This window comes from Cyrtonyx montezumae, unplaced genomic scaffold, assembly GCF_038088225.1.
Source record: "Cyrtonyx montezumae isolate F1298 unplaced genomic scaffold, pur_monq_1.0 scaffold_8, whole genome shotgun sequence".
NCBI classification, from domain to species: Eukaryota; Metazoa; Chordata; class Aves; order Galliformes; family Odontophoridae; genus Cyrtonyx; species Cyrtonyx montezumae.
Window position 1 is genome coordinate 69,959,531 of NW_027072089.1, and position 243,335 is coordinate 70,202,865.

Here is a 243,335-nt window from a genome sequence, read left to right on the forward strand (position 1 = left end):
CAAAACGGGGTTCAAAGAACGTGTCCAACAGCGTAAGCTGCGTGAAATCTGCTAACTCCATTAAATAGTTTCCATTGCTAGAGCAAAGTAACAGAAATACAGTAATTCTGGATGGTGGATCAACACCTGTTTCAGGCTTAACTGGGAACACACCCTCTTCCACTTAACCGTGACACGAGAAGGAGCCCTGTTCCCAAAGACGTTATTTCTCTGGGGTAAAGACAAAAGATTGAAGAGTTGCTTCAGTTGTGATTGGCTGTGGGTTTCCAGATCTTCTGTGCACTTTGAGCTGATGACCTTGGGAAGTTCTCTTGCTTACGATTCCACACCCTCTATGAGTATATGAAAATAATTAGGTATTGTTTATGAAGCTCTGAGAGGAAAGAGGCAGGCTTTTCTTGTAACCCAACATCACTTGAATGGATGGAAAAGTAAGGCCTGGGAGCGAGCTTCCACAAGGCTGGAGCAACAAATAGTTTGTTGTTGTGCTTCAGCCCTTTTCTGATGGATGGAATTTTGCCCTAAAAAGTCTTGATTGAGATAGCGTGTCCTTCCAGTGCTGGCAAACAGGCAGCTGCCTGATAGGTGTGCTGGCTGCTGCTTACGTTGTTGAGCTCTCTTCTGATGCTGCTCCAGCACCCCCCCCCCCCCCCCCCCACTCTCTAGGGTGCAGTGGATGCCTGCAGATTCTGATTGCCTCTTTTGGGGAGTGGGAATAGAGGTAATTTTGTCAGTCTGTGAGACTAAAAGTAGGGACCTCTGACAAGTAGGAAAAGCAGTTGTCTTTCTTCCAAACTATTTTAAGATGAATTGTTGTGTGTGTCAAGCTGCTGTTGTGGTGAATGCTGTCCATAATACTATCAAACCTTCCCCAGCTTAACCAGTGGCAGCTATCTTTCCCTTGCCAGCATTCAGTTATTTCAGTGCCGTGGGTTGACCTATCAGGATCTAAGTCTAGCTGACTCCAAACAGCTATGAGATAAGCTAGGAAAGAAGTCAAGTGTCCCTCATGTACTTTAAAGCATAGGATAGTCAGCCACAGGAAGCACCCTCAAGTTAAAATATTAATTAGAGTTTACAAACATTAGGTCTTAGTCTGTATTGAATTTGTGAAATGCTGATAAAGGCATTGTAGTCCTGTGGCCCTAAAGATTACAGCCGATTTTAGGTTTTTTTTATTATTTAGGCAGATTTTAGGTAACTAACCCTCTACAATATTTCCACACTATTTAAAATGATTGGAATATGATTGAATGCCCCCGCACTTAGACTCCACAGCACCATCCCTTTGATTAAATGAGACACAAGGGGTTCAAGGATCCCCTGCTCCCCAGAGAACAGGGAGGGCAGGACCAGATACAGATACACAACTCTTCCATATCATGATTAAACTTCCTTCCGTTCTGCATGACAGGCCTCTGTTTTCCTGACCTATACCATTAAGGGTATGAATGGAAATGAATGAAAAAATCTTCCAGAATAGTTTCTGTTATTTAGCTAATGGAAAACATGCCTCATGTATTGATGGATGACAGCTTTTCTCTTTCACTGTAGGTAATTAGTGGTGAGATTTATGTGACTGAGCTTGGTCTGATTTATGTGACTGAACTTACTGATAAAAACATCAGTGTGAGAAAAAAGATGGCTCATTCATTTGTGAAGCTCTGCATTTTAGATGTTAAATGTGGCAGTAAATATGCTCTCTGGTATTGATCTGTCTGTAACTTCATGTTTTGACTGCTCGAGTTTGAAAGGTTTGTGTGCTATCTGTGCAGGAAGAATCTATGAGTGGTACCCAGCGCTCAGCTACATACAGAATTAGAGCAGAGAGTGCAGTTCTGGTGTCAAGGACTGTGATGTAAATGATGGATGGAGCCTGAGGAGAAGGATTTCTAAATGGCTGCATGAAAGAAGTGTACAATTATCAAAGCCTTCTAATGCTTCTGAAACACGTCTGAAAATTCTGATGTCAGCATAGAGTAACAGTGTTGATTTCAGGATTCCGGCTCACAGTGATAAGCAATAATCAAAAATATCTTCAGTAGAAAATGCATGGCTAGATGTTTATAGACAAACTGACAGCGTTTTTTTCAAAATAAATAAATAAAATAAAATTGAAGTTTAGCTCGTGAGTATGTTTTTGTGCAGCACAGTGAATTGTTCTGGATGCTAGCCTACTAGGAGCTGCCTTTGGACATGATGTACTGAAAATTATCTTTTTCTGGGAAAAATCATAGGCAGAGTAATTTTTCTTTGTAACTGAAGTGGTTAATCTTTCACCAGTAAGAAAGAAAACTGAATCCAAAGAAGATTGGGAATTCTTACAGTCACAGTCGAATCCCGTACACAATGAACCAGATACTTTAAAAGCTTTGATGGCTATCTTTTTCACTGGCTCTTCATTGTCCAAGGTGTCAGTGTGTTGTCGAATCACACATCCGGAAAAAGATATTGTGTGGAACTGAAGAGTAGTTCTGGACTGGTGTCAGGGTCAAAAAGCTATTTCCAGCCTGAATTGCTGCACCAGTAGGTAATTGCAAACGTTTGTCACAACCAGTTATATTAATGATTTTAAAACCAGTGAAAATTGGGTTAAGGACAAAAGCAAGACAAGTATCTTTCACAAAGAAAATGTGTTAGTGAGTGAAAGTATATTAAGCATGAGATCTGGCAAAACATAGAAGATCAAGGTTCTTGTTTACCTCGAGAGATTTGTCATTTGGGTTAGTTCTGCTTTTTCATAGCTCTCGAGGTAAACAAGAACCTTGATCCTCTATGTATATTGTTTAACATGGTTTAAAATGACTTAAAAAATCTGACCTGTATTTTCCGGTTTGCTTCTTTTTAATCGCTATTCAGAGTGGGCATTTCTCAGAAAAGAAGGCAATAAGTCAAACTACATTACAACAGAGCACTTAAATGTTTTGCTCAAATGGGGCTTGTCTGTTTAGTAACTCCCTACTACACTTCTCTCCCAAGTGCTCCTTGAATTTATACTGTTGAATGCAGCAGTATCAAGGAGTTCCATAGGTCTGCTACCTGTTGTCTAGATCCACCTATTGAATTTGTTCTGTGCTTGCTTTGATTCATCACAGGCTTACAGGGTAATTTAGTTTGGAAAGAACATCTAGGAGACATTTGGCCTGACCTTTCCCCCCACATGGATTCTTATTCAAAGCACCTTTGTAGTTGTTGAAGTCGTGCTGCTCCATGTCATACCCTTGTTCACTTCGAGTGTCTCCAAGGGCTGGAGATACTGCACAATGCTCTGGGCTGCCTCCTCCAGTATTTGGCCACCTTCATTGTGAAGAATCTTTTACTATCTATTCAAAACTTCTACTTCTGAAATTTTGGTTCATTACTTCTCCTTTATCTTATGTGCACCCTCTAAGAGAAGATCTCTGTCTCTCTCTGCTCTATGACCATACACAAGGTACTTTGCAAGTCGATCCTCATGAATCAAGTGCAAGGTTTTGCGTCTGGGTTGAAGTAATCTCAAGAAGGCTCTGGAGAGACCTTATAGTGACCTTCCAGTACCTGAAAGGGGCCTATAGGAAAGCTGGGGATGGATTTTTTAGAAGGGCAGGTAGCAACAGGATGAGAGGAAACGGCTTTAAACTGGAAGAGGGTAGGTTTAGACTAGATATCAGGAAGAAATACTTTACTGTGAGGGTGGTGAGACACTGGAACAGGTTGTCAGAAGAGGCCATGGATGCCCCCTCCCTACAGGTATTCAAGGCCAGGATGAATGGGGTTTGAGCAACCTGGTCTAGAGGGAGGTATCCCTGCCTATAGCAGGGGAGTTGGAACTAGATGATCTTAAAGGTCCCTTCCAACCCAAAACGATTTATATAGTTTTGTATTAATGCTCCGTGGTTTGCTCTGTGCTTTTTGTAACTATTTCTAACGTCACCTTTCTTTCATTTTATTTACTTGTTTATTTATTTTAACTGGTTCCAAACATTAAGTTTATATTTTCCAGGAGCTGCTAAAACCTCACAATTTTGTCCTTTACTGATACTGATCAGTTCAGAGCTCACTTCTGTACAGCTGAATCTGGGATTGTTTTCTCCCCTCACCTCACCTACATCTGCGGAACCCCTGCAGAACTTCAGTGCTGGTCTCCTTCCTGTGTGGAGAATGAACCATTGTGCCTCACTGCCTCTTCCCTATCTTCTAGCCAATTATTTTCCCACATCAGAGCTTTGCTGCTTCTGTGGCTGCGTGGCTTCCTCGAGAGCCTTAGGTGATGGATTTTGCCAAAAGCCTTTTGAAAATCGACTTAAATGTATTTCCCTCATTCACCGTTTACTGACACCATCGAAGAACTCCAATGAGTTTCTAGGGCAGAGCTTTATTTTACAGTCTCTTCTGCTTCTCCCCAGTAGATTATATTTCTTCAGGTGTCCAATGCTTATACTGTTTATTTTAATCCTTCCTAATTAACATTAAAAGCCTTTTGTTCCCTGGATCACCCAAACTCTTTCTTAAGTCTGGTGTCATATGTGATATACATATGTGCTGTGTACCTTTCTTTAATCCCATTTCTGATGCAAGTTTCCTGCATGCTTTTATGGTCTTTCTCACTGTTCACTAAGCTCTGATATCTTTCACAGTTCTGGTTAAAATGTAGAACAAGTTCATGGTTAATAACTGCTGAACAGTTTTTCGCCTTTAATGCACGCCCTCCAAGCTTTTCAGCATCTAAAATCTCTCTCTGTTGCGGAACGTGTATTCTTTTATTTGAATGTAATCTACCATAATCCTAAATTAGGTAGCAGGAATGTGTTAACTGTTGTCCTACATTATGGCAGCATGCCGTTAGGTTTGTGTCGCAGCTACTGAAGTATTTTACATACAAGTGAGTGTGTCTGTTAAAATGGCAGGCACTGAATGTCCTGTTCCACCCTCATCCCCTGCCACATGCTTCTGAAACACAGGATTCAGTTTAATACTCCGGGTCTTGGGCTTCAGTGCAGGTATATTCCAGATGCTGTAACTAATAGCAGCTGAAGGAAATGCGGGGAAATTCAGAGCCATAGTTAGCAGTTTCTCCGAGAGAAAGTCAGTCACCTCCCAGAAACACTTTTAGAGGCTGCCCTCTGCTGGTTCTCTCAGCCATCAGCTTTGCTTCTTCCGTCTTGAAGTATTGCTTTGTGTGTCAAATGCAGTACAGTATATCTTGCCTGCAATTATATTTCACAAGAACAGTAGTCATTAAGGCCCTGTTTGGTACTGTATGAAGACTGCGTGCTGTTTTTTCTTAGTGAGTCCTTATTTTTACTTCTGCTAATAAATTTGCTGATGCTTCTTTATCTAAAAAATGACAATTTATGGGAAAAAATAATTAAGAAACAGACCCTAACATTTTGTTATCAGCATGACTATGCCTCTCTTGGCTTTTTAAAGTTACACTAATCTGGAAAGTAAGGCACTGGCCAGGATGGAAGAGACCTGCCCTCTACTTCATAGTATCGCAGAATTGCTTGGGTTGGAAGGGATCCCAAGGATCAAGTTCCAGCCCCCTTGCCACAGCAGGGTCACCAACCTCTAGATCTGGAACTAGAACAGGGCCCCATCCAACCTGGTCTTGGACACCTCCACAGGCAGAGCATCCCCAGCCTCTCTGGGCAGCCTGTTCCAGCACCTCACCACTCCCTGTTAAGAACTTCCCCGACATCCAATCTCTTTTAAAAAGTTGATTCCCTTCCTTTTTAGAATCTCCATTTAAATACTGCAAGGCTGCAATGACGTCTCCTTGCAGCCTTCTCTTCTGCAAGGGGAGGTGCTGCAGCCCTCCCATTGTCTTTGTGTCCCTCCTCTGGACCCTCTCCAACAGCTCCTCATCTTTCTTGTGCTGAGGGCCCCAGGCCTGGATGCAGTACTCCCCATAGGGCCTCACAAGGGCAGAGAAGGACCATCACATCCCTGTCCCTTCTGGCCACCCCTCTCCTGATGGACCCCAGGATACCTTTGGCCTTCCAAGCTGCAAGAGCACGCTGCTGGCTCATGTTCAGTTTTTCATTCACCAGGACTCCCAGTTCCTTCTATGCAGGGCTGCTCTCCAGGAGTTCTTATTCCAGTCTGTATACGTGTCTGGGATTACTCCAACTCAAGTACAAAACCTATGTTGGACCTCATTAGGTTCACACTGGCTCACCTTTCGAGTTTGTCAAGGTGCCTCTGGATGGCATCCCTTCCTTCTAACTTCAGAATCTCTGTCGTCCTGCTGAGGGGAAGACTGCATTGCTTCCTTGTATCTTCCTGACCTGCTCTTTGTCTTCTCTATTTGATTGAAGTCTGTGCAGATTAAAGTCTTTACTGACCTCATAATGTGTGTTTGCATGGTGCCAAGCATAATAAACAGGGTGCAATCTCAAACAGATTTCCCAGGTACTTTCCCAATATAAATAATGTAAAGCAAGAAAACTTGTAATTTACAAATCAAAGCTGTGGTTGATTTCTAAAACAAATCTTAAGAAAAGTCTGTGCTTGCAAAAGCTTGTATGCGACCTTAAAATGAAACGATTAGCTGTCTGAGGTTCTGAGATGGCTTAGAGCACGTGTAATTATGCTGGCTTCTGGTAGACGATATTGGTAGGATGAAATTAAAACCTGGTGCTTTTAACACCGTGTCTGCGCAGATGAACATTTATGGGAAACATTAATATGCATGGCAGAGCAAGCGAAACTGGAGTTCCCCAACTCACGTGTGGATGTTGATGCTGCTTCTTGTCCAGAAATGTTAGACATTGGTAGTTTTTTTCTTCTCCACTAGGTTATGCTGCTTCTCAATGCTGATAACTCCCAACTGTAACAACAGAATCCAGCTACGAAGTAATGTATGGAAGTATGCTTACTGCCCAGTTTTAGGGTGGGCTTTTTTTTCTGCCAGGATGCTCCCATACCCCTACAAGAAATACTGCCTTCTGCACTGTTAGAATGTGCGACAGAAAATGCTCCTTTCCCAAATGCAGTATTCTATTTGAGATCGGGGTTTTACAGAATTGAGCCAGTATAACAGTGCACATTTCCACACTGAGCTGATGATGTGGCATTAGGCTGTTGGCTTGGGAAGAAAATGTTTGTTCACAGGCTACAGTTAAAACCTGTTTTAAGAAACCACTTGACACAAATGTTTTTAGCCTAGAAATTGTACTGTACAGCCACCTCATGAAATAATTATGCAACAATTTATAGGTATTGTTCAGCACCACAATGTCTGGAGTTCTTGTCTGTTTAATCACAACGTGGGAGTTTAATAAAATTAACTGATTTTCATTGATTTGAATCTGGATCTAGTTACTGTAGTCTCTTATATAGATTAGCTGTTTGAATATATATGAGAGATAGTCAGTAATGACTTTATACATCGAATGTGTGAGTAGACAGAACTGCACTGCCCACAGCTGTCAGAGAGAGAGCTACCATGTCTGCTTGGCTAAGGCTGTGTGAGGGCTGGGGGCTGTCAGTGTGCTCTGGGGAACGACAGAAGCAACAGGTAATTTCATGTGAGAACAGGTGGTTGGAGGCCTGGAAAGGTACTCACCTTTCACTGTGGTTTTCTGTGGAGAGGACTAGATGATCTTACGGACGGGAGTAAGAGAAATGAGATGTAAAAACAATGAAAAAAATTGTACTTCTGAACTAACGTCAAGAATTTATGGAGTAAGTTGAAGTCTTGTCCGTTGACTGCACTTGGCACTTTGTTGCCCTTTCTTTATAAAATTCCAGTGAAGAACTAAAGGCACGTCACTATCAATAAGACCAGTAAGGTTATGAGATATAGGTGAAGTACTTACAGTAGATAAGAATACTGTTGTTACAAGGCAACAGTAGGGAGTTTAGGACGCTGCACACTTCTATCTCATTATCAAATAACTTGAGTTGTAAGAGATGCTGAAAAATGCTATGAGGCTGATGAAGGGGAAGAAAGAGCATGCTTTTGAGAGAAGTTGGTTTAAAAAATTCTTCAGCTTGAATAGCCTTGCAAATGAAGGCTGGAAGGTGATGGGACTACTAATTACCATTACATGTTGAGAAGCTGGTATCCCCTTTCTCCAAACCCACTGATGCTTAATGCATTTTTCAGTCCATGGTTGCAGAAACCTAGGGATGACTGAGGATGTCAGTATGTCTGAGAAACAGCCTGAGTAGGTGTTGTTTGTCCTATCAAACATCTGCTGGACAGCAGCAGTGAAGAGAGAACTCCACCTTCCTGTTCTGATAAAGATAAGCTCGTACTGTAGTTGGAACCACTCTCATGGTTGGTTCCTCTGGATCGCCCCTGACCTCTTCTGCTTGGTTCCCATGGCTGACAGAGTATCTGTAGTTTCAATGCGTTGCACCAAAGGCCTGGTGTTGTGATGTGTTGCAGAACATATCCTAAGTGGATTCCTTCATTCCTTCAAGTTTTTTAGGTGTTTGCTTGCAATGTGAATTTAACTGGAATGAATAACTCTGTAGTCTGAAGGAAATAAGGACAGATGTACAGTCCTGCTGGCATACTGCAAATGCCTGTCTCTGCCACCTCACCCGCCTTGCAGCCCTGTGTGCCTGCTCCAGTTTGTAGCTGCAGACAATGAAATGAAGCCGGACAATGTATGGAATTACTTCAAGACAGTGCTGCTGTATTTGCTTGGTACTCTTCCGTACTTCATTGGCAAAGCTGTAACTGGTGATGTGGAGTGTATCTCCTGTGAGAAATAGAGGTTGTCTGTATCCAAGAAATTCCCACTGCTCTGCCTGAGTTGCTCTAAGGTCATCTTGCCACTGCGTAGCGTGTCTGTTAGGTGTTTGTACTGGCACAAACCTGCATGTACCTGTTGTTAGAGCCATACGCCTCAGAGTTGTGGGGCTCAGAACCTAGGTTTCTGATGCAACACTTCTTGGGTGTAGCAATTTCCTGCGTATAACTTGTGTAATTAAGATTATTAAGAATTCTGGCACCCTTACAAATGGAACGTATTTGTATTATATGAGGGAAAGTGCTTCTTAGACTGAAGCCTGAGGACATGAGTGGGACTGAGGCACGGCCAGCTTCAAGGCACTGGGATACTGGCGTGCTAATAGGCTGAAGTACAATTGCATTTCCTTTTCAACCACTTCATCCTGCCATTTACCTGGGTGGATTCTGAGGCTTGGCTGAACAGCTTCTGCTGTTCCCTTGGAATAGTTGTGAACTTGTAACTTGTTAGACTTCTCATGGCATTCACTATTGGACAAAGCTTAATGGGACTTAATGGGACTCTGAGCTCCGACTTGGAGCTCAAAGGTTTCTTAAGGCATATACTTAGATCTGTAGAGCCAAACATTAAGACCACACGGAGTGGTCTTAATAATAATAGCAACTGCAATCCTATAGCCTCCTCAGAAATACAGATCTACTCTTCTAAGTAGTGGAAGGCTTCTATAGTACTTGTTGTTTTGCATAAAAAACAGAACAAAACAAACTTTATTTTAAAACAAGAATAAAAATGTATACTGACTGATGAGAAAAGTTTCTCTCCTCTGCTCAGCTGTACTGCTACTGTAACAGAGGAAATATGCAGGAGAGAATTTTTGGTTTTAGCCAGAAGCTTCTTGGAATATCTTTACTGAACCAAAAATAATTTGCAAGACTAGATCACCTCCTAAATCCGTGCTTAAGTATTCCATAGTTTCAGGAACACTTTGCTGTCACTTTGAATCTCAGGTTTATCTGTGATGCAATATTGATTTTCGTAACCTATACATTCTTCTGAGTGTCAACAGTTACCAAAACTTTCCCCTGCCTCAACAGCAGTATCTGAAAAAAGATTTGTGTGAGATACTGGCAGAATTGGCATGAATGAAAATAAGCTCTGCTGCTCCTGTGCATTGATGAAGAGCACGCAACCCTCCTAATGGCATCCACAAGTCACTTAGGAAGGAAAAGAACTGGGACTTCAGCTTCTCAACACGTCACAGCTACTCAAATAGCAAAAGCTTTACTTGCATACTGCCTGCGGAGTGAGATTGCTCAGCAGTCCTTCCCTCTTGCTGTTTCTGTGTAACTGACATGTATCTTGATCAAGCAGGCCATTTTGAGCAGATGGGAACTTCTCAACACAGCACAAACACGTGCATCTTTTCAAGCAAAAGCACATACACAGTCACACTGTGTTCCTGGCTTGGCAAAATTAGGAGTTTGCTGCAAATCCAATTTGGTATTAAGTGGAAACAAAAGACAATGCATACATTTTCTTTATTGCTGGACTTGCTTTTTTTGTAAGTAGGCATAATTCCTTAAAGGCTGCGTTTTTTAATAACAGTACATTTTTTCAGGTTTCTTTTTTTTTCTTCTGTGAATTAAAAGATACCTTCGATCAAAGTTTTGCCTTATATTACAGTATTTCTGTACAAAAATAAAAGTCCCAAACCAGCGTACTATGAGCTGATATTCCCCAATGTATTTACAGGGTACTGTCAAGAACCTTCATTAGGCAACCAGGGAAAACAGAGGACTCTACATTAAAGCAGATGCGTCGTACAGCTCTGCATTCTCAAGTCAACTGTGAATGACTCTGACACATGGGAGTCCGGCCACCGTTAGAAGAGAGCGGTGCCTCTACAAGAAAATATTCAAAACTTGTGCTGATGTTGTGGAGTACTGAAACTGGTAACTGTATTTCTGTATTAGGGTAGTCTATAAATATTCTCAGCTACATCTCTATAATACAGCAGATACAGAATGCAGACTCCTGCTACTTATATGGTAATACATATTTGCAATAGTAAAATCAGTGTAAGAAAATTTGGGAATTTACCTGTTAATAAAACTGCTTACAAAGTAACCGTACAACTGTAGCAACTATAACTCTGAACTATTAAAATGTACAGAAAGACTGTTTACACCATTGCACATACTTATTCCCTTTGCTCTGAAAGACTTACGAAATACAGAATAAAATGAGTCAAATGCTCACAGAGGCATGTGCAACGTGCACATCAGTGGAGGCAAGGGGAAACAAAATGTTGGCGTCTCTCAGGAAGGCTGCCAGCAGCTCTCCAAAAAATTATACCTTGCTCTTCTTCCCTCCCTCTTCCCACGTATATGCAGACCGGTAAGTTAGTGCAGAACGGATGAATATAACTTTGTTTTCAGTGTTTTGAAAGGGCAAAAAAATAGAATAAAAATTCCCCTTGATTTTTATCAGCGATTTCAGGACAATAGATAATGTCATAAGGCACTTATTACTGCTTGTGTTGCAGCGAATCGAGTCTTAAGGCATCTGTTACATCAACTGAAGGTAATAAAGCTTTTGGAAAGCTTTCAACGAGCCAGCACTTGCAGTATGTGGAACTGCCAGTGACTGTTTCAGCTGATTTTTGCCTCCTCACCCTGCAGTCTTTCTAAAAAGAAGGTCGGAAGGTATTTTCCTTGGAAATTCTGGCCCTTGGTTAGCTTGTCAACAGACATGATCAGTATCACCAGGTCATTTTGAGGCCGAGCAGCGATACGTTCTGTTCGGAGTGCAGCAGAACCGGTTTTGCTTTCACCTGGAGCTGCCCTGACTTCCGTGGCTACTCACTGATCGAGAGGTGCTGTAGCGTTTTTTCACGATCATACTGATGTAAGCTTTCATCAGCTTTGCAATGTCAACCACCTGCCAAACGAACAGAAAGAACAACTCCTGAGTGAGGTAACCCCACGTGAATGAATTCCTTTATACACTAACAACATAAAACAGTCGAGCTTTCAACAGAAGTATTTTGCTGTCAAATAGAAACACTCAGTCTTTCTACCCATCTCACTGTGTCTTCCTTTTAGCTTAACAGGGATCTTTAAAAAATCTTTCATTACCAAGCAGCCTTGCTATCAGAATAGGAAGACTGCGTCAGTAAGAGAAAATTCCTTCTTGCTCTTACCTCACTCGTCTCAAAAAGCAACTCTCTCTCATCCACCACAATCTTGTAGGTGTTGGCAAGCGGTGCTCCGAATGACAAGATATGCTCATACTGAAACACTTCCAGAGGCCTTCCTTCCCCACGTTTGTAGACAGAAACTGCATCAGCGCTGACTCCAAGCCACAGCTCTTGTGGGAATCCCCCTTCTTTGCACTAGAGGAAAGAAGGTAAATTCAAAGTGAAGGTAACAGAGGGAGCCAGGCCACACTTACTGTTGAGGTTCTTGTCTGGAGACGTTTTGAAAGAAAGGAAAAAGAGGTATATTGCTAGTCCATCTTTGAATACAGTGTTCTGTGCTCCCCCTAACCCTGTATGCAACCTATAAAGCACTCTGTCTCATAAAGTACTTACCTGTTTTATGGGAAGTAGTGGATCTAAATATCTACAGTGTATGCTAACTGGAGTATGCTTTTAATGTGTACCATTTTATTGTATCGGCTGTCTGAGCACTGTGACACAGTATTTACCATTTCAGCACTGTAATGACATCACCACACATGCTATAAGCTGCATTTTGAGTGTTCAGGAGGTTTTACTCACCTCTACGTCAAACAGCGTTGACCCATATCCAGGCCATTCCTTAATCAAAGCCATGTACTTTGCCATAGCCTGCTCCTGGTTCATCCTCTGCAGTTTTTTCCATTTGTCAATAATACTAGTCCTGGAAGCTGAGATTTCCTCTTTGACCCACATGTCTAACATCTGATCCTCTTCAACCTTCTGTTTGCTGACAGAGCCACTGCGAAAACTCCTCCGCAGCGTTCCCTCAAGAAAGCTGGCTCGTTTCTTCTCAGCCTTCTCTGTTGCTGTGAATGTTTTGGTAGACTGCGTAATCCGAGACTTCAACTTCTGCAAGGGATACACTTCCTCCAGGTCTGGCACGGTGGTATGCAGAGTGTAATCTCCCTGAAGGTACTGGAGGCGCAAAGCTGCCAGGACCTGAAGGGTTTCTTCAGGAGCAGGATAGTGTCCTCTAATCACTGCTTCGTGAGCCTAAAAAGGGGACAAAGACAGCTTTTCATGTACAAAGTCTCTAAGAAGACAGAAACAGAAAGCAGACTTAGTGCAAAGCAAACCCTGGATCTGAAACAAATCATCCATCACATCAATCAGGAGTGAGAAATTCTCATGGTGAATTTGATGAGCTGGGTAAGGCAGGGTTTACCAGAAGAACTGCAAGATGATCTTGCTCAAGGGGACTTTGCTGTTACTAGTACAGCTCCTTGAGAACCCAATCGTGTAAGAGCAACTGGATTACTAAAAAGGAAAAGAACGCATAAAGAGACAATCAGGATCGAAATGCTTATTTGGGATGTCATCTATGCACCTATCCACCAGGAAGAAAGGAATATCTTGTTTTATTTACTGCGTTTAATAATCTGGCTGTGAAACAGATGATTTCAGTCAGATGAGCAAAGCCCTACCACAGCTTTGTAACAAACATCATTGAGGGAAAACAGTACATCTTTAAATTAATAATGAAGTTAATAAAATGTTTATATGTTACTGTGGTCTGTAGCATGAGGGTTGCAATTCTGAACCAAGACTCTTTCAAGTCCTGGATCTCTGCACAACCAATTTAACCCTTTGGAAATTCAAGGTGAATCTGTTATGCTGGCATAAGCTGACACTTGCTGCTTGAGCAGCACATTCAGTGGAACAAGGCACTCAGTCACAACACACCCTGTGGTGACTAGATCCCTCGCTTCTTCCTTCTCTTAAAAGTGCCTCAAAACAAAACCTGTTTCCTTACCTGCTCAAACATGAAGGCAAACTCCACACTATCTTTTGGGACATTTTCTGTGTCCAGGAAGCAGTAGAGCTTGAAGTAGAATTTCCAGTGCATCTTCCGAGCTTCAGCAGTGGCAGCGAGCCTGCTCATGTGCGTGGAAAGGGAAAGAGAGGTCAGATCTTTGTAATCAAACTCCTTTTTAAATTGACACCTCAACAATCTAAGCACCAGCTGAATTTTGCTTTCTTACACCTGGCATCCATCTGGTACTGCTGACAGCAGTTACTTCTTTTCATCAGTATACCTCACTCTTGGGATCTGGACATCTATTGGTCTATATATACTTAGAGCAAAATAAAGCAGCATCAAGGAATTACAAATGTTGACTCAGTTCTCAGTCAACTGCTTCTAACACAAATTCTCTTAACGATCTTTTATTTGTGACTCAGTCAACTGATGATAAAAGTGACATGATTAAGTCCCGTTAAAAATGTGATTGCTCATTAGACAATCCTTTTTTCCCCATTATTGTATTGATAAAGGAAGCTGACCGCCAGGCACACAGCATAAGGATGGCAAGCAAAAATGTAAGCTTGAATTGCATTTTCTTAGTGGAGCACTACGATAGTTTAAACTTCATCGGTTAGAAAAATGTTATGATCTGTTCTGTGGTGACTTCCACGTGAAGTTAGGCAGAGTACTCAGAATGGCAATGACTGACCTGGAGTTCTGTTCTCCCAAAACTGAGACAGCTGCAATGTTAGTAATAGTGGAAAATTTTGTGGTATTGGAAAGGAAAATGTGGAAACAGTCATGAGAAATATTAATCTACTGGTGTCAAGACTGAGGAAAATCAAACCCAAGTTAACAAGCAGCTCATTAATTTGTTTAAAAAAGAAAAAAGAAATAAAGATGCTTTTGTTCCACAAATAGGCATGTGTGTAATTCAGCTGTGTCATCACAAACAAGCAAGAAAAGAGAGAATTCAGCATTACTGCCATTGGAAATGTATTAACTGCAACTTATTAGAGAGGTCAGAGAAACCGAGGCACACTCACTTTTCAAACTTTGCCAAGATGTCAGCCACAATGGTTCTGCTTTCAATTGCTTTATCAGTAGTTCCATTGTATTCGAACAAAGCAAACATATTTCTGCTGTCCTCCATGGCCAGACCACGGATTAACTTCTCAACCACCTAATGAAAAACAGCACGTGAAAAACTGCAGCACGGAAAGGTGGCACCACAGAGGCAAGACAAACAATTAGGAGAAAATTCAGTTAAGTTTTCCATTAAACTAAAAATGCTGCTCAGATATTCTCACTGTCACTATTAATAATTGCCAAATTCCAATTCAGTTTTTATCCTAAGGAAAGATTATTATTTTAGAATATGTATGTGCTATCACCTGGCCAGACAGAATCACTGTATTTCAACAACTCAACTACGGTGGTCCAGCTTCAGCAAGCAACGTGGCTCTTACACACACCAGAATCTACTGAAGTTATTCCAATAACACCTCTACTGAGTTGTAAGTCTTTCTTGTATTTTTCCCCTCAAGGGGGGAAATATAGGGTGGGGTACAGACAGCTGTAAGTCTTCCCTCCCCTGAAAGGAACGACTGTGCTGTGCCCTCTCAACCAATGGAGAAACCTCCGATGCTTCCAAAGTTGAACACTGCTACTGGCTGGAACTGTCCCGTAAAGAGAAACTGGTTGTGTGCCATTGCTGATCTGTCACCACTTCTCACCTCTCCAGCTGTAGTGTGCGAGTTGATTGTAATCTTACAGGAGCCACCACCGTGACAATAAACTGTAGATGTCATTTCCTGCCTGCTGATCAGAGCTTCTATTTCATCCCGTGACGGCACGAACTCTCTGCATTTGGTTTTCTTCAGAGATTCATAAGTAAAAAGTGCATATTTCTCCATTTCAGTTCCCGGAAACTGGTCACGAACCCTGCAAGACACAGATTGCTTTAAGCTGCCAGTCTGTGACATAGAAAAAGCACTGTCTTTTTTCATGAAAGTGACAAAATAAACACTCGTGTATTGAGTATGCTATGTAACTGACACACGCAAAGGTTCACTCGCTGTTAAAAGTGAGCAGTGTTCTAATGTGCTTTATGTTATGGGAAAACATCCACACATTGGTCATTTTGTTCTACAAACCTAACAGAAAGCCAAAACTGCCTTCATAGCAGTAACTACAGAAACACTGTAGTGACCCAAATTTGCCAGCAAGACAACAGTAATTATCTTGTGATCAACGCCCCCTTTGTCAATAGCAGCAGTTGAATGAAAACAAAACTACACTGAGGTACTGCAGAAAAAGAGCAAACAGAATTCTGACAGCTCAAATCTGCAGTAGCATCACTTAGGACACTTCATTTCTATCCCTGACATTCTTGAAGACTCTCTCCAAATATTATTGAATATTCAGCAACAACTTCAATGAACTCATCTGTCATTATTATATAAACCATAATATTATACATTATTTATTCCTAGTGAACTTTAATAAATGTACTGAAAACTGCTGAATTTTGGTAGCTCTTGGAAGAGAGCATTTTTGTAATATTTCCAACGATAAAATACAAATTAAACCTTATTAGCTGGGAGAAGCTGGTAAGCACATGAACAACTGTGGAAATTCACGATATCCACAGCATAAGAAGATTCTTGCAGGCTGACAGCAATGCTTTAAGATGACCGTGCGGCAACAGTGTTGAAACTGACAAGTACTGTGTCAGTTTCAGATTCACTTCTCTGATTCTAACATTTATGTAAAAAGAATGACTATTTCACTGATCTTACTCTGTTTGAAAGATATGCCTTGAACTCGTAGTCTCAAGGATAATTAAAAAATAATTATATTTAGCAGTGATTTACACAGTCCATGTTCTAGCACAACTACAGACATGACTTGAAATTACTGAGAACAGCTTGTTGCTGATGAACTGCCTTTCCTAAAGACACGCTCCTTGCGTTCTCCCACTGCTTTGGAGCAGGAGGAACTCCATATTCTGGTTCGTGCTGGGCTGGCAGAAATGTTTTTTTTTGTTTATTTTTTTTCCTGAACACTTGTTAATGTCTTAAAGTAGATTTGCAAATGGACATTTTTACCTCAAATACATCTTTCAATGCTGCAGTCTTCTTTTATATGCACAATACATACCTTACAAAACTAAGGTAAGAAGGATGAACAGTATCTTAGCAGGTTGATTTGGACAGTTAGGAATGAGACCTGGGTATACTGGCTGTGAGTCATTAAGGCAGCTCTACACAATGATAGAAAGCTCCCCACACTTTTTGTCAACATTAAGAAATTATGCATTCAGTTTAGTGGGTTTTTGCTCGATAGCCTGCTTCTTCAAATAAGAATAATTCCACCTAGATCAACTCCAACGCTTTTCTTATAACTGTTTTTTCAGATTTATTCTTTAGTGTAACCGTTTCACACGTGACTGCACGCTGCAGTCTCACAGCAAGGCATCTAAACATGGTTACACGTCATAGGGAAAAAACAGTGACACTTTCTTCTCGGTCATTAGTTGAAAACTCCTCACCTTTTGAGATGGAACTTGAGATATTTGAGGATGCTGCGACTTGGCAGAAATGTGCAGCTCATGCAGGTGAGTATCTGCCAGCTATACAGGTTCCCCATGCTCCCAGGGCTAGGCACTTTATTGGTCTGCTTGATGAGCTGACAGTAGAGCTCATCTCGAAGAGGTCGCAAATCATGTCCTGTTTGGAGAATGCCTTGAATTATAGGGATGGGATCAGACATAGACTCCAGCTGCTGTAAAGAATTAAATATCTTGATTGCCTCATCTTGCAGAGTTGTGTATCCTTTGTCTTTCAGCACTACGAACAAAAAATGGGGAGAATGAGGTTTACACTGAGAAATGAAAGAGAGAGCACTCAGAATCAGCACAGGAGCTGTTCAGTGATATTTTACAGCCCTTATTATGCAGGATGTTTTCCATTTCAAATGCATGGTGCCAACCCATTCTATGAGCTATTCTGCTACTGGGATTTGTTCTGCATTGCATGAACTACCATTTTGAAATTTCTGACAATTTAGCTTGAAATACATGTCTTGCTTGATCAGACTGTTGGGTTTTTTTTATGGAGAAACTTCTTTCCAGGGCAATCCACACTGCTGAGAGTACACTGCTTTGTCACTGTCACAAGAAAGTGATAAGCTAATCAGATTGTAAGCAAGGTAAAGCTAAGTGTGTTATGGAAAGTGACAAAGATACACTGCATCATTTTTGTCCACTGTAGTCAAAGTTCAATTAAACCCAAACAATATTAAGAAAGGGTCTCTGCCTTGAAACTGAAACTCTCTTTTTAAGTGCTGGAAAAGAAGGCGATTGGTTCTTGTACTGCAGATTATTCAGTATGGGCTCACAGTTTTCACAATATACAAAAGAACCACCACCCCTGTGCCACCAAAGCACAGAACTGTACAGACATACCTTACAAATGTTAAGCTTCTAACCAGCCAGTATACTATTACAGAAGAGGTAACAAGAACTCAACTGCAAGCCAAGGCAATATCCAAACATCAGTCTGTCTGTGGAACTCCAATTAGGATACAGAAAACTTTGGAAAGACTTCTACCCAAAAGGAAGCATGCCTTCTCTGTCCTTGGGGAACAGAGAGCAGCCGTGCTGCACCTGTGCATGGGACTAGCAGCCCGAGTGACAAGAACAGAACAGTGCCCTGCCACTGGACAGGAGGAGGAAAGGAAACAGAAGGGAAAGGCTTCTAAGGTTTTACTTCTCCTTGTCATTTGAGCAGCAAGATATCATTTGAGTTATCAGGAAGCACTGTAGCTTTTAATCAGCTGTCAACCTCCCACCCACCTCCCAGGTATAAAGCTTCTGATCTGAATCACATCTTGCTTAATACACAATTGCAACGTAAGACACATAAGTCCACTTAAGGACATTAAATTAATAACCATCAACAGCTGTGAACAATTCATTTAATTCAGTCTTTCATAAGGAAAAGGATGACTGAAAAACTTACAGTTTAGATTGATGTCTCCATATGGCAGTGGCAGTAATGGCGAGTGCAATGGGTGATGAGTGTAACGGAGAATAGGGTTTCTCTTATAGATCTGCTCAACCACATCAGCATTCAGGCAGTTTTCCTATTGGGGTAAGAAAAGAAGCAGGGGTTTGGGTCCAGCATTAACAGTGGTGTGGTGCTTTGTGTCTTTAGGTTCCCTGTGAAAAGATTCGTTATCTGTGTAACCAGTGTTAGCTGCTACTAACTCCAGTTGTGGCTGCTGCGGCACTCTGTAGGCTGTGGATGCTCACTGCCTCCTAACCTCAGTACTTGCAAAAGCTTCCTTTATCTATGCAATTAAAAACTAACCACAGTAGAGCTGCAGGAGAGAAAAATAAAGTCATGTACAGTTTCTGGAAGTGGGCTTTCATTTAATAATTGTCTTACTGCAGTATTTCATGACTGGAATTATACCAAGACGGTGGTCATCAATTTTTATTTAGAATTATTTCTGCAGCAAAACATTGTAATCTACAGGAGCTATCATAAACCAGACAGTCCAGAAAAACAGCTGCTCTAAACCTGATGCACCCATTCTGACATCTAAATACTGTTCTTTCTTATCCCAGGTCTGACAAATGTGTAACCACCATCTTCTTCTACATATTTCTACCGCTCTGAAGAACAGCCTTCACAGTCCTGAAATTTAGACTATCCTGATAATTCTTCTCCATGCGGGAGGCTCTCACTAAGGGAAAAGGTTAGCAGTTCTCCCCCTTGCCTTTTTTACTTTTTTGTTTCTCTTCTGAGAACCATCATCCCTGAAAGCAGAAAGCTCCAGAAAGACCTCTTCTGGCTAGCATGCAATTCCCCCAGCATAAAGCAGTAAGCATTAATTGAATACGTTTCTCATCATGCAGCGACTTGCTTAGCCCATGCTACCATACAGCAAGAATTTAAACACAAGATAAAAAATACAATCCCCAGAGCTGCCCAGTTCACATCCTGGTACGCTGCTCACTGCGGACATAGCTGAACAGGTCTGCAAAGCCATGAACCCACACTGCACTCTACTGCCTGGTACACAACACCTGGTAAGCTACACAAACCACTACAGCTTCATACTGTTTTCATGGAAAAAACAAACAAACCTCTTTTCCCATCCGAACAGCACTTCATACTTGGTTATCATACTGTTTAAATAGAAATTCCTTTAGCAGATGAGTGAATATTGCTGGTTCCACAACTTCAATCTATGTCACCGCATGATTTAAACTCATATCTACTGCTTTATTACTACATACTGAAAGGCAGCCAAAAAAAAAGTGACCCATTTCAAATATTTCAACAGCCCTTTTTTCTCACCCCCACCTGCTGGTCCCCACCTTAATGTCCTGAATTAGCTGCTGAGTCGGGGTGTCAATTGGTGCTTTTGTGTCGATCACATTCTGAATGGCACTTGACCAGCGGGTCGCTTCATTCAGTAGTTTTGTATAGAGGCGGTAGCAATGTTTGCGTCCATATACAGTGACATTCCAGTAGCCTAGGGCAACAACAGTTATTAATCACAGAAGCTGCGTCTGCAAAAATGCCACTTGTACCTGAAAACAGGTGTAGTCCCATCAGACACTGAGTGATGAATTCTGGATCACGTTGGCAGTTTTTCAGAGACTAAGAAGTTGTAAGTAAGCACCACAATACACGCATATGTTTTTTTAAGGAGTTTCTCCTCCTTAAAAAGGCATAAGAATCATCTAAGAACACGGTCACCACTGTGCAAGCCATTATCTATGGCACACATACTAACAGGTGAAATGAGTGAGCAGTACTTCTACTAAAAAAGTCACTAATTTCACACAAATGAAGTGGCAACTATGACAAGAAGAGCATTATAATTCCAACTGCCTCTCTGTATCATCGTATAGGCTTCTCTTTTACGAAGCAGATTCACTTAAAGAAAATCTTTTCACCTTTCACTAGCAAAATCCTCTTTGAAGTGTCAGTGACCCCAGTGAGATTACATAGGGCTGCCAACAGTCACTTCTCATTTGCAAGCAGGCGCATCTAAGCTGAAAACCAGTTTGGAAAATGCAGCGGGGAGCTGACTCAGGTGCAGCACGTAGGTTAGCACATCTTTATACTTGCTCCACCAATATTCCTCAGCATACAGAATAATGTATGAGGAAAGTGCTCCTCATTTGTCTTTCTTCAGGTATCTGATGTGTAAAGCATAAGAGTTCCAGCTAACTTAGCAACAGTGCTCGTCTATGATAACCTGAATGTTGGTGAGAGCAAATTTGACTGCTGTGTACATTATTACTTTTGTCTTTTGCCCAGTAAGTCTTTCTAAAATCTCTCATGACTTAGGAACCTGATCTGTTTATCAAACTGCAACTGTAATAATCCACTTAAAATATTCCTGGACAGTGTTTGTTGCATTACAAGGTAGGTAGGACAGGAGGTAACAAAGCACATTTGAACCAGAACATACAATTACCCGTCTCTTTGAAGATCTTTTCATCAGGTGGGACCACTGAACAGAGGCTGTTTAGGACCAGCGTACCCAATTTCAAAGCATTTTTTTCAGAACTCTTGTAGTAGTCCAAAGAATTGTGTGTCAAAACAAACCAACGCTTCTTTAGTTTTAACGAAGACATCTTTGGGTTGTTTTTTACTTCCTTGTGCAGCCACCCTGTGAAAAACACAATCTGAATCAAACTCTGTTTTAAAAAAACAAAGTTGGACAAAATTAAACTGCTAGAAGTCAGCTACAACTTCTGATAATGAAAACATGATGTGAATTGTTTAGCTAATGTATTGAACAACTTTGAGTAAAATCCTCAAACAGTTCAATGATGAAAATACTGTATTATATCCATATGAAAACAACAAGAATAATTCTTTTATCAACTTACAAAACTGATTTTGCCCTCATAAGAGTGATTTCTTACTTGGCTCATCAGGAGTATGACTTAAGCTGTAATCGTTTGTGAATAAACCCTGCTGTACAAAGATGAGCTCCAGCACTACCATGCTGTGCTGGCACACTACACAAATGGTACAGAGGGACCAATCCCCTTTTTGGTTAATAGCTCTTGTGGACTTTATTCAACCTGGTTCTTACCCCTCACAATGAATTCCTGTCCTTCCACTCTCGTGTCCCCCTTTGACCTCTGCAGCAGAGTTATCCAGTGATGCATCTCTTCAGGTGTGTCAGCGTTACAGTGAAGAACACGATTAGCGGTAATAATCACAAAGGAGTTGGGTCTACAAAATAAATGAAGATCATAAAGCCTTTGCGATCAATGTACTGTACTAGCTCACTTGCTGGCAGCATGAACACCACTCACTGTTTGCATTCTGTGTTCAGACAAATATCGTCCATCTCTATAACATTTATTTCAACAGCACTACATCTAAAAATATCATGCACTTAAAAAGACAAAACTACTTCAGATTCACACCAAAGAGCCAGGGCTGTGCATGGTGGTAGAGCTTCAATTAAATTGCAACTTGTCATATCTCAAAACTGTTGTGAGAAAATCCCCAATCTTTAATCAGCTTTTGATCTTAATCAGAACTTTATTTCAGGGTCAGATTTATTTAGAACATCTGCTTCAGTAGTTACATTACCTAAAACCAACTACAATTTATAAAGCTCTATAGTGAAACAGCATGTGAACATGGACTCTTTTATTTTTAATGCAGTGCAACCCAATTTGCAGACAGTACAATCTATTTTTAATGAGAGTTTGGCTTTTATTCAATCCTCCACTAGCATTCAGTGAAGCATGAAGAACTAGCCCAAGCAATCTGTGCTGATGGTTCTCTGGATTAGAGATGCAGTTTTTTCAGCCTACAAACACTTGCTTTAACCCTTTACCATTAATTTTTTGAGGGTAGCACTCAGCAACATGACAGAAGTGTGTAAGGAGTGATCAGAATTCAGTGTTTTGGTCACAGTCACTTCAGTGCTGCAGTGCTAAATTATTCAGGAGTGGTGGATGAGGAAACACACTGAGATGTGAACTGAACAGAGTAATTTTCTTGATCATGTGAGGAGGAGGCAGCTTTAGATTGAGCGATGTGAAGCACACTCTAGAAAGCTGTGTAATGTAATTCCCAAAGAGAAGCAATAGCAGGAGACCTGAAAAATGACAGAGCTAAAGTATAAATTAAAGTAGATCGAGCTATCAAACAACGCTAAGATCAACAGCAGCCAACCTTCCAGGCTCCCAGAAAATGACAGAAGCCACATTCTTGGGATTCTTTCTGCATACAGATTCTAAGAGCTCCTTGATAATCTTCTCTCTTTTTAGCTGGAGCAGTGATTTCATATTAGTCAAGATAGAAATACTTTATTCCCTACATCAGTCAAATTGATTTCCTAATTGAAAACCCTTCCATCCCTGGTTTACATTCTTAGAGAACTAAAAACAAAACAAAACAAAACAAAAAAATTACAAGAAAAAAAAAACAGAACTGTGAGACATGCCTCACTAACAGCATTTTGAAAGCCTTGGACATCTGTGTTCTATTACTCAGGAAGCCTGGGTTGTGATTGCATCACAGTTACTTGTAGTATCCAGATCATGGTAAGCCAAGAAGAAAGCAGGAACTTAAAGCCAGCTGTTTCACACATTTGCAATGAGGGGACTGGAATGAACTGTTACACTGCAAATAATATACCTCATAGCCAGTAATCACAGCCCTGTAACATGAACCACAATCTGAACTCATATTACTTTTTATCCCTCAATACACTGTTGCCAGTTTGAGAGTTAAGAATACTCCAGTTTATTTGCTTGTTTTTTTTCCCCTTTGCTTGTTTCCTGATGCTGCATTATCTTGTTTGTTACAGAAGACAATTTTATTCTAGGAACCAGCATACAAAATTCTTCCAAGGGACGATAAACTGAAAAGATGGTAAAAAGAATTTTCTGCCTCCCTCATTGCTAAAGGACTCAAAAATCTTATCTTTTTCAGACGAGTTACTTGTGTAAGTGAAAGAAATACTTAATCCTCTGCTACTGGAACACCTAGGTAGCAAAGCTGCTGAACAGTTCATACATGGAGCAATGCCAGTGAAGTCAGTGAAGCCCCCACATAAAACCATTCTTACCTTTCCTGTTCCAACATAGTGTTTGATACTATCAAAATGCAGATGATAATGAATCATTTGAATGCATGGTTGCTCAGCAGAATATAGACTAAAGTATAAAGCACCTGATTTTAACTAGAGAAAGAAGAAGAAATAAAGTCAGTGGCATGGTTCTGACTTACCTATCTGGACTGTCAGCAGCACAGACAGAATCAATCAGTCCTACATCGAGTGTGCCCTATAAACAAAGATCCAGGCAGAAAAGGAGGAAGACATTTATTGTTACATTACTCACAACAGTTAACTCAGAGACAGGTGAAAGAAGCAGCAGCCTCGATCAAGCAAAGCAAGCTGCGGATTTGGGCATCAGTTTCTCCTACCCATTTAAGTGAATGAAAGACTCAGACTCAGATTCAGCAAAAGATTATTTCCAGTTAAGCTGAAGGCAGCCCAGAAACTGTTCTTCCTCTTCTATGTTTCCAAATCTGCCTGAAGTTTTGTCCTAAAAGTGTCACTCCAATATAAATGGCATGGAAGAAGAAGCTTTATTTCCCTTTGCCTGACAGTAGCTTCCAAAGTTATCACAGAAAATGTGAAGTTGTAAAAAATGATAAACGTAGGACAGAAGTAATCTCAGTTTTTTTACTCTTTGTTTTTTAAACTGCTCATTAACTGTATCTCTGCAAAGCTTCAAACTCAGTTGTACACTGTGGGGTGGCAGAGAACTGGACCAAAGGAAAAAAACAAAACCAATGCTTGTATTTCATTGAGGTGAATGACAGGGAGGGGGAGGGAAATCCTACTCTTCCGTTGTACAGGTATGGGGCCTATGACATTGATCCTCTAGCCAGTGTCACAGCTATCACTTAATTGAAGGAAATTTAGGTTGTGACTGTCAGAAGCTGCAGCCACCAGTGTCCCTTGTTTTCTGAAAATATCTACTCTGAAAAGTTCTTCAGATGTTGACTTACCACAGCATTTTGTGGGTTTGCCTGCTCATCATGCATCTCTCGGATCTCTTGCTCAGTGGACGCATGGACTTGACTCAGAACACTAAACCACTGGCTGTGGAAAGAAAGGCAGCGGTGTAAGAAACACGTCCCTTGTGCACAAGCCTTTTGTCACCTTTGTTCTGCAGAGATCTAGCAGGTTCTGCTGGTTTTTGAACTTGCTTAAGATTCCTTTTGTCAACACGCATACAAGCAGCAGAGCTTTATGCCAGTTCAGGTACTACTGGATACAAACAAGCCCCTCCAGATCTCCCTTCCAAATTCATGTGGTACCCTTCTTCCTGAGGACAAATACCTTGTGTAAGATGTGGCATTTCTAGAAAACTGGCACTCAGCACACTGAAACATCTGAGTGCTAAGAAAGTATCAATAACACATTCCACATTTTCATCTGGAAAACAAACCAACCACTACTAGATACATACAAAGACTTCAATGGAAAATCCAACCTTCAGATTATAAATTCTGCTACACTAACAGCACAACTTACACAATACTTACAATAGTACCTCCGCAAAGGCCAAGAGGACATCAAGTCCCCACAGCTCAGAGAGGGAGAAGAATAAAAAGCCTAAAAAACTACCTCTACAGTTTTTGTTCCCAATGGAGCACTGGAAAATCCAGCATCTGGAAGGACCCATGCAGCTGAACCAGAGCCAATTTGCACCACTCCACAACAGGAAATCTGGGAGAGGGGTTTCCTGTACTCTGGCCTCCGTGCCGAGCAGCAGTTGCAGAGGGATTTAATTCCAACCACACCTTCTGCTTCTGGGAAATCTCTACCATTCTGGCATTTGTATACGATAAAGCTCAACTGCTCTAAGCAATTCCACTGAGAGAAATGTGAGGGCAGAGCTTGACTTGTTCAGCAGGTTCCTGAATGCCACTGTTTGAGATATGAATTTGCCATTCTAATGAAAACTACCTGAGGCTGAGTTTTCAAAGGACTCAAAAGCCCAACCTTTAAAACTAAGTCCTCGCTTCAGTGCAGAGGGTTCACCACCATCAGGGTTGAGAAAACAAACTCAAAACTAATGGCTTTAAATGTAAAACAATCTGCCATTGTAGTCACAGAACGATGCCTATGAAAATGAAATGCTGCCTCCTTAACTCCAGCATTCAGAAGCCAACTACTTTCCATAATGTAGACATCTGGAAACAGAACTGTCAAAATTGCTTGAGAAAATCTGTATAGTCTGTCAAAAGGTTGTCATTATCATCCCAAGTCCTTTCCAACAGGTTATGTTTCCATTAGGAACAACACAAAGTACAAAGGAAGATTCAGAGTGGCTGATCATAGGAGAAAAGATGAGAATGTATTTAGTTTTGATTCATTTTGCTAAGACTCAGAGATAGGCCCAGAAAGGATGTGCTTAACACTTATTGGAAAATTACTTATATGAGACAAGGTCACTGAAGACCCCTGAAACTGAGGAGAAAGTTATCTGAAAAGAAAGAACTATCAGTTGAAGAAACAAAAAGCTCATCTACCTGAAAATCCCCACAAATTAAATTCAGCTTATCCTTTAAGCTCAGGAATTGCAAATGTATTTAAATATCAGCCTTCAAATAAATGACAAAATGGCCTTCAGAGCACTGTATGCACAGTTAGTAATTTATTATTCAATTTTAAAGAACAATTCGGAGGTTTCCTAATTTCATCGTGTAATCTTTGTCTAAGCAATGAAAAATAAATCCATCACAGCACTTGGCAAAGAGAAAGAAGGCAGATTTTACTCTCCTTTTACTTTCTTCCCCCTTGGGACATCCCATGGCTTTCAGCTGAGCAGTAGAACTCAAGGAATAGGAACATAAACAGAAAAGGGGCTTGAAGCAGTGGCTACCTCCTGAAACATTACTTATCAAGTACACCATTATCACGACTGAAATAGTAATTCCTTTTTGGGAGTGCTTCAGGTTTCTTTCTTTTTTCTTCCTTTCATTTGAACAAAAAGCAACCTCAGTTCATCATCTAGAGCACGTGCAAAGTAATTTTTTTTCAATAGCAGATCCAGAATTAACACAGTCCAATGATTTTGTATTTCACCTTTAAAACTGCCCAACATTAACAAGGCTTTGACTTGAGCTGATCTGGAAATGTTTGCACATCTCTCACATAAAAGTTTTCTGAGATCAATGTGAAAAAAAATACCAGAACACACTGCTAAAATATAGTTTAATCTAGATGGTGTGTTACGTGTATGATACACAAAAAGAGAAGAAAAAGATTCATGACAACACACACAAGTCTTCATTCTGGCAATTCCTTATTGATCTCTACGGAGCTTTTATTGCGGCATATACACAAGGTGAGACTTTAGCTAACCTCTCCTCTTAAAATTTACTCACATCACACAAGAATAAGCGCTGAATTACTCATTTAAGTGTGGTTTTAAGAATGCTGAAAAATGAATCAATGAATGCCTTGTAAGCGTTGCTGAATTTTTATTCAGGGCAATGTGATACAAGAAGGTATTCTAATAAAAAAATAAAAATACTTTCAAGCCTTCAGAACAAAACTAGCTCAAGTCATGTTGGCATAGGCATCCTGTGCTTTGGCCTTGGGGCAGCAACACAACAGGTAATAACATTTGATTACTAAGTTAGCTTTATTCAAATGCTAGATTTTATAGGCAAGCATATTATTATCTCAAAACAAATAGTGTAGGGATTATTTTATTTTATTTATTTATTAGATATACACTAGAACTCATCTGACAAGTTAAGCTTGTTCCTCATTCAGCAGCCCTCCCCTACCATTTGATACGGATCCCAGCAGTGAAAGTAAGATCTTTTTAAAATTGGTATAAAGGCCAACACTCTTGCATGCTCCTCTTGCTCACAAATATGCATTCATCCTAAAATCTAATGATCCCACTGCAACTTTTATCTGAAAAATACTCAGGCTCTGCTTAGGTGAACAAATCTCAGCTCTAACTGGTACTTTATTTCATGTAGCTATGAGCAATCTTAAATATTGATTTAACCTGTGCAGCTAAGCACAGCAGGATAATGCAAAAGGAAATCATTAAAAGCCGGTTACTACTTCTGTAGATTCATCTTGTATTTCATAATGTTTCTAAGAACAGGGAAAGCACGCAGCCAAGTTCTAGGGAAATTTTCACTTAATAGTAAAATAAATAAATAATAAATAATATATATAGTATAAATAAATAATAAATAGATAAATAAATAGAATAACAAGCACAAATCAGAATGGCGTGCAGGCTAAAAAGCACAACAAAAAAGCCTGATGGTTTCCATACCTTGCATCCTCAGGAGATTCAGCTATCAAGTGATAAGTCCTATCACTCATTATCAGATCAATACCATTTTCTTTGCCTGTATTATCAACAATCTCTCTGAAAAGAAGATAACAAGATTGTGCGTTAGACACTGACAACATATTTTGAAAATGCTATGGTGCTGAGAGACTCACAGATACTGGAAACAACAACAATCAGCATTGCTGCACCTGATTAATTTGAGATATCAGGCAGTATTTATACACCAAACTATAACTGCCATGTTTTCAAATAATCAAGCTATTATGAGTGTCATTACACAAACTTGACTACACAAAGTTTTAACACAAACTAAAGAAAAAGCATTATCAAACTCTGAGAGAGGCAAAAACAACTGAATCCAGAAATGGTTATTTCTGAACCAACTGCATACCTTGTGATTTTTGGAGTGGTTCAGGGAAAGCACCTGAAGACTACAAATAGACAAAATGCTATTTTCTTCTCTGTTTTCCTCAATTTGTCTTTCATCCTCCCTGTAATAGTGCCCAAGACAGTACTTCCTTGTTGCGTATTTTAAGTGAAGCAGACTAGTATTTATAAAATTAGAATGGAATGGCCGAAAGGAAATGGTGAAATATATCTCACATAGTTTGTTAGGAATATATTCACTGAGTATTAAAGTTACATAGAAAAGCTACTGTTTCTTTCTCCTAACATACTTATCCCTTCAAATACAAGTACCCTTTCTTCCAGCTGTTTTACGTGCAAATCATTGATTCAACTTTAAGTTCAAGTTAAGTTCAAAACTGTTACACAACTACTTTATAGAAATGTTCAGCAAAGATCTTCCCCACAGAACAGTTGATGGAACAATGCAGTGACAACAAAATTTGGTTTAAACACATTAGAAAAAGGACTAACTATATGTTATGGCATATAGTACAGAATCAAATTCAGTTTCAACCAAAAAAGATCGTGCCAGGAAATTCAGTTCAGAGTTTCTTGAGAGCCAGCAGTGCACTGGCTTTACAAGAGCAAGTCAGGATGCTCACTGAAACTACCTGTGTTGTCCTGCCTGAATCAGGCTTATCCAAGACTTACAAATATAAAATTAAACTACATATAGATTCATAGATACATTAGGTTGGAAAGATACATAGATACATATAGATTCATAGATACAAGATCATCTAGTCCAACCATCCTCCTATCACTATCCCTACCCAACTACTAAATCAAATCCCTTAGCACCTCATCTAAACGCTTCTTGAACAGCGCTAGAGACGGTGCCTCAACCACCTCCCTAGGCAGGCCATTCCAGTGCCTGACCACTCTTTCAGAGAAAAAATTTTTCCTCAAATCTAATCTAAATCTTCCCCAGCGCAACTTGTGGCCATTCCCTGTTATTATTTATCAGGGAGAAGAGGCTGACCCCTTCCTCACCACAACCCCCCTTCAGGAAGTGGTAGAGTGCAATAAGGTCTCCTCTGAGCCTCCTCTTCTCCAGACTAAACAATCCCAGCTCCCTCAGCCGCTCCTCATAAGACTTGTGCTCCAGACCTCTCCCAGGTTTGTTGCCCTTCTCTGAACACACTCCAGGGCCTCAATGTTTTTCTGTAGTGAGGGGCCCAAAACTTTCAATTTATTTCAAGTACTCTGTTAAACATACAAAATAAAACGCACAGTTGCAGTTTACAAGACGCTGAGTGGAATCAAGTGTTACAGCCATTTCTATTTTCTCTAGAAAAGAGGAGAGTTTACACATCTTTATACAGAAACAAGACTACCAATATTAGCAAGCCCTCATTTTGAAATTAGATCCACTGAGTCACAGAACGTGCTGACCATTTAGAAGTAAAAATACTATCCCTTAGAAAACCTTTTTTGATGCATGCTTTATAAAACATAAAATTTTAAGGCATAAGAAACTTTTATTAGCAAGACAGAAATTGCTGTTAGATTTAGCAATTCTAAATTGTTGAAATGAACATATACATCTTAAAGACTTTCATGTAGAACTACCTTAATTATTTCAAATGTAAAAAAATCATAGATGTATACCAAACATACAGCTTTGACCCACGCTAACTTAAATATATATTCATTGCCTATTAATTCCACCCTCTCCATTCTGCGTTTGCCTCCAGCTACAGACATGGCAACATGCCCTGAATTGCTTTAGGAATCATTACAGACTAAGCAGGGCTTCTAGTCTGGGAGAAGGCAGAGATGAGTTCACTACAGGAGTAGCTTTCTCAAGTACTTGGCATTGGCTTACTGCAGAACTCTGCAAACTTAAAAGAGAGCCAAATAAGGACAACACTTGCTTTCAAGATCTTCATCAAACACATTCATGTTTTCATTTGTACAATTTGAAGGCAGAGCACTCAATGTATTCCCAGATAACTCTCAAGAAGTATTTAGTGGGACGACATGTTGCATATAAACACATAAACCTACTTGGCCGTTCGGACATCAATAGATCCCTTCAGCTTTTCTTCACTGTCATTTTCGAAGTACATCAACCTGGACTGCCTGAGAACAAACCATCGTTTCTTCCAGTTCCTTCTGGAAAGAGTAGATGATCCACCCCCTTTTTTGTGAAGCCAACCCTGCTTAAGTGCTTCCTGCTTGGAGCGAAACCACAGGAAGGTCTCATCTTTCAGGACACACCAGCGTCGTTTCCATGTGTTTATTAAGCCACCTGGCAAAAGGGATAGATGTGGGTTCATATATAGTTAAGACCAACAATTACATTATAAAACAGAAGCTGTGACCAAACCAACACTAGAAGATGCTGACCAACAATGCTGCAGTTGAACTGAACCTCTGCTGCAAGTCATGAAACCAAAGATACTAGTTTTAACATATCCTTAAAGCTACCATATGGTTGGTAATCTAAAGACTCTAAAATTACAAACTATAATAGTACAAAAGTAATGTAACATATATACAAATATACAGTATATATGGATACATACATATAGAATAAATATAATAAATTACAATAAAGTTTTCTTCAATATTCATGGATATTAAGAGGTAAATGTTCAACTCAAAATCAGAAAACTTGGAAAAACTGACCTGAACCACATTTTAAGAGGTATATATGCCAGTGTGAGCTCAGTCATACCAAAATGTAGCAATGCTGTGAGTAAACTTTCTGTGATTTTGTTTAATTAGACAATACAGCTTGCATTGTTGTTACCTCATCTACAAAAAATAAAAATAAAAACCCAACCAAACCAGTATATTCTTCAGAACTCAAATGAAAGTTGGCTGAAATCAGTAAAACTGGTTTGCAGCAGAGAACGCTGTCCATGGTACAAGGTTTTGAGAGCAGGAACAAGTTTCTTCAGAATTTGTTACAACTTGACTTTGCGAGCTATTTTGCTATGTTAATATTTGATATTCTGTTATTTACAAGCTCGCAAAGATATAAAATGGACCAGAGGCAGACAAAAAAATTCAACATTTCTTTGCAGAGAGAAAAAACTTTGCCAGATGTAAGCACTGCAAGGAACTTCATTTGAGAGCTGTTCTCTCCAGACTTTTCCATCAACCTGTTTAACATTTTGAAAACAGCTTAACTCTACAGGAATTAGACTGCAAGGTTTATTAAGTATTTCTAATTAGTTTGTATGTTTAACAAATGCTGCTTCACCCAGTACCTTTCATGTACAGAAAGCTGTGGAAATAAGGCAGGCTAACACAGCTATAGACTGAATCCCTCCGGTAGGAAAGTTCATCATCTGTATCAAACCTGGAGTCAAAATCTTCTTCACTGTCTTCAAACTATGAAGGAAAGGAACAAAGGCAATATGATCTTTCAGGAAAGAGCTTAGAGAAGATGGGTCTAGAGGTCTTCAGCTAAAACATTTTATGATGTATTGAAAGGATGCAATTCCTTTGGCTTTCATTACCTCAGCTGTAGAAGATACTTTACTGCTAACATTTTCCTTCTAAAGAAGTCAGTGTTGCTGAAATATGCTTTCACTTTCCCAGACACTCAGTTTCACTGAAGTATTTTGTGAGTGGTGGAAGAAATCATATTCTTCCAAAAAATATTTGTGAGAGTAAACAGTCAATTGAATAAGCAGCACCGGAAGAAAGAGCTCTTCAATTAACTGTCTGCTTCAGTAATTCTACCATTTGCCATCATCTGAAATTTACTCTTGAAGTAATCTCAAATACATCTGACGACTTGGGGATTTCTGCAAGCAGTTTATTCAACTCCATTCTGACTTGCATGCAGAACGGAACCTGCTTTCTCCAAAATCAATTCCCCACCATGCTACCCAATCCTCCCATTTCAAATGGGCACGCTCACACAAATTTTGCTTATGAATTCCATCCACGGCCATGCACTGAAATCCTCGTAAAAGAAATGCAGTTCTGCACTAAACCAGGCAGAACCATACCCCTGAAGCACCCTGGAATTGCAGTCAACACTTAACTATGCCCAAACACAGTGTAAAGAAGTCAAATACAATTACAATACAAGCATTTCTAAGAATGGCTGCAGTGACTGACTGGTTGTACAATGGAAAAAAAATCATCAGAAAGCATAAATCAAGCTAATTCAAGGAATGATACTTACAGAAGACTGTGCTCCTTCAGAACTAAACCTGTATGCTCCAGAGCTATTGTACGTCCCCACTGAGCATCGATAGTCCGGTGACCACTGGCTACTGTGTGAATTAGAGAAGGTCACACTGCTACCAGAAGTAATAGCACCATCTTCGTAATCATCTTGATCATAATCATAGTCTCCATCTGGAGAAATAAGTTCCACAGAGTCTGGTGGTCTACACGACACATTTTCTGGCATGCAGTAAGTAGATTCACCACTTGAAGAGTTGTGGAGACTGACTGTATCATGGGTAGGAGGTATAAGCATGGTGTTGCTAGCAGCAGGAGTTGTTGGCACCACAGTATCATTCATATACGGATCCTCCTCTGAGGAATCATCGCTTGTTCTGATGCCGCTGGTCCTCTGATCAGAATGGCCGTGCTCACTTGGATTGGGCGAATCCTTAAATGCATCATCATCAGCTTCAAAGCCCTCATCTACCTCCTCCTCAGGATATGGCTGGCTGAAGTTAAAATTGGGCTTCTCACCGCAGGCGTTTCCAGTTTGTTCAGTGAGATCAGCAGGATATCCACTGCCCACAGAGAGCGACCTCTCAATGTTTCGGACGCATTCATCAATCTCAGCAAAGTTCAGAGATTCCAGGAACTCCTGGGCTGCTCGACAAGCTTCATCCTCGAGCCGCCTGAGTTCCTCATCTCGGAGCTGCTGCAGCCTCTGTAAGGAAGCCTCAGTCAAAGACAGCTCCTGCTGCTTCTTCACACGTTGCAGGTCCTCAATTTCTTTTTCCAAACGCAAAATTTCTTCTACCTGCCTGCTTTCTTTCTGCCTCTCCACCTCTTGCTTCAGCTCCACTTCCTTCTGGGCTTTCTGAATGGCAGCCAATTCCTGTTTCTTTCTCTCCTCTTCAGCCTGCATTCAAAATAGAGGAAAATAAAATACTGTGTCCTTAACACAGGACTATTTTGTTGTTCTTAAGCACTACACTCTGATCATGCTATTCATTTAAGAGAATCCTTGGCCATACATCCGAAAGAAAATGAAAGAAAAAGAAAAGTGTGATTACATTTACTCAGAGATACTGAAAAGCTCAAGAACATGCTGAAAGTTCTGTCTTTGCCAAAAATTAAATGAAGCGTGAGGTGCAAGAAATTCCCATGTGAACAATTGTATCAAGTTTCCTTTGGTTTTATCTGCCAACTTAAAGTTCTGTTTAAATGCCACAAATGTCTTTTATTTTCTTTTTTTTAATGGCTGGGTTGAGATACTCAAACAGGACGGCTGCAAGTATTAAGAATATCATTTACCTGCTGAGCAAGACGCTCTGCCTCTTGCCTTTGTCTTTCCCTAAAAGGGAGGGAAGAAAATAGCAAATCAAGCTCAACATATGATAATCAAATGCCTTTTGCTAGGGCAATAGCTCAGTTTTCAATCATCTGCCCCAAGAAAAAGACAGCCAAAAATAAGTTCACCAAGGATATGTTTGTGAATATGTAACTACCACGATTGTTCAGGATTTATTTTTTTTTAATGAAAAGAAGCACAGAATTCTGAAATCACTTGGCTTTACCTGGAAGAAAGGCTATTCAGAGTAAAACTTAATATGGAATGAAGCATGATGCAAGGGAGCATACTGCACCTTTCTTCTTCCTCTTTTCTTCTTTCTTCTTCTTGTCTCCGTTTCTCCTCTAGCCTTTCCCTAAAAACACGTCGAGCAATCTGACCTCGCCGCTGCTTCTGAAGAACTATGGCTGCCTTCTTCAGGCAAAGGAACCTTCTCCTACTTGAGAACGCTCTGTAGTTCTTCTGTATCACAACCACGTAGTATAGAACCTTTCTATATCTCTTTCTGGAAAAAAAAAGAAGGACAAAAACACCACAAAATAAAGCAAATTTATAAGGAAACAAAGGACTCATAAGCCATCATGAGAAGTCCTGCCATAGTGACCTGCAATAATGGGGCACAGTAGTAAATCAGTTTATTTTTAATGTTTCTGTGGTGGTTTCTCCATTCTAATTCACATTCTCTTCCCCAGGAAAGAGATTTCCTCATTTCCATGACAGTGGAATCTGTATTTTCATTAAGGAAATGCACATTACCTGTCTTACATGTTCTTATGCCCTTGACAAGAAAATGCTACCAAGTACAGCTTGTACGTGCATGTGTACATGCAGAGAAAACACACACAGGTATCTATCCAACATCTCTGAAAAGAGAGACTATGCACAGGTAGCTCTGTCATTAAAAAACAAATTTAGTTTTTGAGTAAGATATTAGTCAGAACATAAGGAGAAGACTACATTATGCAAACAAGTTTCCTCAACCTGTCCTTAGCTGATTTGTAGAAAAAGCAGAGAAATAAACAGACGGGGTGAGAAACTCCACCTAATACATAATGCAGGAAGCTGAGTAAACAAATGAAACATTAATTACTTACCTAATGTTTGTTCTTAAAGAATCAAACTGACTAGTTTTATTTTCTTTCTCTTATCATGAAAAAGCAAAGATAAATATGCATAAATTGGAGGCAGCCCCATTAGGTATCATCCTGCTACAATTTCTACCACTTCTTTCATACCACGATGCCATTATGAGGATGGCTGACCTCCGGCCTTCCATGCTGTCGAAATAACTCAAACTCCTTTATTTTCCACTACCTGACACCCACCCATTTGTACAAAAGCTTTATTACTGACTTTCCCATCCAGTCACTTACCGGGCTGCGTAACCTAAGATGTGTGCACGGATAATCATTGCTGCCTTGGTGACTTCCACCTCTCGCTGTTTCTCTAATTTGTGTTCCAAGGACTCCCGGAGAAAAACCTACACAAGAGAAGATCTGCTTAACTTGCAGACAGTGACACAGACACGGGACAGCCGTGCTCATAGTGCCATTCTGAGCAGTAAGCCTGAGCTCTGAATTTGGAGTCAAGCACATCATTTCCTTAACAGAAAACAAAACATATTTCTTTTAAAGGAAAATACCTGCAGATGATCTTCTGATTTTGGATTTCGGCAGGAGAAGATTGAGTACACTAATATAATTAATAGATTCATTACCAGGATTTCCCACTGAAGAGTAACTTAGGCCAAAAAGTTGTAGGACTTAGCGTGAACTTCTTGATTTCACAGAATGCTGTAGCATGGCAGAGGGGGAGAGGACCTTCTGGTCCACACAATCCAAGCCCTGCTCCAGCAGGGACCCAGAACAGGGTGTTTGTGGAGCAGAAAGACTGCCCTGGGAATTTAGGTTTTGTACATTACACACTGAGCTTCTGTAACCTCCTGTAACCCTTGCTCCTTCAAATATCACTAATATAAACCTGCAGGAGTACACCAAAATGAGAGTGGCTCCATCCTGAGGCTGCCTGCTGTTGTCCTTACAGGCACAGAGCTGCTGTGCTGAGTACATGGACCAGGTATCTCTCACAGCCACCTGCCATCCTTCTGAGCTCACAGCTGAGCTTAGATAGTGATGGATACATTCATCAGCAGTTTTTGTTTGTTTTTATTGTAAATATTTGAGTAGTTTAGGGGGACAAAAGCCCAATGCAATGAAAGGTACAATTCTCAGTTTTAAATGCAGTAGAAAGGGACTTGATTTTGCAACTAATTGTTAAACACTAAGAAACATAGAGCGTACCCATAGAAAGTCCCCAGATTCTACTCCTTGAGTTGCACTGGGCAGCTCTTTATATACTGCATAGCTTTTATTCATGTATAAAATAGGCTGTGATGGAAAAAGCCTTTTCTTTCTCTTTGGGGGCAATCTTCCTTTGCTCTGCACGCATTGGCTTTACAAACATCCCAGAATTCTGATTGAGAAAGGCATTCAGCTACTTCCTGAACCAACATAGATGTTAAGCACATACTATGCACAGGCTAACACATTTTCCTGAGCAGGTGCAATGCAGCTTGTGATGTGAAAGCAAGAAAATTTCACACTCAAGCTGAATCACTGCAATGTTGTTACTACTCCTCTTAAATCACAAAGTGCCCCACAGTATGCTCAGCCTGAAACCAATGCTCCCTTGTTCTCTTCTACAATAAGCTATTTATGAAGGCTCTTAAAAATGCACACACAGCTTTGGGGGCAATTATCCAGTCCCAGAACGGGAGGTTACAACAGAGCTCTGGTTCCTGCTGAGATCCTGCTGAGCAGTTGCTTAAAACAGTTTGGGGCTCTCATAGATGTTTTTTTGCTACCATGATAAAGTTGTGTCCAGGGCCAATGCATAAGTCGCTACATCTGAAATAAGGGGAACCAACATCTAGCTTTGTGCCTGCTATCACTGTTTGATTTGCAAGCCGTAGTCGACAAAAATGGGCTGAAATGTGATTTCAGTTGCAGAGTATCTCACATTTCATGTCTCAAAATAAAATGTCCAAATTGTATTTCCCAGTATAATCTCTGAGACACTTTACATGTGCCAAGAAATGTTGCCTTAGGAGCTAGGGACTTCTCAGAATTCCAAAGTCCAGCAACCATGTTCTGCATTCTGATCCTCACCAGTGCTCATGTCAGTGAGTCCACCCAAGTGGACTCTTTCTCCATGAGTGAAATGTAGGTTTAAGTGCCTCAGACAGCAAACGTCTTTGCACAACTACAAATTACTTAAAGGAGTCTCTAGAGCATCAGCAAACACGTTCAGTTTCCTTTAAGGCCAAATGAGATTACCATTACAACTACAACTGACTGAACTGCAGCTGTTCAGTCAGAATTGCTTCAACCTTGTATAAGCAGTAGCCACAACATGTGCAGTCAAATTATTTTACCTTATTTTTTCCAAGCTGCCATTCAGTACTTGTGTTGTCATAGAGTCGAAGGAGGACGGCACATCTCTCATTTAAGTCTTCAGGCAGAGTTAAGTTTCTCATGAGAACTTTATACCTGGCATTCAAAAAGTATTTATTGCTTCATTTAACAGACATGCTCTATTTTTACTGTATTTTTTTTAATGTTAGATTTTCACATTATTCCTCAACGTGGGAACACTCACTGATGCCCACGACTCACACCTGAATGCACGTATCATTGCTTTTACCTTTTATAAAAGTCTTGGAAGGGCCTTCGGACTGGGAAGCCAGCCCTCCGAATCCTAACAGTCTCCAGCATCCCAGAGTAGCGCAGTTGGTTGAGCACCACTGTCTGATCAAACTGGTCTGGCATCTGAAACAAGCAAGCATTTGAAAAAAAATTCTAAGTATCAGTAATGTTTTCACCTCAAAATAGCAAAAAAAGAAAAAAAATTGCTTCTCCAAATTTCCTTTGGTTTGCTTGTCTTTCTTCTGGGATCATTTCCCTTTGAGAAAACAGACATTCCTAGCCACTTTGTCACAGAGACTTTCGAGTGCAGCCCGGCTCTGCTCCTGCTCTCAGGAGCCTTCCAGTCTCATCTCCAAAGCCCTCAGGTTGCCCCGTGCTTCAGCCGTGTCTTGAGATAAGGCAGCGCCAGCCACTGCCACACAAAGCAGCTCGAGACAGCGCTAATCACCACCTGCAAAACGCTGACAGTCCTGACACTGAATTAACACCGCATGTCGAAGCGCCCTAACTCACAAGCACGCAGGTCCAGCCACTTCACTCTCCTGGACAGCCATTTGCAGGATTAGAGGGCAGCGCTTAGTACTTTGCAAGTGAAAGTTTGGAAGGCAGGACCTCATAGTCACTGCCGTATGTAAAACTGAAGTAGTTCCCGCCGCAGCCAATGCAAGCGCTGCAGCTGGCGGAAATGAGAGCAAGACTGAGCCCTGAGCAAATCTAAATCAGAGAACTCTGCTAGTATTTATAAACTGGCTTTCATCGTGCTTTTTGTCCAACATGGCAAGTAAGTGACTCCACTCCCTGAAATCTGAACTTATCAGAAGTAATTTCATGAAAACACAGACTCAAAAGTTAATTAAAAATATTCCAAATTTTCTCATCTGCATAGGCAGAAAACAAAATGCTAGGGATGATGTCAACTCTCATTTCTAGCTGGGTAGCTTCAAAAACATAGATGCATCAGCTTCTAGCTCCCTCCTTCAGGAGGCAGAATGTCTAAAACAAGTCATCATGACTCTTCCTGTCATCAATCTCTTGGAGCAGTGAAAGCTGGACTACTTCTCCCGTACCAACCTGCAATGGCAAACACCTGCCCAGCCCTCACTGCTCCTTCTGCAGCAAAACTCTCCAGCTCCCTTCTTTGAAACAGGAGCTGAAACTCATCTGGAAAAATACTGTCCTGACCCTTCCTCCACAGTCCAAAGTGCTCAACAAAAATGCACATAATTTATGTTTTTGAAAAAGCAGTCTGTCCCTGTGGTGAGCCCTGTCCTGCCCAGGGCAGTTGCTGCTGCAGGGCCTGATCCAACCCGAGCAGAAGTCAAGGGCATGTAGAAATTCAGCCACCAAAAGCTGCTTCTGAGTTAGGTGCATGGAAGCCCTGGTGGAGTGTCAACTCTTCACCACGCTGGCTGCTATGAGGTTTAGGGTTCTGCTGCAAATCAAGGACTATCTTGGGCTGAAAGATACTTTCTTAAAGATCCTCCAGTCCCACACCCCTGCTGCGGGCAGGGCTGCCACCCACTGTATGAGGATGCACAGGGCACTATCCAATCTGGCTTTCAACCCAGGGATGGGGCACCCACAGCTTCTCTGGGCAGCCTGTGCTAGTGCCTCACCACACTCTGAGTAAAGAATTTCTTCCTAAAATCTAACCTAAATCTCCCCTCTTTTCATTTGAAGCAATTCCTCCTTGTAGCATCTATCAGGCTGTGTACAAAGTCAGACCTCCTCTTGCTTACAAGCCTCCTTCAGCCACTGGAAGGTCACAACAAGGTCTCCCTGGATCTAGCCTTCTCTTCTCCAGGCTGGACAACCCCAGCTCCATCAGCCTACCTCCACAATGTGATTTATCATTTTATTCCTGAGCCTGCACAATAACATACATTAATGTTGCAGGGGAACATTCAAAATGCTTTGTGAATGATGAGAACACTCTTTTTTTTCCTCAGTACTGTGTTTAATCTGGATTTTGCCAACAATATGCAGATGCAATCGTAAAATCTTTGTATTGTACTGCACACACGTATGGATGCTTATATTGAAAGCACTGATACCATCATATTTAGAATTGCCAATACTCTCTGTAAGTGCCCATCCCATGGCAGTGGGATGTGAGAGAACCAGCCTTGCAAACCCACCATCCAACTGCAGGAGCACACAGCCTGCCCCTGCACAGGTCACAGATGAATCCCTGAGGGAAAGAATGGAGCACAGATGCACATGCCAACTATAACAACAAAATATTGATTGTACAAGCCACATTTGATTTATGTCACAGTCTGACACAGGTCAATACATCTTTTTGAATATCGGCTTTTGATTCTTTTGCCCATACTCCTGTTGGTTCAAAGGGTAACACTACCCAACAGACTTGCAAACAAATCCATTATCAGTGAGGCAAGGCAGATGCGTGAATGGAGTGGATACACCAGAGCCAGGGATAATTTCAGGGACACTGCAGACGCCTGCCCCTGCAGGAGTCAGGAGCTCAGAGAGCCAGCTGGCTGCTCTACTACCTAATCCTTTCAAGACCAGCTCTTGGCACCTCAGAAGTCAGCCACAATACTGGAACATTCTTGTTACTTTTTTTTTTTTTTTTGTTTTTAAACTCACTTCCACCCACATTTTGGTTCACAAGGGAAGAAGAAACATTTTCAAGACTTTTTTCTTGCAAATACAGAAGTTGGGCGCAGCCCTGTTTTGTCACCAACAGCTGAGATATCAGAAGCTTCCATTTTTAAAGAAAAACATGAAAGACTGCACAAGATGTCAACATGGTATCAAGCAAGGCAACATAATGACCATTGCAATTTTAATAACACAAGCACACCCCTTCACTTTCCAAGGTAATTATTTTTAATTACTGACAGACACATGGTGCTATTAAATTGGAGGGTCAGATCTTGCCCTGGTGTATCACTGGAATTACATCCGCAATAAATTCAGCTGCAGTGTGTAAACCTGGGGGCAGTGGTAAGGAAATATGCTCTGGACTCCTACAATTCTCATTCTGGAGTTACCAGAAGGTACAGACCTCCCATCACCTGCAGGGTTTTGGCTGAGTCACGATAGAAACTTCAGTCCTCAGCAATAAGGATTGCTGCAGGGAGGAAGCCAAAACACAGTGCACTAAAATGGGAAACTACGGCTGCAACTACGTTCAGAACAGCCAAAAAGCTTGGAGTAGCATAACATAGCTACGCAAAGGGTATTTTACCAAAGGAACTGATGCACAGATTTCTACCTTCAGAATTCCTGCGATGATTACATTAATTTTCAGGCTTATACTCAGGTAACATGGAGGCCTGATAAACATTTGCAGGTGCTTTGCTGCTGCAATGGGGGCTTGTTTCACAAACACTTCGGAAGAAACTGTATTTTGTAGAAGAAAAGATCAGATACCATAAAGCAGAATCATAACTGATTATAAAACAATATCAAATTCACACTGTTTTCCAAAGTAAAAATTAGAATTGCTTGCTGTGCAGATCAACCTTACAAAAGAGATAGATAAGGAAATTACAGATAAGGAAATTAACCAAATCTTTTCAACATTTTTGAGAGACGCAAAAAACTTCAAATCAATTCAGTTTTCATAGATATTTCCCTTTAGCCAAGGAATGGCAGCACTAAATCACTCTGACACACAAAATCAACAAAGGCTGCTGACTCACATGGGTCACAGTCACATTTGGGCACTGAGCAAAATGTACATAGCCTTTCTTAGGCTTTTGACAGCTACAATGCAGGACTGTTCAACACGATAAAAGTTGTGGGTTTATTTATTTATTTATTTTTGTGGTGCGCTCTTTCATAGCACGAATTGTAATTTCTCATTTCCAGAATCACAGAATCCTATAATGGTTAGGGTTGGAAGGAACCTTTAAGATTACCTAGTTCCAACCTCCCTGCTGTAGGCAGGGACGCATCCCTCTAGACCAGACTGCTCACAGACCCATCCAGCCTGGCCCTGAGTGCTTCCAGGGAGCGGGATTTCACAGCTTCATTGAACCACCTGTTCACCATTTCTTTCTGATATCTAATCTAAACCTACCTTCTTCCAGTTTAAAGCCATTTCCCCTTGTCCTGTTGCTACCTGCCCTTCTAAAAAATCCCTCCCCAGCTTTCCTGCAGGATCCCTTCAGATACTGGAAGGCTGCTATGAGGTCTCCTCAGAGCCTTCTCTTCTCCAGGCTGAAGAGTCCCAGCTCTCTCAGCCTGTCCTCATAGAGGAAGTGCTCCTGCCCTCTGATCATCCCAAAGACACCCCTGAATTCACACTGCATGGCAGCAGAAACACGGCTTTAATGTGACCTGGAGCCCATGCTGGCAAGACTGGCTCCACACACTGCTAAATGATTGCTCTGATACTCTGCGAGCCTCCCGAAGGGCAAAGCTGCTTTCTAATACCACAATTAGAAGAAGCCATTAGAACAGACATCTAATTTCTATGCATAATTTTCATTTTAAAATAGTTCCTTAGATTAAAGTCTGATGGAGGTCAGAAATAAAACAAAACATCCCTTTACCCTGGGCAGGGCCATCAGTGGAGGCCCCAAGTGAATAACACACACACAACCTCCTTTTTTTGTTGCCCTGCAGATTGTTTTCTCCATTCAAACGAAGAGCACACCTGACTTTCACCAGCCAGACATCCTTTTCCAATCCAGAACTACTGGCTGCCTCAGTGCTGCCACAATAACCATGGCTTTTGCTTAGGTAGGAGGAACTTCACAGAAAAAGATCAGAAGGGAAAAAGGAGATCAGAAGGGAAAAAACAACAACAAAAAAACCCACAGTCTCTTGTTTATAGATTTCTCTTGGACAAATTGCGTAGGATGGTATCAGTTCAATGCCACATCATGCAAGGTTTCATTTTTTGGACTTATGCAAGTGTGGAAGACACAGAAAGACACAGAGATGGTAAAGATGAACAACAGATACAAGGATATGAAAAAGTAACTTTTTATTTGAAAACCAATAATTTTCTCATTTTTCTTTAATTCTGTTCTTCACTTCTAGAATACTGTCTTGGCAATTTTACTCTGGAAAAAGCAGCACAAATAAAAGAGATCAGTCTTTCTCTGCTTTGCAGTTATTTTCTGCATCCCTAAGTGTACTGATACCTTTTCCAGAAATAAAATTAGCCTGTCTGCCCAGGGGGCCCTATTAAACCACATCTTTCTGAAACAGTCCCCCATGGTTCTCTGATCTCAATCACCAACTCTATGAGTAAAAACTAATGCTAAGCTTTTCTCCCAGATGAATGTGAAATGTGTGCATAAATTAACTAGTAATATGTAATCTCTCTAAATGGATAAGAAAATTTCTCCGTGTTCATCATTTGGCCTTTTAAGCCACGAGACACTTAGTGGTTTTTATCCATCCACACAACTCAGCAGCCTCTACTTAACGCTGAGGACACAATCTGTAACCTGAAAGAAGCAGAAACAAAATGCCTGTGGTCTCAATAGGAAAACAAATTGCAAAGGGCAGGGGCTAGGGCACTCTCCCTGTCAACTGAAGACACTCGAACTGCAGTGCTACGTTGGTTGGCGTCCTGCCTTGAACAAACCACTTCACCTCTCTAGCCCCAGCTCCTCCAGCTACACACTGTTTGGGTGCTCGCACCATCAACCTTGATGGTTTCCTTTTGTACAATAGAGTTTCAACCCCATAACCACTACACTGGCAGCGCAGTGAGCATGAAAACCTTTGTGTCCTCTCCTAGGAACTGGAGCATCACACCCACTCATCTAAGACCAAGTGCATTCCAACGACAGATTATGAAAATAAACCCTCTGTGGTCTTCTCGAGCACTTCTTCTTCTCTGGATATCGACACAATCCCCCCCAAAAGCATGAAAGTCCTATAAAAAGTACCAGCACTGCTGGTGGTAACTTGTAAAGAGCACAGCATTACTAAATCAATCCTCACACCTCAAATGTTCTCCCTGCAGAGTCCAGGCTGGATTTCATTGCTCACTCAGTATGGACGGAACACAGTGATTTTAAAGCTCAACCATTATTACAAAACAGTCAAAGGTGGAGAATTAATAAATTCAGTACTGCCCTTCTGCCTGCAATCCAGCTTACTGTACAAGCAAGGGCGTCTCAAGGATATTTTAAAAAAAGCAATCATTTAGGAGCTATGCAGCAGTACATTACCGCAGTGACCCTTCAGAACTAGTGCCTAAAGATTTCGGGTGGGTCAAGACATGACTGAGTTAGATCCATTGACAAAGATGTCACATTTCAGGTCCTACCACAGTCTGTAGCAAAGATAAGAACTGGAACTAGCTTGATAATTGGAGGAAAGCTGCTCAAATGCTTCTGACTTGCTTGCTGTGATCTCCTACTTTCACCAGCAATACTCCATAATCTTGCAATCCTGGAGCTATTTAAACTACTTTACTAGCCCATGTCACCACTGTCTTGCATTTCAGAGTAATTTTCTTTTAGGTTGGTTCGTATGAACCAAATGCTACCCTGAGTAAACACGCAACAGCCTCGTTGTGAACTTTCCTTTCTGAAGGTATTTGAAGTCACAATCTGTCCCCTTCTCTCATTAGTGGTGATTTAAAATTCTAGAGGAATGATAAGTCCTCACAATTACAGTATATAATTTCTGTACAGTAATTAAAACCTCATGGAATAGGAACAGATTCCTATAGGCACAGGTTAAAACACTGGAGATGTTTAAGTTATCTGAGTAGGTTTAGAGCTATCTATGCAGGGGCCAAGTTTTTAGCTGAAGTGAGCCTTTGTTGCTTGAATACATTATTTAGAGTCTATTGAAATGCACAGCAGGTCACAGGCCGTTTGTCCCAAAACAGTGCCTGCAGGACCATCCATGTGAAACAGACTATTAAGAGCATTTGGGAAAAGAGGGATTTAAGTCTTGGAGCAGCTCTGGCAGTGTCTCAGGGCACCGACAGAAGGTGCAACTCACAGAAGAGACCCAGCTGGAATTCTTCATGGGCCCTCCTTCCCCACCTGTGAATAATCCATTGCCATTTCATCTGAGGTCAGCCTAATTACAGCTTCCAATCCCTACAGACTAAACCCCAATCTGGCCTCATTCTCCTCACATTGTGATCGGTCAGCAGGCTTCTCCTAAAGAGAATCAATCAGGCTGCCCAATAGCTATGCACCGCAGAGGAACACACTGAGAGCTGCTAATTACAAGGACAGCTGTCCTGCCTCACCAACCCAATGTCAAGACAGCCAACACCACTTTGTTACAATGGTCAAGAGAACAATGCCACCTGCCTGTGTTGCACACTGCCCCGTGTCTGCTGTGGCTGCATACAAATCAATTGCACAAGGTAAAATCCTGACCCCCTGGGTCAGCAGGGACTTTATGTAACCTACACAGACTAAGACTCCACCCATGTTCTGTTTTTAGTGTTTTCGCCATACTTCTATTCCTCTACAGCAGACTTTTCAACTGTGACCTACAGGCTTTTTTTTTTTTTTTAATTTGACACCATACTGGCAGACTGATCATATAAGTTCATTTCTGTATTTAAAAGAAGTAAAACTCAATTTAGGATGCTTTCTGTAGTGTGATAGACCCAAAAGTTTATCAGCAAGTAGAAAATTAGGACATAAAACCTGGAGAGAATCTGTTACAAAGCTGAACTTCATCTGGCATGACCGAAGTCTGATATAGTTGTAAAACCTTATCTTGGAACTGCCCTTTTAAGAACCTAATGCTTTCTAATTCTAATGTGTATGGCAAAATTACCACAAGTAATCTCACACTTTAGTATGTGAAGCCCTTCAAGCAGCTAGTTCTGGCTGAAATGCAAATGTAAGCATCACTTCAGCAGTATATCCCAAAATAGTACTACGTTGCCATTGTTGCAATTCTCCTTGCTTTCCCTCAGTGACAGAAAATCAAGCAGCCCATTCTAAGTCGGCAACTTCACACAAGAGAAAAAGATGCAAGAGCTGAATTGCACTCATCTGAAGGACAAAAGCCAGCTCATGAAGCACAAGGAGAGCAGAAGAGGAACTGTAAATCCAAATCACGCTGCTCCACATTTCAGACCTGAGGCACTGATCTGACACTTTCCCTTGGTCTAGTCACACTCCACTCCTTCAAAACCACATGCCTAAATTCCATTTAGGATGTGAGAGCCTTCTATTTGTGGGCTAACCCATGTTTTTCGGCTATGTGACTGCTCCTGAAATACTGTGTCTAAACCTGAAGTACAATTAAGGAGGATGCTACACTGGAAAACATTTAGAGAAGGGCAATGAGGATAACAGACCCAGTGAGAGACTTGAGTAAGAGCCTTGAGCTCACCAGTGTGTAAGCTGTGAGGCCTCGATGGCACTCTGCCAAGTACCTAGATCAAGAGCATACCTTCAACAACAGTTTCTAAAACATAGCAGATAAAGATATAACGAGCATGAAAATCAATGGAAGACATATTCAAATGATGAGGCACAACATTTTTTTTACTGCCTGTATTCACTAGAACAGCTCAGTCGTGGTGGTGGGACCCTCAAAAACCACCAAGCACAAAGAGAATCCTGGGTGTCTTCCTTCTTCCAGCAGGTGGTTTTCCTGACTGCCTGCCATGCAGCTGGTTAGACTAAATGATCTCAGCAGTTCCCTTTCATTTGTGCATAAAACAATGATTTGTTTATTTAGGAAAGCTTAGTGCTGGCTGCTTTAACTTTTGGTATTGGAACTCCCAAAGACTGACTCTGCATCAAAGATAGGAAGGAAACACAGCTACTGACCTACAGGGCACGTCATCATCCAGAGCTGTGCTTCCCACACAAAAGCTTCATCTGGGCAGAAACAAGTTCATTTCTTATGCAAGTATTTGACAGTCCAGCAAGGGAAGTTTGGCTGAGCTTTTACTGTGGCTGGCTGTCTACAAAGACACAGGATTCAGAATGATGCACTAGCTTAGATTAAGCCATTACAAAGCCTTCACAGATCTGTCACAAATTAAGATAAAAATGCTTCACATTATCAGCTCCAGTTTTAAAAACAGGAAAAACCCTGCAGCAATCGTAACTCTGAAAACCTTAAGGTTTAATAAAAAAAGTTTCAGTTATCTTTAACTAAGTGTGGGGTGTGCGTGTTTGTTTTGTGGCCATGACAGCTAACAACTTCCTAGTTAATTATCAAAAGCCAGACCCAAGCAGTACTAAGTTACCAACTGATCACATCCTTTTTCAGTACTGTGGCCACAGGTAGTTTCTCTGATGTGTTTTGTGCCTGAGTGCAGTGTATTCCCTCAGCAGACCAAGAAGGCAGCTGTAAAACACAGAGCTGACATAATGCACAGCCACGCCACTTTCTCCAGCAAGTAAACTTCACAGCACTTCCTACTTTGAAGAAAATATAGGAATTAAAATGTTATCTCCTGAGGAGTCCTCTCACTTCCTCGTGTATCAAGCCTTCTGACTGAAAGTTCTTATTAGAAATTAGCCAGGCTTCAATCACAGCCAATACCTGACATGTGTAAATTACCAACGCCACAAAATATTCTGCTGAGCAGCTTCGAGTTGCTGGGAAACCAGAGGTCAGGCAGCACTGAAAGGGCAGATTATTCCCATCTCGGCAAAGGCACAGGGCTCCATTCAGCACGCAGCCCTGGCTCTTGCTGCTGGCTGCAGCCGCGTGCAACCCAGCAGCCTGAGGGACAAGCACCATTCAGCCACCCCAGGACTACTGCACACCAAAGCTCCCACCAAAGCATCCCTTCCCTCTCTGCGTGACTTCCATCTGGAGTGCCCAGGACATCCAGGGGCAGGGCTGACAGAGCTGTACTTAAGCAGGCTTGCAGCCTTGCAGAGGTCCTGTAGACTTGCAGAGGTCTGAAGAGCAGTTTTAAGTTTTAAAAGCACGAGGAAACCCTTAAGACTGCAGTTCTGATACTTTTTTTTTTTATACTATAGATCCAGGACTTGCAGATCAACAACCAACTAGACAGCAAGATACCACGGCCAAGAGAATGCACATGTGTTTGAAAGAAAGGACAGAAAATGAAGGCAGCTGTTTGTTCTATATGAGTGAATCACAGAAAAAGGCAACAAATACGTCCCCCTTGGACTCCTTCATTATAGTGCAACAGATGCTCCCTCTTTAATTAAAAGTTGGAAACACTCCTACATGAGCTCTTTGATGTTTTGGAGAACCACATCAAAATCAAATTAGATTTATCTAATAATTCAGACCTTTTCCCCCCAGAACGAACAAAAAGCCCTTTTACTGATTTCTTCATATGTTATCTAAACAAAAGACGGAGAAACTCTTTCCCCTACATCGCCTTGCAGATCAAAGCTGCCTGTGCTGTCACAGTGGTTGGGCTGAAGGCACAGATTACTCAACTTCAGCAGCAGGAGCTCGGACAGAAGCTACCCACACTCCCATTGCTAATAATTTCATATGGCAGACCAAAAAAAAAAACATACCCAACAACCAGAAACAAGACTTAACTGCACTCAACTGACTTGGCTTTACTAGCATGCACCAGAACTTCCCCAAACTGATGGCAAGAATTCTCTCTTAACCAATACGCCATTAAAATAAATAAAATTAAGCAATCTGTGTGTACACATACGCACAGAAGGAATTATAACAGATGGTAAAAATGACATAAGTGCATAATTAATTTAACCTTCAGCCACTCCAGTGATTTCACTGGGATGCCACTGTTCATCTCCACTAAGCAGCAAATTCCACACTCAGGGACGCTCATCAATGGCCCTTTGTTTCACTAAGTCAAGTTCTATTTTTTCTTAGTTACACGAAGCACATGCTTTGTTGACTCCGTATATTTTTTTTAAGACAATCCTGCGGAGAAAAGCTCTGCCCTTACTTAGAATTGTACAATCTGCTGCACTACATTTAAATAAGAACGTAATTCTTTTTGTCATTCAGAACTGGATTTTCCTCTATCCATCTTCAACTTGAATTAGAAAATGTGGAAAATAGAGTACTGAGACTCCGTGACTGGTAAGACAAATTTTCACGGCTGACATGCCCCAACTATGTTTTCCAGGGATAGCACTGAGGACTGCACATCATCAGAACAATCTTCTGCCTCTGCATAGATGACTTGAAACTTCAGTCTGGGTAGACAAGTGTAAGAGAGCTGCACATATGCCTCACTGTTCTTCGAAGCTGTGTGACAGGAGGCATTGTGGCTACAGTGACTCTATTACATGCTGGCCAGCACATCCAAAGCAGCATAAATAACTGAAGCAAAGCATTCTGACAGACACTTAGAGCTCATTGAAGCCAATGAGATGCACATGCCCTTTAAGGACTTGGCTGATCTGAGATGCTCTAAGTTGTACATGCCAGTGGTGACACAGAAATGGCAATTTTGGATGCCTACAGAGCATTTTCTTCTCTGCTAAATTTCTAGATTGGAGCTAAGTAGACAGTGAAATATAACCTCTATATGTTTGAGTCAGAAAGGAACACTGAAGATAGCATCAGCTTTCATCAACTGGATTTTGTTTGCTATGTGGATTGTCTGATCACATGAACAACTTCTGTAACAAATTTAAGTGCTGGGCCACTTTAAACAAAAATCGTAATTTCTGCCTTTGAAAGACTACTCAGTGAACAGTAATGTAGCTCAAACGCTGGACACGATCTCTCTTTGGCTAAGGATGCACAAACTGCGTGACTGGCAAATGTTCTTCCTGTGCTGAATCTGGAGCAGCCATTCATTGGAGAAAGCCAATGGCATTGAGGATTTGGCATTCATCTGGCTTCCTGAAAGTGGGTATCTTCTCTTAATCTAGTTTATCTTTGCTTTGAGCTCCTCAGCAACCGGCCTTACTACTTACCTAATGTTTAAGGTTTACAGAGAGTACATTTCAAAAACGCTGTGATATATCTCATCCTGTTAACTCTGAAAATACAGCACAGCATTGAGAGTTAGGCAACAAACTTGTATTTTTCTACACTAAACACTGTGTTAAATGCTCACAGGTGTGAGAGACAATCCAAGGTGGCAGCCAAAACGGGAAACTTCTCAGTGGCCTGCACAATTTACACAGTGCCAAGCGCTTCTTGGCTCACGTGCAGAAAACCTGGAACTTCACAGGACTCAGTGCCTAAATAAAGTGTATACTTACCCTGTGTTTGGGACTGAACAACAAAATGAAGAGTTATCCATGGAGGCAGCACAGTTCAGCTTCCTACCACCTCCAAAGCAAAGCTCCAGGGAGCCCTGGCCTGCTGTGAGTACTGCTGGAATGGGGTGCTCATCAGGAGCTTGGAGGAGACCAACAGAACCACAAACATCATCACACTTTCACCCCAGACTTCCTGTAGGTTAGGCCGATTGCCACCACACAGACACAACTCAGCAGACATCCTGCAACATAGCAACAGTGCTAGGAATGGACATGTCTTATTGTTCAGACCTATATACTGTCTAAAACTACCAGATAAGACATTCAGAGTTTAAAGGAGGCAATAAAAATAGGCTGCTTTAATGCCCTCTCACCAAAGGTTTCATGTTTAAAACATGTTATGAGGTGACTGCAGATGTTCTGGAGTGTGGTTAGTCCTCACAAATTTATCACAGTGAGTTTTTTTCCCATGAAATCTCTGTTTGCAGTATCCTGTAATTAAGAAATGCCACATCCATACATACACAGATACAGTTATATATAAAAAAAAAAAGCTGAAGAACTAACCCAGAACTACTATCAAACAGCATTACATTCTGCTCTTAACACAAATTCGGTGCTCTTGGGTTGCCTCCAGCCGTGATTTGAATAGCTGGGACAGTGCTACAGCTTTCAGCTGCTTTCTATCAGCAATCCAGCTGTGTTTGAAAGAAACAAAACTGTTATGTTTCTGTTTATCTCATAAGGTGCCTAGGTTGTAAATACATACTTTTGAATAAGCTAAGAAGAAACAAAATCAATGTTACCTTTTTGAAGTCACACAGTTTTAGCAGAAAAATTACTGAGGACATTTAATTCATGTTCCACATACCTACTTTTTGATCTACCACCACTGTTACAACCTGAGGTTTGAAAGGATATATCTTAACATCAGAGAGAGAAGAACCATCGGGACTTATGAGAATCCCTTCTCCCAGTTCCACATGCACTTTATCAGATCGTATCACCTCCATCTAGATTTGCAAGGCAAATCCAGGGTTGCTCTAGAGACCAGAATGAAACTCCCATAGACTTCAACAGTGCAGGATCCAACCCATTCCCTTCCTAACAGGTTCTCTCAAGCAATTTTATCTTAATTTTCAACCCTGTGGCTGAATTCTAATGTTTGCAGAGGCGAGTTCTTTAAGTGGGAAAGCAAGAGCAAAACGCAGATCCCAGAACAGAGCTATTTTACCTGCTGGGCTGGGGAATTTGTTTCACTGGGGGCAGAAGGGGGTAACTGACACAAAGTAAACTCAAAGTATACTTCTATTATAATATCTTTCCCGTTACTAGAATTATTTTATATTTTTTCTTACATATTTTGTATATATTTTAAGCATACTCTGTTTCTTGTGTAGATACAGCAAGAAGAATTAGTCTCAAAAGTGTCCCATCAAGTTTCCCTGGCAGCACAAAAACATTAATTTAGACCTCTGGATGGTCCTGATCTCTTGCTGGACTTCCTCACACCCAAACACACACTGCCACTTTATGTAGTGTAATCAAACCAAACTACAGCCTTGCCTTACACCTTAATGAATTGCAGGAGTACTACTTTCCGAAGCTTTACATAGCTAGTTCTCCTGAATCTATGCCATAAATCTCTGAACAGCAGAGAAGACCTTTCTGCCCAAAAGCAGATCATCAGTACAGCTCACATCAGCTTCCCCCCACTGCATACACACTCAACTCGAGCTCTGCTGACTTTTTTCCTGCTCTGTGAACAATCACTCCTTTAACTTACAGAGAGAGCATGTTTTATTGAAGCACACTGCTTGGAAGGAAAGATCTTCTTGTGTTTGAAACTATGATCAGACCAGTAGTTTAGTCATCTGTTCACAAACCCGATTCTGCAAGCACTTAGCCGCCTTAAAAGAAAACAACAAGACCAGAAACATTTTCCATGCAAAGTGCTCTGCCAAACTCAGCTTGCATTTTGCTTTCTACAAGTCCACCACAGCTCCAAGCATGCATGACTGAAATTGTTAAAAAAACAGAACACAAATAAAAGCACAAATTAAACTCCTTACCTTCTAGGGCTTTTTCACCCTGCAGCGTTCCCCCATTGTGAAAAACTGAATCTTTAGGAGTCGCAGCTATGCACGCAAGCACAGACACACACAGACCAGGGCTTTCTTCAGCTCACTCGTATTTCAAGTCTTTCATGTGATATCTTTGGCTGTACTTGCTTAATTCATTCCTGCTGCACTCAAAGGAAGTCAAGCCTGGAGAGGGCTGGCTCTGCAGCAACTGCTGTAGATATTCCTGACTAACAGGACAGCGGGGACTAATCGCACTTTATAAGCATCAAGAATGTAAATATATTTCACGGCCAAATTCCTAAACCTGAAGAGATAAAATGCACAAAATGCCCTAAGACACAGTCTAGCAAGGGATTTACGAATGCTGAAGTTTTTGCTAGAGAACAATATTCTCTACTCCAACTTCACTTCTGGAGCTTTAACGGTGGCTATTTATCATGGGCTGTGCATATTCCCTTGTAGTAGTTACCATGAGAACACTCCACACAGGATTTGAATGTAAATTGCCACCTAAGAGATGTGTGGGGATTTTTGTTGTTGCAGTTAAAAAAAGAGAACTCCCAAAGCCCGACGAAGTACACACTTTCTGCATCCACATATTTGCATGACAATGGTTGCAATTCAAAGGCTTGCTGCAGTGCACAAGAAGGAAGAAAAGACAAGCCCTTTGCTTGGTATATATAAAAAAAAGAAGTACTGGAGACTCGTGGTCAGCAGTTGCAGTTCTGTAAACGTCCATCCATGTCACAAATCACATATGAAGGAATTCATAAAGCACTGAAAAAAACCCACCAGGTAGTGCAAAATACAGTAAGATGGGTGAGACAGTGTTACTGCAGCAGTCTAAGTTCCTCCCACTTCGTAAGTATCAGTTCAAAAAGAATTAACTACACAGCGAGTAATGCAATCGCAAAATGCCATTTCACTTTTCCACTGAACTGTATTGGAGGTTGCTTCTCCCAAAGCAACTCTTGGCTCTCCCACAGGCCCCTGCACCACTCATGGGAGCACACCACCAGGTTACTGTCTGAAATCTGAAAATGTCCCCCACTGCTTGTGGACAGAGTCCCAGCATACCGCCCTGATAGGAAACTACGTGACTTGTGCACATAAGTTCATAAGTTCATAAGTTCATAAGGTTGGAAAGGACCTATAAGATCATCTAGTCCAACCATCCTCCTATCACTATCTTTACCCAACTACTAAATTAAGTCCTTTAGCACCTCATCTAAACGCTTCTTGAACAGCGCTAGGGATGGTGCCTCAACCACCTCCCTAGGCAGGCCATTCCAGTGCCTGACCACTCTTTCAGAAAAGAAATGCTTCCTGAGGTCTAATCTAAATCTTCCCTGGCGCAACTTGTGGCCATTCCCTCTCGTCCTGTCATTACTTATCAGGGAGAAGAGGCCTACCCCCTCCTCACCACAACCCCCCTTCAGGAAGTGGTAGAGTGCAATAAGGTCTCCTCTGAGCCTCCTCTTCTCCAGACTAAACAATCCCAGCTCCCTCAGCCGCTCCTCATAAGACTTGTGCTCCAGACCCCTCACCAGTTTTGTTGCCCTTCTCTGAACACGCTCCAGGGCCTCAATGTCCTTCTTGTAGTGAGGGGCCCAAAACTGAACACAGTACTCGAGGTGCGGCCGTACTAGAGCTGAGTACAGGGGGATGATCACCTCCCTGCTCCTGCTGGCTACACTATTTCTAATACAGGCCAGGATGCTGTTGGCCTTCTTAGCCACCTGGGCACACTGCCGGCTCATGTTGAGCCGAGCATCAACCAACACCCCCAGGTCCTTTTCCTCTCTACATTCTTCAAGCCATTCTGCCCCAAGCCTATAGCATTGCATGGGGTTATTGTGGCCAAAGTGCAGGACCCGGCACTTGGTCTTATTGAACCTCATCCCATTTTTCTCAGCCCAGCTGTTCAGCCTATCCAAATCCCTCTGAAGGGCCTCCCTACCCTCAGGCAGTTTGACACATCCTCCCAGCTTTGTGTCATCTGCAAACTTACTGAGGGTACACTCAATTCCCTCGTCTAGGTCATCAATAAAGATATTAAACAAGATGGGCCCCAAAACTGACCCTTGGGGGACACCACTCGTTACAGGACGCCAGCTGGACTTAACTCCATTAACCACTACCCTCTGGGCACGGCCCTCCAGCCAGTTCTCCACCCAGAGAAGAGTGAACCTGTCCACACCACGGGCTGCCAGTTTCCTTAGGAGAATACTGTGGGAGACCGTGTCAAAGGCCTTGCTGAAGTCCAGGTAGACTACATCAACAGCCTTTCCCTCATCTACCTGTCTGGTCACCCAGTCATAGAAGGAGATGAGGTTGGACAAGCACGACCTGCCCCTGGTGAACCCGTGCTGGCTGGGTCTGATCCCTTTATTGCCATGCACGTGTCGTGTGATCTCCCTCAATAACATCTGTTCCATAACTTTCCCTGATACCGAGGTCAGGCTGACAGGCCTGTAGTTCCCCGGGTCTTCCTTACGGCCTTTCTTGAAGATGGGAGTCACATCGGCAAGCCTCCAATCTTGTGGGACCTCTCCAGATAACCAGGAATGCTGATAGATGGCAGAAAGATGATAGATGGCAGAATGCTGATAGATGGCACATACATGCTGCAAAACATGCCGAAATCTGTTTGCTTGCACTGCCTGGGATTTGATGCCATCTTTGCAACACAGCATCTGCTCCCTCCCAGGCAGCATCATCCCAGTTCTCTATCCTTACCATGGTGACTGAAAGACAAACTCCAATGCACTTTGCAAGGGGATGTCAGTCAGCCCTGCTTAATTGACAGCAAACCCTGCTGAAGAAGGACATGCCTGTCTGGTGTAGCCCCATCCGAAGAATGACCTACTTGAGGGCAGCAAGCAGCTGCGTGGTGGGACAGGGACAAAGGGACACCCCAGGCAGCACTGCTGGCACACAGCTTGGAGACAAGACAAAGGCTGGGCACTGCCTGTGCAACACGAGACTCCTTGCAGGAACTGTCTTGTTTTGTGGATTCACATCCACACGTAACACTACTGCTGGCGCTTTGTGAGCTTTCCTTACACCCACTCTCTTTATCACTTTCACCTCAGGACTCTTCTAGTGCCTGGCCTAATTCCTCAAGTGATATGCCAGGAAATGATGCAGCTGGGACATATTCCACAAGTCCTGATTTGAAGCTATGTAATTCTGTAAAACCTAAGGCGACAAGATCCAGGTAGCTGAATTAAGCAGCGTCAGCTGGGCGTGATGCCACACCTTATGTCTGTGCCTTCCTGAGGAAGAATAAAGCCTTACAAGCTAGTTAAAGCACTAAGGATAGCTTGCATTTGGCCCCGTGCTCTTGTGGCAAGCGATGCAAAAGCAGGGAAACATGTTCTGATTTTGGGAAATGGCTGGGCTCCTCAGCAGGATGAGCCTGCACAGCAGTGCTGGGAGCCATACCAGACTGCCTCAGCAAGTCTGCTCCACGCTCAGAGCCCGCGGCTCTGCTTCCTCAAGCACCAGTGACAACAGTAATTGGCAGTCAGAAAGCCTACTTAAGACAAATATTTATTGAGAGCAACTGTGATTAAAGACAGATTTTTAAATTAGGCAGAAAGGATCTCTAATACACGAGCCACTTAACACACCTGTAAATGAATTATACCAGACCTTAACTTTCTACAGGCAGCAAACCATAAAGATGACTCCATTTATGGTCTAACACTTTTTAGCTATTAAGTTCTGGGCTCAGCCACCTTAGAAAAGCCACAAAGGCACCTGCACTCCAGTAAGGAGACCCAGAGTCCGCTGACTGACCAAGGCTGGTATATAGAGCACATGCTTAGGACACAACTGCAGTGGGATGTGCACAAAAATTGAAGCTGGGTCACTGTATTAAGGATGTTTTTGTTTTTTTTTAATAAAGACTTCTATAAACTAAGATTTTACCCAGACAGCTAGCAATTCTGTGCTGGAAGCTTGAAGCTCAGATTCCCTCTCCCTACATCTTGTGGCTGCTCTTGCTGCAGTGGCATTATATTAGCTCTGTTCTGCAAAAAACTCCTTACAAAGGAAACTCAGTAATTCATACAGTCATGGCTCAGTAGGACAACATTCTAATTCCAGCCTGACAGCCAGTTCACACACTGCATCCACAGAACGTCTACCAGCTCCACACCCCGTGTACATCATCCTCACAGATGGGACCAAGCTGTTCTTTCACTGTTGCTCTGTACTGCGTTCCCTGTGCTGTACTTGTATTTGGTGTTGAGGCTGTTATCATGCTATACTTAACGTTTGTAATGATTCAGAGCTATTTTAAGAGCACAATTTTCATTCAGACGCCAAGTGAATATGTATATATCTTACTTCATACTACAGGACGTGCTGCTTGTTATTCCAGTGTCTCATGGCTTTTTAATGACCTATATCTCAAGGTGCATCGCAGGTGCCAACAGTCTTACCTTGATCCTTTCAAATGGCTCTGTCCTCAGAAGCATTGTTGGCAAACTTAGCACCTGGACAATGATTTTTTTCCAGAATGAAAAGACAGCATGATCATAGGACTCCTAAGTAAAATTAATCTTCACAGAATCCATTACAACCTTTTTGTACCTACCTCTGCAGTAGGTTTACAAAATAGGCTTAATTTTGTCTCATTTCTTTACCTTACCTAATTACATTTTAAGATTTAAATATATATATATATATGTAAAATAACTGCAAAGAAAAATAACTGCCCTTCCAGAGATGACATGTGTCAGAGAAAGAAGGCTTGCATCTTGCCAGTGGCCAGTGTCACTGCAATGGAGGAATGAGAGCAACAATACATGAGTGGAAAGTGAGGTGAGAAGTCCAGCAATTCTGTTCAAGTAACCCACTCCAACACAGGTTTCTTAAACACAAAAAGTGAAATTCTTACCTGCATCAGAAATTTCATTCCAACTGTAATGAAGTCAGGATTTTGTCCACTAGGATCAAACTGGACTAAGAACTGGGTCTGTTTCATTCACCAAGGAGACATGGATGTGCCTGTCTAAGTGCGTGAGAAAACAGCAGCAGCTGAACCTGCTGAAGTCCCAAGAACAGGAAATTACAGACGCAAGCTGTACTAATCAAGGTTTTAAAAGAGATCAGCACAGATAAGGCTGTCTTATCATGCAGATGTTGGAAGTAGGGGCCACTCATTGTGATTATACCAAGACTCATAAGAAAAATTCTGAATGGAGAGGAGAACTTGAGAAGGCCATTAAGCCAGCTGCCAAGATTGGCTCCTTCTGGCCAATGGGAGAATTTTTGCCCCTGGAAGAGCTTGCAAAGAAAGTACAGATTCTAAATTTACCCTCAACAGTCTTCTTAGTAGCACCAAGGCTTAACAAGCTTTTATTAATAGTAGCAAACTTGGAAGAAACATGGATGTAGCCTGTTTTAAAAAAACCTTTTCAAAAATTATTTAATATGCCCAAAAAGGATAGATGGAGAAGAGAAAGACAAGGTTGCAGGGATGATTCACCATCAGATAGAAAAGGAGGCATGAAAAGAAGCATGAGGAGAAAAACAACAGGGAAAGTTGTGTCAAAGTTCAGAAGGATGAAATGATACGTAGTTCTGAATGCTGCATTGAAGTTAAGGGAAATGAAGGAGAAAGTGCTTCATTAGCAGAAAACACTCATTAAGCATTCCAAGTGGAAAAGTTTCCAAGCTATGGCTAGTTCAGAAGAGACTGGAAACTGTGAAAACACATAGACTGATTGTTTAGGGGTCTCCCGAAGATTAATGGGTCCTCTGTTTCAGGTCCTCTGGGCCTGACTGCAGAAATGTCTTGTGACAAAAGGTCATGGACTCTATGTGCTCTCTTTAGGAAATTGCTCTAATGAGTGTAGATCCTGCTTTGATATGTAAATATTAAGTAGTCTACTGCATATGCTGATTCTTTTTTTGCTTGCCACTGTAACATATTTGAAAATTAAACTTTTGATCAATTAAAAATCAAACAATTACTGTAATTTATCATATCTCTTATGCAATGTGAATAAACTTTAATGACTAGAAGAGCAGAGGAAGAACTGTCAGCTGCATATTCTGCTTTTCAAAGCTTTGAACATCATCCATTTGCTTATCCTCATTCACCTACAGAATTCAAACATACTTCTAGAATGAAACAGCTCTTGGGCATCTCCACCTCCTCCTCCCCGGAATTATAAGGGCTGTTCGCTGATGGGTGTTCACCTATTAGTCTCCCATCAAGAGAGCAGCAAGTAGCTTCAGAGGCTTTGCTCTTGATGACACAACTCTCCTTTGAGAGTCCTTTTGGTCCAGCTCTCTTTTAATGCCACATATTTCAAAAAAGCAGCTATGGTGGACTTTTCTTTCATATCATTTGTTAATTCTCAAGCATTTATTTTATTTAAGTACTCCTTGAAATATGACATTTTAGCATTCCATGTCACTGCTACTGCAGAGTAAAAACTATGGACAGAAAACATACTGGAAAATACTCAGTGAAGATTCTTGTCTTCTTCAGTCCTAACTTCTACCTTTCAGGGCCTCATCTGAATGTTTCAAGCATTTGTATTTCTATCCAACAACCCTGCTCAGTGAGTCACGTATGTGATAATCCCTGGTAGCTCCTGTATTGCTAACTATCTAGCTGTGCCAGACTGATCCACCTTGTTTTCCTTTGACCAGCTGGAAAAAAAGCAGCAAGTCACACAACAGGAGTAACTACGATAGTTTTAACTCTAATGTGACGTGTATCCATGGAATCCAGCCAAGCTATCGAAGAGACAAATGATGTTCACAACCCTGCTTCTACAGCAGAACTGTTCAGCAAGAGCTGAACACTACCAACTAATACCAACAAATTCACCAGACGGCATTAAAAATCCAAATTCTGGCGAGACAGAAGGAACAGACAGCAATCCAGAAGAAAAAAATGGCAGATTAGAAAAATGCATGTTGAGAACAATTCCTTGAGTAAAAAATGCCCTTCACAAGTATTATATATGGTTCTCCTTCCAGTTTTCCAACGAGTTTTCTACTGCACCAGCTCCAACAAGTAAAATGCATGACCCTTTCCCTACTCCAGCGTCAATCTAGTTCTTCAAATAGGCTTTTTTTATTTGTTGAAGCCATCAAATTCAATTAATCTTGCAACCAAATTAATGCAAATGGAAAACAAGGACAACCATTTTTGTGTAAGATTTCATTGATATACTTGTACATACTTTGAGAAATTCGCATAGACAGTCCTTTACAATTTCTTCCCGCATAGAATCCTACACTTAGATGTGGTTTCTGAAACTGAAGCAGTCTCAGGCTTCTTTAAAGCTTCCATTTTCACAGCTGCTAACCCTGTGAGAACTTTGGTTTAATGCTAGTAAAATGTATGTGCAGATACAGTAGCATATGCCAAATCTGTCAGGGATGGAGCATTCCAGTGGGAAAAGAGTGTGAGAACAACATGGAATATGGGAGTGGGAACACAGCTGCTTCCTTGCTATGGAAACGCAACAAGCGCCCGGTCCTTGCATCAACCATGACAAATCCTTCTGACTTTGGCACTGTGGAGATGAGTCTTTCTTGGATGAAAATAGACAAACAAGAAAAAGAATGCAAATTACTGAACAAATTCTTATACTGTGATGGCAGCAGGTGGGCTTTATAAGGGCTGTGTGGGCTTCCAGAAAGAAACGGGAGAAGGAAGAACAGGCTTTTCAAAACTGCATTCCCTCGCTGATTATAGAGATGCTGCTGCACACATCCCTTGGGGGTACTGGTGGATGGCAAGCTGGACATGAGCCAGCAACGTGCCTTCGCAGTCCAGAAAGCCAACGGTATCTTGGACTCCATCAAAAGATGTGTGGTTGGCAGATTAAGGAAGGTGTTCCTGCCCCTCTGCTCTGTGCTGATGAGACCTCACCTGCACTACTGCGTCCAGATGTGCAGTCCTCAGTACAGGAGATATGAACTTGTTACAGCGTGTCCAGAGGAGAGCCACAAAAAGGATCTTGGGGATGGAACACTCTTCCTATGAGGACAGGCTGAGAGAGCTGGGGCTCTTCAGCCTAGAGAAGGCTGACAGCTGATCTGAGGAGCAGCCTTTCATAATCTAAAGCGGGGGATGTAAGAAAGAAGGGGATAGAGTATCTAGCAGGATCTGTTGTGATAGGGGATATGGTTTCAAACTAAAAGAGAGGAGATTCAGTTTGGATATAAGGAAAGAGGTTTTTTTACAATAAGGGTGAAAAGGCACTGGAACAAGTTGCCCAGAGAAGTGGTGGATGCCCCACCCTTGGAGACATCCAAAGTCAGGCTGAATGGGGCTCTGAGCAACCTGGTCTAGCTGTAGGTGTCTCTGTTCATTGCAGGGGAGTTGGACTGGATGACATTTAAAATTTACTTCCAACTCAAACAATTCTACTATTCTATGACAGGTGCCCACTGACTCCAGCTGTCAGCTGAGGCTTTGTCATCCATGGGGTCTTGAATACCTAGAGGCTGCAAAACAAAGCGTACTCAAGGGATCAAATACTTCCAAAAACGTAAAATAGGTTCTATTCACCTCCTGGCTGCTCCCTCTTGCTAAGATGCATGCAGTCTGCACGTTATTTGACACACTTCCAAGGAGCAGTGCAAAAGTAGAGTTAAAAACAGCATGTAAAGTCAGGGATACACCATCCAGATAATCCCAAAAAACTGGAATGACATTTACCAGATCTTATAATTTTTTTTTGGTGCTGGTTAACTAGATATCCCACAGGAATATAGTATATAAACCAGATTTATAGCAAAGTCACTTATTTCTAAGTTACAACATGACAACCATAAACTAGATTTGTTAATACCTGTACTTGTTGCATTTTTGACACATGCAGACTATGCTTAACAACAGTCTACAAAGCCAGAAATGGGCACATAAAATCCCAGAATATCAGAACCAGCTACTAGTATCAACTTGAGCAATTGCTGTATTATTTTCTCTCTGTCTCCTAGACAGCCCTCCAACATATCCACACCTTCACACTGTCTTTCATTGTCTGCAACTCAAAGACAAACTGATATAGTGAACCTCAGTTTCCAAGTCTCTTTTTAAAACATGATTTTGTAAGAGAACATAGCAGCTAGAATTGCACATACATTGAAAGACTAACTTTGATGACAACCAGTCACTGATAGCTGTTTTGCTATTAGTACCACCATTCACTTCCTCTAGTGATTTAAAACTAATGTTGTAGTTTTGACATTGTTTTCCTAAACAGCTTCTCACAAAGTTGTCAAATGTGCAGCATTTTATAAGTTTTTAATACACATGAGAGAGTTTTGAAAAATGGCTATCAAAACAGTGCCCAGAGACAGCGCCTGACTGCAAAATTCAAAACCCTTCTTCCAATGCCTTGACTGAAGATTCTTTTACAAAGTTAGTAAAGAGTGCTACTGCCTGCTTCACGCAGCCATAAATAACAACACAGTCAGTGAAAAGTAAGGCCTGGGACACACAGAAAAGCTGGGAATAATTTTAAGTCTTACCTTCTGCACGTTGGGTTTGATGCACCGAACAAAGAAAGGATTTGAAGAACTCAGCGTTGCCATTAAAGAATGAAGTGATTCCTAAAATGCAAAGACAGCACTTCACAAGTGGGTTTCTTGCACAAGTAAAATACCCTGGCAAAAGCTCTTATAGCTCAGCCCAGCAGAGTATCTACTGCAACACCTAGTGGTTCACAACAGAAATTACAGCATCATGTAAGTTTTTAAATAACCAACATACAGAACAAACACATGCGTGCTTCTACCATACCTTCTGATTAAAACCATCATCACTACCCTAAAGTGAACAAAATATACAGATTGATATGAAGGAAGCAGTTCATGAGAAAATTCCAAGCTGGAAAATAACTGCTTCAAGAATCTCTGAATGAATGTTTAAGACTCAAGATCTGTACTCCCAATCTGCTATACTCAAGCAACTCACAAAGCAGGACAAGGGGGCCACACTGGAACTAAATAACTGCAAAAAGCAGGATTCCTTTTTTCATTTCAGCCACCCCATGCCCCCTCATTTTCCATTTTCCCTTCAATCAGGAGCATTTTGTGCATACAGAGTTCCCCTCTCCTATAAAGCATTGGTCTTTCCTGCTAAAAGGATACTGTGGCAGTAAATGTAATTCAACAAGAAGGCAGAAAAAAAATGTAAAACCTTTTTGAAAAAATACTTTAGGACACAGTAGCCATTGTTTTATCAGTACTTATTTTTTCAAACAAATGCCCCAAATTCACAAAAAATGAGTAAAGGATATGGTGACAAAGAAAATACCTCTTAATGAAAGACAACACTTACAGCATTAAGCAGTTTCACAGTTATTTCATTTGATGGCTAACTGCATTTAATAATAGAAAGATAGATTACAAGGTTCAGTAAAAATAAAATACTCCAAGTTCTGGAACTCTGTATGACCCAACACACATCAGGTTGTTATCTTAACCTCAAACGGGAGATAAAAATCACAAAAATCCCTCAGTCCTTTTATGATTATTATTTTAATTACACTTCCACTCCTTTCCCTCCTGAGCCATCATTCCCTATCTTATTCCAGCTTGCTCCATTTTGTATCATTAAATATGATATACCATTTAAAACTGAAGTTTTATATTTACTTTGCAGAGATACAAATGACTGAACAGAGCCTGGGCTCTGAACGAGGGCCCTGAAAACTAGCAATGATAATGCTTTATCCCTCAAAGGTAGTGCTGTGTGCCAGGCAGCAAAAAGAATACAGAGCAAGCTGCCAAGGAGGGAGAAAATTCACTTTTTAAGGAGCAACTGTGTGCCCTACCATATGTTCTTGAGCGAAACTGCCAAGGGCAGTGTGTTGCAACAAATTCTTGCTTTAATCTGCAAACCAAGGGCTTTCTTGATGATTAAACATGAAGTGATAAAGGCAACAGGCAAAGTACTGGATGTGCAAAGGAGCTGCTACAGAGATTCTGAGAGCAAATGGTGAAGTGACTGAAGACATAAAGGATAGCTGTCAGGCTTGTTTGCCTCTGCTGGCCTCCAGACCAGGAGTCAAGAGCAGCAAATATTAAACAGCAAGAAGATACAAAGACAAATATTTTAGTGTAAGGACAAATATTTACAGCTTTAACAAGTAAAGGATTCATATGTACAAACCAGCATGAGCACTACTGTATCTATGGACAACAAAGTCAGTTCTTAGACTCTCTCTTTTCCCCTTCTGCTCATCCCATGAAGCGTGTGAGCTCCCTAGCCGTCCTGTCTTCAGCAGTAGAGTAAAGCCTCTCATTTTTAGACGCTCTCTCATTTTATTTATTAGCTTCAATTCCAATAATTTGACTGTTGCTAGAGCAGCAGTGACTACTACTTGCACAGAATAGAAAGTTGGTCAGTCCAAACAAAAATGACTTGAAAGCTATCTTTCATACCAGAAAGCCAGATTTTACAAACTTCTGCATCCCTTTACGTCAGTGTCAGATGATGTACCAATCTGAAGTAAGCCCTGCTTTAAGTAATAGGCTGAAACAGGTGATAGCTAATTTCAGCTACTCTACACACACCCCCTGGCCCACACTAAGCAGCACTCTAAATCAAGGCTGTCAAATGAAGAACATTTGGGGTTAACATTGAAGGTTAATCAACCTAAACTAAGAACTTTGCCTTCACAGTTTTATTCAATTTCTTTGAACTGAAACGAGATGTACTAATCCCTGGACTGCTTTAAAACATGGAAAAAAATGCCTGAGGAGATCCTTTGGGGAAGGTATGAAAGTCAACTTCTTGTAAAGCACCCTGACCGATTAACAGTCAGTTACTGCAGCTTTAGATAAGAGGCAATCATGTTTTTACTTCATGTTTTATCACATTTTATGCCGTCCACAGATCCTGATGAAGATGAGGTGGAACTCTGTATGCGACTGCTTGTAAAGTGGAAGCAAAAGTATGATCAATTTCTATGTAGTAATATGTGAAGACTTCCTCTGCACAAAAACAAAAAACTAATGTGGAAACGGTGTCTTCACAAGATACTGTATCATCACAAGAAGTGAGTATTCTGTGAGAAAAGCAGTGATAGCACTAAGCAGGCTGTCTAGGGAATACAACATCAGTGTTTTTAATAAAATACACTGTGTGCGTCCCAGCATACATTACTTGCTCTTCTGTCCAACAGTCAGCAATTGTCTGTTGGGATAAAATCTGCCCTCAAGGAGATAGAGTCTGCACCCTTAAAAAAAAAAAAAAACACAACAAAAAAGTTAACAAAGAGTGCAAATGTATATTAATTTAAGTAAAATGAAAGACAACTAATCCAGACTTGTACTCACACAATTTAAGGAGGAGTTTGTGCCAATCTTCTAAACACTTTGCAGATAGACCTTACACTAGATTTCTATTTGGTGCCATTCCTGATGGCAAGGCTATAAAGATTCATAAAAAGGTGTTTAATAAAAATGTTTTCCAAATTAAGTTACAAAGAAGTGCAATACCTTGATGAGAAATATACTCAGAGCTTATTTTTCATTGCACACAGGCACTGCTGTAAGGCTTTGTGCCACTGTGTGGTTGGTTTTGAATTAAGAAGAAAAAAACAAGACCAGTGACAAAGTTCATAGAAGAGCCTTTAAATAGGAACAGGTAAGCAAGTGGAAAGCTACTGAAGTTTCGTGTGAATGGTGTGATGTGACGACTGGCTTCTGCTTGAAGCTAGCTAGTATGCCCCATCAGTTGATTACTATGTACAGTGTCAAAGAAGAGACAGTAATGCTTCGATGCTGAATTTTCACCTATTTTAATCTGCAATTGTTCTTTACTGAATGAGGTTTATCTGTCACCAATTAGCTACAGAGCAGAAATGACACAATAACTAACCTTGAACTGTAGACTGACAGTGGGTTTTCTGTGCTTGCTTCCGCATTTAAGAGTGTCCTGATTGTTGCGACTTGAAACGTGCTCAAACAGATCATAGATGAAATCCAGACTGAAATGGGAAGGAAAAAGAAAATCTCTGAAGTGTATATGATTTACAGCTATAATATGTAGAATAAGCTCTGTCTCTTTGAAAGCAACTTCTCCACACAAACAACACATCAGTTTTCCCTAAAACTTTTAATAAACTATAGACTCTACCTTTGCAGAATTTATTCAGGGGAGAAAAAAAAAAAAAGACCAAAACAAAACATAACTAAGAGGTTCATCCCACTGCTTTCCCAACAGACAATTAAGGAAATCACGAGTGAAGAATCTTTGCTGAGTTTTACTCCATTCACTCAAACAAAACTTCAAGCAGCTGTAACAAGCACATAAGGACTGAAATCTAAGAATTCCTATTTGTCATGGACTGCTACACAAAAATAGGGACCCACATGAGTTTCATTTTCAGCTGCTAGCTGTAATTGCTATTTCACACTATCAGTTTGATATCTCCCTCCTACAACACTTCTACAGAAACATAGATCTTTTAACTCCAGATAGACATCGGAGCAAGACCAAAATCAGGTCCTGTATCTTTAATTCATTTGCTACTTTTACCTACATACTTCAGTTGACAAGTGTCACATCAGATGCACCACTAAAATTGAACAAGAAACACAGTGAAGGAAATTCTCCTTAATTCCCCCTGCACTGAAGAGCTGAGGGATTTATAAACAGCTCCCAGAGCAAAGCAGGATGACTGGATGGACTAACATAGCAGCTCAGAACAGAAACAACCTGGGCTCAGTTCCCTACTCTCCTGGGAGCACCTTGTGTGTCCTAGAGTCTAAATCATATCCGTACAGAAAGGCACGTGGTCCTGCTCCAGCTCACAAAGTACTGTAAGGATCTTGGGACTTTACACAACAGAATGACAGGAGGCACATGAGTAACAAAGACATTCAAGAACAGACTTCGAACTTGTTTTGGAAGTCTTTCCTTTGACACCATTGCGATTAATTTGCACTGTGGTAGGTCCTGAGCACTAAGCTTTAAACCAAATTACAGAATGCCAGAAATACAAGGAAACTGAGCTGTATATGAAACAAAAATCATGCAATCACACTGCCTATAAGGCATCCTGAAACAGTTAAAAACCATCAGCAAGTTTCAGTATCTTTACTTATCTAGTAGCAGGCTGGCTGTCTAGCACCCCTCTGTACCAAACAGGAGCAAAGTATTGTGCAGTGTGGGAAAGTTTGACTCAGTGAGAACTGATTACAGCCAGATTATTTATTTCAACTCTGTAATAGTATGCAAAATTTAGCATACCCCAACACTAGCAGAACTAGGTGACATGATACCTCTCAACACAATACCCAAAACAAAAATCACAGAAATGTACCTGCTCTCTCGTAGCAAGTTCAGGAGATCATCTCTGAACGTATCTCTGTTCTTCTCCAAGATCCCCCGGACATCATACTGAACCTAGCAGGAAACAGAGCTGATTCAAACAACAAGTCAAGCAGTCAAGCAGCTCTCACAATGGTGCTACTGTAAAGAGCACTGAGGGAACAGAGTGCTTTAGTTAATTTTCAGCAGCTTCAGGGTAAAATTAAGCAAATGAAAGCTCTGTTTGGAATAATTTCAGCAAATAAAATTACCTCCCCAGCATAGTGCTTCACTCCAAAGTTGTGAACAGCAACTCGTGGTTTTACATAAAAAGGATTGTTCTAATTGGAAAAAAGAAAAATATTTTGAGGGAGTCAGAGAGTAGAATAAAATTATCTTCTAAACCCAGATTTAAACAAAACACTGTCCCTCTGCAAACTTCCCAGAAGATTTGTACTGCAAAAGTAAACAGCCATCTTATAATGATAATAGGATTTGTTAGTCTGGGATTCCTCAAATACAATAAAAACAACAGATTTATACCACCTACAAAGGCATTATACTAAAGCTGAAACCATCTGGCAAACCAATCTATTAAAGACATTTTGAAAAGGAAGGCTCTGCCTTAACCAGCAGTTACAAAGATAAGTAAATATGTGCCTGAACCACTGAAATTCTTTAAAATATTTCCAGGATTACAACTGAAGGTAACACTGATCTGTGCAGAGAGAACAGCAACCCTTTGCTAAATGTCAGTAATGTGAATATTTCATTAAATGAAGGGAAACTGAAAATCTAGATAAACAGTTACTGCAGGTTGCCAGAGCTGTAGGAGCAGAATTTGACCTGTTTGTCAATACAGAACTCTGACTGGCCAGTAGTAAGATACAGCTGGACAGTAACACGGTAATTGACTCAGTCCTCAAAGCAAATGATACTGCCTGCCACGCGAGTAGGATCACGCCCAAAACATCCTCCACAACTAGGAACCATATTTGAACCACAGATTTCTACAAAAGCAGAAGGACCCTCTGTACACAGAACACATCAGCAAAACATCACATACAGCGTGCTGGGCGTTCAGCTTCTCCAGTAAGGTGGAGTCAGTAGCCTGAGGAAAATGGCTCTCTTCATTGATGAGTGCCAGCAAGCCAAGTTTCTAGAACAGTAAGAACAGTCAGAAGATGAATTACACAGATACAGACTTTGTCTTCAGGTTGGAAAAACTGCAATTATTATTTGCAGAGAAACACAAAGCCAGAAGTACACGACTAAAATCCCAGTCTCCTAGAAGACTACAATCCCATTTTCCCGGCAGTATTTTTCTTGAAACAGCATACGATATGCACACAAGATAAAGAAAAGAGAAGCTACTGGAACAAGCTACAGTCTTCTTGATGCAAGGAGTTTTTAGATGCATATAGTGACAGTGGCCCAAAATACAACCTCCAGGATCTCCGGTGATCAGTAACTTAGGAGCTCCCCAAGTCTGACTGAGCTGTTCAACAGCTTTTCTTCCATGAATCTATCTTTTCACTTGAACCACTGAGAACTTCTAGCACCAACAGTGCCAAGAGCACAGCAAGAGGTGCACAGCTTAACTATGCATCATGTAAATCAGACCCTCCTGTCGTTTTGCATATGTCTCTGTATGATTTCTTTTGATGTTTCCTAATTCTTGTACTAGCATAGGTGGTAAACAAAGTAAGCTACTTTGCAGTTAATTAATATGTCCAGCAAGTTTTAAGTTGATATAGCCTCTCAGAGAAACACAGTTCTTCAGGTGTGCATTTTAATAAGTTACCTCCCATCAGCCTAGAGGAGTTTCTTCCAAATTCCACTGTCTCAATGGCAGTCACATCCTGACAGATGCATTCTCTGCCCACCACCACAGTTTCTGTGATCACTTGAACTAAAAAAAGCCATGCACTCCACTACAGAGATAAATTCATGTTGCTTTCTTGTACTGCTGCCAGAAGTGGACATAAATGAAACTGTATGTAACTTAGGCTCAGACATCTAGACAGAGGCATCCAGCCATTTCTAGGCAGTGATCTTAGATCTCATCTGTCCCTTGATGCTAACATTCCTGCTAATAATCGTGCAGAAACCTCATCCACTTTTACGTGTTTCTTTAGTACTAATCAGAACACAAGTCAAATTACAGATGAAGCAAAACCTGACAGACAACCCAGAAAAAAGCAGTTAGAGGAGAAAGACGCTGTCATTCTTTCTGTCCCATCCCATCTCCTTCTGCCACCTGTCACTGCTCTCTTTGGACTTGCAAAATCTTAAACGAAAAAGGTATCTTGCATTTTACATTTTAAATTTGGACTCTATTGTGTGAAATATGTAATTTTTACTACCGTGATTACTAGTGAGGTTAATAAAAAATATACGAAGAAAAGCAGCAAGGAAAGATTCATAACTGAAGACAATTACTATTCTTTTTAACCATGTCCAAATATTGCTTTTGTTGTACACTGTTAAAAGCTACTATGAGAGAAGATAGATATGTTGAACTTAGAATATAATCTACAATATGTTAATGCATGAAGACAATCATATTAAAAGTTCACTGCTTAAACATACAAGATGTTTTTTAAAACATTACTTAAGATCACAACCTAGAATTAGGTACTGATATCAAACACTTTATTACCTTTTCAATAAGATCCAAGCATTCTCCATTGTCTGTCCAGTCAATATCCTCCCAAACTAGACCTTCCCTAAGGAAAATAAGGAGAGCTTTTTTATTGATAACTACAGGGAAAAGATTTTAAATACATAAATGGAAAAAGCTGATGGGTTTGTCTTGCAAACTAATGTGAAATCAGCTTGCTTTTAAAAAAATATGCAGCCACAGAATAGGACACTTTCAAAGGAAGCTAAACTAGCTGGTAACCCGAATTTCAAGTGAATATTTCTGATTCCAAAATTCTTTCCAACTTCACCTGTGACTCTCACCTGCTGTATTCCAGTTGCTCCAAAGAAAAGATGTGCTTATTGAAATACTCCTGGAGCTTTTCATTTGCATAGTTAATATTGAACTGTTCAAAACGGTTTACCTAAAAAGACAAGAAATTAAAAAAAAATGCATATGCTATTTTATTTGCAAACAATTAACCGATTTAAGTCGTAACACATTTAATAATCAAATTCCAGTGAAGATGACAAACATAGAGGGAACAATGAACCATCAGTATCAGACAATCCATCTGAACAAACTTTTGAACCGTACCTCAAAATTTTCAAATCCAAATATGTCCAAAATTCCAATGGATTTGAAGTCCTCCTTGCTTCTGATTCTGCTGTTGATTTTCTTAATGACCCAAGCAAAACACTGAGAATAAAGTGCCATAGCCATAGAATCTCTGCTATCTATTGCCTGCAATAAAAATAACACAATACCTCATTCATCATGGTAACTGAAAACTTAGGAGACTTAGCTAGGCAGTGTTCTCTGAACAGCACAAAACAAGCTATAATGCAAGTAGTTTTATATTCCTATGTACCTTGACAGTAATTGTCTTAATAGACAACAGGACTCCCCAATTAAGCTCTAACAGAGTAAGTTACAGCATATCTAATCTACATGCCTCTAAAATTGCATTTCAAAACTAAAGCAGACAAAGATTAGAAAACTACATGCTTAAATTGGGGGTGAAGAGAAGGGTAGGAAATACATAACACCTCAATTTGCTCCCTCTCATTAGTAAGCATATTTATATATATACCTGTGTCTAATTTTTTCTTATAAATAACACAATTATTTTTAATGAAATTTTTCTAAAACACCTAATACAAACATCCACAGTGGGTAATGTTAATCTACATGATTAAAATTTGGAAAAAAATGTTAACCAACCAGACTTAATGATAATTACAAGAGCCAAGCAAGAAGCCTAGGCAAGAATGACATAATTGGATCTACAGAGATCTCTAAAAGTCCAATTATACCTTTCCCAAAAAACTAATCAGAATTTTTGACAGCAACTTTAATGTATGAGCTAAGCTTCTGTTCCTGAGCAACTGAAGATTTAACTCTGATGGAAAACAGATCCACATATTTAAAAGACCATAGAAAAAAATACCAAAACACAGTTGCTTTTACCTGTTGTATACTAAGAGGTGTTAGGATTTCTTCTCCCCTGAGTATCATTGACCTCTGAGTCAATGCTTCAGTTAGCTGTGTGGAGTCCAACCCCAGCAGTTCTGCAGATCTACCCAGAGCTGGCAAAAGGAGGAGACAAATACAAGTAAGTCCTTGAATATATAAAGCATAGTATTACAAATTGAACACTTGAAATAATTTAGTAGTAGAAATTAATCATAATTAAGTCACATATTTTTCCTCTTACTGCTACAAAGCTAGGTTTCCAACAATCTTCTTAAACCATTATATTTCTCCATACACAAAAAGTATATCAGTGTCCACATGAATGTGTTTCTACTTTATCTGGGATGATGAGAATAAAGAAGATCAATGAATTTTTTTCCTCACATTTATATTTTAACTTGCAATTTTTCTGTGATATGTAAAACAGTACAAAATGTTATTTTTTAATGCTACATTTGAACAATTTTTTAAAATGTTCATGATGTTAGTCTTTCCTTAACTCTTCCTAGTTAAGCACTCAAGTTTTAGCATTTTTCTAATGCAAAAATAAAACTCCAAACAAGCAACTAAATTTCACTGGTACTAATCACACTTAAGGTATTTCCTAACTGAGATTTAGCATCCAACAATGAAGACTTATTTGCTTCATGTGTTAAAAAGCAAAACCAACATGTCAATTGACATTTACAGATGCTAAAATGCAGTAAGACAATTTCAATGGCTTTGCTTTGGTATGACACTGGGATGTATTAAAAAGAGCATGGCCAGCAGGTCAAGAAAGGCGATCCTCTGCCCTGGTGAGGCCTCACCTGGAGTACCCAGTCCAGTTAGGGGCTCCCTGGTACAAAAAAAGGCAGGGATCTCCAGGAGGAGTCCAGCAGAGGGTTACAAAGATGATAAAGGGTGTGGAACATCTCCCTTATGAGGAAAGGCTGAGCGACCTGGACCTGTTCAGCCTTGAGAAAAAGGAAGACTCAGAGGGGATCTGATCCATGTCTATAAATACCTGAAGTGTAGGAGGCAAAGGGACGAGGCTGGACTCAGTGATGCATGGTGACAGTATGAGGGGAAAAGACTACAAAGTGAAGCATAGGAAATTCCGCACATATGTGCCTAAGAACTTCTTCACAGTGAGGGTGATGGAGCACTGGCACAATCTGCCCAGAGATGGTGGAGTCTCCTTCTCTGGTTATGTTCAAGATCCCCTACCTGTGCAGCCTGCTGTAGGGAGCTGCTTTGGCAGGGGGGTTGGACTAGATGATCTCTAGAGGTCCCTTTCAACCCCTTCAATTCTGTGATTCTGTAATATACTAGCCATGAATTTAAGTTTCACAGCCTCAAGAAACACTGACGTACTACAAGGAAGCACAGCCTTCTCACCTGTTTTAAAGGACACCTGTGCCCCTCCAGCAGTGATAAACTCAATGTTTCCTAGATGCAAAATGCCAGCCAACAGCCTCAAAACTTCTCGCACCTCCTCCTTGCTGAACTGCATCACTTCCATTGCAGTCTGGAATGACATAAGGATGTTAAAAAAAAAAAAAAAAAAGAATGCACACTGACTGAAAAATGGGGACAAGAACAAACCCACCAACTGTGCTGTCAGGTTCAGACAGTACTGACAGAGGACTAGCAGGAGTTAATTCCTTTGGCTTCAGCCAAAAATTAATTACCAGAATTTCCCAAACTTGGGTCTAATATGCTTCTCTGAAGGAGTAGTCAGGCACTGGAATGAGCTGCCCAGGAGTCACCGTCCCTGCATGTGGTAAGGAATGCTGTGTTGAGGATCGTGGTTTAGAGAGAACTATTGGTGATAGGTGGATGGTTGGACTGGATGATTTGGTAGGTCTTTTCCAACACTGGCGATTTTATGATTCTCTCTGAGAGCAGATAGCAGCTTTTTACCCTCAATGTTAGGGCATATAAAGTTATGGTCAATGTAGGAACAGATGATGTGATACACTTCATAATCATCAGTTACAAACGCAAAACCTGATTCATGCTGCAATTAAACATGCAGAGAGTGAAGATATACTTGGTATAGAAGCCCTTTCACAACAGAGTTCTAAGAGGCGGCAGCACTATGAATTCATCCCCAGGCCCACTGCAGCTCCTTCCTGCATCCTACAAAAAGAATTCAAACGAAAGAATGTCTGAAGTGCAGGCACTTGAGAACCATCTTGTCACCAGGAAAGTGTCAATAAAGATAGCAGAGGAAGGAGGGAGGGTAGGAGAATGGGGCAACAAAAGTTTATCCTAAGTAATGTCTCTGGGACCTAAATTGTGGTAATAATACAGAAAGCAGATGGATAAAATGGAATAGGAAACAACAGGCAAGTGAGAACAACAAGGTTTCTGCCTGCCTCCTGCTCCAGGAAAGCAGCTGAGCAGTATCATGCTGTGCTCAAAGCATGTCCATGTTTCAGACAGCACAAAAACTCCACCTGCCAACTTGATTTCATACTCCACCCATCCTAGGGTGATTAGCACAAATTAAATGTCAGGCTAATCTACTTAAGCTGTTTGACCACACTGTAGGTAAGTTACCAACTTTTCCAATGGCTACTCTTCAAGTTAGGAGGTTTTATACTAAATATAACTACTGCTTCTAATACACTTTAATTTTTCAATTTGGCAAAGAGAGTGAAGTAGCTAAGCAAATATCATTTGGGGAAGGGCATAAAAGTGTGCCTTTTTATGGATTTTTAAAACCTACTACACATAACCTCAGTGACTCGTCAAGCAATTAGCAAATACACTAACATCCAGTACACTTTATTTGATGTAGCTAATTGCTGACATTAGCATGGGTATAAGACAAAGTCTTCATTAAGATTCATCTTTCAATCTGAACTTACATCTTACTCATCTCTGTCCTGTAAATTGCTCCATATGACTGCATTTCCCACAAGATCCATATAAAGCTTTGGAATGAAAAAGCAGTGGAAACAGACATACCTGTAATATAAATCAATCTAATAAAACAAATCCTTCCCTATGGAAGACGCTGGCTGCTTCCCAGTTGCTGTCCATTCTGACAGTTTTACGTGAACGATTTCACGTAAGTAGCAGACATAAAATAAGCCTTTTTATAAACATAATTGTCCATTTCACTGTCAGATACAGTAGTTCTATTTATACTGGAGGAAGGCAAAGGAGGGACAGGAAATCTACTACTTTATTTTGTGAGGTTTTATAATGAAGAACAAAGGGCAACTCTGTTGTCAGAGGATGTTTGGAATGAATTGCTTTTAAACGCAGGATCCCAGGGCGTGCTTGTCTGTGCACACCTCTGCTTATGATGCTTTGTTTTACTCAAGATACAGGCTGCCCTGTTCATGTTTACCTCATGACACGCTTCTTCTCCAGAAAGGCATATTTTCATGTTTACCTCATGACAAGGCATGTTTACCTCATGACAGGCTTCTTCTCCAGAAAGGCATATAAAAGGATAATTTTGCTACAAAGACAGGTGGTAAAGTTCATTATTCCAAACTCCTGTAAACGTCCCACAGTTGGTCAGGTACAGAATTGCAAAGGCACGTTTAAGAGCCTCACTATCTTCTCAACTGATACTATTTTAATGCCAAAATTGAATCATGTTACTTAATCATAATCTAATTTGAAATGGTAGAGTTAAATATCAAATGCAGGAGGGAAGGTAGAGATGGGCTCAAAGTGACAGTTGTGAGTTATGAGAAAACTGAAGTCCCTCTCAGCATAGTCCTCTATGGGACAGCTCCAGGCAGAACCATAATGTCAGAGAGAGCACAGGTGAGTACAGGAAGCCTTTGTTCTCTGCTCTATCAGTTGGCCCCAGGTATCAGCACCTCTAGCATTTTTTAAAGAATTAGTGAAACAACTCACAATGACTTCTTTGAAAGAATCCTTGTCACTGATTGTCTTATCCACTATACATCCAGATTGATTCAGGTAGTGGTAGTTCTCCGGTACAGATAAGTAAAAAGCATCTGATGAGGGGAGAAAAGAGTAAGGGTGAAAAAATACCCCAAACAAAAGCTCTCTGCAGGTTACTGTGTCAGAACTACACGATTAACAACATGTTTGCTCAGAATTATGACAATGCATGAAACAAAATTCTAAATTGAATTCAAATATGGTGTTTTATTTTGCTGCATTTTGCTTTATTTAGCTGTACGATAGAGATAATTCTAGTTCTTAGCATGCAAAGACAGCAGGCCCAAAGGGAGACACAAAAAACAGCTTTAGGCAAATTTGCACATATACAAATGTCATTTCTTTTGTTCAGTGGATTTATTCTTTATGAGAGAGGATTAGAGGAACCAGGATTCTCCCTCTTTGTTGCTGTGGAGTTATTCAGACTGGCAAAAATATTCAGCTTGAACAGAGTGAAGCATGTTTGTCCCCAAGTAGTTTTCCCAGGGCCACAGCAGAAGCTGAGAGAAAAATTACCCACAGCTCAGTGACATTTCTCAACTAAGCAGGTTACTTTATCAAGTAGAGCTCAGATTCACACCCGTGTAAATTCCAGCTGGATAAATAATCTATTTCTTTCCTTAGCTTATTAGGTTTCTGCTCCTGTCACTGTGGCTGACTGCTAATATAGAGCCACTACAGTTGTTGGATTTGAGCTTTGCCACTCACCTTTCTCTCTCTCTTCTATCCCTGCCAGCAGAGCATAGAATATATGATAATTTCTTTCCCCAGGATTTTGTCTTACTACACGATTCTGTCAAAGTAAAAGATAGTTTCTATATAAGCATTTTTAAGAAGAGCCTTTTTTTTTTAATCTACAGTTTCAAAGAAAATATCAAACAAAATTAACCAAGAATGAGCAAATGTCAACTTACTTTTTCCAATAAATCTACAGCCAAGAACAAAAACTCCAGTCAAGGAATAAAACAAAAAGAAATTAATGCAAGAAATTAATGCTCAAGCTATTTATAAACTTAATTCTTTCATCTGAGGTAATATGAAGTTCATCACCATCTTTTCTTATAACGTGTCTACCGCTAGAATAAGATGAACAAATGGTAATATTACAACAGTTAAAATACCAACACATTCCCTCATTTCCTTCTCCTCTATCCCATCAAAACTGGACTTGCAATTTCCTGCACTTTAAACTCCTTTACTTTGTCTTTTACGTAAAGTTTGGGAGCAGCTCTAAGGATGAAATTTGTTCCCTGTGCGGTCAGTTATGTTTTCAACTACATAGCTTCCCATCCTTGGGTATGTTCTCATCCTCACACACTTCTGGAACTGGCTCATAGTCCAGTTTTGCCAACTGCAAGGCAAATCCAAGCACCTGACCCATCCACACTCATAATGAAGAAATTTAGCAGCTCTGCTCTTTCAAGTACTTTTCCAGTACTGAGAAACGTATCTTTAGATATAAGGAAGGTTACAAATGGAGGCAAATCACCAAACAAGGATACAATCTATTATTCTTCCTCCCTGAATGTTTCCTTTTTGACAGATGTTTAGCTGAATAAACTTCCCAAAGCGACTTGAGTTGCTGTTGTAAACAGTCTTCGCATTGCCAAAAGCTTCCATAATTGGACTGTGAAAATACGGAACAGCGACAAAAGTGTTAATGCGTAACCAGAATGACATCGGTTTCACAGGACACTGGTGAATGTGATAGCACTCTGTAAAGCCTACTTCTAACACCCTCTCCTGCCACAGACTACATCCTCAGTATTATCCCCAATTTATTAAGAATGGGCACCACAATTTTCTATCAAGATCTGCAATTATTCAAGAACAAGACTGACAGTCCTAAACTACTCATCAGCTTAACCTATAATTGTGCAAAAGATGCACACAGCTCTCATAGTACTCAAATCATAAAAATAAGAAATCTCAATGCATACAAATTGTTAAACAGATGTAGGAAAAACAGAGCTTGTCCTAAGGAAATTAAAAAAAAAATTATACAAAGACACAGTCAGTGAAAAGATAAAGATGTGATGAAGCATGATAAACAAAAGTAATAGCATCTCAAATTGTATTTGTTTTGAAATAGCTTAGAACTGTGTGTTATTTCATTTGAACACAGAGAACTTATTTATCCTTGTGCAGTGTTCAATTTATCTAATGCATTTAGTCATTGGTCTTATCAGTTCTCTTATCAAAAGGAGAGCTTTACTGCTCACACAGTTTATCCTCACTATGCTATATCTTGTTCTACCTTATCCTCAGGCTATTTAAACCAATAGCTGGGGGGGTCATGGGAGGCAGTTTGAAGGAGCACAATTTTCTCCAGTCCTTCACAGCTGCTTGAAGCACTTGGAGACCGTCAAAGGATTTTGATCCAACCAACTTTTTGTTCATCTCACCACACCTTAATAGGGCCTTGGGTACAAATAAAGAACAAAACTGTGCTTTTCCATCAAACCAAGCTTTAAATATTTTCACCTTCTAAAGCTGTCACACCTTTGTTAACAGACCCTTTGTTCATCAACCAGGGCCATGTGCAAGGGTACGAAGGGAGTACCTGTTTACCTGCTCTCAAGAATGGCTTGCTCCACACAGGAGGTCTTCTCCCTGCAAGACATCTCCAGCGAATGTTGGCTCATTGCAGACAAGAACTTGAGAATCAGCTTAGTGCTTTCTGTCTTACCAGCACCACTTTCACCACTGAAAGAAGCAGCAGAAAACGTTTTGACGGTTACATCCAAAGCTGACGGAAAACACTTCTAGCATAGCTGGTATCTGCACAATTCTATGCTTTTGTTTTTTGCTTAGAATGTAACAGGCTCAGCACTGGGCCAGGTTGCTAGCCACCATTACAGAGATGCCCAGTATTTCCCCTCTGTGTTCCTCCAGCTTCCAGACATTTGCTGCTCAGAGAGTTCCAGATCTAGAAGAATGTCCAAGATCTAGACATGGTTTCTGTGTACCTTGTAACCACAATGAATTTTTCTTTCATTGGTTTCTACCCATTTCCACAAGCAGTCATGCAATACTTCTGATTACAACTTTTTGTTCTCCTGAAAACTACATCTAGTTCCACAGAATTGGATCTTTATCTTGGGTATAAATCATGAGGAAAAGTGCTCGTACACAGTACTCAATACATAAACAAAGACTGCATTTATTCGATGATCTCTATTTTTTTCTCTGTTCATTTATTAGCAAGTATTTGATTCTACTTAGTTTTCTGACCACTACTGAGCATAAAGTGGATGGATTTTTGACACTTTTAAGCCTTCTGGCATAGTGTTTTTCAGCACAGGACTCATTATTTTATGTTCATCAAATTGGCTCTGCAACTTTCCTTTGTAAAACGCTTTATAAAACACATTCTTAATGAAATGAAAATCAAAAACAACCACACTAAACTTTGAAGCTGCTTATACAATCCTACAGCACACAGACTAACAGCAGATTAAGTGGGATCAGTCTTCCAGATTCCTTAGAAAACCTATGCCTAAAAGGATGATGACAAGGGCAGTAAAAGAAGGCACTTTTTAAGTACACAGTCAACCTTCACAGCAGCTCTTTATCCCAAGAATTTAAGTGTCCAGCTTGTTTCACATCACTACACTCAGCATTCTAAATATACTGTGTGACAGAAACCCACAAGGCCCTCACTTAGGAGATTCTTAACCTTCCTCCATGATTTGTTCTACACTGAGAATCTCACCAAGGGCACAATAGTCTGAACTCTGGACTGCCGCAATGGAAAAGGGGTCACAGTGAAAGACTTCTCATTCTGAAGAACATAATGCAAGTGAGGTTATATCAACATAACTCTAAATCACTTCTCATTTCTGTCCTTCAGCTTTAAATCTCCAAAGACAGATAGGCACAGACAGACTAGCCCCCCTCAGCAAATACTGTTCCTCAAACACACATGTGAATTTTGGTGTGTCAGTGTCGTAAGAAAGCCTTCCCATCACAAGCCTGAGTCTCATCCAAAGAACAGTTTGTTTAATGTTTACCTTCAAGCTGAAGAACAACAAGAAAAACGTCAGGCCATCAGATGATAACAGAGAGAACAAACTGCTGTCAGACTGATTTCTTGCTCGTGGCAGCAAGCTGAACGTAATTCAGGGTGACTCTTGCTGTTTCTTGCATTGCTCTGCACTTCTTCTGAGAGCTTTTAAGTGGAACTACCATTACATCAGAAAGAAGAGTGTTTGCTTGCTTCTGTGCGGATTAAACCACCTTAAATAAAGTGGTAATAAAATAAAACCTAACGATACTTTCCTGTTCTTACAACGAAGGGGTATGGGAGCATGAACATAGTCCCAGCTTGCGAAAATGTCAGCTAATCATGGGTGAGCTCAGCCCCTTCTTCTGATCAGGACAAGTTGCCTAGCTATTTCTTGAGCAAGAGGGACTCCCTTCTGCTCCTACTAAGGGCACTCAGACTTCCTACCAGCCTTTCAGCTCAACTGATGGGCATGACATCTCTCTTTCCACAAATAGCAACCATGTCAGCTGAAAAAATCAAAAGACATTAGAAGTTTTTTATGTGACTTTTGTATTATCAAATCTAACTGCAGCAGGCTTTTGTTTTTGTTTTAAATGAAATTGAGATCAGTGTGAAATTAAACACTATTTAATGTAGACATTTTTTGCAGTTGCTGAACTAACATGTAACACTGTTTAGCCTGGAGAGCGAAAAAACCATTTCACAACTGTGTTAATATCACACTGCCCAGGCTGTGCACAGTTTCCTCAATATACTTGGTTGACATTTAGGTTGCACAGTTGTTTTTTTTTTTTTTTATGAAGCATTATCATAAATTGAAATAAGCCTGGGTAACATAGGAGGATAAATAAGCATCTTTGGATGGCTCCATTTAATATTCTCTCCTCTGTAATCTCCTTGTTTTTAACCTTTGCTCAGTATACCAGCATATAACAATATTAAGTCACTACTGCACCATGTTACGGTATATCTGTACCAAGTTGTTGATTCAGATTCTTTTTTTATTATCACTCTCATCTTACTCATACAGAAAAATATTCCAGGTGTTTTAACAGCCTAAAACCCTTGACACAGTTAGGTTTTTTTTTTGTTTGGTTGTTTTTTTTTTAACTCAGTGTTACATCCGTGTAGCTCCACAACGTAACACAATTAAATCTGCAAGCCAGCAGGGGGCACTTCAAGACCAGAGGACAACAAAAGCATTCCCTGCTGTTAAGATGAGTTACCGAGTCCTCAGATCCCAGGAACAGCAGCTGGTGAAAACTGAATATCAGAATGTGAAAGTTAATCTAATAATCGACTCATTTTAAATGGATGTTACTATTTAATGTGGTTTTGTGATGAAACAAAACTCCCCTTTGTTTCATGCCCTTAATAACTTTATGTTACCCCTGCAGTGGTCAGGCAGTTTGACTTTAAATAAACTGCTCTATCCTATCTCTTAAGTGAAATAAAAGATGAAGGTAATTACCCAATTTCAGACGCTGCAGAGCTTCACAGTACGAGTGTTTCAAATGCTGGTAGTAACCAAGAACACCTGACAGTGACTTGTAACATCTTAATCTAAGCCAGTAAACAATACAGGCACTAACAGAATGTGGAAACCAACTACCAAGCTGCTACGTCTTCACTTCTGAATCCCCAAATTAAGAATGCAAGCACAGGGACTTTTCTAAACCTCAGCAGGGTCACTGAAAATCATCACTAACTAACCAACTAAATAAATAAATCCCATCTTGAGTTCTTCTAAGATCAGTATAATAGCTGTCTTAGAAAAGCAGCTTTTACCTTTTATTTTTTGTTTTGAATCGCGCATTTCTTCGACACTGAAAGCATCCTTGTAAGATTGTATTATGGCACTTGTCTGAAACACTGAACTGAAACACTGATTGATATACAAATCATAGATTACTGTGGCCTGAATTGAAGCAATCTTAAAAGAGACTGCTAATGCAAACCTGTTTCATATTATGGTTTATCATTACCAAGGTTTACAGAGACTGCTTGAGTCTCTTCTGGAACATTACAGATTTCTGCTTGTTTCCTTTTTAGGACACAACCTGCTTTTTTCTTGGCAGCCTGTGAGGAACTGAAAAGAAAGGTAAAACATGTGGGGCAGAACAGAATGGAATTAATGAAGATAACAATGGCCACCCGCTTGGCACCAGATATGATTTCAGACCCCAGAATTTGAGTATGCGGACTGCTCACAGGTAACCACCTGACATTCATCATGACACCATACTCGTTTTTTTCACAACCAAGATTTAAACTTTGTGCATATAGAACTACATATGAAATTAAAAAAATATATACAGTTGAAAAAAGCTGGAAAAAACACACACAGCTCAGCTCACCCGTGTCTTTGTCATCACCAGGAAGGACCTGCCCAGAGGAGAGGGCATGCAGAGACCGTAAGCCAAAAGCTTTCAGCAAGTCAAAAACAGAGCTAGCTGTGTTGCATGCACCTCATCCACATTTCTAACAACGGCTTGTGTGCTTTATATGCTGAACCATATGCACCAAATCCTCTTCTTATTCAGGAAACCATGCAATTTCTTTCTGTAATTTTAAATGCTGATGGAAACTGCCTATTACAAAATGTGCTGCTCTCACTTTGCCACATCTTCTCTCTGCCCCTATGGCCATCAAGGCTTTGATCCCACTGCTGCTGAGTGGGCTCCCAGAGAGATCAGTAGACAGGCAATACTGTGTCACTTTGTGTTCAGTTCTCACTTTGGTCATATCTACTTGTGCTGTAAGCTGCTGGACATGAAAAGCAAACGGAAATACTTCGAAGGGGAGAGGGAGGGAAAACACAAAGCTCTCCCTGCATCATGCATCAGCTCCTCTATGGAGACTGAAGATGCCATGCTGTGATAGCCTCCAGGCTGGATCTGCTAACCTACCAAACAGGACTTAGTGTTCCCGTGCATGTGTGAGCCAATACAGCTACACTGGCAGCCTGGGGACAGGGAGCCACACCAGGGAAAGAGCTGGCTCTGTTCACTGCTCTTTAAGAGGAGCTGAAAGCTGCTAAAAAGCAAATGAAATGCCAACTGCTCTGAGTGCATATTCAGCAGCAGTGAGATCCTGAATACCAGTGATGCAGTGGATCAAATGGGAAGCTATTAAAATGCCATTAAATTTAAGCAGAACGAGGTTAAGAAAGGAAAAGTAATCAGGCACAATGATGCAGCTGAAATGGGGAGGGTTTCCTCTTTTGCTATTGTTATTTACAGCATTTCTTGAGACTGTTCTACGTGTTTTTTTGTTTTTGTTTTTTTTCCTCTAGATACAAGGTCCAGCATTTAGCGGAGACAAATAACTGAACTGCACATGGATATGTTTTAGAGGTCTAACAGAACAATATACACTTCAAAGCTCTCTCCACAGAACTCTGATGATTGAAAGCCTGTTTTCTTCTAGAACTTTCCATTCAATCCAATTTTTTTTCTCTAAATCTTGAGCAGTTCAGTGTCAGGGATAAACCAGGGATAATCACAGCAGCAGCCATTTACCTGATGAGGATACACTGGTTGTCATGACGCTTCCAGAGGCAGCGGTAGCACTCATTCGCCACAGCAAAGATGTGAGGTGCAATCTCCCCCATGTGGTGCTTGCTGTATCGCTCCATGGCAGCACAGTCATACAGTCCTGGGATGGTCTTATAAGGGTTCACAGAGGCCACTATGGAACCAATGTATGTCTGCAAGTACACAAACCGGAGCTGTTAGTAGACATAAGATAGGGCAGAATCGTAAACTTCACAAATCAAAGAGAACACGTTTCCAACTTAATGGTGTTTAGATAAGGGTGGAGAGCAGTTTCCTCCTTTGAACAACAGCAACGAAAGGGTAAAAATTGTTTCCACTTCCAGCCAAGTTTTCCAGCAGAGCACAGAGCTTCCCAGTTCAGGATTCATCCTGGTATCAGTGATATTTACAGCTGCAGAAGAGCATCAGTGAGCACTGCTCAGCATTTCCTTTTCTTATGTTCCTAAGGACTTTGTGAACTTAACTGGATCTGGTTGAATGCATAGGCTCAAAAATATTGGTGCAAAAGTCTGTTTTTCCATGCACAGTATCACAATTTTCTCTGTTCCTCCTTTTTAAAACAAGCACCAGACAACATGGCAGACACCAGCCCCATTACAGGGTAACTAGCACTATGGAAAACACATGAACTGGTAGATGTTGACAAAACCCTGAATGTAAACAAAAATTTTACTACTGCTTTGAAGAACAGTGGCAACTGAGGAGGCATTCATTTATATCCCATTGCAATTAAAGAGCACATCAGTTAAAGCCACCCAGGTAAGTAGTTTGCATCCACTGCCATAGCAAATTGAGCTGTAGTAAGGTGTAATCATGGGTAACAGTCTATTTGGGCTGCTATTTGTTTTCTCAGTCTTTTCCACCTGCTTCACAGTCATTCTCTAGCCAATTGAATACACTTTTCACATACAACCATATTAAGTGAGGCAGGAGACATTAAGCACATTATCTCCAGAATTTCTTGTGCATTTATGGGGCATGTAAAATGGACTGATCTATCATAATGTGTGGAGGAGGTTCCCAATGTGACAATGATGTCATTTTGTTAAGTACTCTTTCTGGGCTTACACGCCAGAAGCTAACACATGGCTCCAACAGCCCTGCTGAGGACTTGCAAAGATCTGGACTGCTGCCCTGTAACATGGTCCCTTGCATACAGACAGATGCTTTGTCAGCAGATAATCCTGTCATCGCCACAGGGAATCAGCTATGAAGTTCACAACAGGACTGGGGCTCTCTTCATTCACCTTACCCAGAGAGGGCTCCAGGAAGCAGCCCCACAGCCTCCACTTCAACACCTTCTCCAGCAAATCCTCCATGGGTGCCCCTGCCAAGGCTCTGGCTATCAGTTCCCTCATATCTTCCTCTCCTCTCTTTCAAGCTCTTCCGTGTTCCCAGAGCATTTACACTTCCCATCTACCTGCCCCCTCCCTCTTCCCCTTAATTAATACGTAACTATCATGGTGTATCAGCTCTCCTTCCTCACCATTACCCTGCTGTTTTATTTCCCATTATCCATCTGCTCATCCTCTGTCAGGCCCAACAGAAGCAGCAGAGCCGCAGTAGAGCTTTTGCTAAGGGAATACAGAAATGTCCTTGAAATTATGACGATTTTATTAGATGCAAGGGGAATATTCCTCCCCACTGCAACTCAAGTACATTTACAGAGCTGTGAGCTTTCAGTCCATGTGTTTTATAAAAACTGCCATGCTGTGAAATAGCTCAAGAGGTTTCAGCTAGAGGAAAGTTACTATTTCAACACAAGATCATATCACAGGGCAATTACAGCACTGAGACAACAGCTTAATTTCTTGGGATCATCCCCTCTTGAACAAATTTCCTCAGTTTGATAAATATTTCAGCACACATTGCATGGGAAAATTTCTAAGAGGTTTCATTTGTTCTCTTTGTTCTGTTTTGTTTGTTGGTTGTTTTGGTTTTTTTTTAATTTACATCAATATAGTGCAGCTACAACCAATCCAACAGGCCACTACACATCTTTACCTTATTTAAATGACTGACTAAACTCTTATTAAAACGTAAGAATAGTAATTTGATGCACACCACCATGAGAGATGCCATGGTAAAGAAGGAAATAATCCTCCTCCAAACATAGGAGCACTGATGTTGTAGAATCCACAAAAATAAGAAGGAGGCATTAATTTTGGAGCAACCTGTGTTTTAAAACTTTATTTTAAGTTGATCCTCCATCTGCCAGCCTCCCTCCAGCATCATTACAAGCCCCCCAGTTGGGGACTGAGGCTCAATCGGAGGGTCACCCACACACAGGGCAGCTGCTGGCAGCTCACCTCACTTGTCCCTGTGCAGGACTCTTCCTCCTGTCCCCCTGGAAGCCATGATCAGCCTTCGAGTTTGACTGCTTGCTTTCAGGGTAGGCCTTCCAGTTTTACAAGTGCAAGCACGTTAGCAGCAACTGAAACCGGTGCTAAGACACAAAAACCCTGCAAGGCTGCCAAGTTATCTCCTGAGCTACTCCTGCACCAGGCATTATCCATACTGCAAATTAGAGCAGTTCAGTTAGAAGCAGGAACTCTGAATTACTTTCTTATGCTAACATCACATTTTAGGCAGCTGTTTAGATGAAACTGCAGAAAAGGTATTTTCACTTCCACTTTGCTTAAAAGAGAGTGAATTAGTTTTTTCTTTGTTCTTTGCAGTCTCTAATCTGATCATTGCTCATTTTAACGAAAGCAGTTCAAACTCCAAAGCAGTTATGAACAGGAAAAATATTCAGGTGTCTGCCAGAGCGTGAGGAAGCAGAATTTCTCAAGATTTCCTGTTGAAAAAGTCTGAGGGGAATTTTGAAGAAATACTGTGTACGGTCAGTGTGAGAGACAGAAAAGCCTCACAAGCCTGCTTTCTTCAGTTATAGACTAAACCAGCAACAGCCCATTATTAGCTCACCAGTAATAAATAAATTTGTATCCAAAAATAAACAAAATCGAGTAATTTAGCCTGAATCATGCTGCAGTGCTCTGATTAACCTATTAAAATGTTGTTCTCCTTTCCTGCATTCAAATTTTTATTGAAATTTTACATTGATAATGCATTTCGCAGAGTACTTCTGGTCACAAATTGCAGAAGCTTCTGCTCCCAATTTTAACACAAAAAGAGGAAATGAGACTGCTGGCCCTTTAAGAAAATTTTTAAAATTAGAAGCTCAAACCATGCCTTCTCAGGACACATTCCCTAAGACAATATCATCACAGGATTCAGGATAAGCAAAATGAAGATGTAAAGTAACAAATCTCCCTTTAAATTTTTTTTCAGGACCTCTACACACAAAAGCAACAGATAAGGAAGCAGCCCTACTACCCAATCACTTCATTAATCCTATAAATCAAACACACTCTGTAGATCAGGACCACCACTGCTCTTCATCTTTTCCCCTTCACGCAATCCTTTTTGTGTATATCTTATCAGCCTTGCTCCATGCCCAGCAAATCCATCCTCCTTCCACTCCTTCTCCCTTATGCCAAGACTAGGGCATCTCCACAATAGCTCTCCTACTCCCAAGGATGCTTTAATGATCTCCGTGTTTTACCCAGGCATGCTTTTCCCCCATGCAAGGTCATCAATTTTATCACACACATTTCTTCTCATGACCTCTGCTCAGCCTCTACACCGAGGTACTCCTGTATAATTCCCAGACCTTCAGCATCTGAGACATCCAATTTTTCCTTCTTAAATAAATAAACAAAAAGGACTTATTTCAAATTTTGCACGTAGTACTCCAAGGAGGGTGGGTGAGAAGGCAGGAAGACTGCTAAAGGGCATTACATGCTGCTCCCAAACAACGTGCTTTTCAGAGCACTTTCAGTACTTACTCCTTTGGGAGCAACAACAAAAAAAAAAAACAACCATCTATGCTTATTTAAAAAATGAAATTACATTTAAAGATCAAAAATTATATATCTGCTATATCTATATTTGTTGCTCAAAAATTATATATCTGGATTGTTTTTTGAGCAACTCTTGACTTTGCTGAAGCCACTGAAGGAACAGATCCTGTGTCTGACAAGGACAGGTTGGTTGTGCTTTGTTTGGCTGTTGATAAGAGTATCAACTTGACAATTTATTCAACAACATATGTTGAAAGATTCTCTCTGTTCCACACAAGTCTCATACCTTCAAATCATCAAGGTTACAGTAACAATACCCAATTACAGCACTTGTGCTTTCACAGCACATGCAAAATCCAGGCAGCTCTTAAAAGATCGCAACACAGCTGTCAAACTTCTGTAGCTTTTCAACACTGAATTTCAAGGTTTCAGGGTGCCAAATCTGGGAATGGAAGCATTTGTCCAATGCTGTAGGCAATGCCTCCATTGTTTCCAGTTCTCCCAGGTAAAAGGATTAATTGTACTGACGACTGCATGTATGCTGAAGCTAAGTTAACTAGATCAGCCACCATATACACGTCAGCATAGAAAGGAGAAAGACAGCTGGACCACATTTTGGTATGCTTTTGAGGGGAGGGAGCTGAAGGGGCACAGGCATGCCATAAGAAGGGTGATAATTAATGCTCTTATTCATGGTAGGATCTTGATTTATACTCTCTGTGGTAAGGATACCTCATATTTCAGCTGGTGTCGTGTTCATTTCAGTGGGATAGAATCCAGTTTTCTTCTTAAATTATAAGTTAAAGTGTCTGAAGTCAAACTTCTTTCTTAAAAGCCATAATCAAGCTGAATGCCTAGACTACAAGTTTAGATGTTTTCAACCAATCAAGTCATTTCTGTGAGGGAAATGTCATGCTCTGTAATCATCCCTACGTGCTTAGGCTTCTGCAGCCCTCATCATGTCTGGTGACTCATGGTGGGTTTCCAACAGCCCAAATTTACAACAGCTTTCCTTTCCCCTATTGCTGTGCAACTTTGTCAATGAACGCATCAACATGACTCTAAATTTTCCTTTCTTCTTCTCAAAGTCAGCTGAGGAACTGATTGCAAAATGACATTTGTAAACACACAGGACATGTTACAAATGTGAGACTCAGCATCCTGAGGAGAAAACCTTTTGAAGGAAACCAGAACATGATAGAATATCACTACCTTCAAGTGCCCAGTAGGCAGCTGCCTACACTTAGGACCCACATGCTAAAAGTTCTCCCTCTCAGTTTCCTGACACATTCACTGTACACTCAGGTGTGCTTCTCACCACAGTCCCTCAGCCTCTTCTACCAGCCACCTCCCTGATGGTCTCTTCACCCCCTGTATAAGAATGGATCAGATTTGTGGAATATCAGACATATCAGCATTTTCAAAGTCAGCCTTTATGCTTGTTTTCATTGGCACTGCTCATAGTAAGATTTTGGATGGCTTCAGAATATTTCATACACGATTTCAGATGATCAGAGATCATCTGTTGGTCAACAGAATCCTCATTTAGATGAATCTTTCTTCATTATGCTCACCCTTTATTTCAACTAACGTGACCTTAAACTTCCCTTGGTATTGAGCTTCAAGCAACACTGCCCTGTTCCCAACCTTCTTCAAGGACAAAGGCTATATTACCTCTTCAGGAAAAGAGTAGTGCTTTGCAGTCCAGCTACCTTTCATTCCTAAACTATGCTACGCTAGTCCTACACTCCCCTAAATTTCAACCTTGCACACTTATAGTGTCCTTGTTTTAGAAAGCTAAAAGAAGCTGGAAATTCTTTCTATTTATTTCTTATGGGTGACAAGCAGGTTTTCCTCACCTTAGCTACCAACAGAAATAGCAAAACAGTGTGCAAAGGGAACTGTATCTTTCAGCTTTACTCAAGGGAAGTCTCAGAGACAGTGGAGAACCAGCACAGCACTGAGAGCTCTCCTCAGATTAAGAGAGCCACTCCTAACTTAATATCTTGCTCTTCCACTAAACTTCTCCTGTGAAGCAGACAATTCTGTGAGGATGGAGACACTCAAGGATGGATATACTCAAGTAACTTAACATGTTTTAGTCAGGATCTATACAATAACTACAAAATCTCCAAAGACTTCTACTGGAGGGCACAAGAGCTGAACTGGCACTGAAGAAATGCCCAAGAATATTCAAAATGTTAAAGAAAGAAAACTCACCTCAAAATCAAAAAAGACAAAAGCAAGCTGGAGAATGTGAAACTAATATAAAGCAAAGCTGATACAAGAGGTATTCAAAGGTGAAAAATAATAGTATTCTGATGCAAAAGATCATAATACTGATATCAGATAGACATCTTTCCTAATTTAAGAACATCACCAGTTTCACCAGTAGTACTGCATCTCAGTTTAAGAAGGACTGAGTCACCTTGCTTTTATCACATTTTTTGCTGACCAATAGAAGAGAATCTCTACCATGTAGTAGGCCTTTACACATATTATCAGGGTAATCATCTTCAGTGATATAATGCATAGACTTAACATAAGCATCTACCTCTAATGGAAGAATCTTTCCTCACCATGGCCAAGTGAAGAGGTGACCTCCTAAATACAATAACGTGACTGATCAGGATGAGACATCAATTTTTGCCATTTTCATGTGCTTTAGTACAGAATGTGACTGCAGGTTTGCTGCAGTCTGGGATATCCAATCTATGTGCACAAGTGAACAGCTTAGCTCTAATGAAGAGATCTCCAGTTCAAATGAGAAAAGGCTGCACACAGAGTGGAGACCCCATGGCTGTTCATTTCAAATGGCCCATGGCCACTAATTGGTTCTTCCTGCTTTGTTAATGTAAAATGCTCAAATGGTTTTTTCAAAGCTGTCTGAAGGTCTAATTAACCCTCAAGCAAGCAATACAAACGTTCTTCTTTTCTATCAATAATCTTAGTAATATAAAGTGGCTTTTCACATAATACACATGCAAATAAAAATAAAAACTCCGGTCAATGATATCCTCCAAAATCACTCTCTCTAGAAGACAGGAGAAATAATTTTAACATAAAACTTTGGAGATCTGTGTCATTCTGCCTGCAAATATACTCCATACTGATACCTATCTGGATTTTCAAAACTTCCATGATCCTTTAATTTAGTTTTAAAATCCTTTGTATAGAAAGAATTCTTTACGGTGACAAGCAAGAAGAGCACAAACTATGCTAAAACAGAGCATGAAAAGAGAAATTAAAAGTGAGAATAACTAAATTCCAGGTTTTTTGTTGGATGCCACTGAAATGCTGTTCAATAGCCAGGGGCCTAAAAATCAGCACTAAAATGGCAAACGGTAGTTGCAGCCAAAAATCTGCTATAGGGAACTTCTGGATCCCACTGGTATTTGAATGGAAATGCTGACAGCCATCAAAAGGAAACAGTCGAAACTGTGAGAAAAGGATTACATCTTTTAAAATGAAAGCAATGGTCTGACTACAAATCAACAGACCACTTACATAGGTAGACCACAGCTATAAAGGTAATTTAATTTAGTCTGAATTTAAATTGGTTGTTCATAGCCTTTCTATTTTTAAACTACTGGAATATGTGAATAAGGCAGTTCATCTGTGTAGCATAAGCAGTAAAATTTGTGCAGCTCACTTTACAGTCAAAGCCCAATTCATCCTAAGAAAACATGTGCTGGTGACAGACAAGTGGCTTAAGTTTCAGAGTTCAAATTCCTGCCCTCCACTGTACATGTTTGAGAGCAAAAGACCTTGAAGATTTACCTGCCTGCAATACAAAAATGTGTGCAAAACTGTCCAGTACCATTTACAAAAGTTCTGATTGTTAAAAAATAACAATTAAAAAAATATATTGTGCAAACTGCTCTTCTTTCTGCTCTTAGCTCATACAGTTATTAGTGACAGTCAATGAAGATGTGGAAAAATCAATGCAAAAAGAAATCTTTCATCTCTAAGAAAACACACCAATGCAATCACCAACGCTTAAAGCCTGTGCAAGATTATAGATTTCTACTTCACGGTGTTCAATAGTTCTCATTAAGCAGATCCAGGTCTCATTTAAAACCCATGGGATTCAACAGGATTTTACCCTGTTGACTATGCATGTATTACTTACTCTTCTACCAGATGACCAAATATATATGTATTAAAAAAGCAGTGGTACACAGCAGACACAAAGAGCAAGGCTTCTTGATGCTTTAACAGAACACTGACTTCCTCCTGCTCACCCCCTCACTGAAACAGTTCAACAATGATAATTGGTCAGCTGCTCATCCTTTCAGCAGCACATACATACACAGCAGGTTACCAACAAGTATCTAACTGACTATGAATCATAACAAAAATCTACCTAACAGCAAGATGTTTGTGTAGCTATCGCATATGATAGTGTCCACAATTACACAGATCTTTCCGACTACTTCCCTTTTTAGTAATATCATGTTCACCAAAATATCTCAGACTAAAACATTTGCTAAGATCAAAATATATTCGCCTTAAAAATCACCGTTATTTTCATTAATGAGTTCAGGCAAACATCATCTTTTGTTATGATGATTAGCAGCAATGTAGCAAGTTCAGCAGTAAGAAGGAATCCAAAAAGAATAAAACTTGGTTAACCAACTGATGGCATGTTTACTTTTACTCCTATTATTACAGCTATGTTTTTCCTCTAGTATGTGCACAAAAGAAAAATAGATAACAAAAAGATGGTAATTGGCCTTGGGCAGACAGTTGTTGATCTACTTAACTGACCATTTTTAGAAATAACGATCACCAGAAATAGATTCCACTAGATTTCCAATTAAAAGCCTGCTGTGTTTATATAGATTTTGTCTACTGCTCTCCAGTAACAGATGTGAAATGGAAGTTGTAATTAATGCTTGGAGACAGGAACTCACTTTGAACTACATTTTGAAAGCGTTATCTGATGCGTGTAAGCATAGCGTTAATTATGGATGTTAAGTAGCTACCTATAGGCATTTTTCATGCCATCTTAGCAACTCCGCTCTGTTTCGTGCACCTTCACTGAAGGAGCTGGTCAACACAATTATCCCCATCTCCACAGTAGTACAGGATACATCCTAACAGCAGTCATAAAAAAAAAAAAACACTGAAATTCATCAACATGACTTCTAAATTCCTCTACTATAGAAGTATAGCAAATAAATAATCAGTAGTTTCCTCAGTGACAGAACAGTAGATCCTGCAGAATGATTAGGTAGAACTGTTTGGAGTATCAGATACTTTGAACTGTGCAGTTACAGCTAGTATGTAGACAAAACTAAAATAAATGAAGTTCTAAAAATCAGTGAAATAACAATGGATTTGGCCCAAATGTACATTTAAGGGGAGATTTAGATCAGAATGTTATTGGAAAATGTTTCACTCAAGGGTATGGTGAGGCACTGACACAGGCTGCCAAGAGAAGCTGTGGGTGTCCCACCCCTGGAGGCACTCAGGGCCAGGCTGGATGGGGGCATGGGCAGCCTGAGCTGGTGGGTTGCAACCCTGCCCTCACTAGGGGGATTTGGATGGTCTTTAAGGTCCCTTCCAACCTAAGCCATTCTACAATTCTATTACTGTACTAATATAAATATGCTTCAAGTGAATAAGATAGTACTACTAACAATTTGTGTGGAACTAAGGAAATGCTTTGGCCTCTTTTCAATAATTACTCTTGTTAATTAACAACATTACTAAAAATGAGACACAAGTGCTGCTAATTAGGTGGCTTAAATGGCAATTTTTCTTCCTTAGTCAGTGTTGCATGCTACAGAGTTGTTCAGCTGTCCAGGACAGTGTATAGGTACTTGATACACTTCGTTTAAGGTCCGTTTTCTGCAAGGAGCACATCTAAGTTCTTCTGCTTAATAAAACAATCAGAACGGTTTACATCTTTTTAATAAAAAACATTTGGGCTACTGCCTTTTACCAACCTTCTTTTTTCTGTCTGCCTCCACCTAAAACCTGATTCCACTGTAGAGAACATCCAAATAGAAGTGCTTTCAAATTCCATAAATTACATTTGGCTTCATTTAATTATCTGATACCTCAGCATGCCTGAGATTTTCCCAGTAAAACATGTACCAACATCCGCTTCCTGTTGATATGGCACTTCTAAAAGAGCAACTGCACTGCATCTGAAATCAGTTTTACTTCACTAAAAAAAAAAAAAAAAAGAGTATGCAAAACCCTAGACAAACAAGTCACAGGGCAGCAACTGACCTGGATACTAAAGTGTCTCGGTCTGCAAACAGGATTTAAAAAGAAAAAAACATAAAAACCCGACAGCAACTATTGATAAACACCGCACAAACAACAACTAGATGCCCTCAGGGCACTCTCATGACTGCAAGGGAGATAAACATGTAATAATTAGATGATTTAACAAACCACATGCTGCTAAAGCAAATTAACACAAGTAGATTTTAAAAATTGATGTATAAATAAATTAATACACCTTTTAAGAACAGATAACTGAGCATTCAGGGTAATGAAGTAGCCAGAAATTCTGCAAGCTACTTGGTAAGGAAAGACAACTTATCCAGTTTAACACCTTTTCTTTCTTTCTTGCTTGCTTTTTTTTTTGTTGTTAAGAATTAATTAGAGAGATTTTGTTTTCTCATGTAAGTTACATCATGTTCGTCGCACCAGCTGAAGAGACAAAGAGAGCCAGCTGCTGAACTCCTAACTACCACCATCCTCCTCTGATGTGCATGAGGCTGCTACAGCACTACATGCCTACGTGGCTGGTACAGAAGCCTTTATACAGACACACACATACCAAACAGATGGTTGTGATTATTGGTGGGCAAATTGCAATCCTAATTTGAAGCAGAGCAAAAATAGGCTATGTTCCCTCGCCCTTCTTGGCCACCACATGCTACTGCTGCTCCAAGAGGCTCTGTCCCAGCCCACAGGAGGCTGCTGGACCCATCATGCCCCTCTAGGCAAGAAGGCATGTTTCCATCCTAAATAAAATGGTGCCTGTCAAATAAACACCATTTCTAAGGGAAATGGGCCCACCTGATACTTCAGATCTTAACTCAGCAGGAAGAATATGAAGAGCCATCAGCCAGCACTGTGCCCTGGTGGCCAAGAAGGCCAATGGCATCCTGGGGTACATTAAAGAGAATGTGGCCAGCAGGTTGAGGGAGGTGGTCCTCCCCCTCTATTCTGCCCTGGTGAGGCCTCACCTGGAGTACTGCATCCAGTTCTGGGCTCCTTGGTACAAAAATAACCAGGATCTCCTCAAAATAGTCCAGCAGAGGACCACAAAGATGATAAAGGGCATGAAGCATCTCCCCTATAAAGAAAGGCTAAGCGGCTTGAGTCTGTTCAGCCTTGGGGATAAAAGACTCAGAGGGGATCTTATTAAAGTTTATAAAGTGGGAGTCAAAGGGACATGGCCAACCTTTTTTCAGTGGTCTGTGGAGATAGGTCAAGGGGAAATGGCCGTAACCTGGAGCATAGGAAGTTCCACACAAATATGCAAAAGAACTTCTCAGTAAGGGTGATGGAGCACTGGAACAGGCTGCCCAGGAAGGTTGGAGAGTCTCCTTTTCTAGATATATTTAAGATCTATCTGGACATCTTCCTGTGCAGCTTGCTGTAGGCAGGGGGGTTGGTGCCTTCCAACCCCTACGTTTCTGTGATTCTGTGAAGTGTTTGTTGCTTGAACATGGGCAAATGAGGTCTGATTTGGCACTGGAAATCTCTGTTGGGCAGACCATGAAGTATACTGCAGTTATTTTCAGGTCTACTCTTGCCTCAGCAAAAACTCTCTAACTCTCTGACCTGCTCTTCTCTAATTCAGTTGCCTGGACTAGCCCCTAACCACTGGCCACAGAGACAAGAGAACAGCAGCTCCTCCCGCAGCCAGCTTGGACACCATAATTTGTGTGTCCTGTACTACAATCCATACATTATGTGGTTCATGGCATCATCCCCAAGATGAAGTGAGTCTCTCTCATGATGTGTATTTAACTAAAAGTAAACTTGAATCAACAGCTTAGAAACAAGTCTCCTTTGAATGGCGACAAGAACAGCCACCACAGCACTTCCCCTCTCCACATCATGTGCCCAGTGCTGGCTTGACTTCAGAGACAAGGAAATCTCTCGCTCGCCTTCACAAATGGCTCCGTTTTCCAATTTAGGCACCTTCTACTTTTAGCACTGATATTTATCTTTCTATATTTCTCCTCACTTTAGCCTGGCATGCAAGCTAATCTAAGCATTCAAACACAGGAGTTAAACCTTGTCTAAAAGCTGGACCTCCTTTCTCAAGCTGTTCTTATTGAATAAAATGCAAGAGGGATTAGCAACAGAACCCCTCCCAGGATCCCATCACTGGCATACTAACCTTGTTCTTTTACAGTGGTGACCCAGAAGCAAGCTCTAAGATAAAAGCAGTATTAATCAAGAAACCTAAAAGAAAAATACAAGACAAGAGGCTGCTTTGAGAGACCATATCACTCTCAACAACTCCCTGAAAGAAGACTGTAGCAGAGTGGGGGTTGGCCTCTTTCCCAGGCAACATTTATAGGCCTTAAGTTGTGCTGGGGAAAGTTTGGGTTGGATATCAAGAAAATATTCTTCTCAGAAAGAGTTATAAGGCATTGGAACAGGCTTCCCAGGACGTAGTGGAGTCATTATCTCTGGAGGTATTCAAGGAATATGTAGATGTGCCGCAGAGGGGCATGATTTAGTGGTACAGTGGTGATGGGTTGATGGTTGGACTAGACAGTCTGTCTTACTGGCCTTTCCAACCTTCATTGATTCTATGGCTCTATCTAGGAAGAGCATATATAGCCTGGGCATCTCACAGACTAAAAGGGGAAAGCTTGCATTCTTTTTTTTTTTTTTTTAAACAGAAAAACAGACAAATATCACAATCAGATTTTGACAGACAACGCTGACACTAAAAGATGGCTGCACATGGATTAGAACAAATTTTGTCATTTAACTTCTCACTAACAACACAGATTCAGCTAAGTGACTCAGCTTGTTAAGTACAAAGCCTGGCATTGTTTACACAGCAAACAGCCTGTAGATCAAATCAATAAACCCAGCCCAACACCACCCCACCCCCCCAAAAGGGAAGAAAATCTATGCTGACCTTAACAGCTCAAGTTCTTGGAAGCAGCAAAGGAAGTCACTGACTAGTTTGACAATCTTTGACATCTACAGCAAATATATTTTACAGTATTGATTAGGAAGTAGAAAGAAGTTAAAGAGTATGGATATGATTATGTGAGATGAAAAGGGAAAAATGTTATTAAGTAAAGGAAAAGTAAACTGAACTCTAACATCTGAAAATATTTACTGAAATGCTCACTGCTGGATAAACAGATCATCAAATACACAACAGAGGAAGACATGCATAAACACTGTCTTCCTGGGAAAGCAACTGCTTAAATTTATTTTAAATTGTTTCTTTTGTATTTTTAAAACAGTTCAAAGAAATACTTTACACCACAATTTAGTGTATTGCACTTCATACCATTTTTTGTATTTGTTTGAAAAGCAAACCTCCAAACTTATACCCAAACAGTACATTCCTCATTGCTAAACTCAAGAATCACACAAATATGTTTGCATTGCTACAAGCAAATTAAAAAGCCATACAGTAAAAAAGCCACTTTTCCCTCACTCGGGAGGTGGGCAAGGTGAACAAGGCTGAAGTAAACAGAGAGGCAATGATAAGCATCTGTAAAAGCAGCATGTTGCAGTTACAGGACAGTTTCTTCAGTGATGGAGGCAAATCTTCCCAAGAGGTTGACTAGCTCCTCTGCTCAAAGTGCAGAAGGTACACGGGTTCTTAATTTATCCCTACTGTACAAAGGAGAGATAAAAGTATGAATATGGATATAAGACCGTGTGTGCACTTCAGTGACAAAGCAATACTGGCCCCAGGAGAAGGCTTTTTGGAATGAAGAGAGAAGACAAATATTCAGTCTGTAAAGTTTTGCTTCTGGCATGCAATGGGTTCCACTGTGCTGTCTAAGAACTAGTCCAGCCAGGACCAGGAACATCATTTCTTCAGCTGGCTGCAATTAGGTGCTTAACAGAGGTAAAGCTAATGCACCTTCCAGTCCCTTTGTCTTAAAACAAACAAACAAACAATCAAAAAACAACAATAAAACCACCATTGAAATATAACTGAACAGTTCAATATAGTTAAAAGCTTCTGGACTGAACAGACACTGTTAATTGCACAGATTCTTCTAATAATGCCTCCTCCCAAAGCACATGCTTGTAAGCCTATAAAGTTCTCATAAAATTATGTCAGTATTTAGTCTGCTTTTCCCAGGGTTTCTGCTCCCGGAGTTCTGTCCCACTAATCTATTGCTAGAGGCACACAGCAAGACAGGAGGAACCAACAAGGAGAGAGAAGGTGCTTTTTATATCACCCCTGCTTACATATACAGACAACAGAGACTCGTTCATATGCACTTCAAAATACACCTGGTATTTTTCTGATCACCTTTATTCAATCAATTTTCAGGTTAGTTATACCAAAAAGAAGTAAAACTTGCAAGACTGAAAGGACAATAAATAATTCAGCAGCAACTGAAGATCTGCCATCACTAATAGCAAACAAACCTGTTTGTCTAGAAACATACACCACATTGAACACCAAGAATCAGAATATCCTAAACTTGTTGTGACAAGCTGGGAAAAAAACCTATGACATGCCTCTTCAGAACAAGGATATTTTTTGCCTCTTCAGAACATCACTCCCTTCCATACTCACACTTGATAAAAGAGGAAAGGCTAAAATCCACATCCCACATCTCAGTACATCTAATTCCTCAGAAACCTTTTCTTTTTAAATTACATTTTAACTCACACTAAGTGTTACAGTCTAATCTAACAACGCTTGCAAAAATTAAACTTTTCTCAAATACCCTTTTTTCCTGCACATGCAGGATTGCCCATACACACTGTTCATTTTTTGTCTACTGTTTCTTCTCAAAGAAAAAAATAGTCCATTTATTTTCAGAAGGAAAACTTATAAAGACTGCTGTAAAGAGAACAACCTCAACATTTAGGGTTCCCAGTACAAGCCCCTTTAAAGGTGACTTACAAAGGAAGAGAGCTTCATTACACCTTTTCTTTTTGTCTAAAATAAATTTGTAAATAAAGGGAAATTTTTACGTTATGTTGATTAAAAATAAAGAAGCTGAACTTAATAGATGAAGTTTAGAATAAAGCATGTATATTATTATTTAAAGAACAGGTGAACCTAATCACAACCTAACTGCTGAGAAAAAGAGTTCTGTATCAACTAATTCCTAGTTTTTGAGATTCCTAAATCCCCGCCTGCTTTCACATACCCAAAACTCTTGAGTATCTTTATTTAATGACATAGGTTTTCATCTTGATGATCATAATACCATCCCCTTTCTATTGTAATTGTGATGTTGGACACGATTGGTTCTTGGAGCTCCAAATGACAGTCACAGACTAAATCCCACTGCATCATTTCCAGTGACATACATAGCATACAATGTTGGAAGAGAGGCTAAGGACAATGAGAAAAAAACAAGAATGCTTTATAGATCCCTGCCAATGGAACTGTAAAAAAGCTTATCTAGTCTGGTGGTTTTTTGAAGCTTGCAAGGGAGCACCTTGATATCCCCAAGCAACCTCCTCCTTTCACTATTGTTGGTAAGAAGTCCCTAGACAAGACATGCTTCAACTCTCTGAAGATGCACAAAGAACTGGAGAACGTTAAGAAGGGAGAAATCACAGAACAGCAAAACACACAGCAGTCAGATAAACAAAAACACTGCCTCCAGATATTTTTCTTAAATTTAGAAGAAACTTACATAGATTTTATCTTGCTGATATCGTTGGAATAAGTTATGCATAATGGAGCCTTCATGGAGATCTACTAGGGCTGCCATGTCTTCCACACTCTCCACGCTTGTCTGATGCATAGGTGTTACTTTTTGGTGAGTGATGGTGCTCTGTTTATAGGTGAACACCTGGAAGAGTTGAAAAAGAAATAATAATTAGAGAACACTTTCAAAAACTCATATTTGAGGAAGGAGCTTTTATACAAACTCATATTCCCTATCCAGTTCATCAGTGAGCAGACTTGAAAAATGTTGTAGCCTGCCATTCACACCTCCTTCTGAGGCTTCTTTCACAATAATTAAAGCCCTGAATACATGCACAGGGATTGTATGAAACTATCACATACTGACACTACACTGAGGACTAAGGTTTTTTCCTAGGTGAAAGAAATCTAGTTTTTTCAATGAACTACTACAATATTTTATTAGATGAAAAATAAAACAAGCAAATAATCAGCAAATAATCATTCTCCAAAATCTAAGACCAACCAACAAAAGGAAATCTTCTATTCCCTGCAGTACATCTCACTTATACTCAAATTTCTTTGGAGAAAAATGCTTTACACTGCAAAACTTTAAAAAAAAAATGATGGATCCAACAGGCTACCAGTGTTACTATTTTATCTGAAAACAACTTAGATGTTAAATGTTTCCATTCAGTTCTCTGATAAGGACCACTACCAGCTTAGGTCATGCTTCCTAATGTAATTAACACACTAAGTCATCATAAGCAAGCATTTCAAAGTGAATGGCTGCACTAATTTCTAATTATTGTACTTTTAAGATAGATTTCGGAGGCATACTACAAACGAACAGTAAAAGTCCTTAAAAAGCCATAATTTAAATAGTCAGTCATAAGACCCTTTTACATATCTACTGTGAAGCTACCACAAGTACACTCAAGAGTTGTACATATTCCCAAACTAGTTAAACAAACTTTTAGGAACACTGACATTGCTGAAGTTTATAAACCAATTGCTCAGCAATACAGGTTCCCATTTCCTTCTAATTTACACCTTGGCAACTCACGGGCATGTCTGCGTCTCACAGGCAATGCTACTGTGGCAACACTAGTCCCCACAAACATCATCACTGCAAACTAAATTGCAAACTAAACTAAAGGTCTGGGTGTCAATGCAAATATTATAATAACGTGGAACACTAAAAAAACAAACCTTCTCAAATCCTTTGAAATAATATTTATAAAACCAACTGAAGGAGTGCAATAAGCAGCTGCCCAGTTGTTTATGAGTGCTGCAGGATTGCCTGTGCAGGCTGGGGATTACGCAGCAGTATGGAAAGCAACAGTTCTGCTCAGGAAAAGAAAACCCATCAAAGATTTTTTCCAAATAAAAACATATGTATGCTGCTGCTAATGAAAGACTGAACAAGGGCAGTAGCGTAATCATGGAATGACAGAATTGCTTAGGTTGGAAAAGACCTCCAAGATCAAAAAACAACATTCAGGAAAATAGATTCTTTGCACTTACTGCAGCGTGATTTTGCCTGTCTTGCCAAGACAAATGAGAAAAAAGAAACCAAAGGAGCAACAGGCAGAATGCGGAATAGACATAACACTGAGGCTTTGGGTAGGATAAGCCACCAGCTGACTGCAGAGAATTGCCTGATGAAATCTGTTCATTGAGATCACAGCCCAGACTGAGTATCTCTAATGTTGGCACAGTCATTTGAACAGTTAGAGATGTCACTCATACCAAAAGAAAGTATACCAGGAAAAAAAGACTCATACTTTCAGCTCTTGCATACACTGCATTCTTTTTTAGATGAGGAAATGTCTCTTGAAGCTGACTCTTGTAAGTTCCTCTGTGCTTCCTTATCAACCAGCTAGAAAAGACACTCACTGGGCTCAGTGGCTGCCACCAAGACCAGAAAGAACAATTGTTTCTTCCCCACATTTTATTTTCACCAGAACCATGTATCCTTCAGATTCCCTAGCTGCACTGTACAACTTCAGTAAAGTCATCTAACATCAAAGCCATTAGACGGGCAGCAAAATCACATGCACAGACCTCATGTCCTTCAAATGGGCTCTCGGTAGCCCTGCTACTCATGCCCTGAAAAGCTTACTTGCTTTTTTTTCAACTTGACTCATGCCTTTATTAGGATATGTATGTGAAAAGGCTCCCTTGAACTTTATCGTTACTAATTAGAAGGTCACACTATGAAATATTACAACAGACAAAATCTTCAGGAAATAAGAACTGAGAGCTATTCAATGGGGTCAGCATGCAGAAAAGGAAGATAACCAAGCAGGCTCCTGAACTTTACAAAGACCATACTGGCAGAGCACAGGAGTGTCCACCCTGAAGGATCTTGCCAGTATTTGTGGAAGGTCAAGAAAAGCATGCAGGAAACTTGGAACAGATATTTAAAACAAATAAGAATTCAGCAAAAACTGCTTTCCTTTCAAGATATAAATGCTCCAAGATAACAAACATGCTGAATATATGGAAAACTGTAAATTAAACCCTAAGAGAGCATGCAAAATAAGAAGTCTCAAAGTTACTGCGGAAATGAAAATTAGAGGTTGCGATAGGAAGGAGCAATGCAAACAGCAACAACAGAAGGAACAAACTCCGGAAACATAAGACTAAATAGTCAATCCAGCTGAAAACCAGTAAACTGTACTACATGAGGAAAGCAGAACATTTCTAAGCTGCCTGACTATCTTCACCATGCCTTACTTTACCACTGTGATGAACGCACCAAAAACAGACTCAAATGCTTTCAGGTAGCCACCTGAAAGCTCAGGGAATGAATGTTTCCAGGGCCCCAGGTGACACAAAAAAAGGCTCTCACAAGTGCTGTAGGGTTCTAAAATAAGGTAGACAGGAACTATCAAATATCCAAATATCAACAGCTTGCTGGAAGAACAACCATACCTGCAGGCTAGAGGAACACTGTTTAGTAACAGTCTTGAAGAAGACAGAAAGACAGCAATTGTGCTTCTGAGTTACATTACATCCTCTAGTATAAAAGAGAGATTGAACAGGTAACTGAGTATAGGAATATGTAAATTAACATTAGAAATAGGGTCACGTGGAAAGTGTGAAAACAAAACATTGCTGTGGTTTTGAAAGCCATTTTCAAAACTCTGATGGGACATCCCCATGTTCTGATTCATGCTTATTTAGAAATCAGCAGGGTTATTAACTCAATTTGGTTTTCTCCAAAACATGGTACACTTGATCAGCCTTGCTCAGAGCAGTGCCAAAATCCACCTGTTCATAGGTACATATGGTTGGAAAGGATCATCTAGTCCAACCATCCTCCTGTCACTATCCCTACCCAACTACTAAATCAAATCCCTTAGCACCTCATCTAAATGCTTCTTGAACAGCGCTAGGGATGGTGCCTCAACCACCTCCCTAGGCAGGCCATTCCAGTGCCTGACCACTATTTCAGAGAAAAATGTTTCCTCAGGTCTACTCTAAATCTTCCCCGGCGCAACTTGTGGCCATTCCCTCTTGTCCTGTTATTATTTATCAGGGAGAAGAGGCCCACCCCCTCCTCACCACAACCCCCCTTCAGGAAGTGGTAGAGTGCAATAAGGTCTCCTCTGAGCCTCCTCTTCTCCAGACTAAACAATCCCAGCTCCCTCAGCCGCTCCTCATAAGATTTGTTACTTGCTCCATAACCATACAACCTGTTGCATCCATCAGATCTAAGACACAATGTTAAGCCCTTGATACTGGGAGTGAGAACTGCACTCACGCTTCCAAAAGTATTACCCACATGAGAAAGGAAGACAAGCAGAAAAAAACAAACTCATCATCTTACAAACGAGAACATCAGCCCTTCACGTAGGGCCAAAGAAAAAAGTTAGAGTGAATCCCTGGCAGTACACCAGCACTTCCAGGATGTGAGCATGACCTGCATTGTGCACAGTGAACATCTGATCCTGATCTCCGGGTGCCTCTTCTTTGCTGAAGGTACCAGTAAGACACTCTTTAATGCACTGCAGAAAGCTAGAGAACTTCCTACAGCATGTACCAGGATTAAAGGGGAGACTGTAGGTGAACACTGAGTGACAGGGCTTTTGGTGGCTGAGGTTTAGCAAAGGGTTTTGTCCCAAAGCAGCAGAATGCCCTAGAATAAACTATTTTATATGGGACCCTATCAAGAAAGCCAACAGTTCTTAAATCACATTTTAAGGCAAAGGCAGATAATGAAAATGATGGCTCTATTAAATAACATAATAATATCATTTAGCTGTACATATTCTATATGTACACATTCATAAATACTGTTGTGGATTACAGTATGGCATTGCTGATGCAAGCATTTATTATGTAAATCTATACCTTTATATTCAGTTATTTTACATAAATATATTATTAAATCTACTTATAAGGTTATTGGAGAAGAAAAATAAAATAACTGACCAACAAATCAAGAGTTTGAGGCACATGATTGCAATTAAATTAATTTCATTGATGCTTCTGAAAAAAGCAAGAAAATCAGCATGAAGACCTTACTATTTCTCACTTCTTTACACTGAAAATGACATTTTTATTCTGTGTGAGCAATCTGGTGCAAGAAAAAAATAAGTCCTTCCAGTACACCCTCAATGAATGGGGAATACCACAAAACAATACCTAATTCATTTTCTGCTCAGGGAAATCAGCCCTTAGCTCAAAATCTAATGAAAATTATGTTTGAAAAAAAGATTTAATTTGTAATGCAATTTATTAACACCAGGAAAGAATGGTAGAGCAGGCACCCAATGACAGGAGCACACAAGCTCTTTCTTTCTTATTGTGTCATTTCATGACTCGATTCCAAGTGACAAAAATACCTGCTTGAATAAGGGCATTCACCAGTACCAAGGTATTTCCCAACAGCTGAGTCAAGTGAATTTAGCATATTGCTGAATTTCTTGCAAAAGCACCCAAGTCACACTCAGGGCTTTCCAGCCCATATGCAGCCAACACACCTTCAACTCTCTCAGGGTGTTTTTCACACAGTAGTTGTGTGTTGAGTTTGATGCCGATTAACAATATTGGATGGGAAGAAGGCCAAAAGCATGCTAAAATGTTCCTAACCTGCAAGTAAGCATTTGAGTTATGACAGAATCTTCATCATTTTAGAGAGATTTCTGTAAGATTTTTATTTAAAGGCAGAAATGAGCCTATCTCCACCTTCTGTACACAGAAAGGAGACAGTTAAAAATATTGTTTTTATTTATTCTCTGCTGTTAGTCTGTATCGAGGACCATCATTTGTGTTTCCCTCATGTTGAAAAGTTAGAAAATGCAATAAATCTTGCACGATCTCTTTATACATGACTCCAAGCAGAAAGAAGAGAACTTGAGCTCACTTTATAAATAGCAGAATGCAACATTCCAAGGAGAAAAATAAATCATTAAAAGCCCAAGGACCTGGAGATTAAAAACAAAAACGAAAATCCAGTAGTTTGCTTTCTTTTCCTGGAGAGAGTTATTCATCTATTCCACACTTCCTCAGCTCTGTTATAAGAATGCTGTGGGAGACGGAATCAAATGCCTTGCTGAAATCAAGGTCCTGTTAGTGTTACTACTGTAACACTGTTACAGTAACACTGTAACACTAACGGTGGCCTTTCCTTCAGGCAAATATCCCCTACACTTGTAACCAAGAATCAGCTTCTTTTTGTTCCCGTTTTACAAAATTCCTCCTTACCTATAGTAGGAATCACTCCATTCCCCACCTTTCTTTCCCGGGGAGATGCTAATGTGACTTGTAATGCAAAGTGCCTGGACAGTCTCTCTGCCCGTTATCGGATCTACCACATCAGATGAGTAACACACAGTTCTACACGATAATCAGTTCTGCTTTCACTCTCTGCTCACTTCAGGTCCATCCAATTTTTTGCCTTAGTTCCTCTTCCTCCAAACCTTTCTCCACACAGTCATCCCTTTTTGCTTCTGAACTCCACAGCACGGAGGAGCACACTGCCAGGCCAGTGAGCACTGCCGTCATTGTGGTTGAGCTCCTCTTTGTTCTCTCCCTACTTGTTCACCAAGGTCAGTAAGCTTGTCTGGTCAAGACTTCTCACCTAATGCCTACTCTGCAAGCACTATTTCAAGACCATTTATTGGCCTGTTTCCTTTTGCAAAGAAGCTCTACTATCAAGTACAAACAAGCTTCCAATTACAGGCTCAGTGCTTGTGACCCTTCAATTGAGCTTGCCTATACAGACAATAAAGAAATTTAATTCAAATTAAGCACACTGATTTTACCCGGATTATACTACAGTAAGCCTCTAGCAGTCCATGCTAATTCCGACAAGAGAAAAAGTGCATCATTAATTTCTTCACAAACGACCTTGTATAACCTACAGTTCTCCGCATCTGAAGACACCACAGAGCTTCATTTTTACAGTCCACCCACCTATAAATACCGTAGTGCTGCAGAAAACCTGAAGCATTCCTGGCACATCACCACTCCTTCCTTCAAGCATGGAAAAGTACCCCTTTTTGCCTGCAAACTGAGAAGTGGAAGGATTGCAGCTTCCGAGCCTTTTGAGAGCAAAAATAAATAGGCAGAAGACAGACTATGAAGCTGTGACTCAGGCTCCCTGCAGGACAGCAGGTCAACTGCAGTGCTGGAATTGCATCCTAAGTCATGGAGAAGACCTCCCAGCTGCAGGACACTGAGATGAAGCAGAATGCAGACCCAAGCACCTAATAGAGGAACAAAGAAAGGTCCAGACCAACTTCTGCCATGGCTTGGGGTGGGATACCCCATTGCAATGCCCTGAGTCAGTAATAAAAGAGTATCAACACCTAGAAAACAGAGGTAGCAATGATTCTCCTCTTGCTTCCAGCATGAAACACCTCAACTAACTACAAAGAAAAGTGGATGAAAACTGATATTTCCTTCTTGGAGGAGAAGACTAAAATGTTCCCTCCCAAAAAGAAAACAAAGAACATTCAAACACCAAAAACACAGCAACAAAGGAAACCCCATCACCCTTTATCCTTCATTTGCCACACAACAGAAAGTGCACTTCCAGACAATGTAAGGCACTGAAAGCATTATCTTGACTGTCAACACCAGTTAGAGATGGAGTGAAACTCCCAATTTTAAATTCATATTTATTCAAAGATTCAGACAAGATAAACAATGATTATTTGCAACTGAATGAACAAGACAGAATTTGAATAAAATGCCCTGCTATCAAGAACTGAAACAACTCCATTCAGTAAGCAGCCTGCAAATTGCACCAGCTTTTTTCAGTCGCACAGCAGTTCACCTCAATAGGTCTTTTTTCTTACAAAAAAATAAGAAAAAACCTGCAGGCAGCTGATTAGACTGTCTCTGAGTCTGGAATATGAACAGCCTTTGTGTAATGTTGCAGTAATAAAATCAGAGGCTATATTTACGTGGCAGCTCAAGCTCCAAGGGGCCATTCATGAAAAGTCAGCCTTGCACTGGATGAAAGCTCACTGAAGAAGGTCACACTCTGACAAAGCCCTCTGGGAAAGAGAACAAAATCAGAGCAATGCCTGCATGAACCTTTCAGCCTCATTTCTCTATATGTTCCTCTTCACGCCATGCTCATATGAACACTTGTAGGTGCAGACGTCCTGAAACCCTGCAGAGACCTTTCGTCCTGTTCACTGTGCCCTTTGATAAACTCACTGAAACCGGTGAAGGCAGTATGGGTGAAGGAGGATGACAGGTCTGGTGCGTGTGGGGAAATCCTTAGGTAACAGGACTATCATGGCACTCCAATGAATCTAATTCCAGATCTGGAACTAGACCAGGTTGCCCAGGGCCCCATCCAACCTAGTCTTGAACACCTCCAGGGACAGAGCATCCACAGCCTCTCTGGGCAGCCTGTTCCAGCACCTCACCATTCTCTCCGTGGAGACTTCCCCCTGACATCCAAAAAAGGAGAGCCTGCTACAGCACCAGCTATAAAAACGAAAATGTTTAGCATCTGAAGTTAAAGGCATCTCTTCCACCCCCCTGCAGAAAAAAGACAACACCCAATGGGCTCAGGTGCTCACAGAAAGACTGCTTCAGGTAAATCGAGCTTTCAGTTAACTGACTGCTCCTCAGTGAAGCCAACACCTAAACAAGGACTTAACATTAAGGAACATGAAAAAAAGGCAACACAGAAGTGCTGGCGAGTAATGAAGTACAGATCTTCATAAAACAGAAATAAATATTATGTGAGGTGCCCTAAACCATCAGACAAACAAAACAAAAAACACTGATATTATTCCTGAATCCAGCACTGAAGGCAACAAATGCCTACTAAGTTACGTGTTTTATGTGAATATTGGTCATTTAAATACTTTGCAGCTTGCAAAAGAACAGAATAAGTTGACACACACACAATTTTAGCTTTCAGATCTCCAGACAACATTCATTATAAAACTCTTGTAATTTAAATATGCTTTCATTTTATTTAAGTTTCTCCAAAACTTGGCTTGGTTTTCCTACTATAAATACTGCACACCTCACAGCAATAATATTTAATTATATTGAAGTCACTTTTTAAAATCAAATGACTTCTTGTTCACAACAAGAATGAGTCTGTTTCAGTGTTACCCTTTTTAATTTAAAAGCTGCCTTTTAGATCCTTCTGTATTGATAGGTTTCCAGAGAAATAGAATAGGCAAAAGGTTAACATGGCAGCAAATTTGTAGAGCTCTGAAATCTGTCAAATTTCCAACATCACTTGATCCCACTCTGGTGAAACATAGATAAGAACCTAGCATCACTTTTGCTTGTTTAAATAAAATAATTTTAAGGTTTTGCTTCATTTTGTTTTTGTGCTAGGAGGGAAAAAGTCAGAATATGAAGTATTGGTACAAAGCTCTGTAGAAGTTCATAAGGATTCTGATACTTTCAAAGCTAATTTTAAACTTTCTCTATTATATCACCAACTGCTTTGTAAATATCTTTGCTCCTTTCCATGTCCTATGCCCCTGCCAGCAGTTAATTTTGCTATTCCTGAAAGTGAGGACTGGGTGATAAATGATCCAAATGACAAACAAATCCTGGCTCCAATACCAGTCCCTCTCACCCACATTTGTTAGAAAAACAGAGAGGCTTTTCATTGTGCTACTGTTTACCTGTTGTTCCTGCAGGCCACCTGTGATGAGAGGTCTTGACATAGTTATAACTGCTAGCTACAGAGCCAAGGGCAAATTTTATTCACAGCCCAGGCCTCTTCATTGAAGGAGTCCTTTTAAGACTTAGCCATCTATCTGATTCTCTTTCTCTACAAAGGTAAGTATATAATGCTAACTTACATGTGAGGATGTGGGAGTGTAAAGGGGAAGAATCCAAGCCCTGAATAGTCAGCTTCTAAAGACATCTATATGAAAGCAAACACATACATGATGACACATAATACATAATGGAGAATGTTCAAAGCAAAATTACAGGTAGCTGAATGAAACACGTGGCATGGTCCCTCAGCATACAGTGCAGTTTTTACAGCAGCTCTGTTCACAAAGCTACTCTATTTCAAAGTTAACTTTTATCATGAATACCCATCTCGAAAGAATTTGTCAGCCTTTCAGGAAAGTGCTACCTGAGGAGATCACAGCAAGGCCACTCCCTCCGTTACCTCCATTACTACATTCAGTAATCCAATTAAACAACAATCAGGAATTTTTTCAGCTCTGGCTGAAGATAACTGGAAGATGTCCCCAGATGACACAGGGAAGGGGTGACCTCCTTCTTTGCTGTGAGCCCCATTCTGAAACCAAGGCAATTAATTACAGGGTAAGAAGCAACAGACCACCCCACAGTAGGTCTCCAAAGCTCCCTTTGAACCTATCCAAATTAGCTCTGGGTCTCACAGCAGCACAGTTTCCTCCAGCCAAGCACACATCCCAACTATCAGAAACTTGTTTTTTTCTTGTTAGTAGTGTTAGTAATGTAACCTTTATTTAGGTTGTGTATTTTTTGCCTATGAAGTCCATGAATGAAGTACTGTCACATAAGAAAACAGGTGCAGGCAACTCATCCAAAGTTAGAATTCATTAATGCCACTGACATTGCCAATGAAGACTGTATAAGCATTGGTGAGAACAGCACAGCTTAGAGATCAAAGAAGTTTTAAACATACTGCAAAGCATACACTGGGGCTAAATCTCACCTGGCTCCATACAGTGCCAGAAGAGTGCCCTCTAAGCACAGTGCACGAAGCAGGATGCTGGTACATATGGTACAGGGATACAGTAGCTCCCACCTGGAACCAGCCTAGGTCTAAGAAGATATCACTGGCAACTTCACAGCTCACCTTGCATGGCCCAGCAGCAAGGCCAGCATCAGTGCCACAGGGTGACAAGGAGGCAGTAACAGAAGAAGGCTTTGTCCAAGGAGGCAGTGGGGTCACCATCCCCGAAGGTGTTCAAGAAACATTCAGATGTCATACTAAGGGACACAGTTTAATGGGGAAATATTGGTGGACAGGTTGACTGGATGATCTTGCAGGTCTTTTCCAACTCTAGTGATACTATGATTTGTACAGCATAGTAGAAATTAGCTTTGCCACAGCACAGCTGAGATGAAAAGAAGCAGTTCAGTTTCAGCTCTGTAACACAGTGGAAAGTCTTCCTGGACACCAGGATATTATGGACTACAACACTCTGTGACACTCACAGATCCCAGGGACAGGGGTCCCTTGGCTGCTCCCCAGACCCAGCACAAATCACAAGGACTGGTGATAAGGTGGGGAAAGGGGGCCAGAAGCAGTAGTAATTGCAAAAACCAAGGAAGACCACATTCAACCAGCACAAAGACAGCTGTCCCACTGCCCCCAAAGTATGGCTAGCTGTGGCAGGAAGAAAGCCTGCTGCAGGAGAGGCCCAAACAGGTCTGGACAAGCGTGAAACAAAGCTGCATGCATCTTCTGACAGCAGCCAGCCAGGGGCCTTCCCATACAAGTATAAATCCACCACTCACACCCTGAGAGGCCAAGTGGGACTGCATCTCCCCACACCTCTCAGGGGGCTGCTACCGGCAGCTCATCTGCCAGCTCTGCACATTTTCCTCTTGTGACTCCTTTTTTTCCTTGGTTGTTTGTTTATTTTTAAGTGTGCGTGTGCTGGGGGACACACACAGGATACAGCTGATGTGTTCCAGACCTCCTCTGCCCAAGGACAGCTCTGGCTTCAAATCAACAAACACAGCTGAGTATTTCACTATGTCCAATCATAACGAAACCGCAGTGACATGAAAGGCAAATAGTGGAATAAGAAGACAAAAGAAAAAAAAAGCGCTATTTTTTGCTGTAAAATTTTACACCTCTGGTATAAGGAGGAAAGACCTTCTGGAGATACTGGGGTACAAATATGAAAACACTATTGCATTTTAATATGTCTGCTTTGGTGAAAAATATTGTATTCTTTCATCCATAAAGAACATTGGTTCTATTATAAGTAGCAAGAACCAGGCTCAAAGAGGAATAAGAGATGCATAAAACGGTGTAAAAATGCTTCTTTAATGTCTAAGACTCACTACAACTTCCCCCTTTCTACATCCTTTGAGAAAGCTGCATTTATTTATCTTAATTTCCTGTTACCTGTTCCAGGTAAGAATCTTGTTTCATTGCACTTGTGAAGAGCTTGAGTTTGTTAAATACGAAACCTTCAGATGTTTAAAAAAATGAGAGAGAGGTAAATGGCACTGCTAGAACTCAGTCATTCCAGGACATGAATCAACAAGTAGGGGCAGACGGAGTGGTCAAAAGATGCAACAGATTTCAAAGTAGTGTCATAAGTTTTACTTTATGACATGGATATTGCGTGAGAACGTGCATTATATGTAGATAAGGAAAAGAAGTTGCTCGTGGCTGTAGAAGTTTGACAGATTGTTCTCCAAGTCACTCCCATAAAATCAGCATACAATCTGGTTGGCTTATGTTTGAACTATGAACCTTCTCTTCTGCCTGGCAGGAAACAAAAGGAAAGATTTAACACAAATGAAGGTTGCCCACTAATTAAAATGTTCACAATTTGATTTCTCATGTCTGACCTGCGCTTACATTTGAAGAAAAAAAAAGAAAGATATTACGCATCAGAAAGCATGTCTGACAAGCTCAGTCACAATTGGTTCATGTGAAACAAGCAAAGAGCAATTCATAGCTCCCAGGGTAGTACTTCTTTGGTAGCTGTGCCAAAGTTATGAAGGAGACAGACAAGGAAGATGCCTTATATATAGATTACCTTGTATATAGATTATATTTAACCATAATGTTGATAGTTCCAAAAAAGAACCACCTTTTCCTGCAAAGGAAAATACACCAGCATTCTTCTTTCTTTGTAAGCACACAGTTCGGCTTTGAATCTGCCTTGACAAGCCCCAAGCACCCTCTAAAAGTCCAAGTCTAGGTAAATAAAATAAGGGCTAGATACACATGTAACAGGAAATACAGTGAGATTAGCCCAGCGTGTTACTAAATTTTAAAGAAAGAAAAAACAGATTAAAATTAAACCACCCTTTTTGACTGCTTGCACAGGAACAAAGGTTGGGAGATTCATGCGTAAGGCAAACCTTTGTATTAGTGAGTAGTACTGCCCTCAACTTATGCTCCCAGCATACACTCACCTATCTAAATAGGATCTTTTTTTACAGTGTTTTCTGATAGATGTCACATTTTAAAACACAGCTTTAGAGATCTATGGGAAAAAGCTTTCTTGAAAGTGAGGGAGGACTGCTTTTTTCCCCCCCTATATTAAAATCAACGTTCTCTTCCCCTAAATACGTCACCCCTCACAGCTCCCAGAACAGGCTTGGCTTATTACATGCACAATCTTGTCAAGGGTGCAGTCTTCTTGCTAGCGTACAAACTACTCTTATTACAGACATTTAGAGTGTGCAGTCCTTTATATGAAAGAGGCTCAGAGAGTGGGGAATATAGCAACTCATCCACGGGGACTGAGCTGAGGGTAAATAACCTCAGAGAACCCCGCTGGACTCTAGGCAACAGTGAGCCCCAGCACCCTGCACTGGAGAGGGCACACCCCAGCCCTACTCCTCTAATAGCTAGAGCTCATAGAAAGTTGCAAACAATCAGCACAATTCGATATGCTGTTGTTCATGATTCTGGTGGAATGCAAAATGAGCAAAGACTTTACTCATTTTAAGGCAAGAGAAAAGGAAAACAGCTGCTGCTGCAAAGGACAAAGGGAAAAAAAATAACAGAGCTGCTCTGAATGCTTTTATCCACATAAGTTACAAGCTGATGGGTGTATTTGCCCACTGAAGTAATGTGAAAAACAAACTTTGTTTGATCTGTAGGAGGATTTTTCTGAAGTCAGATTTGAGGTGACAGAATGCACTTAGCTTAGCTACACAGGGCCTGAGCTAATGTCATGTTACCCTGTCAGTATTTACCTCAGCTAATCGAAGCTATTTCTCCCTACTCTTGCCTTACCAAGTCACAGACTCATAAAAGATACACTGGCAAAGTGCAATCAATCAACTCCATGCATCAACTCTACTCTTCTGACACGGCAAGGATTTTTGTTACAAGTCATATACAAGTCTGTGAAATAAAATCAGAAGTTTCTAGAAACATTTACAATGGCATGTTTCAATCTTACAGCCAAAGAATATGAAGCTAGAAAAAACATTATAATATTTTCAATTGAGCAGCCGCGTAACATAGAAAACAGTTAAAGGATCTTTCATTTATGACATAGAAACCTTCAGTCCTTGTCCTACTGATTTTCCAAACCCTGAGCTGAGCAATGTTCTGAGTGGTCCCTAGCCTCACCTGCCCTCATCCCAGAACCTTCAACTCTGCAGCATCAGTGATGCGCCAGAGTGTTCAGCATATAGATAATGGTGTGTGTAGAGATAAGGACTGCAAGAAGGGCACTCCTGGACAGTCACATTCAGAACACAGAGGTATTACCTAATAACCAAGCTGCAGCATGGCTACAGGACTGCAGTCCTGATCAATAGCAAGGAAGTCATGGAAAGACATCCTTGCCAACAATAAGCAATGTCTCACAAAACCAGAAATTCAGAAAGCATATATGTGGATACAGCAGTGCAAGACTGGTTTCCCACTACAACAGTATGTACAGCATAGATGCATCCTAAAAAAAGTCTTCTCAAAACTCAGATACTCTCACTTGAAGGTCAGACTTGTGTCTCCAGAAGTAATGAATGTAAATCCAAAAGAGAAGGAAAAAAAACCTTCTCCACCAAGTATTTTATTTACAGCTATTTTACTGCCCCAAATTCTGCCTGAAGCTACAAAACAGACATAACAGAAGCCAATTCAACAGAGGATCATACTTGCCATTAACAAGAAAGGGACTTCAGATCTGTAGTTCCTATTACCTCTGCACTTTTTTAAAGGTCTGGTGAGGAGACATACCAAAGCAGTCATGCAATATTGAGCTGACTCTCCATCAGGTGACTCGTAACTAATGATCGACTCTAAATCAACTGCAAAATATGAAAAATGTTCTGATACAAAACAGCCTTAAGATTTCCATGGCAAGATCTTCCATCATCAAAACATGAATCAGAAACAGCACTAACAACAAGTTTCTTATATGCTAACACAAGTGCATATTCAACTATTTAACCTTAGAAAGAAATGAATTCCTAAAAGAATGATTTAGTGCATGCACATATATATATATATGAACATGTATGTATGTGTATATTCCTGTATTTCAGCATAGCAGAATGCTTACCAGCTATTCACATACAAGACAAACTATTTATCAGTCACTCTGCATTACAATAGCTTGACATAAAATTCTCTGTGCCAATCCGTCTGCATTTTTCCATTAACATCCACACAGATAAACAAGCTGTGGATGAGCAGGCAAAGCAGGTAAAGACCTCTGCAGACAGCTTTATCAAAAACAGTTCAGTATCAGTGAGGAATCATCATCTCATTCAGTTCAAAAGACACACTGGTACAAGAAAACCATACTTGTTTCTTGCATGGTTTGAAAACTAATCTATATTAAGTCAGTCTCAAAAGACTCCTGTATTATCAAAAAATAACTATTGCTTGGAAATGTTCGATTCTGGAATTCACAATACAGTATGAGGAGGAAAAAAACATCCCAGAGTAGCATACCTGTGGTACACTCACAGTACACGTACAGGTGTAAACAGAAGTTTCCAATGTGCAATATTACAACACAGTCCCTGCAGTTATAAATTATTTGAATTTCACTGCAGCTGAAATATTTGGAGGAAGAAGAGTATCTAAAAAGAGATGTATGGCTCCAACTCAACGCTTAGAATTCACACACAAAAATCTTAGTATGAAACACTCAACGGTACATGGCAAAAACGAGGCAGCATACTTAAAAACAAGCTATGCAGGCTTACTGTTATCTAAATTAGAGTGCCTGATTTCAATTACCACTATTTACATGTTTTGACTTAATTGATTTACCCAGGACCAAAATAGGCAGCCTTATCAGAGGTTGAATAAGAAACAGAGCATTCTCACTGCACCACCAGACCACGTCTACCACAGAGCACTTCACCTTGCCAGGCAGAGACACACACACCACACTCGCATACTTCCAGCACCAGTAAGAGAAGCTGCTGTTACCAGGAGGGATAAACCGGCCTACCAGAAGCCCTTCTGTATAGGAGAAGTCGAAGAAAACAAATGCAGGGCGTACAGTCCTTCCATTAGATGGAGTTAGGTGGCTAAGCTGAGCACACACTCTTCTTGGCCACCTTCATCTGTTGCAAGTCACAGCAAGGCCATTGAGACATCTCAGATACACTCTGCTGCAGACAGAACATGAGCAGGAGCTGGTCTCTAAAGGCAGTGACTTGTCAGCATTGGAGGCTCTGCTGTGAGGGCAGGTCTGCACTGGATCCTGCTGAGGTAGCTCTGATTCACAAACACACATTCTCCTAGCTGAGGCCTTGACCTCAGCACAGAGCATGCTTTTTGGGTGAATTTTCTTTTCCTCACAGGGCTCCTAGGGTTACTTGTTCCAGGGTTGGCGGCCTGTCCCCTCCACTGCAAAGGGCTACAGCATCTGCCAAAATCTCCTTCTAGGCCCTTTGGAGCGCAATTCAACCCTTATAAAACTCACACAGATGTAATGAAACTCAGAACAACTCTCCCTTGGTGCTGTAGGCTCCAGCAGCCTAGTGGTCCTTTGCTTTACACTACAGTGCCAGCAACTGAGGTCAAACCCTTTACAATTATATTGTCTCAGCTGTTACCGAAATCACTTGACCCTTTCCCAAGTGCAACCCAGACCAAAGCTGTGCTGCCAGACCCAGGGACCTTGGATCCCATGGGTTTTTTTTTTTTGTTTTTTTTTTTTTTTTTTTTACACAGTTGCAATGCAACTCAGAACAGCTTTGCCTCAGCAAAATCCAGTAACTAACTCCAAGCCTGTCCTTCTGCTGATACAGTCACACCACTACAGTCAAACCACTCTATTACATCAGATGGAATTATAACGGTATCAGCGCCCACAGGTATTTTTGACTTTGCACAAACATACTTCCCATAAAAAAAAAAATGTTGGGAAGACATTGCAGGGAGGGAGGAAGATTTTTTACATCAAAATTAAATGCTAATGTCAGAATGTGTATTGTTGCAGCTAAAACAGTTGCAATCACAGTTTGGCCATAGCTTTCTTCAGGCCACGCAAGGATACACTTACAAAGGGAAGCAGCTGCAACTACAGCAGAAAATCAATATAAAAGGTGATTTTTTGTTTTTGTTATTTCCCCAAATGGGAAGATTCTTCACACAGGTCAAGAACACAGGCACTTGTTTATTTATCTGACCTGGTGAGGACAAGTTTACCTCCAAATTATTTTGCCAAAGCATGAGGCAACAAAGTCTATCCAACCAAGTAATCTGAAGGAGGTTTGAACCACTGGACCCTCCCCTTGAAGCACAAAGCTTCACAAGCTCAATACTGAATGCGGTGAATGAACATTTCACTATTCAAGCCAGGAATGCAAACACAGAGCAACCTCCCATGGAGGAACAGCACTGGACAGCCTTCCAAAACACATGTTGGCAAGACGTTGCCATCTCCAGTTCAAGATCACCAAAGATGCATTGCTGACACAAGCTCAAACAGGCACTCTCACAACTGTTGCTGGATTGCATGCCAAAGAAGCACATCCAGATCAGCAACCACCAAATACTTCTTTTCAATGGGAAGGGGCTGTAATGAATGCATATTTTGGCTACTCGAGCAACAACATCCAATGGATTACCACCTTCACCAGTTACACAACTTCAATTCTGGCTGGATGATCCCAACTTCACTGAAGTCCACAGCAATCTCTAACCAAACCAAGCTCTCAACCGTTCCTCATCAAGACAGAGTGCAGACACTGCCCAGAGCATGGCTGCACATTCAGGTACTCAGCACTGTTACAGAAGAGTCTAACAGTTCTGTTGGAAACTTCTGAAAACAGTCCTGTTGGTGCAGAAAAGGTCCTTACAACCAATAAAGGGTTTTATTTGTTAATGTTTTCTATTAAGGAAAACGTTGACACTCATTTCTATAGTCCTGTTTCTATTTATGGTAAGAAAAGTTGCAACACTTCCCAAGCAGAATGAAAAAGTAATTAGGACAGTTTGGGGTGGTTGTTTTGTTTTGTCTCAGGGTTGTTGGGGTTTTTTTGTTTGTTTTTTTTTATCCATATAACAACTTTCAGACAGAAAGCAATTAGTGAGAGACAGGCCTTTAAATATCAAATTTCTAGCCCCAGAAACTGATTTTTTCCATGAGCTCTGAGACCAAAATTCAGACGTCTACTTCAACCACATAGATCAAAAGAGATTTGAGACCTTCTAAAATACAGTTCAAATGTCATTTGTACTCTAACAGTATAACTGGCTTGCTTCTCTTTCATGCCTCTTCACAAACCTGTTGTTCAATAATTAGCTTTCAAAACTACAGTCTAACAGTAAAATTCATTGTTCTGTTTATACTCTTCTCATTATCCTGGCCTCTTGCTGTGCTAGCTCCTTTTAATGGATGGAGCAAGTATTAGCTTGATTTCCTACCACACATCAAGTTTTCAGCTGAACTTAGCAATATGCATCTCTAACAAGTGATAAGATCTTCATTATTTTACTACTAAGTGCATAAAGCTAGAGATTTTATTCCTGCCTTGCAACTGACATTGAGAGCATGCCTCACTTTCTTAACATGGCATAAATTCTGCAGACTGATACTGCTGATAGGAGAGATTCAAACCAACACCAAAATACAGTTATCATAAAAGAAACAAACTGAATACGTGCATCTTCACCCACTGGTAGAGAACAAAACGAAAAATAACTTGGAAAACAAAGCCTTCAGAATGCTACACTCGATGCACAACAAAATAAACTTTTAATACTTGATATTACCAATAGCACTGTTTAATAAGGAAATTAAATTTAAAAAATGCTCGCTGAAAACACTGTTTGCTGAGAAAGTAAGAAGTAAAAACAAAATCAGTAAAAAGTAACTTCATTGCTAAGTTTCCCACATTATACTCATGAGACCCTGAACATTTGAACAAAGATAGCCAGGCTTAAAGTCAGGTGAAGTCGCACAAAGGGAAATGTGGACAGCAGCCAGACACAGTGCTGACAAATCATTCAAGCAACACTACAACACCACTGGGTGGCTGCAGCCTGAGCCAACGTGCCAGGGCAGCATCACTGCATGCTCTGCCATGGGCAAATCAGTGCTAACACAGACAGTAAATGCTTTTCAGGTGCAGGACCACTATTTTTTTTGCTTGTTTGTTTTCCTGTACCAGAAATGCAAATTTTAAAATTTCTGAACTGGCAATTTGTGAGATCATTTTTGCCTCTACCACCAAGTTTCCTGCAGTGCTCCTGGTTGAAGGCCACAGAAAGAACCTCTGCAAGAAGTTAAATTTTCAAGCATGAAAAACTTAGCACACTTTAAACCTAAGGAACCCCTCTCTCCTGCAAACTAACAGGACCAACAGCCAGTCTTTCTAGCAGCACGTATTCTACACAGCAGACATTACACTAACCTAAAGGAAAGTATCAAGAAGTTTTACCTAGACCAATTTTTCTCTGTAGTTGCTGCGGTATGCCAAGATCCTGCTCCTTTGTGAGCACAGATCAAGCCACTGATGGCTCTGGTGCCTCTGCTTACTGTGGCACCTACAGAGGAAGAGGACACTGGCCCAGAACTGCAGCTAGTTTTTCAACTGATTTGGCACTACAGCTGCTTCAGTCTGCTGCATAAAGACAAATGGCCAATGACACGGTGGAGTAGCAACCAGATTGGCATCTGCACATACCACGTTCTGCAGTAAACATAAAGCAGCAGTAGCCAACACACAAACTTATTTGTATTTAATATGTGCTTTTACGCACCCAAATCTTTCTTAAGTGTCAAAACAAACTACCACAATCCTTTCCAGAATTCCTCACTAACTGTCAGGACAAGCCTCAGCCTATCAATGCCATGATAAATGAGCAGAACAGCCCCCACAACATTTGTTTATTGAAATTAACTGTGGGGTGGAAGAGCTAGGAGTAAGTTTGCTTTATTTGCTGCAGTCATTTGCAAAGACAAAGCCCTACAGCCCGACAACGAAACAAAGCACTAGAGTCAGCAGGACACAAGGCTGAGGTTCACCACCGACTCCCTGTGTGACCTTGCAGTCCATCACCTCTCCATAAATCCATCAGCCCTGGATGAAAGCAGGGCTTTGCTGCTAAATGCATGCAGCATCACGTTTGGCCTTTGTAAAATAAACATAACACCCCCGCAAAACTAAACTGGAAAACTAAACAATGTTTTTGTTTTTTTTTCCCCTCTATACAAAGCACTCTGTACTGTACAAAACCACAGTATTCTACCAAGTAGGAGGGAAAGACATGTAAATATTTACCCACGTACTGCTAAGAACTGTTACTCACTCAGAGAGGTGTAAGCCAGTATCTATGTAATTCAAGAACCAGATGGGGATATGCTGGGGGTGTCGCTGGTAGACAGAAGGAGTGAGACTGTATCCTTAGAGCAGGCACTGAGCTGAGAAGACTCAGAAAAAAACTCATGTCAAGGGATGGTTCCTACCAGGCTGCAAACTGGCTTCAAGCAAAACAGAGATTCAACGCTGGCCCAGAGCTTAATTATAGGGGTAGATGAAACTACTGGGTTAGCAACCAGACTTTTTTCTCCTTTTCCATCATCTCACAAACTCTTCCAAAAAGCAAGTGTGTTTTGGATTGGTCTGCAAGCTTGGATATATAGAGGATAGCTATTTTTCATCATGCAACTTACACATTATTTCCCCATGTGCGTACCAGAAAGGAAAGTCCATCCAAAGAATGGCACAAAAAGGGATGCCTCAGCCAGAAACTAGACTGCTTCAGTTGTGTCCTAGTGCAAATGAAGGGCCTGCTACTCAGCACCCCTCTGTACCTGAGCTCCTGCAGAAGTAACAGTACGGTCCGTGATGTTAGGTCTAAATGTAAATTAAAAAGCAATTTAAGATCCGTGCCTTGTAAGGGAACAATGCTGATGAGACTCTTTCACATGAAAGTCCTGTCATTAATCCGTGGGTAAAAAGAGCTTAAGATTGCAACTTGAAAAAAATCTAGAGCCAAATTCCAAAAGTAAAGCCAATTTCTAAAAATAAATCCATTCTCCATTCAGAAACTTCTTAAGAAAAGCAGCTTCTGTGGCTACTGTTTTCAGTTGATATTACTTCAAAGGTGAACATGTTTTGCAAATCTAAGTGTGGTAATGTTTGCCCACAGTTCCCTAATCAGTTACCCACCGCTAATCAACCATTCCTTTCCATTTTCATGCACAAATGGAGGAAGCACTGCTTGTAACTGCAATCCCGAACCACATCTGATAGGCTACCTAATATTTACATAATGTCCACACTGTAACTGATGACTACATCACACTGTGCATGGGTTAAAAGTCATGCAAAAACGCATGGCTAGAGAGCAGCTTCAGCAACTCTGAATGTTTGTGGTGTCTAAATCTTTGTCTACTTCAAGCTGCCTAATCAGCTCTGAGGACATCAGGTATAGTAAACAGTTTGTTCAGCTTGCAGAGAGTCAGATGGAGGGATTTCATGCTCAAACAGCATTGATTCAGGTAGTGATGTTCAAGGACTTTTCAAACTCTGATTGATTGCAGAGTTTATCAATATCAAAGGCGAATATTGTTCTCCCTAATCATGTTTTCTTTAGCTGGCATCCAGGGCTTTATGCTAACTACAGTGTGAATTGACTGGAAAAAAAAACCAAGCCTTACTTAGAAAATCTTATAGACCTCTACATTGCTGTCTGGGATTTCTTCTGCAGAAATGGATGTGCGTATGATTCAGACATTTCAAATCCCTGGTATTTGGGATGTGGCAGATTAATTGTACATGAGTACACCTGTGTGTCTACATGCACGTCTCCCCACCTCACCTACACAGCACACATACAGATGAACTACTGCTTTTCAGAAGAGCAGCATCCACCTATCAGAGGTGCAGAGATACTCTACTGCACTGGAATAGCTCTGCTACTTTTTGAAAGCATTTGAACAAATCCATTTCATACATATTCTGTAGGCTTCTTGGGATTAACAGTTATCAGCAACCCATTTGGAATAACTCAATATGCACCATGGTGTTCTGTCTCATCTTAACGCTGTCACACATCTGAAATCCAAGGTTAAAAAAAAATGCCCAGAGAAACAGCCAGAAGAAAATCACACAGAACCACAGAAAAGTAGGAGTTGGAAGGGACCTCCAGAAATCATCGAGTCCAACCCCCTGCCAAAGCAGCTCCCTAGCCCAGGTTGCACAGGTAGGTGTCCAGGTGGGTCTGGAACGTCTCCAGAGAAGGAGACTCCACCACCTCTCTGTGCAGCTGTGCCACTGCTCCGTCACTGCACTGGGAAGAAGTTCCCACACACATTTGTGCAGAACTTCCTATGCTTCAGTTTTTGGCTATCTCCCCTCATCCTATTACCACATACTGCTGAGAAGAGTCCAGCCTCCCTTTGCCTCCTGCTCCTTAGATGTGGATCAGATCCCCTCTGAATCTTCTTCGTTCAGAGTTGAACAGACCCAGGTCTCTCAGCCTTTCCTCATAAGAGAGGTGTTCTACGTCCTTTATCATCTTTGTAGTCCTTCACTGGACTCTTTCCAGGAGATCCCTATCTTTTTGTACCAGAGAGCCCAGAACTGGGCACAGTACTCCAGGTGAGGCCTCACCAGGAAGAAATAGAAGACAATATTAATAAAATCAGGATCCGCAGCCATCTCCCCCCACTTTGCACTCTGCCTGAGCTGAGTTGGATGCAGCCCCTGCTTGTTTCGCTGTTTTGCACACACATACAAGCTGTAAAAACCATTACCATATCTCAAATGCCTGGCAGACCTTGAATTATCCTTGTCAGAGCTTCGTATTTCCTGGGCAAATCTTGCAGTGACAGTTACCCTCTCTAATTGCATTTAAGCCAGTGATGATGCGAAGATAATGCCGACAAAGTCTGGCCATTAAATTTCAATGTATATTAAACGCCTGTCTGAAAGCAGCATTAATAATGGAACAGATTTTATTTACCTCTAATTAGAGCTCCTTGCTGATGTTAGCGAAAAGCTCACTTTCAAAAGAAAAGTAATCAGCAGTAAAAGACATATCATTATTTTCATTACAGGTTTACGTGGCATTTCTGCTTATTAATATTGCTAAATAATCCTTTCCTAAATCTGCTTTCAGTCACTTACAGTTCTGCTACATTTGGACAACTTCAGATGAAGCACTCAGTTCACAGCTTACTAATGACACATATACTTTCAGTTTAGCTTATTTTAAGTCTGTCATCACAGGTAAATTAGTATTTTTGCCCCACTCCAGCCTACACTAATTGTGGCAATTCTATACCTGAATGATCCACCAGCCCTTTCTTTGGAGAAGGTATGTTTCATTTAGAAAGTGAATAACCTCTGTGAGAGGCAAGATGTTATCTTTCCTGTAAAAGCCATCGGTTTGACAAAGTTATAAATCACCGCAGGAAAATCCCACAGTGAGCACTCAGAATGGGCTCAGATATTTGGCAGCCAAACACCTTGGGAATCTCTGCCTGCTCACAGTGAGCCTCAGCTGCTGCTGAGCAGGACCTCCCCTTGCTTCCCCACTGCTAGCTATGTTAACTCAAATCCCTGCATGCGGAAGGAGGATGAAAAGTCCATCTCCCTTTCATTCTTCATTACCTGAAGGAGGTTTGCTGTGGTTTCCTGCTCTGCTAATCTTTGTTGGGTGGCCTTCATCACAGTCAGCCTGGGTCAGGTGCACTAACTCCCTGAGAAGCATGACCACAACATCTCCAGCACCTCCCCTCCCTCATACAAACCTTTCTTCACCCACGTGCCCTACAGTCACCCATGTGCCACAGTTTGTACTCTGCTTAACTTACCATGCAAAAGGGCACTGCATCATTCCCTGGCAACCTCTCCAGTGTTTGACATCACAGCACAACACCATACTTATCCCCTGCATTTTTTTAATTCTCCTTAGTTAAGACAGCTTGAATAGATAAACCTCCTTAGAACACCTCTCAATTCCATTAAGTTTATACTAAAACTTACTTGTTTTTACAAAATAGAGCATGCCATATGAGGAAGAGGCACATGACCAATGCTAACAATTTCCCCCTTTTCCTTCAGCAAACATAAAAGCACTACTATAAAACAGTACTTGAAGATCTTTTTGCAACTAATACTGAAGGAGTTTATTATTGCATTGCAGAAATGCTTTAGGGGAAATCTGCACATACAAAGGATCCTTGGCTCATGCTTTCTTCTGGATTTTTTTTTTTTGAGGCCAGTTATTAGATAAACTGGAACTGTTGATGCCACTTGATAAATTTTGCTCAAAGGATACTTGCTAACAGGCCCGTAGTCCCACCACAGAGCAGCCTGCAGCATCAAACAGCCATAGCTCAAGATTACTGATTGTGTTTGCTTCCCACCCCAGCAACCCTGGGAGCATGCAAGGAGAATCTCAGGACTGTCGCTATGTTTGAAAATGGTTGCTCACACACTTTCTTCTACCAGCCTTCAGTGACAAAAATCCCTTTCAAAATTACCTAGTTGTTTTGACTTAAAAAAAAAAAAAAAAAAAAAAAACCGAAAAACAACAACAAACTGGTTTTAAATAAGTAGGGTAGAGTGCCCAAACACTTAATGATTTTGCTCAGCAGCTGATAGAGGTAAGCTGATGGACAAGTTGGTGAGTGTCTTCACCATGTAAAAACCTCAGTGTTCAGCCACCATTCATCTGTACCCTAAGGTACAAAATGTCACACGAACAAAACTGAGCAATGCACCCCAGTGCATAATTTTGCTTAACTCATACCACGTGTTCCTGAAGCACCAGCAGCAGTGAGAGACCTGTTCCACAACCATGGGAATTCAGTAACAACAAAAGAATCAAAGTGACAAGCTTACTCATTGCAGCACTGGATCTGATGCTGTTGCTTTTTGGCACATCGCAGCCTGAACTTCTTTCCATGGTTTGTGAGCAGCTGAATTGTGTGCTCTTATGAAAGAAATTAATATGGCAGCTTGTGTACATCTGCTTTAATCTTAAAACAAAAGCAGTTTTGCTATCTTTAGTGCGAGCACAATAAGGGCACAACAAGGCACAGATGGTTTGGATTTCCCATGCAGAAAGCAAGGGAGAAGCCTGACATCTTAACTGTATACGTAGCCACAGCTGACGACACGACTGCAGAAAGCGATGGGGACACAAGACATACCCTTTTGTCAGAAGCTTGGATATAAACCTCCCTCAATCAGATCTTATAAAAGCAGAAAATGTCTTTGTGCAGAGATAAATGCTTTTGTTCATGTAGATTTAATGCTCATTGTTAGTAAAGCACTTAACAACAGTTAACTAATGCCAAATAAATTAATTTCAGTTTAGTTAAAGCAAACAGTTCCATTATGTTTAGGAAACACAGAACAAAACCCTTGAAAACCCAACATTAAACAAGTTATTTATGACCACTGCTTAGCCTCCCTGCCCCCATCATCTACACATTAAAAAATCTCTAGGCTGCTCTTTCAAACTCCCTAAGTTCTGACAAAAAGTGGCTATGCACTGGTAACCTGAATGTTAATTTTGGAGGAAAACTACAATCAGCTTTATCTGGCAGTCTTTTTTATTTTTTCAATTCAGCCTTTAAAATAAAGTATCTCACTGCAGGATTAAAACTTTCCTCTTCCTGGACTTAATCAGACTGATAGCGGTTTTGGCAGAAAGGGCAGTAACAGGAAAAAAAAGGGCAGCATATGTGCAACACATCTCAGAAGACATTTCATAACTGGGTCTGTATTTTCATGCAATAAATACACAGTAGTTCAGGCAAAAAACACACAGAAAGAGACTTCCCCATAACCCTTCAAAAAATACTGTGAGAATAGCTGTTGTCTAAAGATACTGCTTTTGATAGAAAGCAGATAAAAAGGCAAGTTGTACTAGCTCCTGACACTGAAAAAAAAGATACTGCTTTTTTTTGTTGTTGTTTTTAGTGCCATGAAGTGTTGTTTTTCCGTTTGTGTGCTGAAGGAGGAAAAGATTCACCAATATCTTGAATAATTTAAGAGACTCAAACTAGGGATTTTTCCAATTAGATGGTACTTGACGCATCAGAATAACAAAAAGTTGTTCAATTTATGAGCAATTTAGTTTGAGTCACTGATGAAATATTTCTAAAGCAACGTTTTGGGTTTCAAGGCAGCATTTCTATCACAGGAACCAGGGCTTGTGAGGCCCTACAGTGGCACTAAACCCTTCCTGGAGGCAGAGATGCCTCTGCTGGCTTCAGCTGCAGCCACGACATTCCTGGTAGGAAAGGAGGTGTGGGAGGGACACCACTCAGCAGTCTGACTGGCCCCACTGTCAGATCAGGCTGGGGACATCAGGAGGACAGACAGATGGACGGAGCCATGTGATGAGGTTGGCCTCCCCAAGGCCAGGCCTCACATCTGCCATGAGCCACGTTTACACGTGTGTTCACAGATGCTTACAGCAGAAGAGGCTTAACCTTGATATCCTACACAAAGATGTAAATACCCACAGAAGATAAACCCAAAGAATCAAGAGGCAGTCTGGCTAACCCCACACCACCCCAAATTCCCATGCACAGTCTTTAAGAAACAGAAGCTACACTTCTCCTGCCCCCAAATAACCTAAACCAACATTCAGATAGCCAGAAGACCAAGCTCTTTAAGTATACTAGAAATAATCAGGAGAATTATTACAGCTGAGCCAAATATAACTAACTACAGAATAGTATGAACTTTATGATGTTTAGACAGATGGAATCTGATTTCCTGATTTAAAGCTGCTGAATTTGGAATGCACCCCATGCTCTAGAGGCAAGGGACCTGCTGTCCCCAGTGTGCACAGTACCAGTAGCTGCAACTCTGAGTACCATTTAATTAAAAAGCACAACATTTCTCATAAGTTTCAGAAAGAGATAAATTCATTGAGCACTAAACACAGCCGAGACCACTGCACGTATTTGTGTATTTTTCTCAAGAGGCTGTATACACAAGTAAAAGCACAAAGGGCTTATTTAAAATGGCCCCTTGTAAGAGTGTATTTCAAGGGTGATACTGAATTCAGACATGTTATAAAAAAAAGACAACCCTGCTTGGAAATGTTAACAAGTCTTCACAAGGAAGAGCTAGAAGCAAGTACAACGTCTTTCAGTGATTACTAAGAAAATCCTTGTCCAGAAGGATTTACTTCTCAGATGCCTGATCCCATGAACCTACACAGCCAAACACAGCACTTACTGATAAACACTCCTACTGACTTCAGCAGCTTAAGCCAAGTAACTTCAGTAGTGTCATTCATGCTCCATGAATGTGAACGGAAGGCTCTTGTTTAAAAGGACTACCCACAGTCCTAAAAACTAGCTCCAGGGTCCCAAGTAAGGGTGAGAAAGGACACAAGGCAAGAAAAGAGTACTTGTGAGAAGTGCTTAACCATTTTCCTGCAGGTTCTGGCATGGCTTTCTTTTGTTGCTCTCTCTTCCCCCCTCTTTTTTTTTTTTTTTTTTGTCTTTATGAATAATCACCAGGTAATTTCAACAGAAGTCTACTGACCTTATTGTTAACTTCAGAAAATTAAGAAACAGAATTCTACAATAATATTAATGATAAATAAAAGCTCAAACAATTCCTAAGTAATTCTCAAATCTAACTGCTCTGATGAGAAACTCTCCTGGCCCTAAAGCCAAAAAAAAAAAAAAAAAAGTGAAATCCTCTATAGAAAACATAGCCAAGTTGTGTTTAATAAGGAACATCTGTAGCTTCTCCATTTCCTGCAATGCACAAATGCCCAAGAAGAGCCGTATTAACTTGAACACACAGGAAAAAATACCTCTGTCACTGATCAAACCATTTACAGGTGCTTCTTATTTGAAGTGGAGGATACTGAGCAGTGCTGCCTTTGCTGACATAACACAACCCCATGAAGGGCTCCTTTGTAAAGCAAGTTCACAGAAAGCTGTTTGAACTGACAAAATCTCTAGCGGTGAAATCTGACATCTGTTTCTAAAGAACCTACATTTTTAGGATATTACAGCTCAGCTGCTTCTATTTATAACATGTTTGATTTAAAAGTTCCTCTCAGTCAACTAAGCAAGTATGTAATTAAGTGTTCCTAAATTTCAGCATCAGGCTCTACACAGTTTGCAGCAATTACACAGAATCACAGAATTGTAGTGGTTGGAAGGGACCTCTAGAGATCATCGAGTCCAAACTCCCTTGCCAAAGCAGGCTTCCTAGACCAGGTTGCACAGGTAGGTTTCCAGGCTAGCTGAACTTTTACCTCCCCTGTATGTATTTCTTAATAGCAGATTTTCTCTCTCTACACAGACACACACACACAATGTAGATTCACAGTAAATTTCCACTGAAGTGGCACTATTTAAAATGTGTGCAGTTAGAAGTCCAAAAATGCATCATCTTTGACACAGTGCTCCCTACACAAACCACAGGTACTCCTCAAACAAAGGTAATGTTGATCATACATTTGTTGATGCTATTTTTCTACCTTTTTTGATGTAGAGATAGAAGAAAAAGAACCTCCCAATTATGAGACAATAAAGACATTCTTGGCATTAATGTCACACAACTCAAGAAAATTATTCTGATAGATTTCACACATCCCAAGCTTTTTGTGCTTAATATCTATGCTTATCACCAGGGTTACTTTCAAGCACATCTGCACAAGAGGACAATATAGTCCTCCTCCTTCATCTCAGGATAAAGGATAGGATTTTACCTGTCATCAGGTACAGTTCAGGTTACTTGAAAAAGAAAAGGAATAACACTGGGAAGTCTTCTCCCCTTCAGAGCCACTGAGGCTCTACTGAACACATTCATACAAGCCATTTCAGACACAGCAAGAAATGACAGCAGGGCTTTCAACATTCAATTTAGCATTCACTTGAGTATTTTAAAAGTTCACGTAACTTCCTTAAAAACTTATATACTACAAACCAATGAGGAAATGTCTGTTTTACTATAAATACATCCTTAAAAAAAGAAATAATTTAAACCCTAAAATAGAGGTAAGAAAACTACACACAAGGATTAAATGAGATATAGAATCTGTAATGCCATCTTAAGTATATATGTATGTATATATATGCACACAAAGGAAGATAGGGTTGTCCTTTTGTTGTTTCTATTTTTTATCTGGGTATTCATAGGCTGTACTAACATACTTGATACATTCATAAGCATGGCATTTCCAAAACCTGAGGCACAGTCTTTTTTTTTTTTCACCTTCATACACACTAGAGGAACAAAAAATTAAAAGACAAAACAACCAGTCTGCCAAACAGCAAATTATTACAGCAGTCTTCTCTTATGGAAAGCATCTGAGAGATGCTCAGAAAGCGAAAAATATTTGTGCTATTCCACCAAGCCATCAAATCACAGAGGACGATGGCAGCAGAAAACAGTATCACAGCAATCTTTAACAATAATTAACAAATGAACCGTTTGCCTTCCTCATGCAGATACCACTAGAATAATTAGCCTTGCTCAGTGAATAACTGTATTAGCATGTGATTATTGAGAAGAGATCTAAAACCTGATATGCAACTTGTTATAGCCCTTAAAAGCATGGCATAATATACAAAGGAGTATTTGCATCCAGCAACATTACTTACAACCAGTGCTCCCGCAGAATGCAACTGAATGACACAGGTTTTTTATTGCAGATTTATTTCCACCATTCAGAATAAAAAAAGATAAAAGAAATTAATCAGTAATGTATTTTACTAAGTGTTTTTTTTTCCACATTATTTTGCAAACTAATGTTAGACCTGAAACTGAAAACAACTGCTAAACTTGACTTCCAAGTCTCACTGCCCTGCCAAGTCCATCTTGAGAACGCATGCAACATGTTCAGCTGAAAAGGCAAGTACTGCAAATCCTAGCAGAAGTTACTGAGTCGGAGAAGATTAACTACAGTGTTATGCTTTGATAAGGTCACAGCACTTTCATCAGCTTGTCATTAGAGGTGGCCACAATAGCTGCAGTTCTCAGACTGGTCTAGGAATCAAGACACCGACTACACCATCATCACCCCACTGAAGTTTCTTCCCTTATCTGCTCTGCCTCCTTCTTTAAAAGAAAATACAGCTTTGCAGAAGATCACCAAGCCATCAGAGGTACTGTCAGGTGTCACCAAAGATATTTCTTGTAGTTGCTCCCCTTCTGCAGCATTCAGGTAGCCAAGTAGTGCAGACAAGATATTTTTTGATATCTTTTGGGTATCAGAAAGCGGCTGAAGGAACAATGTGAACTGGCACCAATGCCAACCAGCACAGTTCCTTTAAATTCAAAGCTCACTTTAGAAAACCTAAGCCTTGAAAAAGATTCAAGTAATAAACGCAGTGAACTGCTGATTTGCTCTTTGCTGCAGTCGGCTCAGACCCACTGATGACAGAGGTGTTACGCACTGGTTCTGACAGCTGCTCCCTACATCCCAGCTGTTCCTCAGCACAGTGTAACACCTGCTCTTAAAACAAGCAGGACAAACTAGAAATGTTGGGTTTCTTCCCCGTGACATTTACAGCTTTAAGTTCTGAGGAAATGAAATCAGCTGGATTATGTTACAGCGGTGGCTTGTGTCTTTCCAAACTACCTGAATTTTCAGCCTGCATCATATAAACCACAGAAAGGCCACAATACACGTAATACATATATACAAGGCTGCCAGCAAGCAACTTTTCCACTCACTGATGCCAAATTTAGCTCTGCCATTGCATGTTAGGGCTCCAGAGTAAGCTGTCCATTTTAGAACTGTTACCTGCAGTTCCCATAAGCAGGTCTGTCAAGCTAGAAACATTTCTAAAAGCCAAGTTCTTCACAGTCAGTTGTCCAACTACTAAAAACTCTGAAAAATTACAGGTAATCTCTTCTGAGCTTTTGCATCACTCCTTCTAGAGGCTGGATTGGATTTACCCTTAAATGAAATGCTCAGCGCTGCACATGGCTTAGAGCATATGCCACTGTAACAACACAGATGGCAATCTTCCTACTCTGCAAACAAAATACAACTGTGATGCCTTAACATGACAGATCCTTCCTTATTCAGCTTTAAACAAACAACAGAGGAGATGGTCTCAGCGTATGCACTTCACTGGACCTCAGATTTCAGCAGACCAAGTCAAGGGTAAAATGTAAGTACACAAATCCCCAAATCTGAAAAAACAAACATGCAATTTAACATGCATCTCACTGGAAACACACCAGAACAAACGAGGTCTTCTTGTTCTCTTCTAAGGAAACTTTGCATCTAATAGTAGTTCATGTTAACCTAGATTTGTGTACATCTTCCCCTGTACTCCACACCTGTGAGTGACCTGGAGTAGGCTGTGCTGGTCCTGCAGTTTCACTACTTGTCTACCAACTTGCATTAGGAAAAGCATCTTCATTCAACACTACCCAGTACTGCTACCAGTCAGAAATGCCTCTATCAACATGCATCTTCTGTTCACTTGATAGCATTGTGAACTACTTCCTCCTCCAACATCTGCCCTCCTGCCTCAGACAAGATCATCCTTCAGATTTTTAATGTGACTAAGAATCCTGTCTTCTTCACTCACTTCCTCTGAGCCAGTCTCTGCACCTCTGCCTCCCGAGAGCTGTAGAGCATAACTACATTCTGCCACCAGAGACGTGACAAGGCACGGGCACTTGATAACAACCTCCTCTCTGCTACTCTAGACATCATGTTCTCTGCTTCAGACCCCATTAGTCTCATGCCTCTTATCATCCAACACTACCAAGATAGAAGCAATTCAGCCTATATCTTGTCCATCAAAAAACATTCAGATCTGTCTGGTTCCTTTCCTTCCTGCAGAAAAACTTGTGGAAAAAAAACGAAAGGATTCCTTGGCTCTAACAGAAATGCTTTTACTTCTTTCTCACTCAGAAAAGCATTACATGAAGACAGTAAGAAAAGGCAATATTTTCCATCCTGTTAAACTTTTCTCAACCCAGTTCACTACCTCTTTCCAGTGCAAATAAATGAGGAAAGAAAGCAAAACTGCAGGGGGCAAAAAATGACATCCTCCAAAAGTCAAAGACAGTATTCTCCTGATGCTGATGTCCCCGTCAGTGTAACTGTTTATAACCAAATCTTAATGTAAAGCTTGAATTCTACTGGAATTTCTTCAAGAAAATTTCAAGATGGGAAGTCTGACACACTGTGGCCTAATGGAGAGATACAGATACTGAGTGAGCGAGTGAGTGAGAAAATGGAGCACCTTCCATGCCATCAGCAACTGGTAGGGCTAGTTCTGCCTTATTCAGGCTACAGAGATGAATAAAAAAAAAAGACAAAAAAAAAAGCACAAGTTGTCCATCGATTTTCTTCAGCAGCTGGCAGCCAGACCCTGCCAGCAATTTGCTCACCCAGCAGGCACACACCACCTGCAGCTGCTGAGGTAACCTGAGCAAACAGGACAGGGCTGCTGGATCCATTCTCATCTCTCTAAAAAGGCAGGAGGCACAAGTGCTTGTCAGCCAGAAAGCAGTTAAAACAAAACAAAAGATACAGAGAGAGGAATGGTCTCCTTCTCTTACAATTCTCATGTGGTAAGGACCAGCAGAGTTGCACAAAATGTGCTGCCGTTATGCTGCTATGAGAGGTCTGCCTCAGTGCTTCCCACTGCACCTTGGCAAGATGATGCTTCTCACTGTAAAGATGCACAGTCCTGGAAAGGCCACCCAAGCCCAGCACATTAAGTAACCAATGACCTGTGCTGAGAAATGCTCACAAACCTGGCAGCCCTCCTTCAGCTTTGTCAGACACAGTTACATCAGCAGACCAGATATGCAATGAAAAGAGCTCTTAAAACCAAAGTTCCACATTCAAGTCATTCACAAACCTTAAACTTTTATGTTCCCCTATGTCCTCCCCATTAAGGAGAACTGTTTCTCTTCCAAAAAGTGGTAAAAAGTACAAAGTAGTCATTAATAATGCCCATACCTGTCCATAGTCTGTCCTGAACACGACGACTCCTTCCGCACAGGAATGAACAGTACTTGGATAATGCTGATTATTTTCTCTCAACCAGACTCGAGACCCCTAAAATAAAACAAAATAAAGTTATAACAGCATAACTGAAAAATTTAGAAGAATTTCACTCAGCACTGTTTCTTTGGAAATACTTCTCAAATAAAAGGAGAGCATGTAAGAATAAAATCTTGCAAAAAAAAAAAAAAAACGCAAGTGAGAGAAATAAAATAATCTTTCAGTAAATACTTGTCATCTACTGAAAGAGTAAACATAGAAGAACCACACTGAAGTACTTTTGTTTATTTTTTTAAATAGAAGTGCCTAAATGCCAGCATGAACAGCAGGAGCTCACTCAGTGAGTCACATGCTTCATGTTAGCACATGTAAACTGACTAAGCAGTGCTTGAATTTACACACACAGTTTAAAAGATGCTCCTCACAGCTGTCAGGCTCACTATGTGCTGATTCTCAGCCTCTATTAGGATCACAGCACTTCACCCTCTGTCACCTTTCAAATGTTTTTAAACTCCTTTGCCCTTTATTCTGTTGTCCTCAGCTGGCTGCACAAGAACTCAGGATTTTGTAAAATAACTGACAAGCAAAGCTACAAAGAAATAGCATTTGCTTTTTAGATCTGAAGAGGCAACACAGACACAATCAGTAAGTCACCAAAGTCAAGACAGGGTAGGCACAGACTACTTGAGCTTTTAAACCAGCTACTTGCAACCCTTGAGGAGAAACATCAAAGGATATTCAGCTGCAGCACTCCAGTGGCTGGAACCTCAAATCCAGACTACAGTCCTGTCTCTGCACAGTGACAGGAGGTTGAATATCAGAAATATTTTAGGGATTATATATAAAGTTTTGCACCCCCAGTCAGAACAAACAGATTATCTCCAGAAGAAAAGGTAAAGGTGTGATACAAATGGATTAAGTTGTACCTTGAGAATAAGGTTGAGACTTTCTCTGTAAGATCATTATTAAGAAACAACAACTCAAATAATTAATCTTGCATGCCAACCTCCAAAGATCATCTTTGCCTGAATTTGTACAAAGAAATGAGACTTACGCCTTTTAAAAGCTGTTATGAGTGCAGATTCTTAACAGACAATTGTTAAGTACAGTTTATTTCTGTTACATGGCCCATGAGTCTACCACAGAAACATTGCAAGCTGCATACACCTAAAATAATGTTGAATAAACACCACTCTTGTTCCTGTGCTGTAGGAACAGCAGCCCTGAGAAACGGTGATGATCATAGAGAACTTTTTTACTGCTGGATTCCTCTGAATGGCAAGAGCTCAGTCACACACAGAAAATCAATTCAGAGCAACGTTTTCCCCCACTCCATCCTTTGGCAAATGAAAGTTGTTTGCCATTTTACTTCCAAAACCTTGAGCCAGATGGCTTCCAGGTTTATAGCAAGTCAGAGGCACCCAAGGGCACCTTCCCCAATGCCCTCAATGCAAACTCCAGCAGGTACAGGAGCCCAAGGGCCAGCAGGCACCTTGCTCCGTGGAAAGGCTTTGCTCCCCAGCCTCCCTGGTAGAGCCAATTAACAGAAACATCCTATGTGTACCTCAGGAGTGGTAAACAGGCTGCCCAGGGAGGTGGTGGAGTCACTGCCCCTGGAGGTACTTCAGAGCCACATGGATATGGTGCTTTGGGACACGTTTTAGTGGTGGACTCCTAGTGCAAGGTGATGGTTGGACTCTGTGATCTTACAGGTCTTTTTCAACCTAAAGATTCTCTGAACCTCAGCACAAAACATCAACTACCACAGATGCCAGGGCAGAGAACAAAAGCCTCTTCTCTCATGCTAACTTGGCTGCTCTCACCACCAAAGCATCCCCAGCAGTGTCATCTCCAACCTGGAGGGCATCCCTCCCTCCCCTGCACATTCTCAGCCCCACTGTTTTCCCTACACATCCACCAGCAACACCCACAGCAACACTCCTGAGGCAGCACAGCCAAGAAGACTTGGCCCTGCCCTCCCACCTCCCAGAGGAAGGCTTAAGCAGCCTTTTTCTGGGCTTCCAGTGTCCCTAGCAGTCTGTCTCCACTCTGAATTTGATCCATCTGAACACACAAATGCGCCACAACAGTCCTATCTGTCCAAAAGCATTTCAGGACAACTAATATCCCGTTATTCAGCTGGTTTATTATTTGCCAAGTTCTCCAAGCTCAAATAACATGAAGTTTATGCTTTCAAGGGCAATGAAAAAGCTTATAAACATTAAACCACAACAATATTTGCCAAAACCTCAGCATTCAAAATAGCCTCTCATAAGGAGGACAGTGTTTTCCATAGTGAAATTAAATAATCAATTCTGCATTTTTCCGGCTCTGAAACCAACACAGGGGCCTGAACAGAAGCATTCACTTGGCTGGCCTATCCCTAAAATAAGCAAGTATGGAACAGTTGGATTTAAACAAATGTACATTGTTAGGGGTCAATGGCTATATTCAGAGAGGCTGGAACAATGCAGTTTGCGGAGCCTGGGGCATCCGAAATGCAAATACAACGTGTGTTGTGGAGGTAGCTCAACAATAAAACATCTATGCACTGCAGGATGGACTGTAGGACTTCCCAGTCTGGGAGACAGAAAATAAAAGTCTTGGCAAAAGATCCAGTAGGAACTACCCAAGTTACAGCTGTCTTCTGTGCCCAGCTAGCTCTGTTACTGCACTACAATCCCTCCAAAGCACATCCGCTACAGGCAAATGACAGTTTGAGAACAAAATCCTCATTAGTTGTTAATCCACAGACAAGACAGCATATAAGAGTCTTCAGATTTAAAAAAATCTTCCAACTTTGAGCATAGAATTGAGAAATGCTTTCAATTCATGATTCCTGATCAATTCCTGATCAACTACAAGGAACAAGTAGCTTGAAATGCCCTCTATCTCCTGCAGTGTTATCTAGAAAGGTGTCAATGACTCTGAAGCATGTCTGTGTCTTCACTTTGACAAAAGCAAGTAATAAAAAAAAGGATTCACTGAAATAAAGTTCTGACAGTTCTCAGAAACAGAGGCCTGGTCGCCTCTGAGAGGGAGTGAGGAACGACTTTCAGGCCAGAACTTCTTCTGGACCCACTGGAGATGCAGCCAGCAGGCTGTGCAATAGCTTGAATAACAGCCACAGAACTGCTCTAAGTGCACAGGTGCAGTGTAAATACACATACATATGGATGAACAAGGATATACTGTTCCTATCCAAGACAAAATGCTACTCCTTCTCATAATATAGTGTAAAATCCAGTTCACCTATCAACACAATTGATTCAAAAAGCCTTTACTGTTAAGTCCTGGCAAAGCAAAGGGAACAACATACTTAGAGAACCTTTTGTTTATGCACTACAGTAGGTTGGCTCCAAACCTAAATTCTAAGAAGCAGGAAGAGATGTTATTAACTAGAGCAAGCTAGACATTGCTTTTTAATGTGGAAGATATCTAAGATCACGTTTATCTTCGTTTCTCCTGTATACAAATGCATACGCCAACTACTACAAGAGCCACAGCAAGAAAAGAAAGTTATCCTGACAAAAATATAGCCTTACTAATTTTGTATTATTAACTCCATTACTTCTGAAAACTTGCCCTTCACTGCACCCCAAAATCCCAATATGCCGAGTGCATGCCTGGCCAGGCTATTCACTGGCACACTCCCAAATTTCACTGTAAGTAGGATCTCTCTTACTGACCTCAACCGATGATGAATTCAGCCTCCCAGACAGAACACATCCAGACAATTTGCCTCCCACTATCAAGAGTGGGAAAACCAGCATTTTTCTTCAGGAAGGGTGGAAGAAGTGATGGAGAAGGATTACTGGAATCCTTCAAATAAGGAAGGCACTAATTGCAACTGCTTCAGAGAGAAGAGGAATAAGCTACCAACACTTTTCTCTCAATGAATTTACCTCTGCCTCCTAGGCCATGTTGCTTTGCTTTTGCTGTTTTAAAACAGAACAAAGCCATGAAGAAGTTTCCAGGGGATATAAGGTCAGTGTAGGAGGACAGTTTCGTGCAGAACAAAATCTCCTGAAAGCTCGATGTTTCTGTTGTCTCTCCATCCCCCACAATAGATCAAAGCAGCAGCTCTTCAGCTCCTGAGGTCTGTGCAGCAGCTGTTGATTAACCTTGAACAAAATCCATCTCCTTCTGTTTCAGTAACTGGAGACAGTGCAACACCAGCAATACAGTGCCACTTTAAAAGTAACTGGATTAGAACAGATATTACTGTTACTGACTTGACAACAAACTGGAAAACATTTTTACCATCCTTGGGCCTCGGAATAGACATCACTTCTTGGACAACCACCACTTTATATTAAAGTTTTAAACAAAACAAAACAAAACCAACAACAACAAAAAAGCAAAAAAAAAAAAAAAAAAAAAAAAAAACCAAACAGTTTCCAGTTATTCTCTACACAGAGCAGAGATTCACTTTTACACACACAGGTGGACAAGCATGCTCTTCCCCACCTTCTGCTGCTTAGCTTGAATATGCACATCACTAGATCTAAACCCAAAATGCAGCTAAGTTGATTCACAGAGCTCTGAAGACACAGTTGCCATCTCCTGAGGATGACAAGTAGGAAACCATAGCTTTAACAGCGGAAGAAGAAAATCCAGCAGTAAAATACCATCAAGTTTTTTCAAAAGCCACTGTTACTGTTACAGTTTGTCTTGCGATTCTATTAAGAAAAATTAAAGCATTACCTTTAATACTATTTTGGTGACTTTCTATTTATTTATTTAGTGCTTTCAGTACTGTCCAGCATGGGACTGTGGCTGTAAAAATACAGTACCAGAATCTGAAATGCCTGCACCACTATCAGTCCCAGGGAGGCTGGGCAGGCTGCTAGGGAACATCTCGTGCCTACAAGCTGAGGCAAAGGGAAGAGTATCTTCTAGGCAGTTGAGTCAATGTCATTTTTGATTAACACTGAAGTAGTGCTCCAAGTACAAGATGCCAATTGTGAATAAAGGTGTACAAATGTGACATCTGAGAAGAGGGGAACACATACAGCAACTTTTTTCTTGCAGACATGCAGTTTCAAGACCCTCTGTAATAAGTCCTCAGCACAGCAGGTGGCCCTGAACACAACACTGCCTCCAGTGTTCTCCCCATCCCATCTGAGCTTGGGAGTGGGGAGAGGGTGAGATGTTAGAACTCAGTAAGGAAGAAAAGTCATCCAGAAGGATGACAAATAAACTAGAAGAGGAGGCAGTGACTGGTGACACAGGGGAGATGTAAGCAACACAAAAGAAAAGAGCTTGGGGCTACACTGTAAAACTTTCCATCACCATTCAGAGTGGAGCCAGGCAAAGGACTGAGCTCCCAGGATATACATCACTGTCTTAAAAAGGTGCAGTATATATAATTTTCTTTCCTTTATTTGGATCCTAAACATGAAATATATAATATCCTCACAATAATATTAAAAGTTATATTCAGAAGCGTATGTGCCCTAGCTCTGCCCTCCTTTCAAAATAAGCTGCACTTCTCTTTGATGACAATATCGTTTTGCTAAATTATCTTATTTTTCAAAAAGCTGATCGCTGTTAATATGTAAAACAGAATGTAAAAGGAAGGAGGAAGAGAGGATGGACAACCCTGGACAGATGGTAAGTGAGGCCATGCTGTTGGGTCTATTCAGTCACACCTCCCAAGCACCACGTCACCCCTGCCTTTCCAAGTCTCACCCAGCTAACTGAACTCAAGTTAAGGAACAAATCCTAGCAAGGCCTTGGCTACAAGCAGTTGGCAGGTCTGGGCTGCCCAAAACTTTGTAGAGAGAGCCCAGATTCTCCACTCCCCAGCTGCAGTGACTCACCCAGTAACGTTCACCTGAATTCACCACCCACTCAACCCTATCCATACCTGCTGTAATATATCAGAGTACTGTACTGAATCCAGAAAAAATATCTTTTCACCACATCAACTCCAACAGCTTAGATCACTCTGCAGCCTAGTTGCCTCCATGCACACGTGATGGATGAAAAATAAGCATTTGCCCCATCTATACCCAGCTAGGAAAATGTGGTTTGCTGGACTGCAACTACTGGCTTCAGTGATCTCAGTAACAGAGTTGAGGCTGATTTTGGAAGCCCAGGTAGATGTTTTTGGACTTGCATCATGACAATGACAAGTCCAACATGGTTTATGAAACACCTGAAGGTGACTGGGAACGAGTGCTCATACATTATATATATGCTCATACTATATATATATGTATATATATATATATAGTCAGGATGTAAGCACCCTTAAAATCCTTAAAATTTAATTAAAAAGGAATCTTGTAATCTGTGCGTACCTCTACACTCGGAGCACAGCTGTTGTGCCAGGCTTTCACAAGCAGGTTTAGAACACAGGACGATCCTTCACCAGAGCAGCACATGAACATCCCTAGGAAGGGAGGGCAGCCCTGTACCCTTCTGTGCTCTTCCTTCTCATATTCTGCACTCCAGGCAAGCACAAAAAAACAAGATCCTGTCCCTGAAGCCCAGAGCTGCAAGGCTCATGTTAGCAGCTTCCCACACTAATTTGTATGCTGTAAACCACAACAATCACTGAGCAACTGCAAATCGCCTGTCTGGAGCTCACCTGATGAAAACACAACCAATTAAGCAAAAAATAATGGTATATGTTATTATTAAAGGGCAGTGCACAGGCTTATTCCCATGCACTCAATACAGAAACACACTTGTCAGCAGCTGGCTGCTCATGCTTTGGTGATGCAACCATCTGTGGAGGGTGCCCACCAGCAAGCTCACAGTGTTGAAGGTCATCAGGGAGCATCAGCCACACCAGACTGGCTTCTCACATGCGGGAAGCCTCATGGAAGACACCCACAACACTTTGCTGGAGGACACACGAAGGAGTACAATGTCCCTTCCTTTTTCAGAGGTAAATTCAAAGGATGATTGTGCTTTTTATATTACAAGACACCGAGCACCTTTTGCCCTCCCACTTCCAGAAGTTCATTGCTGTACAGCAAAAAAGATGTTTTCTAATTACAGACAACAGTCTTCTAATTAAATACCTCCAAGTAGCACGTGCAATAGTTTTACAGAGAAAGGTACAAGAATGTTTGCTGGAGGGTTATAAGAACTTCAGGTAACAGGACAGAAGTGAGCATCTGTCACAGCAGTCAGGGTATACATTATCACAGAATACAGAGGTTAGAAGGGACCTCTGGAGACCCCAACCTGCTAATAAAGTAGGTTCCCTAGAGTAGGTTAATAGGAAAGCATCCAGGTGGGTTCTGAGTATCTCCAGAGGAGACTCCACAAGTGCTGTGGGCAGCCTGTTGTAGTGCTCTGTCACCTTCAAACTAAAGAAGTTTTTCCTGAAGTTCAGATTGAACATAGCTCTGACCATGCCCTCCCTCTGGTGATTACTCAGACTTTTCCTTGTTCCCAAGTCAGAAACTCAAGGAGAGATTCAACCACGAACCGAGACAAGGGAGATGAGTGCTTGACTGCACTTAAGTGTGTTAAGAACCCTTCACTCCTCTGAAACATAAAGACAGTATCTAAAATTGCAGAAGATAAAAAGCTATATTCTAATTCAGTTTTCAAACAACTTGTAAATTGGATAGAAATATGTCCTCGTTTACCAACCCTGAAACAAAGAGCAAAATGTCACTAAATATGAAATAGTTTGAGAAGTAACCTGTGAACTGATATCTGAATGTCTTTATAAAAAATCAATTTTGGTGTAGGGCAAAGAATAAAAAGGAGGACCTCTTGGGTCCCCATCCCAAAAGATGGATGGGGAGGACTAGATTACAGAAACAAAAGAAAAATCAAACCCAAATACACTCTCCTGCTCAATTGTTCAGTGGTTTAAGCCTAACAACCAGGGCTAAACCCAGCATTCCTAAAGGTTATGTGGCACCAAAGCATGCTGTTGGTACTTTATATGCATGTGAAAAAACATAGAATGTGAAGCTTAGCAGAAACTCTGTGAGTCTGTGCCAAAGGAACATTCAGCAACAGCACTTACATTTTAGATAAAGTGCATTAAGTTCAAATAAACGTACTGATCCTGGAAGAGTGTTGATGTTCATTTTATCAGCTTTTCTCAGAGGTGAGGTGATGCTTCGGAAGTCTTTCCACTGCAGAGCCTCACCCATACTGATGAATACCAATGGCATGCAGTAGTTGCAAGGTAAAAAGGAGCCTGAAACACTGCATCCATTATATCCAGCCCCTCAAGGTCATGGCCCCCCTGAAAAGCAATCTCCAGCTTTTGCTTGCTCCACTCCTTCACTCTGACCAGATATGTTTCCATCCAGTAATCCTACTCTTATTAGCATGTGCTTTGATTTTTCTGCAGTTGTGACAATACAAAACAAAGCACCTACAGAGTGAGTCATTTTTACTTCCCTTCTTCATATTAATGGAAATTACATTTAATAAAAATTGACTTCTTTATAATTTTTTCACTAATAAGCTGCCAAAAGGGAACAAAAAATAAAAATTAAAATTAAAATTAAAATAAAGCAAAAAACACCACCAAACAGAAAAGGAGCAGGTACTTATATCAGTGAACAGAAATTCCACAACCCTTCTGCGGTCACTGATACTTCCATGCCGAATGTTTGCATGAACCTGGCAATGTCACAGCACTTCCCATCTCCCATCTATAGAGAAACCCCCAAGGCAGGATATATGAAAGCAGCCAGCAGGTTCCTAGGATGTACATCACCACACCTTTTCTTTTGGCTCAGAGCACCTCTTTAAAGAAGGTATCTGCACTCCAGTTTTCAACAAGGTACAGAACATTTCCTCACTTGCAGGCATATCTAGAGATTTGATGCAATCACATCAAATTCCTCACTGTTTTCTATTATTCTTTATTTACAACAGGAATGAACATTTCCTGCATCACTCTGGAGCTGGTTTTAATTTTTCGATGCATATTTACACAAGCTGATAGCTGTTAACAGAAAAATAAAAACATTTACATCAACCTAGTATAAAAAGCATCAACACAGAGCTTAATATAGGTTTTTTTTAGCGTGTTATGTGTTGCTTCATGCTGCACGCTGATGGAAGATTTAATCTGAAACTAAACTGCAAAGCAATTAGGAGACCTTAACCAAACAGAAGTGATTTGAAGCATTAATACATGGCAAAATGGGCCTTTATCCGGAGATGAACAATGAGTCAAGTAAATGCATCTGGGCTGAGACTGTTCTAAACTGCTGTTTCCTAAGTGCAAAAGCATAACAGAAATTGGGCTGAACAGTTGAACACCTCATAAGTGGAAAAGGACCTTTTCAGACAAATAACTATTATGTTTTAATTGTTACAGAGCTACATCATCCAGATTCCTCACACCAAAGCTCTCCCCAAAGCTCTCGACAAAGCTCAACAAGAAGAGGAACAACCCTGCAGTAGAGATTTTTCCCTGCTTCTGGATCAGTGCATATCGTCTCCTGAACGGCTGAGACACTAACCTCACTTCTTTGGTCTAATTCCAGGGAGAAGATCCCGTTTTATTCACACAAGGACCTACCGCCGTGGCCAGCACTCACACCACCCCCAGCTTGGCAGTGCCTACAAATGCAGGCTGTGCAAAACTGCACTGCCTGGATTACAGGGATAGACATGAGACCAGAGAAAGACGTGTCAAGAGTGCAGCTACTTTTAGACAGAAATATTCAAAAGCAAACTCCAGCAGATGTCAAGGCTGGTGAAAATAATGCAGTGACAGCTGAGACCACAGGGTGTGAAATGTACTTGCATGCGAAGTCCAAGGATCTTTGTGGAGTGCTGACATGCAGGGGTTGTGCTCCTGGTGAGAACGTGCCAAGAAGCAGGCATTTCTTTCCACTATGGCCACCTCATCTTCCAAGACACTCTATTTTAGAAGAGTACCTAATGTCCTGGGTACCACAGGTATTAGGCAGCAGAATCACAGAATCAAAGCATTTTCCTAGCTAGAAGGGACCCATAAGGATCATCAAGTCCAACTCCCTGCCCCATGCAGCACCAGTCAAAATTCAAACCCAACATCTGAGAGCAGCATCCAAACTCTCCTTGAACTCCAGCACTTCGGGCCGTGCCCACTGCCCCAGGCAGCCCAATCCATGTCCACCACCCTCTGGTGAAGAACTTTTCCATGACACCTGCCCTACACCTCCCCTGACAGCCTCACGCCATTCCCTCGGACCCCACTGCTGTCACAGAGAGCAGAACTCAGTGCTGTTCCTCTACTCCATGTGAGGAGCCGCAGCCACCATCAGGCCTCCCCTCAACTCCTCTGCTCTGCGCTGAGCAAACCCAGGGACCTCAACCACTCCTCATATGCCTTTCCCACCAGACCCTTCCCCATCAGCGCAGAAGACGGCCCCTCCCCCTATCAGGCTGGCAGTGCTGGGCCTAGTGCAACCCAGGGCACAGTTGGCCCTTTGGGCTGTGAGGGCCCGCTGCTGCCTCAGAATCAATTTGCTGTCAACTAGGATCCCCAGATCCCTTTCCACGGCAGCGACATACATGCAAAACAGCTTCACGTCTGACATGCTTTTCTCCTGCAAGGGAAGTGCTCCAGTAGGCTTACATAGCTCAGATCATCGCTCCTTCACCTCACTGCCAAAAGGCAAGTTGGAAGCTACAGTGCAACAACCTTCATAAGCAGGCTTTCACAAATCACCTCTGTTGTCCCTAAAGCCCAGAGAATTTTTCCACTAGTCACCACTGAAAGTGCATCTAGTCCAGAGTGCGAACTTTTTACTTAGCAATTTATTTTAGTTGGCGATAAATTAAGTCAGCCAATTCTTTGGTAAGAGTCCACAAACATCCAGCTAGGACAGCAGGCTGCAGTTCTCTGGTTTGTGAAACCTGGGAGGACTTTATACACTTGCCACAACAGAGATGTTGCTTAATGTTATTTATAAACAAGGTGACCGCACCGTAAATTTAAGTCAAATTAGCCGAGTACCTAAAATAAAATGCAAGTGTAATACTCAAAATGCAGTATTAGTGATTCCCAACAGCCCACATAAGTGCCTCTCCTTAAAAAAAAAAAAAAAAAAAAAAAAAAAAAGGCACCCCAAGGTCTATGGACTTTATAGTATCGAAATGCCTGCACAAGCTCAAATGGGGAATTTTCCAGCTGCTTGACACAGTCCTATTAAAACACATTTAAACTTACATAATTATGATCAGATTTTTATGGCACTAAGGAATGCAAGTCTAAAAAATATATAATTTTCTGCCTTTACATACACTGCCAATATCTTTTACTATTTTTCAGACTAATACTAAATCTTGTTGCTTGCAGTTATTACAACAGTAAGTCAACAAAATAACCATTTGTTGATTTTTTTTCCAGTAGACTAGGTAAAGTTATGTAAAATGAAATCACCTAAGTACTGCTGAAAAACAACTTTTCTATAAATGATGAAGTGTGCAACTGTGAAAGGAGGAGTATATGGGTAAATTACTGTGGAACAGAAGAGGACTGAAGAAAGTCCTTAGTCAGATGAGCTCGTGTAGAATTTCAGCTGATGCAACTGGAATGTACACGAATGAAACACATTACCAATTTCTCAGATTGCTGTAGCCAAAAATGTATTTTTACTCTTCTAAAAACAAAAAACAGCCTGTTGTTATCAATCTCAGAGCAGTAGAACATCTGAGAAGCACCCTGCTCATTATTATCAGAAAATTGAACCCCACGTGACAGTTCTGCAAAATCTGGCACCCCTGCAGAGTGTCTTAATGCTTTGACAATAGGAATCCTGAAAAGCCATTTCCATTTCATTGCAAATAAATGTTGCGGTAGCAGTGTTGCTCCTCCACTGCCAGATTCATATTACCTTCTTTCAGAGGACAATCAGAAATACTTGGCTTCAAATACAGCCACTATTCTTTACAAAGAAGTCATAAATAATACAAAATAGAAAAATAACTTCATGTTTATGGCACACGCTGCCCTTAGCCCCATAAGCAGCACATAAAATACTTTATTCTACAGGGAGGAACAGAGATTTCCTCATCTGTAAGGAAATAAAATTTGAGACCTTGGAGTTCTACTCAAGTTTCATGTGTGCATCAGAAAATACTACAATACAAACCCCAAGATCTTCATGCTCCTTCACCAAGGAATATAACAAGAACTTGGCCGCTTCTACTCCAGGCGGCAGATCAGACGTTATTTGCAAAGCAGACATATTTGTAAAACAAAGAACTGATATCAGAACTGCATTTGTCAGAAAAAGCAAAACCATTCATATCAGAAATTTCTAAGAGCTATTGTTTCTTCAAAGAGGGATGGTGCTGGTTGTTTGCAACACCACTACTTCCTCCCGCACCTGCACAAGGGCCAGCACCTTATGCACTGCATCTCCCTCCCCAAGGTGCTTAAAACCAGAGGCTGGAAATGGAAAATCCTTCAGCTGTCTTATGCAATGAGAGAACCATGGAAAAAACAGATCCATTAACTTACTGAAGATTGCAAGTTTTGGAGAGAGCCAGCAGTGAAACCACTGAAATCCCACAACAGCATTCACATGACATCACCTTCCCTCTTACTCACAGGCTGACTGCTTTTCCTACAGCTTAGCTTCCCTGTCATTTCAGGTATCAACTTGTCCCTCTTTTCAAGAAGTGACTGTATTTTCCATCATAATTCAACCTACTCATGCGTATGACAAGCACAGCTAAACTTTGGCAGTGCATTTATCACTTAATAAGATCTGTTAAACAGAGCGCCTATATAATATTGTTTTGGTCACATTTTCAGCTCCCTTTCATCTTTGGATAGCCAACAGCAAGTTTATGCATACACATGATCATCACAACTTCTGTCTATGCTTTCAGATACACACATTCTTTCATGATGTTTTCTTCAAGGAGTTAAATTTCCACCCATGTTCACATAAGCAAGACTCTTGTTTGTAGACAACAGCAGAGTACTGTAGCTCTGTACCTTGAGCTAGAAGCATGCAGACATATGTGCTTCAATCACACTGGGACCCACCCCATAAAAGCACCTGATTTTCAGAGGTAATATGCAAATTCAATTTGCAAAGAGCTAGTTGGTCTTTTTTGTTTGTCTGGTTCCTTAACACATACATTGTCCAAGTCTGTTTTTTCAGATAATATTGTATTTATTTATTTTTATTTTTTGCCTACAGATAATTTATGGTCACATTGACAGAAATAAAACGTGATTACATCCACTGCTCCTTTTGTCACAAAAAGAAATTTTTAGATTATTTTTTTTCCTCAGCACACTCCAACTCTAATATTCAATAAAGAGCACATACTGCTAATGATTCATTCTAACAGCATACACAATCACACCCTCTATTCTTGACAGATGTGTGAATAATACAGCCAATACCGCACCACAGACGCTGAACATGTCCTGTAAAACTTAATTACTACTTCTACTGTACACAATAATGAATAACATATAATACAATATATCACTTCTTCCTGCTCGCTTCAAGGAGGGGGTATTGTCCTGTTCTTCTTCAAACAATTTTTCTACACAACCTCTCTAAATTAAGGCTATTTCTTTCTCCTAATAGCACCTCCCATTATACCATCTGGTGCCTGAAATACACAGGATGGCATGTGTACCCTTATCCACAACTAACAAAGAAATTGCTTCAACAGAGTTACAAAACACAGAAGACACCCTTCCCTTTACTCTTGATTCTGTATACTGCTCCACTTCCTTTCCAATAAATTAAAAAAAAAAAAAAGCATTATTGAAACTAACTCCACAACTAATCTCCACTACAATGGAGTAGTACACAACCTTCCCTCAATACGTACCATGCAAAGTACCAGTAAGTAGGTGGCTTGATGATTTTGTTAAAAGAAAATGAGTTTGTGAAAAAAAAATATCCTCACTTTTAGCTTTCCAGGAATATGCCTGCAATAAGAGCTCTACAGCCAACATATATATCAATATAACAACACTGACGTGAGTTAAAAAATGACAGTAAGTTAGACAAGTCATTTGTTAACAAAGCTACATCTGTACAGGGAAAACAGAGAGCCAACTGTGATGGAGACTTCCTGTCCTAATTCTTTATGGTATGAACATGGCAGCAGAACCACGTAAGTTCTCCTGATTAAAAGAGACAAAGCAGCATGTACTATGTGGGGCTATCACATTCCATTATCAGCTTACGAACTACAGCAGTAACGCAGAAAAGCACTTTGGGGTACATTTAGCTGCAAGTGTAAGAGTAGCTCTAAAAAAGTTTTGACTGCTTCAATCATGGGCAGCACACCTTGAATGTAATTTGTCCCAAGATCAGCAGTAGATACCTACTGAACCTCAGCCATTCTCATCAGCTACTGAGGGTTCTGTGAAATCACCCATCAGGGAGAGCTGTTATTAACCTCCCAGAGCAACCCTGGACTGTGTAAGAAGCCAAGTAACTTGTGTCCAGCTAGAAGCCTCAACTGAAGGGATTTGAGAACACGCTAAATGTAAAGTACCATCGAGACACAAAGTTCCATCTCTGAATTAGAGAAAAGTCACACGTTCATCCAGAGATTATCAGCTGTGCTGAACCAAGACCTCCTTACTTCATTTAAGCAGAGCATCAAATGGAGTTAAATCTTCAGAGAAAGGATTACATACACATCCCAATACTATACAAGTCCAGTCATTAAATTTTACAAAACTAAACCCCAGCATTTTCTGCTACTGCTTGTTTTGGGTTCATTAGCTGTAGCCACAATCTCGTTAAGTCCGCTTTGGAGCACTGAAACCCTAAAACTCTGCTGCTCCTTTAAACCTACCAACATACATGCCTGCAATTCTCCAACTACTTCCTCCTCCTGCACAGCCAGCAGCACTACTGCAGTGGTTTGTTTGGGCACTGCCAACGGCTGCTGATAAGAGGCACAAGGCTCAGGGAAGGGAGCAGCTCACATGACTGCAATTCAGAAGAGACCTTTGTAGCAGCTCTCCTGCAGGAAGTTGCATGAGAGCCCTTTTGTGACAAATCCAAATGTACTCAGCACTAAGGGAGAAAGAGGTCACAACTGAAAAAGCATCAATGCTTGGTCAGTCGAACAGACAAGAAACCTGGGTCTGAAGATGAAAGCCCTAACGCTGCACCAGAGAAGTCAGACTGGTTAATTATTATTTAGCTCTTCATGCAAGTCCCGAAGTTCCTCAATTAATTATGCTGAAACACAGCTTAGGGTAGAAGGCAGCTGTTCCACAGAATGAAAGCTTTGAATTGAGAGCATGATTTGTGGGAGCAGCACTGTATACACAGTAAGGGAAAAAAAAAAATCAAGAGACCTGGCCTGTGTAAGGAGCCTTGAGATGTCCTCTGGAAGAGTTCAATGCAGATTCCCAAGGACTACAAAACCTGCATCCTCTCTATAGCAGTTTTCAAACTGCTGGGGTCAGCCATCAGGAGGATCACGGTCAGCCATCAGGAGGATCACGGTCCAACATGGGATCTTCCACCCCAGTGCTTCAGTGCACATCCCCAGAGAGCCAACAGGCAGGCAGGAAGAAAACCAGCTGCAGGTCAAGACATTGCAAACCCAGTGGTATTTCTGCCAGGAACACAAGCCACTAGAAACAAACTGATACATAAACTCCATCTATTTCACAGTGGAGCCAAATAGCATCTGCCATTTATACAGGTATACTTGAAGAGGACCAGTTTTCTTTGCACAGAAAAAAAGAGAAGCTATTTTTAATACTATCTAGAAAAAACACGGTGTACATGTGACATAGTGTACCTTAATTTTTACCACATGGTGAAGATTAAAAACTGGAACAATCTCTCCCTTATCCATTTGAAAGCCTAACAAGTAACTTGTTTTTACTTATTTATAGAAATTAATGGTTACCACTTCTGGACTTATTTTTTCCTCCTCAGTGAGTCACCTTTCCAGTTGGGAAAATAAGCTGTCTGCTACTAAGGTTCTTCTTTTATTTTTGCTCAGTATGGTTTTTGATCTGTCAGCAAACTTCCAGGGCTTTGAAAAATAAACAAAACAAATAAAAGTAAGCCTTTTTAATTGTTACAGTCAGCACCAACTATAAAAAGTCAGAAAAAGAGTATTTATGCAAATCAATTTTTTTTTGTTGTTGTTCTAAAATAATCCTAACTCGTTGTTACACAGTTTCTCCAAGTTATGCAGCTGTGTCAAATCATTAACCTAAACATAATAGATGAAAAGAAATACATTCAAAATACAAACATGTTAGTTGACCAACATCAGCATTAGCAAGGAACAAGGGCATAAACATAATATTTAGATCTGTACAGGCAATGAGTATAAGGTATTATTTTCCTTCATACCTCTCCTCTACAGTGGTACAAGAAGGGAACCAATGGCACACAGCACTGCAGCTGGATTACAATAAATAAATAAGTAAATACATACATACATCCACAAAAGAAGCAAAGCTACAGCTTAAAAGCACAAAAAAGGAGCATCCTAGCTTTCAGATATTGACAGACCCTTCCAAAAGCGAAGATGCAAACAAGGGGGTTCTCAGTGATCAGCAGCCTCAGGCAAAACACTCACCATGCTGCACAGAGCTCTTAAAACTTCCTCTAACAATTGCAAAGATTTGACAAAAAAAAACAAACAACTGTTTCCTGAAGAGCATATCATGACTGCTCTTCTGAAGAGAGTACGCAGAGAGTAAATGCACTGCTTACTAGTAACTCTGGTACAGCATCTAGAACAAAGTTAAGGGAAAATACAATCACATGAAAACAGTAAAAATTATGGTGACAATAAAACTACCAGGAATTATTTCTTGTTCCAGGAACGTTATCACTGATGGAGCAGTACCAACACATCAAAGCTGTAACTTCCAGGATGCTTGGGACTTCTTGCAGGACTTTCTTGAGGACAACCTCACATTTCTCTGATAACTCTGATAAGCCCCTGTGAAACTATCCAAAAGCATGTCATCATTCAACACTACACACAGAAGAAGACGACTTTAAAAAGCACGACTTCTCAAAACGCCAGCATTTATAAAACTGCAACCAGCTCTGCAGTGACTCTGGCCCACAATGGCCTTTCAGACTACACAAAGGGACTGCACACTTCAAAAATCAAGCATTTGCAAGCAAATATAGGTGGGAATTTCAACAGGTAGCACATGAACTCAAGAATCCAAAATTCTTCATTACAGCTTGTATTCATCAGTTCCAGAAGCAGCTGGAACACAGTAAGTCTCCAGTTACTGTTTGAATAAAAAGGATCCCTGACTAATATTCGCCATCTGCAAACCCACAGCCCACAAAAAGCCACGAAGGAACTGGCTATCAGCAAAGGACCAAGCCCGTAAGGAAAATACAGATTTGGGCATTGCTTTCTGTCTTCCACCAGCTACAGACAGCATCTCCACCTTAACTGCCCATTATGAAGGCTTCCTTCTGACAAAGGTGTGACTACAAAGTAAGTTAAACACAAGCATTTAATTACACTGCAATTATGCTTGTTCACAGGCTTTGTATTAAAGACCCAGGGAGTTCACTACTGCACCAGGGCTGTAGTCATTTAAGATACCGGATCACCCAGGCAAAATGGTGCAACATAAACACAGAAATCAGGAAGAGAGGCTCTCAAAACTAAGCACTTTTGCTGCAAATGCTATGCAGCTCTGTGTCAAAATCCCATCTGCCATCTGTTCCAACTTCTCAGATTTGGCGTGAAAACTATTGGAAATGTAACTGGCTGCTGCACACATTATATTTTATAGCACAGATTCACTGTGTTGAATAATTTGTTTATTCCTGCAGATAGATTATTAAATATCACATGGTAGAAGGCGACTCTCAGTGCTTAAACTACAAAGAGCTCACTTTATCAGATATTCGTTCTGGTATACTCTTTGAAAAGAAACAGGAAATGCCATCCTTCAAAGCCCCACTGTAAAAGCCACGCTGACTTTCTTCTGTGGAATATACAAGACTCAATCATTACACAGAGTAAACAAACCTATTAATTGTACTTATCACCAGAAAGCTGTAATAAGGAGATAAACTGAAATCCCGCAGCCACATCTATATTTAATAAGGGGAAGAGATCCAAAAAAGAAGACTAATAAGACAAGAAGTCTGACCTACAGAATCCCCATCTATTTCTTGTCCCGGCGTGAACCTCACAGGCCTGCCAACTTGGCTTCTTCCTGAAGCAAATAAAAATATAGCCTAACCAAGACACACAGTTCTTTTCTGAGCCACTGAAGTGGTCAAACAGAAGTGACCTCTTTGTGTAGTCCTCACTACTGCTAACTGCACAGCTTTGTAGAACAAAGGAGTTTGGCTTTTCCTCAGGATAAACAAGTTTGTAAGGAAAACAATCCCATACCTCTCAATAAATACATTTAGCTTCACCTGGGTAAACACTTTGATGACACGCTAAACAACAGCAACTAAAATAGGACCAAATAATATGTTACTTTTAACATTATAAACATTAATATGTTTTCAAAATAAAGAATTTCTCCTATCTCCCAGTGCCAAAAGCAGGGCCAATTTCTCTAAAGGCAAAGGCAAGGCATGAGAATCCTTCCACATAAATTCTGAATTTCTGATATTGAGTTTGGAAAGAAAGAGCATTTACATATACATTACACAAAACAAAACATGCAAAGTTGACTGCAGTACCACTTTCAGAATCCAGCACTGCACGAAGAGCTAAAAGAACATTTTCTCCAGGTGCTGCAGAACTCATGGAGTTCTTCCTTACTGCCCTCCGAAGGTATGCAAGGCTCTAAAGGAAGACAACCAAGGGCCTTGCAGTATTGATGTCAATTACAACTTTCAGAAACACTCAGCTATCTAATTCCAGCCGAAGTTAATGACAGCTTCAGCTCAATCCCAGCAGAGAGGTAGACAAGCCATATGAAAAAGCCCTTGGGTAAACTTGCTCATGGTGAGAATGCAGCTGTGACCCCAAGGGAAAGCCAACAACCAAGTGTTTCCCTCTGCTGAAGGAATGTGGTATCTCCTGTGAGGGCACTCTCCAAAACAAAACAACGTGAGCCTTATATTAATGCACCCTCCTATCACTGACCTACAATAAAGGATTGTTAATAGTTTCCAGGAACATACAGGAAGAAGCAACACTAACACATCAAAGTGCATGTAGCCTTTTCTCTCCTGAGCCACCCAACACAGTGGTTTACCCATTGAGCACCATTAGCCAGGATCATGTGTGAAGACATAGCTCAGCTCCTAAGGCCTGCTGCCAAGCTTCTCTCTCCTCTTCCAGCTTTCTTCCATTTGGGATAAAACAAAACCAAAACCCAAATAATTTCACAGAAGGATTTAATTTAAGATAACTCTTCAATGTACACCTTCACTCATTATTTACTCCAAAATCTCTAGCGAGGCTCTCCAAAAGATGAGGAACTCTCAAAAGGATAGCCTGATACCACAAACCAGGCAAAATGTCCCACTAAAGCAGAGAAAGTACATAAAGCAAATACATGTGTGTGCTACATTTGCAAAAAAAAAAAAAAACAACACACTGACATACAACCATAGGAAGCCTGATCAACTCTAAGTCCTGGAGGATACAGAATGGCACGGGATATCAACAAAGTTTGTCCTCCTAGACACTTCCCTTCACTTGTCAGTATGCCACTGTTCACAGAAAGATTAAGATACATGAATGCCCAGATTTGAGCTCTGCTCCAAGACGTTTCAACTCGCCCACTAGAGGAAGGGCCACTGAGACGCATAAGGAATTCAACTTAAGCTGTATTACTCAGAATTCAGATTTTCACTGCAAGTTCACACCATTATAAGAATGACCACCACCTTTCAGTTTTGAATACTTCCTTCCATCCAGAAGAGTAAACTGACAAGTTTTCCTCAAAGCCTTAAAAGGGCTGGAGTGCTCTCTGGTTGTTTTTTTTCTAACTGCTGAATATGGTTGCTTCTTTTTTGCAAACAATAACTAAGCACAGAGCCATTTGCTAAGAACAATAACAAGATTGCATATAGAAACTGTGTGTTGAGCCACTCCACAGAAGAGTTTACTCAAAATGGAAATGTTAACAACACTGGTCAGTAAAAGCATATACGGATTTCTGCCAGGTTTCAAATCCAAACCAAAATCAGGTCTGTTACCAGCAAGCTGTTCAACAGGGAAAAATATGCATTAGCATGCTCCTCCAACATCACTCACGTTTGAGGTTTCAATGTAAAAAAATATATAATTCTAATTTTTCTGCCAAACTGAAAAGTTTCTATGGATTAGACTGAAGAACAGTCATTTGGTCACAAAGGAAAATAACACCTAAGCAGAGAGTAAGCCACATTAGGTGTGAAGACCCTGGAGAAATGCCCTACAGAGTAGCTGCAGGACAAGCATAGTCTATCTCCAGCATAAAGCACCAAAAAGCATAAACTATTTCTGAAGTATCATCCTGATTATGGACTTTGCAGAAATGAATCGAGGACTGGACAGGACTTCCTCCCTCAACACCCCCCGCTACTTCTCCCAGGTACATCTAGAAATACCCAAATGGGAACTTGCCCAGAACCATTGCCCCAACACCTAGCCATCATCTTCCAAGGCTCACTAGGAAATTAAAATGCCATGCTACAACAAATAGCAGGAAGATCAAGAGAAGCAGGAATGTGTAAGTCATGACCCTCTCACACAAGCCTGAAGTTATAATCAGTCTAGCCAGTTTTGAGGTCACATCGCCAAGCTTGTAGCCACAATTAGTGACTTAAGGGTGGTAATTCTCTTTTTTTCCCCCTTCAGCAAAAGTCTTAATTCCTAGCGACTTCTCACTGCTTGCATTTCACCAGAGCTCCACCCAAAGCTACATCTAACTCAGACCTCAACCGGGAGTTGTGATTCACCAGGGGAAATACCGGTCTTGTGGCTGAAGGGGTTTGTGAGATCAAACTGCCCAGAGGATATGTTTCCCAGCTCTCTGCAGGACACGTCTCATAGAATCAGACAGGCTTGCATTTACTGCATTGTGCATACAAAGGACGGAGCTGCTGCTCCTGCCAGAGCACACTGCAGGAGATGGCATCATCCTCCTCCTAACCCAGCACGTACACTGGAGCTGAATCAACCCAAGAGATATCAAAAAACATTTTTATTGCTGGATGGTATTTTTAATCCATATTTCTTGATATTAAAAGAAAGAAAAATAAACATCAAAAAATAGGCAAATAGGCATGCTGTTCACATACTGGAGGCTAGCCTAATTAAGTGACACCACATAAATACATATAGAAATGCATATCTACATATATGCATACGGAACTGAGGACCTACCAATTTTCCATGACTAAAAGCTCAGAAACAGAATCATGAGAGACTAACATAGTCACACCAAGTTGAAAGCCAAAATTCAGCTAAAATCAACCCAGTGGTACAACCAAACCAGATTACAGTATAATTAGTTGATGAAAGGCCAGTTTTTTTTCCTGCTATCCTTTGCAGTATGCTGGGACAATGAAAGCACTGGGAGGTTGCAGGACTTCTCAGGTTACTCATGGGAGCAGTTAAACTACACTCAATCTGCATGAACCCCACCAGTGCAATACAGAGCAAACCCAGACACTGAACTATAGCTCTTCAACCACGCACCGAAGGAAGCTCATCCTCAGGAAATCAAAAGAAGAGAATGTTGATCTCTCAGATGATAAAATAATCTTGGAATTTACTGGCAGGACAACCTCATGGTATCACACCAGTGATCCCAAAGACTTTATTCAGAGAGGCAATCTCTGCCTGAACTTGTCATTCTCAAAGCCAAGGAGTAAATGACCCCAACACAAGTCAGGTCTTGACCAAATCCTTGGTCATACCTGGGCCCCTGTGGCTACCTGCGTACTGCAGGACACCAGGAAACTTCCAGCAGCCCTTCTTGGGAGCAGGCTGGCTGGCACAGCAGTAGGCACATGATAGAATTGGCCCCTTATGACCAAGAACAGCTCCTGCAGAAGTACACTGCCTGCCTGCTTCCACACAGCAAAGTGGAAACCTGAAAATTGCATCCAGGTGCAAAGCATCTGCGGCTGTAGTGTTTTCCCTGCTTGAAAACAACAACAAAAATCCTGTCTAAATGAAAATATGCCACAGAAGCAGGCATAATTTTAAGAAGGAAAATCTGAGCAAAATAGTTCACGTGTGAAGTACTATCAAGAATATACAATTCTGGAAAAGAAAAAAAATGTAGTCATTTTCATTATTATTACAGAAAGTAAATAATTATACACAGAAGCAGGCATAATTTTTGTAGTGCTGAGGTTTTCGCAGCCCTGCTGTAGCTGAAATTAGACAGAACATACAAAAAAGAAAAACAAAACAAACAAAAAAAAAACAACCCTTGAGCTATTTCTGCACAACATAAAGCCTCTACTGCTAATTTCAGCAGTTATGCTTTATAGCTTTAAGAGAATTCTCGTGTCATTTTACAATGTTCATGGTCCCAGCAGGGCTGCTAGGCTCCAGACCAGTTATATCTATGTTTCAGTTGTACAAATACATCTTCTGAAAGGCACATGTGAAATATATGTAGTAGGCTGTGGAGATGACAGGCTACCAATACACTGAACATGATTTCAGATTAGAGAAACAAACCCACAAAAATATTGTTGTTTTTTTTTCTAACCCAAAGTAGCCCTCAGTCCTCTTGAAATGTTTTCTGCTTAAAATAGAATGTTCACCAATTAACATAAAAATAATTGTTGGCTAAATAATCATCGGCTTTAAACTTTAAAAAACAATAAGTAAATAAAAGAAGTACTCACACCTCAGAAACTTCTGAAAAAGTGGCCTATATAACAGCCAAAAGCAGCACAGCTCTTTGGCAGGGCTGTGGTACTCAAGCCCTTCAGAAACCTAAGCTCTATGTCATCGCATAAAGGATGGTGGCTCTTTCCCATTGGACTCAAAGGAGAAGCTCTCCTTAGGCTGCATATCTAAAATGAGAGCTTTCAGCCCCCTGAAGTTAAGCTCAAAGCCTCAGAAGGTTTTTCTACCCTGTATCCTTCCCACTTGGGGATCCTCTTCCACACTGGGATCCTCCCTCTGCCAAAAACGGATATTTCTCAGACACTTTCAGCTGTGGAAAGCACACCTAAAGGAAGCCAGTCTGAAAAGGCTTGAGTCCAAAAGAGACTATGAAGATCACCAGGAAGCTGAAGCACCTCTCTCACAAAGAAAGACTGAGGGAGCTGGGTTGTTCAGCCTGGAGAAGGCTCAAGGGAGGCCTCATTGCAGCCTTCCAGTACTTAAAGGGTGCTTATAAACAGAAACAACTTGCTACACAGTCTGATTGTGAAAGGACAATGATATGAAAAGGGGGAACAGTTTTAAACTGAAAGAGAGATATAAGTTAGATGTTAGGATGCCCACAGGAGCTGTGTATGCCCCATCCCTGAAGCACTCAAGGCCAGGCTGGATGGGGCCTTGGGCAGCCTGACAGGGTGGGTGGCAGTGCTGCCTATGGCAAAGGGCTGGGTGGGCTTTGAGGTCCCTTCTAGCCCAAGCCATTATGTGATTCTACGAGTCTATGAACTCAAGGTTCCAACAGTATCACCAGAAATAAAAACATAAGCCTGTGTGCAACGCGAGAGAAACAGCAGTAAGATCTTTACTGGATGATGATGCTTTTAAAACATTGTCCTTCTAAGACTTCAGAGACAAGGAATACAAAAGGCAGGAAACAGAACTTTTCTTCCCCCATTCTCTTTCAGCTTTGATAAAAAAATGGAAAAATTCTGTCTTCTAAGCTCAGCAGGAATGACATGAACCAATTCCTGCACACTGATGCTGGCAGCCCCAAGGAGTCAACCTCCCATAACAAGGACGGTGACCACAGCTCAGTGGGACACTGAGATTCCTCCATGAGAAGAGGGCCTGCTCAACTTCTACATCTACTTCCCCAGCACGGGAACTTCAGCTTGAAAAGGCAGTCTGAACTTCCCTCTCCTTTTTCTTCTTTATGAAATTTCCTTGTGTTTCTTCTCATCAGTGGCTTCTAACTTTTAAATTTTTTTTGGTTTTTTGGCCGAGTTAGAAAATTGGGGTGGGAATCGAAGTTAATCTGGAGACACATCACCACTTGTCACCCAGTAAGAATAAAAGCCAGAGATAGGAAATAGTAATGGGTAGAAATAAGACAAGACTCATAACCAAAAGCTGCTATGCTGTGCATGCCTGGTGTCAGCTGAGCAGCACGAGCTGGGAGCTGCCCTACCACTTACTTACTGCAGCAAGTACCAACAGGAACACTTTCTCTGCAACGCACACGTACATATGCTCAAGCGAGGTCTTATGCAATCTTCTGACTTTGTTCTAGTGAGCATCACAACACTATACGTAGGTACAATCAGTACCTAGCTATGGAAAAATACAGAGGAGGAAAAAAAAAGACACACAAGTTTTTCCCTAGAACACCTTCTAAGTTGTTTGTGGGCAATAGCTATGCCTGACTCTCCTATCTTCAGTGCACCAAGTGGGGTTCCCTGGTAACACCAAGCAACACTCCCTGCTAAGCGTCGGGCTTAATTCTCTTTAAGCCAGCCTGCGCCCTTCTCACTTGGCAGCTTCTCTTCAAAAAGGCAATTGTATCCGCAGACATATGTCACTGTCGAGCAAGAACAGCTAAGCACCGATACCTGCTCCTCTCTATCCAGTTTCCCCTTCCTTGTGAGCTCCAGAACCTATTTTAATGAGGACAATAATTCTCTCAGATAAGTCGGTAAATATTTTCATAAAGAGCAGCTGCAGGATGTCAGCCTCGCACAAACTCAACCAGCAGCCAGTGGCTCAGCCCAGAGCCTCCAACACCGGTTGTTCTGTGGTAGCTGGGTCAGGCCCAGTGCATTTCTGCCACTGTGCGTTATATTCTCCATACGCAATTTCCATACGCGAGGGAAGGAAAATGTTTACACTCCCGGGTGGGGCTTTGGATGCAGATTAAAGTCAAGGTGCTATATTTACTGATCTTTTAAAGTAATATCAACACCTTGAAAGGGAGCAAAAGTTCTTAAGAAAGATCAAAGTTTGCATGTGGCCGCCACAGATTAACATAAATATATGCTGAAATACCAACACAGCCCAGCAAAATTTATTTGCTTTTTGCTTCGGGCAAGTAATTTTGGCTCACAGGGGAGTCAAAGCCATTAGCTCTCTTCTTTATGTAGGGCATGCTACTATGCCTTGTGTCAGAGAGAATGACTCCCCAGATTAATTCTGCAGGGCTCAGCTAATGCCGGCACACTGCTCACGGCTTGCAAGCTTTGAAAGGTGAAGGCTGCATCCTCCACAGGTTAAAAAGCCATTACTGCCTAACTCAGGCTTCTTAAAAGTTAATCCTGAATTTCTTCCCTCCTGTTGCACCTGACAGAACTTTTGTTGCCTGACAAATGAAGAGCTAACAAGGAGCAAGGTGTACGGGCTGCTTTTATGTGACTAATTGCCATTCTGGTAAACAGATCGCTTCTCTTTATTTTTCTTGTGGAACTACAGCAGCACAGAGAGCACAAGGCAGCTGCTCTGTGAGGGCAAAGGACAGTTCTGCAGCTTAATTGCTGCCCAGCGAGCAGATGCCTAGCCTGCATTTAAAATTTTGACAGCAGGATTGCTTCGGTGAGGGGTGTCATTAAAACACCCGCACACCATCCGCTGGCAGTCCCAGCGATCTGCAAACACTGCGTGCACGTGGAAACCACCGCACTTGTACCCAGTGCCTTTCAGCTGTAAGGCAGGCTGCTGCAGTTAGTTAAGCACTGCTGCATACAATTCAGCCAGCTCAGACAGAGCAGAGCCTAGCTTCTGCTTGCAGCGTTTGCCAAGAGCAAGCAGCAGTGTGCCTTTGCTTCAGTTTCCTCACCTGGCACAATGAGGTTGCCAAGATCATGGAATCACAGAACGGCTCGGGTTAAAAGGGACCCCAAAGCATGGCCCCAACCTGTGCCATGGGCAGGGCTGCCATGCACGGGGTCAGGCTGCCCAGGGCCCCATCCAACCTGGCCTCGAGTGCCACCAGGGATGGGACTTACACAGCTTCTCTGGTCAGCTGTGGCAGCGCCTCACCGCTCTCCGAGTAAATAAACTCTTCCTAACACCTAACCTGCTAAATTTCCCCTCTTTTAGTTTAAAGCCACTAAAGGTGCACGATGCAACTGCAAAGTTCCAGCTACTTCCAAGATCCAACAGCCACTTCTTTGTGTTCAGCATCGGAAGAATATTTTTTTTTACTTCTACTTCATCCACCAAACAGCCCTCGAGCACGAGCAGCTCCCTCAGCTGAGGGCTCCTAGGCCCCGCGCGGAGCAGCAGCAGCGCTCTGCCCATCTCTCGCAGGGCACCGCGGCGGGACACGGCGATCCCCCTGCGGGGCGCGGTGCCGGGAGGCGGCGCTGGGGCCGCCCGGGTGCCTCCACCGCTCCCCCGCCGCCTCCACTCCGGCGTGGCTCGGGCACGGATTCGATTCTCCGAAAGCATTTCGTTTTCGGTCAGAGCCCGTTCAAAGTTGCTGCTGCTCGAGCTTCCCCACCCCCGGAGCCACAGCTGCGCCCGCCTGGTCCCCGAGTTCCCACGTAGCTCCGCTCAACCCCCCTCCCTCCCAGCGCTGCCCACCGGCCGCGGGGATCACAAAGCGGGGCTGCTGGGCCTCCCAGCTCCGAGCCCCTGGAACGGAGAGCCGCGACCTCCCGTCCCGCCGGGCTCACCTCCGCCAAGAAGTTGTCCATAGTGCTCCCCGGCCCGCCTGCGGAGCGCAGCGCCGGGACCCCTCCGCGCACCATGTGCCGGGACCGGCCCGGCACCACCGAGCCACCCTCCGCAGCCTCAACCGCCGCGCCGCTCCATCGCGCCCGTAGCCTTTGTCCGCCCGCCCCTCAGCGCCCGGAGGAGGAGGAGGAGGAGGAGGAAGCAGCGGCTCTCACCGCACGCTCCAGCCCCGCGCCCGGAGCCGCCTCGTCCCGAACCGACGAGGCGGGGCCGGGGCTGAGCCCCGCCTGCAACGCGGGCCAGCGACCCTCGGAGCGCAGCTCCCAGCGAGTTCAGTCCGATTGCTTGGTTTGAAACGCAAAGCAGCGGCGTCAGGCGGGAGCCCCTGGCGAAGTTAGAGCTCCTTTAGAGAATACGTACCTGCAGGCTTTCGCTGTACGCAGCAAGCTCTTTTTTAAGTTCCGTGCGATTTTTGTGCATGGGCTGTGAGGCGGGTGTGCTCTGTACTGAACACATCCCGCAGCAGCCCTGGTATGCCCCGCCAGAGAAGTGCGGCTCTAACAGCCTTTGGGCAGCACACTGGGTTCCGCTTAGGGACCCCTTTTTCACGTCTCTGCAAGGCAGATGGGAAACGTTCATTTACGAAAACGTTTATTTTTATTTACAAGAAAAACCGCAGATAAGTTCCAGCCACTAAGAATGTAAAGGCAGTATTACTGTCTTTTGTGCTCAGGAAGGTTCCCTAAGCAGTGGCTCTGGGAGCTGCGGCGCAGATGCTCTGGATACCCGAAGTAAGCGCGAATGTGCAGTTCAGCTTGTCAAGGTGTCACAGCTGCTGCTACAAGCGCTGCTATAAAAGCGAGCTTAAGAGAAAAACACTCTCTTTGTTTCTGTCCTGGCCATGAGGCAGCCCAAGGGACGCCATGCAGCCTCCACCCAGATGTGCAGTGGGCACTTTCCTGCATCGCTCCACAGCACAGGTTTTTGCAGAGGATTCCACTTGAATTTGCCAGCTCACAGTGAAGTTAGCCTAAATTACTCCATTAATACTGTGAAAATCCCTACATGGAAGCTCTGCGGCTCTCATCCAAACTACCGTGCTTTCAAAGTTGCTCCAAGGGAATAGTACTTTTTTCCACACTCACTGTGCTAGAATGCTTCCCCACTCAGACAAGTCCTCATCTGGGGAGGGCTGAGTCAGACCTGGGGTATTTATGAAGTTTCTTTGACTTCTCATTGAGTACTTTGTTTGACACCATGCTCTTGGAATGCACTGCAATATCTAGCTACTGTGTATGGAGGTCTACAAAGCACAATGCCACAGAAATTCAAGAGAATTTTGAATCTACCATCCAATAAGAGCAGCCTGTGCTTTTTTAAAAATGAATATTGTAGTACATTACAAAAAACCCTTGCCAAAAGAATAGGACCAGATTTTTGCTGCCTAAAAATACATGACAGAAAGAATGGGTATTCTCTTGTGGCATGACTGCTTTACAGAAGGCTGCAAAATGCTTAAGATTTTTCTTAGAACAACTGCAAAGAGCTGTCAGCAGGAGGGGAGTCAGAAAAGGGATTTGGGGAGCAGAGGGGAAGGGGAAGAGCAGTTCACACTGTTGCTCCACCAAGCCACTTCCTTTCCCATTCTTTGAATCAACCCTGCTCAGGGTTTGTAAGCTCCAGCATCTGTGTTTCATAGGAAGGGGGTTTTGAAGCACTTTTCCTAGCTCTGAAAATGACCCCAAACTGGTTTCCTTCTCATTTTATGCAATTGTTTTGGAATTTGGAAAACCCCACAGATATGCTGCACACAGCTCCATACATCTATGAACATCTGGGGACTTGGCCATGCTACGCAGCTCCAATTTTTGTTTAATCGGTGGAAATTCCTTCACTGATTGTGTGCCTAAGGTAAATTACTTCCTTTTGAAGCTGTTCACATGCATGCAGGCTCAGTTTTCAGTTGTGAAGGAATGGAGGCTCAGCTCTACCTCCTCACTGGCCCCAAAGGTCTCCGCTTGGTATAGTGGGGTGACTGCTCAGCAGGCCCTGCCCCCAGCAGCCCCCCAGCTCTGTGCAGTACAACTTGGGCATGTGCTGGACCACTTCACGCTCAGCCAGCCCACCAGTCTGTTTTAGTACTGCTCAGTGAGATTCGCTGCCTGGCTTGCATCTTCACCCAGCTTTTGTGACCAATTTTTCTCCTACTAATAGTAGCTTGAGTCCCTGTGTTTGACCCATAGATGCCTGTCCCACAAAAGACAGGTATCTCTTTATCCCATAGCTCTTGTGCTATCTTAGCAGCTACATTTTTTGTAAGACTGGACTTCTAGAACAGATTTCAACCACTCTTATCTCTATCAGATAGCAGAAATTTCCTATAGCAAAGTAGCTCTGTTCTGCTCTGAAGGCAAAAACAAAGTATTGACTGACTGCAGCTTGGTTACCTGTAAATCAGAGGGCTCACCTGAGCCATGTTTCATAAACATGAATTTCCACAGATCACATTTGTAGGATCTTTTAAAAAGGTTTGCTCCACCTGCATTTATTACAAAGTTCATAGATGCAATTGTATCCCAACAAACCATTAACTCACTCACTACTTCGAGCAACTTGGTTGAATTTTTAAACATCCATTTCTCAAAGGAACATTTCCCCCTGTTCTCATCTATGCTAGCTGTCATGGCTCCTCAGGGACAGCAGCGCCCTGGAGCTGGAAGTGTGAGGTGTCCCCAGGTAGAGCAGGCAGGGCAGGCATGCAGGGCCCAGACAGTGACTTGCCAGGGGCACTGGGGCAGCCAGTAACTCTCTGTTCATGAAACCAGATAAGTCGTTCTATTGTAAGCCTGGTGTACTGCCATTTCTTACAGCCTATGATGATGGTTTCTTTGCATCTGGCAAATCCTGTCCCTGGTTCAGTAAGAAAATATTCATTCAGCTGCCTGCACCTTAACACAAAATCCACATGGGCCATCTTTATAGTAAAAAAGCCTTATAAACCTCCTTTTTCTAAAAAAAAAGGCTGACGTTTTCTTTGCATATACATGATGGTTTGTTCTTGCCTGGCTTACCTTAGTTTTGCAGTTGCCATTTTTTCCACAGTGGTATCATTGAACAGAATGAATTTTAGCTTTTGCATGCCTGGCAGGTTTATTGCACAAAAACTTTCCCTCTGAATTGCCCTCTGGAGAAGCCTGCCTTTCCCTACAGGCTGTGCTGGCAATGATTGTCTACCTTACCCCACAGCACTGCCATGTCCCACTGTTCTGTAGGACATGCAGATTGTTTTCATTTGAAGAATTAAATGGTGATAGGGTCTGTTAATTCAATCTTGTTAATTAAAAAGAGACCAAATTAAAGTTTTTTTCTCACCAGAGAGAGGCAGTGCATTTGTTCACTTAGGGTCTCATTTTATTCAATCCTATCTCCAAAATATTCTTTCAGATTTTTCCCTCTGGAGTCTTTGTTTATGGCATTCTCAGAGTGGCTTTGCCTATGGTCTATATTTCTGTTACAAATCCCTTATTCTTTAAACTTAATCCAAATAAAAGAGGCCATTTAACTATTATTTACTATTTCACAAGGGCTGCTTTTGCCCTTGTCAAAGTTCAAAGGTAAGACACTATTAGAGAAGCAAATACTTCTGTAGTGGGTGACGAAGTACATGCAAGTTGCTAGCACAGAGCATGATTTGCTAACATAGCTCTTGAAGGATGCAGTGAAGTAAAAGATTGCTCCAACAAAATAGTCATAGTCTGTGCAAAGCAAAAAACACACATCCCTTACATTCTTGTCCATCGGAACCCCTTCCCCAGCATGCACTCAGGTTTCAAAGCCAGTCCTAGGTCCTGGTCCTGCTTTTCAAAACAACCAAGAGCTTCTCTTCTAGTGAATACAAAAAAGCAAGGCTTGATAGCCTTCCTCTTCTTCTAAATTCTGTTTGTAGTAGGCCAGCTCTGCCTTTGTGTGCTGTTCTGGGAGCTAAAGGTCTGACTGACAGTTGTGAGCTCCATTACACCACCCATTTTTAAGAAGTGCTAAAAGGATGATTCTGGGAACTACCAACCTGTCAGTCTCACCTCTGTGCAAGAAAAGATCATGGAACAGATCCTCTTGAAAGCTATGCTAAGGCACACGGAAGGCATGGAGGTGATAGAGGAGAACCAGCATGGCTTCACCAAAGGCAAATCCTGCTGGATTGAACTAGTAGCCTTCTGTGATGGTGTCACTGCATCAATGGACAAGGGAAGAGCCACTCATGTCATCTATCTGCATTTCAGAAAGGCTTTTGTCATGGTACCCCACCACATCCTTCTCTCCAAATTGGAAAGATATGGATTTGGTGGATAGACTGTTAGATACACAAGGAACTGGCTGCAGGATTGAGTCCAGAGAGTGGTGGTCAACAGCTCAGTGTCTGGATGGAGATCAGTGATGAGTAGTGTCCTGCAGGGATCAGTGCTGGTTCAGATGCTCTTTAATATCTTTATCAGTAACATTGACAGTGGGGTCAAGTGCACTCTCAGCAAGTCTGTGGATGATACCAAGATGTAGGGTGCAGTCAGTATGCCCAAGGGACAGGACGCCATTCAGAAGGACCTAGACAAGCTTGAGCAGTGGACCCAGGTGAACTCACAAGGTTCAACAAATCCAAATGCAAGGTCTTGCACCTGGGTTGAAGCAATATCCACTACCAATACAAGCTGGGGGATGAAAGGATTGAGAAGAGCCCTGCTGAAAAAGACCTGGGGGTACTGGTGAATGGGAAGCTGGACATGAGTCTTCAGTGTTCCCAGAAAGCCAACTGTATCCTGGGCTGCATCAAAAGATGAGTGGCCAGCATGGCAAGGAAGGTGTTCCTGCCCCTCTGCTCTGCGCTGGTGAGGCCTCACTTGGACTACTGCGTCCAGATGTGCAGTCCTCAGAGCAAGAGAAACATAGACCTGTTGGACCATGACCAGAGGATGGCCACAGAAATGATCCAAGGGACTGAACACCTCTCCTAGAAGGAAAGGCTGAGAGAGCTGGGGCTCTTTGACCTGGGAAGAGAAGACTGCAAGGTGATCTAAGAATGGCCTTTCAATGTCTGTAAGAAAGATGGAGACTGACTCATTAGCAGAGTCTGTGGTGATGGGACACAGGGAAATTATTCCAGACTTAAAAAGTGGAGATTTAGATTGAATATAAGGAAAAAGTCATTTACAATGATGGTGATGAGGCACTGGAACAGGCTGCGCAGAGATGTGGTGAATCCCCCATCCCTGAAGGCACTCAAAGCAAGGCCGGACCAGGCACTGAGCAATACGTGGATACTCCTGTTTATTGCAGGGGAATTGGTCTAGATGGTCTTTAAAGGTCTATTCCAATTTTAAGGATTCTGTGATTGTATGAAATTGGATCATTAGGTCCTGTTATGTGGAACTATCTCTCCAGGAAGAACCTAGCCCTTAAGTGTGACAAGCAATGGATCAAATTAATTATTCACACTCACATAAGAACTTGACTTATTAATCTTTACGAGTAATAAATAAATAAGAAGCAAAAAGCTGGCAGATTTTTGTAACAGCTTCGTTTATAGCTACTGTGACAGTGAGTCATTTAAACATTTCCTTTTTATGTAAACAAGCTTCCAACAGGAATGAGCTAAAAAAGCTGGGAGACGTGTTCCTGGCTTCAGCCTCCCTCCATCTTCAGGATTGCAACAGCTTCTTCCATCACTTTGACCTTTTTACACCCTAATTCCCCTGGCTGTAGTTTCAGTACAAGTATTTGGGGGAAGTCCTGGATCAGAAAAAAATAACAACTCTAGAAATATCCCACAACAATCACAGACACCATGAATACAGTACCCTCTGTGCTTCTGGGCTGACCATATATCCAAAATCACAAGGTCATTCTGTGTTTTCATGGAGCTGAATTTCCATATGACAAGGCATTTAACCCTGTCCATTTGGAGCCTGGCAAAGAGCATTAAGAGCACGTTGCCCTGCCAGTGATTTTCTCTCTCTTCTTTTGGTTTGTTTATTTAGCATTGTGCTTTCACAACTGTGATACTTGGATTGTTTTACACAGTTTTCGACCATCTCTACTTGAGAGATTCTAAGTTTTCCACGTAGTGAGGTTGTTTATGTTGCAAGATTTTAAAATTCAATTTCAAAGAATCCAACCTTTTTTTTCCAATGACAGAGTCACTTCTTGATTTAACAGCTGGTAACAGACACAGCAAGATAAACAGTTTTCTAGCTCCCCATATTCCTGAATTCTACTCCTCTTCTAGACAGTGCTTCCCTCTGGGCCTTTCTGGTAGCATTACTATTCATGGTGGCTGCGTATTCTCCAAATTCAGTTTCTGCCCCTCTTTGCTGTTCTTGCCTCATGGAACACTCATTTCATTTAAGATCACTGCTTTATTTCTTCCTTGCCAGCATCTCTTATTTCAGCTCTTCTTCTCTTACAATCTTTCTTGAAACCTATTCATTTTGATTCTGTGTACGCAGTTTTTACAGGAGATAGCAATGTGTGTTGCAGGTTTGCATTGTTTTATCCCTTAAGGCATCTACTGAAAGAAAAAATGAAGAATGAAAGACAAAAGCTGTTGGAAAGGTTAGAATCAGCTAAGTGATAAAGACACTGAGAAAGCATAAGGAAAATGGTAAAAAAAAATCAAAGTTTTTCTTATCTCCTTATGAATCATCTTACAAGTGTATTTTCCTTGCCTTCTCCTAGGAAACTTGTTTAAAGCCAAGTGTTTAAAAGCAACTTATGATTCAAACTCCTGAGCCACAGCTTATGCAGATGCACATTTACCAAAGTAGTTAGACCTGTGTGAAATATTGCTGACCCTCTATGAAGGTTACTTCCATCAGAGCAGAGCCCAGTGATGGGAAATATGAGGGCACCTTTTGCTGTTCTAGGGCTGAGCAAGCCAGGTTGCTTCAAAACACTTCCTCTAGCAATTTAATGTAGGTCATCCTCCATTTCTCCTGAGATAAGCATGGAACACCCACACTTTTCTTGTTACTGGCAGTGTAACGGACAGAAAAATCTTTGGTAAAGAGGCAGCAAGTTGCAACAAATGCTGATCATAATGAACAGTACTGCAGCTGTTCGATCAGCAAGTGTAAATCTGAGGTTTCCTTTGCACTTGTGGTGTTCTCCACTTTTTGTTACTCGATCTGTCACAGTAAGTGCAAAGAGTAAGCCTACCAGGTCCCTCCCACATTTTCTGCTTTGGTTCACAGAGGGGAGCAGTCCCAAAACATGCACACCAGCCTTCCTCTGAAATTAAGCTAAAAGATATGCTTCAGAAACACTCCTCTAGTAACAAAAAGGTATTCAGGACACAGGGCCAGATTAGAGCCAGTCTGAAATGCAGCCTCCTGGAATGCACTTAGTGTAGACAATGGGTCCTCAGCATGATATTTCACCCTGTGGATACGCTCTTATTCCTCTGCACTATTTGCTTGTATAGCTTGGCCATTGTGCCACCATGGGTCACTGCAGCAAGTGGGATAGGGGAACTGATCCAAGCATTTTATTTTGGCTCGGGTTCTAGTTTTGGTTTCTTGAAAGAGAAACAAAAAAACAAAACAAAACAAAAAAAAAAACATTTTGATTATGAACAACTCCTTGAGCAGTTTTAGAAAAATACCTTGCAAACACATGTTGCAAAAGAGAGAGTTATGAAGACAAGGGTGCTCTGCACTGCTCTTCACATTTATTTTCCATGCCAGATCATAGCTTCAGAGAGCTCGGAGGAAGAGCCTTCACTGTCCCTTGAGCTTTAGGGAATGTTTATGCCTTTCAAATATTTAGACATGATCAGCCTGCAGTATAATTAATACTGTCCATCAACATTCTTCTGTTAGAAGTTTCTTTCCGTGCATCTGCCATGTTGAGTAGAACACTCCCTTGACCCCAGGTTCCTTCCTGCATTTGAAATCAAGAAATCATATAATAGCACAAGTGAAAAGTGTTCATTTTAAAACAGACATGATTTCCCACAAACCCTGACACAGCTAAAATCACAATTCAGACTCACTAGAACACTCAAAATGCTGCAAATCTACACATCCTAGAAGAAGGTGTTCTTAAAAAGTATGTTAAGAAAATAATTTAGTAATAAAATGAAATTTTGTCACTGTATTTTTTCTAGCTGCATATATAATTTAAATTTTGCTTGACATCCTCTCATAACCTCTGCCACTATATTAATGTGACACGTTCATTTTTGGTAGCTTATTTTCTTTGCCCAAATACTTTTGTTTTTCTCTAGCCTATTATCTGTGGATAATTTTAGGAAGTGTTATATTTCTGTGGAACTATATTTTTATAAGTTTGCTTATTTACTGAATGTATTCAGTCAAATAAACCTGCAATTCCTTTAGTACAAACAAAAGCAAAATTCCTGGCTTACATCAGCTTGCTGCCCCAGAATAGAGTCGAGGGCTGCTGAGGTAGTTTATATACCTCCTTAGAAATAGGAAAACCTTTGTTTTGTGTGCAAAGATATTACGCACTTCAGCTTGAGATGTTAGAGGAAGCTGGGAAGCAAGCACAGTGCTACCTACGTTCTTGGCATGCAGTCTGTCTGATGCAGTATTTGATGTTTGTATTTACTTGCAACATATGACAATTAATAGACTGAAAAGACATTGTAGTGATGTTTAGTTTCAGGCTCGTTAAAGCATATATGACAGCATATCTTCTATTTCCCTTGAACCTTATCTGGACCGCTCTACTGTGAACCATTCCCCTAACACCCATAAAACTGTAGCAAGGCCCATTCTTTTCTTACTCTATGAATTGCAGGATTTGCACAGGATGCAGCAGCAAACTGGAAGTAATAAAAATAAAGTAGAAAACAATTCTGCAAATACAATTGTTAACATTTGAGTAACAAACAAGGTAGCAAGGTCTCTATTTTTAAAAGATTTGGTGGGATTGAGCCTCTTCATTCCAATGGGCTTTCAAAGGGAAACTTGGAAATCACTTGCATTCGGAACTTAGCAAATTCTTTTTCAAAACAGTGTCACCTGTGATGGCATGTCCGGTCAAGTGGACTACCAGGCTCTCATGGCTATTCTGCCCAGTTGCTGCAAATAGGTGGAATTCCTGCTACAGTGGAATATACTGACTAATGGCCCCGTTTTGTCTTTTTCTAACCACAGATGGAAAGTTTTGTTGTGTTTGCGAGCAGAAGTTTGAAAACACCTTGGCACATGTGGGTTTTATGCTTCAGTTATTACAACAGAAAATTTTTCTGTTAGAAAATTTCTAAACCTTTAGAAGAGATTTTTACTCTAAAGCTTCCCAGAGTCTCCTAGAAACTCTACAACATAGCTTATTTCTTCTACATTCACCACAAACTCTGTTTCAAGTTTAAAAACTTAAAACCAGGTGGAAACTTCTTCAGAGAGGAAGCAAAGGCCAACATACTCACATGACAGTTCTAGCTGAGTCAGGTGAGAAGGAGGGAAATCATCTGAAGCAAGACCTGGCAGAATAATCCACTGACATATCGAGTGTGAGCAGGGTAATAGTGTTGTTCCTATCAGAGTTACCAGGGCAGAACCTTCAGGAAGTCAACCAAGCCCTTGCTCAGTACATAGGCAAAGTACTACAGCCACTGTGAACAATAACTTGGCAGAATGGCTCTGCCCTGGCAAAGTGAGGCAGTTTCTGAAGCCCAATCTAGGCTGTTATGAAGTTGGTAACACATCAGCAAAGTTCAGTTTCCTTTCTGAATGACAGCAAACCTGAAGGAGATTTTTCGTCTGGACTAAAAATAAAAATGCACGGCTGAATTCAGAGCAGCCTTTGCAGACTGCTAAGATAACTAAACATTATGAGTTGAAAACAGATAAGCACTTCTGCTTTGAAGGTTAATTTAATGAATCAGGTTTTGTCTAGATGTTCACTACATGTGATAGGAGAAGGTTTCCTCTTGTTTTTGCAAAAGTAGGTGAACCCCTTCTCAGGAAAAAACAACAACAGAAAAAACTCAAAACATCAAAAGACTAAGCTGAGTGTTGTTGTGTGTTAAAATGTGTGCTAAATTAAAGATGTGTTTTGTCTTTCCTGCTATTAATAACATCCTCAGAGGATACTGACTCATTCGATGACTGAAGTGCTTGTGGTTTGAAACCCATTCCGAGCCAATAATCCTGGAACCAGGGAAGTTTTCCTTACATAAGGAAGCTTCCAGAACAAGCTGACTCTTAACAGTGAGGGTAGTGAGGCACTGGAACAGGTTGCCCAGAGATGTGGTAGAAGCCCTGCCCCTGGAAGCACTTAAGGCCAGGCTATACCAGGCTCTGAGCACCCAATAGAGCTGTGGATGTCTTTGTTCATTGCAGGGGATTTGGACGACATGATCTTTAAAGGTCCCTTCCAATTCTAAGCATTCTATGATTCTGTGACATCTGTTGCAACTTCAAGAAGCATGGGCAGCAAGGCTCCCAAGGTAGTGCTCTGTAAAGCAGAACAAGTTGTTTTTTTCTTCTAAGGAAGTGATACATTACGTGGCTGCACATCTCCTGCTTCAGGCTGTGTTTACACTCGTACTTTTTAGCTTGATTAGAAACCCAGTTTTTCCCAGTACACATGTAGCAGGAATACTGTTCTGAAAGCACCTGCCCTTAGGGAACAGATAAATAATTCAAACTTACTACTGAAAGTCACCTTCTACCACTGTGCTTGGTGTTTACTCGGACCTTCTAGCAGCCAGAACCTTCCTAACATTTCCATTGTGTGACACTGTTGAAGTGAGCTATCCTTTGTGAGCCACCTTCTGTGCTCATGCTGAGTTAAATACCTGACAGATAGGAACATAAAGCAATCAAGGACTTTCATTGTCAGTGTTCCTCAGTAAGAACTGTCTTTTTCTGTTTTCCCAATACTTGTCCTGACCTCAGCAAGACAGCAAACCAGCCTCAAATATACTTTTCCTATGCAGAAAGTATGTATTTTTAATTTTGCACATGGCCATAAAGCAATGTTTAATCAATCTTTAACAGTCTGAGTGATTTTAAAAGGACACAAGTTGAAGTTTGAAAGCAAAAATGTTTCAGTATTGAAGTGTAATATCTCAGTTTGAATTTTGTTTTTTTAAAAAGGGTAGTCCAAAAAGAAAGCAACTTAGTAATGTACACAGTAAAATGTTCCCTCAAGATGCTCACAAACCAGGGAACTGTGTGGGGCCCTCTAAGGGTTTTCTTCACTTTCCTCCCAGGTTCACCTTCATGTTTTTGGCACTTTGGGTTTCCAAACTACTGCTGGATTAGTGACCTGGCTAAGCTGGGGAGTCCTGTGCACACGCCCCAGTGGGCAGCCAGAGCAGTGGCTCCCCCCCCCACACACACAGCACATTACACATCTTGTTTGTTCTCTCAGGTGCATGAAGATAAGCTTGTGCTGGAATCTTCACTGAACTGTGTGCCAGTGACCTTGCCTAAAACATCTAATTACTATTAGTGCTAAAACCCAGGAACCATGGCTCATGCCTCAAACTGCAATTGCTCTTCGGTGCACTCTGCTCCGTGGATGTGGAAAACCTTCTCACTTCACTTCCCTACCCCTCACTTCAGCTGTTCCCTGTGCTGCAGCTTGGAGAAACCTTGCGTGGAAATGTTTTGAGCTGCGTTCTGGGATGTTGGACATACCCTGGCATCCTTCTGCACCTGTTCCAGCTCTGCAAGCTGCTGCCTAACCTGTGCAATGTAACAGTGCAGTTTCAATACAAAGTGCAATGCTACGTTGATGCACCAAGGGAATGGATTAGTCTGTAAAAGCATAACTTCAATATAAGGCTTAATGACCTATACAAATTCGGAGGATCTTGTAGTCAAAGACCTTCTCCGCTGCTTCAAAACCATTAGAATGAGTTTCTTTTTGGTTCTGGGGGAATGGGAGATGTTTTCAGAGTGACCTTAAGTTACCCAGACTATACAATGGATGGCATGATCAGGACGCTCACACTGACCATTTCTTCCTCTGTAGTCCTCCCCCAGCATCTTTTGTCCAAACTACATCAGATCCATTCATGAGGTTTCCTTCTTCCAGTCTTACACGACTCCTAAAAAATTCACAAAGGCATAATTGATATTCCAACAAATATTGGCAGCAGGAAACAGCACAGAGACTAAAGCATTCTCATCTTGAGCAACCAGCCAACAAAGGGACTATTGTCTTTATTTTCTAAAAGTTTATTGTCAAATTGCCTTGACTTCAGCATTAGACTTATCTATATGTTGCTCTGTAACAAAATCTGAAATGTTGACAGAACATCATTAAAACTCACAGCAATCTCACAGGACCTTTTGCAGTCAGTCTTTATGCTCACCACAATAAAACAGGAGCCAATAAGGGCATGTTATATCTTAATTACCCTGACTTTAACTTGGACATTATGCAACAGAGAAATACAAATCAGCAAACTACTTCTTAACTCAGAATCTGGCAATGTTTAGTTACTGAGATCTTTCAAAATAAAGCATTTTTGAGGCATTTTTCACTTTAAAAAGTGTAATCCAACTCACAAATATAATCCATTTTTTAAACTTAGAATCCGGCCGTGAAGAGTCAGTACCTGACAATAGCTCGTGAACACACGTGTAGCTTGGGAAGCATCTGGTATTTCCTGAGAGAACTGTGCTTTGTCAGGAACATTGCAGTCTACACTTAAGGTAAAGAGAGCAGGCTCTGAAGTCACGAGTAGGTGACCCAAGTAGTGACAGTCAAACATCACTGGATTTTTACTATGTGATAAAACTGCTGGCATGCAGCACGAACCTTGTTTTCTTTCATTTATGCGTAAGTCTACTCAGTTAAAGAAGTCATAAAAATATTGGACAGAGGCAAAAAAAAATCTCAATTAATTAAAGATCAAAGCTGAGATTAGAAGAAATACCACTGCATAGAAAAACTGTAAGATGGATTTCATATAAAGCTCTGTGGTAGTTAATAATCTTGCAGCATATCTAATATTAGAGTCCTGGGGAATATGGCAGAATGAACACAGCTCTTTACATAGGACAGCATGACAGATAAGCTACAGATTTTCATTACAGAACAGAGCTTTTTTCATTTCTCCTGGATTTATTATAGTAGTTATTAAGGTCAATAAAACACACCACTGACTCTGGGGAGGATGACAAGACATACAGCAAACAAGCTGTTATTGATTTAGCTCAGGGAAAACAAAATACCCACTGACCCATTCCCAGATGAGTTATTTACTGCTTTTACTTACTGATGAATGACAGCTAACATGACAGATACCTTTAATGTTTGTTATATATAAATACTATAGTATGCTGGAGTACATATATATGCGATGCTTCAAAATATCATCATGCACAGCTGAGATGCAACAGTCTATGCAATGAGGTGTGCAAATTTATACCAGAAAAAAAATGTAAGTCTCTTCATTAGCATGGGATGATCTCTTAATAAATGACAGTCACAATCAAAGGAATATACTGGACATGTGCATCTAACATCTAAATACAACATTTCATTTTCCTCATAAATTATGAAAATAAGTGGATGTCAGTTCCTTGTCCAATTAGGAACAATGTCAAGATCTGTACTTCAAATTTTGAACAGTGCTGTTATAGTTTATGGTATCACTGAAAGCTCTTGACAGATTTATATTATGAATGAATTATATCCAGCTGTGAATTATAGGGCTGCAGTTCTATCAAAAGATTCAGGTAATGTCATAAACCACAGGAGTCTAAGCCACTAAAATCCCAGTGGAATTACAGATCTGTAACTTCCACCTCACTTGTAATTTTACACACAAGCTATACGTGAGGAAATATTAATACATTTACACCTCCTTCCTCAGGTTCCCTTCTCTCAACTCATCCTGCCTCATCATTCTCTCCTTTTCCAGTTTCCTCAGATCCTGTCACACTGGGCAGTTTTGCTTTGAGTGGCAAATATAATCACTGGTTGAGCTGCACTTTAAAGGCTCTTAAATTCATGTCTATTTCATTTCCGTTTATCACTGTTTGAACTGCACATCACAGGAACATCAAGAAAAGTAAACACAGGACTACTCATGATACAGACATGTTTACAGGCCAGAGGACTGGCTTAACTTATCATTGAATAAGGCTGTACCAACCTCCTGAGTGCAGGAACGGTATATCTGGGGCATAGCATATCTCCTATTCTGACACTTCTTTTTTATTTTGATGCAGATTCCTAGAAGGCACTGTCTGTTTCACTCTGGTTATCCACAGCCCAGGGATAAAACATTTGTGCCTTATACAAAGGATGAAACAAGCCAGGTCATTCCAGTTTAGCCCTTTTGGATTACACGTTTTGTATTTTCTTGCCCAAAATCTCTGTCCAGGAGAAACATGTCACCAGTCAGTACGCTAATAGGTGCAGCCCTATGCCAGCAAGCCGTTGCTGCTCCAGGACTCCCACTGCTAGCCAGCCAAAGTCTCAAAACACAATGCACTCTGCATGTCATGTCAGTGTGACTCAATCACATCAGTTAATAGCCTCATGCACTTTGATGAAGCATCAACAAACAAAATTATACAGTTATACACATTGTATATATACACACACAGTTATTATACTTTTCATCTGGGTGAGCTGTTTCTGGGTTTGTCTTCCCCAGCGATCACAACTCAATTTGTGTGTCTTTCAGAAAACGTTGTATATTTCCACAGTGACAAGGTTGAGTAAATTTAATAGCTAGCAAGGGTTAAACAAATCTAATAGCCAGCAATGAAACCCCAAATCCAGAGCTGCAAAAAAGCCAAGACTTGAAGAATTTGGCACTTGAAAGCAGATTATACAGGTGCAGAACTATGACAGCTGTGCATGATCATAGCCAAGGAACAAATTAAAATTACTCTTGGAATTCCCTTGCAATTAGTGCAGAGACATTGCACATCATCAAAGTCTGCTCTCACATGTCCAGGATTTCACAAAGTGAAATGAATGCTCGTGACATGAGCTATGTTTCAGTGTGATTAGTAGTAATTAAACAGCAGAGAAAGCCTTAGCAGAGCAGGAGACCTTTAGTCCCATTTTGAAATCCAACATGGAAGAGCACTTCAAAGAACATACAGACCACCATTTTAAGGTGGAAGCCACATCCATTGGATTTGAAATAGTAACCTTTCATAGAAGGCACTTGTTGAGACTGTAAACATCCACATAACATACAGTCTGCTGTACATTCCCCCTTAGCCAAAGGAGATTAATATGGCTCAGGCAATTTCTCTATACTGATGTTCTCTTTTCATGACCAGATTATCTGCAGAGGTTTTTTTTTTTGGTTTTTTGTTTTTTGGGTTTTTTTTAGGAGAAAGAACAGAAACTGGCATAAGAGAATAACCTAATCTCAGTGAATTACTTCCTCTAGTGTATGATTGGTCACAGGAATATAAAGTCACAGTCCAATTCATATCCAACATTTATACAAAACTTTGAGTTTTTTATTATTACAATTCCAGTTTCTATAAATGATTTTCTTGTTGAATAGTACACAAAACCTAAACTAACTTACTATTAATATAACCAACTAAAGTCAAATCACAAAATGTAATACTAAACTTCTAAGACGTCCATATGATATATTATCTTTATTTAACTACAGTATCAACCCTACTTCTGCATGAGAAGAAATTGAAGAAGTGTGTGGAAACAATATCTGCCAAAAAGTACTGCACACTGGCATAAACAAGGCAAAATCATGGTCCCTAAGTGGTCACTGCATCAGGAGAGCCTATTAAAGAGAAATTACAGTCACCTTTATAAATGTGCATGTTAGAAAAAAAATCTGCCAGCCCTCTTCCTCTGTGTCATCTTCAGTTCCAAGCATTGTAAAGGTGTGCAAAATATACATGAAAAACAAATATGATCTCTAGGTCAGGAAAGTCTTGAATGAAAACTAATTCATTTGACCTTCTTGTGTGGTTCATAGCACTGTTTTTCATGAGACTGCAAAAATGTATGCCTGTCTTTATTTAATGCGATGCATTGTTCATAATATCCTCTACAACGCATTAAATTTGAATAACATATGCATTTATATCAGGTATGGGGAAATACTATGTTAACTGCAAGACCTTAAAGAGAGCCTCAGCATCTTGCAGGGTTCCTGTGTGATGTGGGTACCTGAGTTCTCCTGATTTGCCGGTGATTTTCATCCTGACCTTAGACAGCAGACTAAGAAGGTATCCTGGCCTGCTGCCCAACCTGCTTGAATTCCACAGGATTTAGAAGGATGTGTGGGAGGATCAGGCCTTCAGTGCTGTGTCCCTGCATCCATCATTGGATCCTCATAGTAAAGATTATGTTGTTTGTAAAGGTGTCTCTAACGGGCATTGAAAACTGAACTTTCTTCCTTCATCTCATCCTAAGCAAAGACAGGGAGAAACAACTGTCAAGCCCCAAAACACATCTGAACCTTCACAGTGTGCTGAGCCTCCCAGCACACCACTCCAGCTCCTCATTCCTGGTGAGAGCAGCTGGGAAGCAGTCACATGAAATATGGGCAGAGAATTATCCTTAGGACCGTGGCAGGACCTTTCACTTCAGCACACAGCTCTGTTTGCAGTTTGAAGTCCTGAAGCCTGCATACATACAGATGCTGTATCAACAAGAACAAGCAACAAGTTAGCAGAGGCCAGCAAGGAACAGGCAGGAAATGCCTGAAGGTAACCCAGGCAACCTTAATTTTATCCATTTGTGCAGCCTTTAATTTTGTCATCACACAGCAAAGGCTTGCCTTCAGCAGACTTCTCTGCCAGATGTTAATGGCAGCACCAGAAACCACCAAGTTTAAGGTATCTAGGAGGTCTGTTCGGGAAAACAAAAAAGCCCATACAGAAATTTACGAATACAAGAGTTTTGACAAGAAGCCTGTAGTTCTTGTAAGACAGGGGAAAATGAAGGTAGAGGAAGCACAAAAAAACCACATGGTCATCTTATACACAAACAATGCTTCTAGGATAATGGCACAAGTTTATCCAGTTCCTCAATATACCTATACAACTGTTAAGCTGTTAAAAGCCCTCTGCTGACCACTGCCAAGCTCCATCTGTCAAGGTTTCCCAGCCATCACATTCACTTTACAAACAAGAGCCAGCTCACTTTACTGAAAAAAGAGCCCAACCATTTTAATTATACTAAGTATTGATTCTCAGTACACAACAATTGTTTTGGACATCTAAAAATTTCAAACAGAAATCAAATTTCTTTATCAAGTGCCTTTTGAGAGAAATCACCCCCCTGAGCTCTCAAAAAACTGAGGGCAACAGAACAACAGTATCTGTTAACTCTGTTTAGCCAGCTACTATTTTCAGCAAACACAATTGCTGGGCTTTTTGGTTTTATAACGAGAGTGCAGCCAGAAATGCAGTCAGATTTTTTCTCCCCACCCTGCTGGCATTACTTACACTGTTTTGGTTGTGTTGTTGTTGAGGAGGCTACCAACTGTAGTGCTCCCCAGGATTTAATTCAGAGTAATCCTGCCTTCCCCCTAGCCAGCAGAGTTAATGATCAGGTTAAGAATTGATTCTGGAGCAATTGAGGAGTATCTGTGTCAGCATTTATGAAATATCAAGCAGTAAGGAGTCAGTCAGTTTCTAAATTATCCCAGATAAATTCTTGTTCATGAAATTACTGAAGATGGTACAGAGGAAAAATTGTTCACCTATGCTGTCTAAAGTGAAGCATTTATTAGATGCTTCCGGAATAACTAGCAACCTTGTTATTTATTTGTTTATACAAGGGTTCTGTACATGTCAAACTTATTATTTTTCACTCACCAGTTGTAAAGCAGTGGAATTGTTGTTTGACTCAGAATGCAGTCAAGCAGTGATCCATCAGTGTTGAAGCAAGGAGTCTGCTGAGTACACAAGCAAGAGTAATAAGTGAAATACAGAAGATGAAGTAATAATAAATCAAACACAGAAGTCTCTAAGAACCTTGCAAGCCACTGTGAAAGTACTACAGGGAAAGCAGAAGTCTGCTTTCCTTCTGCCCACATCTGGAAAATTCCTCCAAATTTCAATTTCTCAACTTAAAGGCTCTGAAGAATGAAACAAGCAGATCACAGGCATCCATTAATTTCCTCTGGGGTCAGCTGTCCCTTGCAACAAATCTTAAGTTAGAATTCAGTGTGTCAGCCTTAATACAAGATCAGCTTAATAATCAAAGGGTTTCAGAAGTATTTAAGACAATTGTTTTATTTATTTTTTTTAGTTTTTTCTCCCACTACAACAGGATGCCGCAGCTTTCATACCCAAGGGCAAATACATTCTTGCTATTTTGAAGAACTTCAGTGTGAATTTAAAACAACTGAATGCATCAGCGCAGCCCAAATATATGGTCAATTTAATTAAAACAATAGGATAAGGTACAAGCCACCTGAGGCAGAAATTTGGGTGCAGCTGTTTGCATATTTGCAACATTTGTTTCCAAATTATCCATCAAGAAAGGGAAGACAAAATCCTCTTTCAAATGTCTGCCTTTACTTTTGCTCCCTTAAAATTACAACGTGGGCTGGAGCAAGGTATTCATAAATGGGAAGGGGGTAGCACTAAGCAGCTTTGTCTTACTGTTTCCCCAGGCTGGATCTTCCACAGTTCACAGGGATGGGATTGAATCACTGAGAGGTTTGAGTTTGAAGAGACGTCAAAGCCCAGTCGCGCCAACCTGTGCTGTGGGCAGGGCTGCCACCCACCAGGTCAGGCTGTCCAGGCCCCATCCAACCTGGCCTTGAGCCTCTGGGGATGGAGCACACACAGCTCCACTGGCCAGCCTGTGCCAGGGCCTCATTGCCCTCTGAGTAAAGAATTCCTTATCATCTAACCTGAATTTTCTCTCTTTTAGTTTAAAGCCATCCCCCCTTGTCTTATCTCTGTCAGATCATGTAAAAACTCAGTCTCACTCCTATTTATAAGTAGTGGAAGGCAGCAATTAGGTCTCCCTTGAGCCTTCTCTTCTACAGGCTGAAGAAGCCCAAATCCCTCAGCCTACCTTTCTAGGAGAGGTGCTCCAACCCTTAAATCATCTTTGTGGCACTTCTCTGGACCAAGAGGCCCTCCCTCAAAAAGCAGTCCCCTGCCCTTCAATGTCAGGAGCAGGGCTTCTGCAGATCCCCATTGTGATCATACTGAGCAGGCCACTGACTGCCTTTGCTCAGCATGGACACTGTCATGCTCTTGTTAGACCTACAAAGTGGTCATAAGTAACTGATATCTTATCCAACATTCTTGGAAGGCTCCCTTATCAGTATCCCACTAAAATACAAACATCACTCCCATAGGTAAGCACTTAAACGAAAAGATCAAGTATTGCATTGGCTTCTTTTGTTTGTTCCTGTTAAGTGTGAGGAAGTGCTAGGAACTTTGCACTAAAAACAAACGCATTAGCATGAAATGATTTTGCCCAGAGACACCAAACACCGTAGCTATTCTACTTCTGAGGTCTGCTCAGGAAGGTGCAAATTTTTGGATCCTGCAGTAGGGTGTTCCTTCTATCCCTCATCAACCTGCTTTTCCAAAAACCAGCAATCAGCATGGGACTTCCTATGGAGATAGGAGAATACCATGCGCTTAGGACAAAGGCAAAATCCAGGCGAGGTGTACCCACAAGGTTATTAAAACAGAGATTCACATCAATAGTTCTAGTCATATGATTACAAGCCTGCCAGAAGCTTTAAAATGGCATCATTTTTTTCTTCCTTTGGACAAAATTATTTTTGTAAGGCATCCGCTACAGAAGAAAAGTGGAACGTATTTAATTAAAACTTCTGCACAGAATAGAGTCAGTGGAAATGAGAAAGATGTGCCAAAAAAGCCAAGAGTTTGGTGGTTAAAGCAGCTCATCCATGTGCTGTGTGGGATAATAAAGTCCAGATCCTGCTTTAAATTATAAAATGCAATTTTCTTGGTATTAATTTAATTGTTTTCTTATTCACGCCATGAGCAAATTTAAATTTACTTTTGGGAGGTCAAAATTCATTTCAAGTTCTTGCAAATGGGCTGAATTATTCATCAAGCATAACATTATTAAAAATTATAAGACATATCATTTTTTTTTCCTTTACTGAAAAATCTACAACCATATTAAAAAAGCAGCTTTGGTTTTGAAAACAGATCAATTCAAAAACAAAAAGAAATTAATAATTTCCTAATAATTAATAACTCTATTAATATTTTTTTCAAAAGTAGTAAATGCACGAATCATATTCACTAGATAACAAATGGACCAAAAAAAAGAACATGGGAAAGTGAATTACCACCAAATTTACATCCGTTTGCATAACCACTATTTGTCTTTCTGCATTCTTCTCTCTATTCCCCCATGAGAATACAGTAATTGTAATATTCCCATTCAGGGAAATAGTTTTGTTTTTTTTTTTCCTTCATTATGAAAATAGCAGTAGGATTTGGCCCAGAGGGAAATAAAAAAGTAGAAATACTTTGGGTATTCTGTGCAGGGTATGATTAATGTATTTTGACAAATATCTTAGATTTTAGAGCTCCTCTCCCCACTGCTCATTCAGCTTCTTGCTCTGATCTTATTCTCCAAGTCAGTGATTAAACTCACCAACACTTTGTACTCTTCATTAACTTTGGCATTACATACACTTGTTGGTATCCTCCTCCTTCCTCTATTTCTTCAAGTCTTCAAAACTTCTGTTAAAGCTTAATGACATTGTAAAACACTTATATCAATTGAGAACAACACTCTTGATATGTCAGTTCTAAATAATGAGGTGGTTTTCACTGGTGTGGTAGAGGAGTCAGGCTGATGTCCTCAGCTAACAGGCAAAACACCGCATCAAAGTGTTTTACGTAGCAACTTGGATGCAAATTCTCCCCCAAATCGGCTAGGATTTTAAGTTAAATACAACCTGATAGAGGGCAGGGGCAGAAGGAGCCAGTGCTCTCTCCCAGTTCTGCAAGCCCCACTATAAGCATCAGGACCAAAGGACCAGAAGCAGGTGACGTGGACACTTGTGTGAGCTGTAAAACTGCAGGCATGCTGCAGTACCATTGTGAAGACACACTCGGAGGTGTGGGAAACAGCCCAACCACATCACTAGGTCTCCCTGTCTGGGAGAATTTTCTTCTTTTCCCACTGTCTGGCAGTTATCTCCTTATCTCCAGCTGTAGACAAAAATTCAATAATAAGCTTGGCAAGAATTGATAATGTATTCAAGTAGTTTTAGGGTTGGATTTTTTCCCTCTTTGTAAAATATACTGAAGCTGATTCACATTACACAGGAGCATGGAGTTCTTTGGTATTTTTGCAACTAAACTACTCACAGAGAAGATCCCATAAAGTCTCATGTTTATCATTTTCTGAAGGGATATGGGGAATCTTTTATGAAAGGATCTCAAAGCCTTTTCCTATTATTAAATGTGCATAGATATTCCACGTGATGTTCCCATTTTAAGAAAGAAGTGACACACAAAGAGGCTGAGTAGTTTGGTGAAAAGGGACACGTAACCCAAACATCCTGGATTCATACCTTAGTCAGAGAACAACTCCACTGGGACTAGGCATTCACTCTACCCTTCTAAAATTAGCTAATTAATAAGATTACAAAGAGAGAGACTTAATACTCTAGTAAGACCTGTAAGATGAATATTGTTTCTAACACCTGAAAGCATGTCTGGGTTGTGATGCCTTATGAAGGAAAAAAAACATTCACCACTCATCAACATATTACCATTCACACACAAAAAAAAAGGAAGAAAAAAAAGAATAATTTGTTTTAGCAAAATGTGAACGTGTGGACAATAAAGAAAATCAGAAACATTAATCACCAGGGAGCAACAACAGGTGGATCCATGCTCTGAAATGCAAGCTCTTATGGAAACATGCTGTTTTTTAAAAAAGTAGACTTTCAAACATGCATGATATGTTGGGTAATTAAAGAATAATTTAAAAAAATGTTTCTTGACAGGTTTATAGTAATAGATACTGACAGCAATGGTGAACATGTAAAGTTAGTAATTAACTAAACTGAAATTTAAACTGTAGAATGTTTTTTCAAAAACCAGCCAGATATCAGAAGCCAGCAGGAGGCTGACTCGTTACGTGTTATGACTCATTATGTTTCCTAAATTCAAAGACTTAATTTTCAGAGATTTGGAAGTAATGGTAGGTCAAAACACAGCTTAAGATTGTCTAAGAATCTCTCTCTCTTTTTATTGCATTGTTAACAACATAAAATTACCCTTACCTACACAAAATACTACTATTATGATCAGTTAATTAAGCATTTACTGATATTATAGGTTTATGCAAGACAGCTTAGTTAAGTATTCTTAGTTAAGTATTAGCAACCAAAATGGCTCTGACTTCTGCCCCTTGAAAGCCTCTTTTTTCTCTGTTCACAATGGCAATGATCACTTTATTTTCCTTTAGTATAAGTGAAATTAAACTGAACAGAGTCTTCATATGAAAATTTTTAGTGTACTAAGTTGCTCTCCATATTGTCATGTACTCTCTCTCAAGATTATTCTCTACTAGCATCCACATTTCCTTGTGCTAAGTAGCCAGACTGAAGAATAAGCAGATCTATACAAAAGTCTAAAGCAATAAAGTGTTTCAACTTACCCTGGATCCAGCAAAAACCTAGATGTATTTGCATGTCTTGGAATGCTCTGACTGCCAAACATCTTTCAAAACAGGTGACCATATAGCCAAACTTGAATATTGTCTGTGACAGGCCTTAAAATGGCTCATAAGGAACTTCAAGGTTGATTTCCTTGATCTAGGTTTGCTTGGAGTGAGTCTGCTAGGCATTACAACTAATTCCCTTACATTATTCATTGCCTGGTGATGATCTATTTTCTCCTGTTCTGTGGCAAATATCTGTTAAAATTAGGAGCTAGGTCCAATCCATCTTAGACTTGTATTTTAAGGAAGTATATGCTGCTGTTAATTCCAAGTGACCTTCAACATAAACAAATCATTACAAATGGATTGTTGGAGGTGTTGGGATGTTACAGGCCTTCTAGGGAATGCCTTACAGTACGGTGATTCTGTAGACAGTGCAAAGATGATAGGATGGCCTTCTGTTAGTTGTTCTAGTCAGTACACCTCCTTTTCCTCCAGCTTTTATTAGTCTCAGTTAGTCCTATCAGTCTTCAGCTATAGGGAGAAGAACAATGAATCAGAACCAATTGTAAGAATGTGTTAAAATCAACAGAAATCTCACTTCAAAAGACTTCTCATTTGAATTCTATACCTTACAGTAGTCAATAACCTAGGCTCAGTTACACAGTACTCCTTGGTCTTACCTCTGCAACCTACATACATCACTGCAGGCTAATACTAGTGGAGTTCCTTGGACTCCTGTGTTGGAATGTTTCACTTTTCACTGTTTTCACAATGTTCTGTGAAGAAAGGAGTTGAATCTTAGCATCTACCATACTAAGTCCTCACAACTGGACTTGCACAAATATTTAACAACTAACACAGGAAAGCTTCAAAGGGAGAAACTGAATCATCCTTCCCATTTCTACCCCTTCTAAGATTACCCAGCCCAGGAGGTAACAGGCTCCCATAAGAATGATGACACAAGAGCAAAGACTTTAACCAAGTCATCCAGAGGACCACCCAAGGCAGGTTAGCTATTCTGGGACAACTTCCCTCACCAGCTTGATGGATTGGAAATAGTTTTTGAAAGACAAATTTTTGTGGTAAAGCAAAAAATACTCCCTCCCAGATCTAGCCCTACAGCTACACAGAGTTGCACCAAAAGCTCATCTGGCTCCCAGGCCTTCAAACCCAGGCAAATGCAGAATTTGTTTAAAAGAATACAGAAATTGTATTTTGTTTCCTGCACTGTGATTAGCATAAAGTTGGTTGTGGCTCCATATACACCTGCAGAAGAAACAGTGCAAGGAAGAGTTAAAAGTTTCCACTTGACTAGATTTTAGTTTGCCCAACCCAACTCTGCAGGATTTTAAAAGTACAGAATTTCAACTATGGTTCTCACTCTCCTGTGGGCGCTGGAACTTCTGTAGGGCAATAACACCATGGAGTGCCAACCTCACATGAGGTCCCATTGCCCTGATGAGTGATACTGTGAAAAGAAGGTCACAGTCTGAAGAACTTCCTCTCACTTACATCCTGCAATACTTATTACATCATCCAGGTGGGTGGGTTTTAGTTTAGCTTTGTTTGTTTTCTTGGAGTAGACAAGCTGGGAGGCAGGGCAAACAAGGACTCTGCTTTTGAACACAGGTGCTATAGGTCTGAAGGATTTCTGTGTGGAAATCTGGGCAGGAAGTAACGCACTTGGAAACTACAATGGATCTGCAGGTTTCCTATTCAGCTGTTACCCAGGTGGACCCTGAAGAAATTTCCTTTTAGACACGAAAGAAAAACATGTGATAGGATCTACATCCACTACTAGAGAACCTGATTATGAAAACAACATCCCAAATCAGTTTTCATTTAGGACAGGTGGTGTTTAAGAAGGGAATGCAGAGGAAGTACTTAAGATAGGATACACACTGTACAAAACAGGTGAGTCAGGAGAAGTGTTCCAGTCTTGTTTTGCTGGAAAAAACAAGGGTTGTCATATCAGTAGCACCAAAAACAAAAAACAAAACAAAAAAAACAGGGGCTTCATTTCCAGCCCTTGTGCAGGTGTGAAACATGGCACTGTTTTATTTAGGAGATATGAAAGAACTCACAGTGCTGATTGTAACTGAAGCTTACTGGCAAGGAACTGGAAGGGTAAAGAAAATATGCATCATGTCTATTGAGTCAGGACCAACTGAGTCCTCAATTCACTCAATTCTGCAAGAACAGTGGTTACAAATGACCAAAAGATGGGGAATGTTAACCTCCTGCAACAGGGGAGGAGGACTAAGTCAAGCTTTCTCATTTTCTGACACATCACAACTTCATCACTCCATAGTACTGCTTAAACAAATCACTGACAGCTTCTTTTAGATCATCAGCTCTTCTAACATCATCAGAATATCCTGTGTGTCAAAGCACTCTCATTTATTTCTTTTTTAAGCAAGTGATTACTTTGTTTACAGTGCAGAACTGGGAGATAAGTGATTGATCTATTTCCAGTAATACTGCTGCATTCTTGTCTGACTTCAGCTTGTGACACAGTGTCATGACTCAGTTTCCTTGTATTTAAACAAAAACCTAAACTTCCCCTCACTCCATAGGGCTTTCAAGTTCTACTTAATTATGATTAAATGAATGCTTTTTTTGTTGCAATACATAAAAATATTTGAAACTTCGTTATACTGAAGTCATAGCCACAAACATGACATGTCGCTTAATAGCAACTGGGAACTGGAAAGTGTTTCAACAGAAAACTTCTTAAAGGTCCTTTAAAAAGGGTACCTCTGCCTCCTAATTTTCCTTCTACTGCAGATTCCCCTACAAGTAATGAGAGCTTATCCATTGATATAATCCAGCTTTGCATCAGGCAACCCAAATCATTCATCATAAATGTTTATCCTTAAAAACCCAGGTGATAAGCTTATCTTTCTAGACTAGAAAAATCATTTTGGACTCCTTCATATTTCTGGAAGAGGCTAAAAGATATTTTAATGTTTTCAAGTTTTTCTCCACATTTTACAAAGACACGTGACATCTCATTTGAAAAAAATGTATATAGTTTTTAGTTCTAGTGTTACACCTTTAAATTGCACCTCCTGCTTCACCTGTCCTTGATAACATCACAAGATTAACCTAGTATTAACACTCACTAAGACCTGCATGACCTTAAGAATTAAAGGTTCCAACCAGGGAGCAGTCACATGGTAAAAATACGTATGAAATCTGCCCATACAAATGTTTATTTTAGACTACATATCTGTTGCTTTATAAATAATATGTTATTGATGTAGGTGATATTTTAATGTGTTGAGTTTTGCCTTTAGAACTTGTGATATACAAACAATTTTCAAAATTCAAAGGCTTTGCGTTTCCTAATCCCATTCCTGCATGCCCCAGGAGTAATTCTCAGCCAATCCAGAGTCCTGATCTGCTTATTTTCCTGGGTACTGGGATGTCTCATTCTTGCATCTGCAGGATGCGATACATAAAGACCTGACTATTGGCCTCTTTGCCTCATTTCCTTTGTCCTTCAGAACTGCTCCTTGATGACCCAAGCTGCCTGTTCCCTAGGCAATCTGCACACTGCTCTCTTGATGCCCAAATCTGGCCTCTATCATTCTCTCCTCTCTGGATCATCACCTCCAGTACCTCATGCTCACTACAGCCAACACTGACATAGATCACAATCTCACTTGTGAGTGTCTCCTTCACAGGGCCAGCAGATTCCTCAGTACAACACCCTGACTGGCCCAGCCAGGCTCTATCACGTTGTCCCTGATGCTTTCCAGAAATCCCCAGGACTGCTCGTCATGCCAGACTCACTTCCAACAGGTGACAGAGGAGTTCACAGGCCCCAGAAGCACCAGGTTCTGCCATCCTCTAACTTGCTCAAGAATTTGAAGGAGTGCTGAAAAAAGCATGTCAAGTGAAGTACTGGCATACTACAAGATTTCTTTCAACAAAACTTCCTCCTCTGAACCAGTGATGTCCCAGTTTGCATCCACCTCTGTAATTAAGGGTAGGGTTCAGTGATGAAAGCCCAGACCTTCAGGGACACTGGAGATGAAAAAGACATGCCCAAGGAATCCTGGGACTGTGGCAAGGTCTGTTCCTCCATGCTTTTTCCTCCAAGCTCACAGGAGCTTGGATGTTCACCTCTAGCCACCCTTTAGGTGGCACTTAAGATGTATTTCACGTGGAACAAAAACAGTCATTCTCCAAATGACTTAAAGGTTCCTCCCTCCTTCCCCATCTCTTTTCTTATCTTCCTTTCCAACTTTCTTTTTATCTTATTTTCTTTATATACTAAGAATGTACTACAAAGTAAACCTAAGTTTTCTTTCATGCTCTATCAGAGAGTATCTCTGAATTAAGCAGCCAAAACTCATTTTAACTGCATAGGAGAGCTTACAAAGTAAATTTATTTAGAACAACTATAAGGCTAAATTGAAAAATAGTCATCTTTTGTATAACTACTCATGTCACAGTTCTCAAAATAGTCTTCTTTAAAGACTACTTCAGTCACTTTACAAAAAGTACAAATCATAGCCTCATTTTTGAGGTAGGGCCAGCTCAGAAAGAAACAAACAGTAAACTTTCCAAAAGTCAGGTACTTCATGTTCCTGGAGAAACAATTAAAACAACTGGGTTTTGTTCATATATTCAGCGGGCAAAAAGATAATACTCAGAAGAGTCAATACAATCGCATATTTCAGCACCATTGTCCCTAGCAATTTAAATTCTTTTCCCCCTGATTTGAAAGCTGTAAGAAAATGTTTTGACTGGAAATATTTTCTGAAATCTGTGTCTTATCTCATATAAGAAGATTGAATACTATTTCAGAAGTTCTCTCTCAACTTTGAATATTTTGGAAGACATTTCTTTCTACTGTTCAGTAGAATACATTTCTAACAGAGAAATGAGTTATGAAGTAGCTACACAAGCTCTACAGCTTCTAACTTATCAGTATGATGCCACAAATGCCAAGTGAGAAGTTGAGCAATCATTAAAGGAGAGTCAGTATTGCTTTTGGTCAAAGCTACCTAGGAGAAAAGGGAAGTTAACCATTTGTTATAATTTCAATCACAACAATGAACTAACAAAGGGATCTCAAATACCACACGGTGTTGTTAACAATTACTATCACTGTGTATATGGTGAAGAGGAAAAACAAAGAGTGACATTTTCAGGTTATAGGAAAGAGTGGAGAAGAAGGAGGTGAGAAAGTTTAGGATGATATCAGTAAAGAAACAACATGTTGACAAATGTAACTTTGTACTGACTGGGGGACAAAGTTTAGACTATTCACACCTTCCCTGGTTGTACTACAACAAGATACAGCAGTGCTATTGTTCAATCACTGTATCAGGCCTATGTTCCTCCCTTCTGCTCCTTCTTTACTTTTTCCTCCAGAAACTTCTTCCTGAGCTGGTCACAGGCAACATCAGACTTTACCCACTGAAAGTCAAGCTAAAAACCTGCTAGGAAAAAAGGCGATAGTCTGTTCCTACTTTCCTTCTCCCAGGGAAGGGAAGGACATGGTGTTTCTACAGATGCACACCTGCCTACAGCTCTGTAAATCACTGCAGGAAAAGGAGCTATCAATTGGTCTTTGAGGACAATGGAGCAACATTCTGTGTAAGATGCTAGGAGATTTGCAAGGCACTCAGTATACAAGGCACAAAACAAATGGTGCCAGAGAGATACAGCAGGCCATAAACCAGAGATGCAACCAAACCTGGTCATCCTGTCTCAAAAAAAAAAAGAGAGACAACAGAAGGGCTCAACGTTCTCTAAGGTGTGATTATTTAGACTCTAAGTCTAGTAAGGGGGCAGGACAGTAATTTAATGCAATTGTATGGAATACAGAGAGGAGTTTGTTTTCTCATGTTTCTCATATCTTCTGCAGTAAAGGGAACATCTGCTAAGTCATTCTTCTATTACAGTTGCCAGAAATCTACAGGAAACTCATATCTGTGATTTTCTTTCCTTTAGTCTGATGAAACTGCTTTTCATTAAGCCTGAGGTGGTGCCTAGGATTTTGTGCAAAAGCTCTCCTCTAGCATAAGTGTACAACGGAACAGGGTCTGTGTTTTCTAGAGGCAGTATCCAGAACAGGAAACTTCTGATGGGTTGGAGAACTTCTGTGCTGAAGATCCAGAGAACCTCACGCCCAAGAACCGTGCTTGTTTTGCTTCCAGTCAGTGTCATTTCGGAGGAGTCACACTGCTCCAAGAGCTGGTTCACTGAGCTCTCAGTGCTCTTTACACCATGCTCCATTTCATGATGAAGACATTCCATTCTTCAGTAAAACACAGACAACCATCTCTTTCTCTTTTACTGAAGATTAAAGAGCACTGCTTCAACCTACTGTGTTATCCTTATTCAGTGAGCAGTGGAATGGAGCAAGAGGGTTCATACTTGCTTGGCATCTGAAATAGCGGTTTACAGCTTTCACAATAATTCCATAATACTAATGATGTTTGAATAAACTTACCTACTGAAAAGTAAACTCAAGTACACTGTCAATAGGTGGTAAACTATTATAGTACTTCCATCATAGAATCATTTAAACAGGAAAGGACCCTTAAAGGTGACCTAATCCAACTCCCATGCAATGAACAGGGACATCCACAGACAGATCAAGTGCACATCCAGCCTGACCTCAAATATCTCCAGGGACAGGGCATACACCATATCTCTAGGCAATCTGTTCCAGAGCCTCATCACCCTCACAGTTAAAAAAAACAAAAACAAAACAAACACCAACTTCTTCCTTACATCCAATCTAAATCTCCTCCCTTTAGGTTTGAAACCATTTCCCCATGTCCTGTCACAACAGATCCTGCTAATGAGTCTGTACCCTTCTTTCCTATAGCTTATCTTCAGATACAGAAGGGCCACTCTCAGGTCTCAGCTGTCTCTATGCTGAACAGCCTCAGCTCTCTCAGGCTGTTCTCACAGGAAAGGTGTTTCACCTACTGGATCCTCTTTGTGGCCCTCCTCTGACGCACTCCAACAGGTCCATGTCTCTCCTGCATTGAGGACTGCACGTCTAGACACAAGTCCAGGTGAGGCCTCACCAGCACAGAGTGGGGCAGGGTCACTTCCTTTAACCTGCTAGCCATACTACTTTTGATTCAGAATACAATTGACATTCTGGGCTGCAAGTGTACATTGCTGGCTCAAGTCCAGCTTGCCATCTACTGGCACCCCAGCTTCTTCTCAGCAGGGCTATTATTCAATAGCCAAGTGAAGAAAAAAAAAATTGAGTATACTGCTTGTGGCAGTCTTCACAACAATGTCATATATAACACTGATCCTGTCAGCTCTAGTAAGACAAGCTTTCTGATGAGTAATTTTAACCTTAACTTCTTCAGGCAAGAAAAAGAATAGATTGTGAGTACTTAACAGGATTTTACAAGTTCACAGTAGACAGGGTTAAGTACACATTCTCCACCGTTAACTTTAACCTCTGAAAGATTTCACTAGGAAGTCTAAAACAGTTTGCCACAATTTGTGTTTCCAATAAAACAATATGACCAAATATGCATTAGAAGTTTTGAAAAGGACCAAGTGAAATATAGAGACATAATTGTGCTTCACTCATCCTTGTTGTGACAACCTTGGAAGAAACACACCCAACATATGTGTTTATGTTAAAAACAGAACACTAACATTAAGAATCCTGTATTGGGCTACTTAATGCAATGTACTCTAATAGTGAAGCTTTGACACTAGCTATCTGTTAATTAATACATGGTATCAGGAAAAAAAGTGCTCCTGATTGGAGCTCATGAGCTAAATTTGACAGAGAACCTAAAATCCATGAGCACCGGGAAACACTACTGTTTGTAAAATAAATAAATAAATAAAAAATTGTGAAGCTGGGAACGAAGTAGAAGCTCAAGGAAAAGAGTCCATTCTACACTGATGTGAACAGCAAGGTCTAGAGGGATCTTGATCCAGTTCAGAAATACTGGGATGAAAAGGCTGGATAGAGAGTTCATTATCACATAAAAGACTTTCATGACTCAGTGCCCAGAGCTGAAGTTCCCAGCACAAATCAGATACAAGCTTTAAAGTGAATTCAATTGTTTCTATTATTTCCACAGAAAAATTATTTCAGAACGTTGTATTTTTACAACACATTACAGTTTACATAAATTAGCATTCTTGAAGCTTCTTGATGACATGGGCAGGGCTCTGTTAAACAGATACTACAGAAAATATCAAACAAAATTGCAGAGCTTACTGTAATTGGTTTATTTTGTTTTCAAAACTCTTCTTTTGAAACTCTTAGAAGCTCCAGGACTAGAAGTTCCATTCTTGCAATCACCACCAGGGTGGAACAGATTTGTAGTCCATGCAGACCTATTTGAGTTCCTAACCACCCTCACATTCCTCTCTCTAAAACCACATATGGCAAATGAAAAAAATGTTAGATATCAAGTCAAGCAGCTGTACAGTCTCTCCAGAGGAGAGATAACATTCCTAACTTCATTTTCTTTAAAGCAAAGGAATTTAAGGCCTGGCTGTACAGAGGAATACAATTTTGAAATTCTGCAGTTCTAAAAATAAGCAGCTAAACAGTGTGACCATAGCATGAATCATCTAAATGCCTTTCTAACCACACTCTTTAGAGTTATGACAAATTCAACAAGTTCAACAAAGACAAAAACAGAACAAACAGATGGCACTGTGTTTCAGCTCTGGGCACTACCAAACTCGCCTCACAATCAAAGTGGCCCTGTTTTGTTCTCCCTTAAGATCAGCACTGATAAGGAAGTGTAATTATTTCATAATTTCATAATTTCATAAGTTCATAAGGTTGGAAAGGACCTATAAGATCATCTAGTCCAACCATCCTCCTATCACTATCTCTACCCAACTACTAAATTAAGTCCTTAAGCACCTCATCTAAACGCTTCTTGAACAGCGCTAGGGATGGTGCCTCAACCACCTCCCTAGGCAGGCCATTCCAGTGCCTGACCACTCTTTCAGAAAAGAAATGCTTCCTGAGGTCTAATCTAAATCTTCCCTGGCGCAACTTGTGGCCATTCCCTCTCGTCCTGTCATTACTTATCAGGGAGAAGAGGCCTACCCCCTCCTCACCACAACCCCCCTTCAGGAAGTGGTAGAGTGCTATAAGGTCTCCTCTGAGCCTCCTCTTCTCCAGACTAAACAATCCCAGCTCCCTCAGCCGCTCCTCATAAGACTTGTGCTCCAGGCCCCTCACCAGTTTTGTTGCCCTTCTCTGAACACGCTCCAGGGCCTCAATGTCCTTCTTGTAGTGAGGGGCCCAAAACTGAACACAGTACTCGAGGTGCGGCCGCACCAGAGCTGAGTACAGGGGGATGATCACCTCCCTGCTCCTGCTGGCTACACTATTTCTAATACAGGCCAGGATGCTGTTGGCCTTCTTAGCCACCTGTGCACACTGCCGGCTCATGTTGAGCCGAGCATCAACCAACACCCCCAGGTCCTTTTCCTCTCTACATTCTTCAAGCCATTCTGCCCCAAGCCTATAGCATTGCATGGGGTTATTGTGGCCAAAGTGCAGGACCCGGCACTTAGTCTTATTGAACCTCATCCCATTTTGCTCAGCCCAGCTGTTCAGCCTATCCAAATCCCTCTGAAGGGCCTCCCTACCCTCAGGCAGTTTGACACATCCTCCCAGCTTTGTGTCATCTGCAAACTTACTGAGGGTACACTCAATTCCCTCATCTAGGTCATCAATAAAGATATTAAACAAGATGGGCCCCAAAACTGACCCTTGGGGGACACCACTCGTTACAGGACGCCAGCTGGACTTAACTCCATTAACCACTACCCTCTGGGCACGGCCCTCCAGCCAGTTCTCCACCCAGAGAAGAGTGAACCTGTCCACACCACGGGCTGCCAGTTTCCTTAGGAGAATACTGTGGGAGACCGTGTCAAAGGCCTTGCTGAAGTCCAGGTAGACTACATCAACAGCCTTTCCCTCATCTACCTGTCTGGTCACCCAGTCATAGAAGGAGATGAGGTTGGACAAGCACGACCTGCCCCTGGTGAACCCGTGCTGGCTGGGTCTGATCCCTTTATTGCCATGCACGTGTCGTGTGATCTCCCTCAATATCCTCCCTTTACTTGCAATCTACACCTTTCACAAGGCGCAACCATAAAATCTGCGAGGCTAATCACCTCACCATTAAAATCGATGTTGTGTACTGCTCACAAATGTGACAAGTACAAAGGAAAAATCCTTCAAGGCCAATGATGTATTTTAGTTCTTCAGGTGGAAGAGTACAGTATTTGCCAGTTGTTTATGTGCAAATTTTAGAAATGGGTTGCTTAGGAAAGTAATATGCAGCAGGATGTAGTGCTATGACCTATCTACAAAAAAAACATTCTTCTGCTGATTTAGAAGTTAGTTGCAGGAGATAGAAAGGTACCAATGTAAAAATACTCAGTGATCATACAGTATATGTCAAAAATATGTTGAGGAAGGAACATACCAACTGTGAACTATTCCCAGTCCTATTCCTATACCATCTTTTGGTAGCACATTTTCATCTGATAGTAAGAGACCACGGTAAAATAGAAATGATATTTTTATTTCCAGGCAGAAAAAAATTTTAGGTGATTTCTAAGCATGAAATCAATCAAATGCTAGTGTTGCAAATAAGGAGACTAGCAATGTTGGTTTAGATAAATTTAGGCTAATTTGAAACCACACCCTGTGACTGATGTCCCAGCCACAGACAACAATATTTCCATTAACGCAATCTTAGCTGTCAGTCTCCATTTGATTCCAAAGCTGTTGTTCTTTGCACCAGCACCGATTTTCATCTGACAGAAAAAATTAACCTACCATAAGAATTCTTGGAGGAAAATAACATGCTGCAAACTGCTTTGCAAAGTTTACTATGGTGCACAATGGCATGTTGCTCTGCAATGAGTACACTACTGAGCAGCACTCAGTCCTATACATTATGATCCTGGAGGGATCTGCCCAACAATGCTATTAAAAGAAAGCATTTAACTTTAGTGGGAAATGTCACAGACTCCCACTGAATGTTTTCCTTCCATAATACAACAGTCAGGAGCTTCACAGCTACAAGAAAACTAGTCCCCTAGTTCCCACAAATAAAGTATTTCAGAGCATTTCCTGGTTCACTGTAGAAAAACAAAAGTGTGAAACCAGTAATAAGTGGCACTGTTTTACATGACATGTGTATTGTATGATAGTACAGTGTTCAAAGTGGAAACACCTCTGAGTACCTGAAGAAAACATGGCATTAGTAACAGAGACATAACTGAACTATATAAAGCAGAGCTCTAAATGCAATATGTATCATCTTCTTGGAGATATCCTTCATTCCGTGTCACTGTTAAGGGCCACACAAAATATAAAACAAATCATTGGCTCATAAGGCAAGTTGTTCAGCACAATAGAGTAACCTTAACCATATATCTAGTAGTATAGGATCTGAGCTCAGTATTTCTACTTCAGTATACTTCAGACCAGGGTTACAGCTTTCTGAAAATGTTGATTTGGTGATCAGGAACAAACATGGTTGCTCAGGAAAGCATCCAGCTGGGTTTTTAACATCTCTAGAAAAGGAGACTCCACAATCTGTCTGGACAGTCAGTTCCTGTACTCTATCATCCTTACCATAAAGAAATTTCTGCATGTTTGTATGGAATTTCTTGTGTTCCACTTTGTGCCCATTATCTCTCTTCCTGTTGCAGGGAACTGTTGAAAAGAGCCAGGCACCACCCACTTGACTCCCTCCCAGTAGATACTTAAAAGCATTAATGAGATCCCATCTCAGTCTTCTTTTCTCCAGCCCCAGGTCTCTCAGCCTTTCCACATAAAGGATATGGTTCAGGCCCCTCATCTTCAACATGCACAATTGCATTTATATAATTAAACTGAGATAATAGCTCTTTTCCTTCTTTGGATACAATTACAGTGAAATGCCTTCTCACTCTTAATAGTTTCCTCATTGTGCTGATACAATATTCCTGCTTCTTATTTACCCTTATTCAGCAAGATGGTACATGCTACTGCTGGGTTTCCAGTATGCTGTCCTTCAGTAACGTCCCTGTGCCTCGCTTTACATTTAACCAAGTTTTCATATACTTCCATTATTTGAAGTTCTGCACTAAATGAGTAATGATGGGACAAAGTGAGGTTGGATTTCCTACCTCTGTTAGGACGATGAATTAATATAGGTTTCCATTAAAGAGAACATTGTCTTTGTCTACACAGGGATGAATTAAGAATTACAGGCTTGGATTTACTGGGTTTTAAGGGAGTAATTGCTATAGGTGTCTCAAGGCTGCTTAAAGATGAATGATGCGATTAAAACCTACTCGAGGACTTTGGCCTGAAGAAAGTCAGAGGTACTGAAAAATTATAGCGGGAGTTATTTCCACAATGGACTAACTATTCAAAGCCTCCAAACCAATTATATAAAAGTATTCTTTAAGAACAATATCCTTTTTCCATTTACATAGCTGTGTCATTTTTTTAACTACAAAATGAATTTTCTAATATTACTATAGATGTTATTTGAAGCACATAAACCACAATTTTAATTAGTAAAAGGAGCCACTAAAAATATACAGTAATCTGTCGGAAAGCTGAGACATTAAGCATTGTTTACCTCTTATTTAAGCTGGTACTTTACTAAATCCCTACAAGCTGTCCAGATCTTGTGGGACACCTGCAAGACACGGTAGTTTGAAAAGATCAAAATAACTTGTATAAGAACCATTTTTTTTTTAAGACAGGATAGATTTGTTTTTAAAGACTTTCAAAGTTGAACACTGTGTGGAAAATGAAAGAATTTATTTCACGCAGAATATTGGTCTTGTGACTCAAATAGAGCTTTGTCTCAAGTAAAAAAAAGTGAAAAATTTGGCTCAGATTTACATGATGGTTGGAGAAATTATTAGTCCTCTAAGAATGTCTACAGTAGGTTCTACTAATAGATCTCTATTGAAAACATCTGAAAAAATCATTGAAGTATAACTCACATTAGGAAATTCTGTTGAGCCATGAAAGGAGAAAAATATCACACTATGCTCTATTTAGAAAATACAATCATGTATGCAAATTAGATTATCATGTTAAATAGTAGTCATATTCCTTGGATGGTTGAAGAGAGCTTGATTTTGCAGATCTAATATTCTTCACATGCAATATTCTTTATAGCACTTTGCAAATCTTATAAATTAAAATCCTAGCAGTACCTTTAAGCAGACATTGAGTTTTTGTGTCACAATGCAGACCTCAGTGATTTTCACTGCAAAAATCATAGAATTGTAGGGGTTGGAAGGGACCTCTACAGATCAACTAGTCCAACCCCCCTGCCAGAGCAGTGAAATGCTCTTCTATATTCAGGCAGATCACTGGAGAAGACACACATGGCTTTTGCCAAGACACTTCACAAAGGAGAGCAGAATTTCATTGCTAGATATTCACTTTCCATTCTACCTTTCTTTTATACTTCTTTGCAGGCTATTCCTGTTGGACTGCTCACATCCACATCTTCCCATATCCCTTCCTTTACAGTACTTTCAGCCCACTCTGATCTGTCAATTTCTCATTCTTTCCTTTTTTCCTTGTCTCCTTTATTTTATCCAATTCAATTTGCATGGAAAAAATGTATTTTTCTCTAGTTTCAGAGATAGAAACAACAGCATTAAGCTAATCTTTCAGTATTATTATAAATGTTCTTTAAACAAGTTCAGTTTCAGTAGTGTTTGGCAAATATGAGCATTTGTTAAATAGGAGCTTATATAAAATCCTGACTACTGAACTATCAGTAGCAGTCAACTAACCCTTTTTCAGGGCCAGAAAATCCTGTAATAAAGACCATATTTAGCTTGGAATCCAGTCACTAAAAATGAATTCAAGGAGCTGCATTGCCACCTCTACAAACTGTCTCTCCCAGCTCTCTGTCACATCCAGTGACACCTATGCAATTCATTATTTCCCATGTAGAAAGTGGCAAATTGATTTTTTTCTTCCTGAAAGGTAACTTCAAAAAGCATTGACAAACAGCAGAGGCCTGAAGGTATTCATTTTGTTGCATATCCTTCTGCTTCCCTAAATAACCTTGCAAACCCAAAGCTAATGAATGACAGATGGACCCATGGGTAAGAAAACCTTCAACTGATTATTTTTGCTATTAATCAAACCCTGCATGACATTGAACATTGCTGAGTCAAAATAATCATGGACACTCACCACTATAGGAGGGAGAAATAACAGACTAAAACTGTCTTGGGAAAACATGCTTTGAGAGCAAACACATGACCAGTCACATTATTGCCCTTTATTAATTTCTCTCATTACCTCTGGCAATCTCAGTATTTCACATTCCTTCCTCCTAGCAATGCGCCCAACTTTGATTTTAACCAACATCAACACACTCCACTTGTGTTAGTAAACTCCACTGTCAGCATTGCTCCTACACCCAGAGCCCATTGCCCACTGGAACCCAAACAGTGGCTCTTTCCTATTGATCTATTTTGCACAACTGCATATAAAGAATATCCCACAGCCACCTATAAAACCTGTGGCTACTAGTTTCTGCTGAAAACCACCCTGCTCACTCGTTATTTCATTGCATTTTCTTCACCAACTCCAAATAGCTGTCAAACACCCCATTTTTGTCATTTGGCCATTGGTTTCAAACTGAAGGACAAGCACAAATAGATGTGAAAAAGTTCACTTTTCCACTGTTTAGGCTGAACAGCACAGTCTGCCTAAAGTATCATACATGACATGGCTGGGATAATGAACATCAACATCTCAGTTATACCAAATTTGTTCCCAACATGTGATGATGTTTTCTGTCTGGGTGAATAAGTTTTCACTGCAAAGTTAAAATCTTTCCATAATGCACTGACAAACATAATTTAAATATTTTATTTGGGCCAGGATCTTAAAGTGTCAGCTCCTTTTGCTTGAAATGTATTCTTTGGACTCTCTCCAATTAATATTTAAATAAAGTGGTTTTTTTTTTTTTTTTTTTTTTTAAACCAGCACTTAACCTGAATAACAACTGCAAGCTAAAAGAACTTGTCAGGAACAAAAATGCAGACTGCACAAACAAATCCACAACTTTCACCCATATTTACAAGACAAAAATAACTACTCGGAAGGCCACTGGAACTGTTCCACAGAAATTGGGGTATTTTTACTGCTCTGAATTCACACAGTCTCATATGCTGAGCTTCCCTGAGTAGACTTCACCTTTTAGAAATACTTTAGATAAAAACATCAAAGCTAGCAAACAAACAGGAAAAGAGGCTTCACAGACTGGACTGATGTACTCAGCAGCCAACCTAATTTAGCATGATATTCAAGAGTGTCCCAGATAGAAGTATGATACAGCTTTGTTCTCTGGCTCTTATGAATATGACTACCGTTATTACTTCATCAGCTGTACATCAGAGACTATTGCTCTTTTGTCTTCCACATGACAGATTTTAGGAGCTGACAAAAGTCATACAAGTAGCAAAGACAGCAAACAAATTAAAAGTGTGTTTTTCCTTTAGAGAAACATATTAATGACTAGCTCTGAGATGAGTGAATCATGCAAAAAAGACCAACATTCATTACAATTCCATCTTAACAGACATGTGGCACCTCTTATTCTGTGCAACGGTACAGCCAACATGCAGTCCCAAGTAAATTTTCCAAAATGTAACTGCTAAATATTACAACTTTTTGCTACATATTCTAAACTCTCCATGTAGATATACAGGCCACCTCATTACATCCCAAGTAATCATTATATATAACCCACAGTCATTCTCCTTAGGAAGTACATGGGAAACCTTCTCAAGTGCCTAAATCTACTGTTGTCAGCACTTGGCAGGAGTCATAGAAGTGGTTAAAGAGACTTCTTGAAAGCCTCCAAATTTTTCATTGACACTGGAATGAAAATTCCCCTGAATATTGATATGAAGAAGACATAGCAGATAACGTCTAGTATTCATTTAGCCTGGATAGCTTTGCATAACTCTCACTCAATTGCTTGAATACTCCTCTGAAAACAAAACTTCCTACACTACACACTCAAAACATCTGTCCTAACTCAGCAGCTGACTACCTTCTGCTGCTATAGCTGATCTCAGTTCTTGTCATTCTTCCTCTACTCCTTTCATGAAGGACCACTTCCACATGGATTCATCATTAGTCACACCTACTCACCATCTCCATTATGCTTCTCTGTCTTCAGGCTATGTTAGCATTGGGAAGGCCAAAGGCTATTTTCTCAGTAGGGAGATATGGATGTACCTCTGGCTTTCAGCACAATCTTTGTCCATTTCTTGTCCTTAAGAAGTAAGATATAGGTTTGTGTCACTCACATGATTTTCATCAAATTAAATCATGACATACCTCACAACATAATATGCCTATAAGGCAAATTTTTTCTAATTCTCTGTCAACTGGAAAACTGCTTTGAGAAATAAATCAACCAGCAAACTTCACTCAAAATATTTTCCTATAAAATTGAATAGATTTCACTTTTTAAATCTAGGTTACCTTCAGAAATGTAATCATCTTAATAAGATAACTATATTTGGTAAAGCCCAACACTGCTGAAGCTGCTTTATCTCAGTGAAACACAAGCAGCTTTGTATTCATAAAAGTGACCATCAGAAAGGGTGCTGGTCCCTTATTATTTGGTCTAACAACTGAAGGAAGCTCAAGACTAAAGTGGTATTTTTTTTTTCCTTAGGGCAGCTCTTACACAGATTATGATGGGAGTATTTTATGAAAGACACTCTCACATCTTAGATTCAGGTCTAGTCAGGGAAGGAAGCTTTTGCTTCCTTTTGCTGCTGATTAAGAGTCTAGGGCTTAAAGGGCAATTCCAGACAAGGAAGGAGATCTTTATCACTACCCTTGGAACAGTTCCCACTGTTGTACTGTTTTTTTTCCCCTCTTTTAATCCCAATTCACATTGGAAAAATATAGCTCAGTGAATTGTACCAGATTACCAGCTGTTACACAAAGATGTAAGATCACTCAACGTTGTTTTCAGTACTTAAAGTTTTCTAACAATATTACACAGTTTAAATCAGTTAATAGTATTCAAGAACTACCACAGCTGTTTTCTGAGTGGCTAAAGTAGATCAGCTGGTAAGAAAGCAGCAGAGAAAATGCTCCTACTAAGAGTATAGTGTGGGCTGAAGCCATCTGGTGAGTATTATAGGTCACCTTCTCCTCCCTGCAATGTTCACAGATAGATCTCTCCAATATAGACTGAACTTTCTCCATACACAGGAGGAGAACATAGGATCAACTCAGCATTCACATAGAATGTTATCTCTCTAAGCAATCAAAGTCATACGGACAAGTTTCCTCTCCAAGCAAGCTGCAGGATAGCAGAAACAATAACAAAGACACTAAAAATATTTTAAGTATCCTAAGTCCCATTCAAATTCACAGTCTATACAATAAGGAAGTTATAGCAATCTGCCAGTTCTGTATCACCTTCAGTAAACACTTCCACTGTCACTCTGATGCTACTTTTCAGCAGACCCTTTCCGCAGATTTATGTGAGGATTTTCAAATAAACAGTCTATTTTTGGGAAGGGTCACTCCTTGCTTTAAGAGCAAGCAGGAGTAAACAGGCCCAAGAAGTCAATGGGAATTAATACTATCCAGTGTTTCACTTTTAGGAAGAAATCCTTCTCTAGAGAAGAGTGCAGTGCTAAAAGCAGCTAGGAAGACAGTGGTTGGCCTCTCCTTCCCTGGACACTTACAATGCTGAATGAAGCTAAGCCATAGCTCTACACTTGGTGATAGATGCAGTGATTCAGTGAATGTGATAGCTCTTGTTTTAAATAGGGTGCTGGAATAAACTACCTCCAGATGCCCACTCCAGCTAGTACTTCTTTGATTGTATGAGAACTTCTGCGATGAGAACTGACAAATTATGCAGCTGAAGCCTCCTGAGCTCCCACAGCCCAGACCTACTTTGTTCCTTTAATTACTGCTGAAGAAAAAAAAAACCACAAGTATTTGAACACTGTTAGTGGGAACATTCACACAGTCAGGTTCACTCAAGGGTGACAGTGGTGTAGTCTCATTCCAACACAATCCATAAGTAAAAGCTATGAAAACCATGCAACTTCCTATTTAAGTCCTCCCACAATCAATTTAATACAAATTATTTCATATTTCTTAACTAGCCCATACTATACTTCAGTAATTTTAGAAGAAAATACTCTTCCCTAGTAAGTTTTGCTCCAGCTCATGCAGTTTGAGAATGACTGCCATACCATGACACAGGAAGTCTAATTTCTTTGGGGTTCTCTTTGCAGCCCTCTTTTTAACACTGATTTACAGAACTGACCTTCTGGGACCCAGGTCACAAAGAAGGCTACAACTTGTGTAAAATTCTCATAAAGAGACAGCTTCAGTGAAGGGAACTGAAAAAGGTGAGGGGAAAAAAAAATCTATTACACCCTACAGAGATTGTCAAGTTGACCAAGCCCTGCCCCATGACATTTGTCAACCCATTGATTTGCCACAGCTACAACTGAAGGCTACGCCTCAGTGAACATTAGTTTGGCCAAAAATGGTTTTGTTGCTCTATGACAGTCAGCAACATAATTTAGGCCAAAGACATTATAGTACATGACCTGTCCTTCCTTAAGAAATTCTCAGTCACAGAAATACACAAACAAAGCATTTCTCAGAGAGCAAACATCTCATTGAATCAAGGAACAACACAGTAACAGCTAAAGTTCATGTTTAGCCATCTACCTGTACTAATGAGGTAAAAAAGCCTAAATAATTTCACATGGTATCTCAAAAGCAAAAAAAAAAAATGCTGCCAAAGTTGAAAACTGTATATTCCTTACATTGCAAAAATATTTCTGCTTATTCAAACTTGTGTGTACTTGTCATCAGGCCACAACTGTGCCTACACCTTTATATATATATATATATATGTATGTTTTCATATAAACCTCTACATGCCTGTTTTTGCAGCCTACAATCAAGCACTGTTACACTGAGAACACTCATAAGCATTAACCAGTGTCACAGAAACACAAATGCAGATTGGTAGCAAAATCAGAACTCATCTTCACACTGACACTCAGATTATCTTCTACTCCGTAACGTTGAACTTCTGTTTACTCCAGGTTGCACCTTGTTGGCTGTACTGTGCAAAAAATATTTGCCCAGCCTGTCACAGTTTGAGCTATTACAATTACTTTCTTTGTTCTCCATTGCTGTTCACAAGTCATTCTTCCACTGATAGATTTAAGACTTGCTAATAGAGGGCTCTATTTAATTGAATATTTCAGGAAGGGACTGTTCTTATCTTCACTGGCCATCAGTTATCAATGCCATTACAAGGCTTCTGAAAATGCCTGTTGAGGCAATCAAAAAAAAAAGCTTTTCTCTGATATCTCCAGATTAGATAATAGAGCCTTAGTAAGTATTCCTTCACCATCCTCTACTGTATGTTAAAACAAACAGGCTGAGGTTCTCAATGCCTTCTTCACATCTGTCTTTAATAAACAGGACAGTTATCCAAATGGTACTTGCCCTGACCTGGAAGTCTGGGACGGGGTGCATAATGCACCCCCTGTGATTCAAGCAGAGACGGTCAGAGATCTTCTCCTCCATCTGAACTCCCACAAGTCCATGGGGCCAGATGGGATCCACCCAAGGGTGCTGAGGGAGCTAGCAGAGGTGATTGCCAAGCCACTTTCTGCCATCTATCAGCATTCCTGGTTATCTGGAGAGGTCCCACAAGATTGGAGGCTTGCCGATGTGACTCCCATCTTCAAGAAAGGCTGTAAGGAAGACCCGGGGAACTACAGGCCTGTCAGCCTGACCTCGGTATCAGGGAAAGTTATGGAACAGATGTTATTGAGGGAGATCACACGACACGTGCATGGCAATAAAGGGATCAGACCCAGCCAGCACGGGTTCACCAGGGGCAGGTCGTGCTTGTCCAACCTCATCTCCTTCTATGACTGGGTGACCAGACAGGTAGATGAGGGAAAGGCTGTTGATGTAGTCTACCTGGACTTCAGCAAGGCCTTTGACACGGTCTCCCACAGTATTCTCCTAAGGAAACTGGCAGCCCGTGGTGTGGACAGGTTCACTCTTCTCTGGGTGGAGAACTGGCTGGAGGGCCGTGCCCAGAGGGTAGTGGTTAATGGAGTTAAGTCCAGCTGGCGTCCTGTTACGAGTGGTGTCCCCCAAGGGTCAGTTTTGGGGCCCATCTTGTTTAATATCTTTATTGATGACCTAGACGAGGGAATTGAGTGTACCCTCAGTAAGTTTGCAGATGACACAAAGCTGGGAGGATGTGTCAAACTGCCTGAGGGTAGGGAGGCCCTTCAGAGGGATTTGGATAGGCTGAACAGCTGGGCTGAGCAAAATGGGATGAGGTTCAATAAGACCAAGTGCCGGGTCCTGCACTTTGGCCACAATAACCCCATGCAATGCTATAGGCTTGGGGCAGAATGGCTTGAAGAATGTGGAGAGGAAAAGGACCTGGGGGTGTTGGTTGATGCTCGGCTCAACATGAGCCGGCAGTGTGCCCAGGTGGCTAAGAAGGCCAACAGCATCCTGGCCTGTATTAGAAATAGTGTAGCCAGCAGGAGCAGGGAGGTGATCATCCCCCTGTACTCAGCTCTGGTACGGCCGCACCTCGAGTACTGTGTTCAGTTTTGGGCCCCTCACTACAAGAAGGACATTGAGGCCCTGGAGTGTGTTCAGAGAAGGGCAACAAAACTGGTGAGGGGCCTGGAGCACAAGTCTTATGAGGAGCGGCTGAGGGAGCTGGGATTGTTTAGTCTGGAGAAGAGGAGGCTCAGAGGAGACCTTATTGCACTCTACCACTTCCTGAAGGGGGGTTGTGGTGAGGAGGGGGTAGGCCTCTTCTCCCTGATAAGTAATGACAGGACGAGAGGGAATGGCCACAAGTTGCACCAGGGAAGATTTAGATTAGACCTCAGGAAGCATTTCTTTTCTGAAAGAGTGGTCAGGCACTGGAATGGCCTGCCTAGGGAGGTGGTTGAGGCACCATCCCTAGCGCTGTTCAAGAAGCGTTTAGATGAGGTGCTAAAGGACTTAATTTAGTAGTTGGGTAGAGATAGTGATAGGAGGATGGTTGGACTAGATGATCTTATAGGTCCTTTCCAACCTTATGAACTTATGAACTTATGAACTTATAAACTAAAAAAAAAAAAAGAAAGTTTGTAGTTGCTGATATTAGCTTTGAATTACAAAAAAAAAAACAACCAAAAACCTAGGTAGTCACTGCTGCTAAAAGGGTCTCCTGGGAATTATAGGGCAATTAAAAGCATAAAAAAGCCTGGACTTGATGTTTCATCAGGTAAAACATTAACTGTTAAACGGAGGACATGTGACAGATTCTAGAACTTAAACACACCTTGTAGCAAGCAGCCCATCAGTACGAGAGCTGGGTAGCATTCACTGTAGGACTGCAGCTAGTTTTTCCCCATTAGATGTTGTTCAGGTTTTTAAAATCCGTTTATCCCCATCTATCACCTTTTCAACCTTTCTTTGCATAATCCTATCCAACACTTGCAAGAAGGGAAACGTGATTCAGCCTCCTAGGCTTCTTTGTGTGTATGGTTTTTTTTTTTCCTTGGAGGAGGAGGAGTGAAACCAAAGATATTAAATAATCCACTCCTTACTTCCTCACAGAGTCATTATGTATAAAATCTGCTTTAATTCGGCAATCAATCTTCCAAAACACCACCTAAAACAGGATTTTCAATCCTACCAGTACTGTTATAGAATGCAATTACTTATCTGAAAATTTAGTTCAGTAGGCAGCATCAGTGCTCAGACCAAATGTGATAAGAAATACTTTGCTTATACACTATCAGACACAGTCAAAAGGATGATGACCATTCTTCACCATAGTACCTAAGTCAATGTATATACATTAAAAAACAGTCCTCCTATTGTGGAACCCATTTCAGATGCAACATCATTATCTTATGACATCTGTCTGGTTTTGTGTTAAATTTTTCTCAAAAGAGAGTAACAGCTCCAACATTCTCATCCAAATCTCTTCAGCAGTGAAATAATAATGAACAAGAAACTGCAAGCTTGACAAGGGTTACTTTCAGTATTCATCTTCAGATATGACTTATGCAGCTGTATTACAGATTACTATTTTACATCTTCCGAAAGCTTTTGCACAGAAAGAATGCCAAATCAAGAACAACAAATGAACAAGAAACCCCACACTATAAAACTTAAATCATAAATTCCAGGTTGAGTCATAGACAAGAAAAAGGCAATTGATCAGTTGGTGACTGCAGGAGGTAATTTGATTTAAAAGCTATACAGTTCACTCTTCCATATTCTCTTACCAGATTTACTACTACTTTCATTAACTCCATTATGTCTTTAACACTGCAAAAAAGGCATAAGGAGAAAGGAAGTAAAGGGAAAGGAAGGAAGTCAATATGCACAACATAACGTACAAAAAGCTTATAAAAAGCAATCTAAGTATGTTTGATCTGTTACTTTTTAATTTATTCTTGAGAATGAGATTTCCATAAAGGATCTTCATTTCAGAATCAAAACTTGAATTTACACCCAGTTCAAGAATGCTTGTATACACACTTAGCTCGAAGATATAGTAGCAAAGAAGGACATGTCATTTTACCTCTCCTAAATTAACAAGACTGTATGAAAATCCAGGATACTCTGGGTAAGAAATTACATAGCACTGGGGTAAGGCGGGGGTAAAAATCTTGCATGCTTAAGTCATACTTAGAGCAGTAACCACACTTTGCAGTGGGAATATTACTACTTGCAAGGTTAAAGGTACAAGATTCAAACACATAAATGATGAATTCATAGATTCTCTGCAACTCCAGTAAAGCAAAAGTGTTGTCTAAAGGGAATATCAAGTAACCGCTGGAAGTCTGGAAGGTGTTTTCCAGGGCTGTTTATATTGGACTGCACAGTGATGAAAGCTATTTTTGTTTTAGAGTTGTGTCAAAGCCATTAGGGGAATTTATCACACTAAACCCAGAATTAGAAAATTTGCATAGTGTGGGGAAAAACAGTGGGGGAGCTGCAACAGTCTCCTGCCCTGGAAATTCTGCTACTATGTGACTTAATACATAAAGTAACCTCTCATAAAATGAAGGAAAATAGTTTTGGTGAGAAGGAAAACACCTTAGTCTCAAAGCACATACAATTCACCTCTTGGAATGCTTTGCTTTGAAGTAACGCATAAATTCACAAACACCCAGACATCTTTACCCATTAAGAATTTAAAATTTAAATGGAAGCAGTACTAGGGTTGTAGTTCTCCTTAGCAAGGCAAGAAATTTCCCTAACTGTGTTGCTTGTTCCTTAATAGCTCTGGTCTCACTCAAGAAGCAAACAAAAACAAATAGCAGCCCTTGGCTTCATTTCTCCTCTAAGAACAAGCAGTGTGAGCACCAGTACTAAAAAAAGTCTAATTTCTTACAGGCGTGCTCCTGGTGCTCCTAGCTCTTGAGTTGTTTTCTTTTAATGCAGTTTCTAATCTTCTATAAGAAAATGTAAAATATAAAGAAGTATCTGAGAAGAAATTACTGAGCCAATTACATTGGTTATTGTTGTAATAGTCCTGGTCATCTCTGGTAAATTTTGTTGTAGTCTGTTAAGAATGAGAGAACAGGGACACACCTGGCTGGGAACAACGTGATCACATGTGGCTTATTCTTTCAGGGAAAGAGACAAGGCACACTTTAAGCAGACAACAAATTGAAGTACAGTGTATCACTATGGAGTGGAAAGGTCATGGTAGACCTGAACTTGTAGAATGACAGGAGGAACAGCATGACACCATGTGCTCTGTGATGTCAGCAGTCATTTGATTTAATCTACCTTTATCTTACATTGGTAATGAAAGGAAAACTCCTGGAAACCAACTTAATGAAAGCCCCTCCTTCATGATCTAGAAACATCCAGTTGATAGATGATAGAGGTAGTTAAGGGCTATTTGGCCTTGTCAAGATACATTTACCATATATTTAGTCTTCTTTTAAAAGTAAGAAAAAGAAAACACACAGCTGATGCTCTGTGACATCATTCCAAACCAGGAAAATCTTTTCCAGTGGTAAAATTTAATTGTAATTGACTTCTTATGCTTTTTTCTCCTACTGGATATAGCAGATGAAAAATCTATTTCAACTTAATGTTGGAAGTACTCTAATTTAGTGGTCAAGAAAATCCAGAAGAACAGAGCATGACATGGGTGTGGATATCATCATTTTCTTCTCATGGTATGTGATTCTTCGCTTAAAAACATGATCCAAAATGAAGTGAGTTGATACAGTTTACACTATTTCTTTTGCTTAAGTTTTTATTCCAAGATAAATTTCAAGTTAATCTGAATTCCAGCTGTCATAAGTCACAAAACTGCTATCTAAAAAGGCTGAAACTGTGCACCATTATTTCTACTGAAGTAACTTAGTCACTTTGTATTGTTGATGTACCCCACATTCTGGGAAGGAACATTTTTCTCCCCATCACTTCACGCAGAGCAGAAGATTTCTAACATTCAATAATAATATTGTAGAAGTTAGTAGTTCTGAGACCTTGCTACAAACTCAAAGAAAGTTCTCAATGAGATGACACCAATAGATTTCTATCTTATAGAGCATTAGTTCCCTTCAGAAGCTAGCATTATGAGCTAAAATACAAACCATGATCTTTCCTTGCAGAATGGTGCAACAAAGCCCAAAGAAAGCCTATTAATGCCTGTAAGGATATAGTTTTATTCCTGAGTGAGTATACATGATAACTCAAGAGAAAAGAGAAAAAGAAAGTAAAAGAGAAAGAGCTTCACACCTCTTTCATATGCTTATGTAAAAGAAAATTTATCCTCAAAATCTTCACTTAAACTAACAAGAAACAGCTGTACTGGAACTATAATAGTTCTTAATGACCCAATTCAAAATATAACACAGGCAATAGTAACATTACCATCAACTTAAAGAGAGAAGGAAACTGGTTTAGATAATATAGGAGCCAGTTTAAATTTTCTTTGAGACGTGAGTCCCATCATCATCTTTCTGCCTAAAAACATTTAAGTAGACTCATCTTTCCTGATTCCCTTCTGGCAAAGACCATACTCTATGCTTCTGACTCCAACTAAAATTTAGTACTAAAACTTCGACAAAAAGACCATTCTCCTCTTAAGCCAAAACCCACGTGTTACCAGAAATCTTGCAAGAAACACCAGTCTTCCAAGAATTCTAGCTTAATTAGACTTGAACAAAGAAAACAGATCAAACTCTGATGATCTTGACTTCCACACTTTATCCCTTCAGCTGCATTCACAGCTGTATCAAGCCCTACAGTTCAGACTTAAATTCTTAATTCTTTTTGTTATATAGATAATTTTTTTAATACACAGCTGTAGCCATGGCTGCAAAAGTTTGCATTCTTTGCAATGCCATTAACCAAATTTCAGGGCCAAGAGCAAGCTAACGTGCTTAGGCCTGGATTAGGGTTATCCCAATACCATTTTCCAGATTTAGTCATTTGCCTCAGAGAAAGGGAATAAACATGCAAATAAATTTAAAAGCTTAGATCCTAAGTGGTCTAATATGTTCAAAGTAACAGAAGAATCTCAAAAATGTTCTCCATCACTTAGAATTTTTCTTCTGTGGCAGAAAATAGATTAGCTTTGAACACCTGTAATATATTAGAGCGATATGGATGGCATAACAATGAGTCCAAATGTTCCAGGAAATCTCCAATTTTGAACAGCCATACCCTAATACACACCAAAGAATCAAGGTTCAGATTGTGCTGGTTATCAGAGAAGTCCCCTGCCATGCGTTACAGAGTTGCATAATGCCTGTCAAGGAAACAGAAAACGCAGGGAGTATATGATTTAATCAGTCTATCACTGTAGAAGACTATTTTCTTTGATTTGCCTTTGTTTGCATTCTTGCTGTTTATCTACCATTTTACCTACCTAGTGTTATTTTCTTTAATGTGTTTTTCACCCTCTTCTATTTTTCCATTACTCTTGTTTGTCCTCTCTCACACTCAATCTCTGCTTTTAGACATTGTAACCAAGCACATTAAGCTTCTCCACTGTAACTCACTTGTTGAATAAGGCACAACATAAATATAGGAACTATAGAAAGGACTATCAAAATCACCAAGTCCAGCCCCCTAACACTGCAGGCAGTCACACAAGAGACATTTAGTCCAGAAGAGATCAGACTGTTTTCACTACCCATTGAAAAACTCCATGGCTGCAGCAAGAGGTCAAGAACTACAGTCATCATGTGCTATAAGAAGCTAGTATTTATTAGATCATAGAGCAGTTTCTAGAATATACGGACTTGCATCATTTAAAATCTTAAATTGAGTTTAAGATTTTTTTCTACCAAGCTAAAGTTGGAAAAGTTTGTGTATGCTCATTCCACACTAAGTTACCATTATTAAAATGTAAAAGCTTCAGATAAGATAGCATGCTATTATTCATTAATTTTTAGCCTTGGTAGAAGAATCTGGTTTCAGCTAATCCACTGTCTTTCCAGGTTACTGAGGGTAGGTAAGCTTGTAGGACTCAACAACCAAAACTAAATAGATTCATTTCTCTAAGCAAGAGCACCCATCCTACCAGGACAGTCCATCTACTTTTCCTTAGAGTTACTCTGAAAATGTACTGAAAATTTTCTTTTATTTAGGAATGATGCAGCTTGTAAAACCTTGATAGTATGGAAGGTCAAACAGACTGCTCCTTCCCCCAAGCAGTTCTACAATTTGGAAACTGCCCTTGACCATACTATTAGAGGACACAACTGCACTTCAGTACCTCCAGAAGAACCAAACCAGTTGAACACAACATTCTAAATATGCATTACACCAAGCATGCAATAAAAACCTGACAGCTAAAGTGCTGTCAGAATACTCAAATTTGAAATTTTCCATTGGTAGTAGCTACATGCATTTGACCCCTCTGAAAATCAGGCGGTGCACCTGGCTTCTGAAATTCCAAAAGCAGCAGAAATCTTTGAATTATTAATCTCTCCACCTCTTCTGTGCCTGGAAACTCAACAGAAATAATTTCCCCTATTAATGTCATATCTGAGAATTTTAATGCGAAGTTTTAAGAGATAAAAAACACAGAAGTATCCTAACAGTTCATACCAAACATCTGGACCACTTGCTTTGTCCAGAGACAATAAGTATTGGATGAATTACTGGACAGAGCCAGCCTGGTCCAGAATGTTTTTATATTGGAGCAAAGGATACAGCCCCTGGATGTGACTCTTGTGCGTACATAAGCCTACTGGGAAAATCCAGTAGTCAGACAAATAGCTAAAAATGAAAGACTCAAGCAAGATTCTTTAGAAGAGGAATTTGTTTGTAAAGGACACAACATTAGTCCATTCAGAACAGAGATCATTTTCTATTAAGTAAGGTCATAGCTGTGAGGCTTGTTTACACACTTTGTTATTTTAGATTTCTGAGTGATTTCTTTATCATCACTAAGCTGTTTAGCCTTAGGACCTGACTCAAGAGTGTCAGGGAGCAGCAAGAGCAATGAAACTCCAGAACGGAAGATCCAACAGGCAGAGCAGGAGACTGGCACTGCTCTCATATAGCACCAGCCAGCTCTGCCTGGGATGAAAAGGGGTCCTGGGTCACAAGCAGGGAAGGTACAGAGGAGGATGTGGGGAGATGGTCAGCGCTGGTGGAGCCCTTATGGCCACAGCACTGAGATGATTCTGCCTAAGAATTTCTTCTTTAAGACTGAGAGCTCAAAACCCAATAACCAAAGAGCAAAACACACTTCAGTTCTCTTTGTTAATGAATTTGGAACATGTTGATGTTTCTGTAGTATGTATTAATGAATATAAGTCCAACTCTCGCACTGTCTCCTGACAATGGAGATATCTGGGCTGATCCAAGCATTTCCCAGTACTTATCACTGGGAATTTAATAACAATCAGTTTATGGGTGTCAGCTATTTCTTGCCCATCTGATTCATACAAAGGAATAGAGGTAGAAAATGAAAGTCAACAGGATTTCTTCAATGCAAAGCAACACCAAAAAGTAGGTCACATTTTCCTTACAACAAAGGAATGCACAAGGAAGGAGCAGAGGATCTCTCCCAGCTAGGAGGAGGGAAACTACAGGGAGAGTTCCTTCCCAAAAAGGAGAGAAAAAAAGCCATTTCTCAGTCTCACTATTTCTGAGCATCCAAAATCTATTCTCTTAAAGCAATGAAGTCACAGTCTCTACTACTGGAAGAACAGAAGCATCTGTGACAGTGCAGTCATTGGAAGCATGTAGGAAATGACATTATGCTCCAGGTATTTGCTCTGCTTTATTACTTTAATCTCTCAGAAAATGTTCTGTACAGATGAGGGCAGATTAAAGCAGGCTTTTGGTATTCTGTCCACATTCCCATTAAAGTATTTAAAAGCAGAGAGAGAAAAGGTAAACCAAAGCAATATACGCTGTACTTTAGCACCTGCTCTGTGCTCAAACATATTTTCAAACTTCTGAAGGTTTAAAAAAGGAAATCTTTGTTTTTAATAAGCAATAAAGATAAACACAAATTTAAACTCAAGAGAAAAAAAAAAGGGCATGCTTCTCACTCCACACAGGAGCAAGGCTGATCAAAAGTTAAAGCACGTTACTGAGGGCACTGTACAAATGTCTCTTGAATACTGACGTACAAGGGTCATCAGCCACTTCCCTAAGTAGCCTGTTCCAGAGTCTAACCACCCTCACAGTAAACAAATGTTCCCTAGTGCCCAGTCTGACCCTTACATGGAACAGCTCTGTGTCCTTCCCATCCTGCCATCGGCTCTCAGTACTTTTGTAGCTTCACACAGATGCTGTGATGCTAATTTCACTGTTTCTATTAACTTTAGAAATCAAAAGAGATGCCACATGAAGCATTAAGTTCATTGTCAAATAAGGGTAAATATTAGGAGATGAACACAGCAGTTAACTGGCATGTAGCAACTACAGCTCCTTCAGGAAAAGGAAAGGAAAAAAGGTTAATGCAGTATCCTGTTGACTCCAAACAAATATACAAGGGGATACAGACTCCAATCTGAAAGAAAAGGATAAAGACCCTGGCAGCAATACAAGCCCTCTGGACATAAGTTTCTTATAACTATTTACAAGTGTACAAACAAAACTGATACAGATTTAAGGTGCAAGGACAAGTCTTCTGCAAATGACAGATAAGTTCATAAGTTCATAAGTTCATAAGGTTGGAAAGGACCTATAAGATCATCTAGTCCAACCATCCTCCTATCACTATCTCTACCCAACTACTAAATTAAGTCCTTTAGCACCTCATCTAAACGCTTCTTGAACAGCGCTAGGGATGGTGCCTCAACCACCTGCCTAGGCAGGCCATTCCAGTGCCTGACCACTCTTTCAGAAAAGAAATGCTTCCTCAGGTCTAATCTAAATCTTCCCCGGCGCAACTTGTGGCCATTCCCTCTCGTCCTGTCATTACTTATCAGGGAGAAGAGGCCTACCCCCTCCTCACCACAACCCCCCTTCAGGAAGCGGTAGAGTGCAATAAGGTCTCCTCTGAGCCTCCTCTTCTCCAGACTGAACAATCCCAGCTCCCTCAGCCGCTCCTCATAAGACTTGTGCTCCAGGCCCCTCACCAGTTTTGTTGCCCTTCTCTGAACACGCTCCAGGGCCTCAATATCCTTCTTGTAGTGAGGGGCCCAAAACTGAACACAGTACTCGAGGTGCGGCCGTACCAGAGCTGAGTACAGGGGGATGATCACCTCCCTGCTCCTGCTGGCTACACTATTTCTAATACAGGCCAGGATGCTGTTGGCCTTCTTAGCCACCTGGGCACACTGCCGGCTCATGTTGAGCCGAGCATCAACCAACACCCCCAGGTCCTTTTCCTCTCTACATTCTTCAAGCCATTCTGCCCCAAGCCTATAGCATTGCATGGGGTTATTGTGGCCAAAGTGCAGGACCCGGCACTTGGTCTTATTGAACCTCATCCCATTTTGCTCAGCCCAGCTGTTCAGCCTATCCAAATCCCTCTGAAGGGCCTCCCTACCCTCAGGCAGTTTGACACATCCTCCCAGCTTTGTGTCATCTGCAAACTTACTGAGGGTACACTCAATTCCCTCGTCTAGGTCATCAATAAAGATATTAAACAAGATGGGCCCCAAAACTGACCCTTGGGGGACACCACTCGTAACAGGACGCCAGCTGGACTTAACTCCATTAACCACTACCCTCTGGGCACGGCCCTCCAGCCAGTTCTCCACCCAGAGAAGAGTGAACTTGTCCACACCACAGGCTGCCAGTTTCCTTAGGAGAATACTGTGGGAGACCGTGTCAAAGGCCTTGCTGAAGTCCAGGTAGACTACATCAACAGCCTTTCCCTCATCTACCTGTCTGGTCACCCAGTCATAGAAGGAGATGAGGTTGGACAAGCACGACCTGCCCCTGGTGAACCCGTGCTGGCTGGGTCTGATCCCTTTATTGCCATGCACGTGTCGTGTGATCTCCCTCAATAACATCTGTTCCATAACTTTCCCTGATACCGAGGTCAGGCTGACAGGCCTGTAGTTCCCCGGGTCTTCCTTACGGCCTTTCTTGAAGATGGGAGTCACATCGGCAAGCCTCCAATCTTGTGGGACCTCTCCAGATAACCAGGAATGCTGATAGATGGCAGAAAGTGGCTCGGCAATCACCTCTGCTAGCTCCCTCAGCACCCTTGGGTGGATCCCATCTGGCCCCATGGACTTGTGGGAGTTCAGATGGAGGAGAAGATCTCTGACCGTCTCTGCTTGAATCACAGGGGGTGCATTATGCACCCCGTCCCAGACTTCCAGGTCAGGGCAAGTACCATTTGGATAACTGTCCTGTTTATTAAAGACAGATGTGAAGAAGGCATTGAGAACCTCAGCCTTTTCCTTATCATCTGTGGTTATATTGCCTGCCTCGTTGAGTAAAGGAGGGAAATTTTCCTTAGTTTTTCTCCTGCTGTTAATATATTTGTAAAAGGGTTTCCTGTTCTCCTTTACAGCAGTAGCCAGCCTAATTTCAAGCTGGGCTTTAGCATTTCTAATTTTCTGCCTGCAGATCTTGGCCAGTTCTCTGTAGTCACCCCAAGTAGCCTGACCCATCTTCCAGAGGACATAGACTCTCCTTTTCTCTCGGAGTCTCAACAAAAGATCCCGGTTCATCCACACTGGTCTTTTGCTCCTCCGGCTTGACTTACAGGACTCCGGGACTGCCTGCTCCTGTGCCTTTAAGATTTCCATCTTGAAGAGCATCCAGGCTTCCTGGACCCCTTTACCCTTCAGGAGCAAGTCCCAAGGGACCCTTGCAACAAGTGTCCTGAACAGGTCAAAGTCTGCCCTCTGGAAGTCCAAGGTAATAGTTTTGCTAGTCACCCTCTTGACGGCACCCAGAATAGCAAACTCCACCATTTCATGGTCACTCTGGCCAAGACAATCTCCAACCTTCACATCCCCTACTAGTCCTTCCCTGTTAGTGAAAAGTAGGTCAGATGATTTCACTTCTATGCATCGCTAGATGATGTGCCCAATTAGGGCCAAGTACAGCAAGAAAAAATAACTACGAACACTAATGCTCTCCTTGTGTTCTAATGCAACTCATTTTTTTAAATCTTTCATCAAAGGGGAATCACTTCATACCATTATTTCTTCAGTGCTTCCTAATACTGATAGCTTGCTGTCAGTTCCCCCTCTCCATTCATTCAGTTTTAATTAAATAGCTTCAGTTAGCTTAAAATTCCCCACCAACATCTGTCTTAAAAGTGTTCACAATTTCAGACTGTGGAGTCCTGTCCCATCCAGGTGGGACAGTTTGTATTGAACACATAGCAGTGTTGCTGCTTTTAGGGAGGGGAATTACTATCAGTGCCTGTTCCTACTTACAATCACATCCTGCTTTCTTCTAATAGAATCTGCTACTTGCTATCATGTAAGTACATCCTTGTAAAGAGAAGCCCTCCCTGTTCTGCCTTGTGGGACATCTTCTACCTCACAGAGCTGACAATACTCTTCCCTGACCTGGAGCCAATATTGTCAGCATAGTCAGTTCTCACCATCCAACCGCTCAAGACTTCAGAATAATGACACCTATATTTTTACTTCCCACCAAGTTTTAGTGCAAAGTGTAAGCTTTCCAGTTTGCTATAACCCTTGAAGTAGCAGGCTGCAGAGTTTACAAAATCAATTAAGCATTGTGTAAAGAATGAGTGCTGTTTGAAAGAGGTTGCTCTCCTTTGGCAACAGTGCATGACAGATACTAGCCAGAAAAACAGATCTTAATTCCTCTCTGTCAGTGATGAGAAATGGAAGCAAGTTGTGGAGACAAAGCAAGGTGTGAAGCTGAGACAATGCAACAGACAGAGGAGCGCAATGCAGCTGTGCAGTTCTGCTGCAGAGCACAGGCAAGGCAGAACAGCTCTTGGGACACATTCACCATTGTCTTTGGAGAGTTAGAGCAGCCCAAACCTGATGTACACGCTTGCAAAAGTAGACAATTTTTCCTTAATAGAAAACAAGAAGAAAAGATTTACTTTTATCTTGGTCCACTACAATAAGATGAAAGGATTCTGGACAAAGAAAACAATGCCTCAGGCCTCTTTCTTCACTTTGCTAGTGAGCATAAAATGTGTCCTGAGTCAGAGGGACTCAGGCAGCTTTCCAAACATATCTGAGAGGCACTGCTGCCATCCACGCCCTTCTTGGCTTTCTTTAGCTTTTGCTTCCAGTTGCTCTTTTTCTGCTGATTTGGACCACACAGAGCAGATAGGTGGATTTGAGCCCCTTTCCATGACTCTTTGCTTTAAGAGGAAAAGGTCACTAATATTCATGGTCTGGAACAGCAGTTTGTTGTGGGACACAGATCAGCATGCGAATTGGTAGGAGCTACATGGCATATTTTGCACTAACCCTCCCTCCTGCCAAACCACTGCAGACCCACTATGCCATGGAAACTGCTTGCATGTAGCCCTCAATTCTACATTACTAACAAAGCACTCTTTATCTGCAGGGAGAGGGAAAGCAATCTCATATGAGCCAGTGCCTGCAGCAGTTTCCATCTCATATATCTGCTCTTCTGCAGTCTGGATAGGGACTGAAGGAGCCAGGCTACTCTAACACAACACAAGTGCAGCAATGACAACAGAGTAGCAAAGTCCCAGGCTACAGCAAGTGAGAACCTGCTCATACACGACAGCTAGAGACACAGAAACAAAAGAAAGAATCCGCTTACTTTCAGAAGACCTCAGGTGCACAATGATCTCAAGCAAGATACCATTGCCTCCACTGCCAACACTTAAATGTGGTCAGGGGAGGGGTGGATCCTGATTCCACCCCTTTCAGTCACTCAGGTGCACTGAATGCCCCTGAACACCCCTGGGCTGGTCCTGCCTTCCCACCAGGTGCTCAATCGCTCAAATTGCTTCAGGCTGTGACTTAGCATTTCTGCTACAGCTACCAAGTGAGAGATACAGCACAGCTGTGGTAAAATGCACAGAATCCAAAGTCAGAAGAATGAATGCTGGGTTTTGATTTAGGGAAAAGTATGAGAAATGATCTCCAAACTGATGTAGTTCTCAGATGCAGGCATTAACCCACACACTCAGGCTCAGAGACAACAGATGGTGCCAACTTTGGGCTCTGAACTCCTAACGTTTTCAGCACCTGTAGTGACTCTGACTCAAATTTAATTTGAATTCCTCTCTATTTTATGTCATTTCCTTAGAATGGCTGCTTTGTTAGTGCTGAGGAGGCAATATCGGTTGAGCTGTTCTTGTCAACCTACCAGCAAGATTATACTGGTTTAAAATATAGTGGCTTAAATGAAGGTTGAGCTTTAACTAACCAGTCCAAAGTATTTCTCATCAATGTGCTCAAGAAGAAATTAATTCCATTGCTTGAATCCAAATGTGGATTTAAAACCTCATCCTTACACAATGAGTTAAGACCTCCAGGTAGCTCAGCAACAACACACTGCTCTCTAACTACCCTTAGAAGGATAGGGGGTAGAAAAACACACAACAAAGTAAAAAAATAAAAATAAAATAAAATAAATACAAAAAAAAAAAAAAGACTGTGGGCTGAGGTAAAGGCAGGGAGATCACTCCCAGTTTCTGCTATGGGCCTGTGCAAAGGGAACAAGCCATGGCCAGCTCTACCCTCCTGCAAAAGGGAGCCGCAGATAAAAGCCTCCCCTACTGAAGTTGTGCATTAAACAGTGTTCTGGGAGGCATATGGCAGAGAAGAGGCACAATTACTGTGTAGTGCTGCTAAAGCAGCACCCATCTGCTCCTCAGCTTCCGCTGTCAAACAGATATGAGGCCCTAGATGTGGTAGATAGGGGATGTGAAAATTTGGAAGAAGAGACTTCTATGAGAGTTCCTCCTCTTAGGTTAGATCAGCTGAGGCTTTGCAGCAAGTACAGTATCAATATCAGCAAGACTGGTGCTTCCAGCAGAATTTGGGTTTTATAATCACAAAATCTGCTGGGGGCTCATCACCTGATCTGATGGGGGTAAATGTTTCTTGGCATAACCTGGTGAGACCGATTAGAGAGAGTTCTAAGCTAGGATCAGAGGGGAAAAGAGATAACCTAAGGAACACTGAGGTTATGCCAAGGGATGATGCAGCACTCTCTGAATATGCTAAGGCTAATGAGAGCATCTGTATAACTTTAGGGAGCGCTGAGGGTTCAGGAGCACTTCTGAAATGTTTGCATACCAGTGCAAGCAGTATGAGAAACAAATAGGATGAACTAGAAGTTTTAGTTCTTGCCCATTGTTCTGATATCATTGGTATCAATGAAACTCGGTGGGATGCTGGCTGCTCAGGAGGGGTTGGAGGGAGCAGAGGTATTGCCCTGTGTGTAAGAGAGAGATTAGACTGTATGGCCACTGCTGTTAGGGATAACGTGGTAGCTGAGGATTATGGGGATGGATAGCAAAACAGACGTTGTTGTGGCTGTCTCCTAACAATTACCTACTCAGAATAACAGCATGGACAAGTTATTATGTAGTAATATATAACAATATAAATGGTTATAATTAATAATATTTCTTAACCTTTGGTTAGCGCATAAGTGGTCAGTCAGTTAACTTGATCTATGTAGGTTCTTTCCAACTGAGCTAATTCTATTCTTTATTTGGTAGACTTCTCATGATACAACATATTCTTGTCTCTGACAGTGCTGCTATATAAATTCATACATATACTTCCCAAAAAGGGGATGAATTCACGAGACAATGCTGTTATAACCAAGAAGGCTAAACCAACGATGCTGAAACAAATACAATCTTATTTCTAAAAATAAATTATAAGAGTATTTTCACTTTCAAAAAAGGAAAAGAAAGCTATATAGTACAGTAATTGAGCTCTTGATCTCTTGATGTAATATAGTCATGCCCAATACAAAAGAATGAAGATAAAATAGTATGAACTGTTTTTGTCAAATAATGCAGGTGTGCTTTACAAATGTTAGTGAAACAATATTTACAGTACCCAAGAGACACAGGAGTATAATTGTAGGGAGAATTGTAATGAAATTGTAAAATGAAATATTTTAACTGCTTGCTCAACCACAGAAATATCAAGATAGCTTTAAAGCTCCCACAAACGTCCTGCATGTTACAACATATATACAAGGAATATACCCTCTGCATTTATTAATTTGCTGTAGCCAAGTGCTTTCAGAGCAGCTTTCTTCTCTCTTCTGTGACCAAAAATAATGAATTATGTATCACAGAATATTATCTTGGACATTTTTTTTCCCAAAGTTATTTACCAAGAATGCCTGTTATTCAATTTTTGATTTGGGATGCTAGAATGATACATGTTTGATGTTTGGATTTCTACAGATCAAAGAGCTATAATACTTAATGAGAAACTAAACCTTCCAGTCTTCTTGGAAAAAAAGCAGTGAAAGAATAATTCATTGCACTTTTTGAACTCTGGCATTTGTACACAGTATGAATGCATGAGTCTCTAGATGAATGAAAGTGAGTTGGAAGCTGATGGCAAACAACTACATCTGGTCAAAAAATATATTTATAGAGTACAGTACTGGGTTCCTAACACGCAACACAGGCACTGCAGTGCTAGTATCTTGATGCGGTTTTCAGGAGTACTGCATAGGATGGGGGTTTTTTAGAGTCAGGAGTACAAGAGTGGGGTCACTTCTCCCACACTCTCTCCACCTCCAGCATTTTGTGGTTCAAAGACACTCAGAGAAAGATTACTTCTTTTTTATTACTATTATTTTTTTAAGAACTTATCAGATTTCTATGTGTTTGTCCAAAGAAATGTTTTCTCATCAACAGTGCTCACACACAAAGTAATATCATTTCTTGCATAAGTGCATTGTAAGCCCCTCAGTGTAGAATCTAGCTGTCTTGATGACATAGCTGTTCCCAGATCCTTCAGGAAGATTTTAGAACATGCTCTAGAAAAGCTCTATTAATGAATTTTTTTTTAGTTCTCATGAGATTTTTTTCATTGCTGATTGAAGATTAATATGCACAGATTTGTTTCAGAGACAAGAGTTTCAGTCACCAGTGGATGACAGTAACGGCTAGATCTCTGTCTGTTGAGATAATATATTGAGATTCCCTGGAAATCTTTTCACACTATCAAAGGAATACAGTAAAGATCTTGCCAAGATTAAATCTTGTAAATCCCACTGAAAGATAAGAGTTATGTACTAGTTACCACAGTTTATGCAGTCCTGCCTCAGTGATCAACTGCCCCTGCAACAATGATGTCACTTATATTACAAATATAATACTGGAAAACAAAGCACTGAATCCAGATCATCAGAGTTCACAAGTATTATATTTGTAATGTAAGAATAAATGTATCTGCTTTATTAGTCATTTGCCCTCTATGGTGCCTTGCATCCACTCCCCAACAGCTCATGGACATCACAGGGTCTCCATGTGCTCAAGCATTAACAAATTTTCTATCTCACGGCAAGGAAGTAAGACAACAAGGGAATTATCATCCTCAGCTCATGTACCTGTAATGCCAATTGTGGATGAACATATATGTCTGATGCAATAGTAATAGTCAATATACTCCCTTGAACCATATATTGGCCTCTGAGAGTCTTCTATACTATATACACATTATACTAATTCTTCCTTTTCACCTTTTGCTTATAGTACTACTGTCAAGTAACAAAAGATGAAGCAGAAGACTTTTTATGCTAGTATGAAGTTTTCCTAAATATAATCTGTAGAAGATTTCAGCAATGTATAAATACCTCCATTTGTTTTGGACAACATGTTAAAATTATCTGGATAGTCTTCCTTGACACTTTTGCTAACAACAATTCCAGGAGAGATTCAGGAAACTAGATTAATGAGTCTGTTACTTCTGTAGAATTAAGTTTGTAGAACTAGTAAAGGTATTAAAGTATGTATAGATAAACAATACACTTCAGAAGAATCAACACATTTTCTGTAAACGAAGTCACATCTCATAGATCTGTTAGAACTTCTTGAAGGTGCAGACAAGTATATGGTCAGTTTATTATGTTTTGGTTTCCAGAAAGCTTTTAAGGTAATGAGGCAGCCTGTGCATAAAAAATGGGAGACAATTCCTTAAATAATTAAATCACAGAATCACAGAATTGTAGGGATTAGAAAGGACCTTCAGAGATCGAGTCCAACCCCCTGCCAAAGCAGCTCCCTAGCCCAGGTTGCACAGGTGGACGTCCAGGCTGGTCTTGAACGTCTCCAGAGAAGGAGACTCCACCACCTCTCTGCGCAGCTGTGCCAGTGCTCCATCACTGCACTGTGAAGAAGGATATTCCTATGCATCAGTTTATGACCATTTCCCTTTGTCCTATCACCACACTCTGCTGAGAAGAGTCCAGCCTCATCCCTTTGCCTCCCGCTCCTTAGATATTTATAAACATGGATCAGATCCCCTCTTAGTCTTCTTTTTCCAAGGCTGAACAGACCCAGGTCTCTCAGCATCTCCTCATAAGAAAGGTGTTCCATGTCCTTTATCATCTTTGTAGTCCTCCACTAGACTCTTTTGAGGAGCTCCCTGTAATTTTGTACTTACGAGCCCAGAACTGGGCACAGTACTCCAGGTGAGGCCTCCCTAGGGCACAGTAGAGGGGGAGGATCACCTCCCTTGACCTGCTGGCCACATTCTTTTTAATGCACCCTAGGATGCCTTTGGCCTTCTTAGCCACACTGCTGTCTCATGGCCAACCTGTCATCCTCAGAGCTCCTCTCCAGCAGGTCATCCCCCAACCTGTACCAGTGCATGCGGAATGAATTGCCCTTGCTGAACAATTGAAATTTTGAATGCTGGATGAAATGCAGGTATATGGTAAGTGGTGGTCAAGTAAACAAGAACTCTTAATTTAAAGAGTAATTGATGCACTCTGAGCTAATAATTATAATTCACAGAAGAGATTTTGTTTACAGATGTATGGACGCAACAGCTCAAAAGTAATCAGAAAGCAAAGATGATGTTGAAAGTTGTTAGTACAGAAAGAGAAGAATGATCATATTAGAATATCACTGAACACTCCCATGGCACACCACCATCTTGAATATGATATACAGTTCTGCTCCATCAACAATTAAAAAGATGTAGCGAAACTAGAACAGGTCTAGAGAAAGCCAGAAATGTACAGAAGAGCTTTCCTAAAAGACTCTTCAGTTTGGAAAAGAGACAACTGAAGAGAGAGGTAGCTGGGTTCTGTAAAATCATCAGAGATTTTGAGGTGCTGAATAGATAGTTCATCCAAGAAGAGTAAGTTATTGTGCCAGATGGAGAGAAGAGAGGTTCCAAATAAAAGGAAAAGGAAATAGCTTCTCATCCATTGTACAGTCAAACTGTTGCAAGAAATTCTTTACCAAGGGGTGGTGTGGATACTAGAAATGTGTATGAATTAAAAAAGCCATTGAACATTTGTAAAAGAGTGTCTGTCAAGGATTATCATATACAAATTCCATGGCATCTACTTCTGGAAGGCAATGAACTGCAAATTGCTGAAGGATGAGAAAGCATTCTGGGAACATTTCAAAACATGAGTGCTCTGCAACATTCCTTCTTAAGTATTAGCTGTTAAGCTGGTCCTATCATTGGCATAACTCTGTAGGGCTTTTGCACCATTTTCTGTCCTGGCAGCCATGAGGATAACCGCTTACAAATATTTCTCTGCAGGATACCATGAAGTTCTACCTCTAATTACTTTGTGTTTGGTTGTTGTTGGGTTTTTTTTTTGCTTTTTTGTTTTGTTTTTATTTTACAACACAGTGTGAAACAGTACAAATAGAACAGCAAATTGCTGTGTTTTGTTTGTTTTTTGTTTTTATTTTACTGCAAAATAGATAGATTTAAAATTGTGACCTCTTTTCCTCAGCATACTGAGATGTCAAAAGCTACGTTCTGCAAATGCAGGGTCACTCATTAGCCACGTACTGGCTTACTCCACTGTGCAGTTGCTGACTATTTATGTATGCAGCACACAAACTATGCACAGCAGGTGTCGTGTTAAGCTCTTCTGTAATATGTTTGGATGAGCTGCTTCTAATTAGTTATACTTGCAAAATGTGGTAAATATGGTCATGCAGGCTGTTTACCTAATAGTCCAATTAAGTTGTTTTGCAGGGTCTGGATAGAAGTTGCTGTCACAAGTGAAATAGAAATAGGCTATGCACGCTTTTTTAAGGACAGTTCATAAACAGAGTTCAGACATAAATGTGAAGACTGCTGTGTATTTTGCATTTGTAGCTAATCTTTATTTGTTGCACAAAATACTTGCTCAGAGCTTAGCTGGATGTATTGAATAATAGCCTAGAGGCTGCCCTAAAAGGTGAAGCTCTGAGCATTCCAAGGAATACCTCTCTTTAAAGATCCAGTCAACACAGTCTAGATCAAGCTGAGAGAGAACACTGAACACAGCTAACGAGCAGCCAGGCTGTTCCTCTGGAGACCCTACTCATGAGAAGACTGACTCAGCATGACAAATATTAGTAAACCAGCCCAGTAGTCTTGCTTAGAAAAGATGGTAGTCCATTTAAAGCTCTGCAAAGCATAATTTAGATAAAAGCAGGTAAACAGAGATCAAAGATCTGATCTTTAACTGGTGCTAACCTCAATGTCACACTTTAGGTTCTGGCAGCCTGTGGTCTGCCCCAGTGTTAGACCTGCAGCAGCATAGTTGCAGCTTGAGTTGAATTCACACCTGTTTGAAACCATGCTAAGCTCCACTGGTGCCATAGAGAGATGCTGTTTGTAGCTCTGGGGTTTGTGCTGATGCAGTTGTACCAGATGGTGGCTATCTGTAACATGAAGAAGGCTGACGTGGCATCTGGCTTGAGCTACTAAAACCCTAAATATTCTTCACTTTAAAATAAATGTCTAATATGAATAACATCTAAATTGAGGGTCTTATCCTAACACAGTATCAAATGGTGGTCTAATCCTATGGCTATTCTCAATTACTGAAAATTCAGGGTACATCCTTGTCTGGGATGCTATACTGGAAAGTCTAAGATTCCTTCTGTAACCCCTGAGACTAGATAGTTCCAAGAAAAGGAGCTTTAAAATAGCAACTCTAGAATTGCCAAAAGCATACTATTGCTAGTTTGCTTTACTGGAGTCTATGAAATCAGCAATGACCTAGCTTGTGGCTTGGCATAATTTTAGAGAACATGGAATACAATAGGTGAAGCTCTGCCAATATTAATATCACATTTCTAAGGACTGCTTGAGAAATATTTGTTCGCAATAATTATACAGGATAAATGAGTTTGCCTAATGAATACCATTTACATGAATGCAGCAGTGAATAAAAAATGTACTAGTAGAAGCTACATTAAACTTAAAAGTTTTGTGCTGCTATATTCTCCCATCCCATTCAACTGAAGTTGGTAGGATCTCCCCAGAGGAGAACAAAATAGATGTGACTTGGTGGAGTAAGAAGCAAGTCTTGCATATGCAGAACTTTCACTTCAGACTATGTAGGTTTGGGAATTACTTTTTTTTTTTTTTTTTTTTGATCCAGGCTACCACAGATGACATCCAGAAGTGCGTACATTAAGAATATTATTAAAAAATATCCATTGATCTGTTCTGTGTATGAATCTTTGTGCATGCTCCTTCTCCTTTCCTAGGGCAGAATGTCCGGCTTTGGGCTCTGGTGTATGCTGAAAGGTTTAGGTTTTATATTTCATTCTGTTTCAAACTTCTTGTGGAAAAGTACCTTGGTGTAGCATATTGCATATTCTACTCCAGAGATTGCCGTTGTACTCTGTGATAGAGTGGTTTTAAGATTATCCCTTAACAAGTAGACAAAACTGAAGAAGTGTCTTTGTGCTCATAAACAAAAAGCAAAATGTTGTGCTATTAAATGGAGAAATGATAATCATATGGTTCAAAGAAAAAAAAAAAGCCCTCACAAATGCAAAAGTCAACCAAAAGTGGGCATTTAAGTTCATGTTTCTTCTGAGAAGTATGATCTCAGTTCCTGTTGGTTATGAACCCTCTTGTACAAACTGTTACTTAATTTTCACAAGGCAATAGAATATTCTGATGAAAACGTGGAATTTGGAGGAACTGAATTGCTCTCTAAAGACTTTTTCTTTGTAGAGGTTTAGTGTACTGTGCAATTTCATTATAAATCTGAGAAGACGACTTTTGCTTCCTTGTCTGTTCTCTTAGCTAATGGCCTCCTGCCAATGCTCATAGTATTTCTAACATATTTGAAATACCAATTATCTGAAGTAACAGTGACCCACTGCCCTTCTAAAATTTTTAGCTTTGCACATAGGGAGTGAAGTTAAACAGCAGATAGTGAAACTAGTAAACTGAATGCTGCTGCTTACCTGAATAGAGTGTCTAACTACACAATAGGTGCTTTCTTCTGTTATTTTTTTTCCCACGGAATTCATCTGGAGTCTGTATTTTTGCATAAAGGAGAAACCTAGAGAGCTGTAAATCAAAATATTTCATGTTTTCTTAAAACATTAACAGTACACAGTGTGCTCCAGTTCCTGCTAGAAGTCTCTTAAACTAACAAGTTGTTTGAGTCATTCATTACAACTGCTTGAGCGAAGTGCATGGCCTGCACAGTTATTCTGTTTTCCTGCAGAGTTGTTCATCTTTTATAAATGAGTTTTTGTCACTCAGGACACTTCTGCTAAGTAAACCTGTTTTCTAAGAAAATATTTCTTCAGTAATAAATACTCTTTTTAGATGATGATCAAAATTATATTCCTACTTGTGGTCAAGTTTATTTATTTATTTTTGTTTATCTAATGGAACTACCCAGTGTAAGTCAACTTGTAATTACAGACTTATATCAACTTATATCAACACTTCTCCATATGTAAAATGGCTTTAACTACATGGGCCTGAGATCACTTCATACTCACCTGGATGAGCATTCCTCCATTTCTGTCTTTGGGACTTCAAACAAACCGGACAGAGAATAGGAGAATGTGAGAAGCACTGTAACAAGAGGAGGTCAGATCTAGTGACCTTCCCAATCTACTCAGTTCACAGCGGGTCTCAAACACTGATGTTGCCTAACTGAGGAACCTGTATGCAGCCAACCATTGTGACACAGAGCTCAAATCTCAATCTGTAGTTATTGACTCATGAATTGTAAAAAAGACCACTCTGTATACAGCTGAGTCCAAATAGTTCCCTTTTTCTCCTTCCTGGTGAAAAAGATACTGACAGCTTCAGCCTTCTGTATTAGGGATAATTTCCAATTAGGAAAAACTGGGGAGAGCAAAGAGACATAAGCAAACTTAGAGACAAATAGTTAAGATTATGGGAAAAAACTGTCTCGAGATGAAGTGAACTATCATCCATCCCCTTACCACACTTGTACAGAAGATCCATTAATTTACTGACATATTTCCCCTTTTGAAAGGCTGCTCTCAGGTCACCTCGCTGCCTTCTCCCGGCTGAATCGCCCCAGCTTCCTCAGCCTGTCCTTGTATGAAAGGTGCTCTGTTCCATGTATCATTTTTGTGTCCCTTCTCTGGATGCTCTCCAACAGGTCTATGTCTCTCCTGCACTAAGGACTGCACATCTAGATGCAGTAGACCAGGTGAGGCCTTACCAGTGCAGAGCAGAGGGTCAGGATCACATCCATTGACCTGCTGGCCATGCATCTTTTGCTGCAGCCCAGAATATATACGTGAGGACACACTACTGGCTCACGTCCAGCTTGCCATCCACCAGAGCCCACAGCTCTTTCTGGGCAGGGCTGTGCTCAATCCTTCCATCCTCCAGCTTGTATTGGCAGTGAGGGTTGCCTCAACCCAGGTGCAAGTCCTTGCATTTGGATTTGTTGAACCTCATGAGGTTCACCTGGGCCCACTGCTCAAGCCTGTCTAGGTCCCTATGGATGGCATCCCATCCCTCTGGTGTGTCAGCTGCACCCCACAGCTTGGCCTCACCCACAAACTTGATGAGGATGTGCTCGACCCCAATGTTAAGGTCACTGAGGAAGATATTAAAGAGCATTTGTCCTAACACTGACCCTCGAGGGGACATCACTCATCACTGATCTCCATCCAGACACCAAGTTGCTGACTAGCACTCTATGGACTCGATCCTGCAGCCAGTTCTTCATCCATCGAACAGTCCACCCATCAAATCTCACACCTCTCCAATTTGGAGAGAAGAATATTGTGAGGTACCACATCAAAGGCTTTACTGAAATGCAGATAGATTACATCAGTATATCTTTCCTTGTCCATTGATGCAGTGACACCATCATAGAAGGCCACCATGCTGGTCAAGCAGGATTTGCCCTTGATGAAGCTATGCTGGTTCTCCCATATCACCTCTCTGCCTTCCTTGTACCTTCCGGGAAGCTTCCAGGAGGATCTGTTCCATAATCTTTTCTTGCACAGAGGTGAGACTGACAGGTCGGTAGTTCCCAGAGTCATTCTTTTTACCCTTCTTAAAAATGGGTATGATGTTACTTTTTTTCCTAACACCAGGGACTTCACCTGATTGCCACAGCTTTACAAATATCACTGAAAGTGGCTTGTTGACTACATCAGCTACTTTCCTCAGGACTCTGGGATGGGATCATTAGAATCCATAGACCTGTGTTTGTTCAAGTTCCTCAGGTGGTCACAAACCTGATCTTTGCTTTTGGTGGTTGGGATGCTGCTTCCCTATTCCCCTCCTACCAAACAAAACATTTGAGTGCTATGTGACAAGCAGTTATCAGGGAAGAATAGAGGTAAAAGAAGTTAAGTACCTCAGCCTTCTTGTTTATTATTACCAGCCTACCTATGTCACTCACCAGGGGTTATGCCCTCCTGGACTTTCCTTTTCTGGTTGAGGTATATGCTGAGGTTGGTAAATATGCTTTTCCAGAAGTCTCATTCCTGTGCAAGAAACCTAAAGAAAACAACAAAAACAGAATCAAGAATAACATCAGAAAATGATTAGTATGAATCATGACACTAAACAAAATATATCCAGTTACTTTTGTTGACATCTTGTTTGCAAATCCTGTTACACTGGAATTCTTTTATATGTGATAGAGGCAGTGATTAAGTTCTGTAGACTTAAGTTCACTGACCAGGATGAACTTCTCATTCTTTGCCATGGCTTTCAGACTTCAAATCATGCATGTAGGTCTCACTTTCCAAATAAAAATTCTGTTTTCAAAAGTTTTTTAAATAATCTGCTGGTAGCACACACCAAAGTAGCACAATCTTACTTGTTAGCATTTCATCCTCACAGCTGTAATACCTTAGTACTGAGTGTTCGCTGCTAACACACCATGACTCTACTGATACAGAGGAAGACCTGTATTCCGAAGTCCAAGTTAATTTAAGAGAATGACACTTCTAACACCAATAAATGTAAAATCAAACATATTTTTTCTCTTTCTGGTGCATTCAGATAATTTTTTCTTTCATTTTTTCTTGCCTTAGTCATAAAAAATATAATGTGTTTAAGTATGGGATGACTCAAAAGGAAGAACTAAGAGAAAACAATTCATTATCTCAGCTACAGAGATTTTGTCATGTTTTTAATTGCATTGTGATGTTCTTGGGTTAAGAAAAGTAGATAAAATTAACAGCTCCTAAAAATATATCACATACCACTATTGTGATACAATGAGCTTTTGGACTGTATGAGTAGTAGAACTTCTAGCTGTAGATGGCTTTGTGCTAAGTGTGTCACATCAAGTTTTGTTACTTCCATTTGCAAGAATACCTTCTATTTTACTGAAATAAATTTTTTATATAAACTTCATTTTAAAGATTAAGCTATCAATCCTATATTATTCATTAGCACTTAAGGGCTTGCTTTTCTGGTTAACGATCTAAATCCTTAGTCTCTTAGTGTACTCAAGTTACTACAAAAGGTCTTGTCATGCTATGTAGAGATCATATAGTTTTTCCATCTCTATTGCTGTTTTCAGTCGTTTGTCCACATTATTGTGTGACATATACTGCCTGACTTGTTCTAATATGACATTCACTCACTTGTCCAGCAATTTTGGTTTCCTTTTGCTTCCTCGTGACCCATCATTATTACAGGCTTTCATTATCCATTCCACTTCATCTTCCTGGGAACTAATCTTTACAACCATAACCGCTGTTTCCTAATACAAGCTGATATATTGTCATAATTGAAATATGACTCAGATCTACCAGTCTTATTTCCATTACTGAACATTAAGTCTGACACAGTGCCAGCAGTGAACAGGAAAGGACAATTAATTCACTGAGCATCTGAATGAGCCTGGAAAATGAAGATTTGCTCACATATTAAAACTCCTTGTGTTCAAGTGAGAATAACAGTAGCCCTCATGTTCTATTATACTTAATATTTTATACACCAGAAGTCCCGAAATATTTCTTAGACTGGTTAAGTTACCAATTACTCTATTAAAAGTGGGAGACTTGTGTCCCTAAAATGGGATCAGATCTGCTTTGGGCCATTTTAAGCTGTCACCTTCTAATCTTGGTGGGATGAGACCCCAGACAATAGCAGTTTTGGCTTAGCTTCCACTTCTTGAAACAAATGAAACCATTCTTTACACACATTCACAGTAACTGTATCCTACTCTTATGCTTATGGAATTAACAGGACTTGTGAGTTGAATCATATCCCTTAATACTTTTGATATATAAGCTAGATAAACATTCCAAATACTGCATGCCAGGGCTAATGGGCACCAGAATGAAAGGTGAACTGAACTGCGAGAACATGCTACTCTGCTGTCAGTATGCTTTCAAGACTTCTCCCTCTGTCTACCGGCACCACATTGGCCACAGTAGTACCCTCAGGCTCCATGATTTGCACCTAATATTCATGCAGATCTAACAGAAGACAACTTTGGAGGACAAACTGTGTTTACACTTGAATACAACATAGGATCATAGAATAACTCAAGTAGGAGGTCTCTTGCTAAAAGCAGAGTCAGCTGTAAGATCAGAATGGGCCTTACCCAGCCTGATCATGAAATTATCCTCTACAGTCTCTCTAGGCAACCTGTTCTCTCTGGGCAACCTGTTCCAATGCCTGACCATTCTCAGAAATAAAAGCTTTTTTTCGTTTTTCCAGTCCTTTCTCTCTAGAATCATAGAATCAGCAAGATTGGAAAAGACCTCTAGGTCTAGACCTCTAGACCAGTACAACTGTCCACCTATCACTAATATTTCTCACTGAATCATGTCCCTCAGTACAGCATCTCAATGTTTGTTGAACATCTCCAGCTCTGCTCCCAGCCTGTGCCCTCACACTGCTGCTTTCTGCCCCAGCAGCACTTGGTGTTTGTCCTTTATGAATTTCCAGAATTTCGTGCTGGCTTACTTCTCCGGCCTTGTTATGTGCCTTTGGACATTAGCACTGACTATGTGTGGATCAGAAAATTTCTTGCAATTTGCTCTCATTTACATACTTGGTGAGAGTGCAGCCAGCTTATTGATAAAGACATTAAAAAGGACAGGTTGCAGGATAAGTCCCATGGTATGTTGCTTTTTGCTGGCTTATAGGTAAAGTACAATCCTTTCAGTTCTTAATCTTTGAGCCTAGTGAATGATCATCTGGCTGGCCAATCATTCCAACTGTAACTTCCTAACTTGGATACAACAGTATTGTATACAGCTGTGATGAAAGCCTTGCTGAAGTCAAGGTAAACAACATGAAGTGCTCTCCCTTCATCCAGACCCTGAAATTCTGATCACAGGAGGCAATCAGGTGGGTCAGGCAAAACTTACCTCAATTGGCAAATCCAATTGATCACCAAAGTGAGCCCAACCATCCTGCATCTCTTCAGCTTGACCTTCCAGCCTTCTTTTGAAAATGGCTATGGCTTTTGCTTTTCTTTAGTCAGCAGGCAACTTTCCTGGGTCTCCGAGTTCATAGCTCTGTATAAGCCCTGAGAGAGAGTTCTTGCCAGGTAGTGTTCTTGCCAGGTAGTGTCCTTGCCCAGACACTTTGTTTGGATGAACAAAGTTTGTTTGGAACAGAAAACAGTGAGCCCCTTTGGGTTTTCATTTTTAACATAATGGTAAACTTCCATCAAGCAGAGAGGAAACTGAAATTCTGCTGCTGACAGCACAGACGGCACAGATTGAATGATGTCCTTTGTGTGTGGTCAAGAATGCACTTATAAGCAAATGACAGCACTGCTGAGAAATTGGGGAAAGGTAAGGGTTACGATACTGGGCTTGGGTGTCACCATGTTACCATTATTTCCCATTTTTTCTGCAAAACTATTGCATTGAAATGAAAAGACTTATGACACTTTCTCAAGTGAACTCTACAGAAGAAAAAAAAGGCTCTGTATTTTCCCTGTGTTTATTTATATTTGAGCATGACACTTTTGGTCAGACCATATGGCAGTGTTTTTTCACACTTGCATAATTTAAAAATGGCTCAACAGATTTTATTCAGACTTCCAACATATTCACTTATGGGCTGAGGTCAAGTGTGGAAAATTGAAGCCAAAAGGAATGTGAATTATGAGCAACAGAAAAAGGGAGAAGAAGGCAGGGGAGCAGCTGGATTTCTAACTACATAACTCTAACTGTATCACAAAGAGCCTTACAGCTTCAACTGCTTTCCTGGTCTGATTTCAGCTCACTGAAGACCACATATTTCTATAGTTGACACAGGAAGGAGTTTTCAAATTCACAAGGAAAAGCAGCTGCAAACATGAAAACACCAGACAGTGTCTTGTAACCAGCTCCTAAGGGAGAGGGAAACATTGAATCTGTTGAGAAAGTTGATTAAATAAAGAAATACAGAAAGTTCACACTATTCACAAATTGGAGAAAATGTCACATAGATAACTCAGTATGTATCAAGGTCTGCTGAGAAAAGGAGGGATGCCCGGTGGTATAAATTAGTTCGGTGCAGTCCATGAGATGGTGACAAACCTGATGCCTTACAGGAGTGAAAATTCACTCTAATACTATCAGATGGATTTCTGATAAGAAATAACTAAGAAATAAGTACATCTCAGGAGAGACATAGACCTGCTGGAGAGCATCCAGAGTAGGGACACAAAAATGACCCACAGAAAGGAAAGCCACTCCTATGAGGACAGGTCATGAGACCTGGGGCTGTTCAACCTGGAAAAGAGAAGGCTGCGAGGTGACCTGAGAGCGGCCTTTCCGTATCTAAAGGGGAGCTACAGGAAAGAAGGGGACAGACTCTTGAGCAGGGTCTGTGGCAACAGAGCAAGGGGAAATGGTTACAAGTTATGAGAAGGTAGATTTAGGTTAGACACAAGGAAAAAATCCTTTTTAGTGAGGGTGGTGAGGCACTGGCACAGTTTACCTAGTGTTGTTGTAGATGCCTCATCCCTGGAGACTTTCAAAGTGATGCAGATAATGCCCTGTGCAACCCAATCAAGCTGTGGTGCCCCTGTTCATTGCAGGGGAGTTGGACCAGACAGCCTTCAGAGGTCCCTTCCAACCAACAAGATTCCATGATTCCATTAGTGGAAAAGACAACTTTTCTCCAAGGATTTCAGTGTAGGCTGCTGCATGCTTCTTCACAGAGGATTTCCTGTGTGAGGAAAGAAGATAACATGAACACAACTAAATAGGTATCGTAACAACAAAGGAAGTAGATATGTATATCCATAGAACCACTGCCTCTGTGGTGGCCACTTTATCAATGCCCAGCAGTGAATACCTGCTGATATGTAAATTGCCTGAAAACTACAACCATCTTCCCCTTCTGCATCAGTAAACCTCAGACTCAGTGTTGCTTAAAAAAAAACTCCTTGGCAGCTGTCTATATGAATTTGAAAGACAGCATAGAAAGCTCAACTCAAGCATTTTGTGAAGTCATACTGGCAGACAGCCCGAGACAATATCTCAGTTAAGTGTGATGCAGTCAGTTTTTTCCTTGGGTCTCAGAAGCAGCACATGGTAGATTTCCCCACTGAGCTAAGTAGGAGTCTTATCGCTTTCAAAGGAGTCTTTGGAAAGTTCCTCCTATCAGCTAATGCAAACAAAAATTTCTCAGCACTTTCTATGCATAGACACAACTGAAAATTTTCAAAATAACAACACAGGAGCCTATTGGCTTAATCCAGTGAGATTGCTGTAAAAATGGAGCATGTGCTAGCATTCAGCTAATCCCAGAAATCATCTTTTCTACAATGGGGATATGGGAGCTTCAGTCTACACAAATACTGGTTCAGAGAAAACTGAGAAAAACAGCACAAATGCCCAGGCTGGGAAAAAGGGAGTGAAAAAAAAACCTCAAGAATTAATTTCAGCCCAAACTCAGTGGGGTATTCTCTAGTGTAGCAGTGTGGTCTTGAGGGCTCTTCACTGAAAAAATATAGGCAGTTAATTTACCACGTGAGCCAGGGGAAATTCTAGTTTCCTGTAGACTAAACATTTGAATATATTTCTGAGACATTGCAGAGCCTTTTGATTTGTGAAATTTTTTTTAAGCTTTACTATACAAACACACGTTAATTAAATACACATGCACATAAATATAAGAATATTCAGAGAATGCCCTCTCTTGCAATGAAATACTTCTTTCAAGCTCAACCAAATTTAAATCTATTTCCATTTTGAAAAGAGCTTTTAATGAAAAACTGAAGAAGAGGAAAAGAAAATGACTAAACTATTTCCAGAGAAAATATATTTTCAAATGTGAGGACATGAATCAGTGCATATACATTTTCAAAATTTGATTCTATTTCTGTACACTTCAGGAACTGCTAGGAAAATGATGTGCTAGACACAGAGGGAAAAACAGCATCATTTGTTAGTTTGAGATTAAGGCGTTTCTGAAAAATCATTTATTTCCTTTTCATAATGTGTTTTCCATCTACAGTTATACCTGCACCTTCTGAAGATGCTTTAATGACAAAGAAGTCAGAGGAAACGTTTAGAGCTACTGGATCTAGCTTGGTCCAAAGCATGTAAATATTCAGCTGCCTATTAGCTTGGGATTGACATGGCCCAGAAGAATCTTGAGTGTAAAAAAGCAGTCCTGGTCTGTGCATGTAACAGCTGTGCTGTCCTCTGCTCCATTGTTTCATAATTCTTGAAGAGATTCTCAGTTTATTAAAGGTAGCGTTCGTGCAAGAAATTTGTGCTCTGTCTTGTGTAGATTGTTTCCTATTATACTTAATTCCTCTGAAACTGAATAGCATAATGCTTGTATAATACTGCAGTTGAAGCCATTATATTTTTTTGAGAAAATAAATCCACTCCATGCTTGATGAGAATTCCATGTGCAAAGTTACATATTCTGATGATAAGAGACACATAAATATACACTTCTTGCACACTGCAGGTAAAAATCCATTCTATCCTGGACTGGAAAGGGAAAACACAGATAACGAGCCAAACTTCACTGTTAGACTACCAACATTTTAGATGAAAACACTACAACTTGGCTTCTTGTATGTCGGAAGCAACTTAAGACCAGTTTGATTAAATGCCCATCATGTTCTCTGTCTTTGAGCTTGTGAAGGATTTTAAGTAATCATCAGCTTCTCTGCAAGGAGCATGGCTTTCTATTTCTCTGGCCCTTTTGGATTAAGATTTCATAAATGCCAAGCTCCTTTGAGCTTGTTTTTTTCCATTGGAAGGTATTCAGGGTTCTAAAGTTTCACTGCCTTTCTACAAATAGATTGTACAGAACCTGCAGTAACTTGCTCAATTTTCATTTTTATTTTCACCATTTCCTATGAACTCATACAGTCCTAGGTAGTACCTGCTTGCGTTGAAGGACCACCATTGAACATACACTACATATAAGAATCCGACATCATATTTCCAAGAACAAATATTTCTAAAGAGCACATAGTTTTCTCAGAATTGCCAACGACTCCCCAGATCTGCAACTTAAACTGCTGAAAATTAGCACACTGGTAGTAAATTATGTTATGCCTTCTACGTTAGCTGAAGATGTATCTCACTGGACAGCAATGTGAAATATGATGAAGACATATCCATTTTATGTTCTTAGTAATTAATCATATGGTCTATACCAAGATATTTTTGTCTCTGTTTCCTTTTTGAGTTTGCTTGAAAAGCTGTAGGTTCTGTGGAGCACAAACAGAAAAACAAAAGTTTGATGTGGATATTTGCTAGTTACTTTGTAGATGAATATGAGCTGAACACAAAGACTTTTCAAAAAATGTGCATTAAAATATTTGTTTCCAATGTGAAAACAACAGCATGTTCTGGACCAAGTATCCTTCCAGAAATTAAACAGTAAGTTACAAAATAGGCTGGTTCTCAAGCATTTTGGAATAACAAAACATTTCCAGATTTTTGTGGTGAAAATATAACCTTTGAAACTGTTACTTCACAAACAAATGGCAACCTCTGTCCTCTTTCACACAAACATAAGATTTGATTGCATCTGTAAAAACTGCCCCCAAAGCATTTCCTTTGGCTGGTGAGGAATGCTGACTATTCATTAAATGAGACAAAGAAAGAAATTTTTTGGCCCTATGAACTCCTGAAACTCTGGGGTCTAACAGCTGCTTATCTTGTGAATAGTATTTCCTGTTAGTATCCTTCCAGCCTATTTGTTCATCAGAAACACAACAAACGTCAACAAAAATAACGTTATGTTCCAATTATTTAAATGCAATTGAGAAATCTTGGATTTTTTACCCTTCCCAAATAGGCTCCTGTTCTATTAATGGATGTACTATTGTGGCTCTATTTAAATCTCATCTAGTTCTCGTGACTGTCAGCTGAAGTGAAATTATAAAGCTGTTGAGGGCCTAATTATTAATGACATGTTCTTGTAATATGCAGTGTATTTCCATATCAGTAATATGCAGTGTATTTCCATATCAGTGCTAGCAATTGTTTTATGAAAAATTAAATATGTTTTATTGCAAGAGAATAGCTCTTTTCCTGCAACTACCATCAAATTCTGATTCACTAATCAGCTAATAAGCTCTTATTTAATTGACCTAATAAGGTAAATAATTTATAATTTATCTAACAAGCAGTGATTCTGGAAATGTTTTCAGTTTTCTCTCTCCTCTGTGCGAAGCTGTCCTGCTTCTAGAGTTAATATCCCTCAGTTGTACCAGCTATAGTATCACTGCAGGATCTCTGGAGTAATATGTTTTTGGGAACAAATACAGCAAATGTTCAGTGGCCAACAATTTGGATCCTACAAGCTATGCTCTACAGCCTTCATATGGGCAAGAAATACAAGATAGGAACTGCTATTTACTTTCTGTATATGGAAGGTAGGGTGGATAGGACAATGATATTCCAGGAATCTCCCTGCAAAATAAGGCAGAGTATGACTGGGCACATCAAGAGCCCAGGACAGACAGAGAATTCATCTGTGCATCTTCTGTAGTCATCCCAAAACTGGGAATTAGAATTAGCTGTCATGTTCTGCACTAGGAGCATAGGCCCACTGCTCATCCTGGTGGGCAGCCTGGGATGACTGAATTATTTGAAAGATGTTTCTGGCCCAACTTGCCTAAGACTAGAATAGGAGACATATTATAGGAGACATATTATATTCATATAGTATCAGATTCCAAAGAGAACATTTGGAATCAGTAGTTGATGTTTGTGTGGGTCCTAAGGATAAACATGCTACTTTATTCACAAGTTCACTCAGGTTGCAAATAATTGAAATGAGTCATTCCTTTTCCAGTCAAAAATAGTCTTGGTGAGATTCTGCTTGATTTCTGGTTGACAACTGAGGAGGATCTTGCTGCCTTCTGGTAATGCCATTTCTAGCAATGCCTGCTGCATTGAGCTGTACTGATCTACTCTCTCCAGTGCACTTGTCACCAAGATTAGATCATCTGTGTAGCTCATCAGTTTCCATTGGAGCGCAACACAAGTGCAGCAGACAGTGCTGCTCTGCTTACACATCAGGAAGTAAAGTTAAAGCTATGTTTAAATAAAGATAACTAAATGATAAATATATCATTTATTTTGCTTAAGACACTACAGGAGAGAATTCATGTGCTAAATAAAGCCAAGATTGTAACAAGACAACTCACCATTCAGGACTTGGAATTGCACTGTCCTACAGCATAGGGCATGGGTGTCCAACCTTTTGGCTTGCCTGAGCTGCATTTATAGAATGCAGAAATTGTCTTGGGCCATGTATACGTAGGTTGCTCTAAAAGTAATGCCTCCTATTTATTTCCATGGAAACAATGGGTACAAAGAGCGCGATAATGCTATTTGGTAGAGCAAATTCTCAGCTACAAAATACCATTTTTCAGTAGAGTCACAATTAACTATTCATTTTTGCCAGTGATGAAAAGAAGTCAGCATGCTGCACTCACAACAATCTGACCCACTGTCACCACTGTAGAAACACATTACCAACTGCTTCAGTGTGCTTACATTCACTGTTTGGTCTCGATAACAATTAAGAAAGAATCAGTGAATGACAATAGGTGCAATTTTTTTCTGCATGAAGGAATTTGATGACATACCTTTGCTTCATACACACTTCCATGTCAGGTACTATTTTGTCAGACTGCCCCTCTGCTGCCATCTGTCACATGGCAAAAAAAAGAGATGGAATATTGGTGGAATGGTTCAGTCTCTATTGCCAGACCACCAACATCTGCCTCTGATGTTGTGGGTCAAGGCAGTAAAACAAGAGGCATTACTTTCAGAGCAGCCCTCACAATATATACACTATTGTTGATACATAACTAACAAAACATTTTTAATTTTAAACATTTTTCTTAAAACATTTACATGAAAATAAAAAAGAGAGAGAAACAAAACCATTAAACTAGTGGGATATTTGACCTTGTTTTTGTGAAACTAACACACCTGTCTGATTTGATGACAGTGGTTGCAATTCTTAGTGAGGCCTTAAGGTGTTTATTTATTTTTTATGACATTTTACTCTTCCTGTACTTCGTCCTTGACAATAATTGTTCAAAATGTGGGTACATTTTGAAACAAGGAGCTCTGTGGCCAGTCAGAGTTATTGTAACAAGTGGAAGCTTGTTTTCCTGATCCCTGCAGCTGATGTTCAGTGTCTACCACACACGTTATGCTGCGTGTGCATACAGCAATTGCAAAACATGTGTGTAGTAAAATCACACCATCCAACATCTGTGCAGTTCATCTGGCCTCATTAATGTGAAATATAAACTTAGTATGTACATGTGCCACAAGAAAGACATTCTCAATATGCCCTTCATTTCTTTCTGCCTCATGGCTCCTCACTCTACCTAAAGATGTGGACAGTGTCCAAAGTTTTTGCTGAAAACCAAAGCATTCATAATGCTTATGCAAGCATTATCTAACATCCCCGATGTGCAAGCCCACATTGTAACCTTTCCCTAGAGTGACACAAAAATTTCTAGAAGAATTGTTCTAGGAAATAGGTCATTTCCTTATGCACCCATGCTCATTTTTCACGTAAGATCTCTGTACCTGTTGAGCGAAGCTGCACAGTAGGTTCAGAGCTGAGAATGTGATAGAAGAAAGAATTTAAGCATTGGAAATGTATTTTTACTGACATTAATGACTCTTGTCTGCTCAGGGAAAATGGTGTGGGTTTTTTTGTTTGTTTGTTTGTTTCTTTTGTTTTTTACACAAATATTTGTACATTTTCTACAAGGATGCTGCATCCTTTTTTGTAGTGTTGAGGAAACTGGATGCCATTCAAGGTTGTGTCATCGCAAATTCAAGAGAGAGGCAGAAGCTACATACAGTCTGACTTGGAAAGTATAATTTTCCATGCTTGTAGCTTAAACATACTTTAAACTAGCTGCTTTTGAAATATAACAAAATCCACGTGTGCTAACCTGAAAGTGGCTCAAGGGTATCTGGATTCCCACTCAGAAGCTCTGCAGTCCAAAACTACTAAATGTTCCACATGAATGGGGATACTTAGTCTTTCCAAAGAATGTTTTGCCCTAATTGAGAGCGTAGCAATGTGCTGGGCTATGAAGAACTGATTCATTTTGTTCATTAGCATTTCAAATGCATTTAGCTTGGCTAAAGTTCTAAATAAGTTTGCTGTGAACTGTACTGCTGTATATACATGGATATTACCCCTATAAAATAAAATACAATAGAAAATGAGATATATTTACATTATATTAGAATTTTTGGAGTTAAAGGAACATGCTTACTACTTGGAAATTCAGAGCAAGTATTTTTTCTGCTCTCCCTCAACCTGAACAGTCTTGGGAGCAATACAGATGCGGTATCACAGTGCAGGCAAAATCACTGATGTTCTACATCACTTTATATTTTCCATGGCTACAAATGGTAGAAAACTGAATCTGGGTGCTAGGACTTGTCTGATGGTCCATTTCACATCCTGATCTGTAATTCATCATAGAATGGCTTGGGCTGGAAGAGACCCCAAGGATTATCAACAGACATAAAGACTGGGCTCATTGGGTGAGGGTTTGATCCTCATATAATATGAGTACCCGGTGAACAGGTACTGTAGCTTGTGGTCAGGAATTGGGTAAAAGGTGTTTAGTTAAGGACAAGCAGAGAAGAGGAGGAGGGCTTCTGAAGAATCTGCCTAGTGCTCCAGTATAAACCTGGGTGATGTGCTCATTAAGCATGTATCTGGGTCAAAATTAGAGCGCACAAGTATAGTGATGAGGGTCTGTAAGAGTGCCTAACCTGGAGGACAGAGTGGATGAGGCCTTCTAAGAAACAAGTAAAGGTTTTCTGTGTTTAGACTTTTGTCCTCATGTGGTTTCAACACACTGACAATATAGCATTTTGCAAGAAATCAAGGAAAACCCTCATCAGTGATGATGATAATTTCCTAACATGGAAACGTTAGCATTGCCCATAGATAATGCTCTATTGCTCACAGTGAAGTGCTAGTGGAAAGTGTAGTCACAGTTGGCAGCTTGGGTTGCAGTAACTACAGGATGAATGAGGTCAGGATCTGAACGATGCTTGGGAAGGAAAGCAGCAGGGTTTAGCACTCTGGATTTCAGGAGAGCAGACTTTCAGGCTTATTTTTAGGAAATTGTAAGGCAGAGTGCCCTGGGAAGCAGCCATGAAGGGGAGAAGTGCCCAGGAAAGCTGGCTAATTTTTAAAGAAAAACTTCTTGAGAGCTCAGGAACAAACCATCCTGTTGTGCAGGAAGGCTGGGAATTTTGGCAGAAGGTTTGCTTGGCTAAGCCAGGGGTTTGTCAATGGACCAAAACACACTCCAAAAAAAAAAGTGTGTTCAAGAAGGGGACACAAAGAGAGACATGAAAGAATAGTAAAACAATATGGCTCAGCATAAGGACAAATGCAGTAAACATGAAATCAGCATGGTCAAAAGATAAAGTGGGGCCAAAGCTACCAATGCCTCAGGACACAGAGGGTAATAAGAAATTTCACAGGTAGATTTGCTGGAAAATGAAGTTCAGAAAAAAAGTAGTCAGTGGATGAATGAGAACATGGTGTAGTAAAAAAAAAAAAAAAAAAAAAAGATTGAAGGACTCAAATATCTGCTTTTTTTCTATTCAATTTTAACAGACAAATTCATCTCCTAGAACTCTGTACGGACCAGCACAAATCAAAAAGGAAATGGGGTAGTAACAGTTTAGGTTCCACCTAACAAAGCTGAAAGTTTTCAGTCCATGGGAAGAGATTGGTGTTGACAGAATTGGCTGATGTGCTTGGCTCGTCTCTACTGATGAAAAATGATGACAGTCAGGAGAGATCGCTGAGAAGCATGTTCTCTGGTTATCTGCAAACCCCCAAAAGTCAAGCAGGTAATGAGAACTACTAAGCACAGACATCCGAAAAGCAAGCTGTCTTTGGTGAAATGGGTTACCTTTTCTGGAAAAATGGTTATGCAGGCAAAGGGAAAGTGGTGGGTACAACATACAAGGATTTTAATGAGACATTCAACACCACTTCCTATCATACCCCAAAGCTCACTCAGAAGATAAGAAAGTTTGGGCTTGAGAAACAGACAGTTGAACAGTACAAGAATTGTGGCCCTGATGGAGTCTTGAAGTCTGACTGTTAGGGAGTGGAGTCCACCAGGGATCAACATTTTGTAATAGTAGCATTTGTATAGTCCAGTGTTTCATTTGCAGTCCTGACGATGCGGCAGCATGCACACCCCACAAACCATCTTACAGATGATGCTAAAGCAGGGGTAGGGACTGACAGGAAAAATAGCAGAACTTTAGCTCACAGTGACCTGAAAAACTTAGGGACTGGGACAACAGAAAACCCATGGGACTCAGTGGGAAGCTGTGCAGCTGGGGTAGAACAACCCCGTGCATCAGAATGGACTGCCAAGCGTCTGTCAGAGCAGCAGTCTGAGTGGAAAAGGCCCAGTTGCTACAGTGTACGTCAAGTGGAAAGTGTGCCAGTGATGTGCTCCCACCCTGAATAAATAAACTCATGGGTTACTGTAGGGGTATCCATGCCAGAAGACTGAGGGAGGTTATTTTGTTTAACCTGCTGCTGAGGAGGCAAAAATAGATTTCTATTCTCACTTATGGGAACTCCCACACTCACCTTTTGAAAAGGATGTTAAAATCCGGACAAAGTCCTGTGGAAAGGTACTAAGATGACTGGGGACACAGAGCATATGAGCTATGAAGAGAAGCTAAGGGAGAGCAGTTTACTCAGCCTGGAAAAGAAGAGGCTGACAGGAGACTGAACGGCAGCTTATGACTACCCAGAGGAGCGTAAGAAAGATGACAGGGCCAGACTTCTCTTCACAGTACCAAATGAAAAGCAGACAGGAGCAATTAATCTAAGTTGTGACTTGGAAGGTTCACCTTAGACATAAGGAAAACATTTTCACTAAGATGGTTGTGCAGCACTGCAGGAAGGTACGACAGACACAGTAGATTTTCCAATCTCAGAAGTTTTCAAGACACAATTAGACAAAGCCATGGTGGGCCTAATTTACTGTTATTGATTGACTGTTTTAAGCAGAAAATTGGACTATAGGCCTCCCAAAGTTTCCTCAAAACAGCAATTGTAGTATGGTATGAGATTGTCCTTGGAACAAGCTGAAAACCTGCACTTCAAGGAGTTAATTTTGCACATTTACTGTGTATCACTTAAGGATATACAACTCGGATTGTCAAGAAAAACATTTGGCTAATAAATTCATTTCAGTTTATGGACCATTTTCACCTGTTGTTTCAAAGCAGATATTTTTTTGAGTTGGAGAGAAAATAACATTTTATATTCAGACACTATATGTTGAAAGGTGAGGGAAACAAAGTTTCCATGTGAACTGATAATTAAGCAATTGCATGGAAAACAACCTCAAACTTCTCATATTCGTTTTTTGCTTATAATATCAACTCTAATATATTCTGTCTCACAGCAGAAGTGTTCTGCTTCAGCTTCTTTATTAAATGGGAAGTAAGTTTTAGTATATTCTTTCCAAGACTGTTTTCTGCAAAACTACCCTGTGGTGGACTCAATATTCTTGTTTACTGATTAGAAGAGGTAAATCTAGTTCTGGATTTTTTTGGTACAAGAAGGCTGAAAGGAGTGGAGGTAAATACAGAGCATCTTTCATGTAGCCCATAGCATCAGGCATGAATTGTATTAAAATTGTCTTTGCAGTTTATATTGAAAGCAGCTTTAAGAATGTGGATGGTTACAGGAAACAGCAGCGGAAGACAGCTGTCCTTCAAGCTTCCCATTTTTTCATCTGGTTGGGGCATTTGGTGGCTCCTGTGAATAAATTACTTCATGGCTGTGAAATAAATTGCTAGCTATGGGTTAGCTCCTTTTTTAAGAAGGGTCTGTGGTGTAGCTGGTAACTTTGGCAAAGGTTTTCAAAACCATGCTATAGAAAAGGTGTTTTTCTATAGAAAAGTCTGTTTTTCAATATAGTCACCACCATTAGCCGTGCACTTTCACCAGCCATGAACTCCTACTGTAGCTCTTCTGAGAACTTTAGCCTGTCTGGCTAAGAAGCTGAGAAGATGGTATGGAAGGCAAGGAAGGGGAGGATGGGCAGGGAGAGTACAACGAAGAGCTGAAGCATCTCCTAAACCCTAAAACATTCATCGGCAACTGTTCTGTACTATGCCATTACCAGGTTTGCTCTCACAGAACAATGATATAGCTGTTTGAAAGCCCTTCTGCTGGTGTGGTGGCTACAACAGAAGCTGTTCAGTAATTTGTCTTGTAGTCTTTGTATATTAGTATCTCAGCTTCAGGCTCATGGAGCTCATGGAATTCAGGATGCAGTTACTAAAGCCTGACTTACCACCAGCTGTGGTAGTTGTGTTTTCCACAGTAGTGAATTAAACACACCGATTTGGACAGTACAAAATAGTAGACATCCTGTACTATGACCTTCACTGATCAGCACTAAGCCCATGTGCCTCTTCACGGGAGTCCTATGGGACATCTGGGACTTCCCAGTTGTAATGTTGCACCATGGGCTGCCGGTCACAGCCTTTCTGACAGGGGCAAGAGACTTTGACCATTTAGGAACTGGGATGTTCCAGAGGCCCAGAAAAGGGAAAGGAAGCTGGTGAAGGGTCTCTAGCTCAAGTCTAATGGGGAGCAACTGAGGGAATTGGGATTGTTAGTCTGGAGATAAGGAGGCTCAGGGGGGGACCTTATTGCTGCCTATAAACCACATGAAAGGAGATAGCGGTGAGGTGAAAGTTGGCTACTTCTCCCAGGTAACTAGCAATAGGATGAGAAGGAGTGGCCTCAAGTTGTGTCCGGAGAGGTGTAGGTCAGATATTAGGAAACATTTCTTCTCAGAAAGAGTGGTGAGGCACTGGGCTGCCCAGGGAGGTGGCGGAATCATCATCCCTGGAAGTGTCCAATAAATGTGTAGATGTGGCACAGAGGAACACGGGTTAGTGGGCAATAATGGTGGGGATGGGCTGACATCGTGCTAGGTGTTTTTAGTAGCCTTTTCCAACCCTAATGATTCCGTGATTCTATGACTTAGGAACTAGTCCTTACACAGAGTTACAACTTCCCAGTAAAATAGGCTTCTTGTCTCGTGGGCTGTGTGTGAGTGCTATTGGCAGTTGGACTTCTTCCAGTGATTTTGATGTGAAAGGATTAAATTCTGCTTGTCCCACTGGAAAGTTACTTCTCAAAATTTTAAACACACTAAATTGAAACTGGAAAGGTGCTTTTTTCATGATTAGGTATCAGTTGTTACTGCAGTTAACCAATACCCACTGAAGGACAGATTGGTGGTGAGGTGACAGTGGCAGCCTGTGCCTGTCCCCAGGGCTGTCAGCTATCTCTGAACAAACATGAGCTGCTGGGTAAGTAAAGCAGTGCCTGCCTCCATTACATGAAGTCATCCAGTTACATCAGTCAGTGACCTGCAGGAGATAAGGCAAGAGGTATCTGACATGTCTGTGCTGGAGCACAACTTGATATCAGCTTCTGAATCACCATAGATCTCGCTCACCTTTATCTTTTTCTTTCTGAAGTTTTTCAGTAAAGCTTGAATCATTCTGTGTGTATAAGCATTTGATTTATGCTCTGTTACAGCCCTGATCTGACCATATGTCAGGGATCTCTTGAGGTCTCTTCTAACTCCTGCAATTCTGTGATTCTGTGATATGCCCCTATATGCTCTTTTATTTGCAGTATCCACAAAATCAGCCCAATAAAGGCAAAAAGTACAGCTTGGCTGCAGACCCTCTGTCATTCAGCCACAAACAGCTGGTAGTGCACATTACAAGGCTTATTTAAAGCTCCAGCACTCTCACCCTCTCTCTGATACTGATAACTGGGTTTGGCACGTAAAAATACAAAAATAAAACTATCGAAGTAGTGTAGCATTTCAAAGAAGCGTTCAGGAAGCAGACAGTGTGTCTTGTTCCAACACAGAGAATCTTGTGGCTAAATCTGTGGTGCATGCCTTGAGAACATGCCCACTTCTGGTATGGAAGGATGGGTCACTGAGGTACAGCCACAGAGCTTACCTACACCGCCTGGTCTGAAGCACTGTGTCCTTTCTGCTGCTAACATCACCATTGAAGAGAAACCTGCATCACTGACATTGTAAGCAGTTGAGTGTTGTGAGCTCAACAACTCATGCTACTGACATGTCTGGTGCTTAGCTAGGGAGTAATGGTTTTGAGGTATGAGTGCTATCTTGCTCTTATCTTCTGGGAGAGACACTTTTGTCCAAATGTTTACAAATACTAACAGTTCTAACCACATCAGATGTAGTTATGGAATTTGACTATCCCAAGGCATCTGCAGCCTGTGCTTGGCACAAGCAGTGAGGTACAAGAGAAGGGCAGCTTTAAGCTTAGCACCACAAAGTTAAAGGAATACAGGGTCTAAGGAATGTGGCTGCACAGGACCAAAGCTGCTCTAATGCATACAGGTTTAATCTCTTTTCTGTGACCACAGCAGGGCTTCCAGGAAGTACCTGTGTCTAGCTGGATGACAGAGGCTGCTCCACAAGGAAGGGGGACACAAAGCTAAGAGTGACAAGGGGTGAACCATGTCTAGGGTCTATCCAGGAGGCCTGGTCAGAAGCATCTGTCTGACATTCAGATGGGGTCAGAGAAAGGGTTGGGAAGAGACAGCTATGGAGTTACTGGGGCAGGGACTGATGGCCAAGACAGAGCTGAAAAGGGGTCCTGGGCCCTGGACAGGACTAGGGAGGTTCAGGGAAGGTGAGCATGGACAGTGTGGACTATATGTCCCCAATGGCCATGACCCTGTGTTCGCAGCCAATGGCTCCTTCCCAAGGCAGGAGTCCAGCTTGCATTTCATACAGAGCATATCCAATCAGTAACATACTTAAGTCATCCTCAGTGCAGGGCTCAGACACCAAGTACTGGAACAGAGTTTTTCTCAATGCATTTCACATCCTTTCCTGTGCACCTCACTTCTACTTCACAAGTTCCCAACAGGTCATTGTAGCTGTCACACTGGTGCATCCAGACAGTGTGATTTGATTTGATTACTGACATTCTGAGTGAGAACAGAAGAAATACTGCACAAGAAGCCAATTTTGGTCACTATTTTGACGCCAATACACTCATTGTATCTGTTCAGTGAAAGATGATTTTAGCCACAGAAGCCAAACAGAGAAGCTGATGCAGCAGTGAAGCGTGTATGTGAAAGTGGAAAACAGACTCCAAGATCTGACTTATAGATGGTCATGGAGGGGTCTGGCACACATAAGTCATCAGGCATGCACATTTGCTTCTTTTGTACATGAGCAGCTCCAGGGCTCGAGGGTAATTGGGGCAGGAGACAAAAATAACCTGGATAACCACAAATAAATGGTACTGTCAGAACAGCAACTATACCCATCTTTGGGAAAACTTGCACACGGACTTCTGAGGAGCAGGGAAGCCTCTTAAATCGATAGCTGGAGTAGGACCTCCTGGGAGGCACATGTGCTCCATATTAGAGGCTGAGTCAGAGCCAGGAACACAGGGGGAAGGCAGGCTTCAGGGCACACACATCCCACCTGGCTGCAGGCGTGGAGCGCCTCTTTCTGTGGTATGTGCAGTAATGCCCAGGCCGGTAAGGCCAGGCATAGCCATGCATGCCAACACAGAACTTTGGGCTAAAACTGTTATCAGAGGCTTTCAGCTGTCTTCACTTCAGGACTTACATTTGGATTGAGGTGTTCCAGTGGCGGTTTAACAACACTGTTTATTTCACATGCTTTGCCTGCAAATCTGTGCAACAAAGCCTCCTGTCATGTCTCCCTATACTGCTGCAATCAGATTTCAGATACACGCCATTGGGAGCTGCAGTCCTAAGGGAATGGTGGGCACTGCTACCAGAAAGGGCTGCCTACACCTTGTACCAGCACCTCTCATCTTCCCCGAACAAAAGGTGCTGTAACCAGGAGGATCGGCAGGCGATTAGACCCGAATCGCATTTTAAATGCTCATTAAAAACTTGTCATAAACGAGCAACGCTCTTGTGAAATTGAAACATTTCATCGCACCGTGCAATAAAAACCGCTATTACGCACACGCCCATTGAGCCAACGGGCTCGGGAAAACCGATCCGCAGGGGAAGCCGAGTTTCCCACTCCCCCCCCCGGCAGCGGGGACGTTGGATTGCGCATAAACTGAGCGCAGCGCTCCCTCCCGCGGTGCCCGTGCGAAGCTCAGCCCCAGGTGGCTCCGGGTTTGCTTTCGTTGTGATGGCAGCGAAAGGATGGAGCGCTTTTTCCCCTTGTCTGGTCGCGAAAGAGAGGCGCCGGTGGGGTTTTTAACGTGTTTTTATTTATTTGTTTGTTTATTGGCCAGCGCTCTCGCTTCCTAGAGTACAACGGGGATTCGCTGCTTTCCAGGAGCTGGTGATCCCTGCTGGGAGCGGTGGGTGCTGGGGGTGGGGTGTGCGCATCTGGGTTCATGCTGTGGGGATGGGGGGGATGAGGGACGGTGGTCCCATGTCACACCTAACGCACTGCGAGGAGCTGGAGG

General features: G+C 40.9%; 1 protein-coding gene across 1 annotated transcript; it reads right to left on the reverse strand.

Moving 5' to 3' along the window:
- Positions 1 to 10,211: 10,211 nt before the first annotated feature.
- Positions 10,212 to 156,960, reverse strand: MYO10 (myosin X). The gene is made up of 41 exons (XM_065752864.1): positions 156,798 to 156,960; positions 130,066 to 130,164; positions 97,507 to 97,665; positions 81,756 to 81,943; positions 76,797 to 76,931; positions 75,728 to 75,852; positions 75,140 to 75,153; positions 74,934 to 75,018; positions 74,175 to 74,278; positions 71,688 to 71,817; positions 70,302 to 70,420; positions 69,429 to 69,575; positions 69,155 to 69,255; positions 68,850 to 68,916; positions 67,254 to 67,346; positions 66,460 to 66,528; positions 66,201 to 66,283; positions 64,754 to 64,862; positions 61,396 to 61,476; positions 37,672 to 37,796; positions 37,403 to 37,517; positions 35,343 to 35,449; positions 34,265 to 34,474; positions 33,933 to 33,972; positions 32,635 to 33,537; positions 31,706 to 31,829; positions 30,495 to 30,738; positions 28,056 to 28,151; positions 24,751 to 24,844; positions 23,962 to 24,017; positions 21,803 to 21,945; positions 21,176 to 21,370; positions 20,064 to 20,221; positions 18,697 to 18,820; positions 17,226 to 17,523; positions 15,409 to 15,616; positions 14,719 to 14,855; positions 13,682 to 13,802; positions 12,469 to 12,921; positions 11,890 to 12,081; positions 10,212 to 11,627 (listed from the first exon to the last, which is right to left on the reverse strand). Exons 1-41 carry the CDS (start codon positions 156,870 to 156,872, stop codon positions 11,517 to 11,519), a joined length of 6,237 nt encoding a protein of 2,078 aa, XP_065608936.1. The 5' UTR covers positions 156,873 to 156,960; the 3' UTR covers positions 10,212 to 11,516.
- Positions 156,961 to 243,335: the final 86,375 nt, after the last annotated feature.

What these genes read in the sequence shown, in the direction of transcription:
- MYO10 (XM_065752864.1), bottom strand. Translation starts at nt 156,872, where the DNA reads ATGGTGCGCGGAGGGGTCCCGGCGCTGCGCTCCGCAGGCGGGCCGGGG. An exon ending in GATAGAAGAGAGAGAGAAAG is followed by an intron (nt 74,279 to 74,933) that starts GTGAGTGGCAAA and finishes TCCCCTCATCAG; the next exon opens with ATGCTTTTTACTTATCTGTA. An exon ending in CAAACCCACAAAATGCTGTG is followed by an intron (nt 24,018 to 24,750) that starts GTAAGTCAACAT and finishes CTTTGTTTATAG; the next exon opens with GGCACACTCGATGTAGGACT.